The sequence below is a fragment of the Calonectris borealis genome, chromosome 7, assembly GCF_964195595.1.
Source record: "Calonectris borealis chromosome 7, bCalBor7.hap1.2, whole genome shotgun sequence".
NCBI lineage: Eukaryota > Metazoa > Chordata > Aves > Procellariiformes > Procellariidae > Calonectris > Calonectris borealis.
Genome location: NC_134318.1, coordinates 26,730,247 through 27,018,604, shown reverse-complemented (window position 1 = coordinate 27,018,604; position 288,358 = coordinate 26,730,247). Strand labels below are relative to the sequence as shown.

General features: G+C 37.9%; 3 protein-coding genes across 9 annotated transcripts; 1 reads left to right on the top strand and 2 right to left on the bottom strand.

Annotated features, from left to right (window-relative positions):
• Window positions 1–7,173: 7,173 nt before the first annotated feature.
• Window positions 7,174–106,627, bottom strand: DNTT (DNA nucleotidylexotransferase). 2 transcript variants are annotated; one of them, XM_075154771.1, is made up of 12 exons: window positions 106,384–106,627; window positions 103,731–104,047; window positions 100,155–100,329; window positions 93,700–93,825; window positions 81,972–82,142; window positions 80,671–80,742; window positions 77,584–77,707; window positions 76,091–76,223; window positions 44,580–44,682; window positions 35,384–35,647; window positions 33,845–33,928; window positions 7,174–8,579 (listed from the first exon to the last, which is right to left on the bottom strand). In XM_075154771.1, exons 2-12 carry the CDS (start codon window positions 103,931–103,933, stop codon window positions 8,493–8,495), a joined length of 1,542 nt encoding a protein of 513 aa, XP_075010872.1. In that variant the 5' UTR covers window positions 103,934–104,047; window positions 106,384–106,627; the 3' UTR covers window positions 7,174–8,492. The 2 variants fall into 2 exon arrangements, with proteins under 2 accessions (XP_075010872.1, XP_075010871.1); XM_075154770.1 differs by lacking the exon at window positions 7,174–8,579 and adding an exon at window positions 31,631–32,420.
• Window positions 106,628–132,633: 26,006 nt separating this feature from the next.
• Window positions 132,634–236,262, top strand: BLNK (B cell linker). Of its 2 annotated transcripts, XM_075154768.1 has the most exons (25): window positions 132,634–132,755; window positions 137,578–137,640; window positions 164,221–164,267; window positions 204,471–204,536; window positions 210,293–210,349; window positions 212,409–212,458; window positions 213,398–213,438; window positions 214,319–214,475; window positions 215,640–215,809; window positions 216,272–216,353; window positions 217,093–217,173; window positions 218,611–218,636; window positions 219,202–219,230; window positions 219,551–219,646; window positions 220,429–220,471; window positions 222,873–222,897; window positions 223,203–223,275; window positions 223,870–223,900; window positions 224,966–225,008; window positions 225,796–225,874; window positions 226,327–226,358; window positions 229,261–229,340; window positions 232,929–233,012; window positions 234,023–234,178; window positions 235,451–236,262. In XM_075154768.1, the coding sequence occupies exons 1-25, from the start codon at window positions 132,681–132,683 to the stop codon at window positions 235,568–235,570; spliced, it is 1,806 nt and encodes a 601-aa protein (XP_075010869.1). In that variant the 5' UTR covers window positions 132,634–132,680; the 3' UTR covers window positions 235,571–236,262. The 2 variants fall into 2 exon arrangements, with proteins under 2 accessions (XP_075010869.1, XP_075010870.1); XM_075154769.1 differs by lacking the exons at window positions 132,634–132,755; window positions 137,578–137,640; window positions 164,221–164,267 and adding an exon at window positions 186,435–186,667.
• Window positions 236,263–238,569: 2,307 nt separating this feature from the next.
• On the bottom strand, window positions 238,570–252,134 carry ZNF518A (zinc finger protein 518A). Of its 5 annotated transcripts, none has more exons than XM_075154763.1 (4): window positions 251,718–252,116; window positions 250,803–250,907; window positions 249,531–249,654; window positions 238,570–247,094 (listed from the first exon to the last, which is right to left on the bottom strand). In XM_075154763.1, exon 4 carries the CDS (start codon window positions 246,973–246,975, stop codon window positions 242,326–242,328), a length of 4,650 nt encoding a protein of 1,549 aa, XP_075010864.1. In that variant the 5' UTR covers window positions 246,976–247,094; window positions 249,531–249,654; window positions 250,803–250,907; window positions 251,718–252,116; the 3' UTR covers window positions 238,570–242,325. The 5 variants fall into 5 exon arrangements, 4 of the variants coding, with proteins under 4 accessions (XP_075010864.1, XP_075010868.1, XP_075010867.1 ...); XM_075154767.1 differs by having other exon boundaries at window positions 250,858–250,907; XR_012674313.1 differs by lacking the exon at window positions 238,570–247,094 and adding an exon at window positions 247,101–248,431 and having other exon boundaries at window positions 251,718–252,134.
• Between the last annotated feature and the right edge of the window lie 36,224 nt (window positions 252,135–288,358).

Genomic DNA, 288,358 nt, shown 5'->3' with positions numbered 1-288,358 from the left:
AATTACCCTTGACAGTATCCCTTTTCATATGGTAAATCTCTGCCCATAGAAAATTATTTTCTCTGCACTTTGCTTACAAAATTCACGTGTCTTTTTAACATGATTTACTTCTTAAAACAAACACTCTCCAATTAATTCCTCCTGTTGCAATAAGAATACCTGTCAATGCTACTTGCTTCTTTTATAAGGAATTGCTGAGATTATAGAATCTGGAAGCTGGATACTTTTGAAGAGACTGTTCCCCTTTCCTACCAGTAAAAAATAATATCTCATAATAGTGGTTTGTCACAACTAGCCCATTGAGATAAATGTTTATCATTTTATGTCATTTGTTTTTCTTAAATTCTATTAATTTAATGTAATTTACTTCAGCTCTCAGATGGGCCTCCATTATTGTTTTACAAATATTACAACTTTATCTTAAAATTTGTAACTTGTAATAGCTCATCATTACTCATTTTCATTATTCTTGCCAATTTGTCTGCAGCTAATTTGTCCTACCTTATACATCAAAGTTTGGTTTTGCAGGATTTAGTCTGTACCCACATTATTGGGCATGAGAAGTACTTGGTTCTGGGGGGATTTACCACATTTCATTGAGGTTCTTCTTTTGATTTCTCAGGGACTGGAATAATTGTAATATTAAGTTCATCACTGACAGCTCTGATTAGTCTTCATACGTGTCCATCCCTCCCTTACGTTAGAAGAATGTTTATTTTATGTTCAGCCTTTCTTCTTTTTAACAGCTTGTAATTCTTGATTTGCTAGTAATTTTGTACAATCATTAAACTTCAGTTCAAATGTTTCTTGGAGGCATTTTTTGTGTTTATTTGCAGTTTGTAGGCTTTAATGTATAGTCATTTATCATTTAGTGTGGATTGTCTTAGCAGCCATCTGTCACTAAAATTCACAGTGAAAAAAATTCACTCTCTTTCTCACTTGGGTGCTTTTGAAAATCTTTCCCTGCATACACACATGCACCAGAGTGGCTTGCAGCATCATTTTTTAAATATATGGTTCATTAGGCCCTGTTTATTTGCATCCAACACAAATTTGCTTAAAGATGTTCAATATCTCACTTTCTGGTCATATGTGATCAAAGGGAACCTCTGGGTCCTTCAGGCAAGTAGGTAAAGAAAGGGGTTTTAAGCCCCTTCAACAAGGAGTAGAAGGACAGCACTTGTTCTGCATTTGACAGTGGAGTTCCCCAATACACGTCCTCTTCCCCTAATGAAGTCAGACCTAACCTGGGGCAAGGGGTGAGACAGAACAGGAGAGAAATATCTGTATCGCCTCTGTAATTCTGTTACATACTGATATTTGTGGTATTTGGATTCTTTTTTAGTGTTGGTATCATGAAAGATTCAAATTATATCATCAATCATTTGTCAAGTGCCCTGCAACAGCTACAGCCCTGCAACTAGTCTGGAAGGGTTTCCAGAACAACCACTTCCCACTCACGTACCGCCAACACAAAAATACTTTCTAGCAGCCTTTAACACACTTAAAAGTGTAGTGCAAAAGACCAAAAGGCACTGAGTTATACCTCTGGTACCATACTTTAGTTTAAAACATAGAAAATCAACTCTCATATCATAATATAGTTTAAACCAAAACACAAGGATTTCAGGATCACTAGAAGCAGTAGATCCTAGCTAGTAGATCCTGCTCAGCAATGTCTCTTTGATCTTTTTGTTTCCAGAGGAGTGCAAAAGCAAAATTTCCTAGCCATTGCATATTGAAGTGTGGGATTCATAGAGTACAGTTACGGAATCCACAGGATCATATGGTCTTTCAGCCCATCCTTAGGCTACCAAAAATTGAACACTTTCAGACTTGTATCATCAGCAATAGTTTCCAGCTGCAGAAACACTCCTACCTAGTCACACAATTACATAACCTTGTCAAGTTCCATTTTTGAAGCTATGTAAACTCCTCAGCCTCTCTACCCAGCTGTGAAAACAATTCCAAATCATCTCTCTTTTAGTGGTTAGAAATATACAAAGATTACTATTTTATCTTCTAAAGTGCTGGGATAAGGTTTTTATTATTTGCTCTTTTTTCCCCAACGTTGCAGCCACCAATTTCTGGAATATAATCTACACTTCCCCTGGCAGAGAAATCACCTAGTCTTTAAAAATGGATACTTTTCTTGCTATTTTCTATTATATCTTAATGCATAGCTTCCTGAAGAGAAAAAGACACTGAAGCTGACAGAAAACTTAGGTTAATTTGGGTATAGTGTGTATATATAGCAACAAACACATAAAATAGTATATGTAGCAACAAATACATGAAATAATGCTACTCCTGCTAGAAAGGGTTTCTTTATTTAATAGAAATGCTTCTGAGTTGGTTGCATATAAGTGTTTTTCCCTTATAACTTCAAAAATAATGGCAAGGAAATTGGGAAGCTTCGCCATTTCCAAAAGTCCCTTTAAATTAAAATGTTGATTTTAGAAAGAATGCAACACAAAAGGAAATATACCATGTAGCACTATTTTTTCCGCACAGTCACAAAGAAACTAGAATCAAATGCCTGCAACAATTAAAAAAAAAAAAAGTAGCTTGTTTTTCAAATAAGTGTGCTTACTTACTAAAACACAGCAAACTGGGAGCCTTCGTACTCACCCAACGTGCGATCTCTCTCCCCATAGTCAGTCACCAGCTGGTATGATTGGCCTTGATCAGCGAAGTAATATAACATTTACCCAAAGCACTTGGGATTCTGGGATATGTAGTTCAGTAGCCCCCACAATGCAAATCATATGGATTGTCTGTATTTCCAGTGGTATTTGAGAATACTATTTGTTTGGAGGCATTAGGTGAAAAATAGTGTTAGATTTTATGGGTTGCCTATAATACACATTTATTGAAGAAGTCATTAAATATATTTTTAAATTAAGTATTCTGAAGGGGTTTGAACAGCATTCATGGAGGAAAGTCTTTCCTAGTTATGATTTGACATTGTATGAGGTGATACCAGAACAGAGAATATTTGGCTTCAGCAAAGCACCTTAGGCCAGGGTGGCACAAAGTACATTTTCACTGCATTCCAATCAATCTTCAAACAAGGAAATGACGATGCAAACTGAAAGAAGCAAAGACCAGGGAGAAGATGAGGGACAAATAGAAGTTGATAAATACTGTTTGTGAGGTTCGTGTTTTTAATGTTCAGCACTTAAGCTGGCATTTATTTTAGCCACCACAGAATCACATTCTAGCTTCAAATCACTGTAATGTTGAATATAGGAAAGAGGAACTGAAATGGAAACGTGGAATAAATGATCCATGTAGACAGATTTGGGATTATAAGTATCAAGAGCAGGCATTCCTAGAGCAACCCACTTTGTAGACACCTGAGCAAGATGTGAGGCCACACATGCACAGTAGAATTATGGCAGAGATACGGGACACCCGAAGGCATTTCATTTCCACATTCAAAGATCCAAATTTTTAGTTAGAAATAAATAGACCAAATCCAGAGTTAGAATTTGACAGACCTAATGTGTAATACCACAAATCATGCAAAAGAAGCTGTGAACAGGCACAAGACTGTTCATCCTAAGTAATTAGATCCTAAAGGGAGAATACTAGCCATGACTGTGAACTGATCTTTTTTCCTAAGGAGCATCATCAGCTAAAACAAGTTACAGCTGATGCATCCTGATTAAACTAAAAAGCACTTAGTGTATCTACACAGCAGGGGCAAAGATTGCTTAGTCCTCTTTGTAAAATGAAATATTAAAAAAAAAAAAAAAAGAAGGAGGCTTTATGTGTATACAGACAGAAATCAGCTAATTAGCTGAATTCAGAAGTGGAAAGCTCTGAAGCTCTGTCTCACCTATAGCCATACACATGACATTTTTATGGATATGGCCCCTATTGGGCTCTTAAAGGCAAAGCCATTTGCAAAAGCAGCATTGTCTCCTAGCTAGATTGACAGCCATGCCAGCAGAACCTTGACCTCTAGGGAAGGTTTTCAGAGCTCCCTGTCTTCATTTGTTTATGTGACTTCTTCAATTAACCTTTTAGACCCAGGACTTGATTATTTTCACTGCAGTCGCTGAAGGAAACTCTATCATAGAAAGAAACAGTTCAACAAGTGAAAGAATACTTTGCATACTAAGGCATAAGATGGCCTTACCTGAGAAATCCAAACAATTCTGTCCATAAGCCATAGAAAATACATTTCATTTGGAGATTATGAGGTATGCAGATCTTTGGATTTGTTTTCTTTTTAAAGTTCTGGAGTTATTTATGTAAAATAGCAGCAGTTCTCAGATTTCCAGTAATTTCCAGAAATTCTGTGTGGCTTCAAGTTTATAATGCCAGCAGTATGAATATTTAGGTTGTCTGGATTTGCAATTTTGTAGAGTTTTGTAGATACAATAAGCTCTTCCTTTAGTATGTTATACCACCTAGATTCACTGATGACATTAACCAGTTTATTACCCACCAATCTAAATATATCTCATTGCTTTTGACTGAAGAGATTTGTAGCAAAGCATTTGTATGATTGGGCATTTGGGTTTGTTTGTTTGTTTGTTTGTTTTTTAATGACTACATTGTGTTGCCAGTACAACATATGTTATACCACGTTTGTCATTGGAAAACATTATCTGGGGTATTTGACAAATCACAAATTACCACAAACTATGAAAGAAATACAGTGGTTTTCTTTTTAAATTTTACCTGTTTTTCCCAGAGATAGAGTCACTGGTCAATTTTTAGAGGGTTAATATATAGATGCTTATAAAACCAATGATCCTTCTCCTCTTACTACTTGCCAAATTGCCTTGGCATAGAAGCAGGGGAGGAGGGACAGACTTTTTAAACATCAGCCTCTAGGGACTTAACAACTGAATTAGTTTGGTATGATTTGTTTCTGATTAACAAATATTAATTAACAAAATTACCAATAACTTACCACTTTATTTTTCTCTAGGTGCTTTAAAAATAAAGTCTATTAATCTTTCTAGCAATTTAGGAGATATTAAGTGCACTGAGCTGAACTTCTCTCTTCCCTTCCTCCTATTATAAACACCGGTCTATTCTTTTTACAAGTGTTTGCCCTTTTCCAGGCCCCCAGGCCTCACCTGTCCTTCATGAGTTCAGAAGCTCATTACCATTGACTCCAACAGTTCCACCACACTGGAGGGAGTTTTCAGTACTCTCATGGATCCAGATATGCTCAACTGATAAAGATTTTCTTTCCTTTAACCTGTTCCATCCCAGTTCTCCCATATGATTTCTATCTTTTCTAATTATAATCTCAGTCGACTAGCACCATCAAGAACAACTGAAATCATTACAGGGCTCAGAATTGTAGGACTAAATTTAATCAATGCCAGAAGCATTATGTTATGATTCAGAGTTTGTTTACTAAAAACTGAGTTTATGCTTCCCTGGCTCTGCCATTGCATGCACAATGAGTTTGGCTAGTGCTACCAGGGATCATCCTGTATACAGTAGCTATGATAGTGACTGGGGTACCAGCTTGTTTAGTGGAGGTGTTCATAAAGAAGCTATCTTCTTCATAGTCAAACCATTCTGGTCATCTAATCTGACCTTCTGTTTAATCTAATCCCTCATTTAACAATTCTGTAATTTTTTATAATACTTGATCCAGTAAGTAATCCTGTTTTTCACTCTCTGTAAAATATATTCTAAAAAAAGTTCAGAAAAACTAAGAGAAAGAAAAGAATGAAGTGATATGCTGTTTTCTTCCAATCTTGAAGGAATTAACAGAACTTGTGTTTGGTATCTTCTCCCCCACAAGTGGTATAATTATAAGTGATGCATAGGCAGGCAAGGTGAGAGTTATGAATTTCGTACATTTCTTTATGTGGAAATCAGAATGTTTCATATTTCCACTGTGGCTCGAAGTATGCAGAAACAGCACAACCGGAATGTATAATTTCTGATAAATGTTGGCTAAGTAGTAAGTATATTTAGATAAGGTACTGTAGCTTTTGTTCTCTTCCAGTAGGACTGAAAAATGTCATTGCTACTTAAGTGTCAGCATCCTGATGCAAAACACAGAGAATCATATATCAGCACAATAAAGTAGGAAGCAGCACAATAATTCCAGTCCTTTCTAGTTAGAGCAATTTAGAAAGTAGTGTTATATTTTCAGCTCAGTTAGCAAAACTGCACTTAAAAGGAATGGGTTTATTGGCATAGGCAACGTTAAAACTCTATGCTGTTATCACATTTTTCTACGTCTCTGACTGAGGTTTTAGAATAGTTATGCGATGCAGTCCTCTTAAAAGTTCATTCTTCAGTTGAATGGAACAAGTAAACAAAATCAGCATACTTTTGCCCAGTATCCAAACTGTCATGTAACTATGTCTGTAAAAAAAAGTCTTGCTACATTTCTACAAATAGCATCAAACTAGGTTTAAATTACAGAATTTAAATTGCTTGTACTATAAAATTAGGATTATCACAAATTATAGAACGGATTCATAGCATAGCATGCATTTCTTGCAGGATGTCTGATAAAGCCATTCCTGTCTAGCTTTTGTTTCAGGTTGTTTGCTAAAGCTTAGGAAATCTCCCCACTACCTGTGAGCTAGATGGGTGTGTTTATTGAATGAGGTCCTTGTAGCAAAGCCTGATCCTTTGTTCAGAAATAGGCTTCATTTTCCTACAATCACTTTTGGGCCTGATCCTGTGACATTTTACCCTGGCGAATAAAAGCATAAAACTGAATGAGAGTATTTTTCATTAATACAGTAGAGGACATAGAAAGTGGGATGCATAAGCTGTATCCTAAGAGATCTGGGCAACAAATAAATATAATTTAATGTGAACTGATATTTTCAAAGTGTTTTTATAGTACTGAATCTAACCACAATAATGAATGAATACATTTCACAAAAATACAGCTACTACCTATTTTAACAACCAGAAAGAGGTGGTTGCAATAAAACAGTACATTGGAAGTTTTGTTAAGACTTGTACTATTCTGTCTACGGTACTAACAAAATCATCCTTTGGGGAAGCAGCTTCTCAGAAGTTCCTATTTAATTTTCTCTTATCAGCAATAGCTTTGGCACTTGCACTTTAAGTCATTCATCCTGTAGTTAAGCACTACATTTCTAAACCTTGGCATATTTTATGCATGTGTAGAAACTTCAAGTCTACGTTGCTGTGGAATATTGCCATTGTTTGAATATGGGAAGCAACTACTGGTAATAATAATTGTTGTGCATGGCCCTGTCACTGCCGTTCTCCCCCTGTCATGCCAAGACGTGAAATCAGCCGTAACAGGGAAAAAAAGCTCAGGCTTTTAAGAAAGAAAATTATGTGACCAGTCTTGGTGTTCTTAATCACCTTTATTCTACAAATGACAAATGAATGGTCAGTAAGTAACTTCATGTACTAAAGGACTAAATGCCCTTGTTCATTAAAGCATAAATGTATTACAAATTCTTCATTATCATTACATTCAGAAGAGCTACCTGGAAGTTTTCTGAAACCAAAATATCTCATAGGATTACTTTTATCAGAAAGTCTCTCACATCTAAGATTAATTTCTGACCAAAAAGAGGAAATACCATTCTAGAGCAGCCAATAGCCAAACAGCTCAGGTAAACTTCCATTCCAATGCATATATATCTATAATAAATAAATTCCCGGCTATCTAAATTGAGCACAGACAATTAAAAGCTCTCACCCCAGAGCAGCCACCAGCCTGACAGTTAAAGCAGTTGTTTTCATGCAGGTTATTATTCAAATTCCCAATCGAGGACCATCACATCACCACTTGAATCTTCTTTACTCTGAATCAGTACTCCAAATTTATAGTATTTTTTCCTCACAATTGAAGATTGCTACTGAGTTATTCCACTTTTACTTTCCAAAATCCCTTTGTGTTAAATGTTTTTAGCTCTCACTGAATTCTCAACTTGTTTATGTTTTTTGTAGAGTGATGCCCCACCTGGAAAAATATTGCAACTGAACCCTCAACTTGCTGAGACTGCCAGACTAATTACTGCCTAGGTCGTTAAGCCCTATATACAACAGCAATTTTATATATGGATTCAGTAAAATACTTAAGAAATTCGGTTAAAGATAAGCATGCATTTCAGTAATTTTTGGACTCAGCTCAAATATTTTGTATTATTTAGGTATTGTCATAGCTGACAGTATTTTAACAAGCAAGTATTATTCACAGGAATGTTAAATGTCTATCACAAGCAAAAATCTCACCATTTTCGAGTTTTCCCCCCAAACCAAGCTCTATCTTGTCACTCCCATGTAGAAACTTCAAAGACTAAACCAGAAAAGACTGGAAAGGATTCGGAAAAACTTAAACTCTTCTTTTCTAGGAACATCAGCATGTATAATGGCTTCTAACTAATATATTTTTAAATTTTTTTTGTTTTCATAGAGACGCATATAATATATATATCTGAATCAGACTGGAAGATAGGCAGAAAGACCATTGCTGTCAACTGATGAATATACACTGGCAAACCATTTTAAGCATTTCTTTCCCATGGTTCGACATAATCCAAGCCAAGATGTGCAAAGATTTCTTCCTCACTTCCAGCTTTGAGAAAGATCCTCTGTGAAAGAATTAAAAAAAAAGGAAGTCAATAAGGATGTTTGTCCTGGTTTTGTCTGGGATAGAGTTAATTTTCTTTCTAGTAGCTGGTGTGGTGCTGTGTTTTGGGTTTGGTATGAGAATTTGGATTGTTGATGGCACGTTGATGCTTTAGTTGTTGTTAAGTAGTGCTTACAGTGGTCAAGGACTTTTCGGCTTCCCATGCTCTGCCAGGTGCACGAGGGAGCATAACCAGGACAGCTGACCCAACTGGCCAACAGGGTATTCCATACCATATGACATCATGCTCAGTATATAACCTAGGAGGCATGGTCTGGGAAGGGGGATTCGCGGCTCTGAGGACAGGCTGGGCATCAGTCAGCGGGTAGTGAGCAGTTGCATTGTGCATCGCCTGCCTTGTATATTCTATTACTGTTGTTGTTGTTACTGTTGTTCTACTTTGTTTTCTTTCAATTATTAAACTGTTTTTATCTCAACCCATGAGTTTTCCCACTTTTGCCCTCCCGATTCTCTCCCCCATCCGACCGGAGCGGGGGGTGAGCGAGTGGCTGTGTAGTATTTAGTTGCTGGCTGGGGTTAAACCACGACAATGTTAGAGGGAAATATCAATTTATGTTTTTTGCTGTTTGAAAGGAGTTAATTTTTGACAGTTCTACCCATTGTATTCTCTACAGAATACATTGTCTTCATCAGTGTGCTGACCTTGAAATGTGAAAACAGATTTTAAAATAATTCTAGTCCTGCTTGATACTTTCAGTTCTAATGACTAGTTTACAACTCTTTGTTTTGATTTACTTTTTCAAGACTCTGTGCACAAGTATTAGGAATAGAACTCAAATAAAACCTATGTTTCCCTTCCATGAGGGTCAATAGCTTGACTTTCTTAATAAAATCATCAATGTTTTTTAAATTAATATAGTAATGTTCTCTATAAATGCATTCAAGCTGATTCAATGGTTACACTAATTATGTACAGCCAAGCATTAAAAGCATCAATGCTTTCCAAAATTCCAATACTTACAGAGGGCTTATCTGAAAAGACAAAATATTCCATCTGGAAAAGCAAGCTGAAAATGAGGGATCAACAACTGCAATTGGTTTTTTACACACACATAAACACACACACTCTCTCTCTCTCCCTTAATGAAAGTTTTACACTAAAAATCAGTTTTGTGTTTTCAGATCTGTGCTTCTGATAACACAGGATAGTATTCTTGCACAGGAACTGCCCACAAGCTCTACCTCCCCTAAAATGACTGATATAGTAAAGTACATAGCCTTATGCATTCCTTTCATCACTGAAGTACAATATTAATTAAAAAAGAACTAAGGTACATTAATATTGAAACAGTGAAACCTCACCATTTAGAGGAGCTTGGAAGCAAGAAAGAACTCATTTCTATTGAAAAAGAATACTTAATATTTCAGCAGTTCCTGAATCATTTGAAGTTAAGTCTCAATCAATTGTTCAGCTCTGAACAATCTCAAACTCCAGTGTCATGAAAACTTCAGGGTTAAGGTTTCAGAATCATCTAGACTTACTTTCTACTGTGAAAGAGGAGAAACTGTCTAGAGGACTACCCACTGATGAATTCCACTTTGCTGGGAAAATCTCTGACTACCATAAAGTTTAGGAATATTTGTGCCAACACTTCTGCTTTCTCAGCTGCCAAGCACTGCCTGCAGGAGGGCTATGCTGCCCAGCATACCCACGAGAATGGGTCAGGAAGAGGAGTCCATAACTAAATCAGAGCAGGCCCATGGTATGGTGGAACAACTTCTGGCACCAGAGATTCACAAATTTTCCTTCTTTTTCCTCTGTTTTCTCTTTCTTGCTCTCCTTCACTCCCAGATCTGGATGGTGCTTCCCTGTCTCTTACTCCCATTGAGATTACATAACTCAAGGGACTCGGAAAGCAGCAGCCAGGCAGATTACTGGAACAGGTAGGTCCTGCTTCTGGTTACTGACACTTCAATCCTTCTCCTTTCAACCCCCCTGTTACTTATCAGTCAGCAGAGAAAATGATCAACACTGGTAGGAAAGACTTGGGGATGCAGCTTGGCCAAGCTCCATGGCACCAGAGCATGTGAAGGCTACATAACGCTGTCTAAGCTGCTGCATCAACAGAAGGAAAGCAGAAAGAACAATGAGCCAAAAAGAATAAGCAAAACCGCTGAGCCCAGGGCAGCCTCATGCTGCCTCCAAATCACGCTTGTGCATCATCAGTAAAATTCACCTCATCAGTTGGTACCCATTGGCTTATTGTTATTCTCCATCAGTCCCATTCTGATCCGTATCTCAGTCCTGCCAGGAGCCACAGTTTTGCTAAGGCATAATGAAGAATTTAACCCCTAAAGTGAAATGTAACATTAACTGTCAGCTGGACTCAAACTTTACCAGGGATTCAACCAAATTAGAAACCTGATTCCATTTCATTGTAGAGGTATTTGAAATTTGAAGTTATAAGTCCAACTCTACAGAAAATCTTTCATTGACACCGTTCAGCTCCAACAGCCAGAGTAGTCAAGCTGGCAGCTTTACTAATAGCTATTTTTCAGTGCCACAAAGAAGAATGAAAGCCAGTTTAACTATGCTAGAAAGGTTAAGAAGACTAAATTGAATGGTAGAGGTTAGATGCTCCTGAGTGAATAGAGCCAGAGGCCATCAGTGTTCCCTTGAGCCTGGGTGGACAGAAAGGACAGAATATGTGTTTCCGAGGTTCTGATTCTGCTCTTCCAGAGTTCCCAACCAGCAAAGTAGGTATTTAAGAGCAGTTCTGGCTGATATCCTCTTGAATCCATTTAAACTTACTAAATCATTTATCTTTCTTAGCAAATTATTGCTATACAGTGAAGTGATATGGAACATTTTAGTTGGAGACTGTTCATCTTTAACTAGACAAAAACAATCTTAGTAGGCAAATAATTCTAGTAAATGGTAATTATGGCAACATGAAGTAATGTGTTCTGTGATATTAATAAAAATATATTACAAAATCAGAAAGTAACTTTTAAAATTGTATCCATTTTTGTAATGTCCTGTATCTACATGTACAGTGCAGTCTTCACAAATAGTGCCTTGGTATGCTCAGAAAGCTACTTGCTTATCACATTAACTCTTTGGCATTTATATTGCCCAGATTTGCATTTGCAGAACTGTTGTGTATCAACTGCACTTTACCCAAACCAAACCCACTGAAATAGTATCTTTCGCACTGAGGTCGGTAGACATTGTATTAAGCTCTACTATAAAGGCATTGATTTCAGGCAGTGATATGTTCCATAGGGATCAGAGATCTGTTACTAGAGAGCACAGTGAAAGTATTTAACAAGGTATATGAAGTTGTTTACACTTTCCCATAATGAATTCCACTTATATAAGATAATTTTCATATTCAAACACACAATATCAGAAATTTGGCCCATTGCTTCAGGGACTTTTTTTTTAAAAAAATCAAAACAGGACAAACATGGTATGCCTTTTTGCTTTGACACCTGTAATGTAAAAACAGTCTCCAGTTTTTCTAAGGGACTTTATCCTCCACCATGAAGTTCTTAGCATATGAATATTTAGACTCCAGGACAGTGCCCCAGACAACTACAGAGTATTGCTGGAGTATGAAAAGCTGAAAACAATCACATATCCATAATGAACTGACAGTACAAAGTAGTGTGACAGTACAAAGATTGCTTATAAAGTATAGATAAATAATGTTCCTTTTTCCTAGGAATTTCAAATGTCAGATTCTAGAATAAAAGGAACCTACAAAAAGCATTGACCAGGGGAAAATCGATCCTTTTTCATATAGACAGGACGAGAAAAAATGGTAGAAAATATACTGAACACAATAAAAGAAAAGGAAAGAAGACATTGATAAATAACTGCCCATTGGGTAACAATACTGGGAATATTTTGGTCCTAGAGTATGTCCTGGGAGGGCAGGATTTTAGGGATTGGGGGGGGGGGAAGGGGAGGACTTCTTTTACTAAGAACAAGAGAGGGCAATCCATACACGTACATTACTGCAAAAAAAGTAAAACAAGAAAAAAGATCTTGCACTTGTAGACAGATGTTATAGATACTCTTTAATAGAAGCTCTTCATATCTCTGGGACCCCAGATTGCATCCCATTTCTTTTGTGCTGTCACTTTATTTTTTTCTGCAAGCAAAACTCATTTCATTTGCTTGACAGGGAAAATTTCCAATACAAAGTATCTGATGCTGAATACCATTCTCAGTAGCTACAAGCCATGTTTCTAAATGAATCTCTAGCTGATATCTGCCAACTGCTTTAGCAATGTAAGTGTCATTAATGTTAATCATAACCTATGATTTTGCTTCTTTGTCAATCTATGCAGAGCTTATACAGTGATGCAAATTTGATTATTGCATTCACTACTGTTCTTTCTTCCTTTTTTCTTTTCTTTTCGCTCAAGAGAATTAATGAACTGCTTCCCCAGTTGTGAATTTTTTTTCAGCTTCCTACTGATATTCAGCACATCCAAGACATGCCCAATCAACATCAATCAAACTTATAAAAAACAATACTCTGGAGCAGCTGGTGTCACTCTGCTCTTATCCCATTTAATCAATTCTATTATTTCAATGGATGTAAATATTACATTTGTGGTTGCAAACATGACCATTAACTACACCTAATGTAGAACAGCTGCCATCCAAATGTTTTCTTATGTGAACTGCTACCTCTTATTTTTCATTTTGGCATTAATGATCAATAATACTTTTGATGAAAGAGAAGCAGAGAATGAAGGCACAGAGCTAGCACTGCTTGATGGTATCCTAACTAGCACTGCCAAAGTTCAAACAGATGTTATACTACTATTGTCACTTGGTTTCATCTCACATTTTAACACAACAAAGCCAACAAAACAAAACCATTACTCAGTAAAGTGGAATTCTAGTTTTAGTTATATAAATCAGCATTAGCCAACAGCACATGTTTCTTTTGGAGAGGCAAATACTGATTTCACTGATTTTGTATATATGTCATTTAAATAATTGGAAAAAGTTGAATCCACTAGAAAGTACATCAGACCCCTTTTTCTCTTCCATTTTTGGAGTACCTCCATGTGTCTCTTTAACCTATATTTCTTGAGTAGTGCAACATAAGCAGGTTGACCCTAGGCAACAAGATAGGAAACCTGAAAATATGGTTAGCAATTTGTCCAGTAAAGACGCAGAAGAAAAGATCCCAAGAAATCAGAGATTACTAGAAATTGCTGTGCACAAATTCTTTATTTTCATAACACAAAGGATCTTGGTTTTATATGAAAATTTAGGCCACTGGATATGCACTGTTAATGTATTAAGCAACCTGTACTTTCGATGAGCCTAGATAAACCCTTCAGGCTGTTGAAATGAAACTATACTGGTTAGACACCCAGCCCACACTTGCCATCCATCTTCCTTTCCACTGTTTGGTCAGGAAGGAAAAATACTGCAGTGATAGCAGCCTCCTGGGACTGCATTGAACAAAACAATACTTTGCTGAGGTTGCTCACTCAAGAGAGTTGCTCTGCCCACAACTGCTCTGTGAGATTTGTGTACAAAGTTCCTGAAACCAAGTCTGCTCATGCTCTACATCAATATTAACTCAGCCTTCTTGAAAAGCACACATTTAATCAGATTCCAAGTAGACTGATACCCTGCTTTTTATTACCAAATCGCTTGGTAATAATAGCGCGTTGCAAAATACCAAATTGAGTAATCTATTGTAATTGAGTAATACTATAATAACTCTCAACCTGTCACTGTGGCATTCATTACTATTTTCCCCATCTCAAGATGAACTTAGGAAGTTAGTTTGAACACACGTACCTCAAAATAAAAGCCAGTAGGACCACGTAGACAGTATCATTGATGAAATGGGATTTAATGGTTTTGAACCAGCAGAATCTGCTGGAGAGCAAAATACTCCAGGTTTGTATGTACAACATATGTACACGTGCAACCCACGTTCTGAAGATGAGACATATGGTGGAAATTTGATTCATTTCTTTCTTTAAATCCTTATCATGCTTGGTATTAGCTGAGAAACTGGAATTAACTATGAAGTTTCCTAGATGATTACTGGCCCAACTCTACTTTATACATTATTTGAGTATCTTGAATAAGTCGTAGCAAAATCGTGCCCTTTCAAAGACCAAAGAATTTCCTTCCATATCCCATTTTTCCTACCCTGTTCATGGAGCTGACTTTTATTTGTTCTACAGCTGTAATTCAGAAAGAATGCAGTCATACTCCAGTGGATTTCATTATCCTTTGGAAAACTATGACATTGTGTAGGAGGCACCCTCCCTCCTTTTGCAAAAGACCCTGAAGAGCCATAATCATTAAGGTCTGTCTGGACTCCTTCTGACATACTGTTTCATCAAATAAATTGGGCGGGGGATGGGGTGGGGTGGATGACACAGAATACTGCCAACAGTATCTTGTTAACAAATTACAAAACTGATACAGCTTTGCTTCTAGACAAGTATCTGGGAATGTCATTAACATACACATATATTCTAACCTTTTCTTTGTATCTTGATGATGTTGCATGCTTTAAAATGGCAAACTCTTATGTAGGGTAGTTAGGGATTTTCTCACTTGATTTTGGTCTTCTCTCACTAATTTTTATATGGTGTTTCACGTGTGACATCTATTCACATCAGTTTAATTACCTTAATCTTTGCTTTCCTTTTAAAATTATTAATATGGAGATATAATGGAAATATGATCATATCTAAGTTTGTAGTATTTCCAGTATACTGAATGATAAATACCAAGCACTTTATATGTCTGGAATTATTACAGTGGCAGTAAGCATGACAATGATAAATGAACAACAGAAAAGAAGAGGACAGACTGTCATTTGCAAACTTGGAACGTAACTGTTCATTGTACTTGGACAGAGTCCATTCTAAAAACAAGTTTTGTGGGTAGAGTCAATTGTAGATGAATGATGGTAACAACAGGACTTGCTTAATCAACCGTAGTAAAAGATACCATAATGCACCTTAAATTTATCTTACATATGTATTTGTCACTTTAGTGACATCTTCACATGTCATGACTTATGCCAAGTCAATTAAAGATTTTTAATTAAAGATACTTGGGACTAATGCAGAGATGATGCTACTTACATTGCTAGCAATAGCTTCCAAGATGTGAAAGCACTTCTCTATATATGAAAGGCCACTGCATTCAGTGAAGCAGTGCGCCATAACACCAAAGACCTACAATTTACAGAATATACTAAGATGGCTTATTAGATTAAGGGTGCAAAGCTATTAAACTGCTCACACTCCCTTTTTCTCTGATTCCATTTGCTCAAATAACATTTATACCCTGTAAAAAATATAAACAGCTGTTAATTAAATGAATAAAATGAGCTTACAGAAAGTATTGTGAAGGCAGAAACATAAGTCATCCATCAAGTAGCAAATACTTTCCACATGATTAGCTGTGGGAATGTTCACGTATGTTTACCTGACCTGAGCGTTACCCTATGTGTTCTCTGCCACTGGGCCATTTTTGCTAGAACAAGTGTTGATGCACCAATGCTGGACACAGGTCACACCAATACTGCAGAAACTTTTAGGAAGATGCTACTTTTAATAAATCAGCCTTTTATAATGTATACCTTACAATGTAGGTATATATTTCATTATTTTATGATTTATGATTTTTAGATTATATTTACCTAAACTCCTGCATATGGTGCTGAAGATATTTAGCAAGACAAGGGAGTCTGGTCGTTGCATCAAAAATGTCTGCACAATCATGTGTCCACAAAACAATACATTGAAGTCTTTTTGTTGTAACATTTCCTGCAATTCTTAGATTGGCTGCACCTATCTTCTGTACTCAATGTTCATATTTTATTGAGTTCAGAGCAAGATTCTGACAATAAATGGGTATAGCATTAAATTATTTATCATCTGTGCAAATGTTAGACATAACAATAATTAGAAATAAAACAAACAAATTGGAATAGGTGCAAACAACTGTCACTTTTATGGGGGAATTTCTATAAATGCTAAATCAACCATTGGTGAAATTTTTCTAACAAGGTAGCAGTAGTACATAAAACTGTTTCTTGATGTATGATTATTAAATGTAATATGTGAAAATAGCCTCAAGCAGCTTCTTCTAACCCATGAAAGACTGAGGAGAAAAGAAATAAACAGACATTTGGAAGCTTGAACTTGTCACATTTTCATTTATTGTATGATCAGAATTGCAAGGAAAAGAGTTTTGGGGCTTGCACTACAAAATTCTCTAAAAACAGAAATGAGATCTACCTGAAAGGTAAGAAAAAAAGAAGGAAGAAAGAGGGCAGAAAGCAAACAATATGTTGTTATCTTAGCTGTTAAAATTTTGCAAAAAAATTATTACATTAGAAAAACATGCATCTTTCTGGCTCAATTTTATATGAAGAAGTTCATATGATTCAATAATTCAATTCAGCTGCATGGATTTTTTCAACTGGAAGTTAAAAGTCCTTAGGCATACACGTAATGGTTTATATCAATATAATTTCAGTTGCTTCCTATTTTCGAGATTTAAATGTTAGTTCCTGTGACTGACAGTACACAACTTCAGTAAGAGGAGAAAAGTAAGTTCTCAGTGCAAAATTAAAGACAGTCCAATGTTACAGGCATTTTCATTTGAGTACAGTGAGCTGCATTGATTTCTGGTGAACCTTAGCAAACAAGCCTTATGAAATCATGCAAGTTCGCTGCTGGTTTTCACCTGGAAAGCCTGCTCTGCCTCACTATCCTGAACATCTCCATTAGCTCACAACCAAAAGAAAACTTGAAAACACTGAGAAAACACAGAAAAGCCAACCTCTGGCAAGGAAAGCATATTTTTCCAACAAAAAGTCAACCACTGAATGCACTGAATGCAGATGTCTAGGAATTCTTGGATGTGACAAGTACAAGGACCACTGTCAAAGAAACCAAGTCAGGAAAGCCCGAGAGAAGACAAGACAGACAGGGAGAACATATGCTCTGTTTCAGCTACACACTTACATCTTCTCTCAGAAAGGTCACTCGGAAGAGAGGTAATCAGATTATACAGACTGATTGATGAAAAATTATCCAAATTCACTCCATGGCACAACTAGTTGGACGTTCTATTTATTGACAATTAAGTTATTGCAAGTCCCAAAATAAACACTTTGAGTTGATTATATTCTTGATCTCCATCAACTTCAATTAGGTTTATCCTGGAATCATAAATATGGAGATGATAGTAACATTTTCTAAAAATAAGTAAAAAATAAAGGAGGAGAGAAGGACAAAAGTGAGGATGTCAGTAACAAACTAGCAAAAGACGAAAAAACAGGATGGAGGAGAGTGTTACTGAACGATTGACTTGACATGACCTCCTAATGGTGCCTCCTGTGCTAACACTTCTTACAACGCTGAACATGTTGATGAGCTTCTGCAGTTCAGCACTTTCATATGGAGAATAAGGGCAACACATATAACAAGTCAGGGAGGTAAAACCGAAGAAAATAGTGAAAAGAAATTTTCAGTGGAATTTTAGTTCAGACATGTCTGAATTGTTTTTTCAGGTAGGTGTTAACTCAGACTCAAATCTCTAATAAAATGACTCAGAACATTTTACTCCAACCAAATTTACAGAACCACACAACAAATTTACTCCAACGACCAGCCAGCCAAAAAGCAAGAACGAAAGGACGCCTAGAATACAAAGTAATGGAAAGAGAAGGTGAGGGAAAAGCAATTGTCTAGATAAACTTCTTTGGGTCTTAATAAAGCCCTGCAGCAGATTGAATAAAAAACATAAACCTGTTTTTGTTTTATCTTAATGGTTTCCGAGAGAGTGGGTTTCTGAGAGGAAGGTGCCTGCAAAGTGACTCAGCAAAAATAGCAGCTGCAAGGGAGGGTGAGGAAGGATGCTGCAAAATTTAAGTGTTTCAACCACTTCCTGTTCAAAACTTGTTTACTCGCAAAAAGATATTTCCACCTTCCCCATTATCAAAGGCAATCACTTTCTGGAATGATTTCTTGCAGACAGAGCTTGTGCATTAACTGGGCCAGCTAATAGCTGTGAAGGGTATAAGCCACAAGGTTTGAAGAAACCTATGAGAAAATGCATGGTAACTCTCCGTAGCAGTAGAAAGGAACAGATTTCAAAGAAAAGAAGCATTTTGCTCAGGTTATAACCATGTGCTTTTGTCTATATTTGAATTTACTAACCTAAAGACAAGCAACATTACTTGATTAGTATGATTTATAATAATATAAGAGATGTGAGTGAAAGCTAGCCTCTCTCAAGCATATTTCTTTAAAATCTTCTCTGAATATCTAGCTCCATGCTGTTTTCTATCCTTACCATGTAGAATTTGAGTCATTGAGCATCACCGTAACCAAGACAGTGGGCTGTGATTTTATTTATATGCTATATGTCAAAAAGGAATACACGTGGTAGTATATAGAGATTTTCACTAAAATAACTAACAGGAGCCCAGTGCTGCCGTCAACACTTAAAAATTACTGACTTCAGTAGCAGAATTTGGCGATATCAATGTTTACCCATAGGGACTATGATTCTATTTTCTTTAAACAGCTGGATGTGCGCCACCTCAATCCATGTACTTATGCAGCCCCTGCACCAGGATTTCCATCTGTCATTCAGGTCTGTCATTTCTGCCATGCAGCCTACCTTCAGCATTGCAGCCAGCTCCACTCCCTCTTTACTGACTTGTAATGACCAAGATGAAGGCATACTTTGCAAACACCGATCAGGAAGCCAGCTATTTTCTCTTCCTTCTCTATGCTACTGTTAACTTTACAAGAATGAATGATGTACATCTTTGGTGGAAAACATAAATCTGCTCAGAGCTTCAGTACAGCAAATAGCTTTGCAATGTTACACCAGTTACAGACCCACAATTGTGTAAACCAAGTGTAGAGAAAGTGCTACAGAAGATCCATAAATTCCTCCGATACGCTGAGCAGTATGAGGTTGAGTGCCTTCAATCTACAATGAAAGTATGGGAATACAATGTAACATCAATCCATAAAATGGTGGCTACTTCTCTGAAATCATTAGCTGACTCATTAGGGTAGACAAAGTGCTAACAAGAATCACTGTAATCAGTAACTTTCACAGAGAGCTAAATGATTTTATGGCGAGAGAGGGGAGGGAATTGAGGAAGGAAAAAAAAAAAAGAAAAAAGTCTAAGTAAAGCAATTTCCAGATAAAAATGCATACAATCCTATCATTATAAAAAAGGTCAAATAATTGTATTCAAGTATTATCTTGTGTAGTATGAACGCTGCCAAAAGTAATGGAAAAATGAAACTTCTCCATGGTCCTGATATTCATACTGCTAACCAGCCTGAGAGGGACAGCATCTTATTCCATCACTAGTCAGTGAGACAACGTTCTCAGAATAAGACAGTGCTTGATGAAAAAACATGACAGAATCAAGTCCTAAGGAATTGTATAGTAATTATCCATTAGTATATTTTACTCTGAGTAGTATTAATCTTCATTATGGCCAACAGACATTTTTTACATTTTGTGGATTGCTATAATATCTGAGCATCTATCTTCTAGTACTTTCCTAAACAATACAACCAACAACTTTCAGGTGTTTTTCACTCCTTGTTTTTCCCAATCTTTTCTTGTTTGTTTTTTTTGGAGAGGTTTTGTTTTAAGACTGGGTGTTGGTGATTTTTGCTTTGCTTGTAATTAGACATTTTGCTAAATATTTATGCTATGTTTATGAATGACACTGTCAACAGTACAATTTCATGATAATTATAGAACATAAATGCTGAAGAACAATTTGTGCTAGAAATGTAAAGTATTTCATCAAGTTCAATAATAATATTCCGCAGCACTGCGTAGACACCACATTTTCCCTTTGATGGTATCACAACAGTTTTCAGTAGCAAATAACCTGAAGTGCCTCTGACATTATATTATCTCCAAATGTAATTTTCATGTTTAACTGGTATTTTCTGTAATAGTATTCACATCACCCTGCCTGCTTTAAAATAAAAACTAATCTGTTCCTAATCCAGCTACAAATAAGATGATAAATAAATCAGAGAGAAAAAAATGACTCTTTGAAATGACATTATAACAAACCATGATTGAAAAAGCAGTATTACAAGCATTACCCATTGACTCAATACCCTCAGGCAAAATCATGTGTAATGGTATTGATGCAAAATAGTGCAGTGGAATTTATTCTAATAATTCTGGGCATGAATAGTTTTTGAAGGTAATAGAAGCCAGCATCATAAATTCTCATTTCATTTTACCATTGGACTTGTCCTGTGCTTTTAATCAGAAATACCATACTTGAATATTTCTCTTACAACTATTCTCTAACTCTAGTTACAGGTTTATTCATATTAAATTTCTGAACAATAAAAACTAGATTCACCGAGTAAAATAAAATAATCAGGCTAATGTTAGGATATTCTAGGCAGTTATCCTATTAACTACTTCATAACATGAAGTAACAAAATGTCTGCAAGCTTTCTACATGCAAAGTACTTATTCCAAGAAACTTTGATGAAGGAGAAAGAAGACCAATGCTGAAGAGCTGACACTTTCAAAAGTAAAATATTTTAAAACTTTAGTATTATCTGTTGACCTAACTGAACGAGCACTTTTTTATTTGCTGAAATGTAGTTTGTAAGCAAGACCATGCTTGCATAAAATGGAATTATTCTCCATTTAAAATGATAGATGTGTGGTTACTTTGTTGCAAAACACTACATAGTTATGCATCCAATCTCCCATTACAATTTTAATAATTAAAAACATTCCACAATAAATAAAGAATATAATACATTACCATGCAGACTACAAGAATATGTTTTCGGTTTTGGGCACACAAAGTGAAGAGAAACTTGGAACTTCCTATCTGACAACCCAGGCAAAAACTAAAACATGTTAAATAGCACAGTGTTGTAAACAAAAACAGAACAAAAACTTATTGCCCTCTGTAGTTCTCAGACAATCTGTGTCCTATCACAAAGTCACCAAAAAGATTAACAGGGATTACTCCCCTGTCTGCTTTAGCTATACTTCTGTTTTGCTTTAAGTCTATGTTATTTACAGTAGCTGTAGCTTGTCAAACATTGTTAAGTTGGCTTATTATATTTTTCTTTATAAAGCTTCATATGAATGAATGAAACAAGAAAAATGCAGAATCCTGTATTTTATGAAACACAGTTGAGTGTAATTCACATGGGATTATTATAAACAAACTACTTCAAAAGAACATTATTGAGATTGCAGAATCAAAGACCTGCAATTTAAGAAATCCCAGAATGTGGCTGATTGTATTTTAACCTTAATTCAGTTTTCCTATGTATTATATGCATAGAAACTTCTTTTTCTTCAATGAAATACTGCTTCCTTCAGTCCCTGTAACATACTTAAGCTTTTTTTCACTAGGCAAGAAATATACTGTGCCACAGGACTAACAAGTATTTGCTGACAGCACTGACAACTATCTGGGGTTGCAGGCCAATGTGGGATCAATCAGCCTTAGCAAGTTGAGCTTTTACAATCTGTATCTGCTCTAGCTCCCTCTCTTCCTCACTTCCCTATACTACGTTGTAGCCTTGATCTCTCCCCTCAGATTTCTAATGTAACTTCAGGCTCCACTCATGCCATATCCAGGGTAAGTGAGATAAACATGGTTTGCTTAGTTATTTGGGGCAATTGAAAGTTTACCTATTTCTTGTTGCCAGCTTAGAGCATTAGCCTAATGAATTTAGTTTATTTTTTAGTCCATCAAACTTCCACTCATATCTCTCCCCAGTCATTCTTTTTTTGTGCCCCTCTTCAGCTCAGTCTCTTCAACCAACCCAGATTCTTTTCCACAATGTAGCTGCGAATCAAGTATACCCTTTCCATTCCCCATCGCTGTGTCCAGCCACCTGCACTTCCTTATCAAATCTGTATATCCACCACAGGCTTCCCATTCTCACTCCCACTCTGTACCCCATTTTCCACTCTGGCTCTTGGCTATTTCCTTTTCCAGCTTCCTCTCCACCTAGCTTCTTCTCAATTGATTTCTTTTTTCTTTTAACAGAAAATCTGAGACTATGTTACCTTCCCCACATTCAATAACTTACCCAAGCATACTGACTGAATAATTGAATTAAAACATTTGAAAATGGTTGGCTCTGTACTGCCCTAGGAATTAAAATGAATAAAAAAGTATAATCAAAATATTTTGGATCTGCACCTACTTATGCATTTTGAGAGCTCTCTCTTTTCATTAGCAATACAGGTTTCACTGAACTGTTCAGAAAACACACCGAGCAAGGAAACAACAACTAGGTACATTTATCTTTGTGTTAGATATACAGCTTGCTATTACAAAGGGATTAAATGTAGCTAAATATGTACATGAATTATATGCAGACTTTGTAAAAATGAACTATCATCTGCTATATGTGAAACACTTAAATTGCTAAGAGAACACTGGGAAAAAGCACACTTTGGAAGAAAACGCATAATCATTTTTTAATTTACCAAGAGGTAAGAAAAGTAGATTATTTTCATTCTTTTAAAAGAATTTATATTTCATTCTTTTAAAAATAGACCAGGTGCAAAAAGAACAAACCCCCCAAATCACATATGCAATTTCTACTTTCCTGAGAGTGAGAGAGAAGAATTGGAATGTAAATGAAAGTATGTGCATCTGTTTACAATGACTCAGTGTATAATTGTAGTAATGATTGTGTGAACAACTGATCACATTGGAAATCAATTTTATAAACTTTGGATCTTTATGTTTACTTTAGCTTTAATCCAGTCATTATTGCAGACATCTAAAGCAAACTCTGCAGCTGCAGCATGTTTAATTCATCAAGATATTCTCAAGGCTGACTGTCTCACTATTAAAACTTCATAGTTTTAGAGCAGCATCTGCCAAAATAAGACTATAACATCCAGTTTTTAAAGAATCTTAAAAAAATGTCTCTTTAACTGTGCAAGTAAACTTCTGCAGGCATGTTTTTTCAGTGAAAGGTAGAGTGCAGTGAAGGTTCTCAGATGACACAAGAAAACTGATTTTGAGACCATAACTGTTGAACACACAGTTAAACACGTGTGAATATTACACATATTTATGTAATAAAATGAGGGTATAGAATCATAGCCAGCTTTTCTTCCCAGTGATACATGTTTTTGAGAAATAACGTATTGGATAGTGACAGAAAAGAATCAATGCTTGGAAAACAAAGCTGGCTTTTTATTAGGAGACCTGTTTACAAAGTTCTGGCAAGTGCAGGTAACAACCCAGCCATCTGCAATCAGTCTGGCTTCCTCAGAGCTGTTTCCATCCTCTAAGCCAAGCCACCACACAAACATAACTTCTCCGACCAATGTGGTCACTGTCAGGTAAGACTTATTTCAAAATAAATTGCTGGCTAAGTGGCATGCCAGCAACATGGACTTAGACTCAGCCAGAGAAAAATTTGAATGTCATGGGGGAGGCTAGAACTTCAAGTATGTTGCCAGGCGTGACTGGAGGGGCTGCCTGCTGCACACACTGCGGTTGTCTGTGAAGCAACTACTTGGGCAAAAGATGAGTAGTAGCAGAACTCAGAAAACTTACATACACCCTTGAGCCAGCTCATCAAAACATTACAGGCATATAATAGTCATTTACCCGGGCTGCAATCACACCTTCATTTGGCTTTACAGACACATGCAAAGACAGACAGGGCAAGCAAGCCCTGCCTGAAGAGTCGGTTAAGGATTTTCCTAAATAGAAATGCTTTCTGCAGGCAAGTGATTAAAGACTGTGCAATAGTGATCTTCACAGTGTGGAAGAAATCCCAGGATAAATTTCCACTTTCATGCTTATACTGGTTTCCCAAGGAAAACTAAATATTCTCTTAAAAAAAAGTTCGGCACATAGGGTTTTACTATTTCCACTGTAACTGTACAGCACTTAATGTTTTGCAAAGCTGGGTCCCATTATGAAGTTTTCAGAGCATCTCGTGAATTTACTATTCAGAGTAGTTATATAAACCACCTCTCTTGCTGTTCAACAACTAAATAACATTTAATGCCATTCAAATTCACACCATGGTTTTTAAATGCAAAATCATCATCAATCATATACAGTCTTCTGCAGAGAGTGTCATATTTTTTTCCAATATTTCTTTAACAGTAGAAAACATTAAGGCACCTATTTCCCATCTTAAATTTTCACAGGACATAAAACTAATAACTGCTTTCTGCTCCAATGACTCTTCAAAATAACATTGAGCTTGTGACCTTCCTCTTACAAAAACCCAACAACCTACAGTGTTAGTGCAAGAACATTCATATGCTAATAATTTAATCAATCTATTATACCCTAGAAACTCCAGCTACTCTTTTACAAAAAAAAGTAATGCTAATTATTTACATCGCTTCATTTTGCTGCCTTGAACTGCATAAAGTAATAATTGGACTTAAAAGTTATTTTCTGGAATATTATTGTGAAAACATATGGGTTTATGTAAGATAAAAATCTAAATCTACAAGACAAATCCAACCCTCGGATCCCACAACCAGACTGAGGATCTCTGTTGGGTAGTGGTGTGATAAAGCTGCAGGAAAGAGACACTTTCTACATGGCCATGATCCAGACATGAAGCTGTTCCACATGCCATCCCTAGAAATCTCCCGCCACGAAAGAGGAATAGAGAAAAGTAGCTGCAGCAGCTTAATGCATCTAGCCCATCCCACCTCTCATTCAGCCTAACTAACTCCCACATGCTCGCTTATGTACTCAAAAGATAACGATTTGAGGAAATACATCATCGAGAACTTCTGGCACGGAGCAGTTGAAACTAGTTCCTGTTTTATGCAGAGTCTTCTCCTATGACATGGGAAATGATTCCAGCTCAGGCACTGAATACAGCAGACTTCTGCCAGGCTCTTTGGCTCTGAGTAACTGCTAAGCAGCAAACCACATCAAGAATAGTGAATATATCTTGAATGAAAGGAAAGAGCAATAGGAATCCCACCACAGCTGCAACTGTGTGAAGTACAGTGGGGAAGTTTTAAATATCCTTCTTTACTGCAGCTACAAGGAATAGTTCCAAATACTTACCAAAATGTAAAAACAACCAAAAAGCAGCTTATTTTCTGACAATATGAGTTCTGAAGTATTTGGTAATGGTACTAGTTTTAAATTAATTGAGATAAGGGAGTTTAGTTCGGAAGTAATAGTAAAAAAGGTTGATAAATCCTGCATTTTAAAAACTCAAATTTACCCATGGTATAAGTGGTAGGGCTGGGCTTTGCATAGCACAGTAGATCTTTCAGAAGCATCTTCTGTACTTAAGTTTGGGGCATCCTCACACCAAGCTCTACAGAGAAACACGATATATGGATGCTGCTGGCTGAGAATCACTGGAATGCAACTTCCTGGAATTCCCAGAGAAAAGACAGTTCTAGGGAACAGTATTTCTACTTAACACATGTATAGTCACACAAACATAATATCCCACTGCCTTGTGAACAGATCTATTCAGCAAAACACTAATGAATTTTGTTTTGTTGGAATTTTCCTACTCAGTGAAACCTGGGTGTTCCATAAAAATGATGTAGTTATCAAAATATTGCCCTAAAAAAAAATCCAGTAGAATCTAGTTTACTTTTAAAAATCTAAGCCTATTTGAGCTCCTGCGAGCTTGCCCATCTTCTCAACAACTTGCTTGACAGGCTATTGGGAGCCTGAGTTCAAATAAGTCATTTCAATTACATCAGAGCCAGGGTCCCCAGAGCTTATTGGCTCCACGAGCCTGGAGCAACCAGCCAAGGCAAGTGCCTCAGAGCTTGCAGCCCCAAGAGCTGTCTGAGCTTTGGAGGTTTGGAACAGTCTGACCTGTGGATTGTTTCCAAAGCTGAGATTCAAAAAGCATTTCCCTTTGCAGAAAGTGTCAACAATTTGACTTTCCCTCTGATTAAGAGAACAAGCAAATTTTGAATGATCAAAATTCTTCATTAAACATTTGTTCTTTCTCCCAGTTATAAGGAAAGGCAAAACGCTGAGTGATAAAATCCTTCATTAAACTGAACTAGTTTTTGCCACAGTGGTTAACTACTTATCCTTACTGTACCTTTGCATTGCGGGAATTAGGTTTTACTGTTGGGAAGTGGGATCAAGGAAGGTTAAATGACTTGCTTAAAACTACAAAGAAAGTTTGGCCACACTGGGACCCAAGTTGCAAGCTAGTAGTCAAACCTCTGGACCATCCTCCTTCCTCAGGCCATTTTACAACAATGTATGTGATCTCTTCAGCTCACTTCATTCGAAATGTCAAAATGCTTTGTTCCTTCTCATGTTGCCTCTTCACAAGCCAAATCAGGATTAAAAGAGGGATCAGAAAATATTCAGAGAACATGAAAACCTAAAAATTTTTTTAATATGCCCTCCGATGTCACATGTCTGAACCCTAGGTATGTGATCCTTTGGCTGACTGTAATCACATCAGTCTACCAGCCTGACACAACACCCTGTTACAAAGTGATCCAAGACATATGTACCAGGCAAGAACGGATGTACTGCAGAGTAAGAAAAGGCAAAATAGAGTAGGTCATCTCCAGACGTTTTTTCCAGTCTGCATACGAATGCCTTCCACACATGTTAACAGCTGTTCTTGATTGCTTTCTCTGTTGAGCCAAAATACTGGCAGTATGTGCAAAATTTTACACATAAATCTCAGGGTGATTTGGCTGTGCACTTAAGACATTTCCCAGTTCAGAGCTTGGACAGTGCACAACCCTGAAGAATCAAACTGACAAAATGTCACATTATTTTCAGCCTCCTCATTCAACCTTTCCTTTAAATGCTAACAGTTATGTAGGCTGTGTTTCCTCAACAGGAATGGAAGTTTGTGGGACAGCTGTCTTCACAACCATCAATGTAAACAGTGTGTACATCTGAAGTGTAAAACTTCAGATACCAGTGGCAGGCATTGTGTCTTAACAACCAGGTATGTGAGGTTTTTTGGAAGCTGAAGAAGGACCTTTTATATCCAGTGACTACACATAGAGAACCAGAGAGAGCAGAGAGAGCTTTAACGAGCCAGACTGCAGCAAATCTACAGCTGTTTATAACAAAGATTGGGTATCTGAATTGGATCTTCAAATGGATGAGCCATGAGGAAGAACAGGATCACAACAGTCTGGTATTTATGAATTGCAAGCTGCAACCTCAGATAACATCCAGGGACACAGAGTCAGGAAAAAAAAAGGAATCCAACATATTTATATTCCCATGGAATTTTAAGGGTAACAAGCAACAAAAAGGTTTTGCAGCAATGCCAAAGAGCAGCTAACAGCGAATGTCAGAATAACAGAAGTTAAAACAAAATCAGCTTAAATTAAAAACACAGCTTTTCTTGATGATGAAATTTTTGGACTTGAATTTCATTTTAGTGCTTACAGTCTGGAATCTAAGCTATATTTTAAACTGGTTAATTTTAATTTCAGCAGAAAGACATAGGTTATGTCTTCCAGAGCTACAGCAGCTCTTTGGGTAACTCACAAGAGCCTATTGGATCCTTTCAATACTAGGGTAAGGAAAGTAACTTCTAAACTGACATTTTACAGCACTAAGTTGTAGCCACCCTTTTTACAGTCATTCCCTGGATTTTGAAGTGGTGTTAATAGTACCCAGGAGAAAGTAGGCAGCAACATTGGAGTCTACAAAACTGTTGGAGTCTACAAAACTGAATGAAACAATGTCAAATTAAGAAGAAATGGAGACTTGGATGAGATTAATCATAGAGGCAAAGTAAAGGCATGAAGAGTACAGACAGATAATAAGATGTTATATTTATGGTGGAGCAAACTTCAAAGTTAAAGATTAAGTTTATAAGTTAAGTTTATAAGCTGACTGGACAGTAGCATTTCATATTCTGGAGAAGGAGGAAGTTTTTCCTTAAATAATATTCTTACTGAAGAAAACCACAAACTTGAGTCTGAGAGCCATATCATGGAAGAACAGTCATTCCACATTAAGTCTTACCCACCCACTTGGTGAAGAGTGCAAAAATCCAATAGCACAGAGCCCAGCTCCAGACACTCTCCGCAGTGCCCTTGTGCATGACAAGGACACTCCGCTGTAGCTAACAGCACCTTTGGTTGGTAAAGGAGCAACCAACCACCTTTGCAGTTCCTGAATCTTATTCCAGGTTGCTGACACTATAAAAGGGGAGAAGCACTCGTACTTCAAGGACAGCTACTCCTTTAAGAATAGAAAGCCTGTGGTTATTCAGCCACTTTAAAAATCACTTTAAAAATAATAAAACATTAAAGTAAAAGTAAATCCCACATTTATTTCATTCTCATGCAAGCAGATGATAGTTATTCAGCTTAAAGACAGGTCTTCAAAAATAAAACAGGGTTTAGAGCTGTATCGTCTTTAGTTAGATCCACTAGATCTCTCTCCATTTCACCCAGTTAAAAAGCTGTCAGGATGTTGTCAAAACTTGCTAATGACTGCTCTAGTACATCACAAACTTGTAATCATTGCAAAGAAAGTGACCTTCAAATCTCAGTATGTGGCAAACTGTATATATACATGCAGACTAAAAACTGCAGTTCAGACAGTGAACTGATGACCATGTTACATAAATACATAACAGAGGTCAGTGCTTACACTCTCATTAGCTCCTGATTAAGCCTAGACACAATGCATGTTAAAAATTCTTTATAGTGGGTTAAGGGATAAATGACCCCCAACCCAACACGGAGGGGTGCAAAACCAACCACTGATGCCATGGTTTCCAGTTTAAAGACCTTAATTTTTCTAAGGAAGAGCCTATTGTTCAGCTGATCTGACTTATGGTTCACACAGAAAAATGAAATTTGTCTTTGCAAAAGCAGTTCTACTTAGAGAGTATATTGTTCATTCATGAATCAGGGAAGTTTTACAATGAGAATTTTATTGGCCTGGTTCATAAATGTGTCATGCCATTTGTAACCAGTGTAACAGCAATAATAATATTATGAGACTCGGGGAATATACAATTTCTCTTTCTTCCTCATGGGTGATCAACGAACTCCTTCATTCCATAACTGTGGGAATCATTGTAAGGTTTGATCTCCAGCTGATGTAAATCACAGAAACTTCATACTTCAAGTTGGTATATACAAGTGCTGATTTCCATAGCTTTAGGACACAGTTCTAAAGAGGCACAGATTTGGACATCCACTCATCTTTTTATGAAAAAAAAGATCATTGATAGATCATTGGCAGTAAATTTTCAATTCCTGTTGTCACAGTTTTCCTACCAAAGGAAGACCTACAAAATGTCCTTTTTATTACAGAACTGAAAAAATCATTAGTTTGATAGTTGCACACTGTTTTCCAAAACCCACAAATATATCTGAAAAAGATTCACCCTAGGAAAAAAAAAAAATCAAGGCTGAGGAATAATTTCACAGTGTAACTTTGTAACGAGTCCCTTGAGGAAATATCTGTTCCTTTTGTTCCCCTCTGCAAAGCTATGTAATTGATTCCTAACTTCTGTGTTAACGCTGCCTATTCCTGTCAGAATCCCTTCGGAAATACATTAAAGTAACCAGGAATCTCTCCTGATGCAACCCCTTGAACGCTGGAATCTGGGATTCTCTGACATGCATGACATTTCAGGCAGTGGGCCACAGTGGAAGCCTCAGTGCCAAAGGGCTGATAAATATTAATGTAGAAGAATAAAGTATACCAAATTATATATTGGAATGCAGAGCAAACCAGGAAACTGTTGTCTTTTATAATGAAAGACGCTCTCTTACAGGCACTGTTACATTCCATTAAAAAAAAAAAATCAAAGTATATTTGCTATAGCATGGTTTATTAAATTCTTATATCAGCTTGCAAAATTTTAAATGATGACAGGCAAGTGTTTTCGAAGAAAGGATTTGGTCTTCATCAGGATCGAGAATTAGTTTGACTCTGCCTGACGTTTCTATCCCTTTTGCTGTAAACACACAGAGTAATAAAAGAAGAATGAAGGAGAAAGGATTTGGCCCAGCTCCTGAATTATACCCCAGTGACTCTTACAGAGTCGTGCATGAAAGTTTGCCTGCCTGGACAGAGCCAATGACATCAGGTAACCTCTCTTCAGCAAACAAAAATGGAAAAGATGTGATTCAGTTTTTACCTATGGTGCCTAATTAACCTTAATTAGGGTTGTGTTGAGGGATCTTGAGCAGCTTGCACATGGATATCTGCTTCCTGATTGTTTTTATCTTGGGGAAAGCTTTCCTTTGAGAAAGGAAGATTTCCTACCACAAAGAAAAATGTCCTTATGAAATACATATGTTCGTGTTCCAATCTAAATTTAAGAGAGGGTACAGGTAAAACATCCATGTTTTTAGTGTTCCCCCCTAGTCAAATGGTTTCTAAATAAAAGCACTAGAATTACAGTAAAGAAGATTCTCTAGTCTTCATAATTAAATTAAGAAAAAAAAACCTCTAAACATCTCACAATTTGGGTATATGTTCTCTGAAATAGCACTAAAGTCACTAATTGTTTTCATCACTGATTTTAAGCTTGCTAACCTGATAACCCTAAAAATTAATCAACCTTGGCAGCCACACAACGTACTGCAAACTTCTCCTCTTCCGCTATGGGTCATCATCTCAAATTTCACAGTTACAGACACCATTGCTGTATTATGCACATTCTTGACTTTATTACACACTGGGTGGCAGTGTGGAAGGCTTTTTGTTCAAAATGTCCTTTATGGGAATAACTTAATACAAAATTGCAAAGTTAAAAATAAGAAAAAAATTATTTTAATTATTTAACCCATTAGATTATAAATAGTAGAATACTTAGAAGCAGGGGGGTGGGGGCGTGGGGAGTGTCTCCCTGCTTCTTGTTTGAATGGCACTACTTGAAAAAAGACCCTGTTTTAATTAGATTATAACTTCAGTGCTGCCTAGTCTGAAATTTTTCATATTGCATATCTGCCTTAGAATTTTCTTTCTTTGTGGAAAATTTCAGCTAATGTAATTTAGCTATTTCTGAGAATGCAGCAGAGACAAGAACAGTATTCTGCTGTGTCAACAGACTTGTCATGACTTCTTGTTTTGAAATCTGTAGTACGTCTGTGTATTGCAGCAGAAAATAAAATTTGGAAGTAAACTGGCTGTGTCTGGGATTAAATGAAAAAAGGGAGACTTAGACATTGGTTTGGGGGGGAAACATTTGAAAGCAAACAAAGTCCCCAGCAGAAAGGGACATTTGATCCATTCACGTCATTCATTTGATATATGGAAGTCCTAGATTAAGTTGAAATTTGCCCTGAAAGCTTTGGGTTTTTTTTTTTCTTGCCCTTTTCATAGAATTCCTGCATCATAATAAGTAATAAGGAAAAAAATTTAAATCTTGTTTCTCAGTCCTCCCACTAATTCTTTTTCTTTGTTTTTGGGCAGTGCAGTGAGGAAATGTAAGTTGACATGTAGAAGGTCTGGAAATTCAGTTACAGCTACAGCTGATGGCTTTGGGAAACATGTCATGGATATATACATAATTCTATGTATTTTTCAAAGTCCTGAGGCAGATACTCAACAGGAGAAAATTCAGGCTAAACTGCAATGGATTTTTAGGGCCTTAAATCTTTCTCTGTCTCAGTTCTTTACTCGAAAATTTGGGAAGACAAGAGCATCTTTCTTCCCAGAGGGCACTGTGAAGATAAACTCATCATTTATCTGTGAAACATCCTGGGTAGTCCAGTGAAATTCACATGGAAACGCACATGTCCTTTCCCAGAAGGATTTGAATGGTACGTCAGATATAAAGCCTAAACACAATAAAGAAAACATAATACTGATTGATGCTGTTCATGAATGAACAGTGTCCAAATTGTATCACTGAATGCATCAGGGTTCTGGGTAAAAGAAGTAGATTTAATGATATATACTTGTACACCAGGCAGGCAAAGTTTTCTGCACACAAAAAATACACTGGCATTTCTTAAATTCTTTGTATTTCTCTAGTGCAGTTATCTGTTACACCCAAGAAGCTATTTAACAGAGCATGTATTAACTTGCAGATAATAACATTTGCTATATTATGTTGAGGCAGTTTATATTTTGAAAGTTTTCAAAATGTAAAAGACAGGCAGAAAGACACTGACATCATCCCTGAGTTCGTGAAGGAACATCCCCCCTTAGACATTTGATAGCATATTTATCTATTATGCGATTTTATATTTTCTTCTGAAGCATCTAGTATTGACAATTGTTGGAGACAGGATATTTGACTAAATGGATCATTAGCCTGATCATTTCCCCAGGTTTCTACGTGAACTGAGGATGCTATAGCATCTGAGCCTGACAAGCACATATGGAGACAGCTGAAATGGAGTGAGAGTTTAAATCACTGCTTCGTCTCCCAAACAAACAATGAGACAATGCTGCATGTAAGTAGAGATGCTAAAAGCAGTCTCTGTCCTACAAGGAACGTACAGGAAAGATTAATGTAAAATCTTGACATGGTATTTTTGCCTTCCCCTATAATGACATCAATAAACATCTTCAATATTGATTTTTGCTTATTATTAAAATGGTCTAATACAAATACAGACATTAAGCCAGATAAATGCAGAGATCAGAATAACTGTAGCCAAGAGCATTTAGACCAGAAATGCTACCAATTACTACCAAAACTAGCAAGCTTGACTAAACAGAACTCCATATAGCCTTCTGAATGAGGACTTTAAAAGCAGGATGATCCCGGATCTCCATTTGGTATCATACCCTACAAAAACTTCCTTAGGCCTTCTAGTTGAGCCTGTACCACTCAATATCCCTTCTCCTTTGAAATGTCAGCACAATCCTTGTTGAAACTGTGCCTGTGACACAGAAATGACCTTTCATTCTGAAACAGGACAGTAAAATAGTTTTTTCAAATACTTGCAAATGAGTTATTCTCAGTTTTGTGAAGGTCGCACAATTCCTTCCAAACACCATTGTCTAATGTATGTTTCTTGTTAAATTTCAGAAATTACTTCAGCAGTGCCAAAAAAGATTTCTGGATTTACCTGTTCAGATTTAATCAAGCTCTGTCAATGAAACAAAATCTTGTGAAGGTGGGACTGTTTTACCACATAGTAGATAGAGAAACAAGCTAAAATATTTTCTATACTTGAATATCAAAAATAAACTGAAAATGCATACTCCAAAATAAAAACACGATAGCTTTATTTCTGAGAATAAACAATACCTTTCTCCTGTCATATAAGGCATGGTTATCCAATATCATCTTCCTTTCATGAGTAGCGTACCTCCGCAAATCACGTCCAAATTGCTGTAAAAGATATAGCAAATATGAGCAATTCTGGCAGATCAAAATTGTTATCCTTTGTATAAGAACTGCAACACCAAGCCAAATAATAAACGAACATGTAAAAATTACCTCTATTAAAAGACAATAGGCTGAAAAAATGGACCATCTGAAAGGACAATGTTTTGATAGGCAATGGTCCATCATTTCAGTTGGTTGTTGTGAGAATAGTTGGGTACTGTATGAGAAAGTAATCTTATGTACAGCCTATGATGGGCTCCCACAGTCTGTGTGGTGAACTATCTCAACAGGGTGTAGGAGCTGAGGGAGGCAGAGAAAGATGAAGTCATTACCTACTCAACTAAAGGGCCTCACAAAGTGCATTTTTAGTGTAGACACCCACAGAGTTGGGAGAGGGGCTTTTAAGTAGCCAAACATTTCCAGGATGAGAAGGACCCCGAAGTCTGCAGGACTTAATCCAAGGTCCAAATAAATACATTTTATTATCTCAAAACAGAAAAGTGACTGAAGTAACTCATCAGCTCAGCAGGAGAATACATCAATTGCTGCATTTTGCCTGGTCTAAAACTCCCTGCTTCCAATTAACCTGAGTAGAACAGAGTGGCAATGCACCTGTACTGCTTCTAGCACATCAAAAAGATCGTTCAGAGGAGGCTCAGGAGCTCTCCATTATACCATGTAATCACTCCCTAAGAAAATGAACATCAGAAGACAAGCATGTAGAACAGATTAAAAAATAATTCTGTCTGGAAAGAGATTAATCATTTGAGTTTTGAGTTTGCATTTAGATAGATTTTTTTATTTTGAAAATATTGTACTATTTTATATTATACCCACTGACTACAGTGTCTATTGTGAAAGTAGCTATCAAGTTTTCTTAACTTATTAAAATGTCAATCAAAACATATTTTATTCTAGTTCAAAACTATTGTGTAAATTTCAAAATTTTCCAATGTTTTACAATTTAAAACATTCAATTAAAATACAACTGAAAGAAAACATTTTCTCTAATCCAAAAAGAAAGATGTCAAATTGTTTTCAATTTCCTATGAAACAAATTAAGTTCCAATTCAGAACATCTCTTCTTCAAATGTTTAATTTCCTGTAAAATTCTGTGATACTTTCCAAATCATCTCTCTACTCAGTAACCATTTAAACTGCTTGTTAACACTAGTATGATGTAAAAAGACAACGCAACTGACTGAAAATCTAGCTCTTCAGTCCATGAACCTAAACACTAAGTTCGAGGAAAATAGATGTTAACTCCTCCAGAGACATCCATAAATGTCAGTGATGAGTTCATCAACTCCAACCTATGATCATGGGTTGATGACAGCATGAAATGTGATGTGTGGAGAGAAGGAACATTTTTTTAAAATCCATGAACTCTGAATGGTCCTGCAACAGCAAAAATAGGTTAGCGATGCTAAGAAAACGTAGACTGTTGTGGTTACTTACCCTGGAGCCTGTCCAGCCCAACAGAGCATACGCATATTGCTCAAAGGGGGTTATGACCAGATCTACGCGGATTGCCTTCCAGTCTTTGACTTCTGCCATATCAAAGTTTTTTGACGTGTTGTAACTGCTGTTGTCTATTCTTGGCTGATATAATTTTAAAATTGCAAAACACTTCTGAAAATTATCCATGGCATCAACTTTTCTGCTTGGTAGCTGTTCTTTTACAAATGTTGATTCGATGATATCACAATATAAGAGTAAGTCCTAAAGGGAAGACATTGCTCACATTGAATTGCTGGACTGGTTTTACTGTAATTCCAGAGTTTCTAGACAGTTGTTTTAAAAAATTAATGTAAAATGCAATTTCAGTAAAAACACAGAACTGTGCAGGGCCAAATCTGGGCTAAGTGGAGAAAAGAAACAGCAGGAACTTTTGGAAAAATATTACAAGATCCTTTGAGGGAAATCTGCAGTAGGTAGTCATCTGATAGTGGTGATGTCCTGCCCTGTATCAAGAAGACAATATTTGCAATTCTTTCCCTCCATCCTTTCCTCCTAATCCTTTTGGAGTTGATGTCAACAGAAATTTCTGAGTAGGGATTGATGCTTTCCCACGCGACAGACATCTAGAGAAACAGATTAGTCCAGAGCGCTGTCCTGCTGACAGATTCCAAACAGAGCATTTGGACTGTGTCTGTTGTGCGAGATTTCCTTGTGACAAGGTCTGGAGCCTCCAGAGATGTGGAGTGGCCCTGCCCATGCCTTTTGTTTGAAGGGAGTGCACCAAAAAACTCTTGATCCTCAAGAGCCAGATTTTATTAAAGCATAAACAAGATTTTCTTTTTATAATAAAGAACATTCAGAGTAAGAAAAATGGAAGTTGTAAATTAATTCCTTCTAATCCAGCACTGTAGGAAGGGCTGGGTGGAAGGAGGTAGTGCTTTCTTCCAGCCTTGCTCTGTAGCCAGCACCCTTTCAACGGCTCCCGGGGTTGCAGTAAACTCTGCACTATCCCCTCTAGGCCCTTAGGAAAAGCATCCTTCTGTCATTCCTAGGCCTCTCTTTGTGCCTGTTCTTTGCATTTCTAGGCAGCTTCAAAGGCTACTGATTTGCTGGACATCTCAGACTTACCCTGCACTCCCAAAGCTTCTTAGAGCTCTGCATGATCAGCTGCCCTCAGGTGAAGTGCAATCTCCCCTCACCAGCCAGAAAACCCCTCATCGCCCAAAGCACAGCACCTGGGACAAGACAAGGAGCACCATCCCTCTCTCTGCTGCCCAGCACATCCTTTTTAAAGAATACAAAATATCAAATGCACAATAACAAAGAAATAAAGCAGATACTGCCCATCACACCACTTTCTTCAGTCATTCTTGAGTCTTCAGAATAGAAATGGAGCTTCATGCATAATAATATAACAATGCTCAGTGTCACTGAAGCCATCTCTAGCAGGAGGGCTCAGCTGGCAAAAAGATTTCGCTTTCTGAGAGTGGTTCCACATGATGAAAACACTTAGATGTATGCCTAAGTCCTGGTACGCTCAGCCTTTATTTAGCTTTTATAGATTCATAAAATATAGGAGACCACTGTGACTGCCTCCTCTGAGCTCCTGATTTCACAGAAAGTAGAGACTTCTGAGATTTGCCTTTGCAAAAGAAATTTAACTTTGTTATAAAGATTAGCAACAATAGTGCATCAATCACTTTCTTCATAGTCTGTCAGGTGCTTCATTGCTATTACTAGAAGGGAAACTACTAAGCTGAACTTCCTAACTTCATGTTCTGACTAGATAAGCTCATTAGTTTTCATCTTCAAGATCAACAAGACTACAACTGTCACATGTCTTTCCATATTTCCTTTTACATTTCTTTAAACCTACACATTGATCAAACCCACTTCTCAGATTTCTCACTGATGAAATGAATAGACTCAGTTTCTTAAAATTTCCATCATCAGGATTTCTTTAGGTCCTTGGATCAATTTTTTGTCTCTCCTTTGAACTCCCTCAAATGTCCACATGTTCTCCTTCCTCTGGAATTCTTATACTAGTCTCACCATAAAAAAGAATGCCTCCTGACTTTTAGTTAACATATCCCTTAATAAATGGTAAAGAATCATATTCATTTTGTGGGTTTTTTTTTAAATTGCAATATTGAGCTAAGAGTGTATAGAAATGGTTTTATTTGATGGCTGTCAATGGTTAACTACAATGGTCTCCAGGTCAGACCTTTCATGAACACAGGTAACAATGAACTGATATTTGGAAGAATATCCCCATATTAAACACCAAGTTTTGATTCTTTCTTTTATATAGTGCAAGGGTGGTAACTTTACATGATAATATGTTAAATACCTTAGAGAATACTTTCCAAGAATAAAATTACTTTTATCACTCAGAGCTATAATTCTGACCAAAAAAAAGCATAACAAAACCACATAAGATATGATTTCCATGAAGAGACCGTGATAGGTATTATTATATTTATAAGCCTTCAGGTTTTTATTGATGATAGTTCCAAATTAACGATCCCATTATTTTACTGGGAATCAGTCACAGGCTGTTTTATGGGCCAATCTTTCTAATGATAACAATTTGACTTGCATTGACATTCTTTCACTTCTTTGGAATTTTTTCCTGATTTTGAAGATTTATTATAAACTAATGTAAGAACACTCCTTCTGTAGCTCATTCTCTTGGATTACTAGTTTCCAAGTCTGCTGATTTTAAAATGCTTAATTTTAGCAGGTGCTCTCTCACATCCATCTTTAAAAGAGATAGTAATTTTTTCTTAATTTTACCCCAACGTCACAAGGCACTGACGCTTGCTATTTCCAAATATAGACTCAAAACAGCTGTTGAATATTAATGTGTAACTGCTTATTATCTCACTCTTTTTGATGAAACTATGCCTGCCTTCAGGTTAATTTTGTTGCTTTTAATGCTAAAAAATGTTTTTAATCTCATTGATCATTGACCATTAATTGATGACTTCAAGCTTTTATTAAGCACTGACATTCTTCCCATTGTCTATAAAAATCTTCTAGCATCAGTGCTTTCTCATCTTTTGCTTCATTTTCTTTTTTTTCCTTTGAGATTTGGGGCATTACATAGCATATCCCAGAATTAATCTAAATAATTTAATTCCCTAGGCAGAATCCTAACTAGATTAACTTTTGGTAAAGTCTTATTTTATGGTTCTAAGTACCTGCATTTCCAGTACCCTATGCTGTTTGTAGACAGTGTGCTCATATCACCAGATTTGCACATTTGCCACAGTCTATATCAGTGTTTGTGTCCTCTTTGTTCAAATGAAGTTGAAATCTCCTCAGTTTTTTTGCAAGAAATTAGGAATTAAAGCCCATCTTTAGATGGACTACAAAAGGAATGGAATTCCTACTGTAGGTGGAAAGTCTTAGTAGGTTTTTTTTTTCTGATCGCTCGAGAAATCCAGCAAGATTCCACAGCCTGCAGTGGTTTCTCTCTTCACGGGCAAGCAGATGAGCACCTGGTGAGTGTTTTGTCTCAGTGAAATCTGGGGACAGTTGCACATGGCCACCAGTATCCCATATTTGGATTTTTAGCCTGTAAGCTCTTGAGGAGATGCGATTATGTATTACCTGTGTGTCTGTAATAGATAAATTGGCCTTGACATAACATGCTCAGGCCTTTTAAGACATTCATTTTTAACTTTTAGTCATACACTGTATCCTCTGCTTCATCAATATTTTCAATATAACACTTAGCTGTGTTATCATCTTATAGATGATCTCTTCTGCATCAGCTTTACTTATTTTTCAGAGTCATTTTTTCCAGCTTGCTACTCATTACGGGAATATATAGTTGTAAATGAAATGACATGTCAGTCTTTGCTGTATTAACCACATTGAAAATGAAGAAATTCCCTTTACCTAAAGTCATCCTGGATACCTACTCAAGGTCCTCCCTTTGAGATCTCTCAGCTGCTTGAAGAGTACAAATTCTACCTGTTAAACCACAGCATTTAAAAATGGGTCCCTTTTCTCTTTTTTTTCTCATCCTATTTTCATATTAGGAACTTCAAGGGAACACTCCCTGGGGTCCCTGAAATGTAACATCAAGCAAAAGTTATAACAAATCATTATTGAAGCCTTCCTATTGCTGTTGTCCCTTGCTGACTAGGCCATGTCTTCTACTTGAATACATTTTAGGTATTTGCAGTTGGCCACGGTTAGCAAGTGTGACTAGAAAGATATTTTAGGACTACCTCTTTCTGGGTCATTCTGTAGTGTTTTTTCATAGTTTGTTGGCTGGGCAATTTCTAAAGCTAATAGGAAGAGCATGAGAGGATGTAGACCACTGTAAATATCTACTTCGCTTAAAAAAAATGCAATTAGGCAACAATTACACAAGTGCTGAGTTCAACAAGCAGTTGAAACCTGATTCAAAGCCAGGATATCACCTTTAAATAGGAGCCAAAGCCTAGGTCAGATCCATTGGGATAATGTTTCCAATTAACCAAATTTGATTAGGCACTGGACGTCACGCTTACCCCATAAAGTAAAGCTGAAATGGCACTTCTGTACATTTTGAAAAAGTATTGCCTGAAGGGGCAGTCAGTTACAAAGATTGTGTGAAATTTTGGCTACTGCTAGCTGCAAAACAGCAGCCTTCTCATTACTCTGTGTCAGGGAATCTGCAGTTCTTTGCAAATTTCAGCTTGATCTATACACCATAAAGTGCTGTAGATCTTGTTTACACAATCAAATTTTAAAATGTGGGCATTTTCATTTCTCAAATTTACAACACCATCAAAACCAAATGTATTTTTTTAGGGCAGTTATGTTAACACCCACAACAATTTTCCCTTTTTAGAATGATTATGCACTTTTACTTAAATAGACTGAGTGCTGGCACATCAATAGCATTGATATTGGAGTAAATCCATAATCAAACTGAGGAAAAGTGTGAATTTTTAGAAAAATATGTAATCAATAGCTGAAAAATCAATCCAAATATGGTCATTAGCATTCTTTGTCATTTTTAATTAAATGAAATCCTATCCTATTTTTAATGTTACAAGCTGTCATTTTTCATAATTGTTGGTAGCTGGATTAATTCTGCTAAAGCTAAGTAGGACCATTTTATGCAACCTGAAAATGTAATCCAGTATATTCTTCTGAAATGTATTATGTTGTTGCTCTTAATTCCCTTCTAAAATGGTTTAATAAAGTGAAACTGCATTTTTTTTTTCAGTGCAATATCTATAGCTAATCCAAAATAGGATGTAGGTATGTAAGTTCAGAAAAATCTCTACCTAGGTGAGACAGATGGAATTCTATAACGTGGAACAGCTCAAGGAACTGATGCCTGGGAGCAGTCAGGCCTGTTAGGGTGAGGAATCATTAGCAATGGCATCAAAGGCTTGATCAACAATACAAAACTTTGCAGCTGCTGCATAGCCACACAGCTGCCTTGGTTCCTTTTTCATCTTGACGTTCCCTGTACATTGGAATAGTCTAATTCTGGACATGTCCTGAACAGCCTGGTTTTGACAGCAATGGACAGACCAGCACCGAAGTCCAGGAGTGAAGATGTTTCCCTCTCTCTATGCCATAAGCATTTTCACTGGTGAGCAAGAGAAATTGATAGATAGATAGATAGGGACATATATATACATACTTACCCACATACAGATATACAACACACACCAGAAAGACCAGATGTCATAAGAAATGCCACTGCTGCCTGGATCTTCACTTAAAACATAGCAGGAAATTGAACACTTCTGCCTACTTTATGCAAAAACTTCACAAGCAGGACAATCAGATTGAGCCCCATTCTCTACCTAAAGCAACTTAAGCCAAGTTCTCACATGTCCAGTGCTCGAACCACCACCATGCAATAGTCTATTTTAGGTAAGAATGTCCTCAGCTCCTGCTGAAGCTGAGCCAGAATGCAACAAAAAATTCATAATGCATTGAGTCAAAAGGTGCAACAATATGTGTTCACAAGGAGCTCTACATCCTTATGGGCAGAGCGTTCATCTGAAAAAAATAAGCTCTTTGTTCCGGCCTCTTAACCGTTTCTGTATCTTGTCTTAGAAACAGGTTTTGTTGCTGCTAAAATCCAGATGTCACTCGATAATGAATGTGCTGCTGTTCTGTGAACCCTGTTTACAAAAAAACTGTTTCCAGCAATGAAAAAGTGAGACCAGTTACTTGCTCTTCACCATCCACCTTAATGGGACATCAAGCCTTCCCCTTCCTGACCTGTTCACCTCAGCAAGGGTGAATAATGGAGTCTAAACCAGACCACTAATATACTAAAATAAGTAAGCACAGGCAAGCATCTACATTCCTCATTTTCCTAAAAGCCAAAAGAAAAATGCAACATTATACTCACATGAATACAAAGGGAAAAAATGAAGAGTGCAGGAATGCCTGTAGTAACGGTATCTCTTCCTTTGTTGAAAGTACATATGTAACAACAGGAACAGTGCTAAATATAGCTATATAGGTTTTTAGCAAAAAATGAAAATGTCTTTACACAGTATGTGAATGAAGCTGCATCAACACAGATGGTTCAGCCTGTTTGCCCACGGACTTCCAAGCTCTAACCCACAGAAGTAATTTCTTACTTTCTTTATGAAGCTTTTTGGAACCATTAAAACCATAACCCGTGTGCTGCATTGCAGCTTTTTCGTTTGCCACTCTACTTTGAAGCTCAATGGAGACTCTGTGTTCTGTGTTCGTCGACCCATTTATACCTGGTCATGCTGCATTAAAGAGCATGATGGTGTTGATTTAACCACTTACTTTTCAACATCTTTCAAAGGATCTTGTTACATTAAACTTTTCAGCTAAGAAAAAGGCCCTTTTAAACTATTTAAATAAGGCTGAGGTCCATAGTTTAGACGTTAAATATTGCAGAATCCTTCACTAAGAGCTGCCGAAAGGAAGTCAACATCGTGACCTCAGTGATGTTCTTTGATGAATTTGGGCTTTGAAGCAGTAGCACAAAAGTGGAAAGCTGTGAAGCAGACGACAGGTGTACTGTGAAAAAGTATAAAAGTGCTTTAGGTTTGGGAGGTTTTTTGTGTTTCCCCCCTCCCCCTTAGAAATCAAAGGTAATAAAAAGGCAAGAGGAGTATAATTCCTCTCTTTCTTTTTTGCATTTTGATTTTGCTGGCAGCTTATTTTTCAGTAGTGCCAGTACAAGCCTGTATATTACAACTGCCACAGCATAGAGGCAGTATAGCTGGTAATATAAGCCATAAAAATTCTGGAGGACAAACAGAACAGAAAATATTTGTCCATAGCTTTAAACAATCCCCAGCTTGTTTGGGCTTGGTTTCTACAGCCATTGTGCATCTCCCCTTCTGGTGTTTTCTTCATGCTGGGATTCCTAGAGGAATCCTAATCTTTTCATCAAATCCTTGGCCACCCTTGACCTCCCATACTCTCCCTGCACTCACTTCTGCCAAATTTTATCCTTAAAAAAAAAATCAGCAAGAACAATTTATTTTCTATTTCTTTCCTTTCAATTCCATTTAATGAAAGCGGCTCAGAGTGACCTGAAAAGCTTCAGCAGTTGCCAGACTTCTCAGATCACAGCCATTGTTCTCATTAATGTAAGTGGAGTGTGATGGAACGGGAGAAGGAATGAAAGGCTGCACTCGGGGCAGGCTCTAGCCTCAGCCTGTCATCACTTTTCCTTTCTGCTGTGTGATAACTAACAGGATTTTTGGAGGACCCACACACGGCTTCCTAGAGGTTCAAGTCTGCTTAAGAAGGTAAAAGGACAGCTTCCAAAAAGAAATGCAACTTTTCTCAGAATAAAGGGTGTAGAATGACTGAGAAAGAAACTTTACATAAATAATAAAAATATAAAAATAGAGTAGCTCCTCATCACTCATTAATTGCCACAGCTTCGTTGCTTTTCATTGGAGTATGATAAATTATACCTGCTAGCAATCTACTTCAATACATAGACTTTCCATAGAGAATTAGGATGGAAGTCACAGAAATCTAAAAAATAATAATAATCTGTTAACATTTCAAAGACCAAAAGTCAACTGAAGGAAGAGGAATTCAGCTAAGGTGGTATTTTACCAGGAAAAAACAAGTTTGAAGCCCTTCCATTAAAGCCAGTTGAAAGGTTTTGACCACCTTGAAACTGATAACTTTATACAGTCAGATAAGCTTTTGTCTGGTTCGATGTTTTTAATGTCTTTCACATGTTAACCCATGATACATTAATTAAAGTACGTAGTTCAAGAATCAATTCAAAAGCATTCTCTCCAGGCAATCTGCACTGAAAGCTGACTTTACTTAGCAGAGGGGCATTTGGTGATTCACCTCAGACAGAGTGTTGGGCTTTTACTTGTTGAAATGGACTCAGTTCCTTTGAACAGTACAGGTAGTAAATGTTGAAAAATACCTTAGCTGGCCAGAAAGGTAGGAGAAGAAAAAAAAGCTTATTATTCCCAACATACTATATTTCTGACCCGGGAATATTTTGAGGTACCTGCACCTGTTATAATTCAGACTTTTCTAACTTTAAAGCTGCTTGAAACTGAAGAAAGCTGAATAGAAAAAAAAACAAAATCCTTAGATGTATAATTCCTCTGCAAAATATGTGCATTCTTCCAAACCCAGACATCACAGAAGACTATGTCAATTTTGATAATATTCCAATGGAAGCCAGGAAAAATGCTAATCTATGGGCTGAAAGGAAGCCAGAATTCCAGGACTTTGGTACCTAAGCTTTCAGACTTGCTTACCTCACACCATGAGGTCGCCCAAATCCGCTACTCTTACAGCTGGAGTTCCCTGAAGTAGTTCCCCTTGGGAGAACCTACTCCCATCTCAAGGACTAATTAAACAAATACAGTTTTGTTTCAAAGTATAAAACCAGTTTTGATGTGTCACTCAAAACTCCACCTAGCTTGATTTCTTACCTCTGACTAGCTGCATATTCTTAGGGTAAGATATAACAGAATGTGTGTAGAGTACTTCTGATATAACCTTCAACTTTAGCATTCAGAGCTGGAGGGTGCACCTAGATCATCGTGATTAATAACCAAATAGAGCTATATTCATTTCAAAATATTGCAGTCATCTGTAAAACGGAGTCAACATTCTTTAAGCACTATGTAGGCTTAATTCAGTGCTGTTAGAATATGTCTTTTTTGGCCAAATGTTATTTAGTTCATACCTGCTTTTTCCATAAGTCAACAACTTTATGCAGAAGTTCTTCATCTTCTCTTGGTCCTGGATTGGTGATCAAAAAATCTATATCATGTCCAATCTTTTTACCCCTAGAAGCAATAAATAACAAGAAGACTGAAAGAGTTAAGTTCCTGTTGAATTTCACACTACTTTCGAAGAGAATATTTTTGCTGCATTATAAAAAGAGTTTGCAGCATAAAGTGATAGCAATGTTTCTTGAAACATAATCAAAATGGAATCTTCTATTTCTTTTATCAGGTCTGTCAGGGTTCTTTGTTAAGCAATAATTTAAGCTTTTTGATGTATTTTCTCTGTTGTTCAACTAGATACTGCAGATCCATTTGGTGATATTAAATCTCTCTCTTCCCCTTAAGTCCCAGAAAAGAAGGTTTCAGTCATCTTCGGATAAAAAAAAACATAATTAAATACTGTAGTACATATTATGAATCCAGTACAGTAACAGCAGATAAACTTGCCAGTCTGACTACTGCAGGCTTAAATATTCTTCTTTAGCTTTTGATGGACACTTTAATGAACAAAACTGTGATTGTGAAGAATTTTATTGTTTCTTTTAACGGCAGACGTAAAATTTCTGAGTATTTTATGTTTCTTCTCTTTTAAAATATAACAATGCTTTTTGCAGAGATTGAGCTTGATTTTCTTTTTGAGAACAGTTCAGCCTTAATGTGACTAAAGCTTGTTTATTACACCCACTAAGGATTTCACAATTAAATCCATATGTATAAAGTTTAATTGTAAATGTTCTTAATGAAAAATTATGTCATAACCTCTTGTTTTTCTTCATTTAAGTCTAAGCATTCAGCTTGCCTTTCATCCACTTACCAAACGTGTTAAACCTAAGTCAGATTATGATGTAGCTATCATTGGAAAACAGGCAAAAGCATGCTATCGGAATGTTTCTCTTCAGAATTATAAAATGTTTGAGAACATCTGAAAATTTATCTGAGGATTGCAGAACCAATACAAGGTTTTCATTTTGGTCTAAATACTGCAACAGGGACGGCGTACACATCTATTTATTGGCTGTAATCAGGCCCAAGGAGAAAGGAGCAGAGGAGATATTTCTGCAATGAGGTGCAGTATGCAGGAGGTGGAGTAGGCACCTGAAATCTGGAGTAGTGGCACCTAAGTGTAGTGCATCTCCAAATTTTTTGCTTATGTTCTTGGGAAAAGTCTGCTCTTGCTGATGTTCACAAGGGTACATGATGTTATAGCTCAGGTGTGTTTCAGTTCAACACTGTGTCCAGTATTCAGAGAACTTGTGAACTGTTATACAAGCAGTGAAAATGGGAAGTGTACAAAACAAAGTATTTGCTTTTCTGTATGTAATTAAATAGTTCATTCTCTTAAAATAGTGCATAAAACTGAATCTGATTTCTTAAACTTGGAAATTTGTAGGAAGAGAACTGATTGGCAGACATGTCAACTGCCATTTGTATGACAGGAAATCATCTAACTGATGGGTAGTTGAAGAGTGTTAGCAGCAAGATGTAAGGAAATGAAAATCTAGGTTTTACATTTGACAAGCAGTCTAACTCACTATAATGCAACTATTGTGCCGTGTCTGCAGCAAAGTCAAAACTGCTTAAACAGGTGGAAATGATTTCAAAAGAAGTTTCAAACAAAGCATCAGTCTGGGCTTAGAAACTGAACAGCAATTCAAACTCAAGAAGTTAAAAAACATTTAGTATTCCATGTAACACCTTCTGAGTTATTTTGTAGGATGACATTCATTATCTCTTAAATTACCATAATAATCCAAAGCTCTTACATAGCACTTTTTACTCACATGTCTCAAAATGTTTTTTCAAAGGGAAGGAATTTACTATTCCTATCTTAGAGATGCAGAAAGTGGCATAAGAAAACTTGCCTAAAATTATTTAAAAAAAAAAAAATCAAAGGAAAAAATTGGAAGCTGATGGAATTGGGAGCTGATTCACGATTCTTCCTCTGGTACTCAACACAAACGTATTTTAGGTTAACCACATCTACAAAATCCTGCATCAATCCAGACATAAAATCCCAAGAAATCCAAGGTATTTCACTGGCCATCTATTTCCCAGGACAGAGAGCATTTATTGAAATGCTTTTTATTTGTGAAGTTAGTGTGTTTAAATCTCACACAAGAGCACACAATATAAAATCATTGTTATTGTCAGAGTTATATTTCAGCTTCTCTTTGAACTAATTCACATTGGATTAATTTCTGACTGAATTCGTCAGGCTGTTACTGGAACATTTAGTCTAATTTCCACTAATACTCTTTACCAAATAATGTATTTCACCCTAGAAAAATTTATTACCTTCCTTAAAATAGAAAAACAATCTAGTAAATTAAAAAGCTGTATAATATATATTGCTCATGGCTTGTAAATCTTGCAAAAAGATGCAGTAAAGTGCACGTAGATTCAGACCATCATCTATTGAAGCTGAAGGGAACATGGCCATTGATTTCAGCAGAGTAGGGCTTTTCACACATATGTATTTATATATTCGTGTGTGTATACATACAACCATGGGTATTCATAAAATTACATAAAGGGCACATAGGATGGGATAGTGCCAGCGTGCTCTGTTCCCAGCTTAGGAAGTACATAAACATATATATTTGTTTATCAACAGTTAAGTTTATATGGACATCAACAGTTCATTGAAGCTGAAGCTAGCTATACACCTAAAGACTAGATATGATACAGGACTTGATTATATACAAGTTAAACACCGTGGTGCCAGTCATCTGGTCTTCCAACTGGATATGAAAACCCAGAACTCATCACCTGATTAAGTGCCTCAGAGATGAAACCTCAATCTCTTATTCACTCCTGACACTCGCCAAGAGGAACGCTGCAGGCTGCGGTCTTTTTCAAACCCCATTCCATTCAAGAGAGCAGGTTCTTTACACAGTGCTACAGATGGGCTCCATCATGATCTAGAGACTGAAGGGGGTTAACTAAGCATCATTCACTTAAAATTAAGACAAACACTTTCTCTGAAAAACAATCATCAAATTGATGCTACCAGTGCCTGGCTTTGTCTTGCATTTGGTAGCCCAGTGATTGGTGCAGTGATTCCTCATCTTTTTATTGCCTTATTTTTCTCAGTTAGGAATATTGGCAAAGTTCCTGCTTCGCAGGAAGGCATCTCCTCAGTCTCCTCTCCTTCCGCCTTCCACTGGGGTACAGTTCCAGGACCAGAGTTCGGACATAGCCTTTGGGTCCATGCCAGCGTCCACAGGTTATTTACTTCCTTGTTATTAGCTATTGGATTAAAACCACTCCTCCCAGAAGGAGAACACTGTTTGATGTTTTCACAGACAAGTTATTTGTCATCCACTGGCTGTTAAATACATAATACAGAGCCAGTGCTTGGTGCAGGGAGCAGAGTTTTAAGAGTTCTCCTCTACAGAGCCAGTGCTTGGTGCAGGGAGCAGAGTTTTAAGAGTTCTCCTCTCTAAATGCACGTCCTAGTCAGTATGCTGCATCACATTCTCTTCCTGGCTCTACAAATCTCCTATTTTATACTGCGGGGTGGCATAAATCCACCCAGGCTAGTGATTTTAGCACACTAATGGATGGTGGGAGATGAAGGGATTTGATTCTGGCATGCCACTGCCTACATACTCTAATCACAAGACTTTTATATAAAATTTGAGTGCTATTTTAAAAATAAAAACAGCTGCAATTTTAGAAAGAATAATATACATCATCCTAATGTGTATGAGAGTTGCTCAGAGCTTGTCTATTTTCTAGGCCTCCTGTGAAATGAGAGTGATAATCTGTCAAGTTTCTAGATTCTACCTGAGCATAAGCAGGATCTGGGAAATTATTTGCTTATACCTGGAAATGCTGGGGCTGTTATAAAGCAAAAGCGTAGGTGCCCCTAGGAGCAGAGCAATCGGGGACATGACTGGGGAGTTCAGGTTTCTGAGGCTTTGAACAGGAAAGGAGATGGATTCAAGTTTTGGATTTGCTATTCAGGTCCGCTTACATCTTCTTTTTCTTTTCTTTAAATGTAAACCTAAATCCTTGTTGGGCTGGAGCTATAAGAAAACCAGCACCTTGCAGAACAGAAATTGCAGCTTGGGTTTTAACCTAATAATTTATTCAAGCCTGGAGACTATAAAAGACAGAGCACTGTTAATTAGCAGTGTTCAATTCTTGGCTGACTAAACTTGTATAAAGCTGGTAAGTGTTTCTTTGTAGTCAATTAATTATCTTTAAGGTTGTTAGAGTTTTCTTTTTTGCTGTTTTTGTTTTAATACAAAATCTAGATTCCAAGTTATCAAACATAACTATCATTATGACTAAAACTTAAATATATGAATGTATGGCAAAGGATAATCATATTGTCTTACTCTACAAGGGCAACATCTGCATGATTAGACATTTTAGAGTAGTATGTGCGCAGAGTATTTTGAAATCCCACGATATTATATAATGGCTAAGCCATACCAATGACAATTCTGATAAACTGACTTTAGTTGAGGAAAGATGAACTGACATTTCTTTACCACTCACAAAACTTCACTAATGGAGGAGCTTAAACCACTTTTTTGCAGCAATGAGTTATGTGTCAAAACCCTGAAAACCATTTAGCAATCTTTGTGCTTATACAGAGTTCAAGTGGATACAGATGATTCTGTATTTCCATGTGTGTGCTTGCATTAGGTAAAACTGTAAACTTTTCTTAAGCTTGCAAGCCCTTGAAGTGCGTGAAATACAAAGTGAACATCAACAGCCTATGTTTATCAAAGTAACTGCATCTCCTGCTTAGGCATATTTCTAGGAAATATAGGCATCAAAGTAAAATCACAGACAGCACAATACCTTTGGATGGATCTGTCATAAAAACGATTTATTATTACCTTTACTATTGACATTGTATTGTGCATAGAAGTATTACTCAGAAGACTTCTCAGTGTTGCCAAAATATGCTGGGCTTTGCCTTCTAACCAAGGAAAAGCGTTTCTCCTTTGAAATGCTGGAGTCTAAGTCCTAGATTTGTTCACCACCATCTTCTCTATCAGCTCCCTTCAATTGTGAGGGCCCTTCTCCAAGAGCAGTTCCCTTTCTTCAGCTATGGTCAGATGTATCCAAGTCTGACATTACTCACAGTACACACGCACAGCCCTGTATTTTTCAGCTAAGCTTGCTGTACTGTAGTTTTTCTTCACTGGCTTCCTCTATCTCCAGCTTTATTTTAGGTCTTTATAATTTTGCTCTACAATATGATTCCTCCCTTTTTTCACAATATGGATAATTTATTTTTAAAAGTATTTCATGCTCTACTGCAGTGACATTCTAACTCTTGTCTGCTTAGCATTCAGAGACCATGGGAATGGTAAGGAGGAATACACAGATCTAGGTATTTTTTTATTTCCCTGGAATTCTTTCCTAGCTTGATTTTACAGGCTCTGGATTAGATTTTCTTTTCTTGTTGGGTGCACCTCACTTATTGTTTCCCACTGATAGCTCTTTAAAATGTACCTGTTAGCTTCCAAGTTCCTAGAATCATATTCTGATAGACGTAAAAGTTTTCTCTCATTTGAGAATCCGACTGATACCCTGCTGTGGAATAAACCAGGATGAATAGGATAAATCCTTGGATAAAAGTCATCTGTGAAGTTCTTCAAACCATTAAAGTGATTAACTGAATGGCCTAACTGCAGTACTAGATGATCATAAAAATGACTTCTGACTTTAAAACCTTGAAGACTATACTAGATTGGTCTTTGGTTTATTTAGGTTATTTGGTAATGGGTAACTGTGATATTTTGCTTTACAGAGTGCATTTTTGTGTTTTCAGAGGATCAGACTTCATTCAAAGTGGGATTATAATAGTTTTTACAAATCCTTCTCAAGCAAAACTCTGACTTCACTTCTGTGTGAAAACAGTTCTCAGGTTGAATGATTCACCTCGGATCTGTCCTTGTCCGCTAAATAACAAATTATTTGCCTGAATTCTAATTAGAAATGCAAAGTGAACTTTGCTTTGTTGGCTAGAAATTTTGGACCAGGAATCCAATTTAGTATCAGGCTTTCCAGGGCAGTCTAAAATACTCTTTCTTCACAGCTGCCATAATCTGTAATTCAATCAACTCTCAAAATTGTCATAGGAAGGGCACTTGAACATTCTTTTTGGGGAAGAAGGCACTTAATATTCAGAAGAAGAAAAAGGTTTTCAATAGCTGCTCAGAAAGATCATCAGAGATGACTCTGGCCCACTGGCTCTGCACTCTCAGAGCCTGGACTGGAGGCAAGCTGGCCAACTTGTATTTCTGTTTCTCAAAACAGATGGAAAATTTACAAATAATTTGGTTTTTTTTCATTTTGTAACAGCATAGCCAAGTCTCCATTTATTAAGCAAATCCTATCTATTCCTTATTCAGACAAAATTCTTGTGGGCATAATGATAGCATTATATACAAGTGTTGAATGAGGTTGCATATGTGCTAAATCCTTCAGTATTTACACACGCATACCAAACGTTACACATGAGAACACTGCCACTGCTATTGGAGGCATTAACCACTTGCATGAAGTCAAGCATATATATTTAAGAACCTGGAAGACTAACAACTAACAGGTGCTCATTTCCAACATCTGATCAACTATATTAAATAATAAAGAAGCATAAATTTATGTGGAGTTCCTGGAATGAAGCAAATTAATTGCATATAATTAATTACATAATAAATCTTCAAACCATACACTCATTTGACTGCCACAAAACATAACATAATGAAGTGGGGACAAATAATGGAGAACAGAAACAGATTTGGCATAGACATTTCAGGCTTCTTTCTATTTGATTGAACCTTTTATTCCTGTTAAAATTGTGGGAAAATATTCGTTGTGGACAAAGGCATATGAACTCTTAAAATTGGATATTGGCTAATGTTCTGAGTTAGTCTGATGAAACTGGATTGTATTTACTAAAAGAGTACATTTATGATAATAGTAATATGCAGATTTGGCAGATTGAAGTAGTTTTTAAAAATGTTAATGGATGTTTTACCCATATAATTTGCAGCCTTTACATTGCATAAGAAAAAACCCATAGCTGTGAAATAGCTTCCTGAGAATGATTGCTATCAGGAAAGACAGCAAAAAAAATCAGGCCATCAGGAATTGCTACGCAACTAATATTCACCACAAAACTGGTAAGATTTTTAAACTCTCACTTTCCTGACCATTTTATTGTATAGTTGCATTTTGATACAGAAAGCTAGGAAAATCAGTAAAAGTAATCTCAGACCAGAACTACATAGAGCGGGCCTTAGATAGCATGTGGAGAGTGTGCACAAAATATCAGAGGATGTAACTCTCCCTTCCTTCCAAAGAGCTCAGATAAAAAGCAATACAGCTGAAATTCATTTGTATAGCAAGCTGGATACTAGCTAAAATGCTGGAAGCCGATTTAAAAAACTGACAAGTCCTTTATTTGTGGAAAGAAATATGGGAATTCATTACATGTTAAATTAAGTGTCATCTTCTCTGCATTCTTTATTTGGGAAATGCAGGGAGGACAGCTTCTAGACAGACATCCCCAAGTGATTTGAAAATATGTGAGGCCATTTGAATATTTCCTTGAATGTAAATGAGCAATATGCATAAACATCTAGGAAGACCAAATGCAATTGCTGAAGTGATGATTGTGTGGCAATGGAAAAGGGATTAAATGTTGCAGAAGAATACACACAGCTGAAGGAATGGACAAATTGTGATATAGAACAATGAACTTTTGTTTAAGCAGCACAGAGAAAGCTTGGATAAGTAGCAGAATCACTCCTTTTAGATATAGCAAACAAATAATTTATAAGTACCATAAAATGCATGTTCCTGAGGGAAAACTCTAGTAACCGCAGTGTGCATGCATAACGAAACATGTAATTACAGCTATAATCAAACATGCACACACATGTTCAAGCATACCTAGTTCAAAGATTTCTTTCTGACTATTGTGATACTGATGCCGTATTTTTACTCTAGGGAGGTATCTCCTACACTGGGTCTGGTTTAGCTCCCACTGTACTGGCAGTGTAGAACTATTATTTGACATCAGTTGAGTTTGACCAAATAGAAATGGCATAGTAATTCTGTCTCTAATAACCGCAGTCCTGATTAAGGTACCTCTACTACCTGTCTCCCACCAGCATGCACCTTCTCAGAAGAGGAACAGAAATTTTTATTCCAAATCCCAGGTATTCTGCATGCTTGTGGATTTGCTTATTAAGCAGTCTTTGCTGAGACCTTGAACAAGAGATGGACAATTTCTTACAGCCAGATATTAAAATAATTCTGAGTTACTGTCACTCAAACTGTGAAGAACTACACATTTTTCTTGTATAAACTGCATTATAAAGAGAAAAAATCTTTAAGCTGGAAGTACTGGAGTGTGACAGTGCTACAACTATTACATAGAAGGTAAAATCCTGGACTGTTTAACAGCCAGAGGAGAAAAATTCCACTGATTGAAAAGTAGTCACAGATTTCATTCAGCCAAGAATAATTCTTGGCTATAATACTACAGGTTTTCAAAACCTTCTTCCATAATGTTCCATATTCAGGTATAAGTTACTGGCAGTTTAATAAAATATAAAGGCAAAGTAGACCAATAAGTAAAATTCTTAGAATATTTTGCCTGGGTGAATTTACTGAATTCAGAATTTAATCAGAAATTAATTATTTCAGCACACTTTCTTCTGACCTTCTTTCAGGTCTGAAATCTGGACCTAGAGTAAGTGGCTCTATTGACTCAAAAGGACATTGGTAGATACACATTTAGCACACTGACAGGAGAGAACAAGGCACTTTCCAAGGAAATGAACAGAACCATATCTATGCAAGGGTTTCTGCAACAGTGATTTCATGCTGAAGGATTTTGTGGAATGGAAGAAATGATAATGTTTGCAACATTCTCATTTCATTTGCAACAAGAACTGGGTAATAGCTAAAAAAAAAGTTAGAAAATTATCTTTTTTTTGTGACAAAAAGGGTCTTCCCATTTACAATAAAATGCTGTAACATTTATTTGAAGTTATTTCCTCAGAAACTCTCAATTACATATTCTGGTCAATACTGTAAAAAGTATTAACAACCTAAGTAGCAGCGTACTATCGTAAATGAACAGCTAAACCCTGTACACCACACATAAGCTGTTCTTCAAATCACTGTCAGCTTTAGCTCAGCAGTTTTCCTTAATATTCAAGTCAGCTTCACATTTTCAAAACAACATTTAGATTCAACAGTGTCAATGCAATTGTGGTTCACATACATATAGGGTAGGTAGCAAGAAAATAAACTCTCACTGAACTGCAAAAGCAGCTCAACCAAAGTTAACAACCCAAAAACACTGACACAGAGCAAGCAGAGGCAGCAGAATGCAAAAAGTAACTGTTCGCAAGCCTGACTCACACTGTGCGATGATTACTTTGTCAGCGGAGGGAGAATGGAAGAGGGAACATTCAGCCAGAATAAACTAGGGTCACTCAAACGTGCCAAACTCTACCACCAGCTTCACTTGCTCTCCAGGTGCATGATCTTTACACCTCCACCTTAAACATGATGAAGACATAAGATTGATGAGGATGCCAGAGGCAAGATACCATTTTATAGTTCATCAAATTAGATAGTCAGAAGGCTCATCTATCCCATTTATCACATGAAGACATACTAAGCTTCCCAAAGGTTGTAGTTTTTGGAATCATAGATCACTCTGATTCCAGAATTGAAACTCAGGGAAGCCTTCCATTGCAGGACTGGGGTGGTAAATAGGAAGAGAGCGCTGTATAGATTATCAGGTTATTTTATGCAATGGATAATTACAATTTCTAGTTCATAATTTTGCCCAAGGTTATTAAAAAATGAATGATCCTCCCCACCTTACATTGCAAGCATCTATGGTGGGTGTCATTTGTTATCTCACTCCGAGTGAATGAATCCTAACACGGTCCACAAACGCAGTCAGTCCCTGGCTTTCAAAAATAAAGTAACGTGCCTGAGGCAATGAGGATAACAATAAAGCAAGATCTGATCAGGGCTCTGTGGAAGACAGATATGGGTATGGGAATATCTGGCTTCTTGGGATAACTTCTGCTTTCCTGGTTTGTTATTTGAATTAGATCCTAGCTGCCTTTGAAGGCAGTTTGACACTAGTGGTTCCCAGCCAGTGTCAAAATTCATTCTCTTTTCTTTCTAATGCCATATAGGTGGTAATGTACGATAAAATACCTGTTGAGATGAGAAGCGCTGGTGTGGGAAAATACTTGCACAAATATTTTGTAGCTGGACTCTGATTTTAGTACCCGGCATTTCATTCACCCTACTGGATTTAGTTTGCACAAGCTGATAAAAATTGAGTGTTGAATATTTCTGGAAATGGAAATACAAACTGACTGAAATTTTGTATTCCATATCTGGAATTCTGGAATTCCTGTCCCTTGAGGATTAATTCTTCCCTGAGTGTACATCACAAGGCTATTTTGGGGCATAATTAATATCTGTAAGATGGTTTAATACAATGCTGATTAATGTCTGAAATAGCAATAGTCAAATTAAATTAACTGAAATCAATTCCGCCACCAGCAAAGACAATTAAAATTAAAACTGAATTAATGATATATTTAACTGAAAAGATACCATGCAGTTATGAGAGATAATCTGACTCATTTTGAGGCAATTTGTGGGTAAAAAAAAAATTGCTGTTGTAGCTTTGTCTGCAGAATTACTTTTCCCACTGATTTAAGAATAAAATAACTTTAGATTAGACTGTGTCTGAAATGAAAACATATTGAAAACTGAGCCAGTGTTCTCCTGGACAGCTATAAATCAGGCCTCTACAAAGGTTTGAATTTCCAAAGATAGCGTATAGCAGCTTCTTCACCCAGCCAAGTAATTCAACATAAACCCAACTGAACTACATAGCTATTTGGCAAAGATTCACAGGTGCTTGAGGGTGGCCATTAAAATGCTACTTTTCTTGTCCAGTGTAACACTAATTCTAATTCACCAGGGGCAGAACTCATTTTCCGTAGCTGTGGAAGTTATTTATTTTATTTTTGAAGTTAATCCAACTCTGCGATGAAGTAGCAACGGAAAAATCCCTTTCCCTTTAGGAGCAGAAACTTATACGGCATAAGTGAATATAGCTTTAATATTGATACACAAAACAAGCACTTTTGGTTTCTCATTTATTCAGCAGGATATCACTGCTATGGAGCATCAGTAGCTGCTGTTCAAAGAGACTTTTAGGGAAACACCTAACAATGCAGAGAATGCATTACTTAAAAGATCTTTCTTGTATCAAGTCAGGGTAAAGAAGTGTCACCTGCTGCAGCAGAAGGGATCACATCTCTGGATATTTCTGCGAGTTATGCTCAAAGGGTGAAAATCATTGAAGTGAGGAGAACCAGTGTGAAACCTGCGCAATACCACTTAAATCTTACTTAAAACCTAATTTCACCCTCAGTGACTACGTTGCCTCAAAAAAGTATAGTAATGCGTGCCATTCACCTAGTCTCTCATTAAATGCGCTTTCAAAGACCAAGCGTATGTCATGCTATGCTTGACTGTGTGTGTCTTTTATGACCCAAAAGAAACCTAGACACTGTTTCTCAGAATACAAGACACCTGGGTACTCCTCTTCATGTTGTGCTGATGTCTTTTTTCAAGCTTTGCTTTAACAGATATTTGATGTTACTTCAATGCAATAAGAAGAATAGATAAATCAGAAAATGGTTATTCAACTGAAGAACTTAAATGACCAGCAGTATTGCTAAATTTAAAGTTATCCACTGATCTTATAAAGCACTATTAGATTATCTGCACTGAAAATTATTTAATGGGTTAAAAATATTATAATGCAAAACCTTGAAAAGATTTATTTCCCTGCCTTGTGAAAGAAATGAATGGTGAACGATGTGTTTATATATTGGCATCTGTGGACTTTTAGCCAAATAGTTATTTCAAAGCATATTCAGTTTAAAATAGATTTGCATGACGATTCTTTTATACATGGATAGCTAAGAAAAACATTATGTTGTGAAATATTATGAAAATTTAATGGAAATCAAAATTTGAAGATCCAAGGAAAAAAAATTGACCAGAAAACATTATTCCACAAACAAAAACATTACAAACAATCTGATTGATCTATTTTTGTATGTATTATTTTGAGGAGGACCACCTATTACTCACGTGCTGAAATTAATTCCCTTCAACCCTAACTCAACTTCAGAGTTGTTAAAAAACAAAAAAATAAATTCTGTGAAAAACAGTTACAAAAGTAAATTTCAACTACATTTATTATACACTATTAAAATTGTTTTTAAAACTAGTCCTCTACCAGCCTGGTTTCTACTGAGACAGCAAAATAGGATAATGGCCATGTAAGAATTTAGTTACCTACTTCTCAATTAGGAAGTATGGCTATCTCTATGTACTATAATAGTCATACTGCCTAGATGGCATTATTGTCTTTCAGCTTTCCATGACATAAATGCCTGAACATAGCTGTCGTCAATTATACCCTGATGTTGAATATTTATCCCTTTTTGGCTTGCACACAAGATGACTTTCTGCTACTAACAGCTTTAGGCTCTCTGAATTCTATATTTGAAGTAAATTCACTATTCCACCCACCAAAACAAAACTATGCTTAAGCTTTGAATCACTGAGTGCTGTCTCAATTTCATGTAAATAATGCAACTGTACCTGGAAGCTGTCCATATAATTCCAAGCTTTTAAAGCTTATGAAATGTACCATACCAATCTATCACAGTTTTATTTAAAGTCATGAAATACATTGCTGAAGTTTTGCTTTTGCTGTCTTGGCAAATCCTTTAAATTACACTCCATTCCAATCAAACATTTCAAATGACATCATAGAAACTTCTTGCATACATAAATTTTGCCGAGTGCCGATCAGTGGTGAAGCAAAACCTCTTCAACACTGTTTGAAAAAGATGTACACTCCAATGAGTATTGATGTGGATTTGGGATCTCATATATTCAGCTGAAATGTAAGAGTATGCAGATGATACTTCAGTCTTAAAACATCTATCTAGTTTCACATCTGTAAACTCTACTGTCAGCATATTCTGTGATAACATTGAGCAAGCTTTCTCAGTCTTAAAGACAGTGGTACAGTATCTTTGGTTACCAGAAATTATAAAATTTTTATTATTCTGAAATCTGCAGGGAAAAAAAGAACATATTCCAATATGTAGTCAGTACTGAAGAATCAGGCTTGACTGGAGAGAAGGTACATTTTTATTATGTATAAGTGCAGGCATCTCAGGCTAGACCTGCTTAGACATCCTGAAATACCTGTCTCTTTTGGCCTAATTCAAAGGCTTAACGAAGACTTTAGAATTGTGCAAACTGAGAGACAAGGAAATTCAACTACCTCTACCTATGAAGAATACAACAAAGGGATCAGTGCACTCAGAAATGCCAGATGTTTCGGTGAACTCTCAGAGAGTATGATGAACTTCAGGGGGAAAAAAAAAAAAAAAAGAAAAAAGGTAAAGAAAATTACCTCTCCCTCTATCCAACAATAAATCAATATAAGACGATGAAAGGAGAAGGTTAAGGTTTTTAGGATTTCTGTCTGACTTCTTTGGAGGTAGTTGGTGACTGGCACTTTTCAGGACATTCTACCACAAACTGGGAGAGAGCTGGACCCTTCTAGATCTGGATTAATCATTATATATAGATATTGCTCTCATTCCAGACAAATTCAGGTGCTATGTCCACCTTCTGCTGGTGTTCTGCCAGAAAATGAAGTTTGCCATCAAGAGGTATTTAGACGGAGTAATCAAGAGCTGGCTGTAGATTATACATGTACTCCAAATGCCTAAAGGTGGAGCTGAACGGTTGAAATGCATTGACATTCTGGATTTGTAAGTCAGAAAACTTCCCAGTTTTTTGTTTCCATCTCAGCTCGTACATAATCTACTCAGGTGCCACATTTCAAACAGCATTAGTTGCAAACCAAAACCTCAGCTAAGCGAGTTATATATTGCTAGAACAATAACCTAGTGATCTCTTCAACATCATTAATAATGCAGCAGAGAAAACAGAAAGGTCAGCTGCATTCAAATTATTTATTGAAATAAGTAGACAACAGTCTGCATTATTAATTATGAAAGCTGTATATTTTTAAAAAATGCTTTTATGAAGCTATTTGTCACTGTTACATTTCTTTTAACTGGAAAAAATTATTTTGCAACTAAGGCAGTTTCCATTTACTAGTTTAGATTTTTATTGTCCAAGAGAGAATTGTTTGGTTCAGAATTATATTTCTATTCTACTTACTCAGAATCTCATTAATATATATAAGCTAATATTTAAGAGATGATATTTTATTTTGAAAGAAGAAAGAAAAATGTTTTTCTCTATATTGACATTATAAAAAAAATTAACAAATAGCTTTATAGCAACAATTTTTGTTGTATTGAATCTTTCTGGTGGTAGATTGAAAACGTGCATTCAATCCTGGTCTATTTTAATTCTCTCTAGCTAATTCTCTTGAGAGTTTCAAATAGATTATTCCTTTGTCATATCCCTTTGTCACAGAAACTTCCATCAAAATGTTCTTTTTCATGCATGTCTACTTTGACATTTCCAAAAATCAAAACATTCACTTTAAACAATTTAAAAGACAATATTAATGTTCATGCAAGGAAAGAAATGTGCATTTTCAGAATGCCTGAATGATATTAGATGTTCAGCCTGGGTTTCACTTGGCAGTGATGGGACAATCTGTGGAATCAACCTACCATAAAAATAAAGGTTTCTATTTTCTTCCTGCTCAGCTGTACTGGAAGTTATATAAACATGACAGTTTTTCTATTAAAATTCCTTGAACTGAGAAGTAGATTGCTTGCATCTCCTGCAAAAAAAAAAAAGAAAAAAAGACCAAAAAAGAGACATCCCCCCAACTTCCAACATAAAATAGGATTAAGACTTCTGTTTGAGCTGGTGGTGTGATGGCTGAGGAGTGCAGGTAATTGTTCAAGCATTTGGGTTAGTCACAAAGACATGAGAAGCTGATTTATGAAGTTGAACTTTCTGGCATTTTGTGGCAATATGTATAATTCTACTTTAGTTGTGATTACTTTAAGATATTTTATTAATCTATTCCATCTAATGGAATATAATATCTGCTAATTTCAAATTAAACTGTGGCATGGTTGCTAGCATACAGCTGCAGGATGGTGAGTTTGAGGCTAGCCTTTCTACCAAGACACTAAAGTTTTACTCAAGTACTTCTGAAAAAAATATGCACAGTTTAAACTTCAAGCATGTGTACAATCTGTTTAGTTTTAATGACATTGCTCACTCACTTGAATTTTTAGAGTGAACTCTTAAGTCTTTCCAGGACTGGGCTGACATACGGGTTTTCCTTAATTACACTTTCATATCCCTACTGCAAGTAAGGTAGTTGGGAATTTTACAGAAGCATAACCTAGAGAAAATGAGATTGCTCTCTTTTGAGACCTAGTTTGGATTGTGTAATCTACTAATTTTGTCTAAGGGAAGAGGACTTTACTCTTAACCTATGGGATACATTTAGAAAACTAGAGTTTTACAGAGAAAATAATATTTACTATTAGAATGAACATATTTTACACTAGAATTATGGGATACAACAACTATGCCTGTTTTGTGATCATTTTTTAAACATAAATTGAAATTCAATTCTACATCAGTGTTTTGCCAAGATAGCTGTGTTGTGTGAAATCACACTGTTAGCCAGCAGTTCCCTGGAGCTGAAACCGTTATGCCCTTTGGGCCAATATAGGTTATTCCATTTCAGAAAATCATTTAAACTATACTGGCAAAGGAACACTACATCTCCACAGAGAAAGGCTGCCAATATATTCTACAAGTATAAGCATACCAGAAAAGCCTTTTAAAGTGTAGACAAGCCTGTCATTAAATCTACCTTCTACCTTAAGTAAATCTCTCCATAGTGAAATCTTGTTACCGTCCTTTACAAAATTCCCTTGTTCTGCTTCAAGACATGATCCTCCATCAGTCTAAGGAGCTCATGAAGTTGGCTTAGTTGATTTAATCCTAAATTGAAAACTTCTCTGATTATTATTAACCAACTTCCTTAATTCCCCAACCATGGCAAGGAGATACTCTGTTTGAGAAAGTAACTTTTGAGTGTTCTCTCTGTGCCCTTTTTCCTCATCCAGATATTGTAAAGCTCTAGCCATATATTTTCAGAGAGTCTCTCAAAGAACCAGTCATGTCATATTTCTCCAAACTCTTGTTCTGACTTCTTTCTGAATAGAATCTTGACTTTTTCAACCTGCATTGTGTGACCTCCGGTAATGGGGCAGTTTAAGGGCATCTTAAATAAAATACATAGCTATTTTTATTTCTTTAGGTGAAATGAAGATGCATTTCCTGGGTCACCATTTCTTGCCAGTTCAAATTCTCAAACAATCAGATGAAAGTATCCTTCCATTTTGTCGTGATTCAGCTGAAATCAATATCAAGGCTCCCACCAACATTTTAGCTAGAATGTACCAATAGGTTGTTCACATTTCATTTATGATATTTGAATGGTGGAGATATGATCTACATTTACTAAGTCTGGATGTAGTACTATTTATGGTAGCGATACAAATGCATACTATAATATCAACATCAAGACATTTCATAAGCAACAATGTTCAATAAGGCTATTATTATTTATACAGACAAACTAGGTGTGACTGGACACAGTAACCTCTGCAACAAGATCAAATAATCAGGAATGTTTTTGTGTTTACCCACTAGAACTAGGTGTAAGATATGCCAAGATCAAAGGCAAATTTTCTGCAGTCTTTGATCATTAACATAACATACAGAGTGTAAGGTTATTAGTTTATGAACTAATATGGGTTTATAAACTTGCATGTGAGAAAAGGGAATCCACAATGTTTCAATGGCTTGGTTTTGTGGATTTTTTGTTCTCCAAGATAGCCCCTAGTAGTATCACAGAACAGCTGTCATAGGTGATGATTATAACTGAGTCTATCTTGTCAGCTTTTGCTGCTATTTAATGCTGATTTTCCATTTTTCAAAAAGACTGCCTGAAACATTTCCATCCAACTTTCCCACAGCATAGCAACAATCCATAATAAATTCCACCATTCCTAAACTGTAAGCAACTAAAAGGACTATTTCTGGCTATATCTTGTAATTCAGGCATTCAGACTACATGATTTATTTTAACCTTTTTAATCTTTTCCTTGTTATCTGTAGATACATAGAAAATGTCCTGTCTGACTCACATCCTAATAAAAAAAAATTTAGCCAGCAGTTACCTCCTCATTATCATGTCCCCACACCACTAGCATGATCATGTCACACTTAATTAAAATGTTATGGCTACTCTTGCTCACAGGGATCTGCAAAACGTACCTTCTGGTTGCTCTAAGCATAATACAAGGTCACCGATGCTTGCAGCTTTTCTCATGATTATCTGCCAGGAAAATGTCATTCTTTGCTTGTGCTGTCAACCATCTTTACAGCAACTAACTAGCCTATAATAAACTTTAACTTCTGCCAAAGAGTAAATCAGCAATGAGTAAACTCTGCTATAAATATCCTATTTTCAAGCCGGCTTTCTAGGAATAAAACCATGGTAAAAGTCATGCAATATATTACATATTATAATTAGAACTGTTTTTTAATCTCTTGACTCTAAAAAAACAGGCATTTGATCCTGCAAACCCTGACTGTCTGGCATCTGAGCCTGCAAAATCTCTTTTGCAAACAGTGAACCACAGAATAATATTGTTCATCTTAGTGACTGCTCATAATAGAGAGCAAAATCTTCAGAACAACTTCATCTCTGGCATAGATGCCCTGAAACACTCATGAGTAAAACATACTAACAAACAAAATTATCTTGCTATACGAATAGTAAGAAATATACTTGAAAACATTTGAGGCATCAGAAAACTCTCAGAGGAAGCAACACATATTCAAGAAGGACTGCAAACAAGAAAAAATGTAATTAATTATTTCTACTTCTGTCCTGAATTGCTTAGGGACAGGCATCGGAGTTCATAGGTGAAGAGATGCTTAAGTACAATTGTCTGAAACAAAATAAGAAATAGACGCTTGCTTTCTGGTGCACCTGTGTATGTCTGACGGAAAGCTGGCTAAGCATCATTAGCACTATTCTTTCTTAACACATTAATTAAATCTCTTAATCATAATCAGGCTCTATCCTTGGCCCATTAATGCTACCTTACAGCTGACTTTACTGCTGGGAACTTAGTTGAGGACTGCTGGCAGAGTTTTGTTTCAATTTGCCTTTATGCAGTTTTGATTTGATTTGCCTTTAGACAAGAGTACCACTTCCTTCTGCAGGACTCGCACGTTACAGTGTTACTAACTGTCTCTCTTCATTCCATTCCCACCTTGAGTTGCTTGGATTTTGTAAGACATCCTCTTTTTAGCAGGTGAACCCCAATAAAACTATTTTATAGATAAAATCTAAGGAACAGAACTGTCTAACAAACTATGCATCCCCACCTCATCAAGGCCATGTATGTCTTTGATTTGACCTCTTGTTCTTTATGTTTTCCTTTTATCTTACCACCTTATCTGAAATCTCCTGTTTCGTTTTCTTTTTATCTTGGTACTTCATCTTTCCCTGAATATATTCCACTATCTTAATAGTCCACCTTGTACCTAATGCTCTATAACTTTTAGAAGATTTTTACTTACCGGTTTTATGTACTATCATGAATATATTTTACTCTATAGCTATTTATTTGTGAGATAGCCTGTAAAACCCTTAGTGCTCATCCATTTACAGCAAATACTTTTCAAGTAGTATATTTTAAATATCCTATTTCAACATACTTCCTGGCCAGAGTACTAAAATCAGTCTGTTTAAATTCACTGGCTGAGCATTTCAGAAATCAATGCATTATATTAGCTGTCTTCATGCCAAATGTTTATAAGAGACACCCTGATTATTGCGACTTTTCAGAGCAGTACTTGAAAATATGATGCCTCCCCAGAATATCCAAGTAAAAGGCCAAAAAACCCAACCATTAAACAAATCACTAATGACTGGAGAATATTTGCTGGTGCTTGATTTTGCTACAAATTTTAAGTGATAATTACAGTTGATAGTTTATTCTCTCTCTCTCTGATCACTCTATTATTTACAATGAGGATTTAGCAGAGTTGGTCAGGAAAATGAGAGAAAGCAGAGGATTTGTGTGGACAATTAAATATAAATGAGAAAGAAATGTTTCAATCCAAGTTGTCATTTCAATTTCTTGGCCAAAACTTGAATCAAAATATTTCAGTGATCTTGAAAAGGCATTGTAACACTTTACAAGGGTTTCTGTGCCCCTGACTACCTCTTCCATGATGCACATACCCCTGTCTTTATGTGAAATGACACAATATAGTATGGAACTTCTATAGCTGAGGCTCATCATGAAAGAGAAATTCTGACTAAAGAACTCATTTCACCAAAGAAAAACAAATCACTTGAATTATAGCCCCTACCAGGCAACAGAATGACATTTCTGTCCAGCTCTTCAATGAAGAATTGAAAATTTTCACGAAAAACAAACAAAACTTATAAACACTGACAGATATTTTCCAGCTAATGTTAAATATGAATGTATGATCTACTCCATTCACTATCTTAGTTTCTGAGTATAGAGCTGTTCTGTAACATCATTGATATGTTTTGGCTTGCAATATTCACATTGTCAATAACCCCTTTCATCAAACTTCTTCCCAAGTAGTAATATACAAATTCTCCTGTCCCCCAGTATTTAAAAAAAAAACCAACCAAACATTAGTGAAAAGCCACTAAACCAAAATTCCAAAAAGAGTTAATCAAATCTTCATGGAATTTAGACTTTCTTACACAGTGAAGCATGTGATAAAATCAAAAATTACTAAAAATTAGATATTCATATTCTCTCTTTATCATATTCCTATTATAATATATCTAATACCAGTAGCATTAAAAAAGAATGAATCTGCAAACTGCATGAGCCCTATTTTATGCACTTCAAATTAATTGCAGCACATATAACACGACTCTGCTACAGAATAGTTTTAAGGTTATCATCATCGATCTTGCCTGAGATTTTCTTGTACAGAATCACTTGTCATTCTCTCTACAGATTTTGAAAATGAAGCTCATTCAGTCTGTGAACACATCTCTGTACATGTTAATGTTAGGTACCAATTACTTGTACAGCTTCCTTTTAATCAGAACAGCTTTTATTCCCCCATGACATATCATACTAATCTACTCCCAAACTACCAAAACATTCAGAGAGCAGTAGTTCACCCCTAGTGTAGGAAGCAGATTTTTGAGCTTATAAAATTATACTGATAAATCAATTTTAGTACATGCTCTGTATCATGCAACCTGCCCCCCTGCCCCAGCCCTGGATTGTATGTTATAATAATACCTGGGACTTGATATGATTTTTTTGGATGAAACTGTATCCTATTCAAACTGTATCAGCACTAATGCCTGTGTCCTGTGCAAAAGACCTTTTGTGAGCTTATTTAATGTGTGTTTTATGCTCACTGAAAAATGACGTATTTGTATATTGGAAGAATCGTGTATTTGGGAGAATCCTGTTCAAGGAAAGGCAGAGCATTTCCCCTTCCAAAAAAACAGAGAAGTGTTTTGAATATAAGTCATACCAGAACTTAGTAATTTACATGTTTCATTTTCATAATCCTAATAGTAATGTACTGCATATGTTATTTGTTCTAAAATGCTGAATGAGTAATTTTTTAGTTAACCTAGCATAATAAAAATCACAATTTTTATTGCTAACCATTTTAAAATGGGAATGGTCAGTAGAATATAGGTTATTAAATATATTTCATTGATATAGGGGGACTATAAATAGTTGCATTATAATCCCCTTTTATAACTTTTAAAAACATTCACTTTGGCAAACTTGTCTAGAAAATTGTGTAAATAATGCAAAATCTGTTTTAACATCTTGGAATTCTAATGGTATATTATCTTAAGGAGTGCCACTGCACAAGCCGCTGGAGTTTAGAGCTGGGAGTACTGTTATTCGTACTGACGGCTGTCACCACTTCTCTTCACTTAGGTGAGTCTAATGAGCCAGCCATCATGATAGACTGCTATTTGTTTCAGAGCTAGGACTTTACATCAGGAGAAAGCAAGTTACTTGTGGGCAAGCTTATAACCTGACACTCATACAAGCAACTAAACCAGCAAAACTGAAGTCAGTGCTGCAATCTTCTCTAGCTAATGACAATACCATTCTCTTGGACTTTGATAACCAAAGCAACTGGAAATGATACATCTATGGTCCAAATCATCGTCAACGCAGCTCTTCTACATAGCAGACACCCCAGATTGCTTTTCTTGTATCCCATGCTGAGCAGTAAACCCAGAAGCTGCTTTCCCCATGCCTGCCCCCATACACAGTGAAGGTTTTATCACAGTAGGCCATCTCTGTTATATAGTGAAGGTTTTGAGAAACTGTCATCCAAAAATGAGAACAAACATCAAACAGAATTATGGAAACATCAAAGATGCTTTTGAACAAACTGTAGTAGATTTCTAACAATTTCTATTACTTTTTATATAAGTAATAGGCATATTGCATTGTAAACACTAAAATAATCCATGAAAAGATTAAATAGAAACATATTACATTAATATAGAATGAACAGATTTAAAAAACAAGGGACGTCCATCTACTGTTTAAAGACTAGATTATTTGCAAGATGTCAGAATAAATTCACGAGGGAACACGGCATTTTTAGCTCACTATTTTTCTCACCATTTCCCACAATGTTTTCAATGTCTAACTTCTTGGAAAGTAATTTTCTTCATTTCTCAGTCAGGCATCTTTCTTAAAATCTTAAATAGATCTTTCTGAGTTCCTCTTTCTTAAATTCCATTCACTTACAAAACAAAGATGCTGTGATTTTTTTTTGTCTTACCTCTACACATTATTCACCAACATTGCACAAAGAAGCTGTTGTTCTTTTGACATTGCATCTCAATAAATGGATTAAATGAGCTGTGAATATCAGCATTTAACCAATAAAAAGAGATCTTTATTTATTTAAAATGTATCAGATCTGCTTCATCTAAAAGGCTAATTGAAAAGGCTATTCAGGTCAGCTGTGATATTAGAAGACAACTGAATCACATTTAATGCTACTTAAAGGATGTGAACAGGCTAGAAGAAAAATTAAACTGCAGCCATTAAAATTTAATTTGACTTAGTGAAGCCATTAACATTTTGGTTTTATGCAGTGGCAAGCATTCTAAAAATATTTCCATATAATTCAGAAACCCAGAATTGTCAAATGGTTGACCCTTATGTACCAAAACTGATTGAAAGTGACCTTAAAGGGCAAATCAGAAAAAAAGCATAAGGAGAAAAATTCTTGATACCATGATAAGCTGTCATTCTGTTCTTTCTTCATATATATTGGGAGTCTTTGTATATTACTGTACACATATACATACATAAATTATCTGCTCACAGCAAGTTTCTCTCTTACTCTGACTCCCTTTTATTTTATTGCTGCTGCAATCAGCGGGATGCTCTGTAACAGGACATTTCTGCCTCTGGTAATGGCCAAATTGATCTATGTAAGCTTGACTGGGAACTTTCATACACTATTTTAACATAACTTCTTATAGGAAAAGGCAACCTATTTATAATTTGTGGTCAAAACCAGTCAGAATCCTGTGAATTTTAGTCTTGTTATTGCACTAGAAATAGTTGCATCTTTACTATAAATTCTTGCATCTTTCTATTAATTGCACACTTTGGTTTTCGTTTTAACATTGAATATCAGATTTGGATATCAAATTAACAAAACACTACTTTTATATGAACTGTAAAGAAATAATCTATTTTTAAGACAATACCTTATCTTACTCCTAGTAGTGTACTCGTGATATGTTGCTTTACTTCTACAAGTTTGCCTTTGTAATTTGAAAGTGCTACTGCCAATATTCCTTAGACTCTGTATAACAACAAGTAGTGTAAATAGCACAAAGCAGTCATCAATGCAGTAATTTTAAAGATTTTAGCCAGTTTCATACAGAAACTTTGTCTAGAATTAAAATGGTAACAAATCTGACCATATATCAGTACATAAGTAAAATTTCAAATTAACTGCCTGACAAGGAAATACATTACCCCTAGTTTTGGCTTTCATTCTCACTTTTTCCAATTCAGTTTAAAAAAAATATTAAATGCTAATACAGAAGGCTTTGTTGTAATATTCCTAAAATAATATAATCTGGGGTTTCATATCTTGCTGCATGCACATTGCTTGCATTGTTTTAGCTTACTTACTAGTCGTCATCATCAGTGATGAAAGGAAATGGAAAATGCTAAACACTGCTAAGGTTGTTACAAATGCATTCCAGGAGGTGTAGGTTATAATGAAAACTGTAAGGTTAATCCAGGGAGGCTAATCCAGGGAGTTTCTGGCTCTACATATACAGTGCAAAACCTCCGGGTTCACAGAAATCAGTGGCATTGCCACCTCCACTCTGGACCCAGCACGTGAAATAGCTTTAGAGAGGAGAGAGGTATATAACTAAACAGCATCCATCTTATGAGCTGATAAACCTGTGAAAATAGTAAAGGTTTGAGTAGAGTAGGGTATGTAAAAACTCTTGGATCAACGAGACAGTTTTTGAAAGGCTTTGAAAGAATACGCTGTGCTGAGTACTCAACTCTCTCATGGATTCTTACAAAGATTCTTACTCTTACAAAAAGTCCGTGACTCCCAGATACCTTATTCATCAGCTTCTACTTCATGATTCATCATGGCTAATAATAGATGAAATGAGTGGAAAAATAATCAAAGCTCTAATGACAAAAGGAAGTGTCTGAATATTACTCCAATAGATTACCTTCTAAATTGACTTGGCCAGCCATTAATTTGGATAAAAATTATTTTTTCCTTTCTCGACTTTTTTTTTAATGGGTTACGGAAAATTAGAAGCAGAAACTAGTGATGATCTTTGTTCTTCCCCAGTTGTAGTGCCTCTAACTCCTGCCACAGAATATTTTTATTCAGAGCATCCCAATACCTCAAGGTCAAACACTTCTAAACTTAGGGAGTTTGGTAATGTGAAGCTGTTTTACTAAGCTTTAAGACCAACTAGATGAGATTAGAACATCCCTGGGTTAAAAGCCTCATCCAAAGTGGACTATAGTTTATCAGAGGCAAAGTTGTGCTCATGAATGATATCCAAACAGTCTTCAGTCTGTTGCTGGAAAAATTGCTAGAATCTTCTAGGATCTGCTTAGAGTGTGTGCAAACTACTGCATCAGCTCAAATGCTCAGTGAGCAGCTTGCCTCACAGCTCCTTTATGGCAGATTTCTCCCTGACAAAATGAAATAACAGCAGATAAAAATTTTACTTATAACAGCAGTGGAAGAAAGCGAGCAGAAATTACGGTATTTGGACTGAGTGGCTGGGTACATCTTATATCCTCCCTTATTATAGTTTGTGTTTTGGAGTAAAAAAAAGCACAGAAATAACTGTATCTAAGAATAGCAAAAATGCAAAGATACACTATAATGACAAGGTGTGAGAAGAATAAAGAACCTCTGCTTATGAGTTTGTCTAAAAACTTAACGAAAGCAACTTTTGCTAAATTAATTATATTCATTTGAAGTCTGGCACTATTGTAGTCCTAGATCTGAGCAGAAGGAAAACAATTTGCATAATAGGACCTCAAATACTTTTATTTCTCAGAACCTAACAAAGATTTGGAGTCAGATCAGGTGTTCTAGCATCGTTGTAGAACCTCTACAGCCTGCTAAAGAATACTTTTATTAGGAGTATCCAATATGAAAAGGTCAAATAGAGATTTTTATCAGGACTTATCAAGGAATTCATTCAGTGGCCACATGACTAGCTGAGTTAAATAAACCACGAAGTCTTGTGTATATACCAAGAGCTTGGGAAGTGTAATATTCTTCGTACATTCGATCTCACATTCTCTCATTTATGAGCATGTGTCGATAATTAGATAATTGTGATTCCAGATGCCTTATAGAAGTCTCATTTCTGAAATGAAGGTGCCACAATAACATTAGTTATTCATCAGTGTGTAAGCCTGTAAAATAATCTCTGGAAGTGTTTCCTTGTCCCAGCTGTTTCATTTTACTTTATTTCTGAAATGGAAAGGAGAGATATCTTTAAATTATTTTCTTGATATACAACAGGAAAGACCAGAGTCCTGTGCCATGTCATTCCTTTATGCATTCCTTTGCCTTGTAGGAAATGTCACTGCACACGGGAAAGAAACTTTTGCATTGTAATATACAAAATCATGGCGGTGCTGCCTGACAAACACGCTGATCCTGTCCTTTGCTCTCTTCACTGCTTTTCTATTAGCAATCCTTATCTTCAAACGTTACAGAGCCTCAAATCCTGATTTCTAAATGATAATATAAAATTCAAGCAAGGAGATAGTGATCTATAATTAGGCTCCTGTTAGAATAGAATTCAATAATAAGAGACTCTGAGACAATGAGACAAAACTTCCCTGAAGACTGATGCAGGATGGAGGAATTAGCCTCCCACGAAGACAAATAATACACGATAGGCATTCTGCTTGATGCATTATCCAAGACACTTGGACACCTTCTTAAGAACTGCAATATGAAAACTCATCTAAAAACAAAGTGTCTCCTTAGTCTACTTCTCTCTATCTTAAGGCAAAGCTAACAAAAGTGTGTCTAAGTAAATCTTGTCTGGGAAAGTCAGAACTGAAATCTTAATACCAATAGGATGCCGACGCAATTTCTAAAAAATAAGTTACTATATCATCAATAGGCACTATGTGCTCATATCATAGCGATACAATCCTGCTGCTGCAGAGCTAACCACAACTATTTGAGTGTGCTACATGGAACGCAAGAAAACTGAAACCGAATTTGTAAATCATTTGTGAATCACATGGACAAAGCACACAGAAAGGCTAACAGAAAGCCATAGTGGAAATGCAGTTAATGATTTATTCTTATTATTGTATTTAATTCTTATTCCAGATCCTTTTCTGAACTTCTCCAGTCAAATTCGGGTTTTGTGTGTGTGTGTATTGAGATATGAATAACAAGTAGAGAGTTTGAAGCCATAAACTACATATACTACTCCAAGCATTTTTGCTCTTAGGAAGCCCTCAATCTAGATCACCCCTTGTGGCAAAACCAAATATCAGCAGCTAAATCAAGTTAGCAAAAACCCAGGATCTTGCAGAATGTGGTGATAATGATTCAGCCCATGACAACCTTTTCTTGAAGTCACTGTGAAGCCATGTCCTAACATGGAGCTATGGGAGAAAGGGGGAAAACTTCTCCAGTTTCACTGCCATGAAACCTAATGTGAAGTTCTCTGTCTACTTGTCATTACTAACAACCCTGCAACAATGCTAATATTATTAATAATAGCATTAACACATTGCTAATAGGTATCAAATGTTCTGTAACATGCAGTAATACATACAAGATGAGATAATGCTATTACTACTGAAAAACCCCTAATTCTCTTCATAGAATAAAATTACATTTTTAATAACCAGGAAAAAAATTATCAGGTCCTCAGTTTAACTCTCGTTTAAAAGTGATAACATACATTAGCCTAAACTACACTCCTGCCTTGGACAAACACAGTATAATCAGGGATGTCGCATGCTAAAATAAAGTTTCTTTTCTCCCTATCTCAGGGCCTCTCTTTAACTCAGTGTTGGAAGGGAAACTTCACCCTCAGTGGCTTTTGTAACTTGTAATATGAGGTGCTATTCCTCACCTCAGAATTTGTCTCATTAACTTTAAGAAGAAAACAGTCTTAAATCTCAGCAATTCAAAATAAGAGAGGCTGAGCACTGAAAATAATGCCATGCGAATTCTTGATTCAAATAGACTGCATGGTAAATTCAGTCTTTCTGATAACATTGTCCATGGTACGCTTTATATTGCATTATCAGCATCTTCAATACTTCCTTCTCTACAGTCGAGCTGATAGGCCTCACTAGATAGACAATGAAATGCATTCCACACCATGTGGGTGCGATTTATTTATTTCATAACTACAACTGTTCTATTTCTGTATTTCTATGCATTTCAGTGTTGTAATTTCTGTTTCAAAATGACCCAGATAAGTGTCAGAAAAAGATTTAAAAAAAAGAAAAAAATTCTCCCAACCTCTCAAACGAAACTATACCAACTGAAACTCAAGGAATATGTTTTACAGGCAGTTAGCTAAATGTTTCTGTAGGGGAGTAACAAAGGATAAACTCATCCAGACTTCATTAATTTATTCATTTCTGCTCCTGAATGATTTCAAATTAGGGAGATACTGAAGGGTTGCCATTACAACCCTTTATTTCAATGACTTTTGAGTTTTATATTCCTTTATGGATTCGGATAGCTGAAAAGAGAGTTGCCTTCAACCAAACGTAATATTATTGCCACTTCCAGCCAAAAACACATGGAAAGCACTTCTGATTAAAGATGTTTTATGAGCTGTTGTTTTGTGAAGACAGGCAGAAAGATCAAAGAATTGGAAAGAAAAGGCATCAAGGAAATAGCAGACACTGAAGTCTGCTTCAGTAATATGACCCTTGAGAAGAGGTAAAAGAGAATTTGGGGGATAAGCTGAAACTACAGAATGTTAGAGCAAAAAAGGAAATAAATTGTACGCAATTGGTCAAAGAAACAGGTGTTGGTATGTTCTCAATAAGTTTGCATCAGCTTTTCCAATTTTCATGCCTTACTCTAACAACATGTAGGTCTGGTATTTTGATTAAACCACATAGATCCGAAGTAGTAATTTGATTTTCACTTCCAGTCTATGGCCTTTCCCCCCCATCCCAAATCTTCCACCATTCTGAGTTAGAAATACACGAACAGTAGTCTCCAGTACTACATAATCTGCGAATGGATAACTACTGGCTTAATCCTACAATCCTGCTCCCTCAACACAAGCGGTGATCAGTGTCCTTACACAGTCTCCAGACTATCAGCCAAACCTGTGCTCAAAATATCCTTGTCTCTTCTCTTCAAGACTCCATCATGTTCACTGTCTGTTGTCCATCCTCTTTGTTTTCCTGTTGCTCTCTAACATACAGCTGCGAGCCAATTGTATTCCTGCGCTTGTGCTTGCAATTTGACTACTGAGGGATTGATACCCTGATGCTTTTGCACATTAGATAGTGGCTTCGCTTGTGTTTGCTCTTAATCCTTTGAAGTGTTCCTTCATTTGTACGTGAAACACGGTTCATAGAATCATAGAATGGTTTGGGCTGGAAAGGACCTTCAAAGATCATCTAGTCCAACCTCCTGCCATGGGCAGGGACATCTTTCACTAGATCAGGTTGCTCAAAGATCAATTTATGGTATTCAAACATAGCACTTTGATTCAGCAGTGTCTAGCTCATGAAAAAAAAACTACAATAAAAAGGAATATTAACTTACACTAAGAAAACTATGGTGAATATTGCTAGGCACAGAAAAATAATTTAAGGATACTAATATTTTTTGGTCAAGAGATCACAATGGACTGTTTGCCCATGAGATTAGTTGAAACATTCACTTCAAATGCTTTCAGTTCTTAAGTATCTGTTCCTTTTAATCTCCGTATTGTCCCCATCTTTTGCTTCTTAAGGTATAGATAGGTACTTGACGTATAAAGCTGAGTGATTTATTGACTTACAGATTTTTTTAAGCTTTCTACCACCACCCATGATTATGGCTGCTATAAGCACCAATTAGCATTAAGACTAGTACAAGAAGCAATACAGAAGGCTAAAGGTGAAAGCTAAATCAGACCAAAGAAAAGTCCATGAACAGGTTTGCTGGGGTTTCAAAAAAAGCTATTATTTACTTGACTTTTATACTATGCTTCCTAATTTTGATTAAAAGAAATACTGCAACATCTGATTTCATGAAATTCCAGAAATCTAATGGAAAAGGTCTAGTAACTCATTAAATGTATCCAGCCATGGGTTTGTTTGATAAGTTTGGGAAAAACAATGTAACTTTCCTGTAGTTCATCTCTACCCTATTGAATCTCCATGACTGCAGATCACTGATGGAAGTTCTGTTCCTTGTAATTCATTCAGTTCTCCCGCATTATAAGTAAGGTTTATGAGACTCCTGACTTTCAGCTCTCCAGTCAAATCTGGAGGAACACAATCAACTGCTTATTCTTCCCAAGTTATAAAACAAATATACAAAACAAGACAAATCTGGGTCCTGGGGAATTAATGTATTATTCAGAGCAATTTTCCTCTTATATTAGTAGCATACAAGGTGTAGTATGGGGGAATGAAGTCAAGTTGTTTGATTAATAAAATTTAGCTACTTCTTTTATTAAAATATTTACATAATGATGAAAGAAACAAATAATAATTTGGTAATTGAAAACTGTGAGCTAGTGAGCTTATACATACTTCATGCTGATGAATATTGCCACTATATGAGACAGGCAAAAAAGAACAGATGTAGTCAACTCCATTGCAGTTCAGTAATTAAAATATAGGTGCCTAATAAGGGTACTTCAATCCATTTAATCAAGTTTTCTACAAATCCTACACTGCAGCATTTGTTTTCCATGGGTTGGTAAAATATCATTTAGGACTGACATTTTGAAACTTAGTTTTTTTAATATATTCTCTGTAAATTTAAAAGCATGTAATGAATATACAGGATTACTCACTGAAGGCATCATTAGATACTTAAAGAATTTCTCTTTGGTTTGACACACCCATTTAGAGATACAAAAGCTTATTCTTAATAAAAAAGAGAATGGCTAACTATCATATCCCCCTGAAATAATAAGCAAAACAAGGGCTTAAATTTGATGCGTGAGATTCAAACTTTGCAAACAACTATTCTGTCAATAAAGCTCAAAAATACATTGTATCAGAAGAAACTAGACCAAATTTTCAGTGTGATAACAGTTCTGTCCCTGCAACTCTTTGACCTATCTAGATGTGTGTTAATCAGTTATATCCAAGTTACTAACACAAGGTCCCTGACTGATTTGCATCAGTGTGAACAGATTGCCATCACATGCCTCTTAAACAAGGACTTACAGAATGATGACACTTGAGGTCTTGAATATAAAATTTCGTGTTGTTCTTATACCTCTGGTCAGCATTCATACTTGAGCCTAATGCTTCTTATTCACCACAGTGTTTTATAGAAATCACATAGCTGGTGGCTGCAAACATTCTTACAATAAATACAGGATATATAAGGAATAATTATAAATATCATGAGGCGGCACAAAGGTGATAAAATACATTCATCACAATCACTGTGCACGTATATAGCAATTAAAGATCATATAAGGTCTTGGTTTTGCACTAGAGCGAGTCTATGCAGGCCTATCTAGGCTCACAATAGTAAATCACACAAGTAATACATTAATTACAAACATTTTTCTGTCTTTTGCTTTTGTACCAGTTTTAGTTGCATGAGAGTGATAGAACTGCGTATTTTGAGTTCTAAGAGAATATTTTAAGAATTTTTGAAATATATTTTTATATTAAAAATATAATCAAAGTTTCACAAAGTAACAAATTAAGCAGCAGGAGACCTAAGGTGCAGACTAAGGTTTTTTGTTTTATGACATGTACTATAAGTAGTGACATAACGGCAGACTGAGCACAGAGCAAGGAACCCGATACTCCTGAAGACTATTCCCAGTCTCAATACTTTGCTGTGTGGCTTTAGGAAAGCTCTCAAATATGTGCTGAAGGAATGAATTGTGTATGTCCTGAGCAACAGTTTCAGGTTTGGTTTTACAGAGCAAGACGAAAAGCTTGAGGAAAAATAATCACCCAGGAAAGAAATTCTGAGATCTCCCTATCTTATACAGAGATTAGTCTATATTCAGTTTAGTCAGTGCTGTATGTTCAGTTTCGTCAGTGTTCACTGCAATGTATACTTCTAATGCTACAAACTCTGCCTTAGCACATTTCAATCTCATGTGACTAAGTTCTCTTAAAAAAAAAACAAACACCAAGATTGCCTTAAAGCTACTGTATCTTTTTTTTCAAGCATGACCTTACAATACTCTCAGCCTTGGGAATTCAGATCCACTAAAAGAGAAAAAAATAGGTTCAAGTACGGTATGTGATCTAAACACCATTTTTCCAGCAAGCTATTCTTAGATAGATTTTGTTCTGACAAACCAACCATCTCTAGTAATAACACACAGGAACCTGGCAATGTCAGGATTGCTCTCCCATTTAAAAAAAAAAAAACCAACAACAAAAAAAAAACCCAAACAAAAAAAAAAAACAAAAAAAAAAGAAGAACGCAAACTCTGATACTCTCCCACAAAGTTTCTTTGATTTTTTTCCAAGACACAAACATCATTTTGTGTGTACCTGAATAAAATAGCCACATGACCTCATTTGTTTTCACTCACCTCCTGAAACCACCAGTTATGGTAACCAAAGCATCTGGTAGAAACGTACACACAGTGTTCTTGACAATCAAGCTTACTGCATCTGCTTCTGCCTTAGATACACAGCTAACAAGGTCCTCATAGTAGAGAAACCCTGGAAATCAAAGGCAAAAAAAGTGCTGATCACTCTGTGGAATTATCAAAATCTACATAGCGTTATGTAAGCCCAGTGTGAAATAACCACCTCTCACCAAGAAGTTAAGCCACACAACTTGTACCATGGGCAAGGGAGCCCTATCTAAAGGCAAGAATTAAGAAATCTCCATCTTGACCCTGAAACTACAGGTTTGTTTCAGGACATGTTGTGGGAAGAAATATATTTTGATCCAGCCTCTTCAGGAGTCTTTTCCTTCCTCCCCACCATTCCTGGAGTCAGTCTCCTGCCTTGGGTGTGGGGGATCGCCGGCAAGAGACAGCCTCTTCCTTCCCTCATATCTGTCCTTATAGTTTATATATATTTTTGTCGTTATAATTTGTTACAAATTGTAACAGCAGTTACAGTTGTAACAGCAGTTACAATTTATAATGGCAGTCAAGATAATTGCTTTACTTGTTGAGAACTTAAATATTTATAAATTACCCTGACTTCCCTACCAGCTCCCATCAATGGCATTTCTGGACGTACTGCTTTAAAAGGCGCTCTTCTCAAAATTATGGGGTTCTACCCAAGTACAGGGCTCAGAGGTATGTGAAATATCCCAGATATCTTTATGTCTGATCACAGAACTTGTAAAAAGAGCCCAGTCCTGCAGCTTGCTTCACGTTTGGATATGATATGTAAAAGAAAAAAGGACAAAGGAGCATGAATGTGGGCAAGCTGATCCAAAGGATTCTGAGGTGATGTAAAACACATGGATTTAACGCAAAAATTAAGTTACGTTATTTTAATGTCATGTTATATAGTCTTCCTTTCTTAATGCAACTGAGTCCTTTGTTTAAATGGGTCCCTTTATTTAGGGAAATGGCACACACACACAAAAAATCCATGGGGAAGAAACTTTATTCATTCGACCATGTTTAACACTTTAAATTTAAGACATGCTAGGATTATGGAAGTAATTTTACAAGTATTTTATTACAAATATTGCTTTATCACTAAAATAGGGCTGCCTTGAAGGAGACAAGTCTCCTGAAAAGCAGTTCTGGGCTTTCCTAATGTAATATTTTCACAACTTGTGCAATAATGACCCATTAATAGTTTTGTGTATAGGAGCAGATTTTATTGGATATCTATGTAAGCGATAAAAAAATGCATAAAAAGTGATTAAAAAACTGTTTAATAACACCATTTTTAATTAGGAGCCCTGTTGCTCCAAATATCATTTTTAACCTAACAATTTGATATTCAGCTGCCGCCAGAGAATGGATGTATAAATGAACTTTGCCTCCTCCTGATTCTGTTATCAAGTTCTTAGAGCTCCGAGATACGAGTTTTTATGAGACTTTCACCTTACCTGCTCTCTGCATTTTTGACAGCTTCAGGGTCTTGTCAGCTTTTACCTCTTCCAGAGTTCGTAAACCCATTCTGTACCATTTCTCAGATGTCTTCACTCCCACTCCAAAGACTGAAGTAAATTGCTAAGGTCAGTAGAGGAACACACATAACACACATTTCAGTGTTGTTTTCTAAAGGAGCAGTAAATTAACAATAAGTAGGTAACAACGGGGTTTAACAAGGAAAATACTGGGCAGAACTTATCCTACATTGAAGGTAAATAATAGTGTAATACAAACATACAGATTCAGCTTCCTTCCTTTGCATAGTTATGTTGAACAATTGTTTTTATACATGGGCAGTTCTTATTAAAGCGAAATCTAAACAATAATACAGTAGTATCCCCAGCAACTTTATGTGATTTAGCTAAATGTACACTTTCAACTAAGGTTTGAAATAAGGACAGTAGTCTTTATTTTTACTGTACAATTAAGAAATGCAAACAATAATGTTCAGTAGCTGGATTCCCTCACACTAACTTCACAGAATAAGAGATGTCTCAAGACTATCCTCCTAATTTGACGGACATTATGATTTTGTATTATATGCGTTACCAGCTCTCAGTTGTACACATGGTGCTGGTGTTGCAGCATTCCTGAGAGATGGGGTCAGTGGGAACCCCATGGCTCTTGAAATTCTGCACCGAGGGCAATGGGCCTCAACGGTGCATGGAAACACACAGTATGTACATAAAGACAACTAATCTATTCTTATACTGCATTCCATAAAACACATATGTTTGGAGGTCATGCCAGATATTGTTTTCCAAAAGGGGATTCAACTTCAAGTACAAACGGTAATCTTTGTTTGCTTACATATTATAAACAGTCGTACAATTCTTCAGTCCTCACATGAGCCAAGCTAAATTCCTGTATGTCTTATTTGGAGTACAGATTTCACTATTTTGCCCACTGGGAAAAAAATGCCCAAATCTACTAGTCTCTGAAGTTTTAGTATGGTTATATTCTATTTATTCCAAAGTAATTTTGTATACTAGCTTATTCCCCAAGAAAGGATGTAAAGCAAAAATGTCACAGTTGTAACCATTATTCAGTGGATCAATATCTCAGATGAACAGTGATATGAAAGCAAGAGGGAAAACTTTCATGCCTGCCCAAAAAGCATGTTCTTTATGTTCAGTTTGTCAATACCGAAGCTCTCAATAGTTTCTTTGTACTTTTATAGAATTTAATGAGTAGCTATGTAAGACACAAATAACTGTTGTTTTCCATTGAATCTACCACCTCTGAATTCCAACCATGCTAGCTTTATTTTGTTTTTCTAATGAGATTAATTCCTTGGAAATAATTAAGGTAAAGAAAAGAGAATAATGAAAACCTTGGATAATATTAAACAGGGATTACCCTACATTTTTTATATAATGGATGAAATTACCTATTCTTTGCCTGAATCATGGGTGTTTATGAAAGAATGTGATTTTTTAAATAGTTAGATTGTTATCTTTTAATGTTTTTGCTAGGGCTAGAAGATTTTCAAAAGGGTCTATTAGTGGGTTTAGAATGATTCCAAGAGACTTAATTAATATTGGGATAGAGAACTAAAGAAAATGGATTCTATGCCACTGTCCAAATTTTTAGGAAAAACATTCCACATTTTTTCTTTCCATACTAAGATCCATTATTATTCAGTGTATTTATAGATGTCAATTTAGAGACACTGCCAAGTGTGAGTAGCAGGTAGCCCACTTCTTCAATTGTGTATGTGAGCATTGCTCTTTTTCAACTGTTAAAAGTGAATTATATGAACTTGTTCTCTGCAGCATCCACTTCCATAAGGAGGCAAATTGACCATGTCATTCGTGTACCCTACACCTAAAATATAATTTATTTCAGTTGTTTGATAACTGTGGTCTTGGGACCATGGTGATCTTTTAAGTCATGATGAGTGATTTGTAGCAGTTATCAGAACCATGCTAAACAGTAAGATTTAGGAATTCACTAATAGTATGGGATTTTTAGAAACACATTAAAAATTGTTAGGAAAAACTGGCTACAGCCAATTTAGCCAAAATGTTGTGACTGTGCTCAGCTAACAAGAGAGCCACATAAGTTTGTTGTAATTTGGCACGTGAAACAAGGCATAAAGCATATTTGAGATAATCTATCCCCTGATAGGTTTTATTCTAATCTCCAAGAAATTTTCTTAAACCCTGAAACATAAGATTTAATGGCTGATCCTCAATCTCAATCCTGAATCCTGCTACACATGTGACTCTACAGTTTTTCTCTTAGTATTGCTATAGATGGCATCAACTATCACCGAACGTCCTTTCATACTTGTAATACGAGTCAGAGAGAATGGAAAAGCCTTGCAATAGCTGAAGTAAAAGTGAGTAATGCAGGGCAGAATTAAACAGTCCCATTCCTTTTACTCTCTGATTTAAATTTCTCTGAAGACACAAACAGGATATTTTTAGAGATTAAAACTGCAAATAAAATTGAAAAAATATTTTCCAGTATATATTTTTCCATTGGAGAATTCACTAAATATTTAAGAAATGGGAACTGCAGTATTTATGTGGTTTAGATTCCCTGTAACTACAAAGTGGGACCATAACTCTGAACCTACAATCTGCCAAAGAAATATCTCCAGTCCTATTACTTCTGCCTCACACAAAAGAGAATTAAAATAGATCTGAGTCATCTTCACCCGGTATTTTCTTAATGCCAGAATAAGATGGTGTAGTGTTACAATGATAACCAACCGAGGAAAAAATAAACCAACATTGGGTTAAACTTACAGCAAAGATTATGCATTACATTAGTTTTCAGGAAAAAGAGATTGTCTAGTTCAAGCTTCAGAGCAACTCTGTGTACATCACATTAATTAGAAAGGTAACTGACTTCACCATTATTCCTTACTCTATCACAGTTTCTCTCTCCCTTTCTCTTTATTCAAGACCTTTCTTTCTTTATGCTTGATATTAGATGTTCCTTTATAATGAAATTGATGGTTATGTCTAAGCTCTACCAAACAGAGGAAAATATATGCAATTTTAAACAACAACAAGCCTCAAAAGATTTACCTTAAATGATTTGTATCGTTCATCATTTAACACTTCTTTAGCTCTAGAACTCTCTCCTTCTTCAATAACCTCCTAAACAAAGAAAAATGTTACTTTAAAAAAAAAAAAAACCTCAAGATTACAGTAAGATTTAGTAAAATAATCTAAAAGAAAGTCTTATCAACCTGTAAAAATATGAAGAGCATTCTTAGCAAGCATATTGTTATATTCTATTAGGATCAAATTCTGCAATCCTTTTTGAGACAGAAAATTACTGAAGGATGAAGGAGAAACTGGAACCACAGAATAAATTTCACACTACTTATTTACTCATAAATTTACTGAAGGATGATGTAGAAACTGGGATCATGGAATATATTTCACAGTACTTATTTACTCATAAATTCACAGCCAGAAAGCTGTTATTTATCATAACCTATCAATGAGTTATCCTGAAAATTAAATTTCATTATTTGGTTAAGTTTACTTCTCTTAAAAGTAAGAGCATTGTAAGAACAGATATATTTTTTCTTGAGTGTACAGTTCCTTCATTCTTTCTGATAAAAACTAACAAACAAAAAAAAAACCACCAATAAAACCCCCAAAATCATCCTATTTTCTGTGGGATCAGAATGGAATTCCCAGTCCCCAGAGCACTTCAGAGACTACATTCTTAACTGGTGGAGTGAGGTAAACGAGGAGCCAGAGTGAATCACTACACTGAGCAGTGACCCGCTGATCAGCTGCCTGCTGGAATAACAGCACCCGAGATGTGGGGTCCTGAAAAGGCAAAGAATTAAAGAAAAACGCAGGGAATACTCAAAGCTCCAGTAAGAATGTGAAATTCCATCCATGACCTAGATAAAAGGCTCTGCTATAACTCATAGTAAGGTAGGATTTAACATTAAAGTACTAAAATATTTACCAGTTTTGCCAAAATAGTATTTCTAATAAAGTATTCAGGTGAGCAAAGCGATGTTGCCACGGGCAGAAGTCACAGAAGCAAAACTATTAACGGTTAACCTGTCACATCCAAATCAGAGTGAGCCTTTAAAAATTACATACAAAGATAATACTGCATTATTTATTAATTTGTATTTGTTCGTTAGTTACCTTTATTCCTAAGGGCAGGGGTTTCATGACAGGACCTTATGTTACTACAAAAGGTTTCCAGAAATCATTGTGCTCTTACTAACAAGGATAATATAATGTTATTACAGGAAATACAGAAGGTTGTGTAAGTACACACAGATATCAATGCTGCACTCTGTGACCTCTAAAAGTAGATCTGTAAAAGAATCAATAATTCAGAGGTACGTTACCTCGATGACATCTCTGACTCTGCCTCCCATGCAGGGCAACCCTTGTATATCTTTCATTCTGGTTACTGGAAATGGAAGAAATTTCAGCACAGAAGCCGCTCTCAGAAATTCCAGGCAGAGTATTTCATTTTCTTTGAACTCATAATTTTCAGCCATTATCTCAAAGGCATCCTGAGGAGGGGGAAGGTGTAGAAAAAACTTAAAGGTTAATAAAAGCTTAAACTATTCAGTATACTCCTTAGAAAGGTTACTTTGTATGCTAATTCAATAATTATTTCTTTATACTAGGGTGAAAAGATAGAGTTCATTAAAAAAAAATTCAGCATAATTTTCTAACCACTTGAAATTTTCCAGGTATCCTAAAAATTGTATTTTAGAGGCAAATGTGGGAAAAGATTCTGATCTGTAACAAAGCCAAACTTTAAAATCTTTTATGAGATAGACTTTCCATATTCTGTGCAGATCTGATAAATCAACGTGAAATAGCACCATAATTTTTAGAATTGTGCCCAAACATAAGTAATCCAGCAGGTCAGTACGTGACATCTTCATTTTCAGACACAACCAAATAGGAGTCTGTGGCAATACTGGAAACCACCTTCTTCTTTTTGAACTTGTAGCCATGCTTCTACTTAGTAATTTAGGGAACAAACTCTCTTTTTCCTCATTTTTCAGATGTATGACCTATGCAAACAGAAACACATTTTCTTTTTGGTTCTTATCCATGGCTTGGTTTATTTGATGTTGCACTCAAAACTACCTGGAGATTGCCAGTACAATTTTTTTTTTTTTCTTCTTTACCTATCCATATGTCATTTATGCAGCTTTGGAGTCTCCCTCCCTCCCAGAATATATATATATCTTAACAGCAGCAATTTTTATAAATGAAATGCAGGGAACAGATTGCACAGTGGTGGAGAAGAAAGGCAGTTTTTTATTTCCCACTGTAGAATACCATGTTCTGGGAGAGAACAAATGCTGCAAAAAAAGTTTGTGAATAACCTAAGATAAGAACTTATGAAGGCTTGCAGCTGATTAGCAGCTGGAAATCTGAGTTCTTAATGAAACCTTGCACAAAACCTCAAAAATTTTCAAGACTGCAAAATTAAGTGGTTCCTTCAGAGATGTTTAAGAGTGTACCGTTTCCAGAAGAGACTTTTACTGTTCGAAATATTTATCCAAAATGCATCCCACACCTGCCTGTTAGGGATGCTCTTGTGCATCATTCAAATGGCACAGGGCAGGCTAAGTACAGACCATAAACAAGCCAGCCTTGCGAAGCTCCTGCACTGCATTGTGTCCTGCAGGAGATCCCATTTCTTACTCTTCAGCCAGTCTCTAAAGAGCAGCTAACAGATCCCAGCCTTGAAAGGGCCATATGGCCCACTATATCAGTTGCTGCATATCCTTCCTGTTTTCCAACTTACTCCTGTTTCTTCTTTGACCCACGAGGCACTACAAAATAACAAATAAGTGGCTGTCAGTGTGCATCTGCCTGCAATTATCACTTCACTGAGCTGTAGTCCAAGTGTCTGCTCAGAAATGGTTTTGGAATAAGGATGAGTAACTCCCTGTGATACAGATATCGACAGCAAATAGCTTACCAGGACAATGACTGCAGTGGATAGTAGGAAGGAATAAGATTAAACAGCTTTTTCCTGCCCTCAGTGTTTATGGGATCACTGTTTATATATAGGCTCAGATTTCATTTCATTTGTAATTAAACATATCATCATATAGTTAAAGAAAAATATTTTTAGATTTTGCTTTGATTTTTATCTTAGCATTAATGTGCTTTATATCAGAAGATAAAGCCAAGTAAAAACCAGCAGGCCTTGCACATCCTAAGCGCTACATGCATAAAATCTCCAGGTGAACTGGAGTCAGTTCCAAGCCCACTAACTGACGTGATAGCAAATCCAGTGAAGTCGTCCCTTTATTACATCTGTGGAATTGAGAACAGTATCTGTCACCCTGCATTGAAGGTATACATCCCAATTTAAACAATAGCAACAAAAAGATTTTAATTGAGGTACAATCATTTAGATCATTAAAATAGAGCAACTTCTTAAAATTAAATGTATATTTCACAATGAATGTAGATTATTTACATATTACATCTCATCGTTTCGTCAGTTCTAGAAACATAGACCATCGGATATGTTGTGTTGTTCAGATTATAAACATTATAGTCTCATTGAAGCAAAATGAAGATTTTAATCAAAATCTTCAAAAAAATGTTGTTTCTACTGACCCTAGGATTTGCAAAACTTCCCTCTTAACAAATCAAAAATATGAGATCTTAATTGGTTTGACAGTATCTCTTTAGAAGAAATAGGTGCCTTAGCTGAACAAAACCACTTCACTTTTTTTTTTCTTGTGCTACCATGTTAAAGTGGATAAAAATAATTAATTAGGGCTTGCTACAGAGAATTTGCTTTGTTCTATATCATCAGTATAACTGCACTCTTTGATCTGTCTAAGAATCAATCACCTGTTATCCATCTCACTGAAAGAATCCTCCCCTTAGCTGCATATTTATTTATCAGATACCCTGATTAGTAAGTGCTGTGCAATTCCATTTTCATAACATTTCATGAAAGACCTCTTGAGAGAGAGAGAGCTGTTTAGCAAGATGCTTGATCAAGAAGTTTCTACTACAATTTACGTTCAACTAGCCCTTGGGTGTAAGAGTCAAAGGGAGGGGGGAGAACGCTCCTTTGAGAACAATAAAAAACAATGAAAACCCAACCAAACAAAAACATTCTTTTACAAAAATAGTGCACAAAACCTTAGCTTCCTTACAGCTGTCTTTAAAGCTCTTGCAGTGGCTAATTGTGGGATTTATTCAACTGCTCTTCTTTTTTCTTTTTTACCACATTTAAGATCCTTATTTGCTTGACAGATTATGTTGTATTTAATTACATACTTTTTGGTTAAAGACAGGTATACATTATAGTTCCTATTTAGAAAGAAAACTAATGCAGAAAAAAGGAAAACTACTAGTTTGAGGTCACAGGCAACATGGATTCATCCCAATTTGCATGTGGAAGAAAAAACACAGCATACACAGTACTGCAAAGCAAGGGGGGAAATATGTTTTACAAGTGGGGTGACTGGAGTCAGATGTTTCTTCTGCTGTGTTAGTTTTTGGTTGGGGTTTTTTTTTCGGTGTTCTCCCAAGTTCTCATTCTTTTTATTCTTTATCAGCTTCAAAGATTCTTTCCTACTATGCAGTAGAAGATGCTAATTCTTGCTTTAAGTAAGGTTTACAGTGCCATTCACAAAATTATTACTTTTGTGTTCTTTTTCTCTCTTTACTATCTGGGCACATGAATACTCAAGAAAGCAGTGTTTGGCAAGAAATTTCTTACTCCAGTTAACACTAGCAGGATTAATCAGGGGACAGAACCAAAAAAATATAGTCGCTACCTTCTTGTTAAAATAGTCTATACAGACAAAACATAGACAAGAAAACAGTTCTCGTAAGTACCTGCTCAGCAGTATGTAGTAATGACAGAGACTGGCAAAGTCATCTTCTTGATTAGGAGGCTCAGAAAGTCTAGCAATGATTTTTCTCATTCCCAACAGGCGGCCTCTCACATGCACATTTAAATAGATGTATTCTACACTGAATAATCAGCCATCATGATAAATGTTTCTGCATATATCAGTACCACTGCTGTTTTACAGAGGTGTTAGCGCCTTCCTACTAACGGGAGGGGAGTTTCGGAAAAGCTGTGTCACCACTGTTATTGAAAAAGACAATCACATGTAGCATTTTACTCAGAGGCTGTTGACAGTCAGTGAGAAAATATAATCAAAGCATTTTTATTACTCTAGTTTGCATTTTTCAGTGTTTTCCTGCCTTTGCAAAGCTCATTAAGCTGTTTTAAACAAACAATTAAATAGTATTGAATATTCATTATTCCCTGTACAAAACATTGCTTGCAAATGCTGCAATTAATTACAGATCTCTTTTTACATAAAACTGCTTTTGACATTCTTTTTGATAAAATCTTTCTGCTTTAAAAAAGAAAGCAACTGATCACCAAGTGGAGTTGCTGTCTATTGAATATTATAGTTCAACTAATAATATTCCAGAGCAGAATACCACATGAAACTCCTATACTAGCCGAGAAAAAGCTTGCAATCTATTAGATCTCTGGTGAAATCCACTTATGTTGATATAAAAAGCAAAGTTACTGACCCCTCATTTATTCTAAACCTTCATATTTCCTACATTAAGCACCTCGCCATCTTTTTATCAATCAGATCAGTACCCAGACTGCCCCTTTAAAAGGTACCAGTTTAACAGGAAACTAAATTTCTAGAAATTTCCAACACACGGGATTTTCATAATCTCCAGGGTATTCTGCAGGGGCTGCTCTAATTAAATGTGAAAGATAGCTGGGCTACGTTTTAGTTCTTCAGTTATTGCAAATTTTCTATCTGTGTCTGAAATTGTGGAATGTATGTTGGTGAGACTTGGACTATGGAAAAATTTGGGGATGGAAGGGACTTCCAGATCCTCGTGGGTCAGATACAAAAGTACACAAAGATTTTGTTGAATTATGTTAAAAATAAGGAAGAGGATGGATGTACTGGCAGAAATTTTGAACTTCATTTAATATCTGGTATTTAAGACCTAATAAGGTAAAATATCATTAACAAAACAAAGTTACCAGTAAGCATCTTGCACATGTTAAAATGCACACTAAAATATTATATTAGACATGCTAAAAATCACAACACTGAAATCAACACAAAGAGCAAGATTCCTAACTAATATACGAGAACAATTCTCGGAAAAAAATAATAATTAATAATGCTACGCTGGTTTATGCCTGCTGAACAGCTAACCCAATAACTTTCAACATGAATATCAGAGTACATGAGTCCACTCATTCAGAAAAGCAAGCGAAGCTAATGGTCCCATGCTACGCTTCATACTATCTTGCTCGTTTCAACAAGATTGTCGAAGCAGTTCCATGGCTACCTGCAAAATAGTCTTTAATTACCTCAGTTTAAGACTCTGCGAGAAGAGATATCACCAACATTATACTACCAAGAAAATACTTTAAATCTAATCTGTTTTGTAAAGAAAGCATTACAGCTTCCTGGTCAAGGCACTTGTCTTATTCCCATGCCTATACCCACTGCTTCTCTGCCATGTGACCTTGGAAAGCTGCTTCAGACCTCCCTGCCATTGTTTCCCTTGCTATTTTTCATTTGCTGTCTATTAGGGCTATGAACTCTCTTTTACAATGTGTTTGTACAGCACCTTTTATTAAAAAAGGCCTCTATCTTACTTGAGCCTGCAAATGCTACTGCAGCACAGATAAAAAAATAATGACATACCATTGTACAGGTGAACGTAAACGGCCGAAGAGTTGAATAGCAAAGTGTGCTAAAGGAAAAAGAAAAAAAAAACACAAAAACCACACAACCAAACAAAAACCACAACACCTCTACATGATACCTGGTTGAAGGACTATTATACTCAGAACAGCAATTTGAGTTAAATTGTTTTCTACTAGAAGTTTATTTAGTAAGTCGTAAATCCAAAGGGTGGGTCCTAGTTCTCATCACATTGCTGTTGCCAGTGTTTGCTGTCCATTCAAAATTGACCAAAGTGATTTTTAAAGAGATTTAGAACAAACCATCCATTCAAATTATTTTCTTCTCACTTTCCCCAGTGTAAATCCTACTTTCATGTGTCAATGGGAAGAGTCATAGGGCATGTGAATACCTTTTGTACACACAGAGAGAGAAAATACATACTTTCAGGTGCTTATTTCAAGGAGAATTCAGCAATTTGAGCCAACCTGTAGTGCTGACTAAAGTGATTTCCAAATAAATAAAACGATCCATTTTTGTTCAACCTGAATTTTTTTTATTTTGCTTTTTGTATCTGAATTGAAAAGCCCAATACTTGCCCAGGTTCAAAGATGTTATCACATCATCTTAGATCAGCTGGAGAAACAAAGAAGCTGAGAGAATGAGAATAATAGTAATAGCATAATGTGCACAATCTCAGGCTCCTTGTATACACACTGTTATTAGAAATAAATATCTGTTTGCTCCAGCTGCTCCTCATATTAACCAACAATAGCAGGTTCATTTCTTACAATAGAAGAGTGGTGCTCTTGAGAAGTTTCCATATTTTTCCACATAATGTGAAAGAAAACAAGACAATTGTGAGAAAAGATTTGCTGACAGAGCACAACAATGCTAGTTAGTGTCAATCACGTAACACTGCCCCTACAGCAAATAAAAACACACAGTGTAATAAGAAACATAAAATCTTAAAACATATATTAAATGTATTAATATGGCCAAAGAAAGCAGCATAGACTTGATGTATACATACAAATTTGTGTTGCCAAAAAGTGCAGGTGAATTTATATTCTGTCTGTATTTTAGGGAGCACCCTCCCACTTACCTCAAAAATGAGAAGAGATATTTCCTCCATAGACTAAACCACCAGTTCATTTGGGATAGGTATACCCTTCACATATATTTACAAAATTTACAATTTTGATGTACTGTCTAGAGTATTTTTACTGAAGTAAGCTATGTCAGTAAGACAGTACATGTTATTAAGGGTATGTATTCAGTGGTTTTTCTATCTATAGAGCTCCAAAGTTCACTATAAAATTAAAGTTGAGGTTCTCCTGAGGTCTTTTTTAAAATGGAATAATAATAAATGCTTGAGCCACTGGCATAACTGATACATATTTCTGCAGGTACAAAAGAAGAGAAAATAAAAAAAGGGATTTTTTCCCCCCACCTCTAAGAGTGGAAAGGAAGCGTCTTTCCCATGCTAAATATCCACATTCTCATTACCATGAGTAACAGCCAAAGCAGAGTAACATTCAGTAGCATTAGCAATAAGCCTCAGAATCACAGAACCATTTGCCTCCGACTTAATTAGTTTCTTCTGTAAGAATTAAATTGTATTTTCCTCACAGAAGAATGTCTTTCTGGATTTTATTGCAGCCTAGTATTAATATTCAAATCCAACAATCCCTCTCGGGCACAGCAGAATGACTCCATTTATTTTGCCACATGAAAACACAATGCAGCCCCCCAGTGTATATTTTCAGTGGGAGAGGGGGAGGATGGCTAGCTATTTACAAATGAGCCAGAGAACAATATTGTAATATTATATTCCATAATAACATTAATGTTCAAGACAAACATAAAGGTAACATGCTAAGGTACAGCCTCTGGTGAAAGGAGTTTTTGTTTTGCATCTTTACCCATCTGAACAGCTACAGTTCACCTGTGGAGTCAGGGCTATGCGTTCAGGTACGTTCCTGAGTCATCCAAATCAGGTAAAGCCTGAGGCAGTGGTTCCCAACCTATGTACCATGAGGCCACAGAATGTGACGCAAAGTGACCCAAAGACTGCATGAGGCCCCACAAGCCTGAAGCGGTTGCATTTCTCCTCCATGAACTGCCACACAACGCCACTGCTGCCTCCTTGGCATGCAATTTGACATACTTAGTCTATTCTTCACACAACAGGCCTTGCTACTACTCAAAAAAAATAATTTGGGTAGGATTTGCCCCATACTGAACATAGTCATGAAACCTTCACATTTGCACAGTCTTTGTCAACCTTTCTGTAGTTTCTTCCATGATAAAAAACTGGTTTGTTGCACCTTTCTGTAAGTTATTTTCTGGCTATTACAATAGAAAGGAAACATGGGACAGCTGAATATAGAAATTGCACCTAGTATGTTAAACCACCACGTTGTCCTGCTGAGCTCTCATCAAATATCTCTGATCTTTGGTTTTACTAAATTGTCTTTCATGGTAAAATATATACAGAACAGGACTCAAGATTAAAACTGATCACTAATTACCGATTTCTCCAAAAATCAAGTCTCCAAAAGTGTCTCTCCCAGGAAATCAGCACATTCAAAGCCTCGTTTTATGCACGTCTCTGCCTATTAGTGACTGTTTTCCTGCTCTTCTGAAGAGACTAAAAGACGTCAAACGTAACTACTACTCTTTCTCAAACATAACTACTACTCATTTGAAAGAGGAATTTGATACAGGGTATCAGGGCAAAGTCCAGTAAAAGGAAGAATCCATGAGTTCATCCAAGAATGCATAAGCAAATAATAGCTTTGTGCCCCTGTTATAGGCAAGATCAAAAAACATTATTTTCAAGCTAACCAAAGAAAATCTGTAAGAAAAAGGAACAACCCTGGCTCACAGAATAAAGTTGTTATAACAAAATACTATCATCAACACATAATTCAAGATGGTTTGGACCTTATTTTCAGGATGTATGACATTGAGCCAGGGAAAAACTGTCATTTAATGGTTGGCTGCCCAGAGCATGCACAAGTGAATTATACCAATGCTTCAGTGCATTTGCTAAGTGCTCGCACTGAAAAATCTGTTGGAACACTTTTATTTGAGAACGTGAATTACAGGTTTAATACAAGACCGACAAAACAACAGCAAAACTGAAAATCGGGCAGACTAACTGGCAGGCCTCCAGGGAATGGGCCAGCTCTTGCAGTCCATAAACACCCAAGCCTTCAGCTGTCATTGCAAGCTTTGGTTGTGAAGAAAAAAAGCAATAGCCCTAAGGAGTTTCATTATGTATTGGGTCTGGCTGAGATGGAGTTAATTTTCCCCATAGCAGCCCGCATAGTGCTGTGCTTTGTATTGGTAGCGAGAAAGGTGTTGATAACACACCAGTGTTTTGGCTACTGCTGAGCAGTGCTTGCACAGCATCAAGGCTGTCCCTCCAACATTCCCCCCTCACCAGTAGGCTGGGGGTGGGCAAGATTTTGGGAGGGGACATAGCCAGGACAGCTAACCTAAACCAAAAGGATATTCCATACCATATGACGTCTGCTCAGCAATAAAAGCTAAGAGAAAGCAGGAGGAAGGGGGGCATTTGTTATTACATTTGTCTTCCAGAGCAACCGCTATGCGTACTGAAGCCCTACTTCCCGGAAAGTGGCTGGACATCGCCTGCTGATGGGAAGTAGAGAATAAATCTTTTGTTTTCCTTTGCTTCCATCCGCAGCCTTTGCTTTTGCTTTATTAAGCTGCCTTTATCTTAACCCAGGAGGTTTTTTCTATCTTATTTTCTCCCCCTCCCCGTCCTGCTGAGGAGGGGAGTGATAAAGTGGCTTGGTGTGGACCTGGCGTCCAGCCAGGGTCAACCCACCACACATTACAACTGTCAAGATGCAGATGCTAGACGGACTCATACGCATTATCAACTGGTCCAGTAGCATCTCCAGAAACAAAATACAGCACAAAATCGGTTACTCTCAAACTACGAGGATGAAAAACTGCCACCTTTGTCACTATGAAACCTAATTTTTACCCAGACTCAGAAATGTTTGATATATAGGATAACAGAACGGAGTCTCAGTGCTTCAGTCATCGAACTGCCCTACTTGTAACATGTTCAGCTAAATTCATTTATCAAATACAAGTCATACTCTGACATTAAGACTGCTGCAATGATAAACCTGAAAGTAATTTAGGGACGGCCTCTCTGTGAAACACAGGTATAACAGAAACCACTCAATGAATATGTTGCTGCTATCATAGTTTTCATTTGAACTGAATCTTGGACTAAATTCAGGAATTCAACAATTAGAAGATGAACTATATATTCACTAGAGTGATAGTACTCAGTCTTTGAAAGTGGAAAAATACTGTGTGAATTTACAAATACAGTTATTCGATGTTTCAAAAAATAAAAATAATTTTTAAAAAAATCATTAAAAAGGGAACTACTTTATTCTAGACCTTTTTGTGCTCAAAATGTTAATGAAAATTAAAAATCAACAACTTTGTGCCTTCTAGGAGTAGCCATTGTACTTTGCCATTATCCACCACAATTACTTTTAATTTTTTACCTTCAGAATGACTGACAAAATGTCCTACTACAGAAAATTCAACAAAGAGCCAGAGTCCCACATTCTACTGTTTTCAGGAAGCGTAAAACTAAGGCACTTACTTCCTATTTCTCCAAGAAGGCTGGTATTTTACAGAATTTTTGGGTCATACTATATTTGATCTGACATCTTCCCCTACAGCAGCATGTATTTGATATTTGTAAGCAGTGAAAGAGAATGACTGCTTTCAAGAGGTTAAATGGTAACATTCACAGCCTTGTTTTTCTAGCAGGAGATGGGGCACAGTAGCCATTTCAAAAGAGGCAGTTTTGGGAATATTGGAATCATTGGGGTTGGAAGGGACCTCAGGAGGTCTCTAGTCCAACCTCAGGCTCAAAGCAGGGTCAAAACTCAATTCCCATCAGGTTGCTCAAAAAGGGAAAATTTTTTAAATAAGCAAACAGTTTAACCTACTTGAATACCATAAGCACTATTATATAATGTGTATAATTGATGATTATTTCAAAGCATCACTACAAGGCAAAATTTAGTTGTTTAGTTTTTAACTGTGTGTTCCCAGATCAAGACATTTCGGAGTTGCTCTTCGGTTTATCTTTAGTTCTGATTTCCCAGAGGTTTTAGTATTTACCTTGTAAATGTTTTTTATTCTCAAATTACTGATATAATTTTTAGATTGAACATTAGGAAAAATTTCTTTACTGAAAGAGTGGTCAGGCCTTGGAACAGGCTGCCCAGGGAAGTGGTGGAGTCACCATCCCTGGAGGTATTTAAAAGACGTGTAGATGAGGCCCTTAGGGACATGGTGTAGTGGGCATGGTGGTGTTGGGTTGACGGTTGGACACGATGATCTTAGAGGTCTTTTCCAACCTGTATGATTCTATGATTCTATATCTGTTGCTATTCTTTTTATATGGATCTTACAAATAATATTTACTTAAAAGATTTGTCTGTGTTTATAGTTACACATACAAAGTAAAGGCATAAAATTATAAATAATAACAAAATAAATATTAAAACTTCAGGAAGATGAGGAGGTGTTTCGTAGTTGAAATATATGAATGTAACTATGCCAAATTTATTCAGACTATACTACATTACAGTCTCTGTGTCAAATGTTTCCTATTGAATAATTGTCACTGAGTATCTAGAGCCAGCCAAAAGGAGCCATTAGGCACAGTAACCCAAGAGGAATTTAGACCAGATGACGCAGGCTCTTCATACCCACTGAACTGTGTAATGTTATGAGCATTAAATAGGATATATGACAGTCCCTAAGATTTCTATTTAACTAGACAATTTAAGGGCATTTTTCGTCATGTTAAAGTAATTACATTGATCACGCAATCTGTTTTCATAACTAAGCAATTGTGAAATTGTGAAGCTTACAATCACACTTCGGAGAACCGGACACCTAGGCAAAAGAGAAGGCAGCACAGCAATTGTGAAGTACCTTGGACTGACCTAAACCAAACTTTTGCTTATCATTACTTCCAACTTGTCAAATAAGACTGTGATGAAATGCTAAAAGACATTTTCTGAATGTTATTCTATCATTTGTTTTAAAAATTTATGTGTTTACAAGCTATTAGTGTATTTAAAGATCCACTTTGTTAAGCTTTCAGCAATACTTAAATGATGTGATTAAGCTTGCACTCAATTTTAATTTGAGTATGGCAGATTTATAACTTCTTTAAATTGTTATCATTGTGCTGCCTGTTTAACTCATGGATTTGCTGAGGGTGCCATAGGAAATATTGATGCAAGTACTGTATTAATTATTTTACTTATGCTAGTTTTTATTTCATGGATAGAATAAGTATTACCGTGAATTTCTTGTTGTAGTTATTTAAAGTTGTCTTCCTTTGACACGAATACTGAGATACTTTGCTTGCAATAAATGATGGCACTTCTGATTCAGGTATATTCAGAGGAGGAGACTGATCTTGTTCCTAACAAGAGAAAAAAAAGGGGAGAAGGGTTGGTGACACACCTGTCAAATAGCTTAAAATACCAAAAACACATTTCATGAGCCCAAAATATGTACCTTTAAAGAGAAGGTAAGAGAACAGTAATGCTCCTACCATCTTCCTAGGAAAAACATTTAATTTCACATTGGCTGCACTGACAATACCAGTTTATCTGGTGGTTACTGGGATTTTTCATTTTCTGCAGTAAGTTCTTGCAGGGAGTTTTCAATGGCACTGTCATTTAAAAAAAAAGTCTCTCCACATGGCAAGTCTCTCTACTACTACTCTTATTATGGCAGTAAGATTGAAAAACTACAAAGCTTTAAGAGCAAATAAGCTTGAAAGAACAGAATGTTTTCCCAGAAAATCCTAGATGATTCAATATAAGATCAGGGATCTTAGACCAAGGAGGGGCGGAAGGGGAAGAGGTGCTCAAATAACTGACTTTTTCGATCAGTGGCTAAATTCAGTGGTGGAGGAAAAATGTTTGTATGACTTTAAAATAAACTTTGCCCCCCTCTTCTAGGTAAAATGAAAGAAAACTTTTTTGGTTTGGATTTAATTCATTAAGCTAAATGTTCTGTTTTGGGGTCGTTATAAAGCAAAGGAAACATTTACAAACAGCCATAGAAGAGTCATCTCCAACAGCCAGCGTTCACCTTATGGTGTGGTTTCTCACTCAGCCCCTTCCATACATGCTGATCCAATTCAGACATCATTTTTAGGTGTTCGCTAGAGCAAGGAAAAAGAGCCAGGTGCCAAATCTTAAATGGGAGTTTCCCAAGCACCAGGCTACCTACATGCTCATTTGCATTTCCCTTAAATTTGCTCCATGCAAAATCAACCAAGATCAACAAAAAAGTCTGTGGGCAACCCACCCCAATTGGGTGGGAAGGGAATTCTCCTGAAAGGCAGGATACGCCGAGTCATGTCCCCATTGGCAAAAGAGAGTCCTGAGCATGAGTCTGCAACATGCAAGTGTCCTGACCAGCGAGCAACTGGAAACAGACAATCGAGCACCAGCTTTTCTGCTGGTTTATACGCCCAGTCCTTTAATTCCTTTGCGTTCATTAAAAGTGCCCAAATCTGAAATACTTTGGAAACATCCAAAGTATTCTCAGCATTTCTGTGTATTCTTTGCTAGTTGTCATTTTGTCTGAAAACATTTGGCAGATCTGTCAAAAACGTATTGCCTTGCACTATTCAAAAGCCACAGGGAAATGGTTCAACAACAAAAAAAAAAAAAAAAATCACAAAGACACATGGAGGAAATTTTCACCCCAATAATGGAATGATGAGCCCTTTCTGCCCTGTATCCAAAGACACGCAGACATAAAGCTAGCATCTGTGCTAGGCAAACCTATAAATATGTGTATGTGCCTTCACTCTCACACCCCCCACATATAATTTCATGCTAAATTGCCTTTGTATTTGATACAGAGTAGTTAAATAACAGTATTCACACACGCACAAAAAAGGCATTTGCTTGCACAGCTGAAGGAGCAGTGAATTATAAGGCAGTTTTCATAGTATACACTGAAAGGAAGGAAGCTATTTTATGTGTAAGACCACTCTCGGGAATAACTGAAATGGGTTTCAGTCAGGATCAACAGTACAACTCATCCGCTTTTGCATACATTCATGAATTATACTTTAAAATTGATTTTAAATCATATAAACTATGATTGATTACAGCTAATATACTGCTTGAAATGATACTGCCAGCTGCAAAAACTGTGAAGAAAAAGAACGTTACTGAATAGAATATATAATAAGCTATTATCTTCATTAGGACATAGACACACAAAGAACAAGAGCCCTACATGGAGCATTACCTGGCATTGTGGATGAGAGCAAAATTAACGCAGAAACTCTATGTGTTAAGAGGCTGACAGACTGGCACATAAACATCCTGTTCCTGCCTCAGCAAAGATATTTGAACATTTTTCTTAATCAGCAATAGTTATGCTGTTAATTAAAAGGACTTGATTATACATAACAACAGAAGAAACTTTGGCTAGAAATCAACAGCAAAAGCATCTAAGAAACAGCAATTACAATAGTCTGATTTGGAGGGAATATTATGATGCCTGAATGAGAACTACAGAGATGATCTATCATCAGCAGGACATAAGAACAGGATCAATATTACTTTTTGGTGTAAAGACCAGATGGGATAAAATCATTTGTACAGATTATGGGAGAAACCTAAAGTTTCATCCAGTAGCAATTACAGTGTAGAACAAGCAATCCTGGAAACTCACACTACCTCAAAATAATTTATAGTACTGGGAAGAAACAACTACCGATATGAGAAAAAGGTAAGCATTAAAATTCCTTTTTTATTTTGCAGATGTCTCCACCACATTAAAATGAAATTATGGTAAACTACACAGGGGCAACCACTGAAAAATATCCAAACGTGTAGGCTACTTAATTGCTAGAGCTAGTTGGAGTTTGTACCCCACATCAGTAACAGTGAATGTCACTGCCACTCCTTCACAGCGACATTTTCCGCATGGCATAAGCGGGAAAATCAGTCTGTACCACTAGCATCAGTTTGTGCAGCAGAGAGGCTTAGTTGCAGAATTAATCTTGTAGGGGACTACTTTGCTCTTTGTCAAACTATTTTTTTTAATACACAAACAAAGTAGTATAATGACATAGGGAAATAACAAAGAGAGAGAGAAAATGGAGCAGCAGTGAACAAGGTGCATAGATACGAGAGACTGTGTCAGGCCACATTATTCAACAGCCAGCAGCTTTGTAAAGTCCAGACAGCATGATCAAATAATAAAGTCTGCCGATATCTAGCATTTTATGAAGAGAAGGCAGCCAGTTTGTAAGTTTCATTTTATTTTCCGGGAAACTCTGACTGTCAGTATGAAGGATTTCTTCCATTAGTTAGAGCCTCTCTCTTTCACAAGGCAACAGAGGGAGACACTCTGGAAAATGCTAAATATGAGTTGCCTGTCACATGATTCGGCAAGGGATCAAAAGATGCGGTACTTCCTTTTACTAATGTGGAGGGAAATCCTTTGTTCAAGGAAATAAATCTCTTTTCCTTTCTAAAAAAATAACTAACTGAGAACTTTTGGATTCTGACTGAGGAAAAGGCAGAAGAGACGCAGCCACAGCACAGTTCCTAAGGCTGCTGAGGATGCCAACCCACTTATGGTTCTCTTCCTTTGTTTTTATCTCTCTGAAAGCTTCCCCTCTGGCTCTTTCTTTTCCATTACCCAGGAAACAGCACTGCTTTCTAGCATGTGGGGATGCCCTCGCATACATATTCATGTCCATGACCTGCTATCGTCCAGAATACCAATCTGCTTGTGGTGGAAAAGGTGTCTCTGGACAAAGGCATTCCTTTGCCAGAGAAATATTTTTATTTCCCTTTAAAGCAGATGTTTGGCTACCACACTTCCATAGCCTATTAAATTAAATGATGGTTATTAACTATAAAAGTCAACTGTTACCGAATGAATCGATAAGAATTCAGACCATCTTAGATCTGGTCACCCAACCTTTTATACTCTATAAATCACTAACATTCAAGCATCTCTCCTATCATTCGCAACCACAGAAAAATGTACTTCAGTGACAATTGTAATTAATATGTTAGCTAATGGTCTGTAACTCTGACTTTATTCCCCTTGTTTTGCATGGAGGACATTTCTTTTTAGTAATGCATTAAAACAAATGTCCTGAATGAAGAACAACCTTCCAAATAGGCTACTGTAAGATCTGAAAGATGAAATCTTACTGCTATTGATATTAATGGGAATTTTACTGCTGACTTACATGTAGATGAGATTTCACCCAAAACATTTCCCTACTGCAATCCATTCCTTTTACCTCAAAGTCTTCATGATGTAGCCTGAGTTCAAGGTTTGTTAATTCACTTTCATTTCACATTTTACAGACTGATATAATGGACCAAATCTGTCTTCAGTGAAACTCCAATTAAATTACATTATGTACGAGTTCAGTCTAGTACTTAATAAGAAAATTATCCTTTACTTCAATCCTTCCTCATTTCTCAAGGCAGAAAAAAAAATAATCATGGTGACACTACAACAGTAAAATTATTTTTAAATTTGCTGAACTTCTAGAATCCTTTCTCTTCCTTCCTTGTTTGCTTTACAAAAATGTTTATTACTTTAAAGCCACTATATAATTAAGACTGGTCTTAACTATAAGCTTTGAAGTTAACGGTACGGCTGTCACTGGCTTGCTTACTGCACTCTACATATATTAGTATGAAATCTTTACCTTTCAATAAAAGCAGAGGGTCTTACTTGCAGAGCCAGTCTCCAACTATAATAATGATCTCCTGACAGTGCTGCTACCTTTTCCAGAAGTTTCTGCTCCAACAGTATTCCGAAAGGACTTTTATATATAACAGAAAACTAAGGCAGTTAAACTTGCAGTAGCCTTCTCATCAATTTAAAAAAAAAAAAAAAAAGTAAGCTTCAGCATCATTGGAGGCATTTTCGAGAAAGACAAAGGCATTTCTTGCTTTGAAAAGAAACACAAAATCTATGAAAAGATATTTTGAGATATCTCATTCTATAGGTCTTTGTGCACTGCTGAAATTAAGAATGTACATAAAGGATAATTTGGTTTACTTTTAATCCTGATGTGAAACTCTCAAAGTTCACAGGATTTTGCTCACGTTTTGGATTTATTTCTTGTTTAGAGAACTTCTTTGCATTGTCAGTATTTATATTTTTATGATCTGTTTGCCTGTGAGATTACATAATGCAGTAGTTACAAGGTTTCCCTTTTTTTTCTGTTTTGCATTAATTTCTTTAGTCTAGTCTCCCTCCAGCAGATTCACTGAAAATATTATAAATATACTGAAAAATACTTCATTGGAAGGATTGCAAATATAAGCACATATTCTGTCATGGAATTATGCTGGGTCTGAGAGCGACAGCTCCATCTGGTATATTCACTCCTCCTCCCCTCCCCACCAAAGTGTTAGTAAACAGTAATTCTTATATGTAAAATCCTGGAAAATAGTTTCTGGCAATGAAAGATTGAAGACTGAAAAAATTAATCAGGAGCTACAGTTTTTCTTGGGGAAGGGTGGTATTTATGAATCATCCTTCATAATCTAAACATCAGGATGAAGAAGCAGCAAACAGTGCAATATTGCTGTTAAATATTCAGGCATCCTCTGCCTCACAGGAAGGTACACGCTGCGGATCCTGCCGCGGTCCCCGTGTTCATGGGTTTCCCAGTTATCATTTTGCGGTGGGGTCACAGTTAACACGCAGCCTAATCCAGACCCTCAGGAATCAGCAGGAATCCCTCACTTTACTTCAGAGAGCTTTAGATCACACTTGTAATTCTCTTGATGTGTGAATTAATTTCTTCACCAGTGCACGTTAAATCCATCTCCATGAGGCTCGAGCACGTGCAGAACAAGGGAACAGGTTCCTCCTGCCGCAGCGCAGGGTCTGTTTCGTGGCTCCGTGGCACGTGCTGCCGTTGCACTGGGCATAGCACGCTCGGGCATCCCTACCACACCCTCGTCATTTACAGTCTGTACTGGGGGTATTGGATACCACCGTCTCACACTACGCTCCAGTTTGAGAAATCAGCACATAATTTTGTAGATATAGATCAGAGGAAAATATGTCATCATCTTCGAGGTCAAACACCATTCACCAAACAATCAGCCTGCCATTCACAATATCCTCTGACTTACAGCTGCCATTGAGAGATAATACAATATAATAAAAACTTTTCTTCTTAGCACAGTTTTACTTGATGGTGCCAAGTTTGTAAATGCATGTTCACAGACTGCAGCAGCCTTCATTTCACAGGTCCTCCAAGGGCCCAGCGGTTAGCTGATCAGTTCCAAACAGCAAAGATTTTAATATTTTTGTATTGTTTTGAAGAGGCAAAGTATTCCATCAAGAGCCCATTAAAACACACTGCTCTCAGTGGGACATTTACCATGATGTTGAAGTATTTGTGAAAATACCACAAGTACCACAACAACAGCAAGTGCTTCATTGATGGATATTTCCCCTTTAATAACACCCTTTTTTTACAGGAATGATGTATATTACCAGTTTGTAACAAGTGACAGCATAGTAGCTTAGGATTACCAGACACTGATATAGAAGGTATGGAAGGTCTTTTTAATCTATCAAAACTGTGTGAATTACTCATGTAAACTTCAGGGAAAGAAGTTTTTAAATTCAGAAATTATATCACAACACAAGTATATATATAAAATAAAAATAATCAAACACAGTCATTCATTTTGAATGTCCCTGTATTCACACTGGTCTTACCATGAGACGATACTTCATTTCTGAATCAACTGGTCTTCCCGCTTCCATGCAGGCTGTGAACCAGGAGATATCCAGTAGTTCAAACCTGGAGCTGTCTCCCACAGCCTGTCCTCTCAGCCAGTCCAGCACCTCTGGGTAAGAGTTGTTCTCAGCCACAATATGAGTGACAGAGTCACTGTCAAGAAGTACACAAAAAGGAGTTTTCTTTTTTTCCTGAACCCAACTGTACACAGATACAGAGCTGCTATTTCCATATTTACTTACCATGCACTTCCTGAAAATTGTAGTATATATTATACGTTAGGATGTGGGAAGCAGTTGTGTTTTCATATCACAATATATCTATTCCAGTCACTGCATCTGCTTTGAGTAAAAACTTTAGCCTGACAGCTCTTGTAATGGCAGCATTTTCTTTCTTTCAGCATCATTTGCCTTCCATGAAACACTATCCTATTACACGTTTTTTTGCAACTCTGAAAATATTTGGCTTGCACGGGCAGTACCATAATGAAAAGGCTGCTTTATGATACCTGACAATCCCTTCCCAATATTCCTGATCAATGAATGAAAGCTTTACAGTATCAAAAAGTCTGTCAACAATAATTCTTTAAAGCTTTACAGCTAGTAATATCTTTTTGTAAATTTAACTTTTCTGTAATTACATTAAGCTCTTTACATATGGCATTGTCAAATTTTCATGACTTACATCTTATGAATTATGCACTCCATCTAAAGACCACTTGCTACTAAGAGGCCAGTCTCTTACAAAACTGATATCTTAGTTTAGTGAATATAAAATTTACAGATTGAGTTATTGTTCAATAAATTACATGGTGTACATTGCTTAAAAATATGGTAACACAAAGGTTATTACACTAAGTTTGGGTTGATGTACTAGAATAACATTGGAAAGAATCCCATGATAGTTCATGATTAAAAAGACACAGTTCTGCACCTTCCACAGGAAAGTAGCGGACAGGGACAAAGTTATGTTTCAAGAAAAAAAATGACATGCATATTTAGGATGATCTGTAAATTTCTACCTGGCCTGCTGATGTTCCTCAGCAAGTTTAGAAAACTACTAACTTGGTAGGAAATTTTGTGTGATTGCTAGTGTTCCCCCTCCACACACACCCCAGGAGGGTCCTGTCACCCACAAAGACAACAACAGATAAAGGAGGAAACTCTTGATTTTCATGAAACTTGTAGGACCTCAGTATCTCTGAAATATATGCCAAAATTAACTCATATCAGTCAACAGATTCCTAAACTTCTTGGGGGAAAGGCACAGGCAGACAGTGTCATTATTTGACTTAGCTTTTATAGAAATAAGCCTAGAATAAGCCCAGTCCTGATGGCAGCTGCCTCCATTTGCAAGCCTCCGTAACCTCCTGCTAGCCCATGCTGGTGACAGCCTTGAGCATATAGAGTGAATGTCAAACAGGCCGACAGATTGCTTTGCAGTCCTTCTGTAACACCTGGAGAAGTTAAACCATCAACCTGTCCAAGCAGACAGGACACTACTGGTAGAGATAGGTGGTTAGTATGGACTTTAAAAAGGACGTGTGCTAACTGTTAAAGGCAGACTGCACAACCTTTCAAAGCAAACTACTTTCTAGGAGACCAATAAAACCCCTTAGCCTATCCCTGTGACCCTGATTCATATCAATAATCACCGATTTCGTTAAATCACCAAATTGCAATGACAAATACTGGAGTCACCCCATAGAAAACAGTTTTCACAACTCTCCAATGCATTAAATGTACTATATTTTGGAAATATAGGAAATGTATTCAATGTAGTATACTTCTGAAATATGAAAACTGTCATGGCATAGCACAATTTTTTTTCTCTCCATATCGTGCAACTTGTAGAGCAGAGTACACTGAAAAAAAAAAAAAATCCCAATTTATTTTAATTTAAAAGATTACAAATCTAGGCTAGGTGAATCTCCATGAAATACTATTGGGTTTATTATTATTTAACCCTGCTAGGTTCTACTTTAATTAAACTGTCACATCTTTATTTGAGTAAAAAAAAATTCAGTTAGAGACATAGAACTTCTGCTTCCTGTGGTTTATTTCACTTTATATAAAATATTCATATGTAATGTATTTGTACCAAGCTGCAGTTCTGGGAACTTTGCCATCACTGTGCTCGCAGCAGCAGTTTAGCTGCTGTGCACCAGTTTCCTCTGGTACCTGTACAGCTGTGCTTTTTTCTTGGCACAGAACATAACAAATTTAGCATTTCCTCTGGCATTTTCAAAAACAAAAATCAACAGTTAAATAGTTCTGTTTTATCCAGCAGCAGCTAAGCTGAAATTAAACATAACATCTGCCTTGCATGCAACTTACAGAAAGTCTGAAATATTGGCAATAACTACCTGTGTGTCAAAGCAGCCCAGATAAAGCCTCCACTCAGTCCTCAATGGATTGTTAATGGAGGGTTCAGAACAGCCCAGTTCATTTTTTTTCCCTGAGAATTCAATTAGTTTTGTATTGGACGCTAATTGCCTACTTCTGTTCAATACCTGCTTGAATCTTGCTTTACAAATTATTTCATCCTCCCTTCTTCTTTAGGCTTTCAAAGTTGATGGGATTGAAAAATCTGTGGAAATGAGCTTTCATAGGGAGGACCGAGTTGTACACTATCTGCATACAGATACAGAGAAATGATCAATACTTGCTTTTCTTCCACCTTTTCAGAGAACCTACATAATGATGTAGCTTTCAGAAAACTGCATAATGATATAACTAGCACTCATGAAAAGCACTGTTTGGAGGAAGGCTTCCTTCAAAATGAGTTGGCTTATTGAAACATCTCCAGACAGATCTGCAGCTGGAGTGTATTTTCACCCTGAAATGCCACATCTGTGGTATTTCGTTCCCAGGTTTTTTCTCCAGTGCTCTTCCTGATTGTACCAAAGCGTAAGCCAGTAACCTTGAGACTCACATCAGTGTATTACTCACAGGAAGATTAAACGTTAGAATACCAGAGATGTTCTACAGAAATGCCCCCCTCAACCCATCACATTTTCCATTCCTATATGTCTAACTTTTTTTCATTTCAGGAATTGGCCATTAAGTTTAGATTAACCTTAACCTGACTTCAGGGGGGAAATAAACAATGGCTGATTTAGATCAGCTAAAGATGTGATTCATTTATTCCAGTGAGACTATGCAAATGCATAGAAACATATCCTGTGAAAAAGATTTGCAAGTTCACACCTTACATTTTTTATTTTCCATGTGAGAAGCAGCACACTGAAAAAATGCAGACACATTAAAATTGGCAGGCTTAAGATAAGTTAGAACCACAGATTTTAGAGGTAAAAAATTAGAAATTATGCTAATGTGTTCTGCCTGCTGTCTGCCCAGAAGATGATAGAAATGAACCACGCTTTAGGAACACCCACTGAAATCCTGAAGCATCTTTGGGAAGAGCAAAGTATATCCACCAAATACATAGGCAAAATCTTCAACCACAGTCACTGTATGACTGCATTTATTAAATTAGAATGCTTCAAGCAGCATTACTACGTGTTATTTCTACACATACAAACATCTTCCTACCTTAGCTCACTTTCTACTCTGAAACCTTTTCTTCTTGCCAGCTCCATCAGAAACGTCCTTCTGGTCATCCCCATCTTCCTCTGCATAATAAAAATGACAAACTTGTTGAACTTTATTTCATAACGACAGGAAAGGTTTGGGGAATGCATCCTCTTCCGTCTCTTCCTCTGGGAGAATACAGCTGGAGCCCTGATCCTATCCATGATGCAAGGTAGAAGTGTTTTCACTTGGGTAGAAGGGAGACACCATCCTTTCTGCCAGGCAGCAGCTGTATTTAATGTCACCACCCATTGAAGTAATTTTCTTCTGTTTCCCCTCTGAAATCAGAAACAGGTGCCACACAAGCAGAAACATCACTTGCTTTCTACCACCTGGGACTTCTTGCATAGAACTACTCCAGACAGGTGCAAATATGCTTTCATTCCTTAAAATAGCCATTACATATAAAAACTTTATCCAAATAATACTGACCATAGCATAACTATCTCAAAATATCAACCTGGTCTTCAGCTGGTTTAATGGCCCAGTTCCATCAATTTCTGCTTTCAAATCTTTTCCAAATCCCACTTTTCCAAATTGCAGGGCACATTAATTTTTAATTTATTAAAAAAAAAAAAAAAATTCTTCCTATTGTTAGCTAGGAACTATGTCTTAGAATACAACTAAATAACAGTATACAAATATGTTGTAGAATAGCCTGTACACTTCCTACTTCTGTATAATTAATTTGATTAAAAAGGGATAGGTTTTTTTAAGAAAGCAAACAAAAAATAAGCTTTTGAAATTAAATTTACAATAAAAGAAATCCTTTGCTGTTTTGATACTAAGGCAATGAAAGACAAAGAGAAAGCATTAGAGACGTGTTTAAATATACTTTCGGGGTGCATTGCCAACATTGCTTTCTACTATTTGCCCTGGAATGTACTGCTCTCTGTGGCAGGTACAGTAGCGAAAAGGTAGCTACCTTCCTGGTTTTAAGCACCCAGTGACCTCCAAACAACTACAGAGGAGATTATGGAGGTTATGTACCATCCTTTCCTGGAGGATGGGGTGTTGGTCATCAGGAAACTACACTAAAATTTGTTGCAGACATTGTGTTGGATTCAGTTAGGTATGACCCTGAATTTCCATCAGAACAAAGCGAGTGCAAACAAGCAGGTTTACAGCATGTGCATCTATTTCAGCACAAATCTACTTCAGTGGTAAATATCCCTATTTCCATGTCAAGTTGGATTTTTATTTTTAGTGTAGCAGAGAATTTGGATTTTACCAGCCCTTCAGAATGTGTCACAAATGTTATATCTTGCAATTCTCATTGCTCACGTTCAGGAGAGGAAGCAAGGTGAAAAAATTCTGCCTAAGTCAGATCCATCAATTTTATTTTCAGTCATTTTATCACGGATGGATATACAACCCGAGTTACAGAAAAATGAGTCAAAACCTGTTTCCTGCAATTATAGCCATGAGTTTAAAATTAAATTATAAAAGTATTACTGACATTTTCCCAGCTCTACAGCTCTTGCTGCTTCAACTGTATAACAGATATAAAGGAACAGTTTTTATCAGAATAGAAACTAACCATCAAAAATTAATATAGAGCTTTCAGCTCTGGGGTCTTCCTGAGGCCATGAAGAAAATATATACATGGTTCAGTACATAAAGTAGACTCCATTCATTTCTTCCCTTGCCTAAGGATAACCCAGAAGCCAAAATATCTATTCCTTTTTCTGATTCATAACATTAAAATTGTCAAAATAAATCATTTCAAGGTTATTTTGAAATTATACAAGATATTTTCATAGGAACTGGAAAATGGGCAAGCAGAATTTAAGAGGCTTAAGCAAAAGAATAGCAGCAAGGAAGAAAAAAAAAATTAATAGTGAAGGGTCTGGCATTAAGGCTGAGCAATCTGTTTTGGTTGCTCCGTGTCTGTTTTCCAGACTACTAATCAACCATTGAACACTGGCCATCTCCTTGTTTACAGCCTTCTTAGGCTTGGTAAAAAGCTTTACTTTATCTCAAGCCCTACAAGGAATAATGTATTTGAGAACAGATTCTTTACATATGTTAAACAAAGTCTTATTTTATGTTATAATTAATTCAGTGCCCTCAAACATGTAAATATAATTTCCCCCAGTGTAACATCAAGATGCTCAGTGCCAGTAAAATCCTTCTGGCATGAAAAACATAAGTTATTATTCCTTTGTGTTACCGTAGTAACTCTTGAGCCAGATTTTTGAGGGTATTTAGGTGCCAAAAAGCTGCAAACAGAGTCCTAGTGGGATTTTCAAAATATCTAAGCAACCTAGGCACCCAGCTCCTTTGGAAATCAATTTCTGGCTTTGAACCTAATGCAAAGAGATTTTCTCTGTCTAATAAACACAGTACAATATCATGAAAAGGTCTCTGCCAATGATGAAATTTTATTAAACATACACTATACATTCTAAAATTAACAGGATTTCCATATCCCAGATGAGCGAATAACCTACTCTCCTACAACATTACATTATAATATTTTTGACAGTAACACAGAAAGTAGAATATGCATTAGGGAGAGAGCAAACACAGCAGAGAAAAAACATGTCTTTTATTTATGACAAAGGAAGAGTATGCTGTTATCTGAGTCATGACACCACTTTTAATACCTTACTCTCCACTACATATGATTAGTGGCCTAAAACCACAGAAACTTGCAGAAATTGTTCCATCTAAGTACAGTCTCCTGGAGTTCAGAGTAGTTCACATCCCTGGAGGGAAATCTAGAACAAATTTCCATGTTCTGATGTTCTTGCTGTGGATCAGTTTTGTGCCCTATCAAAGGCACGGATTAAGAGCAAGATGCACACAAATGTTGATGGCATTTAAGTAAACGTCTTTTATCTGTGATGAAAAAAGTCTGTGCCAACAACAGCATCTCAAGCAGTCCTCAAGCAGTGTCTAGTGCAGACCTCAGCCTGATGCCCAGAGTACTGATCTTCAGTACTTCAGAGGGGGTTTCCTCGGGAGGAAAAGTTCAGGAACACACAATTTCTGGAAAACACAGTTTAGCTCCTCTGAATTTCGGTATTCGCACATGCTTTCACTGCACCTTCTCAATTATTGTCACGTAGTCTTTTAGTGCCCTGCTTTCATGTGAACTGTATTCTAAATATTTGATAAAATGTTACTCACCCATTTTATATAGCTTTCCTGCGAAGAGTCATGAAAGGTGCTTTTAATACACAGTGCAATATGCTAACCTTCAGAGAAAGCATCTCTCAAGCACCATCAACAAAAACTAGAGAAGTTTGGATACCTTTTCTTGATTGCACATATGCTTAACAGCGTTTCACACAGTATTGTTCCACAAGGATTAATTTTTCTTAGCATTTTCATTTTAAAGTCTTTGGTAATTCAGCATTTTCCAATGAACAATTTCATGGAAATTTTAAAATCCTTCTGATGTTTGTTTTTGTCCAGGTATTGCCATGACTTTGGCCATTGCTTTGGTTTAAATTCTGGCCTTCTTGGCTGCTAACCATTCCCTTTGCTATTGATACCTGTTCTACCAATCTCTCAATGCCTAAAAATAATATGGCAGGTGTTTTGCCTGGTTTTAGTAAAAAATTTGTGGAATCCAATTATATTTTTAAATTAAGTTATTACATAGAACTTTTCTATATTTGTACTACTTACACTTAGCCAATGCAGAAACTTGAAGGATGTACATATACCAAAATATAAAATATTTAAGAACTTTTTTTGTGACGTTTTATCTCTTACAAACAAGTACAGGCTTTGTTTTCATATTTTTATTTATTTGTTTTACTTCAATCTTCTGCTTCACTTGTCAGCAGGGAGCTATATGGCCTCATGAAGGCCTCGAGTTTCTGTCCTTAATTCCACGTTATGTTTAGTAGGTAATCAACAAGCTTAACAACATCTTAAAATTCCATTGGACAAAGGGGGTCAGTACCTGGAACTCTTGGACACTGCTACCTGCACCAGCAAACCTTGTTTGAACATATGTTGCATGAATCTATTTCTTCAGTCCTTATTTTTTTCCCATATACTAAAATATAAATTCTTTCAAAATGAGCATGTTAAACCAATCTGACTAGCCTACAAAATAAAGAAACAGAACATCATGCTGTTACATTTGATTCCAGTGTTTTGAATAAATGTACTATTATTTAAGATAAGGAAATATTGAAAAGTATCTTATGGAAATGTTCAGATACATTTAAAAATCAATTCTCCCTCATCCCCTTTGGTGTTTATATTCTTTGAACTACTAGAACATTTTCAGAGGGCAACTTTGAAGTATACATGATTGAGTTATTCACATCAAAGGTGAAAAACTCCATAAAATACTCAGATGACTAAGAAGTTTTAAAAACTGACGAATTGATAGTATGCGTTGAATGTGCTTACTTGGCTGTATCATGGTATTTGGTATGTAAGATAAAGTAGGCTTAGAGAGGACACAAAATCTTGTAGTTGCTGTCATGAAATGTACATCATCTCTGATGTATGTAGTCAGAATAGCTGCTTATTATCTTTTTCTTTTTTTTTCCCCCAAATTGGAGATGGAAACCTGATAAGAAGAACATATTTAGCAACATCTCTCAAAAACTGCCGATGTAGAAATCATACCAAGAGCTGACAGCTTCTTTAATTGATTGTATACACAGCTATTGTAGAAAGGGTTTGTTCTTCTAAGCCCTTTCTGAGGAATCTAGGGAAGAGCAGTATCACAGTGCTGAATAATAAAATAGTGCAATAGGGTTCTCCCTTACAGCATGGGGAAAAGTAATTGGTGAAAAATCCTGGCAGGAGCTATTTCCTACCCACATCAATATGCCTATATTCCCTGGGAACTATTATTTTCACTCTTCCTTCAGTCTCTCTGTTCAGTAACAAGGCTTACAATTGCTCTCTTTGGTTACTCCTCTAATAGTAGCTGCTGCTTGTTGTGATTGTTATTGGAATATCCTTTGATTTTTTGTGCTGGTGCATGAATGCTTTTCTTTATACTGTAGTCTCATGAGAGCCTCGTGAACCTGTCGGCAACAAGCAGAGACATATCTGCATAATCCCATCAATATACATGGTCAGGCAGGTCCTTTGACAGTTATGCATCTCTTCCAGACACAGTTTACAAAGGTAAAGGTCTCCGGATATTGAGTATCGTTTATTTAGACTCTCACACTCATCTCATTGCCAGTATTAAGGACACTTCCGTTAATTAACAAATACCAAACAAATTCAGAGATGAGGAGCTACAGAAATGGTGTTGAATGGCCTATATTTAGGCAGCTGAAAAGATCATTTCTCCCAATGATGACCAAATAACGCTCCTGTGGAAATTTCAGAAACTTCTTATATAAAAAGATAATACTAGAAATTAATATACTGTTATATAAAAATTCTTATCCTGCGACCTTCATTCTCTGATAAAGATTCCTCATTTCCTCCCCTGCTCTTCTAGTAGGACACTGCTAATATAACAGCTAAGTTGACCATGTATCTTCTTTTAATTAGTTGTTACAATAGTTACTAGATAGTAGAATTAATGCATCTTGCAGTAACATTGCAAATGCAGTTCTAGACTTATTTACATTACATAATATACAAACAGCAGTATGTGTGAGATTTATGCCTTCTACACTTACAGACAGTAAAGCATGATGCATTTAATAAAGATAGATGTACTTAAGCCAAAATAATGAAAAACGGGGAAAGGCTATTGCCATGTTTCACGTAAAGCTTTCAACTATATACTCAATTTTCAGTAGTACAGGAAAACTTATTTGGCTTGCAGCTCCCACATCATCAAGCTGAGGAGATAATCAGACCAGGTAACATAAAAGAGAGGAGTAAATAAGAGTAAGTACTATACATGTTGTTGCAGAGGGAAGAAAAACTTATGAATAATATTATGCAGTATGTCCCCTTGTCCTCTCAAAAGTTTATGCGAATCACACCAAGATAAGAAAGTTTAACTCCCTTTCTGGCTATTGAGCAAAAGCAACAGGTATCGGCTAACAGTATGGTGAGTCCTAACAGCGCTCTTTCTGCACACTCTGCCAAAATAAGCTGGAAAAATAAGCTAGAAAAAAGTCAGAGCCAGCATCAGAGAAGCTGAAAGAATTGCTGATGAGGATTACACATATCTTTGTGTTATCTCCAGAGAGAAAACAAAACAGATCTTCATCTGAGTGACGTGTTAAATTTTGCAGGTGAAGGAACAATCAGTTAGAAACCTTTATTATTCTAGAAATTTGAGCTGAAGGAAAGTAGAAAGCACAGTGGAATGGGGCAGAATTCTCACCTCTTTAATTTGTTGAGGTTCTGAGTTCCACTAATGCAGAACTAATTACAGCAGAAGTAACCAAGCTGGGTGATTAATTTATAGCAGAAAAGAGTTTGCTTTATCCAGCTGGATTTTTTTAATCCAAAACCACTCTTGACACAGTTTCCACAAAAGCATTTTTTCTATTTCTTACTGACTTCACCTATAATTTGGCAGCTGCCTAGAGTATCACAAAATACTTAAACATTTTTTATTTTGCAGTGTGGGTTTGATGGCTCTACCTTTCATTACAATGAAAGCTAATTTTTTCAACTGCATAAAAATTTAATTCTCAAAGCCACTGGCAATTCTGTTTCCAGGCTAACTCAAAATTTGCTCCCTCGTTTCATCTTGCTGAAAATTCAATATTACTAAGTCAATTCAAAGTTGCAATAGTCCCTGCAAGCCCTCTCCCAGTGTAGCACTGCATACTTACTTAGTTGTGAACATATGTTGATCGATCTGTATAAGAAAACCACACTGTCCCTAGATATATTTGAGAACACAGCCTTTAGAGCCAACTTTCTGATTCCTTAAATCACAGGTGTAAATCTCGTGCCATTATTTTATGATGCACACCTGCTTAGTAGGAAATTCCATCACAAGTTTTCACACATTTTTATACTATTCAGAGACAGTATAATTCCATCTAAGTGAATTACTTGTATTATGAGCTTTACTCCTCTTTGCCATCTTTATTGCTGTAGAAAGGATGCAGTTTTAAGAAATGAAAGCTAATTTTCTGCTACATGAAAAGTCAGACTCAACATGCTACCAGAGAACTATGAATGGAGCTGGTAATTCAATAGTTAAGTGACGAATCAGAAGACCACACTGTACTGAAGAGCTTTCTGTCAACAAGATTCAACTTCTTTCTTCCACTAAGATTTCCTAAATCCTTCTGGGTTTCTATTCCTATGCTAAGCTAATTATTATCGTATATTATGAAGCATGACAGCAGGAAGGATATAAAGCAGGTAAACCTATTTGTGAGTGCTGTTCTGTTACAACAGTTTACTCAAAATTTTACTAAAAATGCATGCTGTTTATAATTTAAAGACATTTTAATTTAGTCACTTTGCACTTCATGATATTATTAAAGACAAAATTCAATATCATAGTTTTCTTTTGCTGTTGGCAGATAATTATGATCTCACAATGCACTGGAATTCAAAATGTCACGAATACCAGCATAATACATGGACAAATTTAGCCTCTGTTTTGTTTAACTGTGTTGAAATATGTGGAATTACAAAGATGTAAAATCAGGCCAAGTTACACAAGAAAAAGGCCTAAATCCAGAGACTGTGCCAATTGTTATGGAGAGCAGGTACCAGTAGACTCCGAAGTTATCACATAGCCAAGAACAATTATTTTGACAATATTACTACGTATGTGTTTCCGAAAAAGTTTGATTCAAGCCCCATAGAAGTGATACCAGTCTGTCACCCAGCTTTCACCCTCCAAAGCAAATGAGTTAAGTAGGACGATTTAGAGAAAATCTCCTGTAGATTTTGGTAGTTCGGCCAGGCCACTGATTTACTTGCATGAGGCACTGAGGAAAATAATGCTTTTTCTCTCGTGTAGTCTTACCCACCAGTCTGTGCTGTGCAGGTTCGTTGCATAGAACACCTGAATATCTCAACATAACATACATGGCAATGGCACAATGGTCTTCAAAGAATGAGGAAGCCATGGGTATAACAACATACACAGACAACAGCTTTGACGGCTGTAAGTGAATGCGTATCAAAATCGTGTCAAGAAGAAAAGGTCTGCAGAGGAAGATACTTCAATAGTAGTGAACTACTAAGACGAAAATAATGACATAAGATGTAGTCATGCTTTTAAACATAAGGAAAAGTAGTCCAAGATGTCTCCTAGGTTACGAGTAAGAAAAATCTTACTCATATAAGCAAAATAGGACACGATATAGAAACCATATATACAGTCTTGACTGAAGAATTATAAGTGGTGTATGTAAATGTCATAATCACTGAACCATGCAGGTAACCAATAAAATTATACTTTGCTAACACTATGTTTTTATATCTACAGAAAATTTGGTACATCAGTCCATTATGTTGTGTAGGCATCTGCTAAGGTACAAAATGCGCCATATTGCACAACCTGCAGAGGGAAAAATCCATGTATGTTTTCATACATCTGTAAATCCAGAAAATTCTCTATCACAAGTAATTATATGTAGTGTGTATCTTCCCCTTTATGCAGGCTCAATGGCTTCCTGGTTACTTATTTCACAGGTATATAGGTTATGTGAGTTAAAATGTCTTCTTTACCCTTTCCTCCACATTGTGCAGGTGTTGAAAACTCAAAGCAGGAGGACGACTGTGGGTGATATATCTCAGCTTAGAGAGCTGGAAGACAAGGTTCAGACCAACTTTGCAACAGTCCTTACTGTTCTGGTTGCACACAGCATCGTGAAAGGAAACCAAACATAAATATTTCTCGATGAATACTGATAGAGGGAGGTTAAAGGAACTACCTAAACCAGACTGTAAAAGCGGATGTTTCTGAGAGGGAATAAAAATTTTCACATTTGAGGGAGATAATATTAGAGGAAATAATATTCTTCATTTTGCTTCGTTGAGTGGAAAAAGATGGCTCTGTCCAGGAAAACGGTTTCTGAGTAGGAAGGATTTGACGATGGCAAGGATGTAGGTGTATATCAAGGGCATATGATACAGGCCATTAACAAATACCCTACAGAGCTACTCTCTGGTAGACATTGTCAAATAAAAGTTGAAAGGTATCAAAAATATCTTTAGAGCATTTGCATTTAATTATACATTATGTATGTATATATATACACTATATATACATACACATATTTTCTTATCTTTTAGTTCCATATAAAATTATTTTGCGAAAGTATTACAGTTCTAACAGTTAGATGTAGTAATTGGTGGGTCAAACACTCTTTAACTTTAACAACCATTTATACATATTCTCTTCACCACACTGGTCAAACCAACAGACAACAAAACACAAACCCCACCAGCCTTTGTGGTGAGATACGAAGTTGTGGTGCGTGCTCCCTGCCACTCTGCAGCAAACCACCACAGGATCACCTCATGCTACCTCCACAGCTGTGCTACCCACAAGCACGCTACAGCACAAATACCAGTGTAAACAAATGGCAATACAATGTAGAAAGTTGAACGTGAGGGCCAGAAATTGAGGATAACTGTTTTAAAGGACTAAGTGGGAAAGAAAAAGTAACTGACAGTACTTCTTCAGTCATACTTAATACTACTATATGTGTTTGGATTCATAAGGTGTTCTCAAGGCTATTTTACATTGCTTGGCACAGCAATTTAGCAGATTCATTGAGTAAAAATTATGAGGAAAATAATGGAGCATTAAACTTGTAAAATTAAACTACTTTAAATATGTAGTACATATAACGGAGTTACAATTTGTGACTCACAACCCAATACTGTACATTTGACAGGAAAACTTACAACTCAGCCTCTCTGTAAAATGTCTGAGCCAAAAGAAGTCAACCACGGCACCTGGCTGTAAACCACCAAGGAAAACTTGAAAAACCTTGCTCTTGCAAAGCTTGAGCAATGTGAGGTCAGAAGAATCAGCTGACAAGGCACTTAATTAATATGATAGTAGAGCCAGTTGCTTTATGACTTACTTTTTAGAAAGGGCTGTACAGCCTCCTCAATCATCTCCAGTGCAAGCAAGAAAGATTTTAGCAATACATTAAAACAGTGATTGCTCAGGTTTTCTTTTCTTGTTAAATTTGAGAATATTTTCTCATTACAGCAATGATTGGTTACGGCTATAGCTGAAAGACACAAGAGGGAATAAAAAGAGGTTGAGGTAGGTTCAAAAGTATATATTAGGGTTTAAGTCTTCTACTTACCCAGAAGAAGCATTCAATATGGCTACAAACAAGGGTAGTAAGAACAACCTTGGACTTATGGTAGCGAAGATAAGAAAGCCTAAATTTGGGATAAGGGCTAGGGTCCAGGTCAACAAGGTCAGATAATGTATACTTAGATAGCAGTGTCAAAGGGGCCACCAGACTAGATTTAGTCTGGGCCAGCAGCCTGCGTTTATTATGGGTGATGCAATAAATCCATATCAACAATCAGGTTAGGATAATTACTAGGTTTTGGGAAAACAGAGCTCATTTGCCTGTGTTTTAGACTAAGTCTAGAAACGGTAAAATTGATTAAGCACTGACGCAAGCAAAGGTCTGAAACCCGTGATTGGATTTTGGCTAAAAGGAATTATTTTTCAATATTAATGAACAGGTTAAATCTTTAGAGTTCAGAGTTCAGTAGAGTTAAGAGTTGAATTCAATAGGATCCTATGGCCTATGTCTAAAAGGACTATTGGGCTAGCTATTCTGGGCAGGCGGATAATATTAGCAGGGATCAGGATCGCTGGGATCATTTATCCACATTACCAAATGGGTTTATGGTTAATTAATTCCTGTGCAAATAAAGAAACTTTCCTGTTTGTATAAGTGTGTTAGGTGTGGGAAGGTAACAGCTGTGTTTGGGCTAACAGTGTCTGACAGACACAGTCAGACCTGACTCAGAAGCCACCTGGCTTGGTTTTGTGGTCATACAAGCAACAATTTCCCTCCACAGAACTCTCTACTGAACTTTTGCACCTTTTTTCTATTTAATTTAACTCTAACTCTTTTCTTCATCCTGTAAAGTGACCCTATTAGGCCCCAAACTTAATATAGTTCTTGGGCAAATTAGCACATTCATATTGGCAAATGCTTTATACTGAATGCAGAGGAGCACACGTGGTGTAGGAATGCAAGCAGGTAAAGAAAATGTTTCCAGTTCACTTGTTGAACAATTGTTGAAAAAAAAATTTGTTTGATTGGAAAAGGCAGAACGTTCTCCATGAAATGAAAACAAAATGTTTCTCTGTCACTGAAAGTGTCTGTTCAACTGAAAATGAAACTCCATGTATCAATTATCCAAAAATATCCGCATTCAGTTTAGGTTGAACAGAGTGTTTAGTCTGATGTGAAGCCAGGTTTATTTCAGAATACTTGTTTTCCTAATTCCTTATTTTATTTTTAAATGTAGTTATTTTTTAATACCATTTTTAAATGAGGAGTAAAAAAAAAAATCACAAATCTTCAAACAAAGGATTTAATCTATTTCCAGTTTTTTTCCTCTCCCAGAACCTTTTCACATATTTTTCTGTAATACAGTACTGGTTTCTCTGCTCTGCAGAAACTGGTATTATTATGTAGTTAGAATTCACTAAAAAGAAATGCCTCTATTCTTCAAAGGGTTATTCAAAGATTTAAGTCAACATAGAAGTCCCTGTCTTAATTAAACATCTCGGAGATAACCCTGCTGAATTTAGCAGAACAGTAGCACTGTTGGAGACACATTAGTTAGATGCCATGCCAATAAGGACATGATCCCACTGCTTTATTTCACCTCATTCTGCTGGTGACATCAAGTGGTTTTTCTAAGTTTTGTAACCACTGAGTTCCAAATGGGCATAAGCGACGTGATCCTCAGGACAACCAGTGAGACAGAAAGAAACACTGATAAGTTGAGGAAACAATCAGAAGATATCCACATATATTGTACGTTGGATCTCTGGCTTTTGTCAGATTTTCGTAACAGCACTGAACAGTCTTTGGGGTGGGGGTTGTTTGTGGTGGGTTTTTTTTTTTAACATATGCTATTGTTTAAAGAAGTTGCAACCATTTCTTTAACCATGATCTTGATTTTTAATAGTCATATTTTGGCATCAAGGCTAGCCATAATGGGATATACTTAGACTTAGATGTATTTAGACCAATATGATGTAATATGTAGCTAGCTTCATAAATTCAAGCTCTCACCAGAGATACATGGCAGATGTGATCCATTCATCTTCATCAATTTCTGTGCAGCTGGATTGTGGCAAATTTTCAAACACTGGAAACTCTTTTTATCAAAGCTGGGTATTTTGGATATTTGTCAAAGTTGGATGTTTTATGAACTATATGCTTTAGTTCAATCACAAGTCATAGGATATAAAGCAAGAATTTATTTGAATAAATCATAATTTCTGTTATGCAAAATGTCACACTCTGTAATGACCGTTAGTCACTTGTAACCTTAACACCTATGAATTTATGAATCTCTATTTGAAGACTTCGTGAAAAAGAATACTAAGATGAGTACTGTGATTTCTACACGGAGTAAGTTCCATTTTCATTCCTGGTTTAAGGCCAGCTTCTGGATTATTTCTGCTTAGCTAGTATAACTATAACTCAAATAGATGGCAAAAAAACTTGTGTTTCAATAAGAGATTCATTTAAGATTTTCAGAAGTCGAAATAAGTAAATAAGAGTTCAGCAAGAGCTAGGGAACAGTGTGCCCTTTACTCTGCAACGGGTGCAGAACAAATGTGCTTTGTCCCTGCATACCGGTGTGTACACATGTGTATGCACATTTCACTTCTATGCATGTTAAAAACATTTTATCTGTATTGGGTAGGTCAAATGCTTGAGGTTGAAAACATTTATTATTCGGTTGGTACTACTTCATTGGAGACAGCAGTTCTATTTCGCCAAAGATTCAGGACAGCAACTGTTTTCTGAAGGATTCAGAGATTGAAGGGGTACGTTAATCTGGGGCACATTTTGCTTTCTATCCAACTACTTATTACTATACTACCCAGGCAAGAATATTATGGTATAATATCTTGCATAATGGCTGAACATGTCCCATGCTTTTTTAAGACATGACACTCAGTTAAATTCCAGTCTAATTACTCGTACTTATGTGCGTCACAGAAATGTTGGTACTATTCATAGATGTTTCATTTCTTTCTTCATGGGATTTGTTCTGATGTAAATTCTTCTGGAACAAATCTCATACTTTTTATGTATCTTGAAGCTTGTAAGCCAACTCATTGTGTCCAAAAGATGGAAATAAATCAAGCAAAACATTTTTTTTTTTTAAGCCCGATTCCAGTGTCAGATCTAGCAATATTTTATCCAGCAAATGGTTGAACACTAAACTGAAATGGAGGAAGAATTGTTCAGTGAATGATTTGGACCAATTACTTCAACACAAAGGCATGATGTTCCTACATGAGCATCAAGGTTTAACCCCAGTCGGCAACCAAGCCCCATTCGCTCACCCTACCCCCCCCAGTGGGATGGGGGAGAGAATCTGAAGAGCAAGAGTAAGAAAACTCGTGGGTTGAGATATGAACAGTTTAAAAATTGAAATAAAATAATAATAATAATAATAATAATAAAAATAATAAATTGTAATGAAAATGAAAACAATGAGAGGGGGAGGGAAAGAGAGGAACAAAACCCAGGAAAAACAAGTGATGCAACCGTCCACCACCCGCCGACCGACGCCTCGCCAGTCGCAGAGCAGCGATTGCTGCTCCCCGGCCAACTCCCCCGAGTTTATATACTGAGCATGACATCGTATGGTATGGAATATCCCTTTCGCCACCTTGGACCAGCTGCCTTGGTTGTGCCCCTTCCCAGCTTCTTGTGTACCTGGCAGAGCATGGGAAGCTGAAAACTCCTTGACTTAGTGTAAGCACTACTTAGCAACAACTGAAACATCAGTGTGTTATCAGCATTATTCTCATACTAAATCCAAAACACAACACTATACCAGCTACTAGGAAGAAAACTAACTCTATCCCAGCTGAAACCAGGACAATGAGGATAATTCTGTGCTAAGAACAGCTCAGCTAAGCTCCCACATTTTTGTGATCACTGGTTTTGGTGGGAAAGGGAAGGAACATCAAATACTCAAATAGTTCACCCAAGAAAGGAGTGTGAACTACTGCCCCTGACTGAGAACACTCCCTGTTTCCCCTAAACACAAACTCACTGGCAAGAAAAAGTAATCCTTTTTAAAAATGCAACAATTGTCTTTGGATCATTGTTAAGAAAGAAATTTCTTTTCAAGATTTTGGTCATTTTCAGAGATGGTTTGATGGAGATTAAGGTATCGTTTCCAATATACTGTTGCCACACGTCTTTGAACTTGACTTACCGAAGAATGAAAATGTACATGGAATATCTGTGTTCAGTATCACTTATTCCCAATTCTCTAACTCAGAAATCACTGTCTAATCAATTCAAAAGGAGAGAGAGTATCCATTAGGCTTACAATCAATGGTTGTATATCATCTTCAAATAAAGCCTTCATTTAAGACCTCATTTCAAATTGAACAAACATTAAGTCTTGAAATGATATCATCAGAAACGTCTATTCCCCAGAAAGTGTATCAAACCCAGAATTTGGCATATCATGATATAGTTTCTATTTACAAGGTGATATACACACATTGGGAATATCAGCCCTGGCAGACAAATGAGAAGGTGAAACTGAGCACTTTAATATTTCTCTCCCTTTCATATGCTGGTCACAATAAAGATCAGATTTTGAAAATGTCTTCTAGAGTTACCACAATATTTTGCTTATGAAGGTACAGTGAAAGGCTATTGCATACCTGTACGAAGCAAAGCTCTGACATTGTATACATTGTATTTGTTATATTTCCACTGCTGACAAATTGGAGAACGTTAAGAATTCTAACTTCAGTAATTATGACTTGCTTAAATTGTGTGAATAGCATTTAAGAAGAACATGAAGGTTCCCAAATAAAAGGTAAAGTATAAAATTTTCTTTCAATAGTGTGGCATTACTCTACTAATGTCTTCCACATAGAATTTGCCAGGATAAACTAACTGTCAACTATCATGTTAAGCCCCCTTGATACCAAGTTTCCGTTAGCAAAAAAAAATACAATACTATATCTTGTCTTTAATCTGCACAGTTTTTTTATCCACAGATCTCAAAACAAGCCAATGAGCTGCCAACTATCTGACAGCTGTGAATGTCTCCTGCATGAATGTATACCGTGGGCAAGATTCCTATCGCAGTTACAACAGTAACTATAAAAGGTCTCTTAGTAAACAACATCAATAAAAAAGAAGGGCATCAACTATCTATGGTAAAATTACAGATAGAACCTGTGTTTAGTGCATTAATATGGGAAAGAAAATGAAACAGTAATTTTGTATATGGAACTATTCCCAATTTTACACTTAATAAATTAACCATCCAGCCAAATAAATGAAGAAACCTTCAAATTCCTTTCCAAGTGACCAAAAAACACCACTCCATTTTTGAAAACTAATTATAATGGTTCTAGTTCAGTAAGGCATTTACTATTTGATTTTTTATATACACAGAGCGGCAATTATTTTGAGTACAAAGATCTGAAGAAGCCTTCTTTTAGAAAATTGATTTTCATTGTCAATAAAAGTTGGAGATACTACCTATGTTCAGCTGCCTTGCATTAAAGGTCCTGCTTTCAGTCTCTATATTCCTGAGCTGTAACGATTTGATGTAGTTGTTAAGTACTCCCCCTTATGGTCTGTTACAACATGGCATTATAATGCTTCGCAGTTCTCTGGATTAAATGATAGCATCTCATATATGCACTGTACATATATCATCAGAGTTAAGCTAGGCCTATAATATTGAAACTCATCTTAAAAAATGTTTCGTTGGATAAATCTGTGATAACAGGCATTTGCAATTGCAGATTGCCTGCAACTGCAGATGATTGTTCATTGTTTTGCTTTGAAATGTGTTTTTGATCACCATGATTAAATTTCAGAATAAATATATAGAACAAATATCTAGAAAAATAATTTATTAAATCAGGGTTGGCTGACTAGTGTCTTGCTCTTATTGGGATTTACTCTGGCCTATAAATACATCTATGCATTGTTGATAGATCTGCTACTGAAGTGAATTATTTGAAATTGCATTTGTTAATCCTGTAAGAAATAAATGTAGCACAGTGAAATGAAATATCATTAAAATGGTATTCAATAAATTTTCCCAAAGAAGTGGAAAAAACTGCCCAGTAAGTATATGTGGCCACTGCCACTTTCACTCTGTTGCATGAAAGAATGTATTTGACGAGAATAATTTCCACCTCTGAGTTCACTACCCTTCAAATGAAGCAGTCTATTTCAAAATACTGATTTCACAACGTACAGAATGGATTTGCAACTTCACTGTGCTACTCCTTTAGAAGAAAGCTTCACTGGTTAGACGTTATATAAGATTATCTGTACTAGGTTAAAAGCTGTTCAACATAAAATGCCTTTTACCATTCAAAAAGTCTTCTGCTGTTCCTATCTTCACCCCAGTGCTGACTGAAAATACACAGGGTATCTCACCTGCTATAACCAACTGTAATACCTTATTCCTCAGTGCAGTTTGTGCTACTGTACATCCCCTGTTCTCCTATGTCCTCATCCTGTTTCAGGAAGCGGGGGCGGGGGCCAAGTATGTTGATAGCCTTATCTGAAACATTATTCAAACAGTGAAATGCAGTTACCATCAATCCACTTCACTTCTTTTTAGCTCCAACTCATCTTCTCAAAATGTACTGAAAAACATTCATTAGCAGGGATGTGATCTCCCCACCGTTGTACTGTGTCAGTCCAGCAAAGTGCTCTGCTCTCTTGCAAAGTCTTCAGAGCTCAGTTGGTAACTTCAAAGAAAGGCAAGCACTATCTGCTCCCAGAAGATCCTGTAATGTTAAGCAAAGCGCATTAAGGATTAAGATCCTGTCTGGAAATAAACAGCACTTCATTTGATTCAAGTTCTTCCCCCTGAACTTTAACTGAATAGTTCTGGGGTCATTTTGATAAAACAGTTTGCTAAAAGGCATCCTTTGTGATAGTGCTTTTATCTTTGCTTACTCCGTTTATAAAAATGAGTGGGTTTATCTGTGATGGATTTGCAATTTAGATCTCTAAACAAAATAATCAAATTAACAATTTTCTGCAGTATATTTTGTGAGAGTGAATGTATTTTAATGTCCTCTGGGAGCATAAGAGAATCTAAAGATCCATTCTCTACAAGCGCATTAAAGGATGCACAAAAATCCAACAGTGCGGGGTCAGCTCCATTCAGAAAGCTCACTTGATTTTGCTTTCCAAGTTTCCAAACAGTCATACCTGCCAAAAAAATTCTTCTATTAGGTAAAAATTTTACAATTAGGTCTTAAAGAAGGTGGCTACCTTCTGAAGCAGGGAGGTTTATTCCTGTCAACTTTTCTCCTAAATTCTTCTACTGTTATGAAGCTATCAAACATCACTGAGACATTTTATATGAAATGCTACATTTCAACTTTGCTCTTTCTGAGATTGTATTTGGACAGAGTCTACTTTTGTAGGATGCATACTCTAGAATTCTTCTAGATGCAGTTGCACAGAAATACTTCTAAGAATTTCTAAAATTGGGGTCAATAGTAGAAACTAATTGTAAAAGTATTTTCTTACTAATTATAGGTAGTACAGGCAAGAATGGTTGTGTTAGAGGATTAAATGCCATGAATACAAAGGCTCTGTCTTTCAGACAGGGTGAGCAAACACAGAAAGCACCTTTTCCCTCCCTCCTCTCCTTAGCAGCTTGTCCACAATAGAATCACCTTATTGTTGAGACGGTTCTAATCTTTCAAGAGGGGGACAACCCCAACTCCCACAGGCAGTTTGCAATCTGAAGGCAGACAAATTATCAGAAACTCAGAAAAAAAGGGAAGCAGAAAGGCAATCCTTATGAATATATTGCCTCACATCAAACAGAGGTGTATCTTTTTTTTCAGCCAGCTTCCTATCTGTAGCAGGGCGGAAGCCAGTCTTTCAGAAATCCAGCCAAAGTTGGCCACCACATGCCTCCTAGGATGTTCCTCACCCTCTCAGTGATTCATAACCAGGCATGTGCAGGAATGATGTGTTTCAGCCTACTTTTATTGCAGAGAGCCTCTTGACGAGCAAGTATCTGTGCTTTCAAGTTTCCTGGGATACAGATAAGAAATCTGAAAGAGACTAATCTAAAAGAACCCCCACAAAAATATTGCATTCTTTCTAGCCTCACTCTCCTGCTGTTCTGCTCTTACAGAGAGAGTGTTGACTCACAGGGGTTTGTGTGCTGTGAGAGAGACAGCAAGAGGTAAGAGAGCTGAGTGCAATTCATCTATTGTGAGAATGAGAAGGAAAATGAAAAAAATTATTTATAGCATCGTGAGCTTCCTGAGTTTGGTCCATCCAGAGCAGAACCTCTATTGGCTCCTTCTCTATGCAAAGTAGTTTTCAGCACTTTAATGCTTAAATACCTCAATTTAAGCATTGCTTGGACCTGCATTTATTTATCAAGTCTTGCTAGATAAAGTTATGGGGAAAAAAGTGAGTAAAATCCTCACTAAGGAAAGAAACTATTTAATGAGTAAGTGACTGTGTGGCTTTCCGGATGTAATCTCAAAACTACTTGGTAGTTATTGTCCCTTACGTGTTATTGAGCTTTCTTTAAAACCAGAAACAAAAACATGACTCTAGAAGCTGATGTAAGCACTTTGCAAACTGTCAGTAGAAATCCAAAAGCTGGGCTGGCAGGGTAAGCAGCACTGATGGCATCATCTCAGAGATGTGATAGGGACACTGGATCAGAATGCCTCCAGCACACACTGCAACACAGTGTTAACTCTATCATTTCTATGCCTGTAGATCAAACCAAACTAAGGTCAGCCACCCAAGTCAACAGGAAAGAGGAGAGATGAACTACAGATAAGAGCAATTTTACAATGACATTAAATAATCTGTAATCAGTTATAAACTATGGGCCATTCCATTTCATTTTGCTGAGACAGGTATATCAGGGCCAGTGTATGCTCCCATAGCTTTTGCACTCGCGTGTGCCAGTCACATATACCGCACATTAAGTGCTTTGGTTATGAACTGGGGCACAGCTGACCAAGAGGTGAGAATTGCCAGAGAATTCAATTGTCTGCTATAGTCCGCCAATAACGGAGAGATGCAAAATTGCAAACAGAAATAATAGATCGTGCTCTGGACAGTAGAAAAGATGTGGCAAATGAGGCATGGGATGTTATGCAGAATGTGTAGGTTGCAGAGAACTAAAGCCATCACTGCTTCATCTGATTTGTAACTTCTGACCTCAGAGGATAATCACATCATAGTAAAATCTCACTGTTCTGAAGGTCAATGGTGAGGTTTTTATCAGCCTGACATTTACTGTCGACAATTTTTTTTTTTATGTTTAAGTTCTCATTTAATTTCTTTTTAATAACAAAGGAATGAGGACATGAAGGTTATGCATAAACAACTCCCACTGACTTTTCATAAAATACTCGAATCAAAATAGACTTCAATTTATCAGAAATGTAGGTAACATTATCAAGGTCTCATTCACATCATACATCCAATCAACTTTTGAAAACAGGCATGGAATTCTAAGGTAGGGCTGCTTTTGAGGTGTCTTCAAAAACCTAGAACAAACATATGAAAAAAATTATACCGGAGTGCAAAATTTTTATGTGTTCATTTCTTCTCTTTCTCACCTCATAAAGTTTATGGTTCATTTCTCTAGAAGTGAAGTTAACTTTCACCAGTTCTAGAGAAGAGAACATTTCTAGACAAGTGAAGCATTCGCCACTGCAGGAAAACAGGAAGCTTCCATTTCCACTACTGTTCAGTTTATTGCCTTGCAATGCTCAGAAATGCAGTGCATGGGAAATCAAAAGCAAGGGAAAACATGACTAAAGCCATAATTGAGATACTCAGTATCCACCTGAATCATCCTCCTTTACATTATCTGATAAAACAGCAGTGTTCTTAAATACATCATTACATAAATCAATTATACTGGACACTGAAGAAGGCATTTTGCAACAAAAAGTCTTGTGGTAAATTAAGTGTAGCCAGTGTGTTTATTTCCCACATTGCTTCAAAGTATATTCATCATTTGAGATATATCATTCCCATGACAATGGGATCACAAGGAATCATGGTATAACAATGTTAGACCAGGCAGACAGAATGTCAGCAGTGTCAAACTGGCAAATATATCATTTAACCAGAGATCAAGAGGGAAAATCTGAAGGTCAGAAATACAATATTTATAATACTGTCAGTAGATGGATGCATACTGAAGACCTCGTATCTAGATCCTTAAAAAGCTTCTCAGAGGAATGTTTACAACACACAAGAGCAGCTGTTACTGGAGTTTTCTCCATTAGGTTGCAATATGCAAGGATATGGAGCCCAGCATTCTCTAGCATATTCCCTAGAAACAGCAAAAATCTTGAGATATACTTTAATGGTACTGTTTGTCATGCAAGACACACACAAGCAGCAGTCAGCTACTACCCTTATTCCCACTAATTCCAACTGGTACCACAAAACTGCCCTTTGATACATCCCATGTCATTATTCACCCTCTACCTAATTATATTTAGAAGCCCCAGCATTTTTCCAATATGCAACACATATTTCCTTGGAAATAAACTAACATGATTAGCATGTCTTTTGACTTTGGAAGGCAGGAGAGAAGAATAAGCTGAAACAACTCTGTATTGTCATCAATTCACACTGCAACAGGCAACTTTGGTTCTGTGCAAAGAAAATATCTGTGAGAATATTCATGGCTTTCCTTGAGTATCTATATGACAATTGAACTGGAGATGCTAACGCTACAGAAGAAAGGTTGACAAAAGCAAAAGGTAGTTCACAAGAAAAATGGAAAGAGAATGGACATAACGATACTAAATTCTGACTGTATTCAGCATATAACAATAGAAGACTCCTCCAGATTTGGTGTGGAGAAGAATCTGTCACTGAATGTTTCTTCCATACCTTTCTTGTTACCATAAGATGATTTTACCTAGATCTAATTTCACTTAATACTGTCCTGATAGAGAGGTTTGATGACATTACCATTACCTAAATGATAAACAAAACCAAACTAATAAAAAGGAGCTAGAATAAAAGGTTATGAAATTATTGAGTTTAAGTTGTGTGACTCAAATGAGAAAAATTTTAAAGTACTTTTTGTCATTTTTTTCTTGATAGCTCTTTCATTTAAAATTTATTACCATAAACATAATATCTCTTGAAATATCTTTTTGAGATCTCCCCAATACTGCAGTCAGAATTAAAAAAAAACAACAACAACAAAAAAAAACAAACTATGGATCTCGGCTCGTAAGGTCTTTCTTATTTATTGAGATTTTATCGTATTCTCTGTCTGTTGACTGTCAAATAAACTTTGCTCATAAAATTTTATTTCTGTCAGCAGGCTAAGGACACAAGACATGTAAAAGCTCTATTTATGAGTCCAAAAACCTTGAGAAACTTTCTCTATTTATACAGCTTCTCTCCCCATCACCTCCTTCCTCATTTTCTTTACTTTTTGTACCCTTCCACTTTTACATCCCCTCCCTCAATCTTTTCAATTTCTCTATCTATCTTCTAAGTCCCCCTTCCCGTTTTGAATTCCTTCCTTTCTTCTGTCTTTATTTAACAGGCTCAGAAGTTCACTTTTCCAACTTCATTTTCAGGGCTGTGTTGAGTGGAAGTAGTGAGATCTGCTTATTTTTGGTCCAGACAACATCTGGATGCTGGCCAGCTGACACATATGCTCCACCCAATTCCTCTTATCCATAAAAGTGAATAACATGCTTCCCTGAACTCTTCGGGCTCCCCCAAACCACCACTTTTTGCTTCCTTCCTTCCACATGCTCTCTTTATGACAATAAGCAATAAACACCTTGTCCAAACAAATCTATACCTGATTCTGTTCCCAGATCTTCCCTATTTCATATGACAAATCACCACAGTTTCCCTCAGATCTTCTGCTGTCCTACAGAAAGGTCCTAGATTTTGCAATGTCCTGTTCCGCCATCCAGTTATTTTCCCTGTCCAGTTTTATCTCACTCGTCCTAAGTAAATAGAAGGACTAAGTCTTCCACTGTAAAATACCATGCAATGATGCATTAGTATGTCCACTGGGAGTTGAAGTACTAATTTAACATTTTTCCATTTATCTCATATCAAGAGCTGTGTGCATGGTGAAAGACCTTCTACACATATCAGTGTACAGGCCTCAAAGAAATCAATAGTGTTTAACTAAGAATTCATTATACTAACAAAATCCATCAAAAAAATATAAACAAAATAACTTAAAATAAGCATTAGTTGCAGCTTTTCAAATTTATGTTCAATTCAAATTTAAATGATAAGACAAGACACTGAAATAATATTATTTTTCTGTTTTGAAATTTACTCACTAGATTTTAATGCATGTAAGTGCTGCCAGACAGAAATCTGTTCGTACACATTTTCCTATATTTTATCAGAATAGTCAAAACACAGATGAATTTCAAAGAAAGAGAGGTTCTATAAAGAAACGATATAAAATGTAAGTGCAAAATACACAAGCCAGCACATGAATCTAGAGGAATAGACAGCAAGTTCTGCCAAGGTGTTTAAATGAATAAAAATCAAAGAAGTGGCTCAGTTAAACCACAAAAAATACTGAGTACTTGTGAAGGATATCACAACCAAGCACTACGGCATCAATTCCAGCCTTCAAAAAAATCAAAGAGAATTTTTAATTAACAATGTCACTTTTGTAGCAGGTTGGGTTTTTATTGCTGTTATATTTTATTGTACTAGTTAAAAACGGGAATTTTTGAAAAGATAAAACTGGGTGCAAAATTCAGGTTATAAACAAATACATATGAGAATAAGTACATTTTTAATGCATGCTTAGATGTGGGAAAATCTCTCTGGAATAATGGCTGAATCTGTTGGTAGATTCAAAGAGAAAGTCAAACTAACCATCAAAAGCCATATAAAAAGATTTTAGAAGGCTAAGTGATAATACAAAGAGCAACTGTCCTTAAGACAATGGTTTTTATGCCGTGTATCCAGCCTCTGTGACACAAAACAAGCAAACAAAAAAATCCTAGCATTTGGCAATAATTATAATTCAGCTGAAATGACATGCCCCAGGAATGGGTTGAAGAACAAGTGAAATAAAGAAAGAGGGCATATTTATGCAGCAAACTGGATATAGAGGAAGTGATTTAAAAGTGGCAGGTTTCAAATCAGTGTACAATCATAGTCTCCTTGGTATAGCAATGGTGCTAACCATTCTTAGCAAGGTTTTCTGGGTCTGGGGTTTGTTTTTTGTGGGTTTTGTTCTCTTCCCTTTGAGGCTTCTTTGGGTCTTGGTCTTTTGCAATCACAAGACGGCAGTGCATTTTACAGTGTTTAGGGCTACACAGAGAGATGCTTCAATTACGTAATGCAAATAGATGTTTTTCTTTCTTTACCATGAACAGTTAATTATTTTTCAGTAACATAGTCTATATGTCAGAATCCTCCAATAAATTTTGTGATGACTTGTGAGAGAGCTGCTCAAAGAAGTTCTACAGGTTATTGCTCTGTATTACAACTTAAAACAAACAGTACACAAAATGAATACAACATGCAGCTAGTAAAACTGAAAAGACACCATTATTAAAAAAAAAAAAACAAACAAACAAAACAACACCAAAACAGAAGAACAGACATCTACAAAACCCACATGGTCATTTTATAACATGAAATCTTTCGTAACATTTGGGAAATCATTGATATATTAAGGCTCCCTATAGTTCTCCCTGCTACAGTACTAAATCCTCTCACAGAAACAACAATGGAAGAAAACACCAGGACAGAAAATAAGGAGATTTGCAAAAATCCATGAAGTATATAGGCAGGCAGAGTTCCCTCTGGCCTTTGAAAGACTCCCTTACCTAAATCATAAAAAATAATCTACATCAGTCACAAAGGGAACGCAAGACTCGAACTCCATTTCCATGCCTCATATAATTGGCTGGCATAGTAGGAAAAAACAAATTTTAAAATGCAATTACAACTCAAAAAACAATACTACACGTTGCCACTGTTGGAGTATATGTTGTCATAGGGAACCAGTTAGAGCTCCTAAACCCCACTTCTTCTGCAAAACCAGGAAAATTTTTTTGAGTCTGCCATGTTCTGAGTTACAATCAACCTCTGAAATAGGTCACATCTTTACAAAAGCTGTTATGAATTTGGCATTCCGGTTTTATTATTGTAAGAACAGATGTCAGTCTTAAGCAATACAGCATTGCTGTATAAAAAGAAGTGATTTCGAATACCTTTTTGTTGCATGATCCTGCCTCTCTGCTGAAGCCCTGCCTAGATCTCCTGAGGTCCCTTCCAGACCCTATGATTTCTGTGGATTTTGTTATTTTTATTTCCTGCTAAATAAAAAAAAAAAAAAGACAAAACCAATTAGAATTTTATCAAACTTCTAGACAGATAGCTGTAAGTAAGCCTTCATTTTCCGATGTTCTCTGTGAAGTTATTCAAACTATGACACTATTCCAGCTTTTTACTTTAAGAATGTTTTTCTCCCACCCACCATGAATGCCAAGCCTGTCAATCACACTAAAACCAACAAAATACATATGGGACAGTTTAAGGAGTAAGAGCAGACATGAGAAACTGCTCCTTAAACTTATTTGGAATCAACTCCAACATGTGTGCCTGGGAGAAGAAAAATGAGTATATGGTAAGTCATGTTCCTTTCATTATTTTTGTATAAAATGGGCCAAAAAAAAAAATCAGTGACAATGGCTCTTATTTTATATACACTAATACTTCACTGAGCTATTTTGCTCAAGTATATTTTCCCGAGAGCAGTATTCCAGTGTTATATCCACTAAAATAAGTTGCATACAGCTGCTACGTGTTTTTGCAAAGCAGAACTTGACTTTGAAAGTTTTGAAATAATTTAATACATTTAGTGCTTATGTTCATGAAAATATATAGTTGTGTTTAGTAAGAAATGCCAGTGGCATGATATAGGAATCAGTTTTTATACTGCTTGTTAACGATTTCTATGAAATCACAAATTGAGAACTTACTTTATGAAACTCTAAGAAGCTGTAGCCTGTAAAAACATGCCTCTTATGTGGCTTGCACATTCCAGACAGTAGGGAAAAAAAATCATTCAAATATATACTGTAACGATGTGTTAACTCTGTTTTATGTACAAGTTATGTATGAGAATGACCTTCTGTTTAGAGGTCAAATTACCTGGTGTATAAAATGCACACATTAACTAAGATTCCTCTGAAATTTGGTAGTTCTCAACTACTAGATGTCATTTTTGCTAAGGGGTCCAGAAAAATGAAATTTCTTAATATACAGAATTGGATTTCTGCCTTTTTTTGAGGAGTTAAATTGTAAACAGTACGGATGAAAAGTGTTAATGTTTCCAGTTAGATGAAAGTTTAAAATAACAGATTACACTCTGCACATGCACCCAAACACATTTTTAAGTCTGCCAGTGTCCATGCCAGATCAAGAGGCTCCAGGGAATATTCAGTAGTGAGTGAGCATGACCTGCCCAGGGCTAGTGCTGGCTCTCATTCAAGTCTCTACAATCTGCTTGAAAGTTGTGTGTAGGCACCTGGCCTTTTGGAAAGAAAAGGCATCCATGGCCTGTCTTTATCTGGTGGATTCTGGAAGCCTCAATATTCTGCTCAAGGATCCCTGCACTGCAGCCCGCACAGCCAACGTGTGTTCAAGTGCACATATTTACTTGGAATTCAATGAAAGGTGATATACTACATAGAGTAACTAGAAGTATGAGGGTACTAAGTAGAATTGGTAACCAAATCTGGGGTCCTCCTAGCCAACAATTCTTGAAATTATCCCCTTGAGAGTAGTGGAAAGCAAGTGGAAGCGCATGATAATATTCTCCATTTTTGTTGCACATGCTTAAGGAAAGAAAAGTACAGCATTGATCAAACCAACATCAATATCAGCATCAAGAGACTAGCTGCAGGATCCCAGATGAGCCTCCCCACGTCCCTGATTTTTAATTTTTTTGTTGTTGTCGTCATTTTTAATCCGACTAAAACACAAATGGCAAAATATTTCTTGCAAGCTACAGTCCCTGTGGTTCAACCACCTCTGCTACAGCCCCTTTGGGAACACAAAACTGAACATGACCTTCCCAAATAGATCTCTGGAGAGAGGTGAACTGCATGAACATCGGCCTCTTGAGAGTACTCTCCTGCAAACCCAGAATACAAATTAAGGCAACGTCAACACAGGCAATGATAGGAGAATTAGCCAGAGGTTAGTGTTGGGGAGAGCAATCAGAGAGAAGCCAAGTGGGAGAAGAGGGAGGCCTGGGCACAGCAAGGTGGGTGAACTGGCAGGGCAGAGCTTCAGCTCACACTGCAGACTACCAGGCAGCGTAGGAACATAACAGCGGAGGGCAGCAGGCAGCAAGGAGCAGCTCCTTGCACGCCAGTATTTCTGAAAATGCTAGTGGCCTGATGGGCAATCGCAGGAAGAGGAGCAGGTACCGCTGGCTGCATGCACTGAATTGCAAAGTCCTTAAAACACTATTTTTAATCTGCCTTTGAGATGTTCTGAACTAGAACGGCTTACACCTACTCAGAAACCAAACTCAGCAACCAAACTCAGCCTGTACTGCAGAAATAACAGCACTGCTGCACCTCACTTTATTCATGTTTCTCACCTGATGCCATCTGTTATTTTGTTGTTTCCCCTAAGCAAGCACTAAACCTGTAACTCACACATATCTCCCACCCAGCTGCTTCCCACCTCCACCATACATGAAGACCCTACTAATGACACAATCACTCCTGCAATCAAACTAGGCAAGCAAAATTTCTTAAGCAATACATGCACCTCTCTCTTCTGCTCCTATACACAGTGGAAGAGAGTATCGCTCCCTCCCGTCATCCAGGGAGATGTTGCCCCCCTTGGAACAACTCACAGCCAACACTATAAAACATTGAACACTACGCAATTCAGCACAATTTTTCTTACAGCGTGCCAGCCAGGCATTTGGAGATTATTCTGAGGAGGCAAAGCTTAATTTGCAAGGGCTTCTATCTCAATTCTGCATTTCTGAAATTCCAGGAGTTGAGTTTTGCCAGATTCAACGTGCTGCAAAGTCACAAGATAGCAAAGAGTTAAGAGTATTCACTGGCAACAACTGACCTGTCAGTCACTCTAACAGCAAAAATACGCACAGGAAAATTTGAGGAAAGATAGCAGATGAGACATTTCAACTTAGCTGAAATGTCTTTTAATCTTTGAACATGTGCCCCAAATCCATTTTGCACTGGGAAATAAAACAGGAAGAGTAATTGGAAAGCAGAATATAACATCCCTTGGTCTCTGGCCTTTTATGGAAGCTTTCATATTTCTCCTGCTGTGGTGACTAAGAACTGCTGAGCAAAATAATCTGGGTTTGTTTCAGCAGCTGCAGCTGCATCTTTGCAATTTTATTGCCCATTCTACAAAGCAATGGCTCTCAAACATTTCCCCCTTGCTCCATTTTAGAATATGCACCCCACCCCCTTCTCCAGTTTAAGAATTGCATATGCCGCTCCTCTCAAACTGGAAGTGTATTCTGTGTTAGAGGTGAAGAGGCAGAGAAGGGCTGTGAGTGGGGCAGCGATGCAGCTCAGAAGAGATGGCTGGACAGCGACAGGGGTGGGAAGGGGCAGAAGCGCCCATCCTGAGCCTCCTCGGCTCCTCTCCCTCTCGACTCCACCTAAGCCCCAGCCTCCACTAAAAACATCTGTCTTCCTCCTCCTGCAGCCCAGGAGCGATGCCTGGCCATGCCTGCCCCGTCCATTGTGCATCTCTCTCCTTAAAGGGTAACAGTCATGGCTCCAAATTTGGGAATCATTGGTGTAACATATGTGATATATATGCATGCAGCAAATGTAGAGACCATATCCAGACGAGTAAGTCCCCGAGTGTAAAATGCTTGGAGACTGGGAGAATACTATGGAAGTCTTACATGCTTGCCCTGTTTCTATACAGTTTCCTAGGTAGCTCACTTCTGACCACAGTCAGAAAAGGTGCTGGGCTGGATGAGCTTATGGTCTGACTCAGTACAAGCATTTTACGTTAGCCCTACCTTTTGAAAAGATAATGTAGCATTGGAATGAATTTATTGACAATTTTTTCTTTAGTAATAATAATAATGACAAGAGAAAAAAAAAAAAAACAACAAAAAAAAAAACCAACACAAACAAAACTTTAGATCATACATCTCCTTAGAGTAATTGCATGATTTATTTAAGCCCAAAAGTATGATGCCCACACTTGACATGAAGAATGAGATTATATGATGTGACAATATGGAAGTAAAAGTTCTGCAGCTGAACTCTATTTTTTCTGTCTAAACACCACAGCACAATATGTGAAAACCCAGAAGCAAGTCAAATGCAATCTGAAGGCAGATCCAAGCAGTTGGATCAAGGAGTTCAAGAGACAGCTATCACTAACTGTTTTTGTAATAGATATGAAAAATAGTTTCCATATTTAAACTTCTAAGATGCTGATGACTCAGAAATATTTTATACACTGATTTTCAGCAGAATTTGTTTAACTGATTTCAGTCATGACAGATATTTGCATATGTTGATATAACAACTTACAGTTTCTTTATACTGGAAAGAGTCACTTAGAGAAGAATATTGGTACTTCCTAAATCACCCTTTACAGGCGTTCACTTTAACTGAGCAAACAGGAAAAAAGTTGCAAAAAGGACTTCCTCCTAGGATTTCTACAGCAGCTCGGTAAAAACCAGTGAAGCAACAGTTCAGTGTTACTCTCATAGATCAAGTCTTTTTCACTGGATAGCAACATGGCCACAAAACTACCATCGCAGGAGGAATTTGAGAACTGGACCGCTTTCCAAGTTGCAGATCTCCTAAGACAGGTACTGAGTGTACGTGTAACACTTTAGACAGTGCAGTCTGTATTTATTTTTGAAAAACAGATATCTTAAATCTAGCACAGATATTCAAAAGTACTGAAAATAGGTTAGTCAGCAATTGTAACCCCCAAGAACTTATTAATATTACGTGAGATTTTTGGTGCTCTCCTGTTTTTTATAGAAATTTAATTTATGGTAGAAGCTGCTAGCTACGATCTCCTACATGGCAAATCATATAAAAATGCTTGCTCACAGGGATATTTCTTATAATAGAAAAGGTATTTCATGCCCCAGTTTATTTCCTGCTGGGAAGAAATAACCATTTCACTGAAAGTGGGCCTAGATTTTATGTTTTAATATTGCTTTAAAATTTACAGCTTGTCAATAAGAATCTACTGTTCATCTTTTCTTCTCAATGCATATATACCCACATTAGTTGCTAGATGTTGCTTAAGTTTAAGGTACTTGAGCTTTTTTTGTAATCATTCCTTTGTCTGCCTGTACCTGTCCTGGTTCTGCAATATCCTTTCTAGTATATGTAAAATAACCTGAATTGCACAAAATATTCCAAGCTTGTCTTCAGTCATCCTTTCACTGCTTGAATAAACTCCTCCAAGACATATAAAATATATCCTCCATGATATATCCTTTTTCTGATATCAGATTTTTCCTTGTAACTTACCGAATACTATGACTCCGGGTTTAAACTTCTACCTGTAACTTACTGACACAACAAAGTCCATTCACTGCATTTTGATATATAGTCTCATTTTATGTTTCTTTGGGGTTTTTTTTAATGCAAATTTCTCTATATAATTTTATACATAGGATTTTTCTGTCTTGTGTTCATCCTACTTCTAACTGTAGAAGCACCAATCTTTTCCAGTACCTGCTTTACACCAACAGTGAGAATTTATTATCATTAAGGTTTCCCATTCTTTTCAACTGAAGGAGCGTACAATCTTTTTCAAGGAAAATAATACAGTGTTATGAAGTGTTTCTACAAGACTTCCATTTGTAGCCACGTAAGAAGTAGGTCAAAGTTTAAAATGTTCATTTTTTTTTTTTTTTTCCATTTTGCCTTGTGCATAAATACATATGCTCATGCATGTACAATTTTAAAAAAAAAACACAACAGTTTTACAATGCAGATATATCACAGGTGGACCATTGTCCCCACGTTGAGAAAGCTAACCAGTTCCATGGAATTAATGCATAGCATAATGATAATGTATCAGTTAAACTGCAAACTTATTACTGTGAACAGCTACTCAGAGGATTAATTAGCTCAAAGCCTTTCAGCTTAAAGGAAATCAGACTAATTAATAGAAGATATAATGATTTTAAAGTATCCTGTAATTCTACAGCAGAATACAAGACAGAAAATTAATAACAATTGTTCAGCAACTCAGAGGCTTCCAGGGAAATTTCAGCAGGCACGCTGTAACTTCTGGCTTCATATTTGTTAAGAGAGACTCCTCCAACTTTATAAAAAGCTGTTAATGCCTATGCTTCCATTCACATCACTGATTAAAGCAGCTAAGTGATCTAATTACTACGGTATAACCAGCATTAAGTGCTTGGCCATTCTGCGTATCAAAGGCTCGCACCGGGGAGGAGCAGCCGTCTGCCTGCGGCCACCATGTACGGAGCTGTTCAGCTCCGGCTACCAGAGCCTGAGCACCGGGCACTGCCGCCCTTTCCACAGTCAGCCAGCGCGGCGGGGGGCTGTGCTGGATCCCCCCCGCCAGAGGCTGGGCATACACGTACACGAACCCTAAAATAATGCTGTTAAGGTTGCAGAAACAAGCACTTAATGTTAAAAGTGCCAGAAGTGGGATTACCTCTATAAACTGAATTTTCCCCTTTTACATTATGATAATCTGTAATTGCTTCTCTGTGTGCTAACTTTTCCCTTCACAAAAAAATGTCTCTTTCAATGCAGAGAAAGCTGCATGTTTTGTGCACGACTCTGGCCCGTTACAGAAATTGTAAGGTATGCAAGGCCAGGGCTTGCTGAAAGAGACAGAATTAATTCACGGTAATGTCGATTCAATTCTGCCTTGAAATATCAGACTCTGTCACTGCCCCAGCTCAGCGTTTTTACCTGAAGCCATGCAAGTCACCCAGAAAAAAACATGACATTTCCCGAATGCTTGACTTGAAATTCCAGGTTCTGATTTGCGGAAGTGGTGAGAGGCGAGAGTTGTACCCACAGTGGCAGCTCTGCTCAGAAGGTAAAAATGCCAAAATAGTGACTATGCAAATATATATGTGTATCTCACAGATCCTAAATAGCTCTAGTTAGGCATACAAAACCACCGGATACTGTATGAGTTTTACTTCCCATGCACCTCAACTCCCCTTACTAATAGAGTTTTCATCTCACAGGGTGGTCTTACAAAATACAGTTATTAATGTTTCTGAAGCACTTGGACAATAAAAAGAGTACTGTAGAACAGCTCAAAACAACAAAAAAAAAACATTCTAGGTTCAGAGAAGGTTAGAATACTGTGCGGTACAGGTGTACAAGATAGCAGACAAGCAGTGAGCACTGAACAGGATGATATATTGAACAGCAGTTCAGGAAACTCACATCAGCTTTATGTGCTGTGACTGAGGCTGGGTCTTCTGGAAGTATACAGACTGGTGCTATAATATAGATGTACAAGGCGTGTGCACATATGTACAGTGCAATTTTGGCATTTCCTTAACTTTGCAGACTTAATGATGTTTCCAAAACAGATTTTTGTGTGCCATAAGTACAGAAATTATTAACTAGCCATTCTGCAAAGTGTTTCCAGTCTCACGAAAGGCATTTTGTATAAAATCAATAACTTCACTACTAAAAAATAATTAACCCTGTTGATTTTGCTTTTTTCCTCATAAATAAGTGAAGATAATAATGGAAACCTACTAGTCATGTGCATGTACTTACTCCCCTGTTATCTTGCATCTACACTATAATTGCGACAACAGTAAGATATTCCATGATGCATTCAGAGTTTACCTACTCGGTCTCCATTTGCCATGTAGCCTAGTCCCTCTTCTCAGTGCTGATCTTAATGCTATGGAGTTAGTGTATTTGTAAGAAAATGAAAGGTTCAGTGGTCATCACTAAACACCAGTGGAGAGACGTGCTTGTCGTCTGCTTGTCTGACCTGCTAACAATGTAAAAAGATCAGATTTTCCCTTACACAAAAGTTACATGCTTGATTAATAGAATAAGGCAAAGCACAAAAGCAGCTCATCAGAGCCAATAACTAGAGACAGAGCCAATAACTAGAAATAGATGGGCAAAAGCCAAGAGCAAAAACCATGCATTACTTTGATTCTTTGCCTCTCCAGCAACATCAGTGCAACTGATGGCAAATTAACACATCCCACAACCAACCATTGGTCCAAAACCTACAGCAACCATCTCCTTTGAATTGTGATCTACTCTGTATTGCAAACAAGCAGCGCTCTCCCAATCATAGTATAAAAGAACAATTTATAAATTCAAACATAGAAATACTGGCTTATAGGCCAAACAAACTGTCTGAATATATGTTTAAGTATGAAATTTTCATATCCAGAAAGTAGATAAAATACACTTTCAACGTTTCTAAGTGTGATCAGTTTTAGGTATTCTAGAAATAAAGAATCACATTAGAAAATCTGCATAAATATTTGCCTGAGAATAATTTATTTTCACTAATATTCCTCTGTTACTCTCTGAGTTGGTCATTACTGCTACAGAAAACTACAGCTAAGTATTACAAATACTAAAACTCAAGAATGGTACATTCTTAAAGAAAAGATTTCATAGAATCATAGAATGTCTCAAATTGGAAGGGACCCATAAGAATCACCGAGTCCAACTCCCTGCTCTTTGCAGGACTACCTAAACCATATGAGATTTTTTCCCCACTTTCCATGCATAACAGTGCAATTTCTTCAAAAAGCCAGACTAAAACATCAGTGAAACTTTTAGGACATCTTCAGCCTTGCTCCATTCCTTACTGCTTTTTAATAAAGGAACTCCAATGTGTCCATTTTTTTTTCCAAATTAGTTTCTGTCATAAAGAGATACTACTTCTGGACATTCCTGTTTCATTTTAATTTATAATCAACACCAACTTTCTTAAAAAACCCCACCACCACAACCATGTTAGAAAAAAAATCCTGTTTCTGAACCTCAATTCTTTCCAGCAGTGCCCATCTATCGCAGGAACTGCAGGACACACTTAGCCCAATCACCTGGTGCTGAAGCCAAGCAGCAGCCAGTGCCTACGGAGGGTTGGTAAACAGGCATGTAACAGCAGAGCTTTCTCTTACATAGCCGTCATTTTCCAGCAGCGAGCGATATAACCATTTCCTAAGGTGACGCACGGCTGCTGATGGTAGCTTGTGACATAAGCCCTTTTAACCTGTTTCTAATGCTGGCCTCCTCTTATCCCATAGCAATTAAAGTTCCAGAGTTTATTTCTGTCGGGCTCCTTCTTCTATTTATGTTACATTTGATGCTTCATAATTTCATCCTGTCTACTCCATTCACGATTTTATCAGCACTTATCCCCTGTAATCTTTCTTCCTAAGAAAGAGGTAATACTGTGTCTTACCTCTTATGTGGAAGTCACTGCCTATTTCTAAGGATTCGAAGAATTATTACTAAGAATCACTACCTATTTCTAAGAATTAGAAATATTCTTTTTCTAATTATCCATGTCAAATAGCAAGTTTTCCACAATCCCAAGTATTTGAGCATAGAAATATCAATTAGTTTGTTTAAAAATGTCAAGTTTCATATTATTGTAATAATTGTTTTTTTCTCTCACCTCAGTTTGGAATGCCTGAATCTGCTGTGGTTGTAGAAAAACTGGACATGAATGGATCTCTTTTCCTGGTAAGCAAATATTTCGTAAGAGCTATCATTCAAGTATATTTCAGCATAAGGCTTGTATTCCTTACAGTGCCAGGAAATAATCTGACGTTTTCCTTCTTTGTATACACTTCTTCTGTTGCTCTGATTTCCCGTTTTAGTGGGTTGATTTACATCTCTGACTCGAGGAAGCCCCCTACACAACACAAATTCCAGCCAGCCCGTCTACCCCTCCAGAGAATGCGTGCAGATATGTAAAATCAGCCATTAGCACACAACTGTGGCAGGGAAGGTCTCATGAAATATGACTTAGAGGGTCATATTTCATATTTGGGTTTTTTAAAGAAAATATAAATTTTAAAGCCATTGTTTATGTAAAAGCTTTTTCATAAAACTTGCATGATTAAGAACATATACTAGTACAGAATTCCACATGAATTTTACAATAAAAGTTTACAGATACCAAGAACAATGTCTGAAAAATTCTGATAACTTCCTTTGTTGACCTCTGTAGATTTTTTTGCATAAGAATGTGGTTAATTGATTGCAACTAATTAGAAGAGAGGAATAGAATAACTACTTGAACTGAGGTGATTCCTCTACCACTAATTCCATTTGTGTAGCTGTTGAAGTAAAAAAGACCTTTAAGATCTATTTTAAAGGTAAAATAATTGTTATAATGTATTTATGTCTGCACTGCAGACAAATTATGTTTGCTTGGCACTTCATTGCTCAACAAAGCCATTTCTCAGATGCACCAGGATTTATACCTGCTGTTTATGTTAACAAGGGCTCCAATCCTGCAAAGCGATTCATCAGACCACAGTTACTCAGGTGCATGCAGGTTCCCTTTGTTTAAAACTGCATGGCCACAGAGTAATATTGGGTTTTACTAACAATTCATGCTGGCATAGGAGGGCTAACAAAGTTGTCAAATACAGAGTGATTCCTGTATTATAAATTGACGCATTATAAATTGAATCGCTACAGGTGCTGTAATCTCCATTGCTGGATGAGAGGGAGTGAAGTTAAAGCTAAGGGTGAATGTGTTGGCTTCTTGTGCCTGCTGCAAGTAAAGCTGTACAGCAGCAGTGCAAAAAGGATCTGAGAAATATTTTCAGACATTAGTGGTAACCTAACCATAATATAAGTGTAAAAAGCAAGGGGAACAATGGATGATCTTTGGTGATGGTCTGTGATACAAAATTTTAAAAAAGCAATATGATTAAAAATAAAAGCATTTCCTAGTATGTCCTCCAAAGTATGTATTCTCTTTAACACATCTTTAAAGATTATTTTGCGCTGCAGAAAACATGGCAGTATATGTGTGATACAATGAGCAACACCCACTTTTGATAGCTTTGTAGAGAAAATGAGACAGGTCTCTAACACCAGTAGTAATCTTCCTACAGCTTCCATGTAATTGAATTGTTCAGTAGCATTGTCAACATAATAAATTTGTAATTGTTCTCCTATGTGCAAGCTAATATGTATATTAACTTGAAGGTCATTGAATCAACAGCCCACTTTTTTATTCCAAGCTCCTAGCCTAGTATACAAGAAATCTATACTATTCCAGGAATGAAAAGCTCCTTCTCTGTTACACGGTGTCTGATTTAGAAAGCACGCCGTTAGTAGATCCACCTTAACAATATATGACGGAGTAACCAGGTGGCTAAGGTACACACTTCCACTCAGAAAATCTGAGTTTCTGTCTACACCACTCAAAGCATGATTCCCTAACTGGATCTACTGGTTCGTGTGGAAGTGTCTGGAAATCCAAAATTCCAAAATCCTGATTCTCTTATTGTGTCTGTTTATTAGGTTTTGCACCTCACGTTATCATTCAGTTATAAGGAGCATAAGATTGACTTCACTACAGTGATTCACTTCTTAACAGAAGTTCAATTTCACCTTTGGACATTGAGCTAAAAGTCACTAGAGAAAAGCTGGCCCATCTATCACTAGACAGCAATGAACAAAAAAACCACAACACCCTAAAACAGAAAACACTTGAGCAATCCTGATGCCATCTACTAGATAGGAGTGACAGCTTTACCTTCGCATATTAATAATTTCTAAAAAGCAAATACAAGTTTATGTAACACCCAAATACATGAGTGCATAGAGACACTACGCACATGTGTAGATCTCTTGTGACATATGTGCAGCATTTCTATGTGTCGACCCGATGTTAGATGGATATTTAGATACAGATCTGGTTTTGCTATGAGGGAACTGGGGTTGTTTAGCCTGGAGAAGAGGAGGCTGAGGGAAGACCTCATCGCGCTCTACAACTACCTGAAAGGAGGTTGTAGCGAGGTGGGTGTTGGTCTCTTCTGCCAAGTAACTAGCGATAGGACAAGAGGAAATGGCCTCAAGTTGTGCCAAGGGAGGTTTAGACTGGACATTAGGAGAAATTTCTTTACTGAAAGAGTGGTCAGGCCTTGGAACAGGCTGCCCAGGGAAGTGGTTGAGTCACCAACCCTGGAGGTATTTAAAAGACGTGTAGATGAGGCCCTTAGGGACATGGTGTAGTGGGCATGGTGGTGTTGGGTTGATGGTTGGACTCGATGATCTTAGAGGTCTTTTCCAACCTGTATGATTCTATGATCTATTAGGTATCACTGGACAGAAAATTCCTTCTAGTCTGGCAGATAAAGAAGAAAGCAACTCTCTGTGGTGCCTCCCATGTGAATTTAGTGAACTTTCCCCCACCGCATATTCACACAATTTTCTGGTTTACTTTTGCACTTTTGAAAAAACTGTGCTCTGTCCTTAGGCGTTGCTGCAGAAAGCACATAAGAATGCCTGAAGGCTGAGAGCACAGCCTGAGCAGAGCCAACTCGATGCCTACCAGCAGCCCTTCCCATTTCTCAGACAAGCCCTTCTTCTCACCCTAAAACTCCTCCAGCCTGCCCCAAACCTCTGCTTCCCTGCCATAGCACTGACACCTGAAGCATATGCAGCACCGGCTTTTTGTATTAGTGAGATACACCAAAATCCGGAGAGGCAACACCCCTCTGGGGCGGGCAGCGCTCTGGAAGGTACGTTTCCTGGAAAGCAAGGCGTGCAGCCCGCGTGCTGCACGTTTATCACAGGATATAACCACCAACACACCAGATGTGCCTCTGTTTCCTGTGTGGTTGCAGCAAGGACACTCATCTTTTTAATTTTTCCAAAGAACGAATGTTGTCAAAAGTTGGGGAAAATAATTAACCTGCAGAAAATAATTATCCTAAAGCTCACCACTTAACTAACACAAAACTTCTTAAGGGGGCTTCCTGCACAGTGTGTCCTTCATGTCAAATGCAAATTACATTTTATTTGAAAGTGAATCAGGTGGATTTATCAATACTAAGGTCTTTTTGAAGTTTAAAATGTTCAAAGTTGAGTCATGCAGGCACTGTAGCTACATAATAGGTGATAAGTTGGCCACAACACCTTAAATCAATTTTGACTGGTTTCAGAATAGAAATAGAGTAATCAACATTTATATGGTCATTGCTTTGAATATTTCTTGTCTTTGAGTGGCTAAAAGACAATCACTTTTACAGCAATATTATATTCTGTTTCATAAACATATTGAGTATCAAACTGATCTTTTATAGGAAACAAAATTACATGCATTTTATAAAAATTTAGAAGTAACAGCTCTTCCTTTACACTTCTGTGGAATCTAAGAACACAAAAGGGTGGTATATTAGATCTGAAGTGTACCGTGCAGTTTCATTTTTTATCAATAGTACTATACTTGTGATAGTTATTCAACATGCAGGTCACATCTGAATGATGCTAATCTAGTCCTAATGTGCAAATCAGCATTTAGCCACAGCTGCATTGCACAGAGCATATTATATTCTCTCTTGCTTTTTAATGTCTGAACTTGCTACACTGTACTCTGCTTTTCAGTTCCCTCTAAGAGTAGGTTGCTTGTTTGATTTTTTTTTTAAATTCTGTTTTGAGTTCCCAGTGACAGTTTGAAAAAGATATAAAAAACAGCGAGTTTTGACTTGTACTTAAGAACTGAAAAAAGGTAGACTTTCTTATTGGATTTGTATATAGAAATTCACTAAAAGAAATCTCAAATATAGCAAAATGGTCAGACATTGATTCTAAACAACTTTTGTGTATTTCTCTTCTTTCTTGCTATTTCAAAATGTGTTTTGAATCACATAGCTTGAATATGAGTGCCTTGGAGAAAACCAGTCCCATTTTCATCACCAATACACTAGTGGGGTTTTTTTTTGAGTAATATTTAGAGAATGGAACCTGTGTCTTCCTGTGGGAGATTTCTGCCTCCCTGCCAGTGCAAAACCGCTGCCAGAGCTTGCCAGGTTCAGCTCACCGAGGCTGTACCTCGACATCCATTTATGTCAGCACCGCTACTGAGAAAAAGCAACTATCGTCCCACTTGGATGCTCCTTCCCATCCCTGCAATGCAGAAGCAGCAGCCAGCAAAGGACAGGAACCACATCTGCTTTCTCTAGCGGCCACAACGACCGAACACACCACACCTAGAGCTCCTCTGTTGCTATGTGAATGCTGCAGGTCCCACAAGACCTAAATCACTTCCCCAGTTTCAGCTAAAAGAGTCTTTCCCAATACTGTGAGTGGTATTTTAGCAGCATGGGGTAAGGGAATAGGTGGAAGGACAGATTAAAATTGGTTTTGGCTGCTTGGATATCTGTTAGGAAAGAGCTAACCAGCATCAGGTTCTGTTCAATTGGATCTGACATCCATCCCTGTATACTAAGTTTTACAAATAAAATTTGGACCATGAATGTCTTGAGTTTCCAGAGGGAAAAAACCAATGTTTCCTAGGTCCTACATAAACAACAGAAATAAGAAAATTAAACAACAGAAATTAGAAACTTAAACAATGTAAGTAAGAAGCTTGCTAAGTACTTCTTTATAACCTAATTCCTCTGGGAAAGGGCCAAAAAAACTCTTGCAGTGTTTTCCCCAGGTATCAAGCAAGTATAGAAAGCTTGCATATGGGTGAGGTCCCGAGAAACATGATGCAAGTTGCACGTACTGTTGAGTCACACTCTCGGGCTGGCTGTTGACAACTGAATGCTGCAATTACAAAGCCAGGGTTTAATAGTGTACCGCTTATCTCAGAAAGCCATAAAAAAAGCTTTTTTACAGTCACACAAAACCTCAATACTAACGTTTTGGGGTACCCAAGTGTTTTGTGTGAGTAGAAGCGATGTAGGCATTGTTTGTCCTGCCTTTGGCAAGCACACGAGGTCCCCATGGCAAAAACCAACAGAAAACTGATCACCACAGAAAAGTGATGTTACAAAAATACACATTTTCATCCGCAAAACATGATTAGGCCATGTAACTGCATTAATTGAGTTGCCTTTTTGCACAATTTCTATTCCTCTGACATTCCTTTCTCCTATTCACATTTATGTACCATCTGACACTTCCCCAGTACACTTTGCAGGGGCTGAGCCCCTCTGTCTCCCCCCCTTTTCACATCCTTGTCTTCGGTGCCTTCCAGCACTTAGTGTTTTACGCCTGGCAGGCTCCTCCTTCTCTTTTCTCCTCAATTAGGTCCTATTGTTCATGAACGGAAATTTCTCCTGGTGACGTTTCTCATTGATTTGCAGCCCTACGGGCTTTCCTCATTTCCATCCTTCTCAGCCGTAGAGATTCCCCATCAGAGGCACTGAGCTGCCTTAGATGTGATAGGTGTTTTTTCAGAAATACCTTCATTTACAGGTATTTCTACAGATTCTGGGCTCATCTTCTCCATGAAGAGCCTAGGTAGTGGTAGGAGCCAGGCACCTTAAGAGCTTGAACTCTTTTGTGCAAAGGCAAGTGATCTTGGCACCTATCCCTACAGCAAGTGCTTTACAGACTTTGAAAACACTGTTAAAATAAACCTGTTTAAAATGGAAGTTTCTCAGGGCAGGTGGAAACAGAAAATAGTTTCTCCTCAGGGGAGATGCATGCAAAGCATTAAAATGGAGGGTAGAAAATGTAACAAAGAGCAGATAAGTGCAATCTTTGCCCCTTAGCAGTTCTTGCAGAGCGGTGCTGGGGGGCTGCCAGCAAAGGGACAGCTAGCAACAGCCTCCTAGTCACCCTGAACATCCCCGGCTGTCAAGCAGGGAGGGGTTTGGTTCTGTTTCTTGCTGTTTCTAACCGAATAGGAAACTGTTTCTAAAAGCAGGATCACAAGTACTTACAGTCATTTCAAAAAGAGGAAAATGATAAGAACATACCATAGAAAGGAGGCAAATGTTGTTAAACATGTAAAGTAACTGGAATCAAAGAGTGACCTTAAAGAGACGAGGGCTAAAAGGGAGATATTTTACAGCTTAGTGCATCTGCTGCTTATCAATCATCTTCAATTAAGTAGTAAGGTACAAGGGCGTTACATATTCATGTATCTTCAACAAAGCATAAGGCATCTGTAAAGTAAAAGCAAAAATTGCATATTTATCCTTATTCTTCAAAAACAAAACAAAAGATAAATATGCAGACAGGTTACTGAATGTAGATATAATTTCTGAAATCTAGGGCACCGTGAAGTTATGCATCATTATCTGACACATCAAAACATAAGTGATTTTAGCTATCAATTTATTAATTTCAAAATATATTAATATTAGTAAAGAAAACACTCAAAAGAAAATATTAAACTAAGATACAAAGTCAAACATCATTATCACCAGATTCCCATGAACATCAGCGTAGAAACTGAATTTGTATCCAATCATTTTGAATTATTTTTCTGCTAAGTACTTTCAAATATCTCAAAAGCAAGTTAATAAAACTGTCTAATGCCATGATCTAGCAATGTAATCCTGTAGTAAGAAATCCTGAGCCAGTGCAAAAGTATTCATTGCAGGAGTGGCCTCTTAATTGTTTCTGTGACAGAACAACATTTCTATTCATATTCCAAATGCTGATGCCAGAAATTATTTGAACGTAAATTTGTTTGTTTTATGCAGTAGCTGCAAATGATGGGAAGTGCTTGGCTGTTTTCTAGTCTCTAAGCTCTGGCACACAACAATCCAATAAAATTCTAAATGTCAAATTATTCATAATTACATTAAATATGGATTAAATACCTTTTGATTCAGAAATCTTTGTTCTTAAAGTTTACTGTTTTTTAAATGTTTAATTTATAAATGTTTTTAAATGTTATTAAAAAAATCTTTCAAGTTTTGTGGACCTTCCAAATTCAAGGAACATGAAAAAGAATGCAAGAAGTTGTGGAAATTTTCAAGCCATTGTGTCATAGTTTCCAACGTTGACTTTGTAAGCCCTGAGCTGACAAATAGAAAAACTCCACACAGTCTCAGGGTTTCCAGTTTTGAACTTCGTTCTGTTTCTGCTTTATTCAAACATCCCAGTTATATAAATGCACCCCCTCTGAGATCATTTTAGGAAATTGTCTTTAGATACAACTTGTGATTTGAAGAATCTTCATTTTGGGTGCTTTCGTACTCCTTCCTTCCTGAAAATCAGGAATTATAATGCATGCAAGTTGGAACTTCACAACACTAATGCCTAAAATCATTAGTCATTTTTAAAATCTAGCCAGAAACTATAATCACCCTCCCATTGTTAAATACCAGCTGCTAACCATTTCAGAAATCTTCTAGAGTCCCTAAAATGTCACAATTTAGTCCTTCTGTTTTCATATTAGCTGTTTCCAATACAGGCCTTCAAATTCCTAATTCTCCACTCTTTATTTTATGCTTGAAGAGGCAGGTGAATGTGGGAAGCTGATACTAAAATGGCAAGTTCATTTTTTCATTGTTTTCTCTACAAGACTGATCTTACAAAAAAAAAAAAAAAAGACAGAAAAAAACAGCAGTAGGCAAAGGCACATTGTAAGTTACATAAAGATTATTTAATGAAGTAATTATAAGTTTCTGTGAGCAAGTCCCACAGGAAGTCAGCAACATATCTCAAGCAGAGAAGACAGCAGGTTTTCTCTTCTCTCAATACGTATTCTTCTTCTTAAAAGTACTTATACATATATATGCATATATGAGTGGACCAAATTTGTCATTACATACTGATAGCTGTAGCTCTAGCAATGCAAAGCTACCAAACTAGACAATTCTAGGCAGTTTTGTCTATGTTTGTCTGAATGTCACTCAAGACAGAGAACAGTTGGAAAGCATTAGCTGACTGTGGCTTGTAGAAGCATTCGAGGAAGTTATACTTCATGCTTTTCTATTAATGAAGAACTAAACTGGAACAATCAGTGAGAATTTCCCAGAGATACAGATTTAGACAAGACCACATTTATAAGATGGGTACTCTACCCTCCTGGCAGAGTGGAAAAAAATAAAGCTCAGGAACGCAAGTTTTGCAGGAGCACTTGGCTTCTAAAAGTTAAAAGACGTTTTTTAAAAAAGAATGAGAAAGACCTGAACAAACTGGTGGGAACATTAATCAATTTGCAAGCAGCGTTTCCTTCTCTAAATATCGTTTCCTATCAACTCAAAATGACTGAAAGAGATTAGAGAATTAAAAAAGATAAAAAATGTTTTTTGCTCCTACTGTATATCCACAGCAGTTATGCGTACAAGCCACTTTATCAACAACAGAGCCTATGCTGTTTCTGTGAAAGGGTGTGTTACGTCAAAAATTGGAGATACAAGAAAGCAAAGTGGAAAATAAATCAGGAGGTTACAGATGTGTCCATAAGAAGGGAAAGCCTAAGCCCATTTTATTTTTCTGGTTTCACATCTGTATGACATCTCACGTATATCTTTAATACAGTGAGGGAAACAGTAAAAATCTTATTTTCATTTTTGGGTTCAATTTCTTTCTCAGGAATCTTTTCTTATTAGAAATTTTAATTTATAAGAAAATTTACTCTTACAACATCAATTTATAATGGCTGCAGTTTCCCTAGATGGTACCTTTTTTTAAGAATAAAAAGAAATACTGAAGATCTAGTAATCACGTAACAGAAGAATAGCAGTGAGGACATTAGGTTATACATGTATGGACCTCACTGATCAGACTAACCTCATAACTCTATCGTTCCTTAACATCATGAAAATGAAAAAAAAGTTGACAATAAAGTCAAAGTAGACACAATCTCAATGTAATTCAATGTAATTAAACCAGGAGTTCCCAAGGATAATGCCCTCGCACCGATTTAACTGTCTTGTTGATGAGGGGGGATCATTGGTGTTCTTAGCCTGGAAGATATTTCTGAAGGTTTCTGGGAAAATACTTCTTTCTGCAGCAAAGACTAAAACCAGCTGAATATTATTGATTCTCATGAGAAAGCATGAACAAGGTTAAAAATCAATGTTGTAAAGGAGTTTTTCTAAGAGTGGGACAACTCTTAGGGCTCTGTTGGTTTGGAAAGGTGAATATATACAATCCCACTGAAAACAAGGAAATCCTGTGAGAGCCAGACAATATAGCAGAGAGAAAGGGCTCCTTGGGAACAGACCAGTGAGAGCCTGAAAATGTAAGTTGTTTATTTCCATTGGGTTCAGGAAGGGAAAGCTTCATCAATTTTCTGTGTAAATACAGGATTGCATCAAGTAAAATATCTGGCATTAGCATAAGTTTCTATTCCAAATAAAGGGAACCTGGAAAGGCCCCCAAATATTAACATGCTACTTGGGCCAATGGGTGATGCTAGTGCCAAAATGAGATAAAAACTTTCCAAGAAGATACATTTCGAGCTGCTATCCCTGTTGAACCAAAGCAGAATTAATTGGAGTCCTGACTGCAGAAATGAAAGATGGCTAGAAATAATTTTTAAAAAATAAGTTAAAGCAACTTGAATTTCCCAAAAGAGCAGAGAAAGAAGCACGTTTTTGTTGAAACATCTTCTAACTCCATCTGGATACTGTCTGCTACTATAAAGCTACTAAATGTAAAGTGACATAAACTAAAGCAAAAAAGTACACTGATCCCCAACAAGACATCCACAGGGGTGTTACATGAGGATGATTATGCCAGGACGGTTCTGCTGGTAAATGTCTCACATAGAAGCATGCTTGTAGCCTAAGAGCTAGATGTAACCCACAATAACCTGAGCACATTTTGCTAATGCTGACTGAGCTGTTATGGCTGTATTAAAAGGCTTAACACAGCTAAAATGAATGCAAATTTACAAAAACAAGAAACACAGAGGCAGATAAAGACCAAGTTATCAAGTGTCAGGGGGTTTCCCTAGTAAAATGAAGCCATCCTGTTTTCTTTTATATGATGCCATCTGCTCTGAATAAGCATGATGCTGGGAGGGGGGAAGGCAAACAAAACAGGAACAGCAAACCTGTAGATTGCTACAAAGGTAGCGACTGCTAAATTTCAATGTAATATTGTCTTTAATTTGAAACGATCAGCAGATTGCTTGCACTACCTGTCAGTTAACAACATACTGTTAAGAGCAAAGAAAGCTTGCAGCCATTCCTGGAATGGCTCAGAGGACACTGTTAAAATATTTATCAATCTTTCCATACCTAAAAACTCATGGAATTTGCCCGCATTAAAAAAAAAACCAAACATACAAATACAATTGCAGAGATCTTTCATTAGTGAGTTTTCCCAGTGCCAATTCTGTGCATAAGCAGAGACTTTAGCATTAGGGAATCTGGCTTCAAGTTTGGGCTGCATTGCTGAAAAACCACATCACACACTGGCGCTCAGAAAGAGGCATGCTGGAAAGAAATTAGAATTCCCAGAGGTCCTACAAAACCAGTGCTTAGAAGAATAAGAATCGTATATATATCATTTCATATATCTAAGGCCTCTGGAATACTGAAGGGCAAAAATCTTTGCAAAAATCACATTACTGTATCAAATCCAGAAGCACAGCTTCTACTTGCAGGGTACTTGGTTTTCTGTAGGTACTATTACCTGTAGTATTTGAGTTTGCATTAGTAAACAAATAGGCACAAAATTCCCATGAAAGATATTTTAAATTGCTAATTAATGTTTTCGAGACCTGCTGTAGAACACTTTTATTTTGTTTCTGTACTTTTTTTTTTTAAATTTCCTCCACTCTTCCTGTGTAGCTGAGCTTTTTGGCTTAAGAGTTTAACTATTTTGTCCCTTGCTACTTTAATGCAACCTACATTTTTAAAAGGTGTTATTGTCTGTATCCATTGCAACATTGTCCTTGAAAAACATAAGATTAAGAACTATTAAAAATACCCAGGGCTTTACAAATGCCCTGAGTTGATTTGTCATGGTATGACCCATAGAGTAAAAACTTGATTTTCCATTAAGCTTACTTAAAAGTTCCAGTATACTAAAACAATATCTGATCACCATGATACGAGTAGGCAGGGTGCTTAACCATCTGAATGTAGGGTAAGACAGAAATAAATAACTATACAGGTTGTACAAATTTTTTGTCAAAAAAAAATATACAGACACTAGATTACAAATGTATATTTCATATGTATAGCTGACAACCTATTTTACTTGCTCAGAACTACCCAAGAAAAATGTTGACATTTGCCCTGAATCCCTAGTTTCCTGTGAAGGGGGAAATGCAACACTTCATTTGTGCATTAGAATTATATACTACAGGATCCAGACAAAAGCAGATTAGAGAAATGTCTGTATGTGCCAGCATCACGTTGCAAGGGAAGGAGACTTCACTGGAACAAACAGAAAAAAAAAAATCTCAAAAACCCAACCTCTTACTTGAATGCTTTTGATTCAGGTGGTTCAGAGTATCTGAAATGCATCTGTACAAGCACAGCACTGAATTTTAAAGAGGCAATAGGAAGAAAAGCAAATAAAATCTATAAGAATGAGGGTATCATTCCCAAAGCCTTGGGTTATATTTGGTCATAGCATATACACTCCCCCAACAGAAAGTCCTCTACCAACAATTTTTCAGTCTTTTTTACAACAGTAACATGCATTATTTATGGTGTTATTTCTTCCTTTTCCGTCCAATTAAGTATTCTTGAACTTTACAAGGTAGCGCTACATTTTCTGTTGGGTCTTGAAGGATTTTGTGACTGTGCTCATGAATAAATTCAGGAACGTGAGAAACTGAGGTATGCAGCAATTAGGTCAGAGGAGATTTTTTTTTATGTTTTCCTATGTTTTTTTCATTATAACCCAAAGCACCACTTTGGTTCCAAATGGGAGAAATATCCATTTGGGCAGCACAGATAAAATGGGTATAATCTGACATTTGCAGACAATAGTTGGATTTCCACAACGTAACATGAAATATAGTTCCAAGGCCAAGAATTTCTGGAATATGATTTTGCCTTTGTTGAACTTCACTTTGAAGTAACTCATATTCATGAAATATTGGATATGAATTTTAATCAGCTAAAGCCAAATAGAGCCACTTTTGTCATGCTAAATGGTACCCAGATCCACAGATACTCCACATAAGCACGGCCATCAGTCAGAAGGTCAACAACTATCCCAACATCCATCATCTGAACATGTGCATGCTCACATACACATCTGAATGAGCTGCAGATTCACATTCTCACATACAGATAATAGTGGGAAGCAGTATTCATTTTACAAACATGTAAAAATGGGAAATGCCAGGGTCTTTTACTTGGCAGGTGATGCAATACAAGAAAACAATGAAAAACAAATGATACTTTTAATTACTTTAGATGGCATCTAGTCAGACTACACAGGTATGTGACATGACTGGGTGATTACTGTCACATGTAAAAATAAAAGGTAGAGTTAAAGAGTACTACAGGAAAAGAATATGGACTTTTTTTACTTAATGCTTTATTCTTCTGGAATAGCAATACAATACTTTTGTTTAGGTTTATGTAGGAGGTGCACACCATTATGGATTATTTCATCAATTTATAAGGAGAAACTTCTAAATGGATTTTGTTTATCTAAGTCTGCATGTCTGAAGTTTAAAACCTGTTCTTCCCTCCCCTCCAATACTGAGAAAAATAAGTGAATATAAAATACAGATTTGGCAACACCACCCGTTCTGTGGCCATCTTAATTTATTAAGGAGATGAATTTTTACATTTTTACATTTTAATTGCACCAGAAATAGCTACAAGTAATTGTATCCTATAATTGAAGTGAACTGATCATTGCTAGTAGCTTTAGTCACTAAAGTGAATTCAGAAAGCCATGCTGAAAAATAGTACTTACAGTATTTATTGAAATATGAAGAAAATTCATGTAATCAAAATTGACTGGTTTTAACCAATAAAGTTATTTTATTTTGCCTGTGGTCACTTTAAAAAGGACTGGATTCACATTGATATGGGACTTATCACAAATCTTTAACACAGTGGTGGATTAGCTTCTAATATACATGCAAAATTTGTCAACATTTGATATATAATTAATTGACCCATAGCAAAATTTAAATGTTTTTCTCTTTTTGTGTTCTTTTCCTGTTTTACAAGTGCACGTGCCCAGTGATAAGGATGGCTGTTACATAACATATGATCATTGTCCATTATTGCCAGTTGAATTTCATGAATCCATTAAATCGTTTAGAGAGCAGCATATGATTTTTATATTAGTGCTCAATGTTCATTGAACTTCTGGTTTGCTTCTGCATGTGGACAGTAGTACATGACAGTCACTCTGCACTATAAATTGGTTTAAAACCTTGATTAAAGCATTTTTAAATGGCACATAAGCAAAAAAGGAAATATTCACTGTTAAATTTCAGTATTAGTCAATGGTTGGGGGTGAGAAAGGGAGAGAAAAAAGTCAGCCAGCAGTGACTTTTTCCTGCAAAGAAACTACTCCCACACACAAGGCAACTGGGGTTGGGAGACCAATTTAAAATTAATGTATTAATCTCTTTTGTGCTAGCATAAATATCATTGGCTTTCAGATACCATCATAATGACAGACTAATATTAGAACTGGTTCCAAATGTGTATTGTATCCCTGGAATTAGCTTATTTTTGAAGCCATGTGAATCTTCAGAAATTACTAGGATGTGAAAGGACATTTGCATGTACAGTTTTGACCTCTTCTCTTGCTCTTTGCCCATTACTGTATCTCAGCTGGTTTGTCTTTCAACATTCCAAAACTTTCAGTAGCTTTCAAAGCTCAACTTTTCTCAAAGAAAACATGCTGCTTTTCCTTTCTCCTCCCACTCTAAACTCTGCACAAGCTTGCTAACAGATTTAAAGATATACTGCACCAAAACGGTCAGATGGTATCAGACTGAAATTCAAATGTTAGTTTCATGAAGCGCCAGGAAAGGAAACAGTGTCCGTATCTCAGTGGAAGTTCGGGATTTCTTATAAGTGTTTAAACTTGGTTGTCAACAACATGTTGGGTCATTGACTTGTAAAACCTTGAAAGAAAGATATTTATTTTTAGACATTTTAAATATATATCCTACTGTTTCTTTCACTGCAAGAACCACACTTGCTAATTACTGTAATTTAAATTTAAAAAATTGGTAGAAAGAGGTTTTTCTCTAAAGAAGATTCATGTATGCTGATATATAGTGGAACAGTAATTTCAATGACATTTGGCATCATTTTTATAACCCACTTTTTAATTGCCTTGTTCACAAATAACTCGGGTCACTTCAAGAAAGAGCCAAAAGAAAGTCTGCTTCATATCCATTCCCAAACAGTATCTAAAGCTATAAAATCAATGCAGAACATACTAAAAGCAGGATCATACAGTCTGAACGCTTAGAAGCTTTGGGAACTTCAGATGTAGATGTGGACTTCATTGGCTAACATCAAGTGTCAAAGAGAAAAGGCTGATATTTATATTTTTGAAGATTAATAGTGCTGAGAGGGAAGGGAAAGAGGTACATGCTGGGTGCCCCAGGATCTTGAATAAGTACTCAGATCCACCATGAAACCTAAATAAATAAATGTTTGTGTATAAAGACCAAGCAGCAATACAGAAGTAGAAAACACACAAATACTGTATCATTGATGTACCGATATTCTGCTGAGAAATATATACAGACGTGAACACCGGCAACTTTGTTTAATCTAACATGATAAGTCCTGTATCCAAAACTAGATTTCCTTTTTCCTAGTGAAATGCAACTAATAGTTTAACATGTATTAGATAGATATACATCACTTGACAAATGGGTCATTATACTGTTAAATTTCCATATAAGAACAAAGGAGATGAGAAATTTTCAGAGTACCTCTTCCTTTGCTTCTTTCTAACTGGCATTATCTGTTCAGCTCATGATGGCTAAAGTAAAAGAAAATCAAACCTCTCAAATTAAGTTACTCTTTACCTTTGTAGCTGTCCTCACAACAATCATCACCCAGAAGCATCATTAGCATCATTATCAGACATGTTGCACTGACAGAAGACATTGTTTATTGCATTGGACCAGAAAAGATTTTAATTAAACCATCTAAGCACACTAAGAAACCTAATGGCATCCCAGAAAGGCAGGACATGTTGCGATGTGGGGAAGGGAGTGTTAGGTTTACAGGCTGTCTTTCAAATTTCCAAATTGGGAAAAATAAAGCAGATGTTTAAATCAATTGTCCTTAACCTCTTTGTAGCCAAGTACTTACCAAGAAAATTTCTAAAGCTCTTTGCATCAGTGGTAAGCATTGATTAATACTGTACTAGCCTTTGGCTTTGCCCTTTCAAGAGGTGGCTCTCATGATTTAGGGCTGCCCTGGCCATAAACCACTAAGCAGCACTCTGCACAGCGTCACGGAGCAGGAGAGAGGTTGCCGTGCTATACGTGTCTTCCACTCCATCTTAGAAGTCCTCATCCACTCACCATGCTGTGACCCAGCACAGATGAGGTTCATGCTCTGAGTGAAGACATCTACTGACATAAACAACTACATGTGCCTTTGTCCAGTGGCAGAAATAGCTTCAGTGCCACAGGCTGCATGCAGTATTGGCAGCTGGTCTCTTCAACACAAAACAGTCACGAAGGCTGAGTTCTTACAAACTTAGATTTAGCATGTATGCTTTACAGTAAGGGATCTTCATTGTATTGAATTTTGATAATACTGCTGCTTACCTAAATTACCACAATTGTATATGACGTTCCTTCTCCTACTTGCAATGAACTGCCAGCACCTTAAAGTCTATCTTTTCGCAAAGTTATTTCAGCCATTGATACGCAGCAGTCATGATCTTGCTGATGGACTCAGTCATTACCTGCTATTAATGATGTTGCTTACCGTGGCTGACATAACATGATTCAAGCAAATCAGCTGCTCATTTTCAAGATGCCTACAGAAATACATACACAACATTTTCGTGACTGTATGAATTAAAGAATATCTATACCAGATAGCTATAACCATTGTGATTATTAAAATGAAGATAAACAGTGGAACTAAACCACTACCTCAAGAATATAAAGCAGGATCAAAGACAGTACAACAAATCTATCCCACTATCCAGTGGGTACTTTCAAAGTTAAGTAGCTCAGCAGATTTCTGGGTGGGCATATAAAATTGTTTCTTCCATTTAAATGCACAAGGAGCTTATGCTGTGGTTTATTTCTAAACAGAAGGTGGCCAGCCATCAGAGCGTTTGGAGCTGCCAGGCAGGTACAAAGTCACATTTGGTTTCTGATTCAGCAAGGGCATTTATTCTTATCATTAAGATTAGCTACTTCTTGTTCCCTTGATGAAATTTAATGTGCGTAAAATTATGCATATGATCTTTCTTAATCTTTCAAGAATACTCTCGCATATAGGTTTTGCTTTTAAGACTGCTGTTGCAGTTTTAAGATTGCTGACTGCTTCTGCCATAGTATTTGCTCCGAGAGGTGAGATGATTCTCACACCCCTTCTGTACAGTCTTTTCAGGCTCAGCTATTTCCCAGCACTTCTTGTTATAATTATTGGTTTTGTCCAGATGCAGGAAAGCGGAAGGCAGCTGCTTCTGCCGGCCGTGTCAGCAGGGAGCACTTCTGCACGGTTCCCAGACCCCTGGCCAGCAGGGGAGAGCTGAAGGCCCAAAGTCCCCCACTTTCTGGGATTCTCCAAGATTGATCCCTTTGCTCCCAACAGCCTGAGAGACATGTGGAGCCTCTCTATTCAATTATTTGTCCTGTATAGCAGCATTATGACTTAATTTTCCCCAAGTAACAAGGGTCCTTGCCAGTCTCACCTATCAGTGACCTAAGAATTGATTCCTGCTGTGCTATTTCCTGTTGTCATTTTCAACCTCCCTCTTGAGAGCAGGATGGAAACTCTTAATACCCAGAAAATAGAGAGAATTTTTGTTTTTCAATGGAGTGCACAGAGCGTCTTCCACCGAGACAGCCTCTGCCGCTGTTCCAAGACAGTACTCTTCCTACTAAGTCAATATTCAAATACTGAAAATGCCACCACCACAACCATTTTAGCTCCTGCCGCCCTCAGTTTCCTCAGTGAGCAAATTAGATTAACTGAAGGGACAGTTTCATATCTGGTTAAGGGGGCAGTGCTCCCCCTTCCACCTTTGCCATGTGTTCCCGTTACACACGCACGCTTTTGCTAGCACTGGCTCTCACTTGGCCACAAAGGCGGTGCATCAAGGTTTTAACCAGATGGAAACATTTTTCTTTATGGTTATTCTTCAGCCTTCCCTAATCCAGCTCACCACACAACTGCTGGTGACAGCATGGAGGAGGTAGAGGAAGCACAGTGCCCAGAGAATACACATCTCAGGAGGTTTAAAGCATCTGTGAAAAACACAGCTTCAGCGAGAGATTTCCCACTAACCCAGACAACTGAAGAAGCTGCCGCCAGGGACCGGGGGGGTCTCCTCACCAACAATTTTCTCCCTCCTCTCTAGCCAGAAGCTTCCCTTGGTTCAAGGGCATTCCCTTGTTTCATTTGCAGCTGGTTCAACTCACAAAACGGTCAGAGAAGCACCAGAGTCAGCACAGGGATGGGAGACATTCCTCCATGACAGGAGTCGAGGGAGAAGGGAGGGCGCAGGACCGGCCCTTTGGCAGCCACAGCCACTGGGACATTCATGTGCCTCGTACAGCTTTCCCCCAGCCCTGCCTGCTGGCGCCTTGCTGGCCTCAGGGAGCGAGCACCAGAAGGGGTCCATGCTAGCTGCGCTTTATCAAACACTCCCCAGAAACAGGATATGAGGTAATTAAAATAAAACCTGCCCAAGAGACTGTCAGAGGTAGGGAGGATCCTGGAAGAGCCTCCGTATTCCCACCTCAGCAAAAGCCTGGTACACAGGCCACGGTGGAGAGGTCTGCTCACTTAAGGATATACCAGGTAGCAAAACCAGGTTGTTTAGGTAGGAAAAGATGAACTGGAAAGAAATTGCACATAACCACATGGCCAAGGGAGAGTCTTGTTTTCACAACAGTGTTGTTCTAATAAGCTAGAGGCAGAGGGGCACCACTTGACTCAAGTCACCTGCATGCAGTTATTGGAAGGGGACTCGGATAGCTGGAAGCAGATGTGGTTCAGCCCTGTCACAGGGCAAGATTATTAAAAGAAGCTGACAGTGTAAATCCTCTTAGATGTCACTATTAAACTGGGTTCAAAACTGGTCAACAGCCTAGCGCATTCCCACCTTGGTCTGAGTCCTGGGGAAAGGTCAATTCCTAAAGCACCAGTTCTGCTTCCAGCAGAGCCCCCTGGCTCTGAGGACCTTTCTGCAGCATGTCCTGTTTCTTGGAAATCTCAGGTCACTGGTATCTTGACTGCAGACTAGAAATATTTTCCAGGCCATTAATTCTTATATGCGGCCAAAAATGGAACTTTTGACACTTCAATATTTCCCTGTTTTCTGAATCAGAATGAATAGTTGCAAGTTTCCCATAAAAGTAAAAATAAAATGTTTTAGAACCACTAAAGCAGTATCATTGACATACCTCATTTGGGCCTTTTACCTTACGTTAAAAACACCAAAATAAATTGATTCAACTTTGCCAAAATTTTTAATACATTCTTAATCATTGATGAAGTGAAAGGAGTCCTGCAAAAGAATTTGTTTTAACTGATGAAGCATTTTTAGAGAGAAATGGTTCTGCTAGAAGACTTTTAGCTGGCTCTTCCGAATTCTCTTTTCTCAAAAAAAAAAATATTTAAAAAAAAAAAAAATCTGATTTCCTAATCTTGCAGCCCACATCAGCAGAACGCTCTGCTGGTTTTTGCTGAGGCTAAATTTCTAGTGGTCATAGTTGTTATTTCTATATGTGGTGACTTGCTTCCTTTTTCAAACACTAAAACCCATTTTAATTTGCTTAAACATATAGCAGTGCATTACTGTAAAGATATGGGAAGTGGTTTTATTTTCTGTGTTCCAGTAAGTGTCCTTTCAATAAGGACATGCAAATATAGAGCTCAGCCCACAGACCATTACACTGTCAGTGAGGAAGACTATAATTTTTGAAAGAACCTTGGAAACCTCTCATCTCTCCATCAGGTCAGCCTAAAACTAATGGGGACACCAATGTTCTAGGAAAAATAACATGAACTTTCCCATTGCATACACTAAAATGACAGATTTATGTTGCAGATCAAGCTTTACTCTCTTAGACCAAGGCTATTTCTGCAGCCAGCTTTCAGGGAGGGGACCATTCATTCAGCATACGAGAGTGAATACGACAGATTCAAAAAAGTCTTGGATAGCCAAGTGTGAGCAAGCAGCTCCTGGGGTATAGAATGGGCTGGAAACCATAGATCATAGACAAATAAATCATAGGCAAACCCACTCATAGTATATATGAGAACAAAGGATCAACTAGTTTAATCTTTCATTGGAGCTCTTCCAAAGTAAAAATGGTTAACCTTAAATGTGTGCACTTTAGGTACTATTGCAAAAGGCTCTTTCCTCAAAATAATGTAAACCACAGGGATTCGCTGAGCTACTATTGCAGGAAAATATCTTTCTCTTGAAAAAATAAAAGTTTCAAACATCTCAACAGTTAAATAAATGTGGCAGGGTATGCAGTACAGACTCCTCAGTCTTGGAGTTCTGGCAAAACCATACAGTAGTTCAATGCATATTAAACCTAATCAAATAATTCATAAAAAAACTTGGTTTTCACTTGAAATGATAGAACAACAATACTACAAACAGATCTCCATTAATGGTGTTAAAGTAATCCTGATTGTCCTAAAAAATGTAAAATACTCTACTGTTCCTTCCAGCATGATAGACATCTAGACCTCAAACTCCCATAATATGTTGACCACAGCTCTTAGATAGTAACACAACGTTAGATGAGCAGTTTTGTTTAACTAAAAGGTATTTTGCCTGAGGACAAAATGCCAGCAGCACTTCCTGATGGCTGACAAATCCACAGTGGACCAAGAAACCCATCTCCAACAGTCCTATTTACACCAAGCATTTCTTGAATATATTCCCTTGCTACTAACACTGCTACCAACACAACTTCATTTGTACTACGTGAGGTCTTATATAAGCCAAATGCAGAGATGGTTGCTGTGAAATCTTGAGGTATCATGTATATCAACAGTTCTGGTGCTACTAGCATGACTTATCCTTATGCTTTCACTACTTTGGAAAAGCATCAGTGTCTAAGTAGGAAGGAGAAGCCCCAGTGAGTGCAGACAAAGCCAGAGCGACTGCACATAGCAATTGGCCTCGTGTCATTGCAACCACTCCCACACTCAGAGCTGAAATGTCAAAAGTATATTAGAACTGTTAAACACCGGCGCTGGATTACCAGCTCAGGATAGATAAGACTGCATCGCCTAGCTCTGGCTGCCCTGGCTGTTAACAACTAATCTTGTCCTTACAGAGCAGCTCGGCAACAAACAGGATTGCTGCTCGTCTCTGCTTTCACGTGAAAGCAGTACGCTCGCCTATCTGAAATGACAGCAGCTGTTTCTTATACCACTTCTATAACTGTGACTTTAGTTTCATTGCAGAATATCAACACTTCTGTTCAACAAATATGATTCACCGTGTTTTGAAAGTAACAGAGAAGGAATGATAGAGGCAGCATAGCATGATTCACCTCAGCCTTGAAACTGCAGGGAGCTATGTTTCACTAGAATTATGCTACCAGCATTTTTTACCTCTCAGAGATTTGCAACAGTTATTATGAACTGAGAAGACTGTAAAATGAAGGAGTTTTAATTCAAAGACACTAAAATCTGAATAAGCTAGACAAAATGTGGAAGAAAATAGAAAAATATTTTTTAAAAATACTATTTGAATAAAATTATGAATGAGAAATGAGCATATGAACAATGACTCAGCAAAATGCTTAAGCAGAGACCCCAGCAAGCGAACATACCCTCTTGTCTCCAGTGAGAATGATTTAAGCACATGCCTATATGCTCTGTTGATTCAGACCCCACACATCTTGCCTGAACTCATGCAAGATCTGAGTCTTGGCCATAAAGCCCTGCTTCCCTTTCCAGAGAAGCTTACCCTTGTGAGTAATGCCACACCTGAGACACGCATCACAGCTCTGATACCTGACGACTCCTGCTTATTCATAACAGGTCTAAAATTGGTAGCTGCCAAACAATTTCCTCAGTGACCCTGCTGAGATTCTTTAGCTCTTATCCTCAGCTTTTTTGATGGGAATATTTTAATCCTAACGCCCCTTCTAACCTTTTCCTCTCTAACGAAACTGTTCATCAGGATGACGCTTCTGCAGTAGGAGTCTATGCGTTCATAAAGATGAACGGACACCACCACCTTGCTTCACGTAAGTGAGATATTACTAAAAGGAGCAAGATTTAATTTGAAAGACTCTGTAACACAAAGAAACAGGATTTGAATTAGGCTGAAGTACAGGGAATTGCAATATCAGTATGTAACGTAGTTACAACCTGTTAATCTGCTGTGCGAACTGGTCTCACTATAAAGCCACTTTGCACACAAAGTGCTCTTGCTACCACTAGATGTCAGTTTTACACACTTTAAAATGGATAAATACCTTGAAAACAGTAATCCTCCATTCACAATAGAAACATATTTCCTTATTATGCCATTCTTTCTGGACTGACCTTTAGTTTCAAGAATTCCACATTTTATTTACCTTCTTCTCTTCTGCTTTTCTCCCCCTGTGGGGCACAGTTCTAAGAAAAAAAAGACCTAAAAAATTTCCACTATGCATTTATTCCATGATTTACTCATTTTGAGACACTCTGACAGTTTTTGCCAGATATCACTGGCAAACGTCTATAGCTTAGGTTGTATTTCTAGAGGATAGCACTGAGATCTTATTCCTATTCCATAAGGATATTTTTGTATTCCATAAGGACATTTTTACTAAGAAATATCTTCTCTGACTAATTACAGATAGTCTACTATGCCAGTTAATAGAGAGTATCATTAACATGTATTATTAAAATTCTATGTTTTTTCAGGTTTTTATTTGTATTGACTGCCTAAATGTAGATTATTTTTATTTACATTCCAAATTTCTGTCTCTTAGAAATGAAAAATGTAGCTGTAGATTCCTCCTAATCCTGGCTTCTTGCAGGTCTTTTTGTCAATACCAAACAGATGCCATAAACATAAACAGGTCTTAACATAAGGAAGTTGATCATACTGAATACAGAGCTTTTGTAATATATTATGCATTTACTTTGCCATAATAACATGAAATTGCTTTACATCAAATAAATCTGGGTCTTTACTTTCCCCCCAAAAAAACTGAAGAAAATTAGGAGGAAGTCAAATTCATTATACCATACCGTATTCAAATATATATACATAAAGGTATATATATTTTTATATATATATACACACACACACAGACACACACAAAAAGCAACAAACTCATTTCACAGCAAACCTCTCCAAACTGGTCCATGCACAGAACTGGCAATGTGGCAGAATGTAACTCAGCATTATTGTAAGGTAATGACAAGACTGACACCTTACACATGCAGCTTTACTGCTCAGATATTGACAGCTTACCTAGCAACACAGTATCTTTGTTTATCATAAAGTCAAGGGAATCCCCTCATCCTCATTCACATCAAAATTGGACCTTTTCAGACTCCTACTGATCCTTCAGAGCTCTCCTGGATTGTTCAGGTATTATTTGCACCTGCAGCCATAACCATCTTATACAGGTGCTTACCTACAGGGAGGGGCTGAAAAGTAATGAAGGGGAAAGATATGTGCTTATATGAACTTCAAAATATAGTTGAAAAGACTGTATCATACAATCAACTATATCAACAACCTTCTTCAAAGACATCTAAAAACTTTTTTGAGGCAATAACTCTATTAGAATATCCCTTTGCACAACCTCAGCTAGGAACTGTGAAAGCATGACAAAAAATCGCCAGAGCAAACCTGGAGGCCAAAACATGCCAGGTCCCATGACTTCTGACAGACGTGTTTGTGAATTAGAAGCCTTCTATAAGAGGAGTGCTAAACCTGGGGGAGGTAAAGGTGCCATATATGCTACGCACTGTGTTGCAATGTTTTATCCCACCCAAGAGCCCCATTCCCTTTACCTTCTTACCACACTTACTCAGTTTCCTCAAACCAGGACTCCATTTGCATGTGAACTACCCCTTATCCACCTACCAGTCAACCTTTACATGTCCCCAGGTCTGCAAAATGCCGTAAGTCCCACCCAGCCAAGGCACGTAAGCCACATGCACACGTGCTGGCCATTTGCGAAGCCCATGCACAGAACCAGAGCACCTCAGACAAGCCAGTTCACTCTGCGTGTACTGCACAGTCCATGTGCATGAGTCAGCCTAAACTTTTCCAGACAAAAATGCATAAAACCTACTTACGGGTCTACAGCTCCAGATTGTACAGAAATTTAGCTTCTCTTTGCTTTTGATGTAAGGCTTCCCCTCTCTCAGCACCCATGCTGGCAAGCAGCTACAGCAGGATCGGCTCAGATCCAAGACATGCCTCTGCAAGTAAAGGAGTGAGAGACACACCTCAAACATCTGCACCACTGCAGCGTTTCTCCCTTTCCATGATGCCATCTGCAGAACAAAGCTGGCTGGCTTGATTTGCAAGCTAAGAGTTTTGGTTACTCTTAGCTACTGAGCTAAGTACATGAGCTACTGAGAAAGTTGATGTCAGGTGAATGAAGCAGCCTGTAGAAAAGAGGAAATCAATAGCAGGTTTGAAGAGAACATAATTTTTATATGCTTTCTAAATGGCACTCGAACATGAAACTGTAAATACAAAAACCCCAAACACTCCATCCTGTCCCTTTAGTTCCTCATTGTATATTTGGCAACTCATATCCCTCCAGGAAAGAAACTACATTAACTTCTTCTTTATCACACATATTCATTTGCAATATATTCCATTTGTGCCAATATGAATCACTAGCAATGTATATCATAAGCAACAACAGGAGCAATTATGATTAAAACGTGGAAGAATTAGTCATCTTCTTACAGAAGCCACCATGTAACTTCAAAACTGTTGAGTTTGCAAGATATTTTTGTACTCTTTCCTAAGACCAGAATTTTGTTGCTAAAATGCAGCAGCAGCTCTTAGTTGCAATCAATGGTGCAATTTACTGGGGGGGGTGGAGGGGGTTGGAACCAAAAGAAAACCAAAAAAAAAACCCAAACATACAAAATAAGAAAAGATAGCTTTCAGCTGGACCCATAGATGCCAATCTCAAACTTCAGGGAGGCTCATAGCTTAATCTCCTTATTGAAGACTGTCTCAGGAAAAAAAAAAAAGAATCAAGTTAAAACCCTCTATATAAGACATTCACCAGTATAGGAAGTGCTTAGATCCATAGCTTCCTCCTCTATCAAGAGCAATTGCTAGTTAAAAAAGTGCTTGGTCTGACCATACACACAGCACTTGCCTGCGTGGAAAGAGTTGCCTACAGCAGAGTGCTGCTTGAGCAGCAGATTACAGCAAACATCAGCTTGGAAGGGCAGTGAAAATTACATACGCTGTTTGGCTGCAATCACCAAGCAATTATACCTCAGCAATCTTAATACGCTCAAGAAAAGGTTTAAATAGTCTATTTTGCAAAGAAAAGGGAATGAACAAAAATCAAATCCTTTCAAGAAAAAGCATAGCTGCTTCCTCCTCTTATTTAGAAGGTGCAATAACAGGGGAGGAAATAGCCCTAATATTGCTGGGGATCGATCTGCAGAGGCAATTTGGTGAGTCATCATTACAGCTGACGAAGTCTGGACAAGCCCAGATGGGCCTGTATGTCAATCAGACTGCTCAATATAGTTTTAAATTTCCTCAGGAATTTGGTGATTTCTAGATCTGCTAGATCATCTGCTAATTACCATACACGCTACATGTAGATATGCAGCTGCTTTTTGTTACAGTATAATTACAGGCTAAGTATTAAATGTAGGGGGTTCTCTAGTGTCTGAAATGGCATATTTTCACAACAAATATATCAAAGAACTTGAAGAAATGCAGAGATTCACTTGAATTTAAATACAGACTGAGGAAATATGTTTTCTCTGAGATCTCACATGTTCTCCACTTGATCTCCTTGACTCATACACTTGCTATTAGTGTCTCATTTTGTATGCCTGATACAAACTCATCTATCATGCTGATGAGACAGTGAAGGAAAAGGCAAAACAGTTTGGAATGGGACTGATGGCTGGGGGGTTATTCAGAAAAACAGATAGAGCTGGGCAAACATCAATCATATTACAATGAACTCAGTATCACTGAAGGCACTGGAAAGTATCCGTTTCAGAGATTTCACACCCATTATAGGTGTGCCTAGGAAGTCTCAGGAAACAAGCAAATTAATTTCCTCTTCCTGACACAAATATAGAAGGAGAGTTAGAATTGCATCTATTGAATGGACACGTTTTCAGCCTGACCTGTTGAAATCTATGCTGAGAAAGAGGGCGTTTTAGCATTAGCGGGCTTCTGGACTGAAACAATACCATCACACACTCGGTCTGGGTACAATCCAGACATTTTACTGGAAATTTTGCACTAAAGGAAAATTCATAGATAAAAAAGATTTAATTTAGACTAGCTTAAAGCTCTGACTTAAGAAGTTCGGCTGCAAGCTGCACACTAGCTTGAACATCAGAAGTACTTCTGCTGCTTTAGTGCGGTGCATGGACTCTTTAGCATGTTGAGGTGAAAAGTATATGGAGCTACACAAGCTATTGAAATGATTTGGGTAAACTGTTTCCAGTACCCAACTTAGCTTGTGCAGCACTAGAATAGGCACTGTATATGCCAAGGTGGCACACTAAATATTCTATTTTTTTTCATCCCCAGTTTTTCATGGGTTGAGGAGTCATGCAGAAGTCTAGCATAAGAACAGACCAAACTGGGACTTAATAGTCTCCCAACCATTGTTAAAATAATCTTCCCTCAGCCATTGTTATACTAGTCTGCTGATTTCAGTAAAAAACCCCAAAGAAATTCTGTGGTGGAGCTGGAAAGAGACCATATAAAATGGCTTGCTTATCGCTTTTTGAATGATTCATTAACCAGCATAATTTAATCTGCCACATGCCCAGTTAAATTCCAGTTTATCAATGTAGTGTGTGCTACCAGCTTTCCAGAAATGTTACAACAGGCCAGTAATAAAAAGTTAAGCATTAACCAAGATGAGACAACCATGTAGCTACAAAACTAAAACCTATTTTTTAGGTCCTTGCTTAGTTCACTATTAAAAATGTTATGCAATTCCCTTAATGAATTGGTCTTGATTAAATTGATCTTTATTTAAAATACAAAACCTGTTTTCTCTCTTTTCAGCATGTATCAGATTATGAGCTGAGCCGATTCAAAATAATGCACCAACCGTAAGTTTCTCATTATTTTCTGCTTCCCTATTAAATGACAAATACTCTGTTGTACTCTGACAGTTTCTCTGTTAATAAATAAGGGAAAATGAGAATTGAAACCTCCTGCTCATGGGAAGGGCATTAATTGATGGGGGTGGAACTTCCGCAGGATTAGGACCCTGGAAGGTTTACAAGAACTGTGGTTCAGATCAGCTGACAAGAAAGTCTCTTCTGCACCAGCTGCTGGGTGATATTCTTCCTCAGAACAGACAGGGACAACCTTGATATTAGGAAAGTACAAGTTCAACTTCTTCCAGAATACAAAAGCTCTTTACTTGTATAATGTATGAGCCAAATTTTGTTCAGAATTGGTTATCTGCTGCTTAGGGACCAATTTAAGTGATCAGATTAACAAAGTGCTATGTTGAAAGTAATTTACATAGAATTTAAATAGAGTACTGAATAAGCAAATACAGGTATAACAATTAGGAAATGCCATCATGTAATTTTTGACAAATCAAGTTCATTTAGAAGGATATCCTTAATTTTCAAGTATATTATTTCTCTTGTATTACTGCACAGAAATAATATTAGGGAGTTTTCTCTATGAGCCAATGAAACCAAGAAGAATTCAGTTTAATATGGAGTGAGTTGCTCTACTTCACCTAATGGTTGTTATTATTCCATGTAGCATTTTTTTTTTCCCCTAGCTGGGAAAACATTATATGTATTTATGAACCAGAATTGTTTTTCGAATCCCACTCTATGGATAAAAAACTGGAGGAACTTGGAGGCATTTTTACCCGTTAAAGTCCTATTCCTATTGATAAGAATTTGATGAGAGCATAAGTTAATATTCTTCTGGGTTTGTTTTAATAATTAACTAGATGAGTAAGGAAAATATCAAAGGACTTTCTTGCAAAGTAATTAAGTCTAATGGGACATCATTTTGAGAGAAAATGTAGAGAGCATGAATATAAAGTTAACCAAGGTTGAGATCTCTGTTTCTGTGATATACATGAATTTGACCTACTACAATATTGGGGCAAACAGAAATCTACTGAACTGAGACCAAGAGTTGCACTGCTACTGATGTGGGCATTCAAGCTTTGGATTCTCAAATTGTAAATTGGAATAGCAAAGGTGTTTTGTAATATGAATTCTGTTGCAAGTATAAAACAAAAGACCAGAGTGGATCAAGTCCAAAGTAATAAAACTCCTGAAATGCACAGTGTGGATGTCACGTCCCTAGCACCAACTTTCACTCTAAAATGTTACTACTTGCTATTGCAAAAATTGCCTGAGTTTCTAGCACTCAAACAGTTTGCATGTTTTAATTGGGAAAGGTCTACCTAGATCCACCTAAGCCAGATGAACAGCCCTGTTCAAGCCTGTTCATACAGTAGGTAATCCCCAATGGACCAAAACAATAAGGATAGATAAACAGAAAAATAGTAATTGCCAGACAAGGTGAGATCAAAATCCTGTGTTTCTCCTGGCAGTGGCCAGTGCTTCAGGTCTCTGCCTGTTATGAAGGTTTCTTCATAAGGCTTCATTAAACAGAAGCTAGGTCCCCTGACGTGCCACCATCAAAAGCTCTTTGTTTTCCCGTTCTAGTTCTCACTAGTGCAACACTTGGTGTTGTTCTTTTCCGTAAGAAAGATTTTGAGTCTAGAAGGCTCTGTGAACCAAAACACGCAGTTATTCTACATTCTGCTAGGAAATCCCATCACAGATGTACCAGGAGCAATCTGCAGCCATGCATAGCTATACTTCCCTGACTTCCGCACCAAATACCTCCACTAACTCAATGGAAGGCTCTTTTCCCTCTAGTCAATACTATACCTGTTCTCTAAGTGGGAAAAGATAACAGGGGCAACAAAGACAGAATGTTTTCTCTGGGAAGAGTTTATCGTAGTAATTCTGTTTTGATACTCTGAAATAAACTTTTTTTGCACGGCACTTTTCATGAAGACTCTTATTTTATTCTTTTGAATTTTATTAATTCAATTAGCATTGACTTTGACAGCCTAATGACAGCTGGATGTAAACTAGTTCCCATCAACACTTAAAGCCATAGGTCTACCTAGATTGCTTCTGAGCAGCTACTGAATATAGCAGTGAAATTATCAAGGTGCAATCTCTATTAGTGTCCTATCCTATCCGTGAAATGCAATAATGAAATATTTCCTTCCCCACTTCTCAAAACAATAACAGAAGAGAGGTGCTGCTTTCAAACATGGGACAGCAGAGTCCTGAGAAACTAGTCCAAACGCTCTCTGGACCTGGCTGCCAGGGTTGTGCAACAAACTGCTCTCACAGGTTTATATGTTTTCAACAGTCCTGACATCATGTTGAAATCTTGAGCTTTGCTTAAAGCCCTTCCTCCTGCAGAAGAACCATTGTATTTTTCACTCCACACAGCAGACTCAGTTCATCCACTCTCAGCCTGAAAGCCTGGGGTCACCCAGAACATTGAACAAGTTCGCTCTCAAGAACGGCAGTACAACAGCACTTTCCAGATACTTCCCATGGGAGAAGTCTCAAACATCCCACTGACGACAGCCATGGGCTTATTTATTCAGTGTTAAAATTTATGCCAGGAAGAACACTACACATATCACGCTACATTCAAGAGCACTCTTTAAGAGAGCGCAGATATCAAAATCAACCTCATACCACAGATATTTCAGAATACTGGAACTTACGTGCTTTCCAAACACGCTGTCTTGCTATCTTTACTTAACATTTTAATAAGCAGTGCAAATAAGATTGGTATTTATAACTGTATTCAGCAAAACTGGCATATAAGCTATAACTTTATTATGAAGTTTATTATAAACTTTATTAGAACTTGTTATGAACATCCATAATTTGGAAGCACATCTTGAGAAAGAAATGTAATTACAGCTGAATCACCTCAGTGTAGATAGTCCAAGACTTACAGTATCAGATGTTTCTGCAGAAGTTGTTTCACAATGCTGTCAGCTTACTCAAGTTTCACTTTCCCAGGGACCGTGAAATTAAAAGGCCTTCTTTATAGCTAATGAGATTAGAAATTCATCCCAAATCAAACTCGGAATGAATTTTGCTCTCAACTCACGAGCTCTGGGGACTGTTTTCCAAAATCAGGACTGGAATCTTTCATCACAAAATCAGTGCTCTTTATTACATGTGCAAATTCAGAAGCCTGTCTGGCTGTGTCGGGTTGCTAAGTAAATGAGAAATCTTCACCCACAAATCAGGTATGAGATGTTAAGTCTTAAGTTTACCATTTGTATATAGCAACATGCAGTTATGGAAGATCCTGGCTAATAAATGAGCTGTGATAAGGAACACATAATTACAAGCTTTGTTTAATTATGCTGTGGGCAGCATTTGATCTTCTTTTCTTGAAATAAACATCTACCAATTTTCACTACTGTGAAAAATGTTACTAGTTTATTTTACCAGGAATTTGCAGTATATGCAGAAAAATTTGCTAGTCATAAATCAAGCAAGTGTTCTGTAATTAAGACTGATTTCTAGATTAGTTTCTAACATCTTTTTTTTTCATTTGTTAATAATTTTTAATAACTCCACACTGAAAATTTTCATCCTTGTCTTCCAAGCAAAGGAGATGTCTTTTCCTGAGACATGAATAAATTCTCAATTGTAAGAGATGTTACATATCAGGAAAGTACCTGTGTAATGCTGAGATGTTCCACTTGAAATGTCTGCACTTGCATAATTCAAGCTGCAAGAACTAGAAACATTACACATTAGCTCCTTTTTCATCCTACCCCCTCCACTAGCATTTTTTCTTCATCAAGGAAGGTAAACAACCTAACCTGGAAAATTCACTTTTCAGCTTTTTCACAGCTATCAACATTTAAATCCACGGACAAGTTCTCCATACATCAGGTGCAAAGGCCTGGATCCCCTCTAAGCCCCTTTGTAGCTGGGTCAGGAGTGAGTTCATAAGGCAAAATCTTTTGGAGCGATGGTGTCCAATAATCACTAAACCTGGATTCATAAATGTCTAAGTAAATGCCTAAGTAAACACAGCTAAAGCATTCCCTGCTTCCTTTCCCACCTGCAGTGTGGAAATAATAGTAGTATTTCCCTATCTCACAGGGGTGCTATAATGGAAAAGCATCAGGAATTGTGATGTCTTTACTTAAAATAGTAACAAAAACTGTACAGCTGCACTGCAGGGGAAAGCCGTAACTTGCTTCCCAAGGTCCCATTCACCAGCTGTGACGCCACAGAAGTTACAGCATTGGGGACATCTGAATATCGCGGGGATTACAGTCCAAGCAGTGGCCAATACTGCCATCGCTGCAGCCGCCAGAGAGACCTCTGTGCTGTCAGGGGCCATCCCAGGCTTGCAGGCCACAAAAGAGGATGATGGTTCAAAGGGCAAACAGGCCTCCGCTGGCAAAATTAATTCTAGTCTACTCGTGATAGAGATTTACACCCATCTTTTCTCAACAATTTAGTCAGACACTTCAGTGCAGTTTAACTCATTGTCCATGCTTCTAGCGAGAATCACTGCCTCAAACACTTGCATGCATAATGCATTTTCTTCTGTTACATTTTTACTTCTCATTAAAAAGACAGGACAATTGAAGGCATAAACGTTAAGACAATAGTTAAAATTAAGAATAAAGTAAAAGAGAAGTCAAGAAATAAATCAGTAGACTTCTAACAGACTACAATGACATTCAAATTTCACATGTAAAGGATTTTCTAGTCTTGTTTGGAGGGGGGATTGCATAGGCATTATTATTAAATTTATTCTTAGTTAACAAATGTAGGGTGTGCAACATAATACTTTCAGTTTCACTTTGAAATATTTTGATTTCTTGCTCCTATATTTTTATTTCAGTGGATTGCTTTGCCTAACCAAAGACAAATCCTAATAAAAATACTAGTAAAATCAATGAGATTTCTATGAGAATTGGACTGTTTCCTTAAGAAATAATAAAGACAAAGAGCTTTTGCTGTCTCTTTAAGCAAGATGCAGCAGTACAGAAATCTTGTGACAATCTGCATTTGGACTTTCCCACTCCAGAGAAAGCTCCAAGGTGAAAAAGCAAAGGTGGTAGATGACTTCTATCCCAATACTTAGTAAGCAGGAAAGGTTTTCCCCTCTCCTTGGGATATACCATAAGGGATTTTTAATTACCCTATATCCTTTAAATACCAGTGCTGACTCAGGTTGAATGTTTTATGTCTAAATATGTAGATTTAGTTCCCCGCTTTCCTTAGTTTTTGATGTAGCTTAAATGCCACTTTAAAAATCTTCACTTATTCCCAAAACTGGAAAAGACCGAGGCTGCAAATTCAGAAGATACCTCTTCAAACAGTGACCTCTCAATAAAAATTATACCTAAAAGAGACCAAAAGAGGTTTCCAGTACATAACCATTCTAGTGTCACAGAAACGTAGCTATATGCACTCCAAAGAAAAAAAAAATTATCTGAATTTGACTTTACATCACATTTTTACATATTATTTACTCATTTTTAGCATAGAAAGGCTATGACAAAAGTCTACTCAGGCATCAAATATTTACAGAGGCAGCCATTGCCTGCTGATTAGAATTAATTCTGGATATTCTCCTGTTCGCAGGAGGATCTAAGAAATATTTGCTCAGCAAAGCAACACCATCTTGCCTCCTTTTACAGCAGCAGAGAATATTACACTCCTGCAGCAGAAAGGGGGCAACAGACACTTGCATTACAGCAGTTTCTTCCATCCTGCCATGAGCAATCGTGACTTTTGCAATCACACCAGTTAACTGAGAAGAAGGAAAGACCCCCTCACAGCTCAGGAGCATATCGTGTTCCAAGTTCTTCTAGGAAGCTCACTTCTGCTCTTGTAACTAAATTGTTCACCATGCTATCTTGGATCTAAAGCCAGGCAAAACTGGTATTCTGAAATAATTTTTGAAGTGTTTTGCCAAAGCTTAGCAATGAAAGAACGGAAAGATCACAGCGTTAAAAGTCTTGTGGCACCACTACAGACCGCATGGATTTGAACCTGAGACCACAGTTTAATCATGGCACCTTCCCCATCTCAGCTCCATGTCAAAAGAAGTATCTAGTCAGGCGAACAGAGACAGACAGACACATTCCAATATTGTGAATCTACAGCTGGGCATTTTTTAGTACTAAGGAAATCCAATCCAATCGTCTAACCAAGCTTTGCCATATTTTTGAGATTTGCAAAAAATTTATGATAGTCTCTCTTGGCAAAACATGCTGTCCACTATTTACGTCCAATAACATTTGATACTTTTCCACAGATAAACAGTGAATTTGTATTTTATGCATCTTTTTATATTGAAAATAATGCATAAAGAAAATTGTACAAGGGTTGAACTGTTTCTGTACATCACATTCTCCTACGACTGCAACCACACAGGAGACATTTTCAAACAAACTATCTTTCTAAACTGGACAAGGAGATGCCAGGTGGAATTACATTAATGGTGTTCTAGCTGGAATGAAAACCAAACCCAATATAGAAGACATTCAAACTAGCAATACATTCAGCTGAAAAGCAATGTATATCACCTTATGCTCATCCTGTCCAGTATGGCTTTTAGATCGTGAGTGACTCGCCTCCTGGCAGCCCACCTTCTGCTTATAGTTCACAATTAAGACAAACTCGGAGATGCAGTACTTTAGCAACAGCCTTACCTGTCTTGCAGCATCACTTAAAATTTTAAATGAAGGATATTTTAAGCAAACACAATGTCTAAAAAGCTCCTACTTCAGTGGCCTTTCTCACTAAACAATTTCTTCAACTGCAGTTGTATAAAGATACTAAGTAAAGTTGACAGGAAATAACCATGATTACAAGCCTGTGTTTGTTACCAAAAATAAAGATGTAGCTAGAAACTACATTTGGCAGAGCTTATAGGGAGAGAACAGACACCTGTATACAAGAATCATTGGAAGTCACTAAAGATTGTAAATAGAACAAGATTCAATCTTTGAAAAAGATACCACAAATAGTAGCAATACAGTTCTCTGAAAAGTTGAAAATATACAAAAATACACAAAATATACCAGTTTGTATTTTCTGATCAAGTCCCGATATCCAGATATTTGCTGGGGTCTTAGTACTTTCCAAATAGCAATGGTGGCAGTTCAGATGTTACCATGCTACAGTATTGCAGCTGTGGTTAAAGTGGAAACTACCTTGGCAATGTTTTCATTCTTGTGGTTCTGTGGGCTGTATTCTTGCCCCTGGCCTCAGTAGAAAGAATATACAACAAAAGGCTTTCTTTATGCACATACTACTGAATTATCACTATTGCAATGATGAGGAATGACTCAGGGTTACAGATATACTGTCAGAGTTAGAGGGTTTTTTCCATTTTAATGAAAATTGCATCCAGAAACTCCAAGAATTTTTTCCTTTTTCCCATCCTTTCTTACTGAAAATAATCCCATTCTCAAACAATTGAAATACCAGTTGATATTATCTGGAGATCACCAAAGAACTGATAGGATATGAAGATGTCAGAGGAAATCCCAATTTTTCTTCCCAATACCCTCGATGCCTGCGATGGAAACCAGTTTCAAGTTGTCTGAGTATCTTCCATGGCACAGTTTATCCTCCCTATCCCAGTTAGGAAAATACAGAGAGGGGCATAGAGGTTGCAGTCTTAGCTGGCTTGTGTCTGTATATGTAATATATAAATCAGTATAAGCCTAGAACTGTCTCCAGAGTCTCCTCTTCTTCAGCCCCATGATTTTCCATTACTCTCTGTTCTGGAGCCTGTTCGGGACAACTTCTAAATTAGAAAATTTTAGAATTAGACAACCTTGCCCAATCTCCTTTTATGGTACCCTGCCGTGCTCAGTCACCTATGGAATGCCATTTGCGGGGGGGCTAACAGGATACTTATAGAAGAGTTTCTTTTATATTGGAAACACTATGCTCATTTTTAGGGACGTTAAGCAAGATAAATCACAGACTCTTTCTGATAACAGTGTGACAGGCTAATGCTAAATAATACTAGATGTCTATTAACCCTCTTTAAAGAGCAAGAGTGGATCAGCCTCTGAGAAAAAAGCATATGCTGGCCCAGCTGTAGGGAGAGCCAGGTCTGTAACAGTCAGCTTAATCTCACTAAGTTTTAGTGAAAGTTGAAACATTTATCTTTTTTAGTTCTCTAGACCAGCCTAAATAGCAATCGAATATCAGTCACAGAGCAACTCAAGTTGGGTACCAAAAAAATCAAAGAAACAATTCACCTTTTTAAGACACAGACCCAAATGACCTGCTTATGTCTGTACACAAAGCCAGCAGCAGAACCAGAAATGGAAGCTGTTGCCCAAATCACAAACCGGTTCTTCACCATCATCATATGCCTGGATAGGATCTTTCTCCTCCACCCTGTCAGTTGATGTGCTTTCCTTTTCTCTATTACATGGCTGTACTCAGACCACAGAGAAGAGGTTGTTGTAGTTTCGATTCACTGGTCTTTCTTCCCTTTTAGAAAATCATATTTGGTAGGCAGAAAGTGCTGCACCTGGGACTCAAAACTCAGAAGAAAATAACTTCTGGCTCATTCAAGCAATGAAGTGTGAAGGACTATTAATTTATAATCTCATTTTAGCAGAATTCCACATGTGCCCCAGCTCAAGTACACACTGGGCAGAAAACAGAGCAGATGTCTTGGCTCATTTTGCTCCAAGTCTCCAAACTGGAGTCTTCTCGGTTTTTGAAAGAAATACAATATTTAATTTACAGCATGTTATCAACACATATTTATGCTCCCTGCAGGAGAGACATTTCATTCTTCTTGCTTTAGACTAGCCTCCGTGAAAACAAGTGAAAACCTAACCTCTTTTTGCTTTTGTATAAGCCTGCAGAGCTTCATTCATTAGTTCACACATTTGTGCTGTGATGGCAGGTGGCCTATGCAGTATTTCTAAGATAATGAAGGAAAGTATGAAACCCTTTCATGCAGACTCTCTTGAATTCAGAAATGAGAAGAGAACGGGTAAACGGTTGAGATAAGATACGAAGCCATGAAAACTGCACTGCTTAAAAATGAGGCCAGCTAGACGAGCAGGGTAGAGCAGTTACAAGATGAGCTGCAAGGAGAAGTTAAGGGACTGTGGCAGGAGGGCTTGTTGCAGCTGCAAGCCAGACGGTTGGTGCTGTAGCAACCAGTCACTTGGAACAGCTTCAGGAGAGGCTGTTCAGCACAGCTGGCCTGGCAAAAGATGAAGTGCAGTTGGTAGGAATGCCACGGCAGCCCTTTGGGCAACAGAATTCAAGACTTGAAACCCAACAGCCTGCACAGCTACAGGTGGCAACCCATAGAATTAATACATTTGCCAAAAATATATATTTCAAAGATTTGCCCCAAACAAACACAGAAATTGCATTCAGCATGCAAATAAATATCTCTTTACTAGCACCTTCCTCATAAACTCCCTTTCCAAAAGCAACACCAATGTGAGGAATGTAGAATTACCTTAGTAACACCACGGACACTGGCATGACGGTACTTGTGCATATCTGCATGACAGATGGTATTAACACATGTCAACACATGATTCAGAGCATCAGAGAGCCTCTCTGGGTAGATCATCTGTAACCACCTAAATACAGACCGTATCATAATGCACGTATTTATGAAATTAGGAGTCACAGGCAACCTCCATGCTAGCTTTCTCTAATTTTCAGTGCCTCAGAGTATCTGTACGCTTGCAGTGAGCGCAGCATAGGGACTGAGGAGCTAGCACCAAGCACAGGAGCTGCTCAGCTGCCAGAAGCAGGAAAGCTGCACTACTGGATGCTGCACGTGATCTGAAATGCCTTGTCTCAAGGTGCAGCTCCACTACGTCTTGTTCCAGAGACTGCTCGGTTGTCACCAGCTCTGGCACCCTGCTCCACCGCACAGTGTAAACACACTTTGGCTTAACAATCTTGATGTTTGCTTACGATTCTTAGAAGTAAAATTCAGATATGCTCTGAATTCTTGAAGAGGTGAAGGGTTTTCAGGCCAGACTGTGGCCAATCTCTTGCCACGCTAACAGCAGTATATGCAGCTTCCCTGCAGCATGTTACAGTTTAGGACTACTCAGACCACCTCTTGCAGGTTATTTTATAAACCTTCTGGAGGACAGAGGGATAAAAGGACATTCTCCAGAGTAGGGAGGCAGTTCAGTCTCCCTGCCCAAAGCTGTCCTGGTCTGGGCTGAGATTGCTGTTAAAAATTATAATGGAACACTATTGCCTGATCTGTTTTAAAAAATATTTTATTTTATTCTTCCGCAAGCTGTGCCTGATTTTTCAAAGTCTGACAATCTCCTTCTGTTCCTAATAGTCAAGAGTTCTGAGGCGAAAAAAAGAGATTTTATGTATTTTACAGCTTTCCTGTTTTCCATTCTCCTCCACCCACTGTCATTGCACATTTTAGGTACTCTCCAATGATATCCTTGACAGAGCATTAAGTCTCAGTTTCTTCTTCACATTTCTGGCACTTCAGTTTCCCCAGACACCTGCTACCACAGCTCTGTCATTTCTCCTATTTAGTTCCTCACTGCCCAGTTTCATGGCTTTTTATTATTTTACAAAGCTCTCAGAATACAGACAATAACCTAAAAATATCTTACCATTTCAGTTAATTTGCCTTACCATACATTTCATAAAAGTAATCGGATACTTTTCTAAATCCCTGATCTGGCTGATATAATTAATTACCTTTATTAGTATATATCTTCCTTATCTCATTCTTCTAAGCAATAATATTCTGAAGAAATACATGAAAATATAAGGCATATCCATGCTGTTGCTTTAATGAATTGATATTACAGTTCAAGATCACAGACGTAAAAGGATTGTTTGTATTGCTTAAAATGTCAGCATGAACTACCAGCTATATTCCTTTTATATTACTGGTACAAATAATGTTTAAGAAATTATTCATAACTAGATGGTTTTTGTCCACATATAGCCCACAAAGAGATAGATTTAAATGTACTCTGAAAAAAAATCCAAAGTAAAATATTTCCTGTCATTATTTTGTCTTTTTAAAGAAACAGAAGTATGATTCACATGTACAGTCCTACAGCTAGCTAATCCCTTTCCAGGGATTTATTAAAAATGACAGATAAAACCAAAATTTCAACAATTTCAGCTGTTAACCAAAAGCAGTACTAAACATGTATGATATACCTCCATCACATTGGTACTTTATTGGGTTTTAGCTTAAAAAAAAAAAAAGTGGCTCTAAGAAAACACTGACAAATAACAAATATAGCTAATTTCATATCACAGACCAGAGCTCTTACAGACGATGTCTTTCCAGCAACACTTCCCTACCATCATCAAGGTGGATATGGTATCAGATCCTCTGTAACCACAATGAATAACGGGAACAAGTTCTTCAGGATTAAAGATCTAAATGGTCCAGAACCACCCTAAGTCAAAACCAACATATCAGTATATATCTATACCTATCATGTACCTTGCAGAATCCACAGGATGGAACACCAGTTTCTGGGAAAGCCTCACTTTCTGTACAGATTTGAAGTGTTGTTCATTCACAGCCAATGCACCAAGAACATTTTGAAATGCAGTCCCGTGGCATAGCTCCAGCAGATATCTGGGCAGGCTTAGAATTTATCCTATACCAAGCTCAAAATTTTGCTCCTTTATTATGGCATTTCTTTCTACTCTAATATTCTCGACTATTGGCTTACTTAAAGTAAAGCAATCCTGGGTCAGATCAAAGGTCTAATTCATACAACATTTGTGACATTAGCCTGCATTGGATGCCTAAGGAAGATAAGAACAAGCAAATGGGTGTGGGTGGGTGCCTCCGTATGCATGCGTATAACAGTACGTCACTCTCTCGCTGAGCTGGTATAACACCCCAATGCTGAAACCATGGACCATGCTGAAACAAATAAATTTATGCTGTGAACTTTGATTCAGGAGAGTGTTGGTGGTATCAGTTCTACCAGGAATAAGAATAATAATAGAAATCTATAAATTCTTTAGAAGCTCATGATACTTTGAGGAGTCTTTTTCATAACGGAGGAAATTTTCCTGTGAACAGAATGATGAAAGTTAACTGACCTTGAGGAAGGCTTAAGCGTGAAAGAAATCACAACCCTTAAGGAAGAGATACCTTAAAAACCAATAATTTCTCTCTGGAAGACTCTATTGCCTTCCTATTTGCTAACTAATATGAACATTTTATAGCAAAAGCTATACAAATAATCTATACCTTGTCAACAGTTTCAAATTTCAAATAGTACATAGCAATCTAGTCTTCACTCATCAGTCTGTTTATAAACATATTCCTGACTCAACATTATTGTGGTAATAACAAACAGGACAATTTCAACTGTATAACATAACCCCAGGCAGATCTCTAAAACACGGAGAAGGTTTAAGTACCCAAGTCCACGCTGCAGATGTTGGTAAAATCCCCTGGTGTCCAGAAATTAAAAATCTCGTAAGACTATCATCTATGTATATTATTTCTAAACTACCAGTCAGAAACTTTCTTTAATCCCAAAATATTTTAGATTGTAATTTCCTCAATGCAGTGACCTTCTTCTTGTTCTCTATTAGAACAACATATAATGAAAAGGGATAATTGTTTATGAATAAGACCACTATGTGCTACTGAAATACAATGAATATTCAAATTTACATAGATGCGTTTCTTTACATGTAGACATCTATCAAATTTTCTTTCTCCTTTCACTTCTCCCCGCATGTCCTTTATATTTTAAATCTGAAGAGATGACATAAAAAGTAGAAACAGTTATTCTGAAACCCAGCATTTGATACTAAATGTAGAATTTTTTTCTCCCAAAATACTCTGAGGGTAGAAAGATGCAGGCTTTTATAACCACAAACTTATGAAATAACTCTTTTAAATGCTGTACAACAGCAATAAATGCTTCAAAACAGGATATATAAAAAATAATAACCCAAATAATGACCCACACTGATATAGTGTGGCACTTCTATTCATCTGCTACAGTTTTATAGTCTTAATGCAATCAAAGTTACCAACTGTGTAAACATACTCCTTGCAACAATTCACAAAATTTGCAGTCTTAGACAACAGAAAAATTTCATGACTATAGTTACAAGTCTGGGCAATTTTTCTCCACAGAAGAGAGTATTCCATGAAACTCTTTATCTCATTTCACAGATATATAGCAACTGTGGTCATAAAATGTTTTCTTGTTATTATTTCAAATAGTAGTTTGCTACCTTTTTAATTAATAAGATAATAATTTCTTTCTTTAGAAAGTCCCCCATCCCCTTGATCACTTCACTGACTTTTTTTTGACAGTGGTATTTCAAATCCACTATACTTTTGGGTGAGAAGGACTTTTGGGACTTTTTCTGTTCAGTGACATTTTCTGCCTCCAGAACATAGTGTTAGGCAATTCCAGATATCTAAGAAACAGAAGAGAGCTGTCTTAAGAAGATGGAAGCATATGAAAACAGAAAAGACTATAGACAAAAGCATTTTTCCTGTTCCTAAGCAGGAACAGGAAAATGCTCAGGCAGCAATTATTATGGTCAGTGAAGCAGTGCAGATTACCAAATCGTGACAGAGAAAAGATGCACCAACCATTTTCCTTGGCTGTATGTATTACAGGCCAGTGCAGGAAAGAACTGGTTTAAAAACTATTGGTTTTTCAGCATTTTCCAGGTACTGAAGGCATCATGATATGTGTAAACAGTATCAGCGCTATACAAAAATAACCTCATTTTAAGACATCCCTTTCATTTTGAAATTTGAATACTTTATGCAACCTTTTGTCTGTGTGAGTATACACAGCGATTTTGTCAGCAGGGACACAAACATATTTAGACCATTCACTATCCATGCCTGAATTCTGACTGATGCTCAACAGGCACGCGCAGAAAGGAAGGACACAAAACGCTTCTCCTCCCTCATCCTCCTCTGCCCCGTGCAAGTCTCATTCTCAGTGCCAGGGCCAAATAACCCACTCTGCTAAGCGCTCCCACTAGAGCCTCTTGGGTACCCTCCAGGGTAAATCCACACCCAAACAGGAGGACGGGCAGGGAAGCAAACTTGTCCAAGATTTAATCCAGTTGCAGCAAGAGATGAGGAGGAAGGGGAGCAGGGTATACAAGCTCCGGAGAAAAGTCAGAAGTAAGAGTGGCTTGCCAGCCTGCAGAGAAGCCCGTGCCCCTACGCCCTCGCTTCTGTGGTTAGGATCAGAGCTAGGTTAAATCTGGCCGGGTACGAGTATCTCTGTTACAGTCACTCTTGACTGCTGGAAGGGGATAAGATTTGCAGACCAAGCAGCAGCACTATTTTTCAGAGTCACTGTAGCTGTCGGTTGTCTCCAACACAGGTCACTGCCTCCAAGGCAATCTGACCTCCAACGCTTTCAGTTTAACATTAAATAATTAGTCTGTCTGAAGGAGCAAATTTTGTGTTTCTGTGTGCATGTGGAACAGATGACAGTAAAACTGAAAAGCAGAAGTGCAGCTTTTTACACGGTGGGTTTGTCCCCAGAGAAATAAAACACATTTTCTCCACAGGTGCTAAAATGAGTTTGCTCAGAAGCCCCTTCATGAGAAAATCCTACTAAATTTACTGTTTTCACATCTTTGCCTACCCTACAGTACATGCCTACACTTACAGCCCGTTTCCTCCAGTGAGCCTAAAGACAAACCCAAATCCGTTCAATTAAATTCAGAGCTGCATTTTCAAATGTATCTCCTACTACTGTTACTATATGAACAACTTTGAATATGCCATTTACTATCCAAAGTGATAACAGATTAAAGCTTTAAGATTTCTAGTGCAGTTGCTAGGAGTCTTCCAAAATTAAGTGTGGCATTGAGCCATTTGACCCACAGTGAGGAGACTGAAACTTGTGAAAATTAGTGTTATTTAAAAATACTTGGGACAGAAAAGTACCTTCCTCTCATCTGCTAAGACACAACTAAATGCCCACATGTAACTTTTCCTGTACAAGTAGTGTTTTCTAGTTTAAAATAGCTTATATGCATCCTGAAATGGAAAAAATCCATTCAAATAGGCTAGTTAATGAGAGTCTGAAAGCAATGCTTGCAAAAAAAGAGAGAGGTATTATTTTAAACATGAAGCAGAAGTATTTCACCTGTTTATAGCGATCAGTAAGTAGTAAATACAGAGAATGTCACGAGAAATCATGTTCCATAAACTCATGGTTTCCAAATACCAGCTATGGGACACTGAACGTAAGGTAAGTGGGCAGTCTATCAACTAAAATAGAAATCGAGGGGAAACAAAACCATGTCTAAATTGGCATAGTTTTAAACAATAGAGTTTGAGTGCTCTTTTGGCCTGGTACCAAGTCCCACAGATTTGCATTCAGACCCATATGATCAAGCACAAAACCCTGCCGGGCAGCATGTGACAGTCTACTGCTAACCCTCCGTTCCCCCTCCGCTCTTCATCCCCAGCGTATTGCTGGCACGTCTTCCTATGGATATTCTGAAAGTAGAAGAGATCAAATATATACAAAATACTTTAAAATAGCAGGCCTTTAGGAAAAATTAAAACCTGCATCATGGCTACAGATTCCAGTTCAGATTCAGGTGGTATGAATTTGGACTGTTTTCCAATTCGAAAGTAGGTGGTATCAATTTGGGCTATTTTCCCTAAACTTCCACAGCGTTGAAAAACAGAACAGTAGCAATCATTCACTGACTTTCATGTGAACACAGACTGATCAAGTCAAATTCCTGCTACTGACTGGCTAAGTTGACATTCACATTACACTGCTCCCATGGTTGGAGCTCTCACCTTTAGTGCTACGCCAGCAGTAGCACAAAGTCAGAGCTCAAGCAATAGACTCAAATTTTAAATAGAGACCTTTACGTATGAATAAATACTCTCTTTGAAGCAATTATCAGAGTCTGAGGGAGATTTAAGACACCATGTAGATATAGGTAGGGAAAAGTACCTCTGAGCTAGGTGAAAGACTATGAACTCAAGACAGTAAAATCAGACAGATATTTTGAAGTGAATTTTCAATCATTTTACATATTGCTCAGGAGCGCTTACATTGCTGCTCTTTTGTCAGGACTTCCTGAAGGAAAAACCAAGCAAAAGCTCACAAAGCTGTCTTTAAAGAGTAAAATGTGCAACATCTTGTGATTCCCCACATTCCCCAGAAGTGGGGAAGTCAAAATGAAAAAACACACTAGCTACTTGGCAAGACAGGTTGTACATGAAAACCATTTGAAGAATTCTTTCCTATAAAGAACAGTTGCATCCTTGACTCCTGAGTACTTCTAACAAAAAATTTTGGCACTATGTTCTCTATTAATATTGGAGACAAAATTTTGCTAATTGAGAAGGGGTTAAGAAATAGATTTTTTAGCATGACTGAGAGAAAAGTAAGTCTTATATGGCTATGTTATGAATAAAATTGAAACCTGGTTATCAAACCAATTGCTTACTTCAAATCAGGTTTCTCAGCTGTTTTATATACATTGAAGGCACTAGACTGTATCTATGAGCATTAATGCAATCTGTAAAAAATAACTTCCTCTTGAAATAGTCATGCATAGTTCATTGAGATCCTTTGATGCAGCACTGTCTCCTCAAAGCATTAAAAATAAAAATAAACATTAAAAAGATTTACTATAAATTGATGTTTTAAACTAATCTATTTGCAGTTCTTTTTATTCACCTTCTCATTGCTAAATTTTTATGCTACATGATACAGTTTACAATTCTTTGCTTTTTATTTTAACTATGTGAAATCCTAGAAGTTCAGAAATGGCAACTGAGGGCCAAGGCTGTACCTATTCCCTGGCTTGGACTTTTCACACTCTTTCCTGCAGCTTTGTTGCCCATCTCTCCTGTGTGCCACAGCTCCTGCCTGGGACAGATTCCTGGGGTTTCTTGTCCTGCAGAGGAGGCTATGGGCAGATGCTGTTGTGTCACCGAGCCTCACCCCGCTATGCACCCAGGATGTGGCTTCGGCTGCCAACCCAGATCAGGAACTCAAACAGGCCCCTAGGTTCCCTAGACTCAACATAGTCATAATCTGCAATCCGCATTAAGACAATGGCACGAATGGTCTCCATAAAAAGGTGTTAGCATCAAAGCTTATGAATTTAAAAGGAAGATATGTACAGCTGATATTTTATATAATATTTAACATCATAATATGAATATTAGTGTTATTAGTAGCTTCAGCAGGAATCCCTGACAAACCCCAAATCATCATACAAACCATGTACTGGAAGGTATTAAACTAGGGAGCGTTGATTTCAGTGGAAATCGGAAAAAGCAGTCATCAAAGAAGTCAGAGAGAAACCTTCAGCCAAGAAAAACCATCAGTCCTGTCAGTGATAGCAGTCAAACTCTGGATTTTGCCTAATGGTTTCTCTACAACGATTGGCTCTGTATGAAGATGCTTGTTCTGATCTAGGAACACCACTTACCAAGGACTAAAATGCTTCAGACAAGTCTTCCGATCCCTTGTTTCTGTGCTACAGGAGTTTTCTATCTCCTCAGAGAACCAAAGGAAAACCATAAATGATCTTAACAATAGGGTATGGAAAACTGGAGCCCTGAGTAAACAGGAAATATCTGGCAATTCACAGCGAATTTTGACCAAATGAAGGTAGGATACTCTCAGTCTCGGACACAGTTTGTTCCACCGAGTCTGGTTTTGAGCATGCCACGATGACCTCACAGCTCTTAAATAGAAGCCAGAACACGCCGCCAGAGTGAGGCAGCGTGTACAAGGAATGAGCCGGCGGGAAACAAACAGCAGAAAGCAGCAGAGGGGGTAAAAAATAATTTTAGTTTCTGAACATACAAGATAAAGAAGTCGCTTTTTTAAAACTTTTTATTTATGAGCATAAATGGAGAATTACACTGTCATATTGGGAGAGGATCAGAGAACAAAACCCAGACTAAGCCACAACACTTGCAGTGATGAGGAAATTATGTTGCAACAGTCATTTAGTGGCATTTAGAAAATCTGTCCAAGCATTTAGAAGGTCTTTTCCAAAATTTCAATGGCATTTTCAGCATCAAAAATAAAAATAAAAAAGCTTGCATATTCTGTGAACCATCCTGCCAAGGGAATTTACTGGCAAGTCCTGCATTACCTGTTATAAGTAATGGAGCCAGGAATTTATCCTGTATCTTTTGTAGCCATATTCAGGAAAATAAAATTAGTGGCTCTCTACGTAATCACAAAAATGGCAGAGTTTGTGTGAATGCAAGTTCTTAAAATATTAGATAAGAAAATACCATTTAGGTAAAGGGCTTGAATGATGATGCTCCAGAAGACCAGTACTGTGGGAACACTTCTGCAAAAAGCCTCATCCAAGACGTCAAGATATATTCTCCTGGGACACCATTATGCCCCATGCCCCTGGGACCTGTCCCTCGGCTGGGCAGCGCAAGCTGGTCCAGGCTGCCAGGCCATGTCTCAGCGGGCAGCAGCACTTGCCAGCCGGTGACCGTGCGTCCCACACCGTCCCCATTGGTCCCAGATGTGCCAGGGAGCATGGAGGTGGCACAGGCATCCCTCGAAACAAACCTCCCCTGCCAAGAACGGCACTCATGGCTGGGGAGGAGGGTTTCGTGTTAACCATCACTATTGTCAAGATGCCAGCCACGTGGTAAAACAAATCCCAGTTCCTCTTTGGCATTCTCCAAATGAGCATACTAGGTCAAAGAGGGACAGTTGCTGGGGTTACAGTTACAAAAATAGCATGACATTATGTTGGTTGCGTGGCTCAAACCTCCAGGCCCTCCCGGGGCTCCTGAAGAGGAAGGCTGGGTGTTTCCTGGAGTGGGGGTTAGTGAGGCCCTGGCCTCCCTCCAGCCTGGGCCCCTGAAGACACCGTTTTGGGGTGATGAGTAATGCTGGAGGGATGGAGGGACTGCTGCCGCTCACCTGCCCCATCCCTGGTGCAGGTCTGCAGGGCCCTCCTCGCCAGCTGCAAACTGTGGTTTGCTCTTTTCCATATGGCTATACAAAAACCCTCTTGACCACAGACAGGATCAGTCCCAATATGGGTCAGAAGTTTGGACTCTGAAACCACCTGCTGGGCAAAAAGAAGAGGCCTAGGGCTGTTTGGAGGGGCTTGAGCATGTTCTTTACTTAAGGTTTTTCTCTAGTGGTTGTCCTATCTTGTTGCACCCAACCAAGCTTTCTCAACACGGGGGTAGATGGCCAGATAGGCTGATTTGGAGGCAGACCAGAAAGAGCTAAGCAGGCTGTAGTCATTTTCTGGTGAGGCTACAGTTTAGATCCAGGTGGTTTTGATGCACGTACACATTTAAAATGGGGAAGGGGAAGAATTTCACTGCAACTAGAAAGGCTTTGTTTGACAGTTGGGGGAGGGCGGCTTCCTTCTCTTAATTTTAGGATTTTGCCTGCACTTGACTTTCCATTGGTTTCCCAGGAACAGCGTATTCCAAGGTGGCCAGGAGAAACCACTCTTTCAGATGCCTTGGGTTTAAGATAACTATGGGTTACTGGGTCCTGTACGTGCTTTTTCGGGAGGAAGGGGCTAATTTATTCTTTGCCCATTTTCTGCATGAGCAAAGAGAGCCAGCCAAGGCCACATCCCCTGGTTCTAGTGACCTCTGCTAATTCCCAGCCAGAACTCTCTTCTCTCCAGCAAAAATCCGCAGTTCCAGTGTGTCTTGGTAGGAGTGGGTATAGAGGGAAGCAAGATACGCCCTGTGTAAGCATTCAGAGGGCCAGGGCTGTGAGGATAAGCATTTACCTCCTTTCCCTGTACTGCTTTCCAGACAGGTAAAAAAAAGCCCTGATGGAGTAGTAGGAAACGGTTTGGGTTTTTTTGGCTACAAACTGCTTGTAGATATTGAAGTGAAGCAGGGCTGTATATTGGGCGATGTGTGTGCATGGAAGAAGCAAGCAGGCTGAGGTATGACCGGTGGACAGGCCCCACAGCAGATGCCACAAAATCTCATTAATAAGTTTTGTGCAATGGAGACTTTCTTAGGAGTAACTTCTCGGCAGCAGTACCAGTCTAAGCAGTCACACACCCTATTCCTCCCACCCCGTGCTGCACCCTCACAAACATCTGTGCGCCAAAACAAATCAAGGAAGCAATGCAGTTAAAACCCCCTTTTTTGTGACTTTTTGCTAGGTGGTTTGTAGTAGACTCCTTCCCTGGTCCGTTTCACTGCACAGCTACTCAAACAGACGGGCCAGCAGATCACAGGGATGAGAGATCCTGTGTGAGCCGCACTGTCACCGAGCCCTGAGTGCAGGGGGCACGGGGACTGCCCTGAGCACGAGGCATCAGCAGCGGCCCCTTCCCGGGAGCAGCGAGGTGACAGCGCTGCGAGGACAGGTGTGAAAGCCCTCCACACCAGGCACTGCATGGCATTAAAACTATTAAAACTAACCCTGTAAACCCTTGAGTCGGGAAGAAACAAGGTGAAACCAGCACGGCAGTGCAAATGACAGGCTGCCACCAAAGATCTCGGAGGGAAACGCTCTGGGATTTCTGCGACAGTCAGGCAAGAGGCAGTTGTGCAAGAGAAATCACTGCATGAGCCTACTGAGCAAATCCCCTGTTCTGATACATGTTTAGAGGTAGTGGGAAGATTATATAAGCAAAAAGTAAAGCAACACTGCAATTTATTTATACCCACTTCTTCACATTGCCAGAGTGTTAATTTTAACTAATTCAAAATTAATTTCATTTTCAAAATAACTTTTAGGGAGTAAAACTGCAAAGGTGTCCAGTTCGTAACCAGATACAATGCAGGGTGGAATTCCAAAGTTTTGTGTAGTAAATGACATCGAACATTATTATGTTATTCCTTAAAGCCCACAAATTTTATAAGATACCCCAAAAAGGGCAATTTGTTCACTATGGGCCCTCCCTAGAGAAATACTCTACGCAAATATCAAGTGATTTCCATGTTGAAAGCTCAGCGACCAAAAACATCAGCCATGCCAAGATCAGAGCAACATTGTTACCAAAGACACAAATCTCGTGGCAGGCTGTTTCCCCACAGTCATCTGCACTAACCAGGAAAGTCTGTTTTGCCACTACATTTTCACAAGAAAAAACTATAGTCAGTACAATCTGGGGAGGAGATACATCCACATGAAAATCTAGCCTAAGTGGCAATGAAAATCTCACCAAGAAATAACTTTGGGTGTCCTCAAAACATATTGTACTTACCAAAACATATTAACATGATGCAGATGTACATTTTAAAAAAAAAGAACGAGTAGGTTTCCTGCCTATTAGCTTTAGCTTATAAATTAAGCTGCAGACAGGCCAAAGATACAGAAAGAGAGCAACAAGAGTTATCCTCCAAAGGTGCAGAATTCAAATTAATCAGCGCTTCAGGATAAAGGCTGAACATTAATATCTGCTTACATTGCCCCTCAGAAGCAACCAGCTGCCTATGAAGTTCATCTTTAAAGACGAAAAAATGGTTCAGCCCAAGACTAAGCAAAAAAATCCCAAGCTCAGAGATATCAAAGCCACAAAACACAGATCGGCTGCCTACATCTTGGGTGGGAACGGCCTCGCCCCGTGTCCCTGGAAGGATCAGGGTTTGCTCCTGCCTTAGTTTAAGAAACAGGGTGAGGAAACTTTGTTTCTCCTTAAAGTTATATTCAAAAGGATGGGGATAACAGGGTGGTTTTCTCTAGCTTTGCTGGAGAACCTCTGGGAAGGGAAAAGTTCCCACGGCAGCATGTTGCTACCTGGCACGTCTTTACCAGGAAGCACAGAGGAGCGGGCAGGAGAGGGGAGCCAAGCGCCTGCATCGGTCCCCGCAGCCTGCAAAGTCACCTGGGGCTGGACACGCAGCTGAGAGCGGGTTACCGGCCCTGCCACTGCCGCTGAAGTTTATCTAAACCCAACCCGCTGTAACACAGGGGATCCGACCTGCTGGCTCACCTTTCTCCAAGGCCAAGCCAGTGCTTCCCTAAGGCACTCCGAAAGGTCTCAAGGGAGGAGCGGATTAGCGAGGCCTCGCGTTTCCATTTCCAAAGACTCCACCTCGGCTCCAGGTTCGGCAACCACCTGTGCGCGCCGCCGGACGGGGCGGGGGCGGGCGGCGGGGCCGGGCTGGGCCGGGCCGAGGCGCCCCGAGCGCCGGGTCCCTCCTCTGCCAGCGCCTGCGGGCGGGAGGGAGAGAGCCTTCAACAGCCCGGCACGGCAGCGGCCGCGATTTAACCCGGTGGGGGCATTACTGGCAGCGCTCCGAGTCACGGCACCAGCAGGGAGCCGCGCCGCGCCCGGCAGGAGGAAGCGGCGGCGCCGGCAGGTGCCGGGTCGGGACGAGCGCGGCGTGTCCTGGCGGGCGCCGGCGCAGCGCCGAGCATGGACAAGCTGAACAAGCTGACCGTGCCGGCCGGGGAGAAGTTCAGGTAGGGTCTGGTCCACTCTCGGTCTCCTCCGCGAGTGGGGAGCGGGGCCGCGCGGGGCCTCCTGCGGGTGCGGAGCTGGGCGGGGAGGGGTGACAGGGAGCCGCTTTCCGCACTGGGGTTAGGGGGGTTCGGGAGACTCCGAGGCACAAGGAAGTTGGCAGAAGTTTTAGAGTAAAACGGAGTTATTACTGGTCGCCAGGGCGGTACAGGGAAGTGCGGAAGGTAAATACAGGTCTGGAGCGATTATCGGACACAGATTTCAAAGCAAAACGTGTGTCTGCTTCATCTGCAGTGAAAAGAATATTTTTTAAGTGTCTGTTTTCAAAGCTGTAAGAAAATAGTCTTTGGCTCACTAAGATGTATGCACCTTATGCAAATTAGAAAAAATTAATTAATTGCTTAATGGTTTAATCAGACTGTCCTATGAAGATGGCCTTTGCAGCTAAGTTCTGTAATATTTCCTAATCTTCGAAAGAACTGGTGGAATACAGGGAACTGGAAAACGGGAAATGTTCCTAAGTGAAGGAGAACAATGTTAAATACAGGGTTTGAGAGAAAAAAAAGCAGAAGCTGACCATTACTGAAGTATTTTTAGTGTGACTCGACTGATGTGCTGGTGGAGTTGGCACCTCAAGGCTTTTTCATTGTGACTTTTTTTTTTTCTGAATAGTTAAAAGAAGTCCTGTTTCAGATTAAAGTAGCATAGAAGCTTTTTCTTTCCCTGAAAAATAAGAAATACTGAAAAATATTTTCTCCTAAAAAATTCGAACTTAAGCACTTGCTAGTAATTTATAAACCATTCTCAAGTCTCTCTCCCTCTCTCCAGAAGCCTTCATGTAAATCAAAATAATCCCTTGTAAAGCTAAGTTTGATGGAATGGCATTTCTTGGTATCTACTCTTTTCATACTGCTGAAATATTGGCAGGGGGGTGTGTGTACCTGAAGAGCTGCAATGACCCTTATATTCCTCAGCCAGGCACACCTAATAAAAGCCTGCATCCTACATCCTACATCAGGCTGCACCCTACAGCCCAGGCAAGAGCTCTGCAGAAGGCTCAATGGGCAGGGGGAAGAAGACAGTGAATTTCCTCATTGCCTGCAATTTATCACCTTAAATAGTCTAAAATGGTCTAAATGGTGTCAGGGCTCAATGTTGGTTTGAACTAGCTATCTCAGGGTAATAAGCTGAGTGATACGATGGAAAGCTTGATGCCATCAGGACAGTTATTGGTATGTAAAGAAATAAAACACACTGCTGTGATAAAATTGTAGCTGGGATGCATCTTCTGCATATTTGCAAACAATTAAAGCAGGATTACTTTCAAGTATACTGAGGCGGTCTACATGTGAGGGTTATAATGGTCCACAACTGTTTGTGAACGGATTCAAAAGCCTTAAACCAGAAAGGCAGCCATCACGGCCCTGCTGCATCTTTACACTGGCTGACACTCTTCATCTTGTCCGAAGTTTTAATATTGTTGTAAAATAAGGAAGAGGAGGAGGTAGCTCTGCTTTCCTGTATTATCTTGAAGTATTAAAAGCTCCTCCTCATGGCCAGTTCACCCTAGTTGTGCAAGGAACGTGGGAGCACACTTTTCTCAAATGTGTGAGCATTCTCACTACACGCAGTGGAAGTGCATGCATGCTTTGATTTGAGCATGAGTCGAAATACCTCCTTAGACAGAAACCTGGGTATTTGGCTACATTGTCTTACTACAGTATCAGGATTTTAAAAACTCAAGGCAGATCTTTCCATGTGTACACATTCATAGTATAAATTTAGGAGAGGTGTGCAAATATAGGAAGAGATCAGTGTAAGATGGCAGCAGCCTTTTCTTCCTTCTTTGAAACAGCAAATACCCCCTTGCACTATGTGACTTGACAGTGCAGTTGACTTCCTAATGTAGCCTCCTATCTGCATGGAAGACACATAAGTGGTTCACAGTTTGTACTGAATGTTACATGAATGAAATGGTTACATTAAAAACCTACCTTCCTCCATATACCAAGATGCAATGCCAAGAAATATTCCTACCAAACATAGTTTCAGTTGGTGTAATTATAGTTCACATTTTTCTAAAGACAGCTTTCTTTAATTTTTGCTGCTACAAAGCAGAAATTTTAAGTAGCACTGCTGTTGAGTCAGTGTCTGAGAGTAGCGCTTTTGATTTTTTAAATGTAGACCTGAAAAACTAGATATTATGTGGTTTTGCTAAGCTCAGCTATTCTCCATGGGTATATTTGAGCCTACAAGACCTAGCTTTTTGTTGCATTAGCAAGTCTTATGTGTCAGATCTGAATTCTTAACATATTCCATTTGTTTGTTTATTGCAACAATAAAAACTATAAGTATTCTTATGTGCCTCTTTAACTACCATGTTGTGGTATGGACTTTGTTTGCAGTTAAGTCACTCAACTCTAATATCAGTTGGATAGGAATGCTGGAACTTCATGGAATTCCAGTATTATTTTTATATAGTGTTTGTTATAAGGCATGCACAATACTATACAAGTATTCCGGCAGAGTACATCGTGTGTTCTAATTGCTTCCATATAGTCAGGAAAAATGAATTCCAAGGCTTGGTTATTTATCATGAGATAAATTAATTTGTGGTGCATACAAATAATTTGGTACTTTGAATGGTTTTCTAAAGTGTGGAGTGAATACATGAGCGATAGCCACGTTGCCAGGGCAGGCTCTAGTGTGCCTTGATTTCAGCCTGAACTTCAGAAAAAAAATATATGCTGCAAATGTATACATAAATAGATGCATTCATAATCAGGGATGGTAGGCTGCAAAAGTAACAGGAAGTTAGCCACTCAAAAGATATAGCACTAAACTTGCAGATTCTTTTGTGGTTCAACTTCCTTAGACTATGAGTCTATGATTCCTGGTCTTTAAATAATTTCTAGCTACTATATATGACTCTCTTATAGCATCTCTTCAGACTTGCTGCATTTTTTTGTTATGACCACAAACCTTAATAATGACCCTCTGCTCATTCTGTCTTTAGCTGTATATCACAAAGTCCTTTTCAAAGGCATCATCACCATTACCACTGCCATGAGGGGCAAACCATGGCATGAACCAGAAGCGTACCACATGCTTTCACTTGCCTAAGGTCGTGCAGCCAACAACTTCCAGATTGCAAACAGACTTTTCCAAGAGTGCAGTTTCATGTTCATTTCAGATGACTTCCTTAATTTGCAGCAGTTCTTCCCCAAAAAAAACCCTTAAAATCACTATCTCCAACCATAACTCCCAAATGAAAAGCAAGTGAAAAAAATCAACTGACTTTTTTTCTCAAGTTAGACAAGTCTATCAGTTTATTTGCAATATTTTGTTTTAACATCCCTTGCTAAACAGGAGGGTTTAAGTCCTAATTCTATTAAAATCAAGAGGCCTGAAATTAAAATTTTAATTTTAATTTTCTGTTAAAATCAAGAGGTTTCCTTAAGGCCTGAATGTCTGTTAGTTGTCTATCAAATTTGAACGTACTTATGGTCTTCACTAACTTTCTACTGATAGCGATAGCTTGACTGTAACTACTAGGTCTTTTCTTTACCAGAGGATTTTCTGGTGCTGTTTCCTCTTGAAAGTGTATAAGCATTTAGGAGTGAAACGATAGTTAACTGTAAACTGATACCTTTTATGTATAAGATGTTTTATCATAGGGAATACTTACTTTTTGAGAAAATGAATGGGGAATATCTGAACATTAGTTTTGCACTGTAAGAAAATATTTTATTACAGTAGTTCTACTAATTCCTGTTAATAGTTAATTGTAGCAAACAGACTTAGAAACTTTATCGGTTTTTTCAAGTCAAATTTTAACATAGTTTATTGCGTCAATGGACTTGAACAAGACAAAAGAACAAAAATAAACTCAAGCAGGAAAGAAACTGCAGTTTCAAAGTAAGCTAGAGAATGCTCCCCATGACAGAACTGGGCACCAAAGTCCACATCCAACTTTAACATCTTTTCCCCTTTTTAGTTAAATAGACTTTGGAGGACAGGCTATGCAAATGCCCAGTTACTTATACACTGCTCACTGGTCTAAAGGCCCAAATCAGAACTGTTCCACATAGGAGACTTTTCCAGACCAGCCCCTTCTAGTTGCTCATTGCTATCTCTTCTTCACAAGTCATGGGCCCCTCGCTTCTGCTCTTCTACCTGCTCTGTTCTTCTCTTTCTAGCAAAAGTCTAATCTGTCTCTACCCTCAGGACCTAAGGACATAACAACCATCAAGGTCTTCTGGGACACCACCCATTGCCACCTCCAGCAGCCTTCTGTCTCAGCTTCCAGCTTCTCCTGACAACTTTCCACTGTGCAGTAACGCTTTGTCATGACAGCAGCTTTTGTGGCGCACCCACATTTCAGCCCAACAAAATGTAGGCTGAACGTAAGGTCACATGAAATCACAGTGCAATGGTATGCAGTCTTTAAAGTTGAAATTTTACAGGAAGTGGGGGGGAAAAGGAGGTCACCTGCTATGTTTGCCGTGCTGATGAGTACAAACAAAAGTTCCTTCTGTAGGATTGTTAGGTCCAGTTTGCCATACAAAGAATGGGATTGTAATTAAATGATAAAGTTGTATAATCTCTATTTCCTCTAGCTTTCTGTCAGCTTAAACAGTTCATGAATCTCTCTCACCTCTGGACTTTGGAATGGAATGAGATACGAAATGCAAACTTCCCCAAATACCGCTGTAAAAATCCCTTCTTTCACCCCCAGTGTAACTTCTGCCGTCGAATCCTCCTGTTGCTTCTCCCTCTGCCCTTGCTTTGGCATAGCATAGCCTCCACCCCATCTATATTTGTCCTCCTTTCTTCCCTTCTCTCCACACAAGCATTTCGTAATAACAAACCCTTCAAAGTTTCTCACTTATCATCCTTCATTCCAACTATATCGTCCTGCCTGGACCGATCTCCAAGCTGCCCTCTTCATCAAAAAAAACCAAACCAAACCAAAACCCCCAAAAAACACTACTTTTTTTTTTTTTTTTAAACCTAAATTGCCACATAGTAAATTATTCTCATACAGAATTTCCTGCCTAAGATGCTGTTTATAGAAAAGTGTGTTTAAATGTGAGTGTGATCTACCTATGTTTTAAATGAAAATATGGCAATGTGGACGAAATTATGTGGTGTATTATTGAAACAACGGTGAAGAGCCCTGGTTTAACCTCTGTATGTAGGCTGCAGTGTAAGAGTATAGTCTGTTCACAAGATCAGCTATGCTTATATAGTACCTATAGTTTCATTCTACTTGTGCTGGCAAAATTGTTCGATTACTGGCATATCTTATTCCACCACTGCCTCATATGCACACTCTTCCAAATAAAATTAGGTCTTCTAGTGACATTGTAGTTTTGCCAAAATAACTGTCCACAGTAGGAGCATTTGCCAACTATAGCAGTCACAAATGGCATCATGTTAGGCCTGTGACTGTCAGCTATTCAGCAAAAGCCATTCAGCTAATATAGATTGGATCTAAAGGCTAGCGGGTTTTTTTTTTTTAACGTCAAATAATAAATGACCAATAGCCAACCAAATAACCCAATAAATTTAATTTTCTTGGCCATGGAAAAAATAAAACATTCTAGCAAACTTGGCATAACTATTTTTCACTGTTAGTTTAAAACTATACCCCATCCAGCTGTGCAGAGTGCTAGATATTAAATCATAATATGACATTGCAGGTACCCAGTGATATGTTGATCCCAGAACAAAACGGTTTTATGTTTAACAGAATCATTCAAAACCTACATACCGCACACTACATTATAATGTGATAGATGCTTTTCTTTTGGAAGGCAAATATGACAATCATGACGTTGCAAAAAGCCCTCTGCGCTGTTATGGCTTGTGTCAGCATATGGAAAAAAAACATTAGATTATCAAGAGGGGGAAAAAGAGTTCCCACATTGGTAGAAATTGCTATAAATAGCTCTTTATTTGAAAATAAGTGTTGGTTTTAGTAGCTTCCTTTCTCACCTTGGAAAATGCCTCTGCTATTTGATTATCTGTCTGAGAGCTGTCTGATAGTCTTGGGAAGAAAAGCTCTTGTAAGTCAACAGCGAAAAAGTTAATCAAGACTAATGGAATCAAGTTTTAGTTCTGCTTTTGGTGAATTTAGTTTTGGAAAACCATTTAACCTGATCAAAAATCCTGACAAACCATATTCAGGGTTGTAACAGGCCAGACAAGGTATAATTGAAACATTTTTAAATATCCTAAGAATTCCATTGTTTTTGCTTTCTGTTTATAGGATGAGTGAAATCTTGAATTTCAACACTGCAGGCAGTTCCAGCATTGTGACCAAATCTAGAGGGAAAAATAAGATTTCAATTATATGCAGAACAGAAACTGAAAAAATGACAACTTGTAGAGTTGAGATCATTTTACTTAATGTTAACGATGTTACGTTAACTGAAATTTTTGACATTTAAAAAATGTTTCCTTTTAGTTTGTTGGACCCATATAGTTCAGGATTAAACTGTGCTTCCACTCTAACACATTACTGTATGCAGACTGCAATGAGGGAAACTTGTGACCCGCTCTATTTGATGTATTTAATGGAAATACCTCAAAACTACTTCTTTCATAAGTAGAATTTGACTGCAGGAATCGGATAAAAGTAATTTTTAGCCATCTTCAGATGGCTAAATCATCTTTTGCAGATGATTTATAAGTCCCTGATCATTAGAAAAGAAAGAACGTATCTGCTCACTACATAGTTTTTTTCTTATACATTTTATGTGGTTTTTAAAATGATTGCTGCATTAGAGGACTGATTTTAGTTTGTATAATATCTTTTATAGTCTGAATACCCTAAAGGATGTTACAATATGATAGATAAGCAATTATCTCTTTTAGAAAGCAAATATCACTGATTTTATGCACTCAGCAGACAAGAGAATTGGAAAACTGATGGAAAAGAATGGCTGAAAGTGACAATATTTTCTCATTTGACTCTAGGGAACCATCTTAGATTTTTGGTAGACTGTGGAGGACTTTACATACTGTGTAAATAAGTTTGGTTTTTTTTTTTGTGATGGCCATAGTAAATGACTGAGGAGTAAAAGAAGCTTGGAAATTCTATTAGTGTCTTTATTCCTAATCTGTTAGTATATACATTTTGGACAAGTTCATTTTCCAGACGTAAGCAAAGCCAGATATGCAATGCTACAGGTTTATGACCTCAACATAAATTATATACTACACAGTAAATACTTTAGAAAGAAATAAAATAATGCATCCTGAGGCAATAATATGAAAAACATGAGTATATATTTTTCAAGCTTAATGCAGGGGCAACTAGGTGAAGTAGGCTATTAATACAAGTGGCTATATGGCTAAATGATTCCTTCATGTTTTAAAATACAGACACTATAGGCATCTCTGCAAGAAGCACAGAGGCAGCTAAGTGCTACTGAAGCTGTAGTTACATGGCCAGTTTAACTTAGCAAAAGTTTGAGTTGCTGGCAAAAGAGTAGGTCCCATTCTTCCCCCCCTCCCAACGCCCCTGCTCGCCCTGCCACTCGTCTCCGCCCTCACACTGTCACTAGAGTTCCCATGACCATGTGATGAAGCTGGATCTGATCCTGCTGATATCTAAATTGGCAAAAGAAAAAAGAAGTTAGTTTCCCATCTGGAAGTTCCGTGATTCATCACAGCTGGGTAAGCACCGAGGGCAAAGAAGAGCAGAATTTCCCCTTTCAATGGCAGCCCACATGGGCTCCATTAAAGTGACCGTATAATGCTAGGGACCAAAATACTTCTCCAAAGTTCTAACAAAACTTGATAGACTTTGATACAAAATAAACAAAACTGACAGATCCATGAGTTAACCTCTATTAGATCCCTGCCAGTGCCACACCACATCTATGGTGGATATGAAGCTTCTGTATATTGAGCAAAAACACTTTCAGCCCAAGTACAGCAGGGTTTGTTAGTCTTCATCAGATGTGTCAAAATATGTCCATTTCCCTGTACCCTTATGATTTTGACTCTAAACAGGTGGTAAAATCACTTCAGCTAAAGGGAATTTAATGCTAAAGGCATTCAGTTTAATAATTTATAATAATTTAATGCTAAAGGCATAAAATATAATATCAGCAATTTTTGCTACAAGCATTACATGACTTGAGCAAAAATACACAGACGAAATTTGTTGCTATACTTCAGTTGCTAATAGGTAAGAAAAAATTTGAAAGTCAAAAAAAAGTTAGGCTTTAGAGAGGAACAAGAGAGAGTTCCTGTCCCCTTCCAACAGGCATTCCTGTAGAGAAACTGCCTGAGAGAGGGAAAAATCTTGTCAGAGAATGGAAAAGGAAGTACTGGGCCATAAAGGACAGTTTAAAAACCATACTAAAAGTCCAGTTATGGGGGTTTTTCCTTTACGCTTATTCATGTTGAGCAAGTATGAACAGAACCAATAATGCAATACTTTTTTAAGACAAATTTTGGCTCTACAAAAAGCAATGCAAATTTATAAAAATCCTAAAATCAGTGATTCTCTTAACTTCTTACATCTACTCAGTGTATCTAGAACCTATATACATAAAAGCTACTGCCTTGGAACCAACCTTAGTGACTTGTGAGTATTGGGCAGCATAAAGATATCTGGGGTTATTTTGTCTCTAGGAGTAGGCTAATGGGGGTGTTTAAAGTTTAATGCCATATCTAGAAGCTCTGCACTGTTTTATTTGGCTGTCAGAGCACTATTTGGTAGAGCAAATGCAGACCATTATGCATATAAATGCACTTTTGGTTTAAGGAGAAGAGTTAAGAAGCTGTTTAGAAAAGCTTCCCTTTTCTCTAGTGCACATGGCACCTTGCCTTCAAACTATTGAGCTCACAAAGTTTTCACTGCATTAGAAATGTATTTTAGTAGCAATCTTAAATAACACAGACACTGATGAATACTGCATTCAGATCATGAAGTAAATTTATTCATCTCATGTCAGTGCTTATGTGCCCACGTTAGCAAGACGTTAACACAAAATTTAAGTACTTACCTAACTTTAAAGTAGTTGAAGTTAGACGTGTGCTTAAATATCTGGCTACATCTTGGTCAAGCCCATTACATAGTTAGCCATAGACTTTTTCGATGTCCTTCAAAAGGTGACCAGAACTAAAATGGCAGATTTGAAATTTGTGGAAGAGGTAAAAGAGGAGGAAAAACAGAAGAACTTGCTCTGTTGGAACACCACATCAAAATTAAGCCTTCAGCTTTCTGTGTTCAATTCACTCTGTTTTCTTACTTTTTCATTTACTGTCATGTCCTTCATGTGACTGTAACACACTCAATCTACGTGCCTGCAGGAATGACAGAAATTTTCTCTCACCTTTCAAAAATGCTTGTAGAATTGTGACTAAAAGTAATGTTACCACTGACAGCTGATAATTCTCTGGGTCCATACCAAGTCCTGTCTTTATTCGCTTCCCTGCAATAACTTTGTGTTTCCTCTTTTTGGTGAAATATAAAAACCACTTTACTCTCTTAAATTTCTGTCCTTGCTGTCCTTCACCTACCAGGCTGTAGGGTACTAGTCCTTCAGGGAGGTACAGCGGTCAGTTAGTTTTAAGTGGCACAGTATTTTAGAGTAACCTAATGCATTTAGTTTCCTTCTGCTGCTTGCAAACCTTTGAGAAAAATTGAGTAAGCCTTGTGAATGTAGCTTCTGTATGGGTTTTTGGTTTTTAATGCATCAGCTCACATCCTGACAGCTGGTGCATAAAAGGGATCAGTTAACCAAAAAGACTCAGAACAGAGCAGGTCAGTTACAGAACAGAAAACATCTTTTAACTTTTTGTGTCAAGAAGTGATGTGCAATACTTACTTAGCATATCATGACAGCTAATTATTCTCTGTACTACTTACAGTATCACTGTTATTCGGTTGGGAGAAAGGGGAGAGCAAGCTGGATAAGAGGGAAGAGGGGTCCAAACCTGAATGCCTTCAGCTTTTATTAAGTATCTATATTTAAAAAGCTATACTAAAAAGTGCCTGGCCATCACTGCTTTCTGATACTCAAAAACATCTGTGAAGCCCCCACAAGCAGTAAAGAAAGGAACCAGGTCTACTACTCTTCTCTGCTAAATAAAAGAAAAAAGTAATGCAAAAAATACTGTACAATGTAAACATATGAAATCTTTGGTATTAATATACTGTCCATACATACTGAGAACAAGCCTCAGCCCTCCTCTAAAATGAGGAAGCAGTCGCACCAAGTAGTTGGTGTCATTGACAGGGCTTCAGTTGTCTCAGCCCCACCAATAAATCTGCATAGGCTCTTTCAATGCACAGAATTGCCAGTCACCTCAAAGTAATTATACTATTTAATTTCACGTTAGGACAGATTTGTGTCAAAGATATATTATGCCTTTACATGCTATGTATTTTCACTTACTCAGTCTATGTTAGTACTTAGTAGTACAAGAGAGATTGACAGCCTCTTTGTGAAGATTATGTAGAGGGCATATGAAGACAAAAAGTATAATCAATATTTAGCCTTTCTGTGCTTCTGTGTGTACCATGTAAACACACACCTGCTCTAATTATGGGTGTTGCCTTTAGACAAAATAGTGGATGACTGAAAAGTGAGCATAATAGGATGTTATTCAGACTTTTAAAAAAAAAAAATCAACACTCTTGACGAAACTAAACTATTCATAGTCCTTTCCTCTTGTGCATCTCATGAACACCGCAGAAGACAATTCGCTGTTTCTTCTTCCTCTCAGATAGGTGTCTGTAATTGACTTCTCCCCATAAGCAAGCCTCTTTCAACTTTTCTTCACAGCTTTGAGATAGCTTTACAGATAAAGATCAAAGGCTCGATGCCTTGAACTGATGGTTTGCTGTCACAGGTTACCAGGTTACCACCTCCAGCTCCAAACTTCTTCCTCTCACATCATGAAAAGCATTGCCGGGGGGTGGGCTGGGATAAGCCCCCAGAATGGATGAGGGGCAGTAACCCCCTATCCTAGACCAGCAGCAACTGAAGCAGTTTATCTGATTGCACCTCAAGAATTCAAGTATGTCTTTATGCATTATACACACGTAACAGCCATAGAAAACACCAGCTCCAACCCAGCCAGCTGATGCCAGCCTGCATTTCCTTGCAAGGGAATTCCACTCTCACTGTTCCAGGTAGCATCCCTATGATTTAAGGATGCATGCATGTGGAGATCTGAAGCACCTGAAGGAGGCCTAACAAGAGGAATTAGGTGCTTTCTGTATTTGGGAATTTCCTTTTGCTTTCTACTGAGCAATTAGAAGGGCAGTGGAAGGTGGGGGGAGTTGTTGTATATAATTAATTGGGTTGTTTTAGATGCACAAAACTGGCAAGTAATACAAAATTACAGCTTATGAAGACACTTACCCAGTTCACTGAGATCCATGTTCTTCCACAAAGACTGTGTCAGAAGCACTGCGTTAATGGAAGCCTACTGCAAGAAGGGCAGTACTTCTCGTTTGTTAATTTAGTTTGAGAAGATAGTCCAAGATAAGAGCTTCAAGCTTTTCAGAATCTTAAGTGGTACTTTTACAAATCCCCTGCTAGATGAGCAGGTTTCCCCCTGTCCCCCAGCAAGTAGGAGTCTTCCCCTTTGCCCAGAAACAATAACTTTCTTTCTTAATTTGGTCACCTGCACACCTGTTTATAAAACTAAAAGCTAATAGAAACACAAAATAAAGACCAGCTGGGGAGAAGGTGGTGGAATAATCGTGCTGTGAGAAGCAGTAAAGGAGGGGGCTGGGCACGCTGTTCCTTCTTTAGTTTCACGGTTTAATGTGGTTTTTTAAGTAACAGAGGTAGATGTAGTAATTTCTATTTTTCTGCTCTTTAACTTTGTTTTTCATCTTCTAATAACTTAGCTTTTATTCTCCAAATCCCATTATACTCTTCCTCACTTTGTTTTCTTTTTTGTGGTTCTTTTCTGTAAAACTTTATAGCTGAAGCAGATGGGTTTTTTGGGGGATGTTTCTGTTTTAAGTCTAAATTTGTATTTACTAAATCCCATTCTAGGTTTCCAATGCTAAGCATTTGAATTTGCCTGAAAAACAAGAAATAACTGCTTTTTGTTTTTACATGATCTGTTATGCTGCCTTTCTCAAGACAAAAATGAGGGCTACACCTACCTACAGTCTTACTTTAATGATCTTAAGAAAATGGGACTTTCTAGACACAGAACTACAGGGTGCTCTGTCGGTGAGAAACAGATGTACCCAAACAGGTATAAGAACTGAAACTGGAGTGCAAACTGACTGATTTACAGCGTAATGATTTTTTTAAATTATTATTATTTTGAAACCAGTTCAACTTTATCAGTTAAAGATCTAACTGATGTTAGGAGGAGGAGAAGGAATATGCAGGTCACTTAATACGGAATGTGTCAATATTGCTTACAAAGCTTCCCTTGCAGACCTTCTGTCTGAATATATCTTGTTCAAAATTCTGCCCTTTTTTAACTAATGAAACTGGTCCCAGAGCGCAGATAGGGATTTTTCAAGAGACAGAACAGATAATTCAGACAGTCCTGTAAGCACTAGAAATTTAAGGAGGTATAATTCTAGTCCTCCAGATAAACAAACAAGTATGCTTGTAATAGAGAAAACTTCCTGTGATTCATTTAACTGGTTTTTGTTTTGCCACCACTCCCTACTGACACTGCAGTCAGCCCTGTTTCCAAAAACATTATCAGCACTACTCCCAACTGTGAGCGCACACATCTGTGCTCACAGCCAGATGCGCTGAAGCAACTGTGCCCAGTCTTCCCACTCCGGAGACCACGTAATATATTCTTACAGCAGAGGGGTGTCACTTGCTACGGGCTGTCCCTCGCCACGTGGCGTAGGCAGCTGTACAGCTAGAATACCGACAAGCAGAGTGTGTGCTGAAGGTCCAAAGTACTGGATTCGCTGTGCACAAGCCGGTGAACCGTGCTGTTCATGCACACAGGAGATCCCTCTCTGTCCCTAGGAGCAGGGGGAGGCCATGGCCACTGAGGAGCCATTCATGCCGACTGCTCTAAGCCATAATATACGCATTTACATAATATACATTTGTAAATGTCTTTACAGATTTATAATACTGATAAATACAACTTCTCAAAAATTAGTCTAAATGGTGGGAGAAGTCCTTATTACACAGATCTGTCTGGAATTAAGACAGACTCTTCTTTCTCGATTCTGGGGACTCTGTGCCTCAGCTGACATCTGAGTTGAAAGCTTATTACACACTTTATTCTTCACGTTATTTATATTTTTCTCTTTTTTAAAATTATTTTAACTTTGGAAAGCTTTTGTGGGATAGCTTGTATGCAAAAGAGCCATAAGCTTCCAGCTGATGTTTGAGAGTGTGGATGTGTCACAGGCCAGGCTCACCCATCGCCCTTCACTTGACATACATTCCTCATACGCTGAGCTGTGACCAGATCAAAGAGAGGGTGGTTTTGTTTCATTTTGTTTTCTCTCAAGGCAGCTCTGCCAGTCCTTGAAGCACAGCTAGGTGTTTTGTGACACAGCAAATCCTTCTTTCAGGGTGTATTGTATTTGCAATGGTCAACCTTTCTGCCTTCCTTTACATATGTATCACAGCTAGTGACCCCTTTGTCAATACATCTGATAATCCTGATTTGCTGGAGGTCAAAATTGATAAGATATGAAAAATAGCAACACAGGGCTAAAAAGTGTTTCCTTTTAGGATTCACTGAACAGTCTTTTTTTGTTATTCCCTCCAACATGTAGAATTTCTAATGTATTTGTTAGAAACCTAAAACTTTTTAGAAGCACCTAGAGCCAAGACTTCCAAACTCCTCATTTGCAGAAGTCTGAAAATCTATTCTGTGTGCAGTGAGCTCCTGGTCAAAGGGACCCATCCAGTCCATACCTGTCACAATTAAACTGGATCTCAAAATAGCTATCTATTGCTGAAAAGTGTTTTCAGACTGCAATCTGCAAGCCTGATTTTACATAAAAAGCTCTCAACCAACTTGAACGAAGAGTTGGTACTTGTAGTTAAGAAACAACTTTTAAGTTTGACCTCTTAATTATTTTTAATTAACAGCAATGCAAGGTAAAACTAGCATTACTTATTATTTTAATTTACAGTATTAGCTGATTGAGGTCCTTGAATGTTTCTATTATCTGCTCATCCCAAGAGAACAACTAGAGAATAAACATTAGTTGGTAATGAGGTCCTGACTCAGATGTGTTGTGAAGAAAGAAGGTTGTGTTATGTACCTCAACCATGGTAGCCTCCATTTCCTGGGTACTCTCAGCGCTGCTGCTCTAAGTTCCTCCCACAATGAACCTCTTTACTTGGAGTATTGTCTTAACTAAAGAAAAGTATTTGAGAGCCAGACAAAAAGTATTTGAGAGCTAGTCAGATTCGCAGATCCAGGCAAAATGTTAAGTGTATAAATGCCCTTCTGAGCTTCACTTTCCTCATTACTCTGGAACGGCCTTTGGGCTTGGCTTTGAGACTCCTAAGATTTGGAGAATCCTCTTGCTATAGGCTTTGCTATCTGCATCTCATCTTTTCTACTGTCTCTCTAAAATCACAACCCAGATAGACAGCTCTTTGTAAAACTTGTCAGTTGTAGCCTATTATATCGGCTGGCATCTCAAGAAATCTCAGCCTCTAGCTAACTGGACAGACTGGTTTTTGCAGCTTGTTCAACTTCATGGGTCAAAGGGGATTCCACTTGAACTGGAAGTCATCCATGCTTGATGACTTCCTACACTTACCACTATACAGTGCACTGGTTTTCGGCTTACTCTCACAGGCTTGATACAAGTTAAGTTGTCTGGCGGCAACAAACTAAGTATTCTAGCAACTCCTACAAGAGCTACGTAACTTTAAATATTAAAAAATTTGCACAAATACATATTAGATACTCCCTAATTTATCACAATCTGTAATTAGAAAATGAAGAGGCTCCAGAAAAAGAATGAAGAATAAAAGCGGCAGAGATTTTTAGGAAATTTGATTATGCAAAAATAGGAATGTTTTGATTTTAATCCATCTGCATGGGAAAAATAACTTATCGCACCAGTAGGAGCGCATGTGATTATCTCTAATTTAAATGCATCTTTTTTTTAAAAATGGAAATACGTATTAAAATGCTCTTTAAACTATAGCCTTATTCAGTGTATATGGAACACCCATGATAGTCTAATCAGTTCACCTAAATATGATCAAATGAAAAGCAAACTGTTCTGGGTACTCATAGTTATAAATTTTGGGGTGGGTTTTATTGGGGGGGGAGGCGAGGTTAAAGACCAAAGTGCCAATATAAAATAAAATCAGTGATGTGAAAAATGAAACACCTTTTTTCAAAATAAAGCCATAATTTTACCATTGTAAAGATATATGAATGTCAGATGAGTAATAAGCAATATTCAGCTCTAAATCTACAGTTAGATTTGTTTGTTTGGGTCCTATCACTAACAAACAATAAATACTGGAAGAAAAATAACTGATGTTTACATGCATTTGTAATTAAAGGCTGGCACAAGCCTTTTTGAAAAGGACAAAAATGCTTGCAACAACCATTCTCCACAAACTGGAGCTAAACCATTTAAATCTCCTCTCATTCTTTTCATTCCTCATTACTTTTCATTTATAGACACTGGCAGGTGCCAGCTGGGGCACAAGACAGAAACAGTTAACTGCAGAAGATGGCTATTTGTGATGTTTCAAGCATAACCAGAAGCTGAATCTATTAAGGGGGGGGAGGGAAAATCAAATCCCAGAGAAAAGCAGAAGTTCTTCTGAGATCTTCACCCCGGATTTGCAGATTTAATGTATCTGATTAGTTTAGAGAATAATCCAAGCTATTCTCATAGATGTAGTGCATTGTTGCAGGAAATCTCGAAACACTTTGCTGTGCACCTGTTTCTTGCATCTATAAGTATTTTTTTTTCTATCAGCCGGTTACACTATATCCTTTTGCTGCAAATTATAGTATGAGTTTTGAGCAAAAGCTAAAGATGTGCTTGTGAATTATTTGTCAGTTATTCTCATGATTCTTTTTTTGCTGAGTTGAGAACCTAAAAAGAACAGGTTGAATTGTTTTTTAAGTAAAATTGGGCAAAGATTTAGGCTCTAGGAATATTCTTTAAGTATCAGACCCATGACCTCTAGTCTGTCAGAGTAGAATACTCCATGTTGTTGTATTACAGAGCTGCTGAAAATGTGGAATATCCTTCAATTCCAGCCAACATAGTGAAAGGATCAGATTTTTCTGTTCTGTTAATAAACATTAAGACTAAAATTAAGCTTCGTTATTTATTTCAGGATTCCAAAAACTGACAAGTACTCAGTTATTTAACTGTCCTTTTTAAGCAAGTCTCATAAAGTGGGATTGATTGCCACTAACTACCACAATTGCTCTAAAATCAGTAGCAGAAGTAGGAAGGTCCCTCTCAGCGTAAGCCTAACGCTCTACCGCTACCTGATGCCTTGAGTGGCTGCATGTCTGCTCAGCCTGAACCACAGACTGCAGACAAATGATCACATAATGTTAGTGCAGTTGTTTTTTGTTTAGCTAATTCTCATCTCATTCCAATTTCCTTTGAAAAAGTTATTTTAATTTTTAAGAGGCAGCTGTAATTACTAATGGTGAAGGTGGAAGAGAGTTTCTTTTTAGCAAAACTCTATACGTTACTCAACCTCCTGCATAATAAGGTTTAAAGTTTAAAGAAAGCTTTAAAAAAGGGAAAGAATACTTTGTTTGTACTTGCCTTTGTAAGCAAAGCTTCCAAGAGTCTTTTGGTGGCCTGATCGTGCATCAGAGATGAGGTAGGCAAGACTAAAACGTGGAATGACATAGACAACTTATAATGAAGAATGGAAGGCAAAATTTTTTTAACCCCGTTTTGAAAAAAATCATTGCTTTCCTTTATTGGTTGTGATAAAATCTTCAGCTCAGGTCCAATAAAAGATACTTCGTTTAGGTGAACAGGAAGAACATACACTGTGTGAAGAAACTAAAAATATGTATGCATTCTGTAGAAGTTTCTGGTATGACCAGACTTCCAACAGGTTTCAGCTGATATTGACTTGATTTTAGTGGTGTGGGTTTTTTAAATGAGAAGGGAGGTGGGTTTCTAAATGATACTTGCTGAGTGGAAAATGAGATCTTTAACTTAAATTGCCTTGATTACAAGTAAAATTTTAATGAGATCAGTGCAGCTGATGAATAAAAACAATCTTTGATTCCAGATATCAGTCCATGTAACTAGAGTCCTGAGATCAAAAGTTTTTACAGCTCAGAGTCACAGATACTCTAATGGTTTCTTAGATGGCATGGGCCTGAGAACGTATCATTTTTCCTCCTCCTATTATAACTGCAAACACTATGGGAATGAGGTAAACTGTCCACTGATAAAACGACTTGTGTAATGTCAGAAATGAAAGGGCATTCCCATTATAGCCGTGGAGTGTTGTAAAGTCAGTTCTGAACAAAATGTTAACATTGGAATATTCTAAACTATTAATTTAGGCAATGATGTTCTTTCCTGATGCGTGTACTTCTAAATTGTTTAAACTGCACGTAATTGTATTAAGGAGAAGGATAACACAAATCATGCCAAAGAGCTCTGTTAAAAGGGAGGGAAGCTTCATATACAAATGATTTAGCAACTAAACTACTTATTAAACATACATTAAGTATTTTTGATGTGTGAAATATTACTAGAAATGCATTTCCTGCATTTTTCTTAATTTATATAAATGGGTGTTCAACCACATGGTAATTTTAATGCTGGCTTTGTTTAATATCTTACAGGAAGCTTCAAAAGATGGTGCATGACATCAAGAAAAATGAAAGTGGGATAATAAACAAGTTCAAAAAGTAAGTTTGAAATGCCAATCCTAGTTTTATCAATTTGGGGAAGTTCAGATTGCTAGCATAGTGTATAGTACTTTAGTGATGGGACCATGTTATTTTAGAGAGATGTACTTCAGTGTATGTAAAGAGCTTCAGTCCAGACTGCGACATGCAGACTTGTCATCAGTATTAAGAGTATCACAAAGTAGTTGCAGAACTGGCCTCCAACAGGAGGTTGTGTTCGTAGCTCTGAAAAACAGTATTTGGGTAAAATGCATTTTTCTTACATATTCTTTGGGAATGATCATGGCTTATTGTTTGGGTGTGTGTATTTCACCTCAGGCCACTGTTTAGGCTACCTGCAGCAATTAAGTTTTAATTTGAGCTCCACCTTGAACCAACTGGTCAGACATCATAGTTAGAATTCCCATAAAAACGCTAAGTCCTCCTGTGTTTGAGTCCCATAATACGAACCCCAGCATTACCTAACATCCTTATTCCAGTAAGAAGTGCTAAACAGCATGCATATTGATGTCACGTGCATATGAGTATCATAAAATATTCATGTGTATTTATACACAGAAAGAAATTCCAGTAATTCTGCGTCCTTGTCAAATGAATATCCCATTCGCTGTTTCCAGTCAAACATCTATTTAAACCAATTAGCTATTTAGCACACTTTTTCTTTATGCAATAGCTCATTTGCATTGAACTTCCATTTGGATGCAATTTTCTCATTCAGATGCCTTTCTTTACATGGGTCGTTGATGACAAAAGTACTAAGTACTTTTAAAAGTTAATTAGTACACAGTATCTGCAGTGTTTCCAGGGCAACCATATTGAATTCTAGAAATACAGCTCTCGTACATAAAAGGCACATATAAACATTGTTTAAAATTGTTCTTGAAGAGTGACCATGATGGTTCAGTTCAAGGAAAAGAAAAAGTATGGTTTTAACAAGAGCTAATTCTAGGTATATACGAAGCGGTCGGTAGGCTGGTTGGAGAAGCAATAGGGCTCTGCATGGTTGGCTATGCAAGAGCTCTGGAAAAGTCGGGCTGGCTACAGCTACTGCCCCTGCTGCCAGCCCAGATGGGGCAGCTGCTGTCCCTGGTAGAGGAGGGGGATGCACTTCCAGGAGCAGCAGCGACCACCTGGCTCACCCATTCCCCAGGCAGCAGGAGTAACCTTAGGTTGCAAGCCCTCCTTTGTGGCCTCTTTATCACAGCTGTGTTCCTGTCCACAAACCTTGAGCGGGCTCTGATGGTAACACCTGATATATCAGATAGATTCTTGACATCACTTTTTTCCTTTACTCATCCTCTTTCACTCTAGCACTGCTGCAATTCACAGTAAATCACAGTCACGTGGTATATGTACTTGTTATTTCCACACAAGCACAAAAGCAAATTTTCCCTTAAAATTACCCTCTTTCATCTACTTGAATCTTAATTTAATCTAAGCGTGTTTTTGTTTTTAACACAGTGTGTATGTAAATAGACCACTGTGGTCAGAGATCCGTCCCCAAAAAACTCATAGTTTCACCTGGGACCTGCTCACAGGGAAGAGCTTCTAGGCTGCAAAGGCTTTTGGTGGGTTTTTGGAGGGGAGGGGGGGTGAGAGGGATTGGGGGTTTTTTTTGTCGCTTTTTAATAAAGGGTGGCTTACTGCTTCACGGTAGTAGTTTAAGTGTAGTTAATGTTAATAATGTTGCACTGGGTCCAGATCAAATGCCTCAGAGAGGAAAGCAGACAGCAGAAACAATAGAAGCATCTCAAATTTATAATTTGAGGCAACAAATTGTCTCCCATAGTAGCCTGGACGTGAATTCTGCTATTAATCAGTATTGCTCTGACTGTGTGCTCTTCCCTGAGAGTAAGAGGGAAAGACAAGAGAAAAATAACAAGAACTAAACACTGCTGAAGCTGGGAAGGTCAGAGGTGGCATCATTAAATGTCAGATACAAGATTGCTGCTATAATGCTGCAATTCTTTGATTCTCTTAAGATTAAAAAAAATTTACAAAAAAGAGCAGGCTCATAAAAAAATCTCTTAATGTATTACTGCAGCACAAAGCTCATATTTCACCTTCCCCAGCTATAAGAATACAAACTGAGATGTGAAAAAAACACATATAATAATCTTTCTGATACTTCTGTAGTTCATCGGAGTCATATTAATCTCTTCTGCAATTATGAAGATCAGAAACTTACTCTTATTTTTTTAAAAAATTGAAGAAAAAAAGTCTCACATTTGGACATGACTTCAGAACTCAAATCTTGAACCCAGCACAAAATGAGACTTGCAATAAAAGCATGAGTTGACAACACTGGTAAGGATATGTACAAGAGATGCCAAGCTTTGCAGAATTAGAACTGTCTGTATTACTCTGAATGTGCCCTTTGGGTGCTTTTTGTTTTATTTTAGTAGATGCTTTTTGTACAAAATGCGGTTATCCAGTTGATAACTTGCTCCATTCAGTTATAGGATTATTTTATTAAATGTCAAGGATTTAAACATGACTGAAGCAGGAAAAATTGTATAAAAAAACTGGCTTTATGTAGCACAGATTTGGAATTTGTCTATATGCTGGAAAAAACATCATTTTGGCTCAAATTCAAACCTATTATAAGTAGAAATAATTTTAGAGAAGTCAAATAGCATTCTTGCTTATCCCGAGCCTAAAGTTGTCACACATGCGTACTATAAGCCTCTGCTACTGAAATTGAAAGGATGATCAAATACTTACGAAATACAGTTGACTTAACAAGTACTGGTAATAAAGACACTTCTAAAATCTGGATTGGCTCTTCATTATGCAGAAAAGTAAGAGAAGTTCTTGCATCAAGTGTCTTGCTCTCCAATCTAGTTCATCTGCAGGGTGCAGGTGGAGAGGGGTACATCTACCATCTGTGTGTGTCTTAAAGGTCTGCAGAAAGCAATCTGAACAGTGGTGATAACAGGATAGAAAACTACAGATTGTTTCTTCATTGCTTAAAAGTTCCTGTTGCTTATTCCCCATCCTGACTCAAAATTTTCTGACAGTAAAAATATTGCCTGCTGCAAGCTACCATTCACCTGCTTGCCCTTAATCACATGCAAAACTGTTTACAACACTGGAGTCCCAGCTGCTGTGCAGATCATGATGTCAAAGACAGTTATGTACTCAGGTGTAGAAGCAATAGGTATAGCCAAAGTTGCATAAACAATGAGAGCTGGGGGCATTTTTTCATGTTCACATCCTTGGCAATACAGAACAGGGAAGTAAGAGAGACATCATAGGTTTCACTCTGCAGGATGGTTGCCTATGCTTGAAATGCACTGTAAAGACATAGCACTCATCTGTAAATCATAAGCTTTAAGCCTCTAGGCTTTGTTCAGTGGAACCCTAGCTCCATTGAAGTCGATGCTAAAAGTCATACTGTGTATACAGCAACGTCAGGATTTCACCCTGAAGTTTTGGTACATGCTGACCTACTGCATTGAATAAGAAACTAGAAGTTCAGGTTACTCACCTTGTTGCAATATCACATATCATCAAAATTTCCTTTGCAAAGCCGTCAGAAATCATGCACTTGTAGTTATTCGTCTAACTGCACACAATCCAAACGTGCATTTCTTGAAATCACATTTGCCACGTGTCCTGAAAAATGGAAAGAAAATGCATCTTCGTCTCATCTGCTTTACCCAGCTTTTTAGTTGGGTGTGTTTTTACTTCAGATTTGTCTGGTCCATTTTCCTACACCATTTATAACTTAGGCAGTAACTTCAGGCAGAAAAATGGAATTGTGTCACTAAATGTCCCTTCAACCTGCATAGCTGCAACTAGAAGGCGTTCATGATAAAACCCTTGGCAGAGGGAAAAGTGGTATTTTATGGACTAAACAATAAGAGAAAAGTACTAAAATCAAGCTGTACCACGCTTAGAAAGATAAACCAGGGAAAAGTATAATACCTAATTTTAACTGTATTCTGAAGAAACATGAATTTCAACATGTAGCTGAATAGAATGTTTTGAGTGCCAGGATTTTAATTAATATAACGATATTTCATCAAAGTAAAGATTTAATAAATCACAACTGTATGCCATTTCACTGCCACAGCACATTGTAAAGAAAATGTGCAAAAGAGTAGTAATAATACTTTAAAAAAAAAAGTTTCTAATTATTTTTTTGTACAATCGCGAGGTACTTCCAAAGCTATAACAAACTATTCACTAGGTCATGAGAATACAGCTCAGGAAAAGTTTATCTGTCAGCTGGATTGCACCTGTTTGAAACTCTGAAAAAGTTTTCGGCAAAGTTCAATTAATTTACCTTTTAATCACAAGTGTGATGATCTAGTGCACTTTAGGACTAATACATACTATAAATATTCAACTCAGTAAAGATGTTAATACAATTTTTGTAAAACCTATTAAGTTAAAACTGTTCTGAAGAGGGGAGTGAACTTGTTACAGAATTAACAACAGAAAAAGTGAAAGACTCTTGAAAACAAAGAGTTTTTCGGCACATCTTAAATGCTGGGAGAGTGAGCAGAAACACTACTGAGGTAAGACATCTGTAGGAGAATTAAGTGCTACACGTAAAGGGCTACTACTACTTAACATTTGGCTACTTTTCTGGGTGTAGCCTGTGAAAACAAGTGTGGCTAGAGCAGAAAACCCAGACCTCTGCTGCAGTTTATTTAAAAATTCTCCATTTAGTGCAGGAAAACACAAAAATGTGCTATGAACGCAAAGCATGTGATTAATATTTGCAATTCCTACAGGACTCCTTAGGTGAGAAAAGTTAAGCACATGCCTAAATGCTTTGTTGGATCAACCTCAGCATGCTATAGAGGGGAAATCTCAGAATACATTGTTTTTTAAAATGAAATAGTTTATTCTCCTAAAAGTTGTTGTGAATTTCTGTACATTGCATTCTCTTCTTGTGTGAGCAGCATCTAGACCCCATTTCGTGAAATGTCTCAAATGCTACCTGGTTATTTGTTGAACCTAAAATGTATATAGTAAGATGTGTTATGTTGCTTTTAAAACCTATAAACATAATCTCAAAAATGTACTTTGATTTTATTGAGTCCTTTAGAACTGAAATTTCTCAGGTATATTTCAAAATCTCCAGAAAATTACTTACTTTCTATTAAATTTTAGAAAAATACTATTCCCATTAAAGTAAATGGAAACTTGAATTATTTAATTGAGTTCTATCACAGCTAACACAGAGATACTTCACCACTTGTACCTTAAATCCAAGGCGGAGCAGCACTAGAATATTTAACTTGAAAATTGCATTTGCTATAATTTTATATAACTCTGTTAAAAGATACGTTAGGAAATCATTCTGTCTTCCACTGAAATATGTACGCTCAGTTGGAAGGCATTTGATTCTTTCAGTCTTTTCTCGTTAACTTTAGGGGAACAGGATGGAGTCAATTGTCACTCTGCAAGCATCTATGTGGCTAATTACAACAGAATTTGAAATAGCTAGGTAACAGCTCCTTGGCATAGGGGTTATGTCTTTTGAGCTTGCATTGTGGTTTGCACATTGGGTAAAGTTCTGGCTCTTGCAAAGTGAAGCTCCAACTGACTTCAAAAGAGCCTGGATTTCAGTTCTGGCACTCAGTAAATCATACTAGTACAGTGAGAATTATTTTTTTAAGTGGATTTGAATTTTGTAATAAATAACATATTTGAAGGGATTCTAGCAAATATAGATGTGGCCGTGAACTGTTTCAGCTCTGTGACAGAAACATTATTTCTTTTCTTCTATTGATATTCAGGTTCCAAAATGAACAAGTGGCCTTAATTTGCAAAACTGGGAAAGATACTTGGGATCGGTATGCTATTTCAGAGCTGCACAATGGCATGATAGGCTGCTTGGACACAGACCTCTGTTCTGTGCTTCGTATGCTTTCGTTATAACATATTTACATTTTCTGTCGGGGCCACTGCCAGGATTTACAGGGCCTGGGTCAAAGTGTTGAAGTCTTCCGCTTAGCAGCTTGGAAATGTATAATGTGGCTTAAGTCACGTACTTTACACTGTGACCCAGACAAACTCTTACTATTGCCTTAGTTCCACTATTTTCCAAGTCTCCACCATCTCTGAACAACTCATGATAGACATGTTCCAAAGTACATTAATAGATTTTGGTCTACCCTCCCTAAGACCCGAGATCTGCCCTGGCAGTGGCCCTGGGTTTTTCTTTCTAACGTGCCTGTGCTAACTTGGACAGAAGACAACAGCAGGGCTGTTGAGAATGCTTTTTAATTTACTGTTTGTACACTTCGTTGTCTTATGCTGCAGGAAGTTAAAGACTCGGAGGAGGCAGCTATCCATCATTATTGTTGTTAGTAATGAACAAAGCCAGTAAACACTTCAAAAATAATGTGCCTGGATTGTTTTTGTTTGGTTTTTTGGGTTTTCTTTTTTTTTTTGAGTTTTAGCAGTGCCTGCACCATTTATTCATTGACTCATGCATGTGCACTTTTTTTGTGACTATCTGAATAACAGAATTCCAAGAATTCCAATCAAAAGTAGCCAAAGCATTTCTCAAAACAGATGGGAAAAGTTCGTGCCAGCATGCCACCACTCTAAGTTACATTGGTACCTGAGCAATGACACCTAAGCAGCATGCTCAGGACCTAAATACTGAGTGTCAAATTCCTGTGGTAAAGCAAAATTTGTAGACATCACTATTGCTCAGAGATCACAAGAAAACATTTTAAATTCTTTGTGGATTTTTTTTTTGTAAATAATTTGCTTATTTTTGCAAATGAATTTGTTAGCACTGGTTGAAGAATGAGTGAAGCCATCAATTCAGTGGACAAAGGTTCAGGTCCATGGTGAGGTCCCATCCGTGCTACAGGGAAGCTGTCAGACAATGTTCAAAAGTCACTTTGAAGTCATTTCAATGTAAATTGTGTTAATGTTTTATATGGCTACAAAAAGCAAAGGTGTTTTTTCTCTTCAGATCCATCAGTCTGGCCTCTGATGTCACACATGCACCATTTGTTTTGACTTTAAACCCAAATTCTTCTCATTTTTTACAGGGTAATTAAATAATTGATATATCAACTGACCGTAATTCAGCATCTTCTCTGGACAGCTGCAATTTAGCAAACAGGAGAATACATATATATACATACACACATATATATACATGTAGAACGGGAGTACACGCATATATATGTGTATACACATACATTACATATATGTATACTCCTGTTTGCTAAATATATATATATATATACACACACATACATATACGTATGTATATGTATGGCCACAAAGATCCTTTCAGTATTTCTACAAATTATCTTTTGATTCACTTGGTATTACAAATGCCATTATAACAGTATTTACCAAAAGAGGGGCATAACACCATAAAATAATAGTAAGTCGAAACTGAATCTGGCCCTGAGAGACCTGGTATACATTTAAACATTAATCAGAAAATAAAGTGCATGTAAAATGATAGTTATAAAAATAAGACTGGAGAGTGCTGCACCACTTTCTTATGCCATAGTCTTAGCAAAGTCTCTGTAAGCCTGAACAGATTTTCATCTTCAGATAGATGTGCATTTATCTCTGATCCCTATGTTATCTATTTCTGCATTAGAAATGAAGAGGAGGGTGAGTGGGCAAGGAAGCTGTTCTTTCAAAATATGTTCTTTTAAAAAAAAAAAAAAATCTCAGATTAGATTCTAATTTCTTATCTATTTCTAGCTTTTCAAAGCATTCTCCTGCAGCTATTTGCTAAGCATCTGTGATGGTAATCTGTATTTCTTCAGCTGCAGGTATCTTCTGTTATCAGCTTTTTTATGTGTCTGGCTAATGCTCCCTTCTAGTGAATGTTACTTATTAGATCGTAAATGTAATAATTACTGTTTACAGGCTAAAAAAAAAACCTCCACCAAGTCTACCACAAAGGGATTATGCTTCAGGTAAGGCTGTGTTAATGTAAATGTAAATTTAAACTGCATGTCTGTGTATATTTGATACCTATATGCTTAAGAGTATTTCAGCTATACTTTTCTTTATAATTTGTTTTTAATGAGAGAACAATATACCATTAGCAACAACTCTGAAGGTAGTTCATACCTCTGAAATGAGAGGCAAGCAAAACATGGCAAGTTAATCCAGTATTTACCAGGGTTCTGCATGTAGGCGGCTCAAAAAATGGAGGAGAATTCGCATCCAGTCCTCTCTGCCAGAAATTGTGGAGTGAAAGTAAGTAGGGAAAAAATTGAACAAATGGATCATCAAAGATTCAGAATCTTAATACTATTAACGTGACAATGATGACATCATGAATTATCTTAGAGGTAGAACTATTTTTGGTTATCATACAGCACTGCCCACAAGCTAGTTCATGCCCATTTTTACAAGTTAACAGCTATCTTGTTAAGGAAACAGCGATATGAAAACTGAAGCAAAGAGGACAGAGTTTAGAAGTTATCAGATAATTGTTCCATGATTAACATAAACATTTGTAATCAGTGTGCTGTCTTGGAGCTTTAAAGAAAGTGCAAGGCCCAGAGGTCAGTGATAGATCCGTTATGTAGAAATTGTTACTCCTACTTAAAAATTAGATGCATTAGCAGGACACTCTGGGTAAAGTGCATGCTCTGCTGTTCAGACCCTGTGCAGTTTGCCATTTTCTAATGCTTTTCCAACAGCTCTGAAATAATTTATCAAAACCAAGCAAGCAGGCATTTAATTTACTATTCAGTTCAAACCAGAGGTGTTGCTCTGAACTGTTTAGGAAATTTTGACCACTCTTTTTTTAACTGAATATGATAGATTTTTTTTCAGTTTATACTTAAGATAAACATTTATGTTCACTATTCCATCTCCTTAAATAACTCTCGTGTTTGGTTTAGAACATGCAGACAATGAAGAGGAACAATGGTCAGATGATTTTGTAAGTACATATTTTGGGGTAGTAGGAGGTTACTGTAGCAACAAGTTCAGCACAAGCAATAATAATAAAAGTTTATTTTTTAATCATCTACTTGTGGTTGAACTTAATACTACTGAAATGTTATCTTATTTGTTACATCAGCATTATCTACAAGTAGCCACTGATTTTTAGCTGCCTCAATTTTTTTACATTCAACTTAGAACTACGCTCAGAAGTACTGTCAGTGATAGCCATGGATGCTAAGCTTTTTGGATAAGTAAGCGGATGGCTTCAATTTAAGGGACTTCTCAAACTGAACAGTAATTTCAGAAACCAGTAAGATCTTCTATTTTGGGAAGGGAGGGTGGAGGGGTGAGGAGTGGAAAGCCACTTCTTCCTAAAAATGAAAAATTTCTGGTAAAATTTTAGAGAACACTAGAACAAAGCAAGTCATGGTCATCAGCCGTGTAAAGTAATTGCCATAGTGTACAACCATCAGCCTGAAGTGACTAGTTTCCTTCTGGAGTTAGCTCCCGAGTACCCTTTTAATAGGAAACAGAGAGGAAGTGACAGGACACATCAGGAGTCACAGTTGGAACTAGGAAGGAACTGTCCTGTGAAGCTGTTGGTCGATAATTTGAAGGCTGAACTCTTGGTGTGAAAAGACTCCTTGGAGATAGCAAGGAGACAAGGAGCAGGAAGCTCCTAGGAGGAGCAGAAGGGGAGGCAGAGGGGCCCCTTGTTCAGAGAGGGGGCACTAAAAGGGAGCATAACGTGTCCTTTCAAGGATGCATTCTTGTAATTTAGTTAATTGTAGTCCTGCAAGGATATTTGTGCTGTGCTATGCTATGAAGCCCTAAGTATGTTATGAGATGGGAAATGGGAAGTTCTGTCTTTCTAGGACAGTGACTATGAAAATCCGGATGACCACTCTGACTCTGAGATGTATGTGGTCCCCAGTGAAGAGAATCCTGATGACAGCTATGAGCCACCTCCAAGTGAGCAGGAGAAAAAGAAGATTCCCTCCGCATTCCCTATTTCTAGGGGTGAATACGCAGGTAGTTATGGACTAGTTGGCTATGTCAGCTTGATAATTGCTTATTTATCAGTACCAAAAGAGAAGTGGCCTCAAATGGACTAACCTGTGCTTTCCTCAAGAGTTTGCTTTTAATTCTGACAATCAGGTCTTCAGCTTTCAGGGGTGTGATTTGTGTCCTAGAGACTTTGATAGATATCTACGAACTACAAAATTCAAGCAAAGGTATGGGAGATATCACTAACTTGGCTGCAGATTCATCTGCATAATTTAATGCAGGAATTTGTATTGAAGATTAAGCACATAAGACTAGACAGGTCCCTTCTTAATCTTTTCTGTATCTCAAATCATTATTCCAAAAGCACTAAAACAGAGGACAAAGCAGCCCAAATATTCACTCCACATTGCCCTTCAAGACTGGTACTGAGGAGATTAAATATCCTGAAAAACAGGTCAGGATCAAAATTTTATTTACATCAGTTCAGCATAAAGGCATTTTTTTTTCCTGTTTTGATTCTTTTCAACCATGGGCAGATTGCACTGAAATGAATGAAAGTTAGCTTCAGTTAGATGAAGATTTGGACCATGGGGAAAAGAAACATTGGCATGATGCCTGCTTTCATTTTTGTATGATACAAGACTGTTACTGATTATAGAATAATCATCAAAGTGCTAAAACACCACATATGTTCTCATAGAAGTTTATCAGCACTTCACTTACGTGTTCTTTGAAAAGGGGAGGAATTTTTAAAATGACACCCCAGAGGTCCTGGCATAATTTGTGTTTTAGTCCCACCCTTTACACTGTAACAGTTGTTTTTCTCATATGTCAGCTATGTTCTTTCTCACTTCCTATCACCAAAGTTCATACTGGCACAGGACATACTAACTAATGGACTATACCACCCAGCCACTACCTTTTCTCCAAGGAGTGAAACAGTGGTTCATATCAGTCAGTGTCTAGGCACCCTCTGCAGCCTGATACAGAGTCTAGGTTGCTACCTTGAGGGATGAAATAGGATCGGTTTGCACACAAGTCTCAACATCAGGACCAGCATACACTCAGGTCTCCCTTTTGACCTGAGCTGCGGCCACAGTAAGGACCTGTTTGCACAGGTAGTGGAAGACGGTCCAGAGGCTAATGTGTAATTTTTACATCAATTGTTGTTTTCTTCCATATTAAAAGACAATCGCACCAGTCACCAGCAGCTTCCTCCCATCAACAAATCTCTCCCAAGTACGCCCAGTCCAGCCATGTCCAGACCAAAGAAACCATCCATGCCATCCCTGCCTTTGCCATCTCCTGCTGCAAAACCAAAAGTACCACCGAAGCCTAAGGAGTGTAGTGATGATGAGGTAATGTTTATAGATGTACTTGTTTTGACAGTTTAAATGACTGATGACCCCGCACCGGTCACAAGATGGACTACACAGCAATGCCATGGCCTGGTCTCTTTCTTAGCTTCTGTGGTACAAATCATTTTGTACATCACAAGCAGTGACCTACAAGTACCGTGCTGATTCCTAGGGGATATCTGCCTACTTCAGGAGGCTCTTTAGGCCACAGAATAGTTTCTGCTGATCCATAACAAGCTGCAGGCAATGGGGAGAGTGCAACCTCAAAGGCTACCCCAGGACCAAAGGGAAGGGAGGGCTTTCAGTCTTGGAGAATCCCATCTACATAGGATGATAAATGTCTGCTATAGCAGTCACTGTGAAATAGCAACTATTATAAAGTGCTGCCAGGGCTTCAATCCCAACAGTTTGTTGTTATGATGGAGGTTTAACTGGTAGATTTTTGTCCTGCATTTCTCATAGGATAATTACATTGTGCCAGTGGACAATGACGACGATAACTATATTGAACCCACAGAAAGCAGCATGTCACTACCTACAAGATGTGAGTTTTAGTCATTTAAGCTAATAATTATTGCCTTGTTAGGAACAGCAGTGGAAAAAATGGATCAAATTAATGTCTATTTCTAGGGTTCAAATAGTGGAGATGCAGCTATTAAAGAGAACGCAGCCTGCAAAAGGCAATTGGCTCCTTTTGGCCCATGACAAGGCCAAGGAAAATTATTTTTAACTTTATTGGAAGCCATGTTTAATTCCTGCTTCTCTCACTCAGCTGTTTCAAAGTCCAGCCCTTGATACAACCAGGAAGCTTTTCATCGTATGTGGATCTCCCTCGTCATCCAAGGGAGCCCTCCTGTTTGCTGAAGTGCCTCAGGAGAAGAACAAGCCTTTTTAGATTTTCAGTAAATGAAGTCAGACCTTGATTCATTTTTTTTACCTCACTATTTGAAGTATATTTAGCTGGAGAGTGAAATTATTACAGTTCAAAGGTGAAAAGTAAACAGAGAAGAGTATGTAGTTCTGCTCTCTGACACTACTGACAGTATCAAACCTATTCAGCAAGGCACGAACACTGAATAATGTTTCCCTTTTAAAATGAGAGCTGCTTTCTGCCTCAGTTGATTTGTTCAAGGTCACACAAAAAGGCTATCATTTGGACCTACTTAATATTTATTCTTACTGTATGAATGTTACATTGTTAGTTTTTTAATACATGTGTGTATATACATAAAAATGTGTGTGCATTCACATGCACAAGTATATATGTATATGTTGATTTTTAGCTCCTGTGAACAGATTTATGAAGACAACAAAATCAGCCCTGCCTACTTCTCCAAAGCCTTCTCTTAATTCTGATGTGCAAGGTACGTAGAGTTTGTATCACTATTAAAATAAAATAATCTAAGACTGAGGAATATAAAATCATGCTTGATGTATTCACGATACAAACCATATGACATACTTCAGTAAAACAAAAATATGTTCCCCTTTAGGTTTTTCTATGTTGTAGTAGTTGTTTTGCCTAGCTTGAATAGTAAATCTGTTTTAAGCATGAATAAAGATAGAACAAGTCATTTGCCCCAAACCAATTTATTTTTAGTTTTTTGCCCTAGCGGAGGACGCAAATGGATCAATACAGCAAAAACAATTGTAGGACTTAGTATGTTAGTAATCCCATTTCACTATAGGAATCAAGACTCAATACTTTAAAACCACATCAAGATTCAACCTTAAAAAGTATTGCATATAGGCTGATGTTTTGCATGTCCTGTGATAACAGTGTTCTATAAAGAGCAATTTATTTGGAAAAAGAAACAAAACCAGAAGCAAATAAGAAGAATCATATTGGCTTTTGTAAGTGCAGATATACTTGCTTAATCTTTCTTAGCTGTGCTAACTCCAAGTTGTTTTGCATCCTTGTCATGTCATTAATTGCTTGGAATGTAACTGATCACAGTTCTTTAAAAGTCTTTGCATATTCATTAGCAATGTGTTTACCTTTCAAGTCGTAAACTACAAGAGTTTTTTCTTTGAATGGCTTAAGATTTTGTGACTTACTTTTCAGACATTTTAAAATGCCCTTTTCAATTTTAGCCTTTCTGTAAATCGGTGTCAAGCAACAACCAGCTCCTGACAGATGTTACTAAAAAAAATAAAACATCTCCCCCTGGTGGGAACTCGGACATTTTTCAGCACAATAAAAGCAATGAAGCCTGACACGAAATTTGTTGAAATATAATTCAATTTTCACTGAAGAAACTGGGCATAGATAAGGATGCTGGTGGTTTTGGCTCTTAGTATCTGTGAATTAAAATACGCCTGTGGGATAGAGCTCAGGGATAGACAGTGGCCATGCAAATGGACCAGCTGGTATTTATGATTCACCTGATCCCTTCCTCCCTGAGAGTCAAGGAAAGGCTAAATGCTACCACTGGTGGGATAACACATCTTTTCCAAACTGTCCCAGGTTTGCACAACACAAGCATTCATCTTGTTTTGGGGGGGGGGGGGGAAGTAAAAAGAAAAAACAACCAAAAAAAGGTTGTGGGGTAGGGGGAAGGTTCATTAATACAATGACTGTTTATCAGATTTCCTGGGACTTTTCCTGAAGTTCCCACTGGAAGACCAGGGGTGTAGCTACCCCAGGGTTTTGGAGGCAGAATCAAGCTCTGAGCAGAGTCTCTAAGTTATTTTTCCAGAAGCAGAAGTACAATTGATACAAATTCTGATCGGTTTTTCTGGTAACACGCAGTTTGTTTTTGCTAACCTAAAGAACATGTTTTTTCCTCCCTGTCCTACAGAAGTCTACGAGGTTCCTGAAGAAGAGGTAAGGCCTTTCTAGTTTATGACTTGCATTGCCTTCAGGCAGGGCACAAATGTGATTGTAAAAAAAGACAATCAGCCTTTCAAAGGGGAAAAATGGGAACAAATCTCTGTCTGCACTTAAAACTTTCTGACACTTCCTTCACAGAAAAGCTGGCAAACCCATTCAAAAGGTCTGCAGAACAGAGTAAATGGGAAGGGGCTGAAGTTTCCCAGTCCTACGTGATAGTGATCCGGTCTGCGAAGCAGCAGCCTAAGGGAGTGCTTTTCAGAAGCAGAACTGCAACAAAGGAGCAGTGACAGTTTTGACACAGTAATTTTCTTCCCACTTTCTGGTACTGATATGACATATGGCTAAAGCAATGTGCTCAAGGCTTCATAGATTTACTGGTGGTGAATTCTTGCCTCTCCCATCCTAGTGCACATTACCAGGCAGAGTTCTACTAGAAATCTATACCACAACACAGAAGTATCACAGTATCACTGCTGTGATAGCATAAATAGGATCATACAAGTGTATTTTATGAAATCAAAAGTGACCAAATAATTCAGTGCATTTTCTTTTACAGGAAAAACCATCACCACCACCAGTAACCAGGTAACCCATTGCTATGAATGTTTGTGCATTATTTAAAACTTGTCAGAAAATATGTTTTCTCATCTAGATACTATATGTTTGATAATTCTCTCTCTAGAAGATATACATATAGTAATTCTCTCTCTTTAGATTATCTACACAAAGACTGCCATCCATTTCTACATTAATTTCAATAACCCAAACATAACACATTAAAAAGAAATACCTCTTAAGGATACTTTTTAGAATTTTTGGGGGGTAAGGGAGGAGAAAGAGAGTTTGCCTGTGTATTCACTGTTGTAAATATAATTTTCCTTTCTTAATTCACGTTTTATTACTAGGTTCACTAAGCCACTTCCGTCTATGCCTGCTCATAATACAGAGCACTCCCACATGCACAACATGACCAGAGAGTCCCCTAAGCTGGATATTTCCAGGTAAGTCAACAGCAGCTTATATCAATAGGAAATATTAGCAGAGACAAAATTTTCTCCTGTCTATTGTGTAGCCTTCAGACAATAAGCAATTGTCAGGACACACAAATAGCTAGGGATGTTGGGACATGGTAAGAATGAAAGTTCTCGTTTCCTTGCAAACTTCTGTATTCAAGCCAGTTTGCCAAATGGGTACTATTTTCTTGAATATCCTTTTGGGGATCCAATGCAGAGGTAAAACACCTCTGCAAGCCAGTTTAAAGTCCTATTACCCATCTCTGCACCCTTGCAAACGAGATATTTTTGCAGGGGATGGGGCACAGGATTGCTTGTAAAGAAGCTGGATACAGTAAATCCATGATTTATATTCCAAGTCTCTGGAATATAGGCAAAAAGAGGCAAAAGAAACTTCAGCATGCAGCCTATTTCACTCCTGGGTCCTCAGAAGTGTAGGAAGTTGCTTCATAACCACTGTCTCACCTCTAGGACATCACTCTACAAAATAGGCCATATGCCCCAGGAAGAGCAGGTGGCATCCACAACGTTGTGTTACGGGGTTTGGTGAGGTCCCGTGCACAGGGGAGCTAAGGTCCAGGACAGAAGCTCTTCTAGAATAGTTCCACACTAAAGGCACAGCATCACCACAACCACTGCAGCAGTGCATAGCTGCAATTAAATCCATTTACTGCCCACCTCCTCCTCTCTAGATCTTGAAATGTGTATCTGAGCCAAGCCATTAAACAGGTAAATGTTACTCAACTTAACTTATTGTGTATGTTTTCCAGAAATATTTTGCCTCTTCCCAGAAATCGTCTTCATCCAAAAGCAGTGAGTAATTAATGTGCCACTATAAAAGAATGTGTTAAACTTAGGCTGTTCTGTGTTTTATATATATACATAGAGATGGATGGATGCGTTTTATTATCTGGATTAAATAACAGAAACAGTTAACTCTGAATGTCAGATTGATCTCATATTGTAATTGTGGCTATTAATCTTTTGGACAAAAGAGGTACATTGGACATCTGTATTGATCCAAGAAAAATTTCCAACGTTTTAAGGGATATATGTCTCAGTCCACAAAAATAATTTCTAAAATTATACATGTTGAACTAAAAAAATACATGTTGAACTCCAGAAACTTCACTTTCAGTAGCAATGGCCATTTTGCCCAATCTGAAGTACCTTCCTTGAGCCTCATTCCTTTCAGATGATGAATGATTAATACTTTCTGAAAATGGAATCCTTCTAAAATGTCAGACTGGGTAGTCTGAGTAACCAGTATCACTAGAAAATGCAGTCTGTGAAGGAGTAATTACAAGCTTTATGTTCCTAAGGCTGTGTTTAAGTCATTCCTCTTCTTCCTCTACTCTTGTCCCCAGTCTGTCCCTTCCACTGTGCTGGAACAAAGGTTTTCTGAAGCAAACTACTTGGAAACTTGTCAAACTGCAGCAAATGGGCAAAAGCAAATGCATAAAAGGTTCTTTTTCAGCCAGATTAGTTCCATAAATCGTTCTGCACCATAGCTCTACTAACAGTTGTGCCAGCACAAGAGAGGGTGCACATGAGGAGCAAACTACCAAGAAACAGGGTGGCAGTAACTGCATCAGCATCTGTGCCAAAAGCTATGTGCACCAACCTCTGTCCCAGCCCTGTGCTCTAAATTGTGCTTAAGAAATGATCAGTCTACCAATAACTACATAGAGAAATTAGACGCTTAAAACTAGGAATCTGGGGTCATACCATAGCATTAGATGCTACGGTAACATAATGCAGATGGTATAAGAACATCTTATAGTCTTACTTTCAATCCTTAAATTTCTAGATATACCAAGTATTGGGGGGGGGGGGGATTGCACACCTCTACATACAGCAGCAGCAGCATTTTTAGTTTCCCATCCACCTCATCACAACGTTCTTTCAATTTATATCTGTATCCTGTAAGATGCTGAACAATTCCTGAGTGGTGCCAAGTCCAGGATTTCTCTTTTATGAAATGGTTTGACTTCTCAGCTTTTCTTACCAATATAAGATCAGAAAAAAAATCCTTCTGAAGGGAGAATGTTGGACAGAAATTTCACTCTCCGATCAGCACTAACATGAATACTGCTTCAGGACATACTTGAGTGCCATATTGCAGCTGAAACCTCTCCATTAATTCATTCTCAGAGCTTACCTCTACGATGGATAGAATCAAGAGAGACTATGACTGGGGCCACACACTGAATTAGTTACAGCACCAAGGATGGAGCTCCCAAAAAAACACTCAGCTGTACAATGGGTGTATTCAGCTCCTGGGTACTTTCAGCTACCCAGTTTGGCACAAGAGTCAGCCTAGGAAAGAATTACCCAGTGCCATCTAAATTTTTGGGTCTTTGCTTGTTGTGTAAGTGGCCGGCCCTTAAAGTTTTGAAGAAGAACATGGTAATGAGCATCATGTTTGTCCAGTGCTGCCTTTCCATCCCTGACTATGCACACTGACAAAGCAAAACAATAACTGAAACATCTGTTAACTGCTCCCATTCAATCCATTCTCAACGCTAACCAGCGCTGATCATGCTAACAGAACTGTAACCCTTGTTCCTCCCAAAGGCCTGGGCTGACTGGGAGAAAAATTGCTCCACATCTCACTCCTTCAACCATTGGATTATGGATTACACCTCCCCAACCAGAGAACGGATGCATTTGTAACCAAGATTAGTGAAAAGTCATTAACGTAGTGGATGGAGATGGACAAATTAAAAACTGGTGCCTCTTTGAAAAGTACTTATCATATGGAAGTCTGATTCCCTAAAAGACAAAAAGTGGGAGCCAAAAGAAAGCATCTCCAAAAGACGCTGGGAAAGACAATCTACTCGGTATCCTCTGTTCAGTGGAAAATGTGTTCTTAATATATGCAAATCTGCTGCAAAATTTCTGCTTCCCAGCTCAGAAACGAAACATGAACCAAAAGGTCTTGCTGCAAAATTCAGGGCCAATTTCCCCAATATTACAAGAAATCCCAAGGTTATTAGAATGTTCAAAATGAGATTGATGTTTGCTAAAATTTTTCAAATGCTGTAATAAAAGCTGATGAAAAGTATTCTGGATATTTTATGCATTTTGTACAAATATATCTTTAAACATTACTATAGATTACTGAAACCAGATTATTTATGCACTTCCCATTTAATAATAATTCCTTTTTTTAATTGCTTCTCATCAAATCTAACATATTTTTCCATTACAGGACCATGAAGCAAATAATGATGAAAGTAAGTATTCTGTACAGAAAACATGGCAATATGAGCAGAATTTGTTGTCTATATGTCACGGGTGACCTTAATATAGCATGTAGTGCAGTGTGTCAGTGTAAATTTTATCTGTAACAGTCAGCAATAAGCAAGAAATGGTACTGAACTGTTTTCTAGTATAATCAGAGTGAAAACACGTCAAGACAAAAATTAAAGTAAAAAATATCCATTAGTTTTATTACATTTTCACTGAAATGGTAGTGAGGAAAACCCTCGGTTCAGATACAGCTAATATTGCACACTAAATATGTCATTTGCATCTCTAGATCATAGTTTCAATAACACACAAGAATCCAGATTTCCCACTGGAGCAGCGCCATCTCCGTTACCAAGGGGCCTGTGAGTAAAAAAAAAAAAAAAACTACTTCTTTGATAGGGATGGGGTTAATTACTAGGGGTATTAGGGGCTAACTCCTATCCTTGCCTATGGCAATCAGAATTCAGGAGTAATTTTTATTGCTGTTCATGAAAGATATCCTGACTAGGTAAAAGCAAGCTATTCTTTCATTATTTCTGGAGGAATACTGCTTGCATGCCAGTGCCACTGCCCTTCACTGCCTGCCACTGATGGGAGATGCTGGCTGGCATGCTTAATTTAGTCACATACTGCAGCAATAGCATATGCATGCCTATAAATGCAGAAAGTTGCGTTTTTCACTAAAACTCTTCTGCCCCACCCAGGTTGTCATCTTAAGCATCAGACAGTGTAGCTTCCTTGCTACCTTGTACCTTTCCTGATTACCCACATTACATCTGATACCCTTATTCTTTTTTTATTCTTTGTTTTTTTCTAACTGCTACAGCTATCCAATAAGGAGATGCTTCCCATCCAAAGAAATATCTTTGGAATCAATGAACCTCATGCTTAGTGGCTAAATGAATTAATTTATCTGCTAAGTAAACATACTCTTTTTTTTTTCCTCCAATCTGCAGAAAGAAATCTTCTAATGCAGTAAATTCACCAGTAAGTTGACTTGTAATTGCATAATCAAACGATAATTTTACAGGTGGTTTTTAATTTATTGTAAAACTTAATTTCATAATGAGTTTGGGTACAACATAAATACACAAAAAGAATAGGGGAAAAAGTTATAAAGAAAGGAAATACTTGGGTGCAGTTATATGAATTAAGCAATGAGAAAGCTCAACTAGAAAAATATTTTGATTAAAGGGACATTTAGATTCAATACTCTAGGATGTAACAATAAACACAGTGCAAGAACTGAATAAAATGAGAAATAAATGGGAACACAGGCCATTCAGAAGTATTCCCTGAAATATACAGGGCTGAATATGGGGAATATGGATTTACTGTAAGAGTGATAGCTCCAGAAAGATGCGGGATTTTACCAGAATTTGTTAGAGGTTTTTCAGTAAGTATTTTGTCACTAGAAAAATATCCCAAAACTTCTTGTGGGAGAAAGTGAGAGAACTGGTTGAAATTTTCAAAGAAATTCATTTGAAAAATGTTTCAAAACTGACAGTTTATTATCATTGTTTCAAAATGAAAAAAAAATAATTGAAACTGGAAGGTTGGGCAAGTTTTTACTGTGAGCTAAATTGACAGTTTAACTTTCAGTAAACAGAAATGTGTTCAGACATCTGTGAACACAGCTTGACAAAGGTGAAAATATTCAAATTTTAATTCACAAGTATTTAGGATGGACTCTTCATTTTTGGACTTGAGATAAGAACAAACCTTTTTTTTACATCATAAACTTACTGATGGGAGGTTAAAAAAAAAAAAAAAAAAGAAAACCACAAAAGCACACATTTCTAGATTTTACTTTTGTCCATCTATTTATACACACAAACTGGGATTCTTTCCAAATCTACTTCGCAAAATCCCAAGTTTCAAGGTCATACAACTAGAGGCTTCTCACAGAATGGCCACGTCCCTACCTCCTTATCCCTCCAGGATGCTGTCAATTCTAAATGTAAACTAGGTCACAAAAAGTATAAAAAGATAAACATTTGCTGTACAAGTGACATGCCATTTAATATTTGGTTTCCTTCTGTTTTATTGCAGAAACCATGTTTACCTTCCAGAGAGACCTTAACTGCAAATGAAGGTAAATAATCTCCACTACTGTGAAAAAGTTGACATTTATCAGAATTTAATTTTCTTTTTATTAAAAACATGAAACAAACAACACCACACCCAATTTATTCTAGGTTTTTGAGGGGGGTTTGGTTTTAACATTTTCGAACTGGATCTGACCAGCCTTAGTTGCACTGAATATCATTGTTCTCTAAAAGCAGTCATAGTAAAACTATTGAGGTTACTGGCAGAGTTACGTACGACATAATGGACCAGCAATGCGCCGTATAGTCCTCAAAGTGGAGAAGGGGGAAGGGAGGCAAAGCGCGAGCGCATCATTGTGAACTCAGCAAGAACCACCTCACGCGGAGCCGACTCCTGGCAAGAGCCTGTCCCTCGCACAGGCAGAAAATGCGTCTCGCCTCTGTGCAAGGCGGCAGCTCCTCCAGGCAAAAACTCAGCAGGAGCTGCTGTCTAACACAGGGTAAGATGCAGCCAGCCAGCCGCACCTCCTCCGGCTGAGCTCTTGCAGGCAGCCTGCCCCAGCGTCCTCCCCCGTGTCACACAGCTCGCCTCTCAGAAGGCAAGTCCCCCACTGAGCTCCTGCAGGCATTCACAGGGCAGCTATTTGCTTAGAAATTTGGTGGTATGCCACTAGTTAATAAAGAAAGCAGCAGGATGGCAAGCTGCCATGTAAGGAAAAACCCCAAAAGTTATAATAATAAAAGAAACCTCCTTCAACTACTGGGACTCTCTTATCTGGGACAATATATTTCTGAAGAAATCCTGACTCTACAATTTGTTTTCCCAAACTACAGAAAAACCTACAGCAGCAGAACGACGACGAGGTTCCAGCCAAGAGCTTCCGCTTCCACCCCTTCCAAGTGGTGCCCAAAAGTAAAATCCCTTTTCATCATCTTTTGAATATTTCAGTGCACCAGCTCCTACTGCTTAGTCTGAACACAGCTGTAAGAAGTGCAAAGGGGAGCACTGTTTTCTCTGTAGCCTTCTGTTGCTTTTTGAAAGTCATGTTTCTTGAAGCCTCACAGTAGCAAAAAATAAAACATGGCAAATGCATCCAAATACTATAACCACCACCAAAAAGCATGGGACGAAATAATCTCTAATTAGGTGATGGAGATTTAAATGAGCTGTTTAAATTCCTAATTGTCAGTACTAGTGGGATATGATTTTTGTAAATACCTGTATCTGGCCCTTATTTCTCAATGGACAAATGGGTGAGATGGAACACATTCTACCACTGCATGCTTCAAATACACAATTTTAATATTTTCAGAACTGGGTAGATCTCCTCAGACCTTTCTGTAATCTCTTGATATTTATTTCAGGCCTTTGCTCCAAAAGTCGTCAATTCTGCCAAGTAAGTATAATTCAGATTTTGAATTAATATGTGATGAACTTGTAATTTCAAATTAATCTTTGAATTAAGATTATTTCAAGATGCCATGTTTGGAATTAACATTTGTCTCTGTAATGCATACAAAGAGGAGATCAAGTATCCAGGGGGGCTTAGCTCAGCTAGTAAAATTAAGGGAGTATGTCAGGGTTACTGTATGAATCAATGGAAATTAGGTGCTTCATTCCCATTTGTGACTACTGGAAATTTCTACCAAAGGCAGTTTGGGTCAGTTCCCATCATAATAAAGATTCCATCAATCTTCCTTGCCACAGAAGAACCCTAAATATGACATTTCTGGGCTGTTCCAGGCTTCTGTTGCCTAGAAGCCAGACATTATTATTGCATCCAGCAATTTATTCTTTCTCTACAGGGGAAAAAAAAGAAGGTATTTTTATAATGGCAAACGCTAAAGCTCTTCTGTAAGTAATACTTTCAAAGAGGCACTTTGTTTCAGTTCACAGTTAAAAACAAATTAGGTAACATGCATATGAAATCTCTTTGCACAGAAGTGTAGATTGGATCTAACATTTTTCTAGTCTCTTGCTAGCAGACACTTGTCTGACCTTCCTACAAGCCCTTTTCTGCACATATTTCAGTCTGAACATATCTTTCACACTGTAAATGGATGATGAGAATTGCACATAGAAATCTGCATGTGGTGTAGCTTAAACTTACATGCTGTTATTAGTACTTCTTTCTATTTCCTGGAAATGTTTGCTTGATATATGTTGCAATTACATCTCCTATGCTATGGAAGTATAATAATGGTTCATATTCATGCAATAGACTCATGCTCTCAAGTTTGTCTGCTCCTGTCGCACAACTGATGTGCTTCAACTTGTAGCATAAATTCTTATTAAACCCTGAAATGTAACGATTCTTCAAGGTCATCTGGCGCTAAATGATGCTCTGATTAGTAAATTTTCTTTAACACACTCTTATTCTGTGTCAGGTCCAGTGAGAACTTAATCACATATACAATTGGTCCCAAACATTAATGTCCCTTCAGCATAACCTGCCATTTCTTCCCTGTCACCATACAAGCCTAGTATAGGCTTCATCTTCTTCATAAAAAGTACTAATTTCCCATATGGCACAGTGTCAAATGCTCTACTGAAGTCCAGAGTAAGTACAGTACCATACTCCCTCTTTGTAGAACTCTTATTTTATGAAACAGCTATAACATTTTATCTACTTGGCAAAAAGGCCTGTAGTTGCTCAGGTCACTTTTTCCACTTTAAGTATAGCAATTATGTTTGGTATTCTTTAACACCACCCTGACTTGAAATTTATTTAAAATAATTGTTACCAGCCCTGTAATTTCATGTGCCAGGGATATCTTTTCTGGGATAAAGATTATCTGGGCCCACCAATTCAAATGTACTAAGCTATTTGAGTTTTGCTTCCAATTTGGTTGTGGAAACTTCCGTTTCTGTACCAGAACTACTGTTGGTTTAGTACCTAGATTATCCTTAAAATCAATAAAATTCTTACTGCAGACAGCCCCATTTCTCTTTCCTTTTTACACAGATAAGGAATCTCTTATTACTTATTTTAATCTCCTTTTGTAAAGTCTAATTCAGGCTGACTTCTGGCAGTTCTTACTTTATTCATACAATGTACTTTTCATCTGTAGCTTTTGCAGCTGGTCAGTCAAAATTTGACAGAAAAAACAAAATTCTTAATATTGAATAGCCTTCCTCAGGTGATTACTCATTCATTGAGAGCTGGAACTGCTCCTTACAATGTCTCCCCTGTACTTGGAATGCAGCTCCCAGGCAGTTGCATCTTTACTACAAAAGAAGTTCTAAACCTACTTCATGCATATGTCTTTGAGCTCTCCAGTCCAATTGAATTTTTTAATTCTGAGTCACTGTATGACCTCCACTGTACGACATTCTTACTGCTTTCTGAAACCAAAATCTAAATCAGAATTATATTAGTGAAGATTTGATAAAGCAGTCTGCAAAGTATCATGTCCAGGAATAGGTGAGGGCTAACAATCCTAGTAGCATTTTTTTCTCCAATAAGTAAAACAAACAGGAAATAAAACCTCCCATAATAACAGAATAAGTAACGCTCAACTTTCTACAATCATCTTCTCTAGTATAATGATATTGATCTGTACCCAACTCTGATCACAAGTATCATAGACACCTATACTATTTTTGACCAAGGTTCTGTTTTACCAGAAAACAATTATTTATACTTATTTCCCATATTTCTATCATATCACTACTATGTAACTCTACTTAGCCATTTCCCTTGTAATTTCTTAAACTCTTCGACATCCGTATTTCAGCCCTAATAGCTATTTTCTCCTATGCTTTGTTATTACAATTATAATTAAGTTTCATAATCTTTCCTACTAGTTCTGCTTCTTTATTTAGCTGCCTAGACTTCTTGCAAACATATAGAAACACTTCAGTCAGACTAAATTAGTGAAAAATTATCTCTGAGCTACATTTGTTTTCCTGACTCCCTCACCTGTATGACTGCTTCTCACACTTGGCTGAGTGCGTTTTGCCTTGCGTTCCTGCATTTTCTTTATCTATTGCTACATTGATTCACTTAAGTGCTGGTGGGGGCTTTTCTTGCATTTTAAATCAAGCTCTGGCTAACCAAGTTGCTAACCAAACTGCTATTAACAAACTGTTTCTCTCTTTATAAGCAAGGCTCCTCTTCTAAGCAGGCGAGTGTCCCAGGCACTTATATAAGGCCCATCCATTTGCAGTAGATAGCTCTCCTGATACCAAAGGTCAAGCATTTCCAGATCTTCCAAAGTCCTTGCAACAAATCAATTTCTTACAGCATAACAAACATACTTTGAAAACTTATACATATTGTTCTTTCTCTTTTCTAGAAGTGCCAGAAGCTGCAAACCGTTCTCTGGGTACTTCCCCTCACAGCAGCATTTCATCTATTTCAAGTACTGCAGACCAGGTATAACATTAGCTAAATCCACATTACAGAAATCTTCTTATCCTTTACTTAAAGTAGTATTTCCGCCCCTACCCCCTTTCTAAATAAAAATCATACACCTTTTGTGGAGGGCATCCATGTCCCCTTTTGTAGTGAAGATTTTCTGTAGCACAAATAATCTGAATGTCAGCTTTCATACAAAAAAATGCTTAGAACCTATAGCATAGGAGAGCTTTAAGAAACTGTAGAAAAATATATAAATAGCATTATACCAAACCCTGGCACTCTACCAGTCACTTTAATCAAAACCCAAAAAAGCTTTTTATTTTCAGGTCTTCCTGACTCCCCAGTTCATAATAATTCGACATCATTTGAAACAAGGAAATCTGTGGTGATGTACTTAAGTCTAGTCTTTGATACAGATGCCTATAAAGAGTTAATTGCCTACTTTTTTCTAACTTATAGCCGTACATACTGTGTCCGGAAAAAAAATAATGTGCACCAAACAGACGATACAATGAAGCCATCTGCAGCTATTAGCATTAGCCTGCACTGACGTGATGTGCTAAGAAATCCCAGAAATTTGTAGGAGGAAACAGGGATGCTCTGTTGACTGGTCCAACACAGCAGGATGCAGAGGGTAGAATCACTTTTATGAACATTGCCCTACTTATTGCAGTTTGGGATGTCAGCAAAGTTTTAAGAACCAAGAAGAAAGTCACTGCTCCCCCTCTCGAAGGACGCTGTGATGCCTCCCCCTACATGATTTAGTCTCTCCCAAGTTTTACTCCCTTCTGTTTCTTTAAGCAGACCTCTTCTCATTACAGTTAATGCTGTCAGTTTTACGACCAATTCTTTTTTCTGTGTTTCATTGCAACATTAAGCTTTGAATAATCTAAGCAAATGCAAAGTTATTTTCATTTCAGTGCTATTCCCCTTACTCTTATTTTGGATGAAGGGAGACTACAAAATGCAGGAAGCCATACTACTTAGCCTAGTAGTCACAAACAAGGTAAAAATAGTTCTGTTGAGTGCAAAACAAAGGCTCTACAAAGGCTCTATTACACAGAGCCAATAACATTTAATGTTCTAAAGCCTGACATGACAAAGATAATACAACAGTGAAGAACACAAAGGACTTGAAGTTCTGGAAAAACTTTAACAGTATGTCATACTGGATATTTATTATAAAAATTGCTTTCAAATAAACAATCCAGCAGACACTAAATAAACAGCTTGTAGCAATTACATTTGCAGCTTTTATGTAACAGGCATGGGCAAAAACAGAGCTTAATAAAACATCCATTTTGTTTTTTTAAAAAAAAAAATTTAACTTACTGTTATTTTCCCACCAATTATGTACAGTGGTATCATTTGCTGTAGCATTCTGCACAATACAGGTGCTCGCAGACATGATTCAGGCCCATAAGGTTCATTATTTGTTTGGTTCCCATCCAAACTTTGGCAGCAGCTCTCTGCTTCCAGATTATAGGCCACAGGCAGTGCTAGAAGAAAGGACTAGGGGCAGTTGATTGCTTGTTCTGTTGAACAAAGATTGGTTTACTGCTAAGTGGCTGAGTACCTTGCATACTTGCAATTCCTCTCTTCCTATCTTTCCAATGAATAGTGTGACTGGAGAAATACATGGAAGAACTTTGGAGGTAAAGTTTTATGTTATGGCTTGAGCCAATTTAAGAATTCAGTGCAATGCCCCCACAATGGAGGCTCTGCTCTCTCCTCACTGTCAACTCCCCTCCCAGCCACAGGCTTCGCTGGTGTTCCTCTGATCTTGCAGTGGGCTGAGCCACCTCATTAAACTGACAGAAAACCAACCTTGCAGTCAAACACAAAACAAGACAAAACAAAAAAGGTAACACATTTTTCTCTGTGAGATTACTGAAGTGAATTATCTCATTGTGGGATCAGATGAGCAACAAAATAAGCGAAAGGGAGAAGCCAAGACATTCCCTTTTTGGCAGTGATAAGCCAGCCAGACCGGCTCAGCCATAATATGCAACTGCATCTTTACTCTGTTTTGTACAGAGGTGACAAAGCTTGTGTGAAAATGAATTTTATCATTAAGCTTGTTACTATAAAGTTGGAGCAAAACTGTTAAAATGACTAGGAAGGTTAATACCCAAAAGAATTCATTAGGAAATACTCTCAGCACTATTTCTATAGCCTCTCCACTCACTTGAGTTAGCTTTTGCATCAACCTCCTCAGCAAGAGCTCACCTTTTATGACTGCTGGTTTTATAACCTGCTGGTTATTCTTCTAGCTATTGGAATCTGATAATGCATAGGTCTCATCTTGCTTCTAATCACTCATCCTGTCCTTCCCTTGAGTATAATTTCTTTTCATACTTCTCTAAAATCCCCCATACCTTTCTCCTAAACTCCACTCCTGTTCCCAAATGTACACTCAATCCTGCATCATCTTACTACCCAGTCTTCTATCGCTTCTTCTCTTATGCAAATTATAACCTCGTACCACTCACTCCCAACTGCCATCACCTCCTCGCATCTTTTTATCTTTGCACTTTCTTTGCTACGAGAGGTTTTATCTTCTAAAACAGAATCCACCTATCTTTAGGGTGTCAATCTTTCTACCTTGTATCTTCAGGTCTGCACCCATGCCCCCATCCATGAAGTCCTTTGTCCCATATTTTCCAATGGAAGAAGGTTAAGTTCATTCACTGTACAGAACACTGCCAAGCATTTAACAGAATGGAGAGGAGCAGCATGATCTTGGTGAGGTGTTCACAGGGCATAACATAGAGAAATGAGGCACCCAAGAGATACATTATAAAATATAAGCCGCTCTTGTATTCTGTCACAGATGTAATCCTTCTCCACAGTAAACATTGTTTTATGCCTTTTAGATAAGAGCACTGTTTCAAATGTAAGGATATATTCAGACTCAATCCAACAGAGAACTGGAACTGAATCCATATCTCATGTCTCAAATGAAAGCACTGGGGGCTGAACTGCTGTATTAGTAGAGGAAAGACGTTAATTAATGCTCTGTTTTGTCCATCCATTTGTCCTTATTTAATAACAACAAAAAGAGCAAAAGATGCACTTACCCAATCTCCATGCTATCCAGATGGAGGCAATCATGATCATGTTCACGACCAGCATAAAGTATATGGGAAACTTCATTCCCAAAGCTTAGATGCCTACCAAATCTGGACATTTCACTAGCTAGCCCAGAGCTGAGCAGCATTTAAATTGTTAATGGTCAACTTATTCCTCAACATTTCCTGGATACCCTCTTTAAATTCTACTAGAATAGCTTCCTGCTTTAAAAATACCAAACTATCCTCCAGTTGAACCCAACTACTTTCCTCAGGATATCTTTCTCTCTTCTGTCATATATCAGCCTTCTATCACGCATCTGTTACCATTGTTTTGACACACTAGTTTTTCTTTGTCCTACCTCTATCCAACAAAAACAGTGAGCTCCTGGCAAAGAACTTTCTAAATTCTGTGTTTTCTAAAGTGTTCTGCATTTAAGTTCTTCACAGCTGTCATAACTCCCCTACAGGCCATATTCTTTATTATTATCACTATTATTTTACAGGTGAAACACTGTTTCTCTCTTTCTAGGATGCTGGTGTTCATAGTAAAGCATGGTATGCTGCTACCTGTGACAGGAAAATGGCAGAAGATGCATTGTACCGATCAAACAAGGTAGGTCACTTTTAAAGAATATCTATTTTATGAAAAAACTTCAAATAAAAAAATCAAAAGACAACTGGAAATATTCTAAGAACATCAATTGTATTCTGAACAGGTCCGAATACCGTGCCATGCAAATACTGTCAAACATGAAATTATTGCGATGAAACTATTTAACTATGGTTAGACAAAGCTGCATTAGTGTAACTCAAAGATTGGTGCACTGCAGAGAAAGCTATTACAGACTAGAGAGCTGATGAAGATCTGATAGCTCACATGCATCCATTAAAATGGAAGGCAAAGTCCCATGACTTTTAAATTATCTCCACCACTGTCCAACGGTTCATGTAAAAACAGCTACTATTTGGAAAGGCTGATGCAGCTGTGCATTTTGAAATAGCAACACTATGCATTTAGGTATTTGGAGAATCTGAGTTCTCTCAACTATTCTGTGTACAAAAGCTAGCGTCACAGAAGGGAATAGTAACACGTAGAGTTGCATCCTCAGCATCAGGTACACTTCCACTCTTGCCTAAGTCCACAAAGCAGGATAAAGGGGCAGAGCACTGGGGTTATCACCGGTGTAGGCTACTGCTAGCTAGTGAGCACGAGGCTACAATGTCAGTAGCTACAGGTGCTTGTCTTTATCAGAATGCTTTTTTACAACTCTGGAGAAACAGCATCTCCACCTCTCGCTCTTTCTTGCCTACTTACTGCCACTGATAGTAACTTCATTTCCTAATAATCTGTGGACCCCAACAAACTGCTGCACTGTGTGTTGATTCCTTCTTTCTTTCTCTGGTTGAGAGAGAACTGGCAGCAGCAAAGGTGATTCTTAAATTACACCTTTGTAAGCCACTGTTAGACAGCAGGAATACATGCTACTTCTCATCTCCTGCTGTACAGTATTTCTAATGGGAGAAAAGGGTTTAATGCTAATATAGATTAAAATATTAAGCTAAAACCAAACTAAGTTGTTGGAAAAAATAAGCTGAATACACCTACTACTTTCCTCTCCTTAGGACGGATCTTTTCTAATAAGAAAGAGTTCTGGACAGGATTCACGGCAACCATACACACTGGTTGTGTTTTACAACAGAAGAGTATACAACATTCCTATACGATTTATTGAATCAACAAGACAATATGCACTGGGCAGAGAAAAAAGTGGTGAAGAGGTGAGATGATGTGGGGAGGGGTTTCCTAACAGTTTTCAGTTATATACCTTTAATAAGCAAGGATTAAGATATATTGCACTATGACCAAAAGGATTCTTCATGTATCAAGACAAAAGTATACCCTATATAGTGACTGATCTATCAAGCTAGAGAAACCAGTGTAACATCAGCTCCTGCATACTGTAATTAAAACCACAGATCAAGTTTAAAACATACTCACAGAACTGTTTTGAAAGTTATCAGGATCAGAGCCACAGGCGCTAGATAAATTCTCCAGCGGTTTATAGTCCTCTATTCACCTTCTACCTAAGATTCTCGTTAAGTTTCTTGGAAAATCATAAAAGAACAGCCACGCTTTAAAAAAAAAAAAAAAAAAAAAAAAACCAACCAAACAAAAAACCCTCTATCAAAAATGAGAATGACAGTACTTTTAATCCTATTTTCACATAAAGAAAATGTTAAACTCTAGTTCTAGAGTGCAAAAATCACTACTTGGCTATTGTACCACACATATAATTACTCTGATAGCAAAACAGAAACTTAGAACCCAAATACCAATAAAAACTGTTTGTTATCGCTGCAGAGAGTAGGCTTTTCAAGGATGTGAAAGTAGGCTTGCCTTAGCCTAATTATCTGCCTCCCAGGCAACGGTTTTGAGGTTACAGTATAAATAATAGCCTGGAGCTCATCTGGCCTTCAACAAAGGGTCAAAAATGACCTCAGGAGAAAGAGAAAGATAGTCCAAAATCTTTATTTGACCAAAGACCAAAAGGAAAAGCAACAGACCTAGCAGATTCTGGATATTAATTTACACTACCAAACATTAAAATTGCATAACTGAAACAGTTCTCATTGGTGGCTGTCCGCACCGTATTACTCCTGGAGATCACCCTCCCTCTAACTGAGGTGGCTGAACCACACACGAAGCAGCTTCCAAATTGCCACAGTCTGCAGCCTGGTATATATTAAGGTTTAATATGCCATGTAACAACCTCTGTGGTGGCAATCACAAATGGAAAGGAGCATGAGATGAGACAGCTAGTGGCCATAGTATCTTCTATTGTCCAAATTTAATCTGTTTATGACTAGAATCAGGACTAAGAGCAGGATCAGTGCTCTTACTAAAAGGCAGAGCATCTCACTTGGTAACAGTCATAGCTCCACTTTCTTCAATGGTGGGAGAAACAAATAAAAAGATGATGCAGTGATTACTGTCAATATTAGAGCATTAAAGGAAGCCAGCACTAATTAATTTTTGTTTTCTCTATCCAGCGCTTTGACAGTGTTGCTGAAATAGTAGAGAATCATCAGCGCACCTCCCTGGTTCTAATTGACAGCCAAAACAACACAAAAGACTCGACGAAACTGAAACACATTGTAAGAGTTTCTTAATCAAACCGAACTGCTAAAATGAAGACTTCTTTAATAATTTCTTTCAACATCCCAAAACATATGGATCAGGTATTAAAAGAAAAAAATCCAAAATAATGGAAAATACTTTTTAAGAGCACCTACTGAGTAGTAAGAGATGCAGTTCATAAAGTTCAACCCCATGTCACTTTTATCAGAAGAGCACTCGTATTTAACACAAGAAGCCAAAGCAGATATACTTCCGTCTGTGATTTCCATCTGTGACAACAGGGATATTCAAAGTCACGTGAAGAACGGCATACCACAGCCTGGTCCTTTGACTGCTATTTAAAGATAGATTTCCTTTAGGACATTTTCACTTTAAAAATGAGAATATCCACAGTGATCTACTCTTTCCATTTGTTACATTTACCACAGATCACTGCTTTCAGCAATTTCTTTGTAAAGTGCACAGCCCCAAAAGTTAGAGCAACTCGATCTAATGTACCGCTGTGTACAAGCTGAAAATAGGACTGTATTTCATGTAATTAGTGGCAATAACACTGTCTGAATGTTTTAGATTAATGGACACATGTTGTCCTTTTCCTCGGCTTTAGTCTGTTTCATTAATATTTTTGTTTGTATTTTCAAATGTGCAAATAAAATTAAAAATATTGTAAAGTCAATAGTGTATGGAAGCATTGCTGGATCACATTTCTTAGCACCCTTCCAGCAAGAAGGCATCAATTCACTATTGTTGATGTTTTAATGTATATATTTGTGTACGCTCCTTCGCAAGTTGTTGTTACAAAAACTATTACTTTTTACAGTTTTAGCACACATATTTGGCTTAAAAGCTCTCAAATCTTTTGTCTTCAAATTGCCTACTATTGGTGACCCAAGCACATTGCTTCATTGCTAAACCAACTACCCACTCAATTCTTGCAGAATTACTGTTTACAGACACACGCACACAAAAAACCCTTCCTTTTTTCAAGCCTGTTCTATCACAGTGGTTTACTTATTGTGTTATTGTGAACAAAGTAATTTCCACAAAGGTTAAAGTGGTGAAAATTAAATGGATGAATGTATAAATTGCACCAATGAAAAACTTAGGAACAGTTGTTCTAGAGGTGTTTGATTTCACTGGACCTAAAAACTCATCTATCTTAAAGGTATTTTCCAAAACTGACACTGTATACACACCTGCTGTGTTCTTTTTTTCTAGATTAGGCAGTGTTCTTTAGGATTATCTGCAAGGCATTTAAGGCAAGATTGAGCCAAGACTTGCAAAGTCTCAGCAAGTCACTTAGAGCTATGCTGTAGCTGTATTCTGCAACTACTTCCTTGTGGTTTTGATCAATTACTTCTACAAATAATGCACCTGTCTTCTAGAAGGAACTGCTTACTAATATGACAAAGATGTTCAGCACATGGCTACCCACCTTGCTGCGTCTCAGTTTCTTCCCTCCGCGACACAGATAATACTTCCCCAGATGTGAAGCAAATGAGACACTGGCAAGTAAGGAACAATGTATACAGACTTTACACAAGCCTGCCTATGACAGACTGTTCACAGTACTACATAAATGCTACGTTTAGTATATTGTTCAGTTGGTATTAATTAGTATTATACTAATACTATGCTTAGTACTAATGTAACGTTTAGAACATTAAGATTGCCAAGTCAAGGCCTCAAAATTAACAGAAGTTATTAGTCTCTGCAAGCTTAATTTACTCCTTCTCTATGTGTACTCTGATATTATTTAGTTATATGAAACATCATTTGAGAAGGTCACTATTTCAAGCAATACTCACAATGGAAAATACTCCGTGAAAAAGCAGCCATTCAATATTTAGCTTTCTTTGCATTCATGTAGAGTCCTTGCCTTATTCACTCATGCACTGCACAGTATTTAAACTTTGTTCTTAACACAACTGTCTGTTTCTTGTTAATCTTTACATGTTGCTCCTCACAAAAGTGTCTAGGTTCTTCAAACATTTATTTCTGAGTTAAATGTGTAGTATCACCATCATTCTAGAACTGGGGAAGAAAAAGGCATGAAAAAGTGAAACTCAAGGGTAGCTATAGGCTTCCATGTGAAAGACTAAGTATCAGTTTTTTAAGGTAATTACCAATACTGAGCCCTTCCCATACTAAAAGCACTGCTGCTCCTGCCCCTCAGCTCTAAGTGCTCAGCATTATACGTAACTTTGTGGCTGATGTACAAATAACAAATATGCTTTAGATAAACATTCAACTACTTTCATCCCAAACACTTCCCTCCTTTTTAGCCATGTTCTACATCATTACAAGGGTACGTTACAGTTTCGACAACAAAATGAGGCAGGGATTTGATAGGCAACACCACCTTCCACAAAATAATCCATTCATCCTGAGACAAGAACACCCTGGGCACAAAATAAGGCTCCATGGGGAAGAAAAAAAACCACACAAACAAACAAAACCACCAGTATGTGATCACCTATTTTACTATACTCACAGTTTTATACAGGAAGCAGACTAGTTACTCCGCTTTTCATACCCAGGCTAGATCTTTTATAGCTTGGGCAGACTGTGGTATGGACATATTTTGAAATCCAATTTTAGCTGAAGAAAGGTTTGAGCAAGGGAAAATACAAGCTTGCATTTTGCAAGGATATAAAATAAATTAGTACTCAGGATGGAGCATGCTATGTTAAAAATCCTGATGCTATTGATTCAGCAGCCAATACAGAATCTAGGAAATGGTAACTCGGTGCAATCCTATACCTGAAACTTTATCTTACAACTGTTGCAGTGCCAGCAGCTGCCACTAGTTAATGCTGTCAGGTGTTTCCACGAGGTAGCAGGTATGTCAAGTCTAACCTCTGACAGACATAACACCACACCTCTCCCCCCATATTTCTTTGATATTGTTAGCTAATTTCTCTTCCATATAATTGTCATTAACTGAATAGCTAGGAAAAAACCAAAGGAAGACCTAAAACTAGAACTAAAATATTGGCTTTAAAATGAAGTACATTTTTTATCTGAGAACTCAGGGCAAAGTATCATATTTACTAAGGTACAAAGGAGCGGAAGTGTTGTCTGCCTACCTGATACAGAAAGGAGAGTACAATGAGTACTGCAAGTCATTCCTGACAATGTTGTTCCATGAAAGGAGTAAGAACTTGCATTCTCAAAAATCCAAGTGTTCAGATGTGAAAGTTACAAAACGACATTCCTCCCTTCAATCTAAACCACCAGCAGAAGGCAGAGATTCTTAGGAACTGGTGTAAAAAAAACCATATCTCACATAACAGCCCTGGAACAAATATTGAACACAAGTTTTTTGTCAAGACATTGGAATTGCTGAGGAAGAGAAACCACGACTTACTGATTAATACACATTGCAAAGAATAGACAACAGGATAGATTTTAGGCCTCTTTAAGGCCACCTTACACAAACACATGAACGCTGTACAAATAAGGCTTAGGCCAAGTATATATTTACAAAATATTTTCTCAGAGGAAAAACACTTTTTGACCCTGCACTTGCACCTATTTCTGTATGTCCCAAAACACTATAAGCAAGTTAAGGTTTTCTTATCTTGCTATATAGGCAACGTTACAAGCTATCTTAAAATGTTACGGTGCAAAGTCAAGCACTCAAAATCAAGACACTCTTCAAATCAGGTTACTTGTGCAACCTTAATTTTTCACATCAGATATATCCATTACAATACAAGCATTAAATATATCATCATTGACTATTTTTCCATGTGGATTTGCATATTTCACTTGGTTCACATGATACTTCAGGGACAAATCGTAGCTGTGTAATGAAAGGCTGTTGTTTGCAGGATATTTGTAAGATACCTTTCCCATTTACTGAAGATGCTGAGAATGCACAAACAAACATTGCAGGAGTCAGCCAGTAAAAAGGTAGCCTCATATTGCTAAAGCAGTTGAACGTTTCATCGAAGAACTGTGTATTGTCCCTGCACCTTCTACTGCACTATCCACTGTGATGCTGGTCAGATTGCTTAAGCCGAACTTTCTCCTGATGATCATTAATTGTGATCTTAATTTTGTGGAAGTCTCACTTGAGATTCCTTGAAATCTGATCTGCAGAAGTGCCAAACTCTTAGGACCTCAAACAAAGCATTATGGAAAAGCTCTTAAGAAAAAAAGAATTATATATTCAGAACAGTACTTGAGCAGTGTGTGCTAAATAATACAAGGACATAATTGAGGGTGGGGCAACAAAATATTAAATCACTGCTCAAGAAGAAGCAACAGTTCTCTGCACTGAATGAGATGGATGTCCATGGACAGTGACACATTACAATGAATTAAGATTGCAAAAAGCAACCTTATTTCAACATTTCCTAGCTTTACAATGTTCTTTTTCACCGTATTGTTTAAGGTTACCCAATTCATAGGAAAACAAGCTGGAGGGAAAAAAAATTCCAATGACAGTTGTCACTCTCATGATTCATCAATATAGAGAAAACCCCCTAACTCTAGAGCAGAACTTCCACCTCAACGCTAACTGTTAATAAAAATTGGTCATCCTCAGTAAAGTTGCACCAAGTAGGTTTTAGCAACAAACTTAACAGATATTTCTGCCAAAGAAGGCAATGGCAATGTCCAGAAATCAGGGTTTCAATTTCAGGGTTTATAGGAGAGCAAGCTGAGGCAGCCAATAGATCCTTGCAGTCAAAAAAGCTCAACACATTTTTGTCCTTTCCTAACGCTGTTTCTTTCTAATGCACTTCCTCAACACTACACTAGTCTTCTTCAAAGTTCCTAGCCAAATTCATGTCAGAGCTCAAGCCCATTGTGCAGCACAAGATGATCCGATTTTGATACAAAACACACACCAACTGTATATTAATTCACCCGAACTATGCTGCCTTGACTGTCTCAGGTACTTCAGTTCACTCCCATACATAACTCACTAGCTACAAGGCTAGTGTGCATCTTCCTGCCAACAGACACATCAAGGAAAAAAAACGTATCTAGCTACTGAAGCAATCTTTTTTTAAATAGTTTTCATGATAACACTTTTTAAAATGTAACATAACTCGAATTCTGTTACCAGTGACATCCCTGTGACATCCATAAAAGGCTTCTAATTGTTTCACTGGTAGCAAGACAATCTTCACTTTCACCTTATGGAAATAGTCACACAGAACTACCCCTGGGCTTGCATACAGTCTAAAACCTCAGAGATTTAAATGTCCCAGTCCTCTCCAAGTCGAGTATTCCATTTTGACAGTTTTTCCATCAATACTTTGGGAAGCTGACTTAAACACCTAGGATGTAATCTTCCAGTACTGGGGCAAAAGGTGCCATATGGTAAGGGCGCTCCCACTGAAGACTGGATCTAGCCTCCGGGTTCATCAAGAATCTAGAGGACAAAGCCTCTAAACGTAACAATTACTGTGGATAATAAGGACCTTTATTTGTATACTCTCAATCACTATGGATAAGATAAGGTCTTTTGTTTACAAACCCTCACATAAATGTTATGAAATGTGAAGCATATTCTACCTTCATCATTATCCCTGAAACTGTAAGTAGGAAGCAAGCAGGCTCCTAGCAATATTACCCTACTGGCTGGTAAAATGAGGGAGCAATAACTTGAGCTTTGGTTTTGCCAAACCCCTGGTACCGTATAAGGCAGTTCATCTGAATAAATAGTAGAAAATACTATTTAGTCATTACGGGGACAAATTACATCCACCTGGAATAAAACTATAATGCAGTTATAGGCCTGAAATGGTACTTTGTACTTCACCACATTCTGGCCTTCCTGTAGGGTCTGTGGCAGACATAGTATAAAACAAAACAGAAGTATTTTCTATAAATGCTCACAGTCATATTCTGTAAACACAAGTTATAGCAAATTTAATAGTGACAGAGTCAATACAGATTAGGAATGTTCACCATTCTTAAACACCATATACATTATGAATATATATACTGTATATTTTCAACTGATTCCATTCTCAGGCTCACCGTATTAACACAATCGTAACAGGTTTTATTAATTTATATGAAAAATACTTCACTAAGAAAGTAGACAAACTGCACAGAAATAGTACAAGTGTCATGTGCATAGCAATATAGCTTAAAGCATTCACATATGGCTTTGTTTAAATGAAACTATTGGGGAAATGGCCCTATATGGACCTATGTTTACACAGTTGACATAATGTAAACTGCTTCACATCTTTTAGGCACTTGCTAACAATAGTGTTCAATCCCTGAAAAACAAAATCAAGAGCTAACAAGTGAAAATAACAAAAATCCCAGGATAACAGCTGTGTGTAGTTGAAAAAATTTTGAAAATTGATTTTAGTAGTGCATGCACAGAACTGAAAAATAGGGGGAGGGTAATTTCTGTGCAAGAATTATACCAAATAAATGAAAAGTATAAAAATATTTACATGTTTAGGTTTTTTTAAATATGTACAGAACAAAAGCCCTGAAGACTCATTCTATAGAATAAAAATATAGGACATGATAGTAGTAACAAAAAAAAAATATATATTTTTATGGAATTGTATTTGCAGTTAGTTACAAGTTATCTAAACCACAAAGCTCCTTGATTTATCTCAAAGCTTGATGGCAATAGAGAATCTTCTCTTCCTTTTAAAATACAAGCACTTTGCATTATTTTTAAACTTCAGTTACAATACTGAAATACAAAACAAAATTACTTGTGTATCCTAATTCAATTGTTTCTCTTTTTAAAAAACTGTAATGTATGATATTTATGTTTTATTTTCTTCACTGGTCATCATTACATTAACGAATTCCAATCTCGAGTAGCTTCCATCAGATGCCTCTGTCCATGTCCTACCCAATTATCCTGATTGTCAAATATTCTACCGCAAAACCAGCAGCTAAACTTAGCTTTCAAGGTATTATCAGAGGTAGTTTTCACAATCTGATAATTGTTTTTGCTAGTCTTTTTCAGTGTCAATTTTAAGACAAATCTTTCTTTTACAGGGCTAATAGGTTTTATTGTCCTATGCCTCTTTTGAGAAAGATCATCAGTAGTTACATCCAAAGGATTGCAGAAGGCTGGCTGTAGAAGAGCTTCAATAGTTCTTTTTGACAACGAAACCTTAAGAACATGTCCCTTAAATTTAGCAATAGTTTTCATTACATTTACAACTTCTGGAACATCTGCATCAGGATGGTTAAGCACAACAACTGGTTGATTTCTCCGAGGGCATTTTACAAGCTGTTTAGAATTAAAAGGAAGTAATTTCAAAGTCCTCACAGTTTCTTTTGATGCCCTTGGTTTGTAAGGGCCGCCTGATCCACTAACAACTTCAGCTTGATTCTTTTCCTTACACTTTCTGTGCAACATTACTTTCTTTCTCGGAGGTTCTGGGCAATTATCCTTACTTTTCCGTTTGAAATTCTTGTTTCTTTGCACACCCACAGTTTCTGAACTTTTAGACCCAGTTTGTTTTAAACGCGGTTTTACTTTTGCAGTTCTGTTTCGAGTGCTCCATGTGGACTTCTGACTACCAAAGTTATTCCTGTTGTTAGCAGTTATTATTTGCGTACTCTCAACAGAACCTTTTTGCAACCATGTCCCTGCAGATCTAGTAGAATAAACAGGTTCTACAGGAGGAACACAACATGCTGGATTAGAGCTTGCCAAAGAGGCATTTGCTGGCATTAACCTACCTGGTAAGATTAAGGCATCATTAGAAGTAAGATTAGTTTGTTTCTGTGCTAGTGCAGGAGTAAGGGACTGCAAGCTATCCAATTGTAGTGAGGGCACTGAGTTGCCTACTGACTGAGTGGTATCAGCCAGTGCATCTGAGGCAGAAGTCTTAATTTTCAGCAAAAGCTTTTGTTGCATGGCTCCAGTTTTCTTTGGTTGACAATTTTGATAATGAGCATTATCCTGAAAAACACTATGTTTATGAACTACAGGCTTGTTTGGTGTCATACATTTCAGAAAAACTGCCTGCTGTCCATCAGGCAAAAGTGCATAAACATGTTGTTTCTGTTTAATTTCCTGTTGATTTACTGACTCCAAGGAACCAAAGACAGCATCCTGATGCTCTGATAACACCTTCACAGAAGAAATTCCTTTCACAGATGACTCCGGTGAGTTTGTAATTACTAGAGGTCCTTTGAATGGCATGCTATTCAATGAGTCATTTGCTGTACTACATGCTCTCCTATCACAGGAACTTCTTACACTTCTGAAACTGTCATTTTGCCCCTCCGCTTTTGAAGCTGGTATGGTTATTTTACCATATTCTCTGGATGCAACTCTCCCTAAAACCTGAGAACTATCACTAGGGACATTTGCAACTGTTCCAATTGCCCCACTAAAAGTCAAAATCATTCCAGGTCCTTTATTTAAAACAAAGGACGCAGGTATACCTTTAGTCACGTGCCCATCTGACGAACTGGTTGACGGAAGAGATTTTCCTGAAACCACCTGTAGTCCGGGCTGGTTAGCAAGGTGCAAAGGAACAAAAAATCCTGATGGAGGGGACTGAACTAAAAGGGGTTTCTTCTGTTCCTGAAGAACTGGCGAAAAGCTACTAGGATTTTGGGTTGTAGACAGTATTTTATCTTTTACTAACTGTTGTGTTATGATTGCATCTGTATGAGTTTTTAGCAACGTACCAACACGTGGAGTTCTGGATAATTTATCCATTCCATCAAATGGTGTTCTGGGTGTCTGTCTTTCTCTCCCACAATGTGTACCTTCATTTGTGCTACATCTTGTGTTCAACTCTTTCTTATATAAATGAAAGCCTACATTAGTAGGAGGCCTCTGAAAACCACATGCAGTTGCCGAGCTTTTTAAATGTGTAAAGGCTTTACTCCCTGTCTCGTGACTAGAAAGCAGCTTGTCAGAATGAAGTTTTACACAGTTATTTGACTTGCCTTGGGATTCTTGCTGAGTAGTTTTTTTCACTTTTAACACATCTTGCAGTAACTGGTTTATTTCAGGCGATAAATAATTAGCTGCCTGTTCACTCTGCAATGAGAAAACAGATGTGATTTTAGGCATTAAGACCGAGTTAACACAATCAGAGGCATTTTCTTGGAATTTCTCAGCTACGTTCTCAAAGCCTTGATGTATGTTAGCATCCAAATACTGCTGGCCATTATGCTGGTCCTCCATAAAACACTCACTGTCAACAACACATTTAGATTGGCTTTTAGAAGACACAGAGTTATTCTTAGTGTTTGTGTGTCCATAAGTTTTATTAATATTTGATTGGGCTGATACAACTTTCTCTGGTTTTAAGCCTTTCATTGACTCCGAATATGAAGATGCAGGTTCAGTTCTTCTACTGTTCTGAAAAGTAACTGTTTTGCTAGATAAAAATTCTTTATATCTCTCATCTGTTGACATCCAAATGCTACATGGATTATCTGAAGTGTCCATTTTGGAATAGTTATGAAAAGACAGCAACCCTTCATTAGAAGAATCCACTGAAGTTGAATAATAGAGATTACTAGTTCCATTACTATTATTCAGGCCACCATTTTGTATTCTTAGTTCAGGAAAGAAGGGCATTTTCATAGGGTCATAGTGAAGCGTATTTGTAATAGTGGGTGGTAATACCTGAGGATGACTTGGAGGACTATAGCTTCCCCATGAGATATTACTTCGAGTTCCAACTTTTGTCACCTCATCACATGGAGGTACAGTTGAGCCCAACTTCATTGGCAAGTAATTCGAACTTTTTCCTACAGCTACATTAGAAGGTGCTACAGTTTGAGAAATACTCCTACCATACAATAAGGAGTTATTTTGTTTTTCCACTTTTGTTTTTCCTGAATGAGGAGCAGAACAAGAAAATGGAGAGGAGGTTAACAGGTGAACAGACTTGTTCTTTAAGGTTGACTGATCAGTTACATGTGGTATAGCACCTGAAGACAAGCCACAGGGATCAGCAGTCTGCAGCAAAGGAGTTGTAGAACCATCTTTAATAGGATCAGTTTTCTGACCCAAGAAATGTAAGTTTTGCTTACTTGTAGGTAATAATTTTATAACAATATGTTGTTTTCCATCTACCATTTTAAATCCCATAAATTTAGCACTGTAATTTGCTGGAACAGATATTTTATTGTTTTTGACCATCAATACCGTTGGCCCATGTACAGCATTTTTCAATAATCCCAGGCCATAACTTGTTCCATCATCTGCTTTATTGTATTGTGCAGTAGTAGCAGAGAGCATTCCACCCGTGAAATTATGCTTTTCTGTATATATAATTTGATCTTTTTCTTCATTTGCATCCACATCTCTCATACACTGGTTCAGCTCCTCAGATTTTGTTTGAATTTTATTCACACTTCTTAGCACTTGTGCATTTTTTTCTCCAGTTTTGTCACTTCCACTGCTTATTTTTTTCCGTCTCCAGAGTGCTTTTTTCGATGCTCCCATTTTATACCTTCTTAACACAAGCTTCAGTCCTGCTGGAGTCTTCACTATCCTTTTTTCACATTTATCCTTTTCCAGTTTTTCTTTCGCATATAAGTGGTCTCTATGCAAAGCTATGATGTGTTTTAAAAGGTAATCTTTCCGTGGTGTGCTGTAACTGCAATATTGACAACCGAAAGGAAACATACTGGTATGAACAAGCAGATGTTTCTGGAACTCCTCTTTTGCAAAGCTTACGTGATGGCATTTTCCACATTTATATGGAATCTCATTATGTCTATGAATGTGCTGAACAAATGTGCCCACATCCTGGGTAGAAAACCCACATTTTTCACATTGAAAGTGACCATTTACACAATGCTTTGATGTGAAGTGTTTTGTCAAATCCAACAAAGTGTACATATGCTCATCGTTACAGAGCTCACATTTTACTAAAGTGCTACGATGGGTGCGTCTATGCTGTTTAAATGACTGAAAGTCATTAGCCGAGAAGTTACACATCTCACAAGGATATAAAGGCAACTCGCCATAGTGTAACAGCTGAAAATGTTTCTGTAGATCATTTGGGCTGTATCTAATGTTATCCTTGCACTTCGTACAAGTGAAATTCAGTATCTTTGCTGTAGTTTTCAACCCTTCTTCAAATTGCACTTCTGGTTTATTTTGCAAGTGGCTTCCCTCTGAACAATTGGGATTGCTTCCGTTTATTTTCTCTAGACTTAAGGACTTCCTTGCAGTTTGCTGTTTACACTGAAAGAGTTTTCTAAATCTATCAACTTCATGTTTCATTAATACTTCATTTGGAATGTTCACCTTGGGTAAATCAATTTTCACATTTTTTAGTTCGTAAGAGAGATTGACATCGAAAATTGCTGGTTGAGTCATCATACTTAAAGGACCATTCACCAGTGCTTTTTCCAAAGTAGTATCTGTAGAAAAATTCTTCGCAGCATTGTGTTTTAACAAATTAATTTGCTTTTTATCAGGAAAAAATTGTTCCTTTTCAGATGGCATGATTTTAGGTTTTTCCTTTTCTTTAAGTGAATTCTTGAGACTAGTCTTAGTTCCTGCAGCAAACAAGACTGCTGCGCCGAGTTACTCTCAAGGTTCTAGAACTTCCCAATTTTATTCTCCTGAAATCAGAAAACAAAGCAAATATTACATTTAAAACTAATGCAATTAGAACACTAATTACAATTCATTAATAAATACATGACAACCTTGGAAGTTGTTGATTTTTACAATAGCATTTGAGAGAAAAAAGGATGAGGCAAAAAAAAGGAGACATAATGTAACTTTTTTTTGTTTGTTTGTGTTTGGGGTTTTTGTTTGTTTGTTGATTTGTTGTTTGGGAGTCTTTTTCCCCCAACAAAAAAATACATAAATCTTGAAAAATAAGCTTCAAAGGACAACATTTACTGAAACATGAAAATATTGAAATTCCATGCCATCAAATATTGGTTTTCTCCCACCAGGACAGTCCGTAAGCATGAAAAATCTCAAAAGCTGCTTTTTTAAAATGAAGCTAGCATTTATTACTTATTCAGGATTTCAAGCAAATATAAACGCAGTACCTCCTCTGTGACATGGATCACTAACGAAACCTAGCTGAAGTACTAAAAACAAGTCAAATGAGTTGATATTTTTGTTACTCAAGTCTGTTACTCTATTAGTAACTAACTATTGTGCTTAAAAAGAAAAGCAAATGAAAAAAAACAAAAAACTGACAAAAGATCTACTTCACTAATGGAGACATTACCTTTATCAACACCAAAAACCCACCACACTCATCTACAATGAATTTTTCACATGCCTACCTTTAGTATCACACAAGTCTGAAGTAGTCAACAGATAGAAGTTAACTTTGGTTTCTCACCATATGTTCCTGGGTATAGGTTAATCTTTTCAGAACGAGAGCATGACTGACAATACTCCTCCATGGATTAAGAGGCTCAAATAGGTATGGTTAGCATCATTGTCTTGCTACAGATTTAATGTCAGTGTTTCCATAACAGCCTGCACTGACAATTTATAGCAGCTCAAGTCTATGCTCGAACAACACTCCCACATGTCAACATAAAATCAGCAGAAATAGAACAGCAGTGAAAATCATTTGGATTTTGAAAAGTGAAACTGAAAAGGAACAAGAACTGTTTCTTCACCAATATATAATACTTTTTACGAAAAACTTTTTCCATAGCAGAAGTCATAGCGTCACTTTCTTCTTTACTAGCAAAAGTCAGTAAAGTGTTGGCTGAAATCTGATCAGCAGCTCTCTCTCCACTATTCCCCTGCCCACCCTGAAGCAACACAGACTTGGAACTCATTAGATCATCCTATTTATTCACATTCAAACTGAAAGAACGATCACATCCTCTCCCTCATTGTGATGAAGTGCAAGAGCTGCTTCAAGAGCTCCAGGCCATCATAAGCATCACCACTAAGGTCTTCCAAATATTTTCCCATAGTCCTGTGAGAAGGAAGTATTTAGCATTAAACATGTAAATACCTGACAAAAAAATGGAGACTGAAAAATTTTCAAGGCCATGTTCATGTATCACGTAGCAAGAAAATCAAAACACTTTTTTTTTTTTTAAGCAAAAGCTTTATTGCATTCCTTTGGAAAAGATATTAGCATTTCTGCACAATTCTTGACAGTAATAAGCAAAACAGACATTTTATACAGACTCCAATATCAAATAAAATCAATTAATTGTGTTCTTCAGCTATGAGATACATCTGACATTCAAAAAAAAAAACCAAAAAAAAAACACAAACCACAGACACATACACACACACTCACTCTTTGGTGTCTTTCCAAACTAAAACACTGCAGGTATAGAATTTTTTTTTTTTTAAACTCAATGATACATTTCCCATCTTCCACACAGGAGATTAATACATGGGATATTACTCTACTTTGAGCCTTCAGAAGAGAACAACTCATCTACATTACACTCCATTTTCACCGAGAGAGTCATGCTTTCTCTTGTCAATGGTAAATCCCTTACTTGAACAGGAGCAAGCTGAACTCCCACATAAAGAATAAGTAACTAAAAATGACTTGGACTTCTTTGCTGAAGAACTTTTTTAATACACAGATGCAACACATGAAAATTACAGGTTGCATGATGCAATATATCATCCTGACAGCAGCTGCCTATCATTCAGATTAAAATGTTATAGTCAAATACTGAAACCTGAAATATGTGTGCAGTTAACACTATAAAAATCAGAAGTGGATGCAGTATGCTGCAGAGAACAAACCTCAGGCTTTTAACATGAGGCCAATATGGTCCTCAATTGGGCAACATTTCACTAACTGGATAAAACGTTTATGTTTGGCAGAGAGTCCCAGTTGGGTATATTCAAACCTGATTTGAGATCTCCTTTAACTAATTAATCACATAAATTACAATTTAACTTTGTTATTATTGGGTAGCATGCAACTATCGACAAGCACCTGCAACACAACAAATAAAAATATTTACTAGAAACAACCAATTAGTAAAAAAAAAAAAATCCCAGGAATCTTTAAATGTTCATTATCAAAGAAGAAGTCAACTTACACATTAAGAAAAGACTTCACTTCAATTCTTCAACAGCCTTTTTAACATTTTCCCACATACATAGAAGAGGTAAATATGTAAGACTCAGAAAAGGCCACAGTCAGGAGGAATAGTAAAAAAAGGTCTGGAAACAAAAGGAAAGATATTTTAAAAGGCGTAAATACAAGCATAACTGAAAGAATAAGCTGAAAAGCACAAATCCTTCACAATTTTACATTAAGTGCATTTTTAATACATTGAAGACAGAAAAACTGTAAATACATACCATGTTCTCTCCCAAAGAACACCATTAAATACAATAAAAATTCTAAATTAATGAGTGGGATTAAAAATCACTAGCAAACTCCTCCTAACAAGGCCTATTTTAACCTTAGCTTTGTCACTACTTCTCAGGCATTCATAACTGGTAAGCATAAACATATGATAACTTAAAAACAAGACAGAAAGCAGTAACTGGTACCTTAGTCCATCAGATTTTAACTTGAACTCAAAAGAAACTTATCTTTTAAGTAAAAATTGTAATAAATTCTATAGCAAAGACCTAATTATAATTTTCTAGAAAGTTTTGCAAAAGCCTTGGTGGGGGGGAGGTGGTGGAATATTACATTCACAATATTTGAAACAAGTAAGTAGGTTATAAAGCAGATATGTATTTTCAGGGTTTGTATTCATTATAAGCATGCACCAAAGTTAACTCTCATGGAGGGGAAAAAAAAAAAAACAGCCACAAAAAAAAAAAAAAAACACTAAGCACAAGCCTAAGTAACCACTCGAGGCTCTAAGCCTCAATTTTCTTCCCCCAAAAATGCTCCAGTATGTCAGTATTTTGTTTTAAAAAAGTTCACATGGAGAAAAAAAAGTTTTAGCTATATACATTAATCCAATGAGAAATGACAGATAGGAGCAAGACACTCCTAAGTTAGGTACCTTTTGCAGTTTTTTGCATTTAGAACAAAAAAATAGAAATTCAAAACACATTTCCAGGCAGGTAGTATTTTCAAGATTTCTGTAAAAATTGTTTACACGCATTTAAATTTTACTAAAAAAAACCCCTGTGCTAAAGTATTTTCCATGCTTGGTCTCATCCCACATGTATCTGCAAATTTAAAGTTGTGCCTTCATCTCTACAAAGACCTGGACACATGCAGGAACTTACAGAACTAGATCTTCAGGAACCCATAAAGCTAGAGCTTCTGGCGGTCAGATACAATCTATCTGACACAGCAAAACGCTGCTTTTGTAAAAATAAAATATAAAATAAAAATAAATTACCAAATCACTGTCACAGTTAACAAACACAGACACCCATGCCACACAGCAAACTTGCCATTTACGAAAACAGCAGCTCAAGGCTCCAGTGATACGCAGCCACCGCACCTGCAAACAACCACTTTCTCAGCCCACACTTGCGATGTCGGGGGGACGCTCCCCGCTTCCCCGCACCACCGTTAATACACAGCAGTCCCACAGGGAGCTGCCGGGGCTTACCGAGGAGCAGGAGCAGGGCCAGGGCGCGGGCTAACCCCCCCCGGGACGAGGAGGCAGGGAAGAGCTGGGACAAAACACGAAGCTGTCCGCGACGCCGGCCCAGCGGGGGTCGGGGGAGCCCCCGGAGCTGCCACCGCCTCACGGCCGCGCCGCGGGCTCCAGCCTAGCGCGGCGGCAGCGCGAGGCGCCCCCCGAAACTGGGGTGGGGGCGAGTGGGGCGACTCCCCTCCCCAGCTCCTCCTTGGGAGCCACCCAGATCCTCGGGCGGCCCCGGTAGGCAGCGCTGCCCCCGCCCCGCCGGGCCGCCCGCCGCGGGGCGCCCACACGGCCCCGGGGAGCGCCGCGCTGCCCGCGACGCCTTGCCTGGCTCCGCGTAGCCCGGCGGAAGGATACGGCGCCACAGGCGGCTCCGGCGCCGGCCATGAGGCATTGTCGTCCGCTCCCCGCCGCGGCCGGGCGCTGCCCGCAGTCCCCGGCCGTCCCGCCACCAGTCCCGGCCGCCCCACGAACTTCCCGCGGCCGGAGGGGGCGGGGGGCGCGGGACTATATGACGGCTCACCCCTACCACGGAGCGGCTTCCTGCCCCGCCAAGGCTCGCACCTCCGGCCCGCTCCTCGCCGCCGCGGGCCGCGCCAGGCCGCCTGCTCCGGCAGAGCGCGGGGACCCCCCTTCCCCGCCCGGCGCCCCTTGCGGAGTTACCTCGCCCCTCTCCATAGCCCGGCGAGTCGCTGTTGGCGGCCATAACAGTTTCCATCCGGGGACTGTGGGGCTGCGAGCCCGGCGGTGGGGGCGGCCGCGGCGGAGGGATACGCGTTCACCTGGAGGGACGGACGGCGGCCGACAAGGCCCAGGGCGGGGGAGTGCTCGGGATGGGGGAGGGGTGGGGCGCGGCGCCACCGCCCGTCGGCGGGACGGGTGGCTGCCCCGCGGGGCCGGCCCCCGTGTGGGCGAGGCGGCGGCACCGACAGCCCCCGCTGCCTTCCCCTCCCCCCCTCCTTGGAGGGGGCCGCGGGGGCTGGGGTCGGGAGGGAAGCACAACGCCGGGCCGCCCGGCGGGAGGGCCGAGGCCTCCCGCACCCCTTCCCGGGGCCGCCGCGGCCGGGCGCTGGCCGAAGGCCTACCGCCGGCCGAAGGCCTACTGCCGGATGGCCCCGGTGGGCCTTGGCCACATGGCGCGGCCGTAGGTACAGCCTGGCCGCACGGCCCATCGTCGCCTTTCAGTGGTTCTGCGCTTCCCTCCGCCCAGGGATGCGCGCGGTCCAACGGCCGTTAACGGCACGGGGCAGGGAGAGCTGGTGCCCCGTCACAAAACACCCTGAAAGAGAGTCCCTGCCTAGGCTGTTCGTGGGCCACCCTAGACGCGGATTTGCTGACCTGCGTAGATGCAATATATAGGGGTATCTATAGAAGGCGTCAGCAATGAAAGCATTCAGAACGTTACACATGGATTAGATGAGTTGATGTTTTCATATGCTCCAAATAACACAAAAGTCAAAGCTGATAATGACTACAAAATAAACATTTGCCTTGTTAGAGACACCATATAGTTGCTGCTTAGAAGAGGGATAAACTGTGCTTGTTAGTAGTAGCGTGCTTTAGACATTTGTGCTAAGTTTTAATGCACATGGAAGATCACCAAGAATAAGATCATCGACGAGTGTGAAGACACATGTGAAAGAGGAAATTCAGATGTACCATAGCCAAAAAGTGGCAAACAGACCCATGGCAGAAACAGGCTGTAAAGATTAATTGTGAGTGAAGAGGTCATTGAAAAGGAAAGCCTTTCTCCGCTTCTGAAATAGCATTCAGAAATGAAAAGCAAAGAGGAGAAAGGTTTAGATTCCCAAAGGAAAAAGTTCAAACTAACTCATAAGCAGTTTGACAGCAATTCAGCTAAATTTTTCTCCAGAAGTGCTGTCACATCTTAATAGTTGCAACAAAGTTTAAGAAATACACTTTTTACTCATGATTAAATTTGAGAACAAGGAGGAATGTTGCTGTCTTTGAGCGTGTGTGTGCATGTAATATGGATTCATTTAACATGAACATATTTTTAATTCCTCATTCAAACTGACATCACTTATTTCCCTTGTGTCCTGGACTGTAAAGAAAATTAATAGAAGCCATTTTGGGGTGGGTTTTTTTGGCCCTAAAGGATATCTTCAGAATAGAATTATATCATTGATGGTTCTACTACACCCAAACGAAACAATTTGCGCCAAAAGCAAGCAGAGAAATATACTGGTGGTTTGCATGCAAATCTTCACATTCTTCTTCTGGCCTCTAATTCGTTACATTTTTCTAAATGGTCAGAATTGGAGTTTGCAAATATGTGCCCATAGTGTTTTGGAGGATCTGAAAACTAACTACAACTGAAGGAAAAAAAAGAGAAACAGCATAGTTTTGGCTACAGCCCTGAAGATAGAAAAGATAACGGAAAAGAATTATCCATGAAAGTTGTCAGTCTAACAAGGAGCTACCGTATCAAATTTGTGTTAGAATGCTAGTATTCCTAATATGAAATTAAAATCTACATTGTATTGTCAACTATTCATTCCAACGAATTCACATATAAAAATAGAAACAAATATTTTATCTGTAGTGTATCACTTCATAATTCAAATTTAGAACACATATGGATGTCAAACACAAGAGAGAAAAAGAAAACTTGTGAGCTAAAACCAACAAGGGAAAGAAAGAAGAAAGGCTAACATTTAATTTATCGTATACATTGAGATTCTTTGCAGCACAGGAGGAATCAAAAAAGATGACATAAAAACACATGCTCGTAACAATAAATTTATATTGGAATTAAGATTTGTAGAGGAATATATGGAAAAAAGAAAGGTGGCAATCAGATAAAAATGACAACAATGGGCAAACCAACCAAAAAGATTGACATTATATAATAGCTTCTCCCCAAATTAATGAAAGAGCTCTTTAGTCATGAAAGTCAGCACCCGCAAAAACGTTCCCCAAAATTTTGGAGTCATAGTCTACAACCTTCCCATTTTGCAGGAGTACTAGGAACCCCTTATAAACTGACATGAGAGGCTGCCTCAAAGATCTTTTTGAATCCACGCGCTGACCACTGAAGAGATAAGCAATGCATGCAACAGCTTCATCCTACCATACTCAGCAGAAACTAAACCAAAAGCCATCAAGGACACCCAAGTGAAACCAAAGTCTTCTCCAGTGTTTCAGAAGCGAGTGCACAGAACTGGAGAGCACACGCGTTTTCTGAGTATCCTGATGCTGGGAGTTGAACCTCATGTGGCATCAGGCATGAATTGTGACAGAGTGCATGAATGCAAACTTAGATATTTTAAAATATTTTTATGTTATCCTTAGAATATGATTTTTTTAAAGTAGCATCGGGCATTGTCCTATTTCAAGGATCAATGAATGCTGCACAAGGATTAAAATACCTTTGTATTCTTTTTCCTGAAGACAGAGATCACACATGATGCATCTGGATAGGCATGATACGTAAACATCACTGTTAAATTCCCAAATTCTTAAAAAGCAAGAATCCACATAATACTCCACTCCTTCATTCTTTTTCAGAAAATAAATTGAATTTGGTCCACTTCGCTGTGTGAGATCCTGTGAAGAAGATGTTCAACTGCAAGACAGTCTATGTTCTGTGAAACATGAAATATCTCACAGCACTTTTTACTTTTCACGCAGAAAAATTGCTCTGACATCTGCAGTCAGGTTTTTTCCTAAGCGTTGGCTATTGTCTCCAGAAACATATGTAAGCTGTGTAGTATTTTGGAAGCTTTAAAGGTATTTGTACTCTCCCAGTGCACATTACATCACAATTATTCTGTGCATCTGAAATAGCAAACAATGACAGGACTTCCCATTACATATGTCATTAGCATTAGTCTGTTATAAATTGGTTGGGCAATTAAGTGCAAATAAGTAGCCTTCATAATGCAATTTTTATTGCTGTTGCTGTTAGTTTTCTATATGTGATGTTTTGAAATTGAAAACTCAATGCTTTCCTCGAATACATGGGTGTCTCACAAAAAACAGGAGTACTGCATCCCTGGTTTCAGTTAGATATCCAGCTTATTTATGGGAGGGATTGGATCAATTTATTGCATAATCTGCTGGACTATCAGAAATTACTTATATCAGAAATGAATCCACACCAAATAACTGGGGCTGACTTAAGGATTTCCTCAGAAATACTCTGAAAAAAAAGGATAACTCAATTTTAAACAGTCTGTGCTGAGGCAAATATCAAGCATGGATCACTGAATGAAGCTGAGGAACTCTTCATTTTTTAAAGAAAACCACTTCTTTTTAATGTTGCTCATGCATTTGCCTGAAATAATTGAATTTGGTCACAGATGTGAAAGAGCTTCTTCTAGAGTTAGCAACAACAATGAAGTGTTACTGCTACTGTGGTCCATACTTGAATTACAAAGTGGAAATACCTGGCTAAAAGTGAAAACATTATTTCATTCAGATTTTTCACATTTGTTGGTAAGTGTAGAAAAATAGCCAAATCTCAAAAAGTTTTTTGATCTATGACGATTTTTAGTCTTGGTTCTCTCCCAGTTTTTGTTCAATCTAACATGAATTTAAATTAGTTTCTCTTTCTACAGACATTACCAATGCTGCTGTTTTTTTCATTTGAACTTTTATTCCTGCAATTTTAACAATTATGGTTTAGATAGCTCTAAGACTGATTGGCACCGTGAAACCCACAAAGAAAGCTAAATTATTGACTTCTTTCACTATTTCAGTGTCACTGTAGATGTGCAGATAAATTCATAATGAGAATTCAGTGATGTTCTTATATTAATGATACCATTAGGTGTCAGCATTAATACTGGTATGTTTATGAGACAATGTATCGTGAAAAGGAAGCCTTGCCATTATGCTTTCCTACTGTTTTAACCAATGAAACAAAACCAGGCTATTTACCATAAAAAAAACAGAGAATTAAAAAAAATTAAGATGTTTATTTTACCTCACTGACAGTTATCTATAGGCAACTGTACATTGCAAAATATTTGATCATCAAAGCCAATAAACTAGTGTATCAGAAACCGGTTTCTCTTAAAAAGGCAATTTTCTTATTTTCACAGTGTACTAGTATTTTATCTTAGAGAAAGAAATATGGAACTTCTCTTACAGTCATGAAGCAGCTCATTCATACAAGCATTGTTTCAAGTACACTGTACTTTATGAAAAAAATGAACGCTGCCTAGCCAATGTATTATTTATTTTAGTGACAAGCACAGCTTGGAGCTTTTTGTAAGCAGATCGGTGTGGAAATAATAGATTTGAAGAATGAACACCAAAAAGCTTTTATGTAAGAATACATTAGTAAAAAAGAATAATACAAGAAAGTCAAGTTATCACCTTTAACAAGTGAACTGGTGTGGAACAGAATAGAATAGATGTATTTTCTTTGAACCCTCCATTTACACTATGTTGTAATCTGTAAGATTACACTTTCTCTTTACTGGTCATTACAAGAATTTGAAACAACCATCTCGCAGTAAGATTACTTGACTCAGGCTTTTTGTTGATGTCAGAACAGATCTTTCCTAATTTCTATGAACCAGATATTCTTAAAAGAAATAGCAGAGGCATCTCACTTCTTTTCTGCTTTTAGTTCAAAGACTGTCCTTCTAAGCAGTTGGCCTACTGATGCCAAGCAAGATCTGTTAATTCCTAATCATAATTTTCCTTCCTCTAAGTATGTTCAGTCCATTGTTCCTTCCTCCATGGATTTCCAGCCTCTGCTAACTGTGATATTGCCTGCCCAGTTGTACCGTGACGATAGACATATTTTTTGCAATACTTTTTATGAACATATTCAGAACTGGCTGTCTTCTGGAAAAACAGATAATCATTGAAGCTGTTCTGGTGATACTAAGTAGTAGCTGGTACTGCCAAGCAGTACGTAAGAATATGGTTTATGATCTCATTACAGACAAGCCAGGAAAAAGAATATCAATGGATTACATTTTATAAAGTATACTTTATTTAATAAATATATTAAATGCTGAAATAGACAATGCGTAAGATTAAGTTTTACTTATGGTTACTAAAAGCCACAAAGTGATTCAGAATTTTATCTGCTGTAAATAAGGAATGATTTAGCCCACGTCATAAGAAAAATATTAGAAACAGGAACTCTTCCAGAAAATCCGTACAGCCAATAGATAAGCAAGATATAAAATGAGCACTCAGAAGATCAAACCGCAGGAGAAAACCAAAATGAGTTATTTGCAAGTCTTTGTAAGAACAGACTTGTGGAAGTTTCTGCATTAGAACTCTTCTTTATGGAGTATGTGTAAGACTCTTAAATTGTAAATGTAAAGTTGATTTTCTTGGAAGTTACCAGAAAGTCCCACAAAATTTTCTGTTAAGGCCTGTGCTGCTCAGTATATTCATGGAGTGGAAGGGTGAAATAGCACCATGACAAAGCTTGATGATGACAAATTACTAAATTCACAGTTTTCTGCAAAGAGCTGCAAACAGTGTTCATGGTGCTGAAGAACTGGGCAATAAACTGGAAGATGAAATTCAGTACGATATCTAGTAATATATATAAGGAAAAGCAATAGTAATTTTGTATAGAAAATTATGGGCTCCAAAAAGACTAATACCACCCGGAAAAAGTATCTTTGAGATGTGATAGACATTGATAAGAAAACAGTGTCTGTAAAAAAGTAGTAGTGTCTGCAAAAAAAGTTTTGTTCTCTACTCCTGAAAATGAGTAGGGAACAAAACAGTAAATATCACGGTGCTGCTACATAAATCCTGGCTATGGAAGTATCTTCCACATTGTATGCAGTTCTGGCTTCTCTTTCTCTAATCTGATATCACAAACCCAGAAGGGTTACAAAGGAGCATCTGAAGTGCGGAATCACTTTAGTAGAAGAATGAAGAAACTCAGACTTTTCAGCCATGAGAAGGGATAACTTAAGAGCTGATACGATAGAAGTGATTATGAAGGAGGTGAGCAAAGGATGACTGCTCACCATTTCTTATGGTAAAGAAATTAGAAGGCATAAAATCAAGTTATCAAGAAGCCAGTTCAAAACAAATAAATGAGGTGCATTGTGCAATTAAGGGTTAAATAAGGGAACATACTCTCACAAGAAATGAGAGTGTATGTATCCTACATACACTTATTCTCAACATAGCTTTTTCAAGGACAATTTCTGATCACTTGCATACAAAGAGTCTGTAGTACAAGTGAGGAAACATTCTTAGGAAGTTACTGAATCTTCTTTGGAAACTTGTGGAGAAAGCATTTCTCTGCCTTCCCATTATGTGAAGTGAGTAAGAGACTTTTTTATTATTATCATTTGGGCATGGGGGAGTGTTGCCAGACAACAGATGGAAGAGGCATTCTTAGAAATGTGTAAACAAATTTTTTAAACTGTTCATCAATGTATTTATGGCTCTACAACAAGTAACTCAATTAGTAATAATCTGCTGAAAGATGAGATTCACCTTCATGAGTAGCTTGCCTTGGTACCAGAACTAGAATTTCTACGTATCTATTTCTTGATTAGACAATACTAAAGCCACTGTCCTTAGAATATGTTTCAGTCTCATGACAACTAAAATTTGCATGGTTAAGTGAAGATCAGATTTGGCTCATTGTAATTTTAGTCTTAATGTATGCAAATGTCTTCAGCATCGGGAGTAGTCATAGCTGAAACAAGGTCAGACAAGCTAACTTAAAGCAGAAACTAGGGCTGGAAAAAAAAGAGGCAAGAACTAGGAACCAAGGCTGAACAGATCAAGGGCAGGATTAGGAACTAGCACTCAGTAGGAGGAGGCACTAGGACAAGGTCTAGAAAGCAGAAAATTGGATCAGGATTTTGGACAAGAACCTGCACACTTCAGGTCAGATCATTTGACCTCTCTGCCTCAGTTTATCCATCCATTGGAATGAAGGGGGACACTCATGAGGATCCTAAAAGAATTAGTTCTTTATAAGATTAATTTGTTCTGCAATGAATGCTATTATATTAGCTTAAAGTATTTCTGTGTCTTACTCTACAGACCAAGAGCAAGAATCTAGAGCATAATTACAACTAAAAGGCGTTAACCCACCCAGAGCATCCTGTCCCATTTCCCCCATAACATCAAGACAGGTTACACTAATCAGCTGGCTCAGAGTTGAGGCTGTTACCCTTTGGAAAACTAATTATGGCCAGATGACTGAGAGAGATGCCTGCACTGACTGTGGGAGACATCTTGACTTTGCAGCTTTCAGTGACAGCTGAGCTAGCAGGATGTGTTGGGTGACACGAGCATCTTCTTCATCAGCAGATATTAATGGAGGACCCCAACACCCTTTTTATCAGTAGTGAAGCCACATGTGAGCAGTGAGCTGGAACACAGTTGCCTAGATGAGATGAGAGGGACTGGCAAACCCAGAAAAGTTTGAATCAAAGCAAATTACAATAATTTGTTAATGCACAGAGATGCTGAGAAAACAAGACAATCCTCAAGCCTTTCTCAAAATGGGGAAGATTTTACTCTTGGTGGCAAACAAACTAGAAACCACACACCATTGCACATACTGTCTTTCTGATGCAACATTACAAAATACATCCTGAGTACTGGTCTTGTTTTCTTTAGCAAGGCGAGTGCTAATTCCCCTTTTGGAAGATACAGATACACAAACTGAAATATTTAAAATCACTAAGTTCTTCTATGCCATAACATAAGACATGGCATTATATATTGTATAACACCATAACTTCTGTCCATTTTTGCATTTCTAGTAGTTGTGAGTATCTGTCAGTAGAGCCCTCTCATATGCACATGTGCCTAGGTGCACGTGTCCATACCTGCACACTTCAGGTCAGATCATTTGACCTCTCTGCCTCAGTTTATCCATCTGTTGGATTAAAGGCGTACACTCATGAGGGTCCTAAAAGAATTAGTTCTTTATACAACTAATTTGTTCTGCAAGGAATGCTATTATATTAGCTTAAAGTATTTCTTTGTCTTACTATACAGACCAACAGCTTTGTGCCTTCTTTGGTATCTATTAGGAAATTGAGTTTCTTTTTCAAGAACTGAGTGACATTTCTAATACAACATGTTTTTCTCATGAATATCAATGTGACTTACTGCCTTCTAAGCTTAGATATGTACATACACTTCAAACCAGAATCTAATGGGAGAAGTAAACAACGTTCAGGTATGTGTTTGCTTCCTGTTGAGTTCTGTGGAAACTGTGGAAATATCTCTGTGCAGAATTGGACATGACTTCTTCCTTCCCTGCTGCTTGAACAATGATAACTTCCATTCCAGTCACGGCTAATAAACCTCTCCTAACGAATCCCTACCAACCTTGAATCTAATGGGAAACTAAATTCCTTTCTTTTACTTAGATACCTTTGTACTTTTTTGTACATTTGCTGTATCACCACATGCTGAATTTTATCTGGGTCTTCTAGAAATTGCTCTAAAAAAGTCTCCAGCTGATCCAATAGCTCATCCTGGTACCAAGTTAGACATTGACAGAAATGTCTTCAGTTTTATCCAGTTTTAATCTGTTTCATTGGCTCCCTATGAGGTTTCAAATGGATTTTAAAGCATTATTCTTAGACTAAAATCTAATAATCTGTTGGTTTAATACAGTCAACAATTAATTATCTGTAATCACACTGCAAATGAGTCCCACTTCCATATTCATTCATCTTTGGCACTTTTGCTGAGATTATTAATATCAAGTGGTAACTTTTGAAGACTGGAGATAGAGATCAGACTCCCTTTATATAGGAGTCCAGGCCATATAGTACTGGGCTAACTTTGAAGTAGGAACCTACCATGGAAAACCCTTCATATACCATCTTCAATCCCTTGATAAGACTCATAGTCTCTTTCTAGCTATTTTAAAAGGTGTACTGGAGACAGCAGGTGCCAGGTTGCCTTTTAATTGTGCCCCGTGGCTTTGGATTTCACTGCCTAATGGCAGCAGATCAGTTACACTATGTTGATGTAGTTTAACAACGGGCTAAATAAAGACATTTTTGTTTTTCTGGCTCCTTAATCCATGTGAGATGTGTTAGCTATTATTTTAGTTCTGTGCCCCACGAGGCTTTCCAAGTAGTTCTCCAGACATGCACATTGTACCCATTCCTGTTTACAGAAACAGAGCAGACTACTGGTGTGAACATGTTTGTTGGTTTGTAATGAAGTGTCTTTGTATTGGGGAAACTAAGCCTTTAATTAAAACCAGCTGGCACTATAAACTGTTTCACGCTCCATAATACTGACCGTGGTTTTCAGTTAGAGATATGGAAAATCAGGGGGTTTCCTCATCCTAGCTAAAAACTCTGTTGCTGGTTTTCCTCTTAAAGATGGAGTACTCCATCCCACACAAGAGATTAGTAAAACAAATACATTATAACAATTTTATAGTCCCAAATGCTGCATATTTGCATCACAGAGAGTTTTACAAAAGGATAAATAAACCATGTGACAGCTACCTTTTTACTGTTTCTGCATTGCCAGTCAGCCAATTTCTTTGACTTATAATAAAGGCAAATGCAAACTCCAAAAAGTTCAGGAAATAGCATACTCCTCAATAGCGTATTGACAGTTGATAAGGGAGAGCAGCCAGATACGCACAGTTCTGAGAAATAAGAGATCAAGAAGAGAATTACAACATTGCCATTAAAATAATAGTTCCCATAAGCAAAATCCAGTCTTAATTCTCTTCCATTTCAGTTACAAGTTAGCTTTGCTAATGCTATTTCATTATCTGCCTTCTCATGAAATCTATTCCCCCAAATTAAGTGAGTTTGCCCGTAACATTGTGTTTGTAAATCTACAAATATGAACTTGTTAGGTGTGTGTAGAAAGAGACTACAGTGATTAATAAGGCAAAAGATTAGGAACAAGGACAATCTGGGTCCTAATCCCAGCTGAGCCACTTATGGTGTAACCTTGGGGAAGTTACTTGACCTTCATGTTTCTCAGCAAACTCTGCTGGAAATTGGATACCAGCTGGACCTCGGAGAATACCAGACACGTCTGCTGAACTCCTCCCAATTAGCAATGTCAGAATAATGGTGAGCAGGTTTGCATTATGATTGTGGGGTGCTATGCACATAAATACAGTCAAGGATTAATGGCCCTCCTTCCCTTTCCTGGCAGGGCTAAACTGATGTTAAAAGGTGGCCTACACGCTGCACGCTCTGTCCAATTGTTGGCTATATCATAAACGAAAATAATGGCGCACGTGAGGCAATTAGACTTAAAAAGGATTCCAGCTGTTCCCTTCCACCCAGCATTCTCCTGCACTTCCAGCAAGGACATTTATCAGATTATCTGATTAGAAAGATTAGATTTATAGGGCCAGACTCTTAGCTGCATCCATGATGAAATAGCTGCAGTACTTTAATATGGGATCAGTTCTACGCAACTGGAAAAGGCAAGTCCAAGGGTTGGTTAATCCCTAAGGTGAATCATTCTGGCCACATTCACCCCAAACACACCTGCCAATGATCTATGCCAGTAACTTTATATCATCAAAGAAATTGCTTATGTCAAGTGTATCCCAAAGTCCTTTCATGCAACTAGGGGATTTTCCTGAACTGGGTCTAAATTTTCTTCTGTCAACATTTGTTGTATTATTTATCCAAAAAGAAAAAGAAACAAAGAAAGAAAAACAAGAACACAGGGCACAGTGAAGAAAGGCTCAGCCTTTAGTCACTTTGGCATAAAAATGATACAAACCCACATAATCCTCAGACCTCACGGTTCACCAAAGGGAAAACAGTGAGAAGAAAGGTGTGCTCGCATACGACTGCCATTATATACAGTTCAGACATGGTCTCATGCAGGTATCAATAAAAGAACATTAAATACTAAAAACATCATCATGGAAGTACTTTGAAGATGCAGATAATAAAACAGTGCCATATTATCATATGAAATCTTCCATATTTTCTACAAAAGAAAATAGTTCTCAATAATTAATTAGAATGGAAGTTAATACAGCACACTATAATAACTAATGCACTATTTCAGAATGATCAAATTCAAAGAAGCTGTGATGTGCAGGCTTAAGAAAAATGTCCATTACTTCGCTTTTGTTGTGATCCTCAGTCAGCATGTTTGTTTCTTTCTTTCTTTATTCACTAGGATATGGAGCTATACTATATATGGAGCTATACTATATAAAGAAACATGCAGTATCTTTCATACAAAAATTTCACTGAAACTCCTCTGTGTGACAATCCGTGCCCCATTTAGCCTTGTAGGGGAGGGAGAGTAGGGATTTTTGACAGATAACTGCTAATTTGCTGCAAAGTTCTCCATCCGTTATTTATTGTTCTATTGTTTTACAACCAATTTATTTTTCAGCAGAGCCATGGAGACACACTCACATGCCCTTGAGTGCAGTCTTGTTGGTAGTGCTTATTTGTCTGCCAAACAAAAAGCTAAATACACCTCTATAACTTCTTTTAAGTCCTCTCTGTAAAGGATCATGTAGGACCATATAAGACCTCCCAGTATGTTGGTCAGTTTAGCCAACATATGGATTGTCTAAATATGCTGCAGATAAAATACAGCTGAAAATACTACACTAGCAAAGGAAAAGCAGGCAAGAAATTATGTCCAGGTGTCCACTGTCTGATAGGATTTTTTCTGGAGTTGGTACAGCTCATGCCTTATCAATTTTTGCTCTATGCCAGGACTACTCAGGTTAGTTGAGTCTGCTGGCAAATTCTGCAAGGATCGGCTCTGCAGGAAAGCACACATCATCTCAAGGTTTGGCACCCAGCATCACATCTTCCTAGATGGGAAATGTGCTGGCACATTCCCACTGCTTCCTGAGAGACCTGGGGAACAGCTACAAACACAGGATCTCTGCAGGAACAGGGGGAAAATCTCACATTTCTGCAGTGTTGTGGAAGTCGCAGCAAAATATATCCAAGCATATAAACCAAACTTCAGTCCATCTTCTAGGTGGCCCTGCTGTTCAGTGTCCCATTGTCATGATCTAGTTCACAGCAAATTCTGGTGTTTTGTAGGCACTACATTGTCTGTGTCAGAAAAGGTGCAACTGCTGTCTATTAAGTTGTGATAGTATTTATTCCACCTTTCAGATTCATAGTTTTCCACCTTGATCTACACCTGACTGAGAAATTCTCAGAAAGAACTTGTGCCTTGTCAAAGCAAAGAAGAATTTTAGCTTTTGGCAATGCAGCTAGAAAAATTATATATGTATACTGAAATTTTGTGCTCATTAAAACCAAAGAGTATTTTGTGCTTGAAGTTTATTTGGGTAGAATTGACCCCTTAAAGACATGGTATCCGATTTTGAGAATTAAAAGATACTAGGACACCAAGGGTAGAATTAATCCAAAATATGTGGGATGAGTCAACTGGAGATGCCCGTCTTTCTCCATTAACTGTAGAGGGACTGTAAACAACTATTTCTTAATTACATATTTAACCATTGGTTAGCTAAAGGTACATGGGCTGAATACCATCTTTAATGGGTTAAGAACACTGTAATGCACATGCACACACACACACACATCACATGCTGATAGCATCACGTGTTACAAGCCATCTTCTATCCAAGGCACCAGATTTCAGTTGGTTGCAATCTGACAAACTATGTTTGATGTGAAGGCTTCAGTCTTTGGCTAAATGTCTTGCAAAAATTCAGTCAGAAATGAGGATCAGGTTAGGGAACATTTAAACACACTGGACCATGGGACCTGATGGGATGCACCCTATGAGTGCTGGGGAAGCTGGCTAAAGTCATTATGAGGCCACTTCCAATAATCTTTGAAAAGTCATGGGAACTGGGGGGTTCCTGTCACTCATCTTCAGGAAGGACAAGAAGGAGAATCTGTGGAACTGCAGGCCGGTCAGCCTCACCTCAATTCCTGGGAAGGTGATGGAGCAAATAATCCTGAAAAAACATTTGAAACATATGATGGACAAGAGGGTGATTGAGAGGAGTCAGCAGAAATCGTGCCTGAACAGCCTCATGGCCTTCTGTGATGATGTGGATGTTGTTTATCTTGACTTTAGTAAAGGCTTTCAACACTGTCTACTATAACATCCTCATAGACAAACTGATGAAGTGCGGCCTAGATAAGTGGACAATGAGGTGGGTTGAAAACTGAACTGCTCAGAGGTGCAGAGACTTGCGATGAGTGGCATGAAGTTCAGTGACTAGTGCTGGGCCCCAGGGGTCAATACAGGGTCCAGTTCTGTTTAAGCTCTTCATTAAAGACTTGGATGATGGGGCAGAGTGCACCCTCAGCAAGTTTGGAAGCCATACAAATTGGGAGTGGTTGATACACCAGTTGGTTGTGCTGCTGTTCAGAGAGACCTCAACAGGCTGAAGAAATGGGCAGACAGGAATCTCGTGAAGTTCAGCAAAACAAGGAGGTTGGACTAGACGATCTCCAGGGGACCCTTCCAACCTCACCAATTCTGTGATTCTGTGAGCCTGAACATAGCTAAGAAGAAAAAAAAGATTATTTTCCTTACATTAAAAATACATATATTGGCATTTTTTTGACAGAGATATCTCCTCCTTATCTGGTTTGAAGCAGCAACTTGAAATTTGGCAGAGACATGCTTTTTGTATCAAGGATACTCCTATTGCCTTCCTGATCAATAGTCCCCTAAAGATGAACAATTCATAAGCTTATGCAATATCTATTTTTACATATGCTCAGTAGGAATTTATTAGAGATTAACAGCTAAAATTCCAAAGATACCGTTATCCCTAGCATGATAAAACTTCCTTACAGGTACAGATGAGGACAGTCAAGGATACCTCTTTTCACTTCTCTCTGAAAGGCTGTTTCACTCCATGGATAGCCAGAAGCCGCCTTCTAGTTCCCAGTCTAATTTTGCTCATGGTGAATTATAACCTTTCCCTCTTACACTGATACTAGTATTTAATGGTGAACATCTTGTTTAACTTTGTAAAATGAAGGTCGAATAGAAAATAAAAATTCTGTAAATGCTTTGGAGAAGTAGGTATCAAGGAAGAAGCAAGTTCGGGACAAAGGGCGTGGCAAGAAAGATGCAAAAGAAGAGGAGGGACTGGCTCGGCAAGGAGATTTTCTTAGGAGCTACTGGCGGCAGAGACAAACGGGGATTGGGAACTGTTGAGGAAAATGTGTGAGGCAAACCACAAGCCATGGGCAGAAGAGATGGTTTGCGTGATGGGGCATTGTGGCTAGACAAATTACTGAGGCAAAGGTACAAGAAATGAGAGTTAGGAATATGGAAAGAGAGGAAAAACTTACTGACGAGAACCTGAGGGTGGAGAGACAACTGGAACGGGTATTGTGACCAAACTGAGGGAACAAGGAGAGTGGGGAGTGGAGACACAGGGAAGAGTTTGTGCATGAGACTGAAACTACAAGCTGATGACACGAGTGAGTCAATACGTTGCTATCTGATAGAATCATTCATCTGGGGAATTTTTAATAAAACTGGGAAATCATGTTTTTAAAAGAGCTGCTAAGTCAAAAACTTAAAGAATAACGGAACTAACGTTGCCCTCGAAACCTTTCATTTAGCTTCTCTGTGCATATGCCCAGTGATGCAGCCCTTGCTCCAGTTTCAGGGAACAGCTCACGATGGATTTGAATCGGGCTGTGTAGTGAGGGACAACATTGTCTGTGAGCCAGGAAACGTGAAGTGGGCAGGACAGGGGATTACGGCAATAGTGAGAACAGCTTTGCATAGTTAATGCAGCTGCATGGTATGCTGGAGAATACAGTTCTGTCCCTGCCTTTTCTAGAGGTCCCCTGGTATGCTGACCAGGCCACTGAAACACCATTTTACATCTGTTCAGAATTTCAGTGCCTCTTCTTCTGAATAAAAGCTACTTACGGTCCCAATGCGCAGAAGTACACAGCAGTTGGCTCTGCTACCCCCGCCAATGGGAAAGACTGTCAATATGCATCGTGAAGTATCATGCTGAATTCTCTGAAGTATTACCTTCCAGTTTTCTTAAATTGGGCATCCGACACTAATTCCAGTTTTATTCTCCTCGTGCCCTAGATCCACTTCTATAAGGGGAGAACAGCACTTACCTCAAAGAGATTTTGTGAAGACAAGTATTAATGAAGAGACAGATATCCTTGTAACCATCACACACACCCATGAGAAAATTCATACTTACCTTTTCAAAAGCGGTCTAACTAGACTTCAGTGAACAAGGTATAGGTACAAGCTTCATGCAGAACAATGAGAAAGAAACAACATAATGAATAGCTATTCAGTAAGTAAACACTGTTCTTCCTGTGCATTGAGTAAGGCAGGAATCCTGCAGGAAAAAGCAAGCCTGTTGGGGATGTGTGTTCTGTCCTGCTCCAGGCTGCGTTGATCAGGCACAGGGCTGCTCAACAGGGACCCCGCAACAGCCCTGTCTGCTTTGTTTTATATTCCTTCCCCACCACCACCCTAAATAAGCAACCCACCCTGTTTTACTCTTTCCCCACGGGCCTCCATTTTGCTGACTTTACATCCTTACTTGGGAATTTCAGCCTCAGCCAGCACATCCCTGCCACTGCCTCTGGAAATTTTCACTCGAGGGGAGTTCCCCACACTCCCCGTTCACATCTTTGACTGCTAGTTTCTCCTGTTACTGTATCGCTAGTTTAGCCTTGGGTTGCCCCATTACTTTTCCCCTTTCCTCACCTGCAATGCCAGCAGTTTCTCATGCTGTCAGCCTGTGTTACAGGTGAGGATGAGGGGCTGCAGCCCAACGTCCTGCTGCTGCCAGCACCACTGTGACCCGTGAGAGGCAATGCAGCCAGCGCACAACGAGCCGCTCTGCAGCAGTAATCAGCCCTGTAGAGAGGTGGCTTTGGCTCTGGTCGGACATGTGCCACATCTCCCTCACCACAAGATATAGGGACAATGCAGTGAGGTGGAATACACTCCCCCTTTCGCTGGCTGGTGACACTAGATCTGGTCCCTCTCCATCGCCTGTTCCTCGGGCAGGTCTATATTGACCATCAAATCTTCTAACATCCCTCTGGGTGACACACTCCTGGGGCCGTTGGTATGTTGTTTTTCCAGCTGATTCACTTTACATTCCCAATGCACTCAATCACTTAGTGTAAACCACTGTCCATCTGCCTGCACACCCTTGACAGAGCGTCATGGTTTAACCCCAGGCAGCAACTGAGCCCCACGCAGCCGCTCGCTCACTCGCCCGCAGTGGGATGGGGGAAGAGAATCGGAAGGGTAAAAGTGAGAAAACTCATGGGTTGAGATAAGGACAGCTTAATAGGTAAAGCAAAAGCCGTGCACGCAAGCAAAGCAAAACCAGGAATTCATTCACTCCTTCCCCTCGGCAGGCAGGTGTTCAGCCATCGCCAGGAAAGCAGGGCTCCATCACGCGTAGCGGTTACTGGGGAAGACAGACACCATCGCTCCAAATGTCCCCACCCTTCCTTCTTCTTCCCTCAGCTTTATATGCTGAGCGTGACGTCATATGGTATGGGATATCCCTTTGGTCAGTTGGGGTCAGCTGTCCCAGCCGTGTCCCCTCCCAGCTTCTTGTGCACCCCCAACCTCCTCGCTGGTGGGGTGGGGTGAGGAGCAGAAAGGGCCTTGGCTCTGTGCAAGCACTGCTCAGCAGGAACTGAAACATCCCTGGGTTATCAACACTGTTTCCAGCACAAATCCAAAACATAGCCCCATACCAGCTACTGGAAAGAAAATTAACTCTATCCCAGCCAAAACCAGCACACAGAGATGATGTAAATAAGTAAAGGCTGTATCATAAAGGCTGTGCTGAAACTGTAAGAATATAAAACCAGTAATAATAAGTCAGATTAAAGAACCACCCAACCCAGTATCTCCAACACTGGCCAACTAAGTTTGCAGGGAAGAGCACAGACGAGAGGAAGATGCTTCCTGAAAAAATCCCAACGTCTAAGGGTTTGTAGCTTACCACCAGCTAATGGTTGTATCCTTGCATGTTATAACTCTTAACAACTTTTTTATTCCATTAATTTCTCCAATTGCTGTTTGAAACTGGATCATTTTTAGCATCTGTCGTGGCATCATGTTTCCAGCCCAACTATGTGTTATGGAAAAAGTGACTCCTTTTGTCTGTTTTGAAGGTACTAGTTTTGAATATGAGAAAAGTTTTATTTTTAGTTTTATTTGATGTCACCTAGCTGTTGGATGAGAGGACACAGTGAGTAATCATTTTCTGTTCTTCTCCTGTGCCACTTGTGTTATTAACATATTCTTCACCTATCTGTTTTTATCTGTGCAGAAAAATCATGGTTTATTTAATTGTTCTTTATATTCAAATCATCCCATATATTCCCATAATTATCACCATTCTCTGCTTTTCTCTGAGAGGGGAGAGCTGAACTGCATCCAGTATTCAAGATGTGGGCACACCAAGAACTTCTACTAGTAGAACTATGTTACCTCATTTTCTTTTTTAGTATTTTCCTAATAATTCCTAAAATTTTGTCTCCTTTTTTGGTGGCTACTTAGCATTAAGTTTACATTTTTATGGGCTTGCCTGTTAAAGTTCCTGAATAGTACCAGCTAGTTCAGTATCACTGTGTATTTAAAGCTGAGATTTTTTTTTTTGCCATCTGCATTATCTTTACCCATATTTACATGAATTTCATTGACCATTTACTCACTTGATAATAGCATGAGATCTTCCTGCAACTCTTCAAAAGAACCTCTGGTCTTTATATAATTATTTTACTCAGTATCATCAGCAAACTTGACTTTGCAGTCTCAAATACATTTTTAAGTAATTAATATGCTAAGTGTATAAACATATACTTAGAAACAAACAGGTGTCTTAATAATAGTGCTAAAAGTTCCCCAAAGATTAACAGTGCTTGTGGCACGCATTTACGCATTAACTTCAGTTGAAGTTCATTAATTTTGTCTGTATGAAGAGTTCAAACCCAGATTCCTAATCTTTCATAGGAAAGGCAGCAGAAAATTTTATCTGAATAAGAAGTGCCAGAACTGTTTTTGTTGTTCCCATCTCCAGGCATTTCTCTTGCTCTTTCTCCCCCTCTCATATCTTCTTCTGCAAAATTTCTCTACCTTATTTTGTTGCTTCCCATCTGTTCCTGTTTACATTTTTCTCTTGGATTTTTTTTCTTCATTTCAGTGTTCTTTTTTTGTTTATTCTGCTTCTTGAGTTTCCTTTTTTTTTTTTTTATTTTGGAGGATTCTCTCCAGTTCTGTACTTTTCCATTATTATGATTCAACCATTCTGTCATTTAATGCTTATTATTTTTATGGCAGTACTGAATCAATAAGTATTCCTATTAGCCCTTGTGGACTTAACAAAAAGCTGATCCCTGTCCCTGAACACTTAACCTAAGTCAGCAACAAAATATAACAGGGAAAAATAATGGATGTGGAAGTGCAATGTAACAGTGGAAGAACTAAGGGGAGTAAGATGAAATCATAACATGCCGGTTGCTTGGCTCTGTTGACCAGAAATGGTACAGAGACATTGCTTGAAAGGCAAAGGGAATTTCAAGGAGTTGTTAGATGCTCCACCAGTATATAAGGGACACTGAGAGGAAAAAAGTACTTGTAGAAAATTAGTTACTGAATAAATAAATCATAGGAGAAATGGAGAGTAATGGCTGATGGGTGATGGCAGTGGTGAGGCATGCAGATCTAATCAGTGACGAGTTGTCTATGCTTGATACTGAAAGAAAGGGGTAGACAACAGGACACTGAAATGATGACTTTCTTTCTCCAGACCCATGTTTCTGGCCATGTTTCTTCTACTTTGTATCTCCAGCACTGGAAATACCACCTAGCAACTCTAAACGGTAAAAATTCTCGTATGTTTTCACAGGAGCCATGATACGTTTCACAAAAGAGCAAGAAAACTGACTTAGTAAAGTGGGATATTATGCTTCAGAAGTGCAACTCTTGGACAGGTCAAAGCTACTGTATGGGCCTGGTGTCATTCCCACCTGGCTCCCACTCACTCTGATATAATTGGGGAGAGGGGACATACATGTTACTCCGCGGAGATGTGTTCCCAGCTGCCTTTAGGACTTATTATGGAAATTGGATGTTGTCCCCTGATATTAAATCTGCCCTTAAACCTTGAAAACAGACTTTTTAATTACAACTAACATTCTCTCCTTATCCTAGGTACTTTGTCATCCAGATACCTGGGCCTCTGGAGTTTCTCAGCCAGACTATAGCTCACTTCTTCCATTTTTAGCCCCCAACACATGATTTCACTTTCAAGTTTTGACCACTGCTTTCAGTGTAATTGTTAAAAAAAAGGAAAAAAAAAAGAAAAAATTGAAGGAAAACTAAATGACTTGGGAACCTAAGTAAAGCGGGGAGTCTGCAGGCAGCAGATGGAAAGCAAGCACAGAGCACTAGGAACAATGTGAAAACAGGGTCAGCAGGAAACATCAAGTAAACATAGCTTCCTTTATAGAAAATACATTTGCATTGACTTAATTTGTGTAAGAGAAAGGGCAAACTTTAGTCTGCAGAGTTCCTTTTCCTTTCCCTTGAAAAATTGGCTTATACCGATTTAAGGTATTTTGTAACTATATAATTTAAATCAATGACAAACAAATGGAAAATTAAATGTACTATAACTCGTCGAACCCTCTTCTCAGCCTGTATCTATACAGTACCCAGCATAATGGCATCCTTCTCTGTGCCTTGACATAGCTTCCCAGGGCACTTCTCTGTTACAAACAATAAATAACAAAATAGAAAAGTGGCTTGTGAAGCTGTCCAAAATCTAAATTAAAAAACTAGGGTGAAATTTTACAGGGTGAAACTTTACTCCTCTAACTGGAAGCGTTAACCCCTCCCGCTGGGGTTACTGTCCGCGTGGCTGAACCACTACCCCTGACCGACTGACACTCGCTTGTGTCAGTGTCCTCTGGCACCTCACTTCTGCAGGTGAAACCCTCTCGGAAAGAAGCAGTAACCAAGGGTTAACAGCAGTAAGTGAAGGTGTGTCCATGCCCGAAGTCTGAATATTAAATACTATCAGAGTGCTTCAGACTGTGAGCCATTAAATTTTACTGGAAATAAAACATTTACATGCCTTTAATAGCTATAGATCTCAGCGCCACAGACACTGGGCCTAGTTTTAAGTCCCAGTTTACTTTTGCACACTGGACAAAAATGAACATGAAATTACAGTAACTTCCCCTAAATTCTCTCCTTTTGTGAAAAGGAAAACCAGCAAACCATGATGTAATCTAATATCAGGCAGACATTTGCTTTACAGGCTAATAGACACGCTGGATTAAATTCATCCCAGAGCAAGTATAAAGAGTGTAAAGTAATTTAAAGGTGTTGATGTAGATGCATGCATTTTTATTACCAGTGTTAATGACTGTAGAAGGTGAAAGGCAGTGAAAAGTCAGAAATACATTTACCACAGACAAAACGTTGCTTACAATAGTGGATTTTTGAGTTACGAGTGTGGTTCAAAGTCTCAAACAGATAGCTCTCAGCCCTACAAATCCCTGAGAAAGCCACTGCACTTCTGCAGGTTGGCCGATATTGATATTTACCATTCCCTTTAACCCACGTCAAAACCGTGAGAACCATTTTTCCTTCACTCTGGAGCAGTCTGTATTGCTTTTCTCAATCTGCCAGCTAAATCCTCTAGAAATCGGTTTTGCTTCCTTCTCCAAGTTTGATGGGAGAGGAAGAGCAGAAGGAAAGGAAGTGAACACAGCGTACCAGCAATAGATATATCAGGTGTTTCAGACTTGCAACATTCAGATAAGCTCTGAACACCTGATGGACATTTCTCTGAGCAGAAGCCAAGGAACAGTTGAGGTAAGTACGCTAATTCTTGTAATATCTCTGCAGAGGAAGAAGAAAAAGCGGTCTGAGGATGGTGATGTGACATATGAGGCAACTAGATCGAGGTTGCTTCCAGTTTCAGAGGCAGAGGGAGTAAGGATCCTTTTGGAAGGTTAAAAAAGTAGCTACCACACAACCTGTGGGTAGAAGGTTCATCACATTCCTTATCCGAGAAGTTAAAGTCAACCTTCTTAGAAGAAGAATAAATTATGGGAGACCTCATCGCATGTAACATGGAAGGACTTCTCCACAGCAGTAAGAGGTTTTCTTACCTTGGATGGGGGAACCAAGTTTTCAGGTACCTTTGTATTTGTACTCTAAATTAAAAAACAACAACAACAACAACAACAACCAAACCAAACCAACCAAACAAAAAAAAAACCAGAAAAAAATCAGCAGCACTTCAATGTACAGGAAAATTAAGTGAACCATTAAAAAAAAGGAGATACAGCAAAAAACTGCATCTATTAAGGATTCCCTAGTCCCTCTAAAGAAGCCTGTGTATCCAGAGCAGAGCAGCAGAAGCACTAAAGATGGAAATTCAATATAAAATGGGCAGTTCTTGTGAGCAGTGATTTTGGCATTTTAGAGTTCAGAAACCCCTGCAGGAAAATTAACCTCTACGAAGTGTTCTGTAACAAGGAAATTTAAAAAAAAAAAAAATTGTCTGGGCATGCTGCCTGAAAGATTACAAGACTATAACATTAAATATGAGAGCAAATAAAATTCAAAGCAATCAAAAGTCCTTACATGTTTTTCCTTCGAGGCAGCAATGAGAAATCACATCTTCTGAGCATATAACTGATTTAGAACATAATTCTGCAGAAGCTTCTAAGAGTGTAGAAGCTGCCTCACACAAGTAAAAGCTTGCATGAGTTGCATGTTCAGCAACGCAGGTAACAAATTCAGTGCATGATAATGAAGATTTCAACCCTGTTGGGCAGTAGAACAGGTTATTTTGGCATCCCTAAATCCCATTCTATTTTGATGTGTTGCCAATGATGCAGTCGCAACACCTTTCTGAAGCTGCTGGTTGTGATACCCACATTGCTCTCAGCTAACTGAGTGTAATGTCCCTTTGTTTAAAAATAGTTGAAACAATGAAAAACCACTGACCCCAGAAGAGGTCACAGGGAAAACTGGGACAGTAATGCTGTACGTGGGGTTTTCCAAAGGTCTGATAAAGGTGGGAGAGGTGAAAGACTGGTTTATATACCAGGATATGATTGAGAGATAAAAACAGGAGAAATACCCAAGGAGGATTCCAAGAGAACAGCAAAGCCATTACACAGGGGCTGTCTCTGCAATTTTTCTGCTACTTTCTTTTTGCATAATATTCCAAAAAGAGACAGAAAAAGAGCATGGTTGCCATGAAACTGCTTCCTGCTGTTTGGTTACTCTATATCTACAGGATGCAAGAACAGGATGGCACAAAAAAAAAAAAACCACCACAACAAAAAAAACAAAACAATCTTCATCACCACTGTCTTCTCCTAAGAGTGACAAACTGCAATACCCTGACTATAAGCGAGCTGCAGGAACATGGAAAGGTAGCATGGGGAAGGGATGAGGCACTTTTCAAGAAAGGAAGCCTTGAGCTGTTCTTATAAATTAGCAGGAGGAAGACTATAGATGCTTGCAAAAATAAGTCCCTTGGGCATTATGATCTGAAGAAATTAAAGTGAGAGCTGAATACTCCACAGAAGGAATTAATCAATTTCAAAGGTTTCCTGGAAAACAAATCTCATTCCATGATGGCATTGTTTGCTGGAAAGCAACTGCAACCACCCAGCCATGCAGAAAAGCTGAGTTGCATCACTCACTGTTGGAAACAGCAAGACAGACCAGCAGGGTGGCCAGTAATAAAACTATCTTGTGTGGAAGAATTTCTGTTAAAAAAGGAAAGTAAAAAAAAGTCTTGGCCACTTTGAAACTTGCTAGCCATTCTCCGCTAAGTGGATAGGCAGCTACACCAACCAGAAAATATCAGGAGTTCAGCATTTCTCTGCCCCGTGTGTAATGCACAGATACCCAGAGGGTCAAGAGCAGACCTGTGCCATGACACAAGAGCCCATTTTTTTAAGTTGCTTTCCAAGACATATTTCAGGCAATTCAATATTACAGCTCAAATGAGAGAGACGAAATAGGAGAGATTCTTTTGTGAAACCTCCTGCTCTTTGTTAGTGCTGCAAAACATGTTGCCAGAAGAGAGGACTGTGCCCCAGATCCTTTTTAAAGGCATCTGTCAGTCTGAGTGAGCCAAGGTGGCAGTGGGAAAGGGGAGGCCCTCTCCAAACTGGCAGGGGACAAACAAGCTTTTACCCTGGGTAGATTCACATTCAGTAGAGATACTAAAGATTAACTGACAACAGACCAATTTATTGCTGCACGTAGGGCTTGTATTTGCAGATGAACAGAGACCATAAAGAAAATATTTTGCCAGAAAGCATACTTTGCATTGTAACTATGAATTGAAAGCAGCCAGTACTGAAGAATATTAAAGCCAATCATTGGAAAAAAATAATTATGAAAATGTTAATACCCTTTAGTGAAAAGCAATAAAAATGAGCACCCTGCAAAATGGGCTACAAATGGAGCTTTCAATGTGCTTCAATACCAAGATTTTCTGAAGTGCAAGGAAGCTTTGCGCTTGCCTTCCCGGAGTCTTTGTATTTCGTCCTATAATCTGAGTTCACTATCAGAAAAAAGCCTCAAATGCTCTTCCAACATCTATGCACCTACTACATTTTCCTTAAGCATCATGGCCTTTTTCTTCCAGTTTACTGAACACACAGGAAATTGTGCTAAATAATCCCTATCAACTGAAATTGTTGCAAGACAAATACTGTTCTATACTTCTAAAACAGACTAATTTCTTCAATTCTCCTTCTTTATTTCAGTGAAACTTTTTAAATCTTTTCGTGAATTATGACAAACACAGAAATCTAAGTGCAATATTTTGATTCTTGATGGGATGTTGCTTGCAGATTAAAACCTCCTGTTCTTCTTAGAGGATTGCATGAAATCCTCCCACCATCACCAAATAATCATTGAGCAGGATTTTTGATCTCCAGCTTCTACCTTGAAGAAAAGCAGATGCTTCATGATCATGGTAGCTAAAAGAACTCCAACAAGCAGAAGGAGCAAAGGAAACAAAACTGCCTTGTTATTATCTAAGACCAAAATGGCTGTTAAACAAAGGAGAAGGAAGGAACGAACGAACGATTAGCCTCGTTTTCCTGAACGCTGAATAACTACTGTTAGCACTCTGAAAAAGAAGGTCTTCAGTACCTGTAAATTGCTTGCCCAGTTCTCTGCTCAAAAAGGACTGCCACTGTGGCCAGTCTGGATGCAATTCTCTCCTTCAGGGTTCAGTTTATTGCTCACATAGAAATCTCAAAGTAGGCAAACCAGCAGTGATGCCAACTCTCTCCTGCAACCACAGCCATCTCCTTACTTCGTGTCACTGTCTCCTCTCTCCCTCTTTGCCCCTTTCCACTGGAGAAGAGCTGAGAGGTGTCCGATCAAGCCCCAGGGAGAGACAGCCCATTCTCCTAAAAGACCCCCAAGAGAGGGTTTTCCCAGGGATGTGAGCCAAGCCGGTGAAAGCACATGAACTTCACTATCTAGCCCCTGTTGGTCTTTGTTACTTACACAACAAAATCTATGGCTGGAAAGTCTCCTGAATTTAATGTGGGTCTGGCATATTTTGCAGTTGGTTTGTTTCTGATCATCCATTTTGCAACCACCAAGTGGTATTCAGTCCCCTGCAGGCAGCTGCTCGCTTGCTACATTAGGCTGTTGCTCCACAAACGTAGACATCCAGCGAGGGGAGATGGGAATAAAAACATGCCAGAAAGTCACCTTCCCTCCTCTCTTTCCATTCTCCTCCAGAGGCATAGAAGAGGCACATAAAGCAGACCAGGCCTGACCAGTGAGTGCAGCAATGCCCGCGGTGTTACACCAGCTCAAGGTTTAGCAGTGCTCAGAGCTCTACAAAACATTAGACAATCAGTACCCTGAAAGCCTGCCTAAGTAGACAGCAGAAAAGAAGTATGATTATTTTCATTGCAGCGATGGTAAATGGAGCCTCAGAGAGATTAAATGACCTGCCCATGGTCAGATAAGTGATATCTTGCAAAGCTAACACATAAATCCAAATCATCAACTTACCAGTCTAACACCTTAATAACAAGGCCATTCTTCTTCAGTTCTTTCAAGAGTTTGTCCCTGAGAGGTGTAGAAGAACGGTAAAAGTTTTCTTCCATTTTTTCCAGAGTGTCCCTCACTCTTTTCCAGTCTGCTGCAGAGAGGCTGCAGTCAACAGACTATCATGAGGGCTCGCAGATAGACATTACATAAGTGTGAACTAGTCCAGGCTTTCCATATGAAGAGAAAACAGAAGTTTCAACTCTCCAAATATCAGTAACTACAACCCTAAGTCATCTTAGGTAGAACGCAGCTATGTCAACAGTCAGGACAGAGCAGCATAATTAAGAAAAATGTGCGTTGCATGGTCATCCGACCATAACCCAGAGCTCTGCGCTGAAGAGGAAGGACTCTGCTTATTACAAATTTCATTCAACTTAGTTTTTTAACTGGCTACACAGTGTTTTCATATGGATGTTTTCTATATAACTATATAACTATATTTGCATACCTAAAGCTTTTTTCCCCATTTTTGGAGGTTTAAGATCAAAAAGCTGAAAATGTAGTCAAAGCATTTCACTGTAAGTATTTATCAAAAGTAAATAAATCAGATCATGGAGACACATTTGGCAACAAGTAGGAGGAAACCACGCAGAATTTTGCTTGAAAGAGCATAGTCATGCTGAAGAGCAAGTTCAGACTAGTTTGGAGATATGGAAACAGGGAGACCATGTTCACCTTGATTTATGCTGACCAAGAAGCCAGTGAGTGTTTTCTCATTTTCAGTGAAAGCGCTAAGTTTTCTACCCTAACTGGTCACAGCAGAAATTTCACAGTGGAACTGCTTAATGCAGAGACACAGAGACAAAAATGCTACAGGGATGTCCAGACATCACGTAACCCACAGCTCATTCTGCCCTGGCTGCGGTGGAAGAGGTCAGACTGGAGAGGGACACGGGTTCAAAGTGGTTTGAACTGCAACTACAAATGATAGAGAGTAATAACGCTAACCCATGAATACAATCCTCTGCCTACACTGTCCTCTCAGGGGGAGGAAGAAGAACAGGGGAAGGTGCAGCAGACACCCGAGCGCTGCGGGGAGGGATTTCTCACCGCCCTGAATGCAGCCCAGCGCTGGCAGGCAGCACGCTGCCGCCCTAATTCCTGTCAAAATTTCACTTCCCGGCGTTCCTCTCCTTTCACTGTCTCATTATTATTGATCTGGTAAAGCCTGGAGCGCTCTGTCTTCGGGCAGAGCAGGTAAGGAAGAGAAAGGAGTGTGCCGAGCTGATTGCCAGCTCCTGGCAGGCTTCATCTCTGATCCTGGTGGTCCCTCTAGAGGTGAAAATGCAGTGCTGTTTCCAAATCTATCCCTAGACATCCCTGCCGAGTTGGCAAACAAATAGGAGAGAGAGTTCTGAGACGCTGGCACGTATCCAAGCAGGTCTCAGGCCGAGATTCATCTTCTACAAATTACCGGGCTGTAGTATGCATCGAGTTGTACCAACTTAACATACCCACCAGCTGAGCGTAGGCTCTGGTGCTGCCCTCAGCTCCTTAAGCCTCGAGGCTGAAGACTTCAATATGCTAAGAATGCATATACTTGACAGGTTTCTTCTTCTTTTTCCATACATTCATCCCTCTCTCCCCCAGCATTCATGTCTTCATTTTCAAGCACTGAATGGAAAACTAAAACCACTTAAATAAGTACTGTTACCTGAATGAACAAAACTTGATATTATCAATGTTTATTGATTATTTTTTATATCATCCAACTTAAGTTTAATTACAGTCAAGAAAGATATCCAGCTCTGTTACTAATGAAAAAGAAAAAAAATATATATATTCTAGCATTGGATCTTCTGCTTCTTTCTCACAGTGATTACACATTGATCACAAGATCCTCAAGAGAAAAGAGCAACAAAAGCTCTTTGTTCGATTGCTCTGCTGCCGATCGGCAGCATTTCACAGTCTGCATACCCAATTTCACACACACATACACACACAAATAGGTACGCCTTCTGCTCTGCAGACGCGCACAGGCAATGGAGCTCTAAGGCACCAGCTTGTCAGTTACTGTTACCAGATGAACTGTGCGGTTCAGATTAGCAGGGCACCCAGGGGAGCTGCAAAGGATTTTGCCATTGCATTTCAGGGGAACTGAGCTGGATCCTTGGTGAAGAGTACAGAAAAAAATGTACACGTACAAACCTGGAAGCCAGAGCTGACGCAAGCCTGAGAGCAGTGCCTTGCACTGTCTTCCTGAGGTTGTGGCAGTCTATCTGGGAGCGCAGCTACTTAGTCACAGGCTGCATCACTCCAAACCTGAGTCATTGGTATCAGCACGAGTTTCTCACCACAGCCCTTCACTAGATCCCAAACAATCTGGGCATCACGGGAGACTTTCCAGGATAAGTATTCTGGAGCCAACAGAGGTTTACAGCGATACCAGCCTTCTCAAGCCAAGACATGATTCATTAGCTAACAAAATCAAATATTTGTACACATAGCTTAAGTGTTTAAAAAAGCGCCTCTATCTAGCCTGCCAGCTTTCCCTGGTTCAGTATGGTGGCTCCCTGCACTTTGCCTGGGCTGCAGATACAAGCTTTCAGTGGCAGTCCCACATCCTCAGGTCTGATAATGGGCTCACCCAACTCCAAAGGAGTCTCCCTGACCAGTGATCATTAAAAGCTTTAATGTGACCGAGATGTTAGTCTCCAGAGCATCCCATGACCTCTCCACTTACATGCTGGCAATTCTTACACAGTCATTCCTGCCAGACTGGACTTGATTAAGTGATCCTCATCAGCCCATTCAATTATTTGGGGAGAGGCCAAACCACCAAGACCAAGAGTCAGCAATTTTTAATTCAGTGGGTATCTGAGTGACACACCATTTTCAAACAAAAACAAAAACAAAAAAAAACCCTGAAATTTCTAAGTGCTAACACTGAATCTGGTACCAGTTCTCTCTGGTCTCAGGCAGCTGCCTCAACTTTCTGCCTTGGTTTATTTATCTAGGAATTGAAGATGGTAATTTGTCAATAAGAAAAAAATATATCTTTAAAATGCTTGGAGATGGAAATTGCTCTGGGTATTTTGGCTAGTATTGGATTTTAGAATAATAGCAATGAATGTATATTCTTGCCTTCCTTCAATTTGCTTTGAAGAATCCCAAACAAACAAGACTGCAAAATGATCCTGACAACTTTAAAAGGTATCTTCCTGGCTTCCACGGATTAAAAGATGCACAATTTCAACACAGGCGAAGAAGTATCAAGATTACAGATCGCTAATACATCTACTAGATAAATTCATAAAAAATAGAAAATTCTCCAGCACCCTTTTGATGAAGTGACTAATCACAATGGCACACTCAAGATGTCCACGAATGTCAGGAAGCTTCTGTAGCTAGAATGACACAAGATTCAAGAATCTACCAGTTCATTCATATATGAAGATGATCCTGAATCTAAGGCATTCCCATGCATTCTCGGAGTTGAAATTACTTTCAGCTTACTTGAGTGATTACTTAATCACTTCCATTTCTTTTAAAATAGCACTGTGTATATTGTAACCCTGTTTCAAGTGAGGTACTTCAAAATACTTTGCACATAAGCAAACCTGAGAGGCTTCCTCACAGCAACCACCCCATTATGTTTTTGTCCACAGCACACAGAAGGTACCTGGCTTTTCTTTTACACTCGGGCAAGCAGTTTCAAATCACATTGTATTATCAAGAGCCTGCACAGACTGTTATTGGAAATGACCTGTTATCTGTCATAGCTTCCTATTCAGCAACTCCAAGCTGAGCCTTGGAACTTGAATCCCTGAGAAGCATACAAAAATTTTGTCTTCAATTTGTGGGCATGTGGCAGTCAACATCAAATTGCTGTGAAGTAAAACTGTCCTGCTTTTGCTGCTCTCTCCTTATTCTCATTACAAAATCACTCTAAGACTGAGTGACTTCGGTTTCTGCATGCAACATCTTCATTTATTTGAAACTATTACATGCGCATATTCATTTACCTAGATATTTTTGCTAACAATATTCAATGCCTTCTTTTAAAATACGTGAACATGGCTAGACTTTGAGATAGAATATCATTCTAGATATAAACCTCAAAAGGTTCTGTTAGTAGGAATAAACCTGTAGCAATGGATAAAGAGAGTTAGGAAGAGGGCTTGGGGTTTGTTTGTTGTTTTTAATAAATTGTTTCCTTCTTCTGTTTAAACCAGGACATTCTGTGAATACTACTGAAAGAGCAACATGACTAGATACTATTGGAGAATTAGAAGGCAGTGGCAGTACTAGATTTGACAGCTCTATAAACAGAAACATTTCATTATCAGGAAAAGGGCCATGGCAAGTTCAGCAAATTTCAGCCCAGTGCCTCCATCATTCTCGGCCAGGGTTTCATGAGTAGAAATCACAACAGTTCTCACAGCAGGCCATATCTATGCTCTTCCTAAATACTGGTCCTCAAAGTAGCCAGGAGCATGATGTTCTCATAAATCCATTTGCTTCATATTGCAAAAAGCCTGCAGGCAGTTAGTGTAACAGTGTTTGGGAACATACGGAGAATGTAAGATGCACTAAAGCCATGCTAAGCCATAAGCCACACTGAGGCAAGCAGCATCCTTTGGGGTACCAAAGAGCTTCTATTCTTGTGTCAGGTGGGACAGGCTCAGTGATTCTAGGCCCTCAAAATAACACGTATACATAATCATTCAGTCTTCTGCTTCTGAAGGAATGTCTTTTCCTCAATTATATCATTAATATCCCAGGTAAATAGTTTCTGTGAGATAGAGAGCTACTCACTCAGATTACAGCTATTCCTACAGCTGGGAACAGGAATGGTACCAGAATTGTTTCTGGTGTTTGCAGCACTGAAAGTAATAACTTATTCAGCAAAAACTGTACAGATTTTGACAACTTAAGAACAATAATTTCTCAGTATCAAAACTCCAACTGACTCTGACTGGGAACAGAACCAAGCTGTTGCAGTAACTAGCATCAGATTTAAAAATCTGGATTATGGGAAGCCTTCAATTAAACCTTGGTGATTATATGCTTATGACATGTTTAAATTATGCTAATACAGCCTTTGAATGTTTTATTAATTCCACTGAGAAACCTGGCTATTTCCCAGCCAGTTGGAAGCAGGTCAAAGTTAGGCAATGCTTCCAGGGCGGGCCCCTGACAGACATTGAGTAATTACCCTGGAATCTTACTCCTGAGAACTCTTTCTAAATGACTTGAAAAATAACCCACGTTACACTGCTTTTTCCAAATTGACATTTTCTCTCCATATCAGGCTCTTAGTTAAGTAAGTAGTTTAGGTGTTCATGAGAAAATCCTGGTTGGAATTACGCCATTTATTCCTCTATTTCAGGAAGAAGCTAAAAATAGGAAGGCAGGACAAACGCTGTGTTCTTCTGCAATACTGCTCAGCTCAGCTGCTCCTCATGATACAGTTAAATAAAACAGTGATGATTCCATGACACTATAAAATTAATCTCGATACATTTATATAGATTTATGTTGCAAGTAATCCAAATTTGAAAATAGTTGAAAACATATGCATGCACTGCATAGAACTTCCCCTACATCCATATACCCACTTTCCCTACTGCATGATCCATGGAGTATTACAGATCCATGGAGATTTCTCTGATCATACATTGCTGGCTTGCTCCCTCATTTTCTCTATCTAAAGTATGTCTTAAGAAGTGAAATGTACACTGCTATTATTAAATTTTACATCATGACTGAAGTAGTTTCATGGGAAATAAAAAATCCCAGTCAAAGGGGATGGGGACAGTGAAATAATGTTTCTCCTGTCATGAGGAGGGTGTTGTAGCTACGCTGGAGAGCTCTGTCAATTCACTTTGTGTTCTGCAACCTCAGAATATTTCACTGCTTGCCCTCATTTAACTGCAGACCATTAATCAGCCAAAAACGTATATTTTGGCTTTGGGAAGTACTCACAAAACACTAAAGAAAGGCCATGAAATAATATTCAGTATGACCTAATCTGAACTCAGAAGCAAAAACAGTAGATTCTTTTATTACTTCTCCTGTGTTTTTTCTCTGAACTCAGTCAATCTGTATTACAGTTCCACAAAGTTGTGCAAGAAGGACGTCATTCTATCTTTTTAAAATAATTTCAGCTTTCAATCTCTTCCATTGATGGTAAAAAAATCAAAGCCTTCATTGTCTTTTTGTTTCCAGTAACTACATTAATAGTTGCTCCATTTTATGTACTCTAAGACAAAGCCTGCCACCCCATCTCATGTTACTCATTTGATTTCAATGGAAGCATTTAGATGAGTTAGATTTGCAGGATTATTTGCATCCAGTGATTTCATGGCAAGACTGTCACTTAGTTACTTGGGTAACAGCCAACTTCTTTACAGAACGAGGAAGTGAAACTTGGAAACAGAGGATGCAAATGTTCTTATCCATAGGTAAGACCAGGCTTCCATAGGCACTAATACCAGATCTATGTGCTGTTGGATCAGCCAGCAGTAGAAATTTGATCTGTATCAGGATCTATACAGATCACATTTTGATGTGATTAAAATAGTAAGAGTATAAACTACAGAGCTTATACTGGCTTTATAATTTTATGTGAGCTTTATGTTGGCTGTCAGAGGACAGGTGATTCCTGTTCTTGTATAAAGTAACTGTACTACTGAGACAATTGTTGACATAAACAGCACAAGCATAACCCAATAAGTGTTTTAAACAAAGCTGAACTATCAGAAACTTCATGCCAGATCAAAGCTTTGGGTCATGCAGCAACACATTTTTAAACCACTTGTAGGAGTCCGAAAGTTGAACTTAGTATTTTGTTAAACCACAACCCAAATTGGTCCCAGCATCAGTGGCTCTGTGTCTGCAGCATTATAGCTCTGATTTTCATAACAAAATTAATAACTTAAATCTAAGTAAGATGTGGGTTTTTTTTTTTTCCATTTCACTTGTAAATCATCACTGTGGAAATGCTTATCTGAAATCTTTAATAAACATGGTCAGGCAGTAAAACCTAACTGTTGGAAAAGTCAGTCTAATCTGACATGCTTTTTTCCATATTTAGCCCCTGTGATCTAACATACATGTTGATCTAGCAATGAACATCTGATGTTGTTTGAAGAGCCAACTTTTCCATAGTGACCCCAACCAAGCATATCAGTGTTTCAGCATTGCTCTGAACATCAGTCTCTCAGGACTTACCAGTTCATGGTCACTCCTACTAATCACCTGCTTCTGCTTTTCTCCAGCTCCATCCCACCATATGCGCCTCTCCCTGATCAATCACCTGCAGCCACATATTGACCCCAACATTACTGAGATGCATTTCCCTTCACCTTCTGCAGTCCAGAGCTCTTGCTCCCCTACAGCACCATGGAGACACAAAAAGTCAGTTTTGAGCATGTAAACACACTGACGCAGGCAACAGGATAACTTTAAAAAGCACTGTTTATGTTCCTAAAACTTTTCAAAGAGGATCAGAACTCAGTTCAATTCAATTCTAGTGGTTATTTACAAAAAACAACCAGGAACCAACAATAACACCACTTGGCTTTTATAGCTAAGTAACACAGTAAATTGCAAACTGCAGATGGTAAACTCAAAATAATTCTACAAGCATTTTCATGCAAAGAGTAATTTACAAAATGTAACAAACTTCCACAAAACAAACACCCAGCAGTATCAATCAAATTATTTCTTACAAGCCATACCTACTCTAATCATAGTCACATACTAAGCAAAGCAATGACTCAAACACAAAGATTGACTTTTGCCATCTGTTTTGAAATTGTTAGACCACCACGTAAAGAAAAAACACAATCTGGCATTTCTTAAGACTGAGGCCATTAGTGAGAGGAGAAACATGAAGTGCTAGTTTGTTTTCTTGCCAAAGAGGATCTTGTACAAGTTTAAAACATGGTAATGTATGAGTGTTTCACAGATACTGTTTATTTACCATATTGATATCTCTAATTTCAGTCTGAGATACCGTTTCTTCATATGCAGTGTTTCTCACTCAAAATGCTAAGCAAATGTGACTCCATTTTGCCAATAGCACAAAAGAGATTGTTCTTACACATTGTCCTCAAAGTAATTCTGAATGGGACAGGAAGACAAACATAGGACTTTATTAGAAATTGTGTGCACGATCACAGCAATGCAATGTGCAAAGCAACTAAATAGAGCCCAGTCACAGATGCACACTGACGCTTGACAGCACTTTTCCTCCAAGTGTAAGGTTAGTTAAGGTGCAGAATGAGCAATGTCTCACCAGTTCCTCTGGTCTCTTACACAGTGATGGTGGTGGAGATTGCCCTTTTCTTTCTAGAGCAGAACCTATCTTAATACTGTCTCTTTCCTCATTGTTAGAGAAACAGTCAATGCTGATTAATTTAAACAAAAAAAATACTTACTACTGAACCCTTCCGCCCATGAGGTGTTACCTGTTTGGGGCACAGCCTTTAAACAAGTCTGCATAGATGTTTATCAAACAGTCCTAAATGGAGACCCTAATACAAAATGGGGGTCACGGTTTCAGATGGGAGTACCACTGGCAATGAGCTGTGAAACCAAACAGTTTGGGTTCATTTTACCCTTCCATCCAGATATCCTTTCAGCTGGATTGTTCATTTAACACAGTTTTTAAACCAGCCATCACAGTGCTTTTAACAATATCCAAATAGAGGTATGTTTCTGCATTTTTAATAATGCAGTGGCTGTAATGAGTCACAATGCAATGAGTGAAAATAAAGAGTACTGACTCATGTCTATTAAAACATGTCTCAACTAGATGTGTTGTGACTAGATAATTATGCACTGAATAGCATAAGGAGATACTAGGAAGCAGAAGTGAAAGGTCTATGCGTCCATAAAGCTTGAGAAAGGTACATCCACACACCCACCAGATATGATAGAGTTAATCGGCTCCTTCAACACATGACCATGTGCCTGGCAGTAAAACGTGTCCCAAACATATAAAAATCTCAAATTCTTTCAGCATAGAGAGATGCAAAGATTACACTAGGAGCCCCTGGCTCTGACTCAGATGCAGAATTGGACACATCCATCAGACACTGTTGCAGAACCAGGACCCAGATCTCATTGTGATCTATGATCAGATTAAGATACACTATTCCTACATACTGCAACACCAAACCACAAGCTCATCACTACCAACACAACCGAATAAGGTGCAGCACTTCTAAATAACAGATCAAGGAGCACAATACTTGAAACACACATAAACCCTGTGGGATTTGGCAGGATTTACCCAGCCCCAAGTCTGCTGAAATTTATCATTCTTCATTTTTGGTTTTTTGCCTCGTGGACACAGAGTAAACCATGCTGTGAGCCTGGCAAACATGCTGGAAGAGAGTGCAACATAGACCAGCCAGCGCTACAGGGAAGCTGAGGACTCCCACAGCGGCAAGGTGAACATGAGCCAACAGTATGCCCTGGCACTGAAGAAGGCGAACAGCATCTGGCCTGCATTAACAGGACCCTAGCAAGTAAATCAAAAGTAGTGATTATTACCCTCTACTTAGCACTCATTGGAGCACATCTAGAATACTGCATCCAGCTTTGGGACCCCCTCCTCCCCCCAGTACAATAAAGATATTGACTAACTGGAGCAAATTCATCGGATGGCCAACAAGATGGTTGGGGACTGGAGCACTTGTGCTTTGATGAGATGCTGAGTGATCTGGGCTTGTTCAGCCAGGACAGACTCGAAACAAGCTCAGTAAGTCCTCTGAACAAACAGAGGATATTAATGGTTACTTCCAGCAGTAGCGGTTGGGTTTTCATTAGCAAGAAACTGGAAGTGTGAAGTTTTCCACTTATGCCTGGCTACAGAGCTGAAAACCTACTAGTCAAGTACTTCAACAAGAAGCACCGCAAAGACCAAGTCCTCCTGTGGATATGAGCCCACCTCTGCATGCAGCTCTCCTCCATGACAACCACTAGCAGACAAAAGCATTAACTTTGTGGTATTCTGCCTGGCCTGGCTCCTAATTTGGCAGCCCTGGATATTATATATAAAAAAAAAAAAACCAAACTTGTTTGTTGGACCTTAAGTTTGAAATGAAAAGGAACAGGCCACTTTGCCCCATTTAAATTCTGTGGATTTAACTAAAATCAAAACATGTTTGACAGGAACAACAACATATCACTAACTGCTCTACCCCTCCATCCCTGAGCTAAATGCACGACAAGTAACCTTTCCTAAATTCCAGTCAAATGAGCTGAAGCCTTCCAAGCAGGAAGTACATATGCTTTAGATGCAAAATTCCTCCCGTCTTTTTAGTTACTGACAAAGTTATTTCCTAAACCAAGAGTGTGACTTACACACAGAAAAGAAGAACCCCTCAGTACAAATTATATCCACCAACACTCTTCCACTTACATGAACGTTCCCTTCATCCAGCACATTATCAAAAACATATACGTTTATCCTAATGCCAAATAAAACATTCATGGGCACACATTTTTATAATAGCTTCCCAGAGGATGTGAAAACACTTAAAGCCAAATTGTTTATCAAAATGCTTTGTGAAAAGCATGTATCGTTGAGGCCAGAGCATTCTCGGATGCTTTCTCTCTTAATAGCCATATTAACAACTAAAGTCAACAGTTCCAAACGATATTTACCAGCTATTTACCAGTTCAAATCTAATAATCACATTTTAGTAGCTATTCTGGGAATCCAAATCCCCAGACAACTTTGAAAAACTTACCAACAGATTACTTTTAACATTCAATGCAGGCATTTACAAATACAACCCGGAGTACTTTCAGTAGGAGACCACCCTCACTAATGCTTCTGAAGTGTTACAACTCTTTTTACCGACATGCCACATTTCATCTACCACCATGCCGCAAAAGAGCTCTGTGAGCAGTTACAGTCCTGTCTTTAGAGTGATTCATTCCCTTTAATTAAATGCCCTTGAAATATTACTGCTACGAATGTCATCAGACGCAGCCTTTGTTTGAAAATAAGATCAGCAAGTACAGTAACAAAAGCAGAGCTAACTTTCTCAGCCCTAAGAAACACAGGAACTAAGTTTGAACGATTTTTTTTTTTTTAAAGTAATGCTTAGTTCTACAAAACTGAAATTCTCTTACATTATAACTCCAAAAATGCAGTGCTTCAAAAATGCCTTTTACAGAATTACCATCGCTTTATTCAGATAAGAGCAACCAAGGAGCATCAAAACAAAAGCAAGAACCAATAAACAAAATGACAATTAACATAGTGATTGAGTCGTTATTTAAGTATTTCT

Bases quoted from the DNA above. Each gene is read 5' to 3' on its own strand.
- DNTT (XM_075154770.1), bottom strand. From the start codon at position 103,933: ATGGATAGGATCAGGGCTCCAGCTGTATTCTCCCAGAGGAAGAGACGG. The intron at 82,143-93,699 runs GTAATACTTATT...CCCCCTCCTCAG, and splicing joins ACTACAACAAGAAATTCACG to GATGCCTTTGAGATAATGGC. The intron at 76,224-77,583 runs GTAAGGTGAAAG...TTTGATTTCCAG, and splicing joins GTCAAAAATGCAGAGAGCAG to GGTTTCTCTACTATGAGGAC.
- BLNK (XM_075154768.1), top strand. From the start codon at position 132,681: ATGGCCACAAAACTACCATCGCAGGAGGAATTTGAGAACTGGACCGCT. The intron at 225,009-225,795 runs GTAAATAATCTC...CCCAAACTACAG, and splicing joins GACCTTAACTGCAAATGAAG to AAAAACCTACAGCAGCAGAA. The intron at 225,875-226,326 runs GTAAAATCCCTT...TATTTATTTCAG, and splicing joins CTTCCAAGTGGTGCCCAAAA to GCCTTTGCTCCAAAAGTCGT.
- ZNF518A (XM_075154763.1), bottom strand. From the start codon at position 246,975: ATGCCATCTGAAAAGGAACAATTTTTTCCTGATAAAAAGCAAATTAAT.